The 206250-nt window shown below is 38.9% G+C and overlaps 6 protein-coding genes across 7 annotated transcripts in view; 3 read left to right on the top strand and 3 right to left on the bottom strand.

Moving 5' to 3' along the window:
- Nucleotides 1–4911: 4911 nt before the first annotated feature.
- Nucleotides 4912–11318, top strand: LOC129721031 (xenotropic and polytropic retrovirus receptor 1). Its single transcript, XM_055673071.1, has 6 exons — nucleotides 4912–5078; nucleotides 5595–5748; nucleotides 8714–10122; nucleotides 10214–10456; nucleotides 10521–10654; nucleotides 11010–11318. Exons 1-6 carry the CDS (start codon nucleotides 5010–5012, stop codon nucleotides 11065–11067), a joined length of 2067 nt encoding a protein of 688 aa, XP_055529046.1. The 5' UTR covers nucleotides 4912–5009; the 3' UTR covers nucleotides 11068–11318.
- A 2826-nt stretch (nucleotides 11319–14144) lies between these two features.
- LOC129721094 (uncharacterized) lies at nucleotides 14145–176196 on the bottom strand. Of its 2 annotated transcripts, XM_055673226.1 has the most exons (10): nucleotides 175329–176196; nucleotides 160460–161163; nucleotides 47494–47617; nucleotides 33824–33909; nucleotides 33284–33379; nucleotides 29152–29214; nucleotides 17973–18056; nucleotides 16558–16696; nucleotides 15973–16173; nucleotides 14145–15687 (listed from the first exon to the last, which is right to left on the bottom strand). In XM_055673226.1, the coding sequence occupies exons 2-10, from the start codon at nucleotides 160532–160534 to the stop codon at nucleotides 15617–15619; spliced, it is 939 nt and encodes a 312-aa protein (XP_055529201.1). In that variant the 5' UTR covers nucleotides 160535–161163; nucleotides 175329–176196; the 3' UTR covers nucleotides 14145–15616. The 2 variants fall into 2 exon arrangements, with proteins under 2 accessions (XP_055529201.1, XP_055529202.1); XM_055673227.1 differs by lacking the exons at nucleotides 47494–47617; nucleotides 160460–161163; nucleotides 175329–176196 and adding an exon at nucleotides 34019–34143.
- On the bottom strand, nucleotides 55595–66001 carry LOC129721095 (serine protease SP24D-like). The gene is made up of 3 exons (XM_055673228.1): nucleotides 65565–66001; nucleotides 55863–56238; nucleotides 55595–55792 (listed from the first exon to the last, which is right to left on the bottom strand). Exons 1-3 carry the CDS (start codon nucleotides 65855–65857, stop codon nucleotides 55649–55651), a joined length of 813 nt encoding a protein of 270 aa, XP_055529203.1. The 5' UTR covers nucleotides 65858–66001; the 3' UTR covers nucleotides 55595–55648.
- An 18024-nt stretch (nucleotides 176197–194220) lies between the features above and the next one.
- On the bottom strand, nucleotides 194221–195154 carry LOC129722915 (uncharacterized). The gene is made up of 3 exons (XM_055676768.1): nucleotides 195031–195154; nucleotides 194859–194975; nucleotides 194221–194797 (listed from the first exon to the last, which is right to left on the bottom strand). Exons 1-3 carry the CDS (start codon nucleotides 195091–195093, stop codon nucleotides 194423–194425), a joined length of 555 nt encoding a protein of 184 aa, XP_055532743.1. The 5' UTR covers nucleotides 195094–195154; the 3' UTR covers nucleotides 194221–194422.
- Nucleotides 195155–195228: 74 nt separating this feature from the next.
- LOC129722914 (DBF4-type zinc finger-containing protein 2 homolog) lies at nucleotides 195229–196367 on the top strand. The gene is made up of 3 exons (XM_055676767.1): nucleotides 195229–195500; nucleotides 195564–196110; nucleotides 196175–196367. The coding sequence occupies exons 1-2, from the start codon at nucleotides 195345–195347 to the stop codon at nucleotides 196092–196094; spliced, it is 687 nt and encodes a 228-aa protein (XP_055532742.1). The 5' UTR covers nucleotides 195229–195344; the 3' UTR covers nucleotides 196095–196110; nucleotides 196175–196367.
- A 9873-nt stretch (nucleotides 196368–206240) lies between these two features.
- Nucleotides 206241–206250, top strand: part of LOC129723179 (antigen 5 like allergen Cul n 1-like) — a 1004-nt gene continuing 994 nt past the window's right edge. The window contains exon 1 of the mRNA XM_055677218.1: nucleotides 206241–206250. This exon is cut by the window's right edge and continues 20 nt beyond it. The gene's annotated coding sequence lies outside the window, so the exon portion shown is untranslated.

Raw genomic sequence — 206250 nt, forward strand, 5'->3', positions numbered from 1 at the left:
CCAAGAGGTTTAAGATTAGGTGATGGTCTCTCGTGTCTATTGTTTAGTTATGCCCTGACAGGTGTCATTAGGAGAGCGGGGATTAACACGAGTGACACGATATTTTAAAAGTCGCTAGTCGGACGATAACGACATTGTGGCTCGGACCTTTGTGAATCTGGCGAATACGTACATCGAACTAAAGGCCAAAGCCAAACGGATTGGACTGGTCATCTATGCATCGGTAATCATCACTAATAGATACCTAGTGCTAACGTCCGACTTCGAGTTTAAGTTGGTGGTGATAAAATCGAGGTGGTTCGTGTATCTAGGCTCGTTGGTAACTGCCAACTACGATACCAACAGAAAAATTTATCAGAGAATTATGGCAGGAAATTGCGCATACTTTGGTCTCCGGAAGGCGCTCTGAGCGAGTAGAATTCGCCACCGAACCAAATTGAACATCTACAAGACGTTGATCAGACCGACAGCCCTTTACGATTAGGAGACATGGACTATGTTTGTGTAGGTCCAACGTACCCTTGCGGTCTTTAAGCGGAAAGCATTGCGTACCATCTTCGGTGGACGGCAGGTGAAGAAATGATCGTGGAGAAGGTGAATGAATCACGAACTGCAGGAACTGCGTCGAAAGCAATCTATCATCCACACCGTTAAGATTAGCAGATTGGGGATTGATCAGGTGAAAGACGACCTGCGGGCCCTACGCAGACTGCAGAGTTGGCAAACTGCAGCCATGACCCGAGTGAAACGAAGACGACTCTTACGTGCAGCAAAGGACACATCACGATTTGGAACTGTTTGGTAAGTTTATCGTAATCATAGTATCAGAGACAATTGAAGGGAATTATTACTAAGCTTTATCGCATTAGACCATCAAATTGATCAATATCCAAATTCGATAACATAAGACAAGCTGTCGTAATTCTTCGTTAACCTTGCGATCGTGTTTCATTACCAACTTCTTCAACTTTTTACGATTTACTGTAAAATGATTTCATAGGATAGGTAGGAAAAAGTAAGCTGATAAATAATTATTGAGAATACCAATTTAAATATTCGATGTTTCATTTTGCTCATTTTAACCAGGGTAATTTAATTACTAAACTGGTATGAATCGGACGGAGGAGGACTTCTGTAACTGTATACTAAAACATTAAATTGAAAAGAAAGAATAAAACATTCTTTATTTCTAGTTAAAGAGCGACTGTAAGCTATCAATGATTTTTTTCCTGTATCGACTTCCTCACTATGACCAGATCCTTTAATCTTTTGTGAGATATGTCCGGGTGTCCGTTGTATTCTACACTTCTATTATAAGTAATACCCCTTATGAGAAGTGGTATGCTGACTATTATGTTATCCCTGTTTGTGTGTAATGTGATTTTGCACTTCCTTTTACACGCTCTATTATACCGAGCCTCGTTCCTCCTGCCAAATATTGCCTATTGTAATTCGCTGAAGAGGTGCGTCCTTCTCGCCATTTTTATTGTAAGGGGGATTAATTTTTTATTTAGAGGAAGTCACACCAAGGTATTATAGAATGGGGGATCCTGAGAATAAACCAATGCTTGAGTTCTTTTATAACATCGAATGGCCTGACTCTAATAAGATTCAAACCTATGACCATCCGCTTGACAAAGCGGACCCTGTAGCCTTGGCTACCAAGCTCTCTACATGCTAAAAATTTACGAACCTTATGTCGTTTCCGCTTTCGCGGTGTAGCTACACTTTTTCCGGACTATACTTTGCAGCTTCAAATAAAACATTTTCAGTGTCGTTGCATTGGTATGCGTAATAATGGGATAGCTGTCAATTCGTTTTGTTTTGGTCATTATCGCATTCGTCATTTTGTCTCGTTTCCATTTCATATGTTCATCTCGCAAATGTGCTGAAAAAAAATTAACCTGACACTTTACCACGTGGAACGAGAATCAAAACAAACCAGTTTTGACACATACGTGTGAATGTGTTGGTAACTTCCTACAGTACACTCTGCTTTTTTCGAATGTCGTCAGGGACATAAAAAGTGTACGCAGAGACAGAAAAAGGGTAGTCCGAAAAGTCAAATAAAACATTTACGGTGTCAAAAGTGTCGTTTGAGTGTAGCTACCCCGCGAAAACGAAAACGACATTAGGAAAAAACAAAGACACCCAGTGCTTTTCGTTCTTGATTTCGCAGTACCTGCTAAAAATTAGAGAGGTACACATGTACAATGTACTTCTTTTGACAGAGTTTCGTATCAGGACCTTAATGATAGACTGAATTCAAAAATATTTTTAATTAAATTCATTGGTACTAAAATAGAGTTTGCGCTCATCCAGAACAATGTAAATAATAATAGAGCAAAGCAAACCCTTGGTGCTACATTCCGTATCGGAATTCGACCTTCTGTTTTACTATACACAGACTTCGCATCCAACTGTTAAGTGTACAGGACAATTGCGGGGCTAGCGCTACGATCCTACTGACATCAACAGTCTCTCCCGAGCCGGGACTCGAACATACGACGACTGGCTTGTTAGGCCAGCATCGTTCCTCTGGACTAGCTGGGAGATGAATAAATAAAAATAATTATTCCTGAATATTATTTATAGAAAATCTATAGCAGCGCGAAAGTCAACAGCACAAAAAAGTTATTGCAATATTGGTGACCGTGAAAACGAAAGCAAATTATGCAAAACGTCACAAATAAATAATAATAGTAGGAGTCATTGAGTTCCTAAAATGAAGCACTAAAAGTGACCAAAATTGAAGTAATTTTGAGAAAAGACACCTTGGATAAGCTTTTGTTTCACAAAGAGAGGAATAACACGCTTGGCGAATATAATTAAAAATTAGCATCACTTATAAGCAAATTAGTAGTTTACCGGAATACTAATAACCCTAATATTGAAGTAAATTGAAGTACTTTTAAATTATTTTATTTATTGAATATACAATAATTGTTTTCAAATTATTTTATTCATTGACAAAGCTTTGTTAATTACAAATTTGTTTGGGAAATGAAACTTCACATAAAAAATATAAACTTGATAAATTGTGAATTTACAAAAAAGGAAAACAATATCTGTATGTTATTTTTTAAATCAAACAATAGTGCTTCCATAATTATTAATAATAAAAAAAACTGAATGATTCACATCTTACAGTTCGAAATATAACATTTGTTGCCAGTGAGCATATCTCAAGACCATGATCAATTCAATATTCATCGGCTCGAAACCAAATGCGGCTGAAATATTCTTTGGCATATTCATCGAATCGGTGAAGATCAACTCACTAGAGCTCGCTAGAGTGACTCAAGGATAGGTGATGGCCAGGGTAATGATTAGAAACAAATGAACTACAGCTTTGTCAATGACGCATATTGTATCATCATGCGGCAACTGGCTCGCGGTTATCGTGAACCATCTGCGGGCAGCTTTCGCATTCACAGCTTTGCCCTCGGAACGGTGCAGCATGCGCTAGAGTATGTACATATATACACGCATGTGGAAATGAATATGCTGAATATTGATATGATACAATGGAATCTGCTATTTTTCTTTTAGGAAATTGTTATGTTGCAATTAGGACTCGTTTTGGATAAATACAATACCATTTGACTATGTTGAGTTTTAACAAAAACGTCGAAACATGGAAAGTAAACAAGAGCCTCATCCTAAACAAAACGAATAGTCTAAGCAGTAGAAAAAATCCATCTCGAACCAACGTCTCGCGGCTTTATGTTAATTAGCATTTGAACTTGACCAAACCAATCTTGAAGATCTTGTAAGCAAACTTTGCGCGAGCGATTCAAATACATGTTTATAAAAGCCAAATTGCACATAACCTCATACTCTTCAGAGACTATCTCTTGAAGTAAAATACACGAACCTTAGTAATGCGGCGTTTTACTTCGGTAGGTTAAAGTCAAAGCTAGTGAATATATAAGCGACGAACACTTGACGGTAAATAAAAGGTCATCAACTACAAACGCATCGGATTGGCTAATGTCCACGGTCCATACAATTTTTTTAGAATTTATATGTGCAGTTGTCCACGTAGGGGGAGGGGGGGGTCAAAATCATTAAAAATCTGTCCACGTGGTATGTGGATGGCCCCCTACGTATTTGAAAATTTTGACCCAGAACTAACCATCATTAACGTGATATATAAGATTTCGGGCTATGATATCTTAAGATTATAAGTTACGAATTAACAATTGTACATTTATTTTTTTTAAATGCATGCTAAAGCTAAATTGTTTTTCAGACCTTCCCCAAAAGTTTTTCCAATTCTTGGAATCCGATAATCATGTGTAAACTAATATATAATTTGAATAGGGAAATAAATCTGGAAATCTGAAAATCTGGAAAAAAAAATTTCAACACTAGAAATCTGGGAAACTAGCGTAACGAAACGGGTTTATGAGAGAAAAACACGAGCCAATTTTTGCACCACGGTAGCTCACGAGAAGCCTGTTGCACTTTGGAGCAACTTCTCGTGGCCTGTGGAGCTAATTATAACTTGAATTGAAGCTATTACCCTTTTCTAATTTAAAGCCATAAAATGGAAAATAAAGTATTATATTTTTCATCTTTTTCCTAATTAATTCCGACTTCACTTCACTGTTCGTTGCACTAGAAGATCAACTCAGCAAATGATTTTGTGGTAATGATGATTACTCTAGGGAGATTTTTTGCAGCGCCACCTGTTAGCAACTTGAAGATACTCTACTGATTAAAATGTGCAACAGTATCAAACCATAAGGAATTGCTATCACAAAAACAGTTGAAAAATCAAACAGAAAAAGTAACGCGCTTTCAGGCAAATAATGACTTCAAGTTGTTTCCCATATTCAGTGGAAAACCGTACCTCCCACTTAAACTGACACTCATTTCCCCGCTTCTTTCCAACGGTTTTCGCAGATACGCCATCAGTCTAGTGCTGTCCGGTTGGATCGCTGCCAGAATGTGTGTTGATTAAAGCGAAAATTTCTCCTTTCCACTAACGCCAGCTTCCAAAAATGAAGTTTGCCGAGCATCTGTCGGCCCATATCACGCCGGAATGGCGGAAGCAGTATATTATGTACGAGGTGAGTGGTTTAAATCGTTGTTTTTCACATTGCTTTAGAGAATTCGAATTGCTTTGACCGATAGTGACCTATATTGAGAAGAAGCTCTTCATGGCAGTATCAGGTTTGAAGTGACATAAATATCGGAAGAAAGTGCGCATGTGCCCCGCATATGGGCGATCGATTTTCCCACGCCGACGCAGATTGATTTGTTTACATTTTTATACGAGACACTTTCGTTTTGACAAACAGCTGATCGATGATGCGTTGCTATTAGAAACGAAACGGTACAAACCGCTTCCAGAAACGGTTGAACACATGTTTCCCCTCAATTTCGAGGGGAAGCAGAAATCTCGTTTGTAAATAGGCATCATGCGGCCAGATTTGTTTGTAAACATTGCCAACTTGTTGCATGCGCACGTGGGTTGCACTTGAATGATTTTGTTGTCTTGTATATGTATATGAATGGCCAGCAAACCTGTTTATGAATGGGACCCACATTATGAGTTGTGATTTTGTACGCTTGGTTTTTTATAGGAAATGAAAGCCCAATTGTATGCGGCGGTAGAACAATCACCGTCGGCAGAGCTGGTCGATCCGGAGATGCTGACGAGATACTTTGCCAAATTTGATGAACAGTTTTTTCATTTCTGCGACAGTGAGTTGGCAAAAATCAACACTTTTTATTCGGGTAAGTATACTTCAGATGCTATGTGTTCCGTAATTCCATCAATTCATTCCCATGTACTTTTCGTCTTTGTCAAATTATTATGACAAAAAGTATGATTGAATGGATTGTTGCTATCAGCAGGGCAAATAGGCTCCGGTAGCGACTGTTAACTTCCGTTGATGTTATGGTGGATCTCTGGAAAACCTATTGAACAATCGGCATGTTTGAACTGCTATCCTTTAGTTTAGAGTCTGTTTGTAGAGATAACTATCGCAATGAATTACCACACATTAGAAGTTGAGATACTAGAACAAGAGTGGAAAGAGATAATAACTCAAACAGAACACAGAACAGAAGAGTAACAGTTCTAGTTAGCATAATTTTAATTATAGTTAGAACATTGAGTTGGAGAAAAGCAAAAAATTCCGAAAATACGCTAGTCGAGGTGAAACTGTGTTGAAGACACAAACGGCCGAATTCGAGCCACCATTTCAAATTTTCAAAAGCTCAAGACTCGGAAATTGTTAATATGTTTCCTGTGAAATCAACATTTAATGTTCACGTCAACACGGCAAACAAAAAATAGCATTTTCACAGGTCTACCCTACCCAGTCTTGTGCGTTTGAAAATTCAAAGTGGTAGCTCAAAGTCGGCCATTTGTAGCATCAACATAGTTTCACCTTAAGCTCAGAGAACAGTTATCGCAGTAACTGAGGGTAAGGCGTCGTACACAAATTACGTAACGCTAAAAAGCTAGATTTCAAACCCCCTCCCCTTAACGATAAGTAACGTTCGACATGACTCCCTCCCCTAAAATTACGTAACGCTGATCAGCCTGACCCCCCTCCAAAATTTTCAATTTCGGGCAAACATCACAGTTACGTTACTTCTCTACTACCCCCCTCCCCCCTACGTAACAGTAAGTAACGCTGATTCAAACCCCCTCCCCCCCTTCATGCGTTACGTAATTTGTGTACGACGCCTAACAAACAACTCCGATTCAAACATAAACGAAGTACTTGTTACAATAGGTGCATTTTTGAGGACTGCGTGAATTTTTTGATACTAAATAGGGCTTGTCGCATAACGCGTAAAAGATTCTCTGATCTGAATCGCAGTTATCAATAATGACAAAACTGTAAGGAACGGAAGAGGTTTCAGGCAATTTTCCAAAGAGTTTCGTTTTTTCATGAAAATAAAAACGAAAAACCTAGGTTGTAAACTATCAATTCCAACAACTGACGGCCATGTCGAGAAATCACTAGAACACGTCGTTTTTATTTGTTCAATATTCGTAAAAAGCAGCCTCGGAAACTTGGAAAATACAGTAAATAAAGCAAAGCTAGTTAAGGTTGATGTAAGGCCATCGTCAGCAGTACCGTTCGCTTTTAATTGCACACGGTTTCCTATGTGTGGCAGAAACAATCGCGAACAATTATCGAGACAAAAGAATTAAGATGTTCCACTGCACTGACCATTTGTATTCTACAACAAGTGACTCTCTCCACCCTACACGGTTCGTTCCGGCATAGTGAGTGACGATGATGAGAGTGAAGTTCCGCTGCAAACGTGAAGAATGTAAATTCGATCTTGCACCATTTTATTTATTTTTACTGTTTAACCGTCGAGTGTTTATAATGACTATTAAATAAAAAATGGATCTACCTGGAGATAACTAGATAACAATGTATATAAGCTTGCAATTTACCAGGTGATTAGATAGGAATTATGATTTGAAATCTGATGTAACATTCGTCGCATGTACCTCAAACAAAGACGTACCTCTACGTCAAATGCTAAGAATAAGATCGTGACACTAGTGAAATTTGGGGAAAAAGTTGCAGTTATGCTCTGATTATAGAGGGTTAGTTGTTCAGGAAGAGTTATTGGGTTACTCTATCGGTGCACTCTTTAGCAGAGTGCCCCTAAACACGGTTATAAATAAGTAAAGACCTCCTAGGGTAACGGGGGTATTTTGGCCAGCTTTGGGAAGTGTTCTCACAGTTCATTAAAAACAAACACAACTTTACAACATAAATACCTACTCTATTATACCATTGTTAACAGCAAAGTGACTATTCTAATATACACCGTTTAACAATGCAATATATTGAAAAATATCCTAGAAATATAAAAATTTCTACGAAGTACTAAAAACATATTTTGGTCCACCAAATTTTTAATTTGGCCCACCTTTATATCTACAGACGTGTATGGAAATAGTTCGAACTAATTATATTTAAGATCATCATCGGTATTTTTAGAGCAAAAATAGTGGGTTTGAGGAGAAAATCCTTCTGCTGTGAATTTTTGTAAACTTTAGGCACCTAAAAATGAAATGATTTGGCTTATAGCGGTTTAACAGGCATTCTCATCCAATTTCATATCGTTAAATGTGATAAATTGCGTAGTAATTATCTGTAAATTGTCACAAGCTGCTTATTTGTTCACATGCAACGGTCGAACGGTAATCGAAGAGATGGTAAAACTTGGCATGGCCAAAATATGTTGGCTGCAGAAAGAGGCAAACATAATTCGGCCATGCATTTAACCACTTTTTCAACTTTTTCCAACATGTTAGAGTATACAAACTGTTTCTTTGATATTTTATTGATGCTACTACAACAACGAAATGTTTTAAAAGCATACATATTTGTTACAATAGCTTCCGGACGTTGACTTATATATTACCACTTCCTCTTGACTTTGGGTTGACTCAGCCATGACTTTGAATATGTATGAACTAATTCCAAAATAACACTACCTAGAGCCAGTTTTTTGCCGAAAATTATAGTGTAGTATGATTCTTAGGTGTGTTATTCAATGTTGCATGCATAGGTTTCTAATATTCATTGAATTTATCAGAAAAAATGCGTAAAATGTTACCGGGTGGGCCAAAATATGCATGTGGGCCAAAATACCCCCGTTACCCTATTAGGTGCTGAAGTGAAATAGTCAGTTAATTTACGTTTTCTTTAAATTTCAGAAAAACTCGCCGAAGCGACTAGAAAGTTTGCCAACCTCCGGTCTGAGCTGAGTGAAACGCTCGAGCTCGAGGAAAGCACCAAGAAGAAAAAGGACAATCTCCACCGGGTCAAGAAAAATCTGCTGCGAAAAAAGAATGTGTCCGTTCGCAAGATTCAAGAGCTAAAACTGGCCTTCAGTGAATTTTATCTAAGTCTCATTTTGCTCCAGAACTACCAGAACCTAAACTTCACCGGCTTTCGAAAGATACTGAAAAAGCACGATAAGCTGCTGAATGTAGATTTTGGAGCGAGATGGCGTGCGGAAAATGTGGAATCGGCACACTTTTATGTCAACAAAGATATCGACCGATTGATTCACGAAACCGAAAGCATTGTCACCAATGAAATCGAAGGAGGTGACCGGCAGCGAGCAATGAAGCGCCTAAGAGTACCTCCATTGGGCGAACAGCAGAGTCCTTGGACGACGTTTAAGGTTGGACTGTTTTCCGGTTCATTGGTGGTACTTTGCGTGGCTGTTGTCCTATCAGCCATGTTTCATGAGAGAGGAAATGATTGGATTGCTGCTTTCCGTTTATATCGAGGACCACTGCTGATAGTGGAATTTCTATTCCTGTGGGGAATCAACGTATACGGCTGGCGATCATCTGGTGTAAACCATGTGTTGATATTCGAGTTGGATCCTAGAAATCATTTTTCAGAGCAACACATTATGGAGCTAGCATCGATTTTCGGGGTTATCTGGACGTTAAGCGTACTCGCCTATCTGTATTCCGATTCTCTCGGTATACCTGCCTACTTAAGCCCTTTAGCTCTCTACCTGCTGATGGTTGCTTTTCTATTCAATCCCACCAAAACTTTCCGTTACGAAGCTCGGTTCTGGACAATCAAAATTCTTAGCCGTGTTATTCTAGCGCCTTTTTTCTTCGTCAACTTCGCTGATTTCTGGCTTGCTGACCAGCTTAATAGTATCGTTCCCGCATTTTTGGATACTCAGTACTTTATATGCTTTTATTCAACCATCACTAACTGGGATCATGCGGAAAATCCAAACCAATGTATAAATAATTCACTGTGGATACGACCAATTGTGGCTATGCTTCCGGCATGGTTCCGAATGGCACAATGCTTACGTCGATTTCGGGATACACGCGATGCTCATCCGCATTTGGCGAATGCTGTGAAATACTCTACTTCATTCTTCGTTGTTGCATTCTCCTCGTTAACCCAAGCCACCACGGATCAGTACGAGAAAAGTACCGACAACCCTTGGTTCTATTTGTGGATTATTGCATCGATTGTATCATCCTGCTACGCGTACACATGGGATATTAAAATGGACTGGGGCTTGTTTGATTCGAAGGCTAGTGATAATAAATTCTTAAGGGATGAAGTGGTGTACGGATCAACTGTGAGTATTCTTCTAATATTACTCAATACGCCTAAAACCTATCGCTGTACTTATGTACTTATTCTCAAATACGATGTTTGTATCGTTTCAGTGGTTCTATTACTTTTCTATCGTAGAAGACCTAATTCTTCGATTTGGTTGGACCTTGTCAATGAGTCTTATAGAAATGGGCTACATTGATCGTGAGATAATTGTGTCTATTTTAAGCCCATTGGAAGTGTTTAGGCGATTCATCTGGAACTATTTTCGGTTAGAGAATGAGCATTTAAACAACTGCGGTAATTTTCGTGCTGTAAGGGATATTTCTGTCGCTCCAATGGATTGTTCAGATCAGGTACATATACTTAACTGATTATACTGTTGCTCGACTAAATAATTACTTTATTTTCCTATGTTAGACTACCATATTGCGCATGATGGATGAGGAAGATGGAGTACGGAACCGCCGAACCGTGAAGAAAATAGGGGGCAAGAAAAAATCTGAGCAAAGGCTTCTGCTAAGAGAGGCAGAATCAACAGAAGATTTGGAAATGTAACGAACAGTATTCATAGTTAATCTATCTGTCAGTCTGCATACATTATTTACCAATGCATTTTATGCATTCAATATATACTTTTGACTCTGGACTGGAGAGTATATTTTTATCATTACACATCCACTTCTGTATCGCATTATGCGAAATTGCTGGCTTATTTAAAACTTAGCATTGCTTTTTCAAAACATAGTGAATACCCTTTTTTCTCATCTAACCTTCATGTTCTAAGAAGTAATGTTTTACTGTTCTCCTTCTTCTGCCATATGATCCCTAGAACTATTCATGATGCCTAAGCATGTCTCATGTGTATAAAATTCAGTGCACTATTCATTATTTATATTTACTTCACAGGAATCAGAACCACAGTCATGCTCTAAACAGGAAAGTCCAGTGGGTCATAGGTCAATAGGCGAACCGAGAATTGAGGCACAGTCCCGTTTCAAGCACTCTACTCGCACGCACGACAATCCTGATGAGTTATATTGTACGTCTTCATCGAAACAGATTTAAATTACGAAATTCCCAGCAAATAAAGGATACCAATAGTGTATTTTTGAATGGTATCTTATCGGAGAACCGATTCCAATCCACCTACTCTATGACAAATATATAATTTGTTGACTTATTTCTTGGAAAAATATAAAAGTTTCGACTGAAAAACTTAATTTTTATTTGACCTCAGTGAACATATAAAATGATAATAGACAGTTTATTAAAATGATATGAATGTAATCGTTTTAAATGATCATTGAAAAATATAATAACATATCACAACATGAAGGAAAGTGTTATTAACTCTATAATATTTGCCTTAGACGGAGAATTGTATATTTTAGATATTAGCCCTAAATGCAATAGATTATTTTTCGCCTCTTTCACATCAGAAAACAAAAAAAAAAACACCTCCGGCTTGTGTGAAGACCTTAAATGTCACAGCAGTAATGAATGTGTTCGGAGAACGTTCGTCGACAATCTGGGAGTCTGGATTGGAGGAAAATCAAAAGTCGGAAACGGATGTCGCTTTCCAGCGGAACTCTAACCTCTTCATCTGCAAACAAACTAGCAGAAGCATCGTCAGCAATTATACACGTTGAGAAAGTTTGCTTGCATGGTGATGAACGATGGAATCATCAAGGCAGACATCAAAGAAATTTCATACGGCAACCGGAAAGGGAAAGGTGGTAAACATTTTCAAGCGTATCGTCAGCTTCTCGAAATTGTAAAAAATAAAAATCCAGCGCCTATCATGCTGCACTTAGAATGTTATCGATTTTAACGCAGCAGAGCTCACCCCGGTGTACTTTTTTGTATGCTCACTAGAGTGATCCCCACTCTTGTTTTGATCATCTGTGGTGTATCTCGCTCATTAATGCCGCTTACAAAATTCTCTCACAGATCCAGATGCGAGTCAGTACCAAGCGGGCTTCATGGGAGCTCGTGCCACCACGGACCAGATCTTCTCAATCCGGCAGATCTTACAGAAATGACGGGAGTATAACGTGCCCACACACAACATCTTCATCGACTTCACGGCGGCCTATAATACAGTCGATCGAGAACAGCTATGGCAGATGTAAGACAACGGATTTCCGGATAAACTGACTCGACTGATCAAGGCCATCATTTCGCAAGTAATGTGCTTCGTGCGTGTTTCGGGTATACTCTCGAGCTCGTTTGAATCGCGCAGACGGCTAAGACAAGGTGATGGACCTCCCTGTTTACCGTTTAACATCGCCCTCGAGGGTGTGATCAGGAGGGCGGGCATCGACACGAGTGTCACGATTTTCATTAGAACTGTTCAGATAGATAATGAACTATGGTGTACTTTCTCACACGAGTGGACATCACGCACAATAACTACACTGCAGAGCTATCTGCGGTGCTTTTCACAGTTGGTTGCTTGAGCATGGCAGAACAGAAAAAGAGATTGGGAGAAAAATTGGGAGACTGCGTTGCTCGTGCCGCTCGTGCCGGTCGAATTTACTCTGGTGGAATTCGTTTTCGCAGTGTAGCTACACGAGGACTACATTTTTGCCCGGAAGGTTTTTTTTTCACATTCCGGACTATTCGCCAGTGGACACTGTTGTGTATTTCTGCGTTTTCTCTGTAGAGTGAATCACCCCTCTTGTTTCTATCAGATGTGAGGTGAGCTGGAAGTGTGTTTGTCTCTCTGTAAGCTGGTGGAGACACTTTGGAGTGGAGAAAGAAGCAGTGTGGTGAAAGCATTTGCTACACGCAGGCACATACTGGAAGGAAAGTGCGCGGTGATTTTTTTCTTCTCTCCTTTCACATACTGAGGAGAATGACAAGCATGCTGGTGACCATCGACAATAACGCCAGCATAGAGATCTAGAGGCGCATCCAGGCTGGAAATCATGCCTGCTTTTTATTCCGGAAGACACTGCGACGACCAGGGGGAATCTATCTGTCAAATATCGTGTAACCGTGACCAGCATATTTGGCAACAAGGCGTCCGGTTGTTTTGGTTTTTGTCGTTTTGATTGAAGTAAAATTTAGTAGAATTGTAACGTTCTTTTTTAACTAAACTCTAGAAATCTCGGAAAACTTTTATTAATACTGCATTGCGTAGTGAAATTTGGTGGCAGCAGCCTGCAATTAGCTGAAAATCATGAAGTTTCCTCGCCACACAGGAAATCTTTTAAACGTCATGGACCAACAAACTTCATGGACAAGAGTTGATATGCGATAACGCACACATATATGAATTTTGACAGCAGTAAATCCCCCCTGGCGATGACGCACAAAGTTCACACTGTACAAAACCCTGATAGGACCGGTAGTCCTCTACGGAATCGAGACAACAACGCTTCTTGAGGAGGATCTTAACGCTCTTGGAGTTTTCGTACGGAAGGTGCTGCACACTACCTACGGTGGAGTACAGACGAACGACGGAGAATGACGACGGTGCATGAACCATCAGCTTCACGCGCTGCTTAGAGAGAACCCGATTGCACATCTGGCGAAAGTCAATAGGATGCGGTAGGTCGGATAACAACCCTGTGAAATCACTTCTCTCCAGCAACCGTGCCGGCTGTAGAAATAGATGGGCGCAGATGGCTCGACCAGATAGAAGGAGACTTGCGAGTGATTAGACGCCTGGGGAACTGGCGAAACACAGCCCAAAACCGAGCAACATGACGACAACTTCTTGATACAGCATGAGCCACCACGGTTCTCGTCTGATTGGTACGGTAAGTCTGATTTTGGTTTAAGTGTGGACATTGTGGATGACGTGATTTGAAGGGAATTAGCCTAAAAATTCAGAAATTATCTCGGGTTTTCTTTCTCACTGATTGCTCAGCGAACTTTTCTTAAATTCTGAACTACTCGTAAAACTTCTTGGAAAAAAATGTGATTAAGCCATCTTTACGCTGACATGAATTCACTTCGAATTACATACACATACGAGGATTACATACACAAAGTGTACTTTTCGGATGAATTAAAAATATGTAAACATTTTTGTATACAAATATATTTTGACTCCAACCGTTCTAACTCTTATGATCTAACTTTTTTGATTTGACACTGATATCACACTTTAAAAGATAACTAAAATTTGGTTCGTGCTTCAACTTCTAATGTCGACAAACAATACACTTGATTCGACTTCAGATAGTATTTTTTGTAGGAGTAGCTTTAATCCTAGTTGCTTCATTCTGTTGCAACAATCACATTCACATTATTCAGTTTAATCGCTCTCTGTGTGTTCGTATCGTATAACCTTATACGAAAATGCTTATGTTCAATACCTGATCCCTTTTTCAGTTTTATAATTGATCCAATATCGTGACTTGACAAAGTTCCTGTGTTCAAGCGCAATTGCACTTAGATGTTAGAATGAATTGCAGAGTTGAATTAGGTATATTCTAACCTAGCTTTGGAAAAATATCAGTTGATTTATTCGAATTTATTATAATATAATCGTTTCAACCTTTTAATTATCCAAACTTCAAATTACCCAATCTTCACAATCAACGTTAAAAAGGGTGCTTCGAAAAACGCAAATGGGAAAAATTCTCTAAGCGGATCGTAATTAATGTTTGTTTTTCAAAGATGTTGTCTGTTGTTTATCGAATCGAAAATCCGGTTTCGGTGAAAATACAGCAGAAACACATCTATATATAGTGGCGTGCATAATTGATACCTATCTGATACTACATGCCGGGTGTCAAGTGGTTTGTCATGTTTGCTTTCATAGACAATAGCCAATTTAACTCGAATGTGTCGCTTAGAAGCGGTTATATAACTTCTTTCCGTAATTATATATTATAGTACAGCACTGACTGGTTGTGGGTTTGTCATATAGATAGAACAAAAACTGGCATACATAGCTTCTTCACTAATTGTGAATCTGAGTGTAAAATATAAATCTGCAATGCTTACCTAAAATGCGCCTACAAGTATTTTCAATATTTTTTCGCTGAATAGGCTCTTCGTTATTTTTTATATATACCTAATTAATTTTACCTTAATTGGGAATTAAGCTTCACACGGTGATCAAGGTTAGATCAAGATAAAGGGTAGATGTTAAGGAGAAAGGGCGAATCATGATCAAAGAGTGTATCTTACCATACTATATTCGTATATTTGCGTATTATAAAACAGTAGAGCATAGAGTAGGGAAAAGGATATGGAATATAAATAGTGGCAGTAGTTCTAAGGAGGAATCAGTTTATTTCCTGTTTAAGATGAAATCTTCGGCATTCGAGAGAAAACTTTTAAATACAAGAAGTTACTAAACAGAGTGTAAACCTATGTTTAGAAAGGACTGGATAATCCATTTGGAGGAATAATGCGATTCAAAGATAAATGTGTTCTTTTCATCGCTGTATTGTACAGAACGCACAGGCTTGGGAGATTAAAATTTCTCGTGCGGGGAAGTCTTACGAACGTTGCGATCCTATTATATCCTGTGGAGCCAAGAGTCATTTCTTCTACTTTCCATGAGTATTATAGTGCTTTACCGTCTTCCGTTCTTTCCAGGTTCGGGTCCCCTCTCCATATTCTGTGAATCAGATAGAAAAAATGGTAAAAATATTAAAAATTTTAGAACAACAGGCGGGTAATCTGCGTCACATAAATCTAATGTTTGTGTATGTATTATTTATGAATTTAACATGTACAAAGATTGTACGATTTTTTTTTATTCAGTAAAAGATTTCTTTTGTGTAGTCAAACGATTAAATGTGTTACAGAACGTCAATGAGCAAAACTGAAATGAAATCAACCTCTAATCGGCTGTCAGGAACAGACTTTTCGAGTCATGCGGAAGAAAGAAAAAACTACATACCGGGAAGCGTTTCAATCGGCAATATGTGACCGTTGCTTCTCCTGCAGGCCTCCTTAGGCAGAACATTTTCTGGATGAATGACCCCACTGCAGCATACTTTCGTTTTCTCGCCGTTGTTGAATTTGACCTGTTTCTTCAGTAGCAGAGAATTTTGCCGGCAAAAGTCCGGGGGTGAATTCAATGGTGGAGCCACCGTTATAGCTTCGGAAAGAAAAAAAAAACATACACACAGTCAAGATGACAGATTGAAAATAACTCAAGTGATAACGTTCTGTATTGGAGTGTATAAGACACACAGAAGTATGTCAAGAATATGTTTATATATTTGAGAAGCGTGGGTTTAATCCTATATAAGCTGTCGAACATGCCAACCATAGAAAGCTTCAGAATATTTTTGAACAGAGCTCTTGTATATTGTTATTTTGAATGGTTCAAACACCTCTCGAGAAGGTAGAACGAATTATCAAAACCGATATCGCAATTTTCGGAACCAACGTAAAACGTTTCCTATATGACATTTACGACAACCGAACGGTCGTTAAAAATTGCTTTACTGGTAATAAATGTTACACTTCCTCTACTTACTGCTGTGAATCGCACCATTCGTCTGAGTTTCTTCCGGAATTAAAGTACAATTTGTGTGGGGACACATTACCGGACTTCGGATGGATTTCCCCTGGGGTAGACAAGTAGCAGCTGGCGGACTATACTGGATGTTGAGAGACTGTGAAGATAAACAGAGCAACAATAGTAATGGAAGAGTACAATCAACGATAAACAGAGCTACAATAGCCATGAAAGAGTAAAGCCATTGCCACAAATGGGTGATTATAACAGACAATTACCATAAATGGGTACTAATTGGAATGCATAACCTGCCTGTCTGGACATTGTGTTCCAGAGATTGAAAAAAAGGATTTCTGTTTCCATTTTTTTTTAATTTAAAGGATACTTAGCTGCTTTTAGTAGAAATTAAAGCTTACAGAATTGATTATAAAGCTATATGTTATATTTTCTTATTTTATTGTGCCATAAAAAGAAATAGGTTTAAGTCATTTAATAATTTACATGATTCGTCATGTTTTCAGTTTTTCAAGTTTAACGGAGCTTACAGACTTTACGAATCTAAAATTTTTTAATAAATTTTTGAAGATTTGTAAAATCTGTTCATATCATAGAAATCACAGAGTTATAATATTTTTTCTAAACTGACAGATAGTTCAAAATAGAAATTCTTAATGCTTGGACAGACTCTACAAATTTCCTTAATTTCACAGTTCTTCAATTTCAAAGTTCTATAGTGTTTGGGAATTTAATAAAAAATATATGCAGCTTTTTAAAGTATTTCTTTTTTTATCAATCAAGACGAAATAATTAATCATTTTCAATATGATTTTTTTGTTGTTGATCAAAATTGATTTCTACCTTCATCGAAGTGACAGATGGCAATACATTCAGTTGGAATTTTTATTTTTATATGTATTTCAACTATTAAAAGTTTAAGTATTGTTAAGTAGTCACTGTGAAATATGGTTCGATATTGAACGAAAAACTTTATCGAGTTTTGTAGCAGCTGAATAGAGCAGTGCAACGAATCTGTTTTCCAAGGTATGAGATTGAAATTATTGAAATTTGAATGTTATTGACCGAATATTCATTAAATTTAAAGCTATTAAATCAAGGGGCTCTATTGTAAGTGAAAACATAAGTAGACTAAGAGGACTTTGTGTCATGGATTTAGACTGCTAGACTATAAGTTTTATTTATAGTTTTTAATTGAGAATTAATGTTCCATGAGAGAAATGCATGGACTGAGAACAGTAATGGATCAAGTTACCTGCAAATTTTTAAAGTTTTGGAATTTAGCATATATTATTTTTTTGCAAAATTTCTCTTTTTGACAAATTTACATAAAAGTTCAACATGTGTACTTTTTTTTGTAAGATTTGGGACCACTGCGACCATTATTTTGATCTTTTGTGGTAAACTTGTGTACTTACACTTGTGAAAGAACAATTCTCCGCTGCTCCTCGGCCGGCCCTGTATTCCTGATACTGGGATATCACGCAGAGCAGGCAATAAATCTGGAGGTAGGAAAAAGAAGATAGCTATAAATTATCCTTTGGTTTTAGTACCTACACTTATAATAGCGAAAAATTTGAATATTCTAGCAATCAGAATTTTGCAGATAACATTTATGTAACATGGAATGGTAGCTAGAATGCTTTTCCAGAAATTATCTTTGGGACCATACTTAAATGACGTAGCATTTATGGTGGGAGGGGGGATATCATCATTTTGTGACAAGCTGTGACAAGGGGGGAGGGGGGGTTGTAGTAAAATCGACGTAGAATTTTTTTTTTCAAAAACTGATTCTTTTGCAGGAAAAATGTATTCTAAAAATACACTAAAACATTGCACAAAGTATTGCAGCGAGATCTGTCGAAATGTTTTCATCTATGGCATTCTGAAATCTTCTAATAGCTCTGCTACATAAACAATCACTTGGATTTCCAAACACACAATCTGTTTTGAATACAAAAATCGTTGCTTTTTTGTGGCTTTTAATAGTGAAAATTACAAGATACTCGTTTCATTTCCGGAATAGTTTCTGTGCTCTCTGCAGACATAGATCATACTAAGTTGTTTAAACACCTTTACTCCTTGTACCAAAACATAAGCCCTTCGAAGCAGAAGATGCAGTCTATAAGTTGTAAATAAATTGAATTAGACACGGTTTTTTTTTTTCAAGTATTTTTTGTATGTATGATACTACAGTAAGGTTTTGTTTATGTACCTCGTAAAAACCCGCGTTAATTCGAAGATCCACGTAAAAAAACGCGCGAATTAAAAAATCTGCGTAAAAACCGCGTTATTAAAAAATCCGCGTAAAGTGAACCAGCAAGAAGGGCTTAGAAAAAACCCGAGACGCTCTAGAACCAGTATTTAAAATTGTCCTCTTTGACGGTCATTCCGGATCTTTCGGACGGCGGTGGGTATTTTTTCGACTAAGTCTTCTACTAGATAAACACTTAAACGTTTCTGGTTCCAAACCCACGTTAATTCGAAAATTCGCGAAAAAGTTGTTGAATTAGCGCGGTATCGCGTAAAAAAACCGCGTTAATTAAAAAATCCGCGTAAAAAACCACGTTAATTAAAAAATCCGCGTAAAAAACCACGTTAATTAAAAATTCCGCGTAAAAAAACCTCGTAAAAATTCCGCGTCTAAAAAACCGCGTAAAAACCCTGACTGCACGTATTTCTGTACGTTTCTTCAGAAGCTGGGAGGGGGGGGGTTAATCGAATGCTACGTTTTTTTTTCAGGGGGGGTTTAGGTTTTGTGACCAAATGCTACGAGGGGGGAGGGGGGGCTTGAAAATCATGAAAAAAATGCTACGTCATTTAAGTATGTTCCCTTTCGAGAATTGACTTGGAGAAGTTTTCATATATATGTAACACTAAAAAGTAATAAGTGTATGCTACTTTTAATTGCATTATTTTTCAGGTGTCATCAACATAAAACTCTTACGCGATTATAGGCAGTATACCGTGCTGGATCGAAATCCGTACACCTTGATGTTTTTTCAGTTTTAAGCATTATAAAAATAAAAATTCATATGATAGTTACATGTAAATTGTACATGTAATCATCATATGAATTTTCATTTTTATAATGCTTAAAACTTAAGAAAAACATCACGGTGTACGGATTTCGATACTGTACGGGTTTCGATATAGCACGGTACCATTTATGCAGAAAAGCGAAAAGAGTAAATCTGGGTCGCAATAACAATTTCCGTTATGTCAATATATACCAATGGATAAAAAATGGTGCCGGTGCTTTTTACTTTCGGACATTCGAGTAAACTCATCGAGTGTCACGTATACGAATTTGTATATTTATTTTTATTATACACAAAAAACAGTGAAAGGAACAGTGATGAAGAAGGATACCTTAAGTAAATCATTTATTGATAATTTCAAGAAATAATATTTTCACCAACGTTACTCACTGATAACTGGTGTTAGTGCAATTTCATATTAATTTTCATTGTCCGGTGTGAAATGTAGTATGATTCAAAAGAAAGAAAACTTTCGGCAACATATGTCGTGAATACTGACTGCTCTTTTGTTCAACGTTATGTACAAAATGTTTAAATATCAATAGTTTCAAATGAATGAAAAGTCATCAACTTTTGTCACAACTAAAGATGATTTGAGATGGAGGAATGGAAACCAAAAAGTTATAAGCAGTTGAAAATCACACGATTCTTACATTTCTATCAACCTAATAGCAAGCACTTCCTCCCACATACCCACACATATACATCGACATCCGCAATGCAAAAACTTTTACTAAAGTAGAAACCAGAAAATAAAAAGATGGGTAGGCGAAATACCGCTTAACCACCTCACACGGAATTTGAAACTATCATCGATATGCGAATTGTAATTGCCACCAGAACATCTGCTTTTCAGGATTTTTTGTGAGAAAACAAACAAAAAAACCCCAATTGCTATCTTCCAGCGTCCCCAGTGAGAGAGAGAGCAAGATCCGAAAACGCCAAATTTTTTTCGAAAAATATTAAAGAGCAGTGTTTTCAATCAATCCGCCTGTGAATCTGAATGAAAATCAAAAAGTCAGATAAAATTAATGAATATTCGGGAAATGGATTTTGACGAAGTTCGTGCCTCATTGTAGGGTCCGATTGGACGGAATCCAGGACAGTTTGGGGGTAATGCCATTCTGTAATTCGTCTAATGTTTGGGAGTACGCGTTTTGGCAACACACTGCTCGTGTTATTTTCAAGATAATGTGATATGAGTTTAACACCGAGTAGCAGTTTTGTGACGAAATGTGACAAGAGGGACGGTGGGGGGCCAAGTCATGCTTCGTAGCAAATATGAAACTAAGAAAAATTGGATTATTTCTAATTGTTTTTTTTTTTTTATCACTGTTTTGTCTGTGTAGGGTCAATTTTATTACTTTCTTGTCTTTTCTTGTTCATCAAAGATTTTTTTTCATACCTGTTGGGTACATTTTCCACTGTGACCAGGGATTTGGCCTTTTGTGGCGGGCCCCGATTTAGGGCAAGCCTCATCAGGGTGTCGTATTATTATTATTTGGTTCATTGGTTTCCGCTTGCTGAATATAGGCCTCGTCCCAATACGGTATTCCTGAACGAATAAAGTTCACTGCTTTATTGGGAGAAGTCATCCAAATATCTAACGGTATTAAGAAGTATTTATCAAAGAATTGCCTCCCCTTAAGAAGTGCTTCGCAATCATATAGTAAATGTTCCGAGGTTTCTCTATCTAGGTTACAAAAGCGACAGGCATCATGTTGTTATTTACCTATCTGTTTAAAGTAATATTTACTTGGGCAGTGGCCCGTGTTTTGGGTAAATCTTTTAGATTGTCGAGCTGTTTTGTTGTTTTTCCAGGTGTTTTCTATCATTGATTTTTCCCACTTCTTCAGTTCCATTTTGAGAGCAGGAACTCCAGTGCGGCCGTCAGGAACTGAAGACCGGGACGTGCATGCGAGAGAGAGGGAGAGTGACCCGGAATGACATACCTGCAACAGATTAACCGTGATTAATAGCGCTATTGTACAATGGCCGTCGCCTCGTTGCACAACGTATCTTTCGCCCTATCCACCGTGCTTGTAGACGAGGGGGAAACCCATCAGTTTGGGCCTCGAAGAGTGGGGTCCATCGGACCTCTTCGGGCCTTCTCCTCCAGAACGTTCGTTTCTCACCGTCGAAAACGTGTGACGCTGGTCACCAGCACTTCCGCCAAGAACAGTATGATTCTTCTAACTTGTACTCCTTTATTCTTCGACGTCCAGCTGCCGGCCGAAATCCTTCGGCTCCAACCGCTTTTGCTGCCGTTTCACCTGTCGTTGATGGTAAATTACGCCCCACAAATCAAATCCAGCGGCAGGTGGAATAAAAAGTCTTCGGGTTGGGAACTTTCCTTTGTAAACCAGCGGTCGTGCGGATCCCTTTGTAATCCAGTGGTTCTATTAGTTTTTAGGGATACACACGTCGCGTTTTTTTATCGGAACTCGTGTACGGTCGTGTTTCGGTTCCGACATCCAAGCGGAGCAGGCAACAACGATCCTCACTCTACCGAGGTCAACTTCTAACTCGCTGTTCGGTTTTCTTTGCCTTTCTCTCAACCTCTCTTCCTCTTTGTGGTGTTCGGGCGAATTTTCGCCAGCCCATTGAACTGAAATTGCTCCGCGTTGTTAGTGAGTTACTCCTAAGTAGTTAACTTTTGAAGAAAGTTCTATTTTCGTTTCATTAAACCATAAATTCAGAATTTTTTTTCCTGCGTGTAAACATAATACAATGGTTTTCTTTGGATTTATCGATAGCCCCTCCTTTTTGCACCACATTGTAGTTAAATTTAAAGCATGTTGGAGTCTATCTCTGATTACGTGCTCGTATTTTACACGAACAATAACTACTATATCGTCCGCAAAACCAATTACTTCATAGCCCTGTGATTCTAGTTGTGTCAATAGTTCATCAACCACAGCACATGACCACAGCAGGGTCGAGAGAACCCCTCCCTGTGGGCATCCTTTTGTAGTCTTTATTGTTACTATTAGCTTCCATGATTGCATGGTTCATTTATGATACAAGTTATGTTTTTAGTATTAAAATTTGCAAAAAAATCTAGAGAGGGGTCTGACTTTGTGACTAAAGTGACGGAGTGTTGTCATAGGCGTAGCCAGAGGGGGGCAGGGGGGGGGGGGGGTGATGCCCCCCCCCTAAATGTTGACATTGGTGCAGAATTTTGTTTCCAATAACTCTAATAGCACAAAACGACATCTTTAGCCCATCTGTGTAAAGTATTAGCCAGATAAAAAATAATTGATTGAAATGCTTGCGCTATGTTGCGTGGAATTGCAAAGGTTTTTCAGATGATTCACCAAGAATATTGCAGCGGCAAAAGTACCGGGCAAATCCGCCTGCATCAACTAGTTTGGAGTTTTGGAACCGAGCTGTGACAATTCCTTACCTTGATTCGCTTGTAACCACACTGGAAACACGGTTCGATGAAGATAGTGCACCTGCCTACGCGTTGTCCTTGCTGCAACCCGCTAACGTAATACGCATGTCGTTGGAAGAGTTCAAGCGCAAAATCAAAAATTTCGTAATTTTTCATGAAGTTGACAATTTTGTTGGAGAGGTGGAAGTTTTGTATTAACATTGCAGCAGCATGAGAGCAGACCGTAAGAACTTGGAAGAGTTGGATCTTATAGACCTGCTAGCTAAAGCCCGTTCTTTCTTCCCTGCGACTGAGAAAGCAGTTAAAATTTCACTTGCTCTACCAAGGAAACATACACGATTGAACGCTCGTTCAGTACATTACGTCGGATAAAAACCTGGCTGAGGTCAACAATATTTGAACAGCGGTTGAGTGCTTTTTCAACAACAATCGTGAAAAGACACATGAACCGCTTCCGGAACGTTTGACGTTTGATGCCCGAAGATTTTATTGAGAATCTTGACTGTGTCTTCAATCTTCACGTCCTTGGGAAGCTTTGACGGGTTGAAGTTGCGATAGCGGCTGTGCGAATGGGTGTCCAGCTTCCGGAAAAGTAAACGTATCTTCGCCGCATCATTCAGCTGGTCTGCATCGTTCTCGAAGAGGTCCTGGTAGCGGCTAAACAACAACGTCCGAACGTAATTTCGTTTTCTTCGTCGAAGACAAATTCGATGATGTTCGAAGAGAGGGACTCCAAAATCTGCTCCGGGGTTTGATACTGACGCTGCTGCTGCTGGACCGCTATCCGCTGTAAAATGTGGGCCATCTTGTGAATCATATCTTGAATTCCCGGTTGCGGCTGCTGATCAACTCTATCTTCTGCCATGTTCGTGGATTCTTGAGATCCTCGTCGCCAAAATAATATGTCCAGAGGTTTAAATGAACTTAGGAGTTTTTACTAAAGAACATCTATTCATATTCGAGGTTGGACAAAGAATAATCAAAATTTCCACTCTGATTATCACTCTGACAACTTTTCACTGGTTGCTTTAATGTAACAATTTTTCAAAACACACTAAAGTCGCTTCCTACGCGGGGATACGCGCCGCGTAAAATAACGCGTAAATTCTGGAATCCACGTAAAAAAACGCGTAAATTTCGGAAATCCACGTAAAAAAACCGCGTAAATTCCGGAATCCACATAAAAAAAGCCCACGCAAAAACAACCGCGTAAAAAGCGACCTTAGTGTACGTTTTTTTTACTTCTAAAATTTTGAAGAGCTTGAAATTCTGGCTACGCCCATGAGTGTTGTAATACACATGGTATTTTTTCAACTTATTTATCAAACAATTTTTCCGAGTTGTGTAGTTGTATTAATCTAGCTGTTTATTTGTACAACACAACAACAAGAAAATTTCAAACATAATTCAAACTAGCTCGACAGTTAACAGACGACCGCGTTTTAGCGTCACTTTTTAATCGCGTGAAATAAATGTAGAACTGGATATTACATAACTTGCAAAGTAAGAAAGATCAGCATTGCTTCAATATCGTGTTTAAGGCCTTAAGAAAGGCCAACTGTAATTTGTACTTGGCAAGAGGAACGAAACAATTCACTTTAAGCTAGTGTATTTCTTAATAGCTTTAGCTTCGGATCCAGTCTACTTGGCTAGCTCTCCTGGTAACAGCGATAGTACGGAAGGCTAAACTTGGCTGCTCTGCCGCTTGTCCGTGGCCTGCTTGTATCTTCGATGCCATCCTAATGACAATTTTGTTAACGGTTGAACAGTTGACGGAAAACTGAAGCACCACACGCCAACGTTCGTCTTTATACCTTAAAAAAAACAGCGCGCAACGCAGCCCAACCATTTTTCTACTTTCTTCCATAATACCATGTGCGAAGCCCCGCCCATTTGTCGTGTTAGTCCTCTCCGTAGGTATTTAAGACAGCACGCACGAGTTTATTTCATCACATCATCATTCATTCGTCTACTGATTTAAACTCGATTAAGATGTTTATTTGAAAATCGGTTCTAGTTCACATTTATTACTCGTGTTTCTCGTGATTACGTTTCTGCGACGTGGGTGGTAAATGTAGAAGAAGACGCAAAGCCTGAGCTAAGGCGGCTAACGCCAGCGTCACTCTTTGCCCAGGGAAATGTTTTTCAGAATATCCGAGCTGTTCTATCTCGAAGTAAACAGGAAAAAAGGCAGTATTCGATTGATTTGTAGCTTTGTAATAAATTAAGCTTTTTAAGGATGATCACTCGCTTTCAAATCGATCAATTAATGAGTATTACGTGTGTATACTAAGCAAAGCCTTGGTGCTACATACCATATCGGAACTCGATCTTCTGTTTTATTATACACAGAGTTCGATGCCAACTGTTTAGTGTAGAGGACAATTACGGGGCTGGCGCTACGATCCTACTGACTCTAACAGTCTCTTCCGAGCCAGGACTCGAACCTACGACGACTGGCTTGTTAGACCAGTATCGTATCTCGAGACTAGCTGGGAGAGTTTTACTATTACTATGAGTATACTATTGATAGCAAAAATCAACGTTATTCTTGAATTAGCCACCACTAAAAAAGCCAATTAAAAGCATCGTTAATACCCACCTATAAGGCACAATAATAAATATGCAACCTGCGATAAAGTTTTTGAATGAGTTTATCAACTTCTCCAGCGAACGTGTTGCCAGCATTAATAATATAAAAGCGTTTATTCGCGATGTTTGTTCGCAAATAGGGCTGTTGAAAAATTTTCATAAGTTGCGTTGTTTATCAAATTCGAGTTGCATTAATCAGATTCCATGTTGGCTATTCAATGAAGAGTTACTTGATTCGAACAGATATTTTATGACTCATGTATGAAAGACTCTCAACAAAGCATTTGTTAGTACCATCCCAACGAACGATTGTATTATATAACAGCTTATTAAGCTGGAGTTCTTTCCGTTGAATAGCAGCTCCACAAGCTATAAATCAACAAAATTGTTTGTCGAAAGGTGTGCGTGTTCTACTTCAGTTATGCGGTCGTGTCTTAGATACAACCTTCTACTATCTTGGATAAAACCCAGATCTTATGTATCTACCGCGTCTACCTAACGAAAACAGCAAAACAATGAAAACAATCCGATCCGATCTGCCTTAAAAAACGTGTGAATTTCGATATCTACTCGAAAGACTGCGAAAATTCCGAATTTATCTGTATTTGTAAATGTGTAACGAAACTCATTGGGTATTATTTCGCTGCATCCACTGGACTGATTTCAACAATGCCGACGGTAAATGAAAGATGTTCTAGTTCTATTAAATTCTGTTTATTTTTTTTTTTATTCTCGCTTATTTTCCGTCTGTCTAGTTCCGCCACTGTTGTGGCCAATCACCGACGCCAAGGGAGGCGACTCCACACCCAGGACCCTAACTCACGACCCGTTTATTAACGGACCGGCGCCAACGGCTTTACTTCCTCATGGGATGGAAGGCGTGATCCCAGAGATTTTTCGCCTCAGAAAATCTCCCGGTGTCGGCTAGGATTGAATCTAGACCAGTTGGGTTGGTTGTGAGTGGATCACGCCACCTCACAACCATCGACACCTATGTCGGCGGTGGGATTCGAACCCAGGCGTCGAGCGTGGTTGGCGGAGACGTTACCAACCACACTAGGCCCCCGCAGTTCTGTTTATTTTTGTAGTTCTGGAGATAATACTAACACCCTATGCCTGCTACCAGTTAACATCAGCGCAAACATAACTCTCCGCCAGTCGCACATCGGCAATATGTAACACATAACAGATGTACTCTTGATATCTGATTCCATGCGACACGAGAACAATTTGATTGTCTTTCCGCAAGCCGTCACACGACACGATACGTGTTATATTATTGCATGTGTGTGAGACTTGTAATAAAGGCGGAGCTAGTTAGATGATAGAATTAACATTAGAAACAGAGATCGAGATCGTAATTGAATAGCCACTGCATTTCGAATTGGTTTTTAGTTATTTTTAATGGTTTGAAATTGGAAAAATATGCCAATTATTATACCAAAAGTTTAGGGAAAATTTCACCGAAAGATTAAGTCCTGATAACTGATTGACTGATTTGTGTGAATCGATTGAAATTAAAAATCTTTTTGCAGAGCAAAGCACACAATTAAAAATATGAATCATTTTTATCATCCAAGATGGCGGAATACCGTTTTGTTAGTAAAAAATAAATGATCACAACAGTTATTCTATTGATGTAACAGCAATAAAATAAAATTGTTTAGTGCAAAAGTATCTAAAATAGTCAAAATATTGACTGACCTACAGTTGTGCTCAGCATCAACAATATTATCACAATCTCTCAATACATCATTAAATTTTATTTTTTTTTTAGTGACATTTTGTTTATTTTTAGTGACATTGACAAATTCGCCCAGATAAGAGTTCAATTGTGTTATGAAAAATGCAATTACCAATGAAATATGTTCGATTTCTTGAGAACAGACGTATTTTCGTAAAAGTGACCCATTATTGTACTGTGACCAGTGTTGCGAAACTTTTACACCGCAAAATGAAAATGAAACAACAGCAATTTCACACTCACTCACATCCATTGGTTTTGAGTGTCACCCGTGTCCATTTCAATATATATCGTGTCAGTGATATAAATGATATGTCTTAATTATTATCGAAATCATTTGATCTAAGCCAATCCATTGCATGAAGTCGATGAAGTAGGTAAGCATCGACATCCTTAACCGCATAAATATCGCTAAAGTAACATAGCGTATGCGAAATCACAGTGATGCTGGCAGTCAGAATTATCACTGTCAACTGATTGGAGCTGAAAGTAACTATCACTTTCAGCTCGTTAGTGTTGAAGCTGATATTCGCAGTTGTCAGTTTCGACTGAGAACCTATCACTGACAGTGAAAATTTGCAACACTGACTGTAACCTGAGATGCCAGATGTTTTTGAACAATTTCTGCAACTGCTTGAAAAATCGAAAAAATCTGCTCGAAATCTGAAAAAAATCTGATCGTGATTCGAGCAAATTTCGCTCGCGCAGGCAAAAGTCTGCAAGAATCTGCATGCATTTTGAGAAAATCTGCACAAATGTATCTGCAAATATCTGCGAATTAATACAAATCTGCACACGGACTCTAAAAATCCGCGTTCTGCAGACATATTTGCACATCTGGAATCCCTGACTGTGACTGTATATTTCGTTTTTTTAAAGCAGAAGTTTTGTCTGCTCAACCGAAGTTTACAATGTAGGTTTGGCACTTTTTCGAAATCTTTCACCAATACGATACAAATACTCACTACGATAGTATTACCGGTGGATATTTTGTAAGTGAAAAGGTTTTGTCGAAACATTGAAAGATAGTTTATTTATTCTTGACAAAACTTTCTTCATAGCTAAGGTATATTGAATCGAGACATGTGAAATCTATTTTTGCTCCTTTCGTTATTTCGATAGTAGAATGTCTCTTGTTTGGTTATCTACCAACGTGATCAAAATCTTGCCCGGATGCCAGCTTCTCGAAGCCTTAAATGTCAAAGCGCTATAACCGTAAATAAATACTTTATCTCGAGCATTTCTGAGGATATAAATCTTTCGCAGACAGTTTCCACTCCCATTACGTCCAAAATATCCAGCAATAATTACACTAGCTGTTCTCATGAAATGTGCCCTGGATTACATGCACGAGAAAGACAATTTATAAACGTGTTATTGTTTCTCTTCTTTATGTACTTCCAAGATCCAATTTCAACCCCAAAAGAACGGCATGAAGGAGTTGATAATCTAAACTAAAGTTGCTATAAGGATAACAATCCAAATTAAAGCTGTCTTGTTTTTTTTTTAATAGGTGCTTTGTTTGTAACTTGAGTACTTTATAATAAAATATAGCCGTGATTAATTACAAATGATGACTTCGCAACACTAAAATCTTACTTTCGATAAGTTTTACTTTCTTTTCTCATTGGTGATGCTAATCAAAAGAGCGTCACAGAAATGAGCAAACGATATAGCACATATAATACAAAAAACCAACTCCAAACAACAGTTTGAAACATAATTGTTCAGGATACTGCGTGCAGTGCATAGCGGAGAGGGAATGTGTACTAATCAGTGCTGGAGTTGAACTAAATTACAACAATCGAACAAGTAATACTCACATTAAGACACATAATGAAGAAATCAATTGTGAACAGCATTGCTGTGACTGGTTCGAACCGTAGCTGCAAGGGAGAAAATGAAAAAACAAACGATATTAATTTAGATTACGAATTGGTTGTGATTAGTTCGGCAACTGCGACTGATTGGCGCAGATGCGGTTTTGCTATCTGTTGATACTGTTCTACAGAATGATACACGTGTTTTTTTTTTGTACCAGAACACATATTGATGAAAAGGATTCGTTAGTTCAGTTTAGAAGTTTCCCAATGGTTTCTTCAATTGCGATTTTCTTAGCTCAATTGATTAAGTTACTGTACCATCGCATGAAAACAACTTATCAAGCTACAAACGTATTATATGAATTAGGTCATGAGAAAGTGCTATCGGTAATTTGGAGAAGAAAAATATTCGCAGACCTGTCAAAGTTAAAGTTGAGTTTCAAGCCTTCAAGCTTTGTAACTCATTTTCCGCGGGTGAGTTCGTTAGTAAGAAATATTACTTTGATTATTTATTCCTCGCGAAGAGAAATGAATGTTAATTAAAAAAATTTATTTCAGCTCCCATTTCCCATTAATTAAACCATAATTTTTGAAAAATCTGGTATTGAGTGTATTTTTATTAAGGTAAAAATTGGTTTTTCTTCGTGAAATACAGCGTAAGCCGCTTCTCGCGAAGAGAAATCAATCGGAAAAATTACCAAACTCTTATTACTCATCAACTACAAGCACGGTTGAATATTAAAGATCGATGTGTTCTCTAACCGTATTTCACCATGGTGAAGTGAGTACAGACCTATTACGGGTCTCACGTAAGTGAGAAAAACTTCGCAAAGTGACATCTGCCGTGAAATCTGAATTATTATGAGTGTCATATCACTGAAGTAAAAACGGAGAAAGTGACGTTTCAGAACAGTTCAATTTTCAATCTACAACAAAAACTTATTGCTAGAAGTAAATGACAAAAATGATATGGCAGTTGAAGAAAATTTGGCTCAGATGCCAAATGTCTTAGAAATCCATAAAACGTCGAGATCTGGTGTTATCACGAAAAAAACGATTTCTGTGACTTTTTGCCTTTCTCCTAGAAAGGTATAGCAATCACTGGAAAAACCAAAGGTATAAAAGTGGTCCCAATAGCCCAATTGTCATATACCACTCGACCCCTTTCGACGTACTGGGCATTTTCTGTATGTATGTGTGTATGTGTGTATGTGTGTGTGTATGTGCAACTTTTTTTTCTCACTCACTTTTCTCAGAGATGGCTGGAGAGATTTTGATAAAATTAATTGCAAATGAAAGGTTTAGTTGCGCCATAGGTTGCTATTGAATTTCATTGTAATCGGATTTTTAGTTTAGAGGTTATGTATCAAAATGTAAAAATCACGAAACATTAATATCTCAGAAACCACATAACCGATTTCAATAAAACTGATTTCAAATGATCGGGCTATCTCCAGAACCCTTAACTTTTAAATTTCGTTATGATTGAACATAAGGTTCAAAAGTTATGTAAAGAAAAGTTATCCTGAGGTTGTTTAAACTCACTCATTTTTCTCAGAGAAGGCTCAACCGATTTTCACAAAATTAGTGTCAAATGAAAGGTCTAGTTGCCCCATAGGTTGCTATTGAATTTCATTGCAATCGGATTGTAACTTTGTCCGTTGTTCATAAAAATGTGAAATCACATAATGAAAGTAAACATATTGACTTTCTCCTAACGATCACTGGCTAATTAAAAGGTAGAAAAGTGATCCAAATGGCCGAATGTCATATACTACTCGACTCAGTTCGACGAATCGAGCATTTTCTGCATGTATGCATGTATAGGTGTATATGTTTGTGTGTGGGTGTGTACGTGTGTATGTGCACCTTTTTTTCGCACTCACTTTTCTCAGAAATGGTCTGACCGATTCTTTCTATCTTGGTGTCAAATGAAGGGTTTTGCCGTTTAGGTTGCTATTGAATTTCATCGTAATCAAACTTTTAGTTTTGGCGCTGCGTCAGAATGTGAAAAACGCTCTTATATCTCAGAAGCTATGAACATAGTTGAATTCAAATTATTGGGCTTTTAAACCCTTAAACAATGAATTACATGATGTTTAAACATGTGGTTTGAAAGTTATAGAAAGAAACGTAACCCGCAGACTGTTTAAAACTATAGCTACAATCAAAATATGTGGCCTTAACATCATTTAAATTTGATATTGTACTATTTCAATGTTTACGGCCTTGCTCGGGATTGAAGTTGAAATCAAAAGTCATTTCTATCATTTCACTTTTTTCCTTTCTCCTATTCCCTTTCTCCTAAAAAGGTATAGCAATCACGGCAAATACTAAAGGTATAAAAGTGCTCAAAAGGGCCGAATGTCGTATATCACTCGACTCAGTTCGAAGAGCTGAGCATTTGATGTATGTGTGTGTGTGTGTGTGTGTGTGTGTGTGTGTGTGTAACGCTCTCCCAATCGCACTCGATTTTCTCAGAGATGGCTGAACCGATTTCAATGAAATCAATTGCAAATGAAAGGTCTAGTTGCCCTATAAGACTCTATAGAATTATATTGTAATATGATTTCTAGTTTATAGGTTATGTATCAAAATGTAAAAATCACGAAACATCAATATCTCAGAAACTACACAACCGATTTGAACAAAATTGGTTTCAAATGAACGGGCTACCTAAAAAACCCTTAACTTTTGATTTATATGAAGATTGAACAGGTGGTTCAGAAGTTATGGAAAGAAACGTGTTCTGGAGACTGGAGAGTTTAATCTCACTCATGTTTCTCAGAGATGGCTGGACTGATTTTCATAAAATCAATGGCATTGGAAGGTCTTGTTGCCCTATAAGACACTAATGATTTTTTTTGCAAACGGATTATTACTTTGCTGTTATGTTTAAAAATGTGAAATCTAGCTATGAAAAGAAACATATTCCGAAAACTACTTGGACTCACTCACTTTTCTCAGAGATGGTTAAGCCGATTTCCACAGAATTAGTATCAAATGAAAGGTCTAGCTGCCTCATAACACCCTATTGAATTTTGCTGTAATCGGAATGTAACTTTGTCTGTAATGTATCGAAATGTGAAAATCACGAAACTTCATTATCTTAGAAACTACACAACCGATATGAACAATATTGATATTAGATGAACGGGCTAGTTAAGGGTTAACTGATGAATTATGATTGAACACGTGGTTTCAAAGTTTGGCTGCCCTATACGTTCCCTTTTAATTAGATTGTAATCAAACTTAAGCAACCGTTATATTTGAATTTTTAAAACAACGAAAGTCTATTATCTTAAGTATTACACGACTTATTTGAACATAACTAGTGTCATAGAAAGGAGTCATCTCTCACAATTACAAGTAACAAACTTCATAACAATTTGATATGCTGTTCAAAAGTTTTGAAAAGAAAAGAAATTCAAAGACTATTCAACACTATACCTGCTTTGATCAATATATATGGCCTCAACTTGATTTAAATGTAGTATCGTACTATTTGAACGTTCCCGGTATCGCCCGTGATTAAATTGTTCGAAATTAAGAGTCATTTCTTTTATTTCGCTATTTCTTAAGCACTAACACTACGTCAAATTTCATATTTTATACTTCAATTACAACATCAATATTTTAGAACCCAAAGAGTGAATATACCTTTATTAAATTTAAGCATTCATGTAAATCTATTTTTACAAATAATAAGTTTGAATGAGAAAGGCTGAGTCTGACCGCTAGGTGGATTAATTTAGGTTTTTTTGGGAAAACTTTGCACTGGAAAAAACCCCCTTTAATTCACTTCACTGTCAATTTCACTTCACGGAGCAAATTTTTGCCTCCTCTCTTCAAATGAAATCAGGAATAGGTCTAAAAAATGAGCGTGAGAATGAAACATATTTAACCAATAAGTACCAATTCCATCGTTCAAAATTTGAAGGTTTCAATTTCAATTGCATTGAAATGCAATCCAGGAAAAGAAAAAGAAAAATCATATAAGTGACAGCCAACTTATCAGCAAAATATTTTTTAAATCTAAAATGATATTGGTAAACGGATAAATGATAAACACGGTAACGGGGTCTGCGGTTTTAGTAATTAAGCGTTCGAAATATAGGAAGATCCTACTTACTGTCTGAATCACAATAAGATAAATAAAATGGGCACACTCCACCAGCAAGTCAGCAATCATAACAATTATCCATGGCACCAGGAACGCTCGGTTGTCCTTCGTGGGTAGAAAAAAGAAGAAGAAAAAAATTTACTATTATCATCTCAAGGAGTAAGATTTATCTCCGCCTTTTTCATAGTAAATCTTACTATCGAAATTGACTCACAAAAAAGGCAGCTGAATTAACGGGTAGGTGGAAAAAAGTAAAACAATTTAATCAGTTTGATAGAATAGCATGGGTTACGATGCGTGGGCCAATAAAACTTAGGTTTTGCCTGCCAAATTTTTTATTGCTTCTGTCGTCATGGACCTGGGCGTGGACATTTCAGTTTTATTGTTCATTATGGAAAAGGATTCTATTTCCTTGAAATAAAACAGGTTTTGCCTGTCCTCTATTTTATTGTTTTCTTTCGTCATGAAAAATCAACTTTTTGAAATATGTCCCGATTGCCATTCGCATTAAACTGATATAAGTGTAAACAAAGTATAAAATATGCTTACCAGTTTTAATCCGACTACAACCAGAAGGGACGACACTACACCCAGGCTAGCAAACGCTAATAACAACATGTTGAATATCACAGTCACTGCAACGGAAAAGGGGAAATGAAATTGGAAGTGAAAATTTAATAATCTGGTGATGACATGAGTTTCGGTTGTTGGAATTGATGTTGCAACTGTATTGGATGTAAATACTATATCTTGCAGTTATACACTGATGTTGGTGTAAATAATAATGGTAAAACATTTCTAGATGTTGATTCGTCTAATTCACTACAATCGATATGACGTCCAAATCCTATATAAACTGAAAAGCCTTTGGCCTGACATAGAAATGGTTCGACTGTATGGTCCACTTAGTGTTTGGCCGTTTCCTTTTATTCACTGCAACGCCTCTAGTTGTCGTACCGAGAAACTAATGACAGCGTTTTGATCTGGAAGGTTTGAAAGTGTTAAAATTTTGTCAGGATTGATACACGCGCTGAAAAGTTATCCAAAATGAAACGCGAGAGACGAGAAAAAATTTAGCACATCTACCTTGAAAATCCAACATGGTCAGGAGGAATGATCACCAAGGCTCTAAAACTACCAAAATCGACTGTGAATACCGTGCTCAAACGTTACTAAGACACTTTGACGGTGGATCGCGCCAAATAAACCAAACGTAGGAGTGGAACATTAGACCGGAAACTACGGAGGTCATCAGGGCAATTCAAAATAATCCTGAGGTCTCCCTCCGTGATTTGACGAAAAGGTTCAATGCGGCACATAATACAATTCATCGAATCTGTATGCATGAAGGATTCCTGTCGTATCATACCGGTAAACAACTCAACTCAGGACGCTGAAACAGAATCTGGTTGCCAAAACCCGAGCAAGAAAGCTATAAGAGCAAGTCCTAACAGAGTACAACGGCTGTATTTTGATATACGTATGTTTCATACGTTAAAACTGGACTTTGGACAAATCCCGGGTCGGAAATTTCACCTTGCTAACCGTAAGGGAAATGCTCCAAATCGGTTCAAATTTGTTTACGCAGATAATTTAGCCCGCTAGTTGATGATTTGACAAGCCATCTGTGGCAGTGCTGTGGAACGGAGACAAAAGTTTTCATCACTGGAGCATGAATGGAGAAGTTTACAAGGAGAAGTGTCTTCAGGAGATAATTTTACCGTTCATCCAGTCATACGAAGGCCGCATGAAATTCTGTCCCGATCTAGCTAGCTGCCACTACGCCCGGGATGTATTGGATTGGTACAAGCAGAATAATATTGATGTTATCGAAAAAAGGATTAATCTACCAAACTGTCCACAGTTTCGTCCCATCGAAAAATATAAGGCCTCCCGGAATCGGGCTTTTTTTAATGCTCTGATTGTTATCCAATAGTGCCTAGATGTTGTAGATGCCAGAATGGGCGTATCCGATGTCCACGTACTGCCACACGATGTCCTTTTTCGACGCGACAGGGTTCCGTTCTTCAAACGCGCACACTTCAGAACGGAGTAGATTCACTGTTTTCGCCATCACGGTTGGAGTTCGGCAGATAGAGTGGTCAAGTTTTTTTCTGCTGACTCATGGGTCAATATGATTGATACTGCATGCGTAGTTTTGTCAGTGCGTGTAAAGGTAAACCCATGAATAATCGGCAATTTTTGTCCAATTTTTTAACGCATACGTTATTCGACGAAAAACTCGAGAATTCATCAGAACAGCAGACAAATATTTCCCCATGGAGAAACCGGACATTATATGCGGCCAAATTTCAAATGAAACAAATCTTACCAAGCGCAACTAGAATGCTATCAAAATGTCATGAGTTATTAACTCGCTTTCAAGTTATTACTTTCAAAATGCTGTTTGAGCGAAGCAATTGCTTGATAGTGTGACGAAACATCAGCTCTAGGTATTTCAAACGTACAGTATTGGTTTGCTTAATTTCGTCGTAACCGTACCCTCTTTAACCGATTACTCATGAAGGTCAAACGAGATCGTGACATTGTAATGGATGAATCATAGATCCAACACTACGCTTCTGAGTCTAACCGGTAATCGGCCTGGTGGTTTTACGGAGCGCCCAAAAATACTACAATCAGGAAAAGTGTTGGCCAGTAGGTGGGGGCCTAGCGTGGTTGGTAACGTCTCCGCCAACCACGCTCGACGCCTGGGTTCAAATCCCAACGTCGACATAGGTGTCGATGGTTGTGGGGTGGCGTGATCCACTCACAACCAACCCAACTGGTCTAGATTCAATCCTAGCCGACACCGGGAGATTTTCTAAGGCGGAAAATCTCTGGGATCACGTCTTCCATCGCATAAGGAAGTAAAGCCGTTGGCGCCGGTCCGTTAATCAACGGATCGTAAGTTAGGGTCCTGGGTGGAGTCGCCTCCCGGGCGTCGGTGATTGGCACAACAACAATGGCGGAACTAGACCAACGGAAAATAAGCGAGAATAAAAAAAAAGTGTTGGCCAGTATTATTTTGGATGCACAAGGCAGGCAGGTTCATCGACCCCATACCTGGGTATAGAAAACAATCAAAAAACAATGTCTTCGTACATTATTTGATCGATTAGATGTCAACCCGCATATGGCTGAAAAAGTGTTCTCTCAACAAGACAACACCCTCGCTGATTCTGCACACGATATGACCGATAAATTCGGGGAATCGCGCTATAAACCTATTCCCTACCCTCCATGATCGCCAAGCCCCGAACGACTATTTACTGTTTCCTCTGTAGAAAATGTGTCTTCCTGTCGAGCGATTTCACTCGAGTGAAAAGATAGAATGTGAATCGGAAATTGACATCAAAATGTTAGAGGATGTACAATAATTGAAGATTACGTTGGAAAATAAAACGTATTTTCATTAATTTTCATTAAGCTAGAGACTTTTCAGCCCATGTAGTATTCACTAAAGACAATTTATCACGGAACGACTATCGATTATTCTGACACGATTGCACCGTTAAAAATTCAATACATATGTTCAACAGTTATGAATTGGTAGTAGATATATACGTTATGATGTTCAGTTATCTTTGAAAATGAAGAGCAAATGAACATATCGTGAATAAATGTGAGAACATAACAGAATCCTGAAAGTGTACGCATTCTCTCACTGCTAGTTGCACATGGGTGTGCGGAAACGGATTTCCGCTTATACCGCCAATCTCATCGATGATTCAACAAATTAAAATCGAACGATGAGAACGTTGGAATCGTTGGAATTAAACCAGTGACTGCAGTATCGACTAATTGTAAATTCGACGTCGATTAAATTCTCGGAGGCGGTCACAACGCCGCAATTCAAGGTTTGAAAATGAAACATCGATCAAAAAACAATAAAGCACCGCAAATTTGAAAACTATCAGAGCGCTAAAATTTTTTTCCAAATATAAGATAATAGAACATATCAGCATTCTGAATATAACTATATATTCTCGCCGGCGTGCCGAACCAAAACCAAAATCAACGTAGATTTAAATCTGACGAAAACCAAACTGGCAAAAGCGATAAACCACTTCTGGTACAGTCAGATGACGTACACCAGAGTAAATGCATAACTTTTAACTACTCTGATACACGGCAATCGAACTGTAGCGTGCAATTTCGCAGCAAATAATCATACAGGAAGCTTTCATTGACACCGACTGCAATCATGTGCTCATACTTGTACTTCTACTGCTAGGATCTGCTATGAGCAACATCTAACAGTGTTTAATGGAAGAACTCTTGCGATGTTATTGCATGTGAATGAAGATGTATTAGAATCTACAAACTGCGTTTAGCAATGTTATGAAGCTAGCTAAATTGCTACATTCCTATTTCGAGATCTTCTGTTTATTCAACACAGACTGTGCAATCCATACGTATAGGAGAGAATTACCGGGCTACGATTTTTCTAGTTGTTACAGTCATCAAGGATTTGAAAATCCAAACCCTAAGTAAGTAATAAGAAAATTAAAAAAGTCTCCAATTATTTCTTTATAAATTTAAGAGTTCGAAATCTAGTTGAAAGTAATACAACAAAAACAAAGAAACAGGTGCTGAGATATTAACAAATTGCTTATAATTAAATTCAACAGACAAAAATTCAAAATTTGAATAGTGTATAGTTGAACTATAATATTCAGGGACCTGAAATATATGTAAAAAAAAACAATAAAGAAAACTGAAAAGAAACGAAAAAAATTGGAAACAGCAGGTTGTTTTTTTAAAGTTTCTGAAAATCAGAATTTTTTTAAACACAATATGGTTGCACAAAGACAAAAACTTTATTACACTGTGTCTAACAGAGAGCTCTAAGAGTCAAAAGTTCAAAGGAATTAGACACCGAGAATTAAAAAAAAAATTGAACACAAAGTAATCTAACTGTCTTTAAAAGGCGTATTTATTTTAGAACTGAATAATTTTAAACATTTTTAAATGCTTCCAGATACATCCAAAGATTGCGATTTGTTTTTAGTCTGCAAATGCATGACGGATATTGTATCTTAGAATTCAAAATGGCTTCTTTGTTCGATTTTTAGTTTCTGTGAATCATTACGATTTTGGAAACACTAATATTGTGTTGTATTAAGTCACTTTAGGCTGTTTTCCAGAAACCGGAAGTCGCCATAAAAATGGTGTTTGAGTAAGATTTTTGGCTTTTGTGCATCATCACGATTAAAGAAATACCCATATTAGCACCGGTAATCGAATATGGAAGAGTCTCAAACCACCATAGAAACATTTGCTCCCAAACATCTCCACATACCGAATTTGGTTTCGTTTGCTTGACTAGTTTCCGAATTATGCAGAGATTTGGGTTTGTGGTGTGTAGAAGCCCGTTTTTCCAGAAGAGGGGAGAAGGGAATGATGTCAAACCACCGTAAAAATGATTCTTGAACCCAGAAACCTCCACATGCCAAATTTGGTTCCATTTACTCGATTAGTTGTGGGGTTATGCAGAAATTCGTGTTTTTTATTTGCATGGAAGTCCTCCTTTTTAGAAAAAGGAGAGGTGTCGAACCACCATAAAATCATTTTTTGCCTTCAAAAATCTTCACATGTCAAAGTTGGTTCCATTTGCTTGATTAGTTCTCGAGTTATGCAGAAATTCGTGTTTTTCATTTGTGTAGGAACCTTCCCTTCTAGAGAACTTTCGAGCCACCATAGAGATGTTTCTTGCTTCAAAAAACCTTTTGGGGAGGTTTGTACAGAACGCACCAGTTAGGCATTTTCGCGATTTACAGCGCTTCAAATCATTTCAAAGCGACATTGAACGTGTAGGATGATTTAACGATCTATTTATTGTATGTTTATGACGAAGTTTATTATAGAATACTCGATTTCCATGTCTTTTTTGGTAAAAATTACCATTGCCGACAAACAAACCCGGGACCAAAACGCACCACAACAAAGGTCAGTATGCTCCAAAGCAATAGGCTAATATGCCACTAGCAGAAATCAGCACGCGAAGTGAGAAGCGCTTTAAGTCTCGTAAGTAAAATCAAAAATAATGGAACATGGTCTAAGTTGTCAGGCAATCTCCTGCAAGTTCTTCGTAGTGCATTCTACCCCAATTTAATTTTGATTGTTTTTAGGTAAAAGTTGACGAAAATTAGTGAAATAATTTGAAATACTCATAGTATTATAAACTCCAAAAGTGTAAAGGTTAAGGGAACCATAGTTTTTTGTATTATTTACAAGTCAGTTAATCATAAAAGCTTAAATAAAGTTCATGAATAATTACATGTTGGACAGAGCCACAGCCAATTGCGCAGTTTTTTGAGTATTTTAGTTATTATGGCACACTTTTTTATATGAGAACTGTAGAGAAGCTGGGTTTTTATGAGAAAAGCGAAGAATTTCGTCATAAAAAGCCACATGTGAAAGTATTTTGGGAATTAATAGCATGGGCCATCTTATCCAACGGATGCGTCTTGTACGGTTCTCCCCTACATGCTAAATTCGGTTCTCTATGCTTGATTAGTCTTCGAGTTATGGAGAAATTCGTATGGACACCTACCCCCTCCCCCTTTAAGAGTAGTGAGGGGAGTCATATCATTATAGAAATATTTATTGCCCCCAAAATCCTCAATGTGCTAAATTTGGCTACATATGCTTGATTAGTTCCCAATTTATGCAGAAATTTGTGTTTTATTTATATGGAAGCCCTCTCTTTTAGAGGACGGAGGGGTGTTGATCTATCACAAAAATATTTGTTGCTATCGTTAGCCATCACACGCCAAATGTGGTTCTATGTGCTTGATTAGTACTCGAGTTATTCATATATTGACAGAAGAGAAGAACCGTGCCAGGAGCCGCATGCTCACTGCGGCTACGCGTCAGAACAGAAAAAGGTACAGGGGAGGGGGGTAAGAGCTGCCGGAAATAGAACCCTTCCTCGGAAGAAGCGCGACTACGAGGAGCAGGTGCTCGCCAGCGCAGAGGACAGCTATGCTCAAAACGATGTGCGGAGATTCTATAGAACTGTCTACAGAGTCAGAAGCAGGAAGTTCCCTGTGCCGGTCATGTGTAATGACAAGGACGGCAACCTGCTTACAGAAAAACCGACGGTTGCTGCCAGGTGGAAGGAGCATTTTCAGGCGCTATTGAACGGTGAGGAGCCGGATGAGCAGAGCAGGAACAGGATGACGATTATGAGTGACGAACAAGCTGTGGAACTACCAATACAGGAGGAGGTGAAAAAAGCGATTAGTGAGCTGAAAAACTGGGAAGGACGGTATCCCGGCCGGAATTCCAAAAGCAGGAAGCAAGTGGCTGTACTATGCGATCTGCCAGAAACTACCAAGGATCTGGGCGGATGAACAAATGCTGAACGACTGGTTGGAAGGCCTCATATGCCCTATCTATAAGAAGGGTCATCGATTGGATTGTTGCAACTATCGAAGCATCACGTTACTCAACTCCGCATATAAAGTGCTCTCCCGTATCCTGTTCTTCAGATGAAGAACGTTTACGGAATACTTTGTTGGCGTATACCAAGCTGGTTTTCGACAGGGGCGTTCCACGACGGATCAAATCTTCACCCTGCGACAGATTCTCGATAAGTTCCGGGAGTATAACCTGCAGACGCACCATTTGTTTGTGGATTTCAAGGCGACATACGACTCAATGAAAAGAAACGAGCTGTGGCAGATCATGCTGGAACACGGTTTCCCGACGAAACTAATTTAGCTGAGTCGTATGACGCTGGAGGGATCGCAATCATGCGTGCATGCTGGCGAGACATCAGCCGCTTTCGTAACGTTGGATGCTTCAAGGGGATGCGCTCTCTAACTTACTATTCAACATCGCCCTTGAAGGTCCAGTACGAAGAGCAAACGTGGAAAGAAACGGCACGATCATCACGAAATCTCACATGCTTCGTGGTTTTGCGGACGACATCGATATCATCGGTGTCAACCGTAGGGCCGTGGAGGAGGCCTTCGCACCTTTCAAGAGGGAAGCAGCAAGGTTGGGACTTGTCATTAACTCTGCCAAAACAAATAGGTAGTGTTGATGCTGCGGTAAAGATAGATGGGGAAGTGGTTGACGAATTCGTTTATCTTGGTGCGCTTGTGACATGTGGCTCTTTTCGAACAAGAAGCATGGACGCTGAAGGAAGCTGATCGACGAGTGCTCGGAATTTTTGAGCGTAAAGTTCTGCGATCGATACACGCAAAAGTTGAAGTCTTGTACAATCATTGTGTCTTCCCGATTCGCGCAAATGTTGCACAGAAATCGCACAATAAATGTGTGAAACCCATAACGCAACAGTTGTACTGCGAATACATTGACATAGAATGAATCAGAATATGTATCATATACCGACACTTTATTTCTCACGTCGAGTGTATTAGTGACTGCTACTCATGGAGCAGTGCAAGCAGCAAACAACAACTTGTGAACTCACTAGATTTAAATAGCTATAATACTCGATCGATTTATCTCGATGGATTTGGTCATTAAAAAGTACCATTGAATGATTTGCAAAAAAACGAAACAAAATTCTGTTCACAACATTTTGTAACTAGTTGACCCGTAGTGGCTAGCCACTTTTAAAATGCAAGTTGGGCTATTACTTGGACTCACTGCAAATACTGGTATTTATTCTAAAATGATGATGCTTCTTCAAAAAATCTAGTTTGGAATCAAGATTCAACTATGAGAATTCGACAATTCGATGCAGATTTAACTGTGAGAAACATCCTTCTTTCAGTGTATCATGAAAATGCTTGGATTAATCGTTTATTTGAAGACGAATGAGTATTTTGCCTCCCATACGGAACCACTGCACAGTACATTTTTACATTATTTAACCATTTTCGAAAAAAAAATTCTAATGATTTATTAATTTTCGTTTAAGCTGTATAATTTAAATAAGAGTTCAATTTTTCAATGGTATGATGTTACATTTCAAGTAAAACTTACAAACCAAACAAAAACAAATGTGATTGAGAAAAACATAACAATTTGCAAAATAGTTGTCTACGATACTGAACTACTCCAGGAATTATTCACTCGTGCAAAAGTTTGCCTCCATACTTTATAATAGTCATGGCAAAGCCTAAAGTAACTGGGTACTGACGTCTTCTAATCATTATTGGGCAGTTCAAATCACTCTGTGATAATCCGGTATAACCTCACACATTATCAATTTCGCGCATGCAAAGCTTGTCCCCCGCGTTCCCTTGTACCTGGTTTTAAACCTGAAATGTTTGGTGTAGGCCTTGAATGTGTATAAGGTTTTCAACGGGGAATTCACTAAGGTCTTTTAACGCAGATTTCGAAATTAACGCGTTTTTTTATGTGCATTTCGGATTCTACGCAGATTTTTCAGAATTCTCGCCAAACATGTGAAAAGGGCCCATGTGCCATATGTAAACAAGCCAAATTTTCTCGTTTTTTGATCAATACAAGCGAAATCTGCTCTTACCAATAAGATTTATTGATGAAAGAATTCACTTTTTATCAAAAAATCTTATTTGTACGAGTAGATTAGGCTTGTATTAATTGAAAAACGTGAAATTGTGGCTTGTTTACATTGGCACATAGGCCCTTTTCACATGTTTAGCGAGAATTGTCGTTTTTGTCGCGGCTTTTTTTAATGGCATTTCATTTTAAAATCGCTTATTTAGAATGTCTGAGGATCGTTCGTTTTACATTTTTCCTTGATGTTCAGCTCAGTTCGGAGGTGAAAATAACACAGCTGTTTATTTTTTTAAAGAATTTAGCAGAAATGGTTAAAAACCTTTAGCAAATTAAGTTTTATACGCGAATTTCGGAATTTAAGCGGTTTTCTACGTCGATTTTGGAATTTGTCTTGTTCTTTTTTTTTTTAAACAAATCAAATGCTTGGTTTTTGTAGAACAGTACTTATGTTGGATTTTAGAAAAATCGAAAACTACATGGCGATATTTCAAACATCGAAAATAAAAACCGTTAATCAAATTTGACATCATGTTTCAAAGTAATGACAAATAGTGTAAGCTTAATACTGTATCTGTATTTATAAAGCAATGGCATAATATCTGGTGATATTTTTACATATCGGCAAATGAATTATCGCTTTAACCATACAGTTTGAACGTCGGAGTATAGTTAGCATTACGTTGGAACTCTTGTTTTAAATAACCCATCATGTACTTGACTTTTTCATAGTCGGGTACTGTCTTATGCACTGAAAATATTTTTTTGTTATTCTCTGCACGCACATTTCGTAAACATGAAATTCGTAGATTGTACAGCACTTTTGCTGGATGTATAGAACATTCGTACTGCAAGTTATCGAATAGAATTGCAACTTTACGAATAATTTGTACAATTCACGAATGTACTTTCATACGAACGTGGATAACAACGAACAAAAAAATAGAAGCACGAGTATTTACTTGCACGAATTTTTTGTGTTCTGTTATTTTTGATTTCGTATAATGTACATGTTATTGCGTAAGCTTACTAATTTTTCGTACTATTTACATCATGCAGAGTTTGTACGATTGATTGCGTTCATTTCTTGAACCTTTCGTTACGTATACGAATAGAGATCTGCAACCATTTTGACAGTTCTGATAAAAAGTACCTTCATATTCAATACATATTAAAGATATACCACACTGCAAATATTTTTTCGTTATTCCACTCACGCACATTTCGTAAACATGGATTTCGTAGAGTGTACCGCACTTTTGTTGATTTCATAGAACATTCGTATTGCAAGTTATCGAATGGAACTGCAACTCACGCATAATTTGTCCAATTCACGAATGTACTTTCTTATGAACGTGGATAACAACGAGTAATTACTTGAAGGTGTTCTGTTATTTTTGATTTCGTATAAACAGTGCTGGTAGCCACATGGTTACAGGGTCCGCTTTGACAAGCAGATGGTCGTGAGTTCCACTCCTTTATTTGGTCCGAATCCGTTACTTTCCCACGGTGAGGTTAGAGAAAATTTATACGCTTCTAGAACAACATCACTTTCGCATCGATAGAACCTCCGCGATACATTTACCCTTCGCTCAGGTTTCGTATTTGAAATAACTTCCGTGAACATTTGTACGTCTCCGGGGTTGAGTTGAAAGGCGCGCGTCGTCGCTCTCTCGCAATCGATAGAACTAAAATCGCGTTGTGGCAAAACCGGTGATGATTAATCAAGCTCTCTCTTTCTCTCTTTTATTTTTGATTTCGTATAATGTACACATTATTGCGTAAGCTCACTAATTTTTCGTACTATTTACATAATGCGGCGTTCTTTGTACGAATTATTTGCGTGAGCTTACTAATTTTTCGTACTATTTACATTATGCAGCCTTTTTTGTACGATTGATTGCGTTTATTTTTAAAACCTTTCGTTACGTATACGAATATAAATCTGTAACAGTTTTGACAGTTCTGACGAAAGTACCTTCATATTTATTACGCATTGGTTTCGTTGCAAAAAACAACAAAAGGTTTTGTATATAAAACATACGTTTTCGTGGAATAAACTAAAATATATTTTCAGTGTGCCATCACTTAACAACCTAATTTTGATGAAGCTGTATAATGTTATAGGACTAATTGGATATGTTACTATAGATTGACTTTCATAATCAACTGATAATGGTTTGGTTGATTTCAAATCTCTGGGACATGCTGAATATTTATGACACTGCGTTCCTATTACATCCCGAAATCATTTTCCTCTGTCTTCAGCGAAGCATTATATTTTTGGCGCTTTTTGTCGATGCAACTGGATCAGAACATTTAGCCATGTGCGAATAATAACACATGTGCCTAAGAAAGTTAAAACTCAGTTCACTCTGATTTCCTCATGCTTCAAAGGGTCCGTATCAGGCGAGAGGAGGTGTGTAGAGGACTAAACGCAATCAATGGTAACTTGTAGTTGCCACACATAAAAAAATAACAAACTTTGGTGTACCTCAGGTTCATAGTTTGCTAGGAAAGAAGACAGTTATAGTAACTTGCGTTTGGCGTGTGCGTGACCACTGACAGCTTACGAAACTATATATATTCCGATCAACGCTAGCTTCACCGCAAAACTAGCTAAACCCTCCATTTCACAAAGCCACAAAAGCGTTGCCGATTTTTAATGGCAACACATGTAAATTGTGAAAAAATATTATTTGTCATCCTGTGCCCGCGCTTTTTTTTCAAGCGACGGAGAAATTTCGACACGACTAGACACATCACATACAATTTGCAGGTTGCTCTTTCGCTTTTCTTTCGGTTCGGATTGCGACGCGCAAGGTGAGGTCACGTCGCTTTACGAAATGAGCGAGACACCAGTGCAGTGCATACTTGATACCCGTGTTGTTAGTCTCACTCATGCTGTCGGTGCGTGCTTGCTACTCAGGGTAATGTAGCATATGTCTCGTTCTCAAGAAGAAAGAAAGAGGTTTTGCTTTTCGCTCGCTTTGCATTGCAAATTGCCTTTGCAATGCTGCTTGATACCAGTTGAAATTGTTTAAGTGTAGTAGTCTGGGGCTGCCAAAAACATTGAAAAAACGAACAATTTCGTACTGGTTTTACACCATCCAACTTTTGCGAGAACTTGGCGGTCAACTGAAGGATGAAGTGTGGCGCAGACGCATGAATCACGAGTTGTACCAGGCATACAAACATGCTGATACAGCGAAGGGAACACAGTGGGGCAAGCTTCAGTGGGCTGGACATGTAGCCAGAATGCCTGATGAGAGAGCCGCCAAAACTATCTTCAGTAGAGAACCAGGAAGAGGCCGTCAACTCCGTGGTAATTCGTTCGGCCCTAGACCGGTGAACGGTCCGTTAGCCAACGAAGTAAAGTAAAGTAAGTCGTATGTTGTCAGGCTATTACAGAAATATTTTTCACTTCTAAAAACCTACACATGCAAATTTGGTTTCATTTGCTTGATTAGCTCTTGAGTTATGTAGAAATTTGTTTTCATTTGTATGGGACTCTGGAAAGGAGAAGCCTCAAACTATTGAGAACCTTTCCCGGCTGCAAAAATACGAATAATTATTAAAAAAGACGTATTTTCAAGAATCATTCAAATTATTCAAGCTTAATTTTGAAATATTTCAAAAATGGATGCATTTGTGAAGTTAATTACTATTCATCAAGAAGAAATTTTACTCTTTTTCTGTTTAAAGCTTGGTGTTTATTTTACATTTTCTTTTCACCAATGTTAGGAATGGTGTATTTAGAAATCTTATCATTCAACAAACTTTCAATTGGCCCTGACACAAGTAAAAAAGATTTTCAAGGCTGTTTGCACCTACGCGAATTCTCATATGCAAATGTCAATTTATGTGTTAAAACAAAAGCAAAAATATTTCCTTCCTTCACTTTCACAAGCAAACACCAAACCAATATCAACAGAGTCGTCAGGGCCAATTGTAAATAACTGCTTTAATAATTTAACATCTGACGAGTGATGATACAATTATTCTTGAAAAAATGATACACGATTATTAAAAAAAAATCTCAAATCATTCAACATTATTGAATACAATTATTCACCAAAAATTGAATATAAAAACATGTTCTGAAACGTAACCTTGAAACAAACTTCTAGGAAGCTAAAAAAAGTCAAAGTCCTGACGCCTGACGATTTGGTTGGCTAGAGTATGTCAAAACCAACAATGGGTTCGGAAAAGTTATTATGCTGATCGGAACGCAGATTGTTTGAAATTCATTTGTTTCGAATCGAATCAATTGATTCTAACGGATTGCATCAGCGAAATTCCATAGAACTGTCCTTTGTGGCAAGGTCTGAGGATGTGGGTTATAGTTGGCTTCATTTGTCAGATGAGCATGTTTTATCACTTTATAAAGTCAGCAAATTTTATAACGAGGAAGCTCGAGTCAAACTATAGGCGAGAGAGAAAGATTCGTTATTTTGTTTGTGGGGCGTTTTTATAGTTTCCTGCGACGTTGCAATTTTCCTTAGTTTTTGTGAATGTGTTCGTTTTAACAGTATCCATATCCATTTACATATATGCTTGATTTTGAAAATTCTACTTAATAGGTCTGCTTCCTTCATATGTATATGAGACACTAGAGAATCTGTACACAAATTTTGAAAAGTGTTCTATCCCATTTCAGATTTCTGAAATCAATATTAATGTACTACGTATCCGACAAAGTTGGTCCAAAAGTATACATTCAGATTACTCATCATATTATGTTATATAATTACCTGTCGATATGCTCTCCTTCTCTAAGAAACTTTCCCCGCTAGGTTTTTCGGCTTCGCCTTTCAGAAATTTCCGCTCATCGTGCACGAACACTGATAACGTGATACAGGATATGCCGAAGTAAAACTGAAACGATACAAGAATGGAAACATCGTGAAACTTTATTTACTCGCTTAACCACAGAGTGGAGCTTTTGGGTTGAATGATTTATTGTATTGATTGAAGGTAAACAGAACATTGTACGCTCGAGTGAATAGTGCCTTCAGAACAACTTAAGCAGTACAAATGATTGCAATCATGATTTAAGCTTGGCTCATTTTGCTGTCGTATACGGTACTCTACACCTGTGCTGCTTCCCATTTTTTGGGTTTTGTTATACTAGAGACAAAGTTCTTTCCTTGCTGAAATAGTTACTGGTTGATAACTAAAAGCAAAAGATTCAAATTCAGAAATTTGCACAATTTTTAATCTGACAGTGCAAAATGTTTCGCAAAATGCAAGCCGTTTTTTAAACGACCTGTACGACTAGTCAGGACGATGCAATTATGGGTAAATATCTTCGTAGTGTGATGTTTTTTACAAAATTATGCGCTCGACAACAGTGACGTTATTACTAAGACACCGATGCGTCCCAAATTTGTATGCGATCGCGTAAAAAAAGACTTTTTTGAGTTGCAAATATAACGAAGAAAACCGTTTTAAAATGTTTGAACTTCGTTTGAATATGATAGTAGTCAATCTAGAGACTAAAATTCAACATTTTAAATTTTCAGTATTTACACCAAAAATTGTGATTTTTTTTGAAAACGGATATATGATGCCCTTTGGCCTAAAACGGAAACCGTGATTGAAATAAGGTCGACATCTTGTACCGTTTTCGAGTAATTAAGAAGAGCAACCCGCGTAAAAAAAACGTGTAAAAAAGGACCTTACTGTATTCGATTCGGAAGAAAACGCTAATTTCGCATGAAAATGTAGGTTTGCATTAGAGATACTCAGAGAGAGAGAGAGAGAGAGAGAGAGAGAGAAGGGCGATGAAAAAAACCGGCAATTTGGCAACTAGGTTTCACATGTTAGAGGTGCCAGATCTCTTCTTAAAGCGCAATGTTGACTAACTTATTCATTCGACTCGTGTAACTGTTGGCGACGGTGGAAATCCTGGGAAATAAAATGCAGTGCATCACAAAAACCGTGAAGGTGTTAAATTTTATGCTTATGTTTAATTTTATATACTTGAACCACCAGTTATAAATCACCGTGATAAACCAATTTGGAGCATTCTCAATTCATTGTTCAGCAATAAAACATGAAAAACGTGAGCAAATAAATATCCTTTATTGTACTTGATTGCAATACCTTTCAATGTGTTACCTTTCTTGTTCGTTCGGCTCGGATTTTGACATGTTCGTTTGGCTCACAACATTCTCTTCGCATATCTCTCCCTCTGAGTATTGCTAGTTTGCATCATAATTTTATTTATACTATACAATAGTTTAATGATTACAAGCTGGGCAGCTCTTCTGACAAAATATTTCTCATTATGCAAACTAAACCACAATCTCCATACTAGCCCAATCCCCATACTACATATTACAAATTACTTTAAGTGTGGTCCTTACGTTTTTGCATTAAAACATGAATATTGCGGTGCACGAATATAGATTACAACCAATTATTTATTAAATTGATAATAACAGAAAATATACCTAGCATAATATCTCCGACGAAAGTAAACATGTTTACATCACTAATTATGTACAATGTAAATATATTCACAGCACTCTTCTCGTCTGCACCTTCTGATAATTCTGACCACATTAAAATGCAATTAAAATGAAATGCATCACTAATTGAGGGCGATGAAAGGAAATGAAATCAAGCTCCGCTGGTTTGTGTGCTAGAACTTTTTATACGCTAATAGCATAACATGCAGCAGCCTATTTTACCTGACTATTTACTGTAAGGTAGGGGACATCTTTAAACATTTAGATAGAAATACGAAAATGTGTTTACTGTGATCGATGGGTTGGCTAACCTTCGTCAAGTTGAAATTGTACAACTCGATAGTCGTAGAGTAGGTAACTGTAGGATAGATTTTCCGCTAGCTTCAGCTTTAATTGCACTGATGGAGGGATTTTTAGAGAGCTGTAGAGCTGATGAGAATGTCGGCCACGATTAATGCTGTCTACAGACAAAAAAATCTACTTGTTAATGAAGGGAATAAATTCCGCAAAAAATCTTCCAGTAGCCAGCCGTCATTAGACACTTTTCGAGCTCGACATGGAAAGTTTGTTTGTCATGAAATAAGCTCATGTTTAAAATTGATTGCTTCTAGCATATCCAACAAGAATAGGGATACCATCGGTCGGAGTTAGAAATCAGGACACCTTTTTTTCGATACAAATTTAATCTAAGCTTAAGACCTTTTAGCTGGTTTCGAGGTACGATGCTGCCCTAACATGCCATGCGTCGTAGGTTCGAACCCCGGCGCGGAAGAGACTGTTAGTAGTAATAGGATCGTAGTGATAGCCCCTCAATTGTCCTGTATACTAATAGTTGGCTGTAAAGTCTAAGTCCAATAAACAGAAAGGTCAGGTTTCGACTGCGAAATGTAAGTACCTCCGCTTGGCCTCCTATTTGATCTATACGCTTTTTGAATTCGACTGTTATAGATGTGAAGAAGCAGCTAAATGAGTGAAATGATACTTGTCAGAAAGGCTCACAAAGTTTCTACAGCTCGCGTTACTTCACAATTACCAAATGTTTAACGGTTTCAACACCTAGAACATTTTCATTTCATTTCGATTTACAAAATTCTACACGCAAAAATTTTATGTTGAGAAACCGCATCAATATTTTGCGGAAATAGCGCAACTGATGATTAAGATTGAAGCTCTAGCGTATTTTAAATGTATTATATCAAATTACTACTATCATGAAGTATCAACTGGTGTTCAGCAGGCTTCTATCGTTAGAGCAGTGCAGCCAGCAATCAATACTAATAAGTAGGGAACTGAGTAAATATTAACTGATCGTTGCATTTTCATGAATCCGGCCATTTGAAAACATCAACAAATCGTTAACAATAGAAAAGATATCAGATTTGTACACAACATTTTGCTTTCAACTATAATTCAGGTTTTATTCATACGCATTCGGTTCTACGTTACTGGCACCATCGTCCGTTAATTTTGTGGCAAAAAACATCGCAAATGGCTCTTTTGACTGCAGATCGTGATTTTGGGACGTCTCAACGTTCATATGTACCGGATTATGAAATTAAACACAGCCTCAAAACTGATTGTTCACCCGAAACCAAAGTTTCTGATTTCAATTTCTGTCAATGTATCCATTGTACAACTGTTGCGTTATGCATTTATCACATTTTTCGTGCGAAGTAAGAGCAATTATTGTGCGTTTTGAAAGGACACATTGCATTGGTTGATTAAGGCTAGTACTTTTGCGTGTACATATTATTGCCATGCATCAAAATTGAATATGTCAAGAAAATCAGGATAAATGCTAGAATATGAAAAAGAAATCAGGACGCTCAAGTAGGATCTCGAAATCAGGACATGTCCTGCTGAATCAGGACGGATGGTATCCCTAAACAAGGACAAAACTGGAGGTTGAAGTATGCTCCCTTTCTTTGTTTTGTACTCTATCATTGATACTAGTATTATGATCTGTAGCGATATTATCCAAGTATTTTTAATGCCGCAGCACATTCTCTCTGCAACAGCGGAAATGGAACAAAATATGATTTACCCAGTACGAAAGAATAATTTACGCTTCTAAATTTTGTACTGGTCTTATATTTTTCTCTGTCAAGAGATCTTATCGTAAGTACTGTTAAATTTATCAAAAGGAGATGGGCGTGAAGGAACATCAGAATAAAATTGATAAATTCTTTAAAAATTGGAATCTACGACACAAATTATTCTTTTACAAAGAGTTTAAATATTTTATTAAAAATCTGTTTAATTTATCTTTTTTATTTCCAGATACACGTTTACTATAGACGTAGTTTGAAGTTTAATTCATTTATTTTGGCCGATACATTAAAGTATATGTGGACTAATGCATTGAATGAAACGTAACACAACCCGCCCGTATTCGCTAAATGCAATAATTTTTCCTTGATTTCTGCACTCAATTCTATATTCCTTAATACTTTTCGTTGATTGTTTTCTCGATTCAAAGATAATCAATAAGAATTATTTAACTTGCATCCCAGAAAACGGATTGCATGTCTTTGCCAGCGGTTAAAACTGTCTCTCAAGACAGTTTCCCAGACAGATTATTCCTTCGTCGATTCAGTCGTCTCGGATGATGGAAAGTGAACCTATGATCTGTTCACGGTTATGAATCTATGCAAATTTTCGGCTTCATAGCTACGAAGAAACATCCTTACGGCACTGTTTTATTCCAAAATAAAAAAGCTTGCGTATAGTTTTTCCACGTGCAAATTTTGAGCCAATATGCTATGCATAGCTCTTCTCGATTGCGGTTTTGATATTAATATCCTGAACAAAAAATAAATATTGAAAACTTAACTAGAACTAAAACGATTTGCTTTAAGCTCACCTACAGGTAAAATCATAATTAAACGGTAGACTTCATAATCATAGGTTAGAAAATGAATTCGCTTCGAAAAATTTGCAGAAGCCTAAAAAAAAGAAGTTTTTCAAAAATGAACATTCATAACATTTTTCGCAGTATAAATCTAAACATATGAAAATGCAGCTCTGTCTGTCTGTTCCATATAGGCTTGAAAACTACTGAACCGATCGGCGTGAAATTTTGTATATAGGGGTTTTAGGGGCCGAGAAAGGTGACTAAGATAGTTCGAGACCCCTCCCTCTTCTGGAAGGGAGGGGTCCCATACAAATGAAATACAAATTCATGCACATCTCGAAAACTAACCAAGCAAATGGAACCAAATTTGGCAGGTGGATGGTTTTAGGGGTAACAAATATATTCATAATGGTGTGACACCCCTCCCCCTACAAAAAGGGAGGGGTGTCATACAAATGAAACACAAATTTCGCACAGCTCAAGAACCAATCAAGAAAATACAACCAAATTTGGTATGTGAATGTTTTTAGAGGTAACAAATATGTCCATAATGGTTTGATACCCCTCCCTTTTCCAGAAGGGAGGGGTCCCATACAAATGAAACACAAATTCATGCACATCTCGAAAACTAACCAGGCAAATGAAACCAAATTTGGCAGGTGGATGTTTTTATGGGTAACAAATATATCCATAATGGTTTGACACCCATCCCTCTACTAAAAAGGAGGGGTTCCATACAAATGAAACACAAATTTCTGCACATCTCAAGAACCAACCAAGCAAATGAAACCAAATTTGGCAAGTGGATTTTTTCAGGGGTATCAAACATATCCATAACAGTTTGACACCCCTCCCTCTTTTAAAAGGGATGGGTCCCATACAAAAGAAACACAAATTTCGCACAGCTTGAAAATAAATCCACCAAATAGAACCAAATTTGGCATGTAAATGGTTTTAGAGGTAAAAAATATGTCTATAATGGTTCGACACCTCTCCCTCTTATGTGAGGGAGGGGTTCCAAACAAGTGAAACACAAATTTCTGCATATCTCGACAACTAACCAAACTCGGCTGGAGAATACTTTTAGGGGTAACAAAGATGTCTATAATGTTTCGACACCCCTCCTTCTTCTGAAAGGAGGGGTTCCACACAAATTTCTGCACATCTCGAGAAATAATCAAGCAAATGGAACCAAATTTGATATGTTGAGGTTTTTTCGAAAAATTTTCGACTCCAGACGCCATTGTTAAATTTAAGATGGTAACTTCCGGTTTTATCCGAAAAATGTCTCCAAATATCATTTTAAAATCCAAGATGGCGACTTCCGGTTTCTGAAAAACAGCGGGATATGACCAAATACCACCCAATATGGGTATTTCCGAAATCGTGATGATGCACTGGAACCACAAATCGACCTCCGACAACATTTTGAGTTGTAAAATGGCCACTTTCGGTGACTGGAAAACTGCCGAAAATGACCAAATATACCTAATATGGGTGTTTTTAACCAAAATGACGCTCAGAGGTCAGAAATTGTGTCCAAATGCCAATTTGAAATCCAAGATGGCGACTTCCGGTTTCTGAAGAACAGGGTATGGGTATTTCCGGGATTGTTATTATGCACTGAAGCTACAAATTGACCACAAACAACTTTTCGAGTTGTAAGATGGCGACTTCCGGTGACTGGAAAAAAGACGAAAATTACCAAACACCACCTAATATGGGTGCTTCTTTAACCAGAATGACGCTCAGAGGCCAGAAATTGTCTCCAAATATCATTTTGAAATCCAAGATAGCGACTTTCGGTTTCTGAAAAACAGCGAGATATAACCAAATACCACCCAATATGGGTATTTCCGAAATCGTGATTTTGCACTGAAACCACAAATCGACCTCAGGCAACATTTTGAGTTGTAAAATGGCGACTTTTGGTGACTGGAAAACTGCCGCAAATGACCCAAAAACGACCAAATATGGGTGTTTCTTTAACCAGAATGATGCTCAGAGGCCAGAAATTGTCTCCAAATGCCATTTTGAAATCCAAGATGGCGACTTCCGGTTCCTAGACAACAGTGGCAAATGACCAAATAACACTCAATATGGGTATTTCCGGGATTGTTATGATGCACGAAAGCCACAAATCGACCTTAGACAACATTATGAATTGTAAGATGACGTCTTCCGGTGAATGGGAAACTGCCCAATACGGGTGTTTCTTCAACTTCCGCTTTCTTAAAAACAGCCAAAAAACAGCCGATTTCCATCCAATATGAGATGCTTCGATACCAGAATGATACACAGGAGCTAGAATCGACCACATACATCATTTGAATTCTAAGATGGTAACCTCCGGTTTCTGGAAAACAGCCGAAAATGACTAATTAACACCTGTTATGGGTGTTTCTTGAACCAGAATAACGCTCAGGGGCCAGAAATTGTCTCCAAATGCTATTTTAAAATCCAGGATGGTGACTTCCGGTTTCTGAAAAATAGCCTAAAGTGACCGAATACCACCCAATATGAGTATTTCTTTAACCATCATTCTGGTTGCTAAAATTGACCTCAGACACCATTTTGAATTGTAAGATGGCATCTTCTGGAAAACAGCCGAATACTACTACATATGAATATTTCCGTAATGGAAATAATGTATAGAAGCCAAGCATTGACTCTGGAAACCATCTTGAATTCGAAGATGACCACTTTCAGTTTCTGAAAAACAACGAAAATAACTGAATACCACCCAATATGAGTATTTCCGGAATAGAGGTGATGTACTAAAGGCAAAATTCGAGGATGTTGTCATTCCGATAAAACCAATCATTTCAAACGATATAAACAAATTGCAAGAAATCAATGAATTTGGAATGTTGAAAATTAATAAATTAAACACAAAAATAGGCGGGACGAAGTTTGCCGGGTCAGCTAGTTTCAAATAAAAACCTGGTAACAATGAATATGAGAAATTTTCGTATCAAATTCGTAAACTAGTTATTATTTACTTTTTACAAAATTCGGTTCTTGCGGAGGGCCTAGCGTAGTTGGTAACATCTCCTCCAACCCCGCTGGTGGCCTGGGTTCGAATCCTAACACCGACATAGGTGTCGATGGTTGTGGGGTCTAGAAAGCTATGATTTAATTAAAATTCGTTTATAATTGTCTGACTAATTAATAAACAACACATTTCATGGACTCGTGAAAATGCAATGAAGAAGTGGATTTATGATTGTTGTATGAGAGTTCGACTGTTGGGAATTGTACGTTTTTTACTGTCCGACGTTTCGTCACTGATCAGTGACATCAGTGACGAAACGTCGGACAGTTAAAAACCAGATCGTTCTACTTATTCAAGACTGCTCAGCCGAAATTATAACCAACTATCGAAGTGGATTTAAAGAAAACACTTTTTCATCAAACTTTTCTACCAAACTTAGAAACTTGAAGAAAAGTTAACCGTAAACATCTCCGAAAGAAATATTTGAGTTCAAGGCGTTGATCTTACAATCTCTCAATTACTAGTTGTGATTTGTGATTATTCATTATTTTATTATGTTTCCGCTTTTCAAACTTTGTAATCAATTAATTAACTTTCGACTCGATCCACTTCACAAAATCGGAGACTTTCGCATAGCCATCCGGTGCGCCTGATCCGCAGTAATTGATAGCGAAGTTAGCCACACCAACCAGTTGATTGTTATAGACCGCCGGTCCACCAGAGTCGCCCTGCAGATAAAAATCAAATCACAAACAACAGTATAAAGTACGTTGGCATTACAGAAATCGTGTAACTCACATTACAGGCTCCATTGTTAACGGCAGATTTGAGGCACAACAGTCCAGAGCTAATTCCAGTTTGCGCTATGCAGTCCCTATTGGAGACAGCTGTTACCCGATTGTACTGCAACACACTGGGAAGTGGACCATTAGCGTAAAGGCGACCCCATCCAGAAATGATAACCGTGCTGCCAGCCGGAATTTCCGAACGAGCGAGCGGTATCGTTCGAATCGATGAACTTGGCAGATAGGATTGTGTTAGCTCCAATAATGCGATGTCGTTTTGGAAATTGCCGTAACGCTCGTGCGGTATAATTCGTCGTACACTGCGTCGTATACCACCTTTACCGAGGTTGACCGTGCCAGCCAGGACTGTGATTTGCGATGGTTGTATACTGGATGAAATGTATAACCATTAAACGTGTGTGTTTTAATTAAAAAAAAACGACGATGATGAACAACATATTTGATTGAATCCAGATCAGTAAATACATGTGTTTAAGCTTACATGATTGTATATGGATTTCTATGAAATTTGGCAACCTTGCCTGTGTAACGATTGAGTGACTATTTTTGAGTTCGTGTTTTATTTCGCATTTGTCGCCTGATTACGTTATAAAATACCTTGAAAGTGACTGTGCCGCCTATCGCGATATCTATCGTTGTGAATTTAGTGGATTCTTAGTGTTTCTACCAGCTAATCGTGTAAATTCAGCCGTTGTATATTACTGATATTTTCGGTTGAATCTGAACCTGTCTCCGCTTCATCTGCTACGTGCATTTCTTTTTGCTGCTGAAGCGACATCTGGAAGTCATTACTGCAAACGTCGTCGCCTTTTTGCTAGCTGGAAGGGCCGTATACGCCAAATCTTAAAATCTCGTGCCGTCTACTAAAACGCCTTAATTTATGCCTTCAGACCGACAAAAAGCTACCGCTATGTTAGACAAAAATTGCTACGAATGCTCACAACCCATTACCAATCTGAATTTGATTAAATGTAATTTATGCGAGTGCGTTGCTCACATGAAATACTTTGGATGGGCCAGATCGAATTTAGATTTTGTTAATGGTCAATCCAACTTGCTTTGGTTTTGTACTGAATGCCTGAGTTCCGTTCAGAATCTAAAGGAGCGAAAATCGTCGGAAACTGCGGTTGACGTGACATCATCATTCGCTGATTCAATTACCGTATGCATGAACGAAGTGAAAGCTGAACTTGGTCAGATCAATGCCGTCATTGGGTCAATATCTGAAAAGCTCCTTGCTACCAATACACCTGCTTTTTCAATGGCTAGTCGCAGCTCTAAGCTTCCGAGAATAATTTCACCGAATTTGACTCCTAAAAACTCAAGAGGATTTGCTGACTTGGTTAGTGATACTAAGTCTATTGAAAACTTCCCTAAATTGGTTGAAACTGTTCCGCAACCTGCTGCAAAATGTTGGATCTACCTTCCGCGCATTGCTCCACACGTTTCTGAGGATGAAATCTCTGCTCTTGTTCGAGAATGCGTTCCAGGTGCACAACCAGTTGTCAGAAAGCTCATTAAGAAAGATGCCGACATAAAATCATTTGCATTCGTTTCCTTTAAAGTCGGCATCGACTTGCAACTGAAAGATGTTGCCCTCGATGCTGCTAACTGGCCGGAGGGAATTTATTTTCGACTGTTTGAGGAACGCAATTCATCTGTGGATTTTTGGAAGCCGAGATCGTCGAAGTTCCCACACACGTTAGTCTCACAGCCCGCAATAAATCCTCATTTGACGCCATCGAATTGATTTCTCAACCTCCGAGGGAGCTTGGGGGCCCACTGGCCCCCAGCCCAGTTAAGTCTTTGCAATTTCATGATTTTCAAAAAATTTATGCACAATTTGTTCCCCATAGCTCTATGACCAACCGCACTGTCCAGTGCGAAATTATGCCTAACTCGACGCCTGCAACTGCTCCCCCTTTACTGCAAACTCTACCACTAGACGACGTTGGCAAGCAGCAGACAGTCAGTACTGTTTTATTTTCGGACAATAGCGGCAGGCGATTTGGTCGGCAGCAATGCGATACACCGTGCGACACTATTCTTTCATCTCTACTCTGCTACTATCAGAACGTGCACGGTCTACGCAGCAAAGTAGCAGATTTTGCTTTGGAAGCTTCCAGCTCGCTTTACGACTGCATCGTTCTTACTGAGACCTGGTTAGATTCAGATATTTCTTCTTCTCAATTATTCGGCATGGATTATACCGTGTATCGGACTGATCGATGCTTGATGAATAGTACCAAAGCAAGGGGTGGAGGAGTTCTCATCGCTGTGCGACGATCTTTGGCATCGGCATTGTTAATTCAAGCTATGGATGATTCGCTTGAGCAGCTCTGGGTAACGATTAAAACTGATAAACTGAATGTTGTAATCGGCGCTATTTACATTCCTCCTAATTTGCGGAATGAAGTCGAGATAATCGATCGGCATATTTCTTCAGTGGAAATAGCTGTTAATTCTACTTGTATTAACGACGATGTTCTTATTTTTGGTGACTACAATCGTGCCGGCTTATCCTGGTCGATTCACACAGATGGAAATTATCTCTTCGTTGATGCTTTGCGCTCATCCGTAAATGCAGGTAGCACCCATTTATTGGACGGTATGGCTTTTCAGTGCATGCACCAGATTAATCCTATTTGCAATCAGAATGGCAGGTTTCTCGATTTAATTTTCGTAAACTCGCATGCTTTACCAGCATGTTCAGTCACTACAGCACCCGACCCTCTCTGTAACATTGACGTACATCACCCACCATTGATGGTTAGTTTCGACAGACCTGTTGAGGCTCTATTCATAGACGAATTTGATTCATCCAGTTTTGATTTTCGGCGCGGAAACTATGATGCTATCGAATCAGAATTGAGAGGTATCGACTGGACTTTTATCAACCGGAGTACAGATTTGGATGAGGCCGTGTCTGAATTTACTGAATTGATTCAGGAACTTATGCATCGCCATATTCCCAAAGCTCGTCCTCGTCGTAAGCCTATTTGGGGAAATAGACATCTCACTAAGCTTAACCGCCTTCGTAAGTCAGCTTTGCTTGCATATCAAAAAAATAGAAACCCTATCAATCGGACACGGTTCACTTCTGCTAGTCGATCATACAAAACGCTGAATAAAAGTCTGTACACGATGTTCGTGCGTAAAACGGAACGCAACCTACGCTTAAATCCGAAAAGCTTCTGGAGGTTTGTTAACTCGAAGCGTAAGGAAGAAGGATTACCATCTAGTGTGTTCCTGCTGAATAGTGAAGCGTCTACTAACAACTGTAAATGCGATTTGTTTGCCGAGCACTTCGCTAGTGTTTTCAACAAGGAGCACGCTTCACCTAACGACTTTGCCGCGGCAATGGCTTCTGTGCCGAGCGACGTTTTCAATGCCGAAGTCTTCGAGATCACAATCGGAGAGGTTTCCAAAGCCATCTGCGATCTGAAACAGTCCTACTCCCCTGGACCAGCTGGAATTCCTGCTGTACTCCTGAAAAAATGTGCCGGAAGTTTAGAGTCACCGCTAGTTGCTATTTTCAATCTTTCCTTGCTAAAACATCAATTTCCCGGTAAATGGAAAGAGTCGTTAATGTTTCCGGTATATAAAAAAGGTGACAAACGAAATGTCGAAAACTATCGTGGTATCTCATGTTTGTGTGCCTGCTCCAAGGTTTTCGAAACTATTATGCATCATCATCTGATGTTCAGCGTGAAGAACTACATCTCTACTGCACAGCATGGGTTTTTCCCTGGTAGATCTGTATCTACCGATTTACTAGAGTTCACTTCATTTTGCCTTCGCGGTATGGACCGAGGCCTTCAGATCGATGCTGTCTACACGGACCTGAAAGCTGCTTTCGATCGCGTTGATCATGGACTACTTTGTGCCAAATGCGACAAGCTTGGAACTTCAATTGGAATGGTGGAATGGGTAGACTCGTACCTACGTAATCGTAAGATCGCTGTTAAGTTGGGCAAGACGCAATCCGCCTGGTTTAGTAACAATTCTGGTGTACCCCAGGGTAGCATTCTTGGGCCTCAACTCTTTTCGCTGTTCATAAATGATGTTACGAAAGTTTTACCACCTGGCACACGTTTACTGTATGCGGATGATACAACAATTTTCAAACTCATCGAGACTGTTGAAGATTGCCTTAGGCTTCAATCGTTGATTAACTTATTTAATGACTGGTGCCAACGCAATTATATGATGCTAAGCATTCCGAGATGTTCTGTGATTAGTTTCCAGCGCAAAAAGCAGCCGCTATTGTTCAACTATAACATTGCTGGTACTTGTTTACAACGAACCGATATTGTCACTGATTTGGGTGTTCTGTTGGACACGCAATTAACTTTCAGGCATCATTTTTCGATGATCATCTCTAAGGCTAATCGTCAACTTGGGTTAATGTTCAGAATCGGAAATGAGTTCGTTGATTATGGCACCTTGCGGACTCTTTACTGCTCTTTGGTTCGCTCAATTTTGGAAACTGCGTGCGCTATATGGAACCCGCATTATGAGTTCTGGATTCAGCGAATTGAGCGCGTTCAGAAAACCTTTTTTAAAAGAATCTGTCGCACACTACCATGGAGAGATCCCGATCACCTGCCACCCTATGAAAGCCTATGCTTGTTAGTTGGAATCACACCACTCGAACAGCGCCGCAAAGAAATAATTACCAAAATGACACACAACATTTTGACAGGCCGGTAAAAATGGCCAACTATCTTGGCTATGTTACAGTTGCATTGCCCTCTACGACCTCGACGAGACCAGCGTTTATTGCATACAAATGCGCATCGCACAAACTACGGCCTGAACGAGCCTTTCCGCCAAATGGCTCTGCTCTTCAATCGATACTTTGAAAATTTTAACTTTTAGTAACTTATTGTGTATTGTGAAATGTTCATTGATGTATTTTATTTTATGATATATGTTATACTGCACTTGTATTCCTAAAAGATGCTGGGTTTTTATGCCGGCTCGAGGCCTTTCGAGGCGGCTTTTCCCAGCCACATACTTTATATATATATATATATATATATATATATATATATATATATATATATATATATATATATATATATATATATATATATATATATATATATATATATATATATATATATATATATTTTTTTTTTTTTTTTTTTTTTTTTTTTTTTTTTTTTTTTTTTTTTTTTTTTTTTGTTTCAGGTGAAGGGGAAATTTGCATCCAAACCCCTGAGGTGACCAACCTCAGGGAGTGTGGGGTTGGTTTGAATCAGTGACCGGACCCACTAAAACCCCTTCAGTCTCCAGCCCATAATACTCCCCGGGACCACCGCTAGGTATTGCTTCGGGGAGCGGCTTTTGTGCTCTGTGCACCCTCTTGGTTCTTTAGGTCTTTTTGCTAACTTAGCTAACTAACCTGGAGACTGGCCGTTAGCTAACACTGGCGTGTCGGTGGTCAACCTGTCGCCTGTTTTGCAATTCTAAAACTATTTGAGAGGCGGCTGTACAAACCGCCCTCCAAATGTTTGGGTCTTTACACATCCTCCGAACTAGGTTGTCCGGAGTGGTGTCTGGCCCGCTCACTACCATCATGTCGCTCCGCGCATGCACAAAACGAGGGCACACGAAGAAGACATGCTCAGCAGTCTCTTCCGCATCCGCGCACTCGGGACACATGGGGGACCCCGCATGCCCGAATCTGTGTAGATACTGCCTAAAGCAACCATGGCCTGACAGAATCTGTGTCAGATGGAAGTTAACTTCTCCATGGCGCCTCCCGACCCATCCGGATACATCCGGAATAAGTCGATGCGTCCATCTACCCTTCGCGGAATTGGACCACTCCTGCTGCCATCTGATCATCGAGAATGATCTTCTGGTACCTCGTATGCCCCTTGTGTCACGTTGATCGAAGCATTCTACGTCCTCCTTAATGGCTATGCTGATAGGCAACATGCCGGACAGGACGCAGATTGCGTCGTATGACACAGTTCGATACGCGCTCGCAACCCTCAGGCACATGAGCCTGTAGGTACTTTCCAACTTACTCCGATGTTTACTAGTACCTAGTGCTTTGGACCACACTGGCCCGCCATATCTCAGTATGGACGAAGTCACGCTAGCTAGAAGTTTCCGCTTGCTGCCGTACACTGCTGAGCTATTGGACATCATGCGAGATAATGCTGCAATAGCCATTGAAGCCTTCTTGCAGGCATATTCGACATGGCTCCCGAAGGCGAGCTTGTCATCGATCATCACCCCCAGCAGCTTCAGGGAGCGCTTAGAGGCGATGGTGCAATTCCCGACACTGATCAACGCCTGTTGCTTCGACTTGCGGTTATTGACAACTGAAATCTCCGTCTTATGATGCGCCAGCTCCAGTTTTTTGGAGCGCATCCAGTCCTCGACGACGCTTATAGAGTGCGAAGCCGTCAACTCAACCTCCTCGATCGACTCGCCGTAGACCTCAAGTGTGATGTCGTCCGCAAATCCAACGATCACAACCCCTTGGGGGAGCTTTAGTTTCAGCACTTCATCGTACATGATATTCCACAGTACCGGGCCCAGGATGGAACCTTGTGGAACCCCTGCGGTAATTGGGACACATTTTTGACCCTCGTCTGTGCTGTAAACTAGCACACGATTCTGGAAATAATTTTCCAGAATCCTGTACAAAGACACCGGAATGTCTAGTTTCCGAAGCGAGTGGGCTATGGAATCCCAGCTAACACTATTGAACGCATTTTTCACGTCCAACGTGACGATTGCGCAATAGCGAATGCCCCATCTTTTACGCTGGAGTGCTACCTCTGCTGTTTTGGTGACGGACAGAATAGCATCCACCGTAGACTTGCCTTTTCGGAAGCCGAACTGGTTACTCGACAGACCGTTTGCACATTCGGTGTACCTAACCAGTCTATTGAGAATAACCTTCTCGAGCACCTTACCCGCCGTATCGAGCAGACATATCGGTCTGTATGCCGACGGGTCACCAGGTGGTTTCCCTGTCTTCGGCAATAAGACCAGCTTCTGTCGCTTCCATCTGTCTGGGAATGTACAGTCATCCAGGCACTTCTGCATGACTTCCCGAAATAGTCTGGGGGCCTCTTTGATGGCCTTCTTCACAGCCAGATTCGGAATCCCATCCAATCCCGGTGCCTTGCTCACCTTCAGGGAGTTGGCGATCGCGATGAGTTCCTCATTCGTAACCGTTTCCGCCTCCTCTGCCTCGGCACGGCTAACGCCGTCACTCATATATTGGGTGTTCGGCAGGTTGGCCGACCACCTCTGGTCTGAGTTTGAGATACTGGAACGTCGGTGAAGTGACTCGCCAGCCGGAGGCCAAGGATTTGGCTCGTGGCGTGGAAAGAGTCCCTCTATGATCCGCTCAAGCATCGCTGGTGATTTTTCTGCGGGCGCCATCGCACCCTTAGTCTTGGCCATCACCATCCTATAGGCGTTACCCCACGGGTTAGTGTTGGCACTAGCGCACAGTCTTTCGAAGCACGCACGTTTACTAGCTTTTATTGCTCTCTTAAGCGCCGCTCTTGCGGAACTGAATTCCCCTCGACGATCTTCCCTTTCTTCGTCGGTTCGCGCACGTTGAATCCTTCTTCTCGCTTGAAGACACGCTCTGCGGAGGTCCGCTATCGCGTCGGTCCACCAGTAGACTGGTGGCCTTCCATGCCTAGGCTGGCGGTTCCTAGGCATAGTGGCGTCGCACGCCCGCGAAAGTATGGCAACAAGTTGATCAGCGCTCGGGTTACGAATTCTGCTTGCCTCGTGTTCTAGTCTAATTGCTTCCGCAAATACCTCTTCGTTGAAGTGTGATATCCTCCACCCGCGAGGAGCTGGAGTGTTAATTCTACTCGCCACATGCGGTCTCGTTTTACAGTCTACGCTATAACAGACCGCCAGATGGTCGCTATGAGTGTAGCCATCGTCTACCCTCCAGTTCGTGATCAATCCTGGACTACAGAATGTCACATCGATGATCGACTCCGCGCCGTTTCTACTGAAGGTGCTCTTCAAGCCGACGTTGGCCAGATCTATGTTGAGCTTCGCCAAAGCCTCCAACAAGATCCGGCCTCTCTGGTTTGTGCGTCGACTTCCCCACTCAGTTGCCCATGCGTTGAAGTCGCCCGCCACTACCAACGGTGATAGACCGATCAGCTCCCCGGTGGCTCGGTCGATCATCCTTGCGAACTGCTCGGTAGACCAACATATATTCATTAAGACTGTTGTCGGATGAATTATTGAATAAATAAATAAATAAATCTGACAATTCATTTAAATACGCAATGATTTTTTTTCTACAACACGATGTGAAAGTATATTCACACGAATATAATTTCGTTTTTCTAGAATTGATTCGAGGAAACATTAAACTTTGGAAGAAAAACTTTATTTTAGAACGGAATTCAGCAAACTCCATCTAAAATTTATTTCAACTTGGCTTTGTTAACACCGTTTAAGCAGTGCTTTAACTGTCAGTGGGTGCCAGGCCAGTTTATTATGGAATACTAGATCAACACGTATGGAATTCGATACTTCGAGCGAATGCTCATCAGGATTCCCCCAGGCTAAACAGATGATAATATCGCACGAATCGCTCATTCATGACTACTCTACTAATGTTACTGCATATAGTTGAAAAAAAAAAATCTCAAAATGTGATTTAAATCAACGGTAGCATCCAAATTTATAACGAAGGGGAATTCGACGAAATTTTACATATGATTCAAAAATTTGAAAAAACACAAAAACTTACAAAACTTGAAAGTTTTTAAAACCGGCTGCAGTTAATGATGAGCAAGCAGCCAACTTAGCTCAGCTGAATGGTTATGTACTTTATTATGTTTACTTATTTCCACTTTTGTTCATTTGAATATGAGGTGAACTGAAGCAATATTTTTTCTGTTTTTTATTCTCCACGAATTTTTTAAATATAAAAAAAAATCCTCTTAAACAGGTTTTTGAAACAATTTCATTTTTTTTCCTTCCAGATTTGAATGGGAAAAAGAAGAGGGAAAGTTTTAGAAGCTTACGATTCTTTATTATGCAAGAAGAGGAATTTATTTTTTTAGAAAACATGTAAATAACTTTATCTCAGCTTTATCTTTGAAGTCATGTCAAATAACTAACTTCAAGTATTCTTTAGAAAAGTAATTTTTACTTCACTAAAATCACATTAATTACACAATTGCTTGAGATACAACAACTGAGGTCAAATTAGATTGACCTCTATCGTACTATTTTTTCGTTTTCGTTTGGATGCTTGTATATGCTTACAACTCCATTTGAAAAATGGCATTTTCCTTCACGCAGTTCCAGCCTGATGAAACCGCACTATGGCTATAAAAATAAAATACCCATTTGAATGATAACTCATTATTGTTTTTTTTAAAAAAAAAAAAAAGTTCTAGAACACAACATCTATCACTGAGTCAGGAAAAAAGGAAAGTCTCCTGCTTCCTGTGGAGCACACGAAACTGGTTTCCCAACACCGAAATAACATAGTAGCACCGAGTTGGCTATTCCAGTATAAAAAAGTATTATCAAAAAACAGTTATTCTACCCGTTTTGTACTACATATTAAAGCAGTACTCAAAAATTCTGAGTCAAAACGCAGCAAAAAAAAACAACACTCACGATGACCAGATTCTACCGTCGAATTCTACGAGCCAGTACAAATACTCACACTTGATTTCCGCTGGACACACAGTGAGCAGCCGTCAGGACCCATTTCGTGTGGATCAGCGAACCACCACAACTGAGTGATTTGCCGGAACGGAGTAACGCCACTTGGTGCGGGAACTGATTTGTTCCCGCTGCTGAACCACCAACAATACGTGGAGAATCCAGCGAATCTGACACTGATGGTTGCAGTTGCTGTCTGGCAATCTCCAGAGGGAGTAATTTACTTGCGGTCGCATGCACCAGAGAAATGATAAACATGAACGCTAACAGAGTGCGCTTCTCAGTAAATTTCATTTTTTGCTCTTAGTTTTTGAATGTGTGAACGAACTTAAAAAAATCGATAGAAAAACAACATAAAATTGTTGTTTAGAAAAAAGAAATGATTGACGCGCGACACTATTCGATGGAATATTGTTGAAACACACTGGAAAGGATTCACTGACTTAACCGCCTATTTATTGAAAGTAACTACTTTCACCACAATAGCTCGTAACAGATTTTAATTCGAAAGCCTAGTAAAGTGTACCATTGCGCCATTAAGTACCACTTGACAAACGATAAAACGTGTTGAATCGGGTCTCCGTCAGAAAGGCTCTTCAGATAGGACGACGCAATTAACAGATTCATTACCGTTGTGCTATCTCATAACAAACGCGTTTCATCTGGGGTTCGTTATTTGGAAGTTGGTATATCTGAAAATTATTGTGCATTTATGTTATACTTAATTTCAGTTCATCACATAGCATAGCATAGCATAGCATATTTGATCGCCCGTGTGTTGCCCGCGATTGACCAGAATCAGCTGAAATTGCACAGAGAACCGTCAAAATGGTGCCTAGGAGTAGCAAGCCATTCTCAGTGTACAATTCCTGGTGATCTTTCTTTTCACTGGTCAATAACGAAGCTGGCCACGCCCAATGCAGATCAATAGAGGAAGGGATATCGGGAGTGTTAGTTTAATACTTGTTGCTACTAGAGACCGAGGAATCCTCTGCATCATCCACAAGTATCAAAGGAAGGAATTAGTGTTAGTGGAAAGGAATTGATCTGGATCCATCGAGGTTGATGGTGCGATCTTTTCTACACGAATTCGCGCACGATATGGTTACTTCTCGGTCTCTGGGCAACCGGCTACCAGGAGACGATATAAATAGAACCGCGCCACGATCTAGTTATCTTCGGCAACCTACCAATCGTTAACAGTCTGTATCACACCAAACTTAGCGTTTAATGCCGTGAACTTAATTCAAATTAACCTAAAAACGAAAGGATTTCGTAAAACGCAACAACCGCACGCCGAACGCAAACTACTCAAACTACTGGTACCAGCTCAAATAACCGATAGAGCGCTGTATTGAGATAGTCACACTGAGCGCAGTCAAAATACTGCGCGCGAAACTGAACTGCCTTCTCCGAAAGCAAACAAGAGCGTACCGACCACTGGTATGACGAAAAAGCCAAAGCACCCGCTTATTAAAAAGAAAAAAAGGAAAAAAAGGGAACCGGCAAAACAGGAACAGATTTGACATCCATGTAGGGTTTGTTTTTGTCGCGATTGAACTTAATTTCAGTTCATCACAATGGATAAACTTGATTCGGAATTTATGTTCTAAAATAGTTTACAAACGCTGCCGTTTTAATTAGTTGGTCCTTATCGCGTGATAATTGGTCTATTCTGGTTATGATAAATAAGGAAATTCTACGTACAAACATTTCCCTATTAGAACTTAACACTTTGGTTTTGTTAGACAGACTTCATGACTTTTAATATCGATCTCACTGACACTTACAGTCTATCACGAGCCTGGGATTCGAACATACAACCACCGGTTTGTTAGACTAGCAGCATACCTCGAGACCACCTGGTAGGCTTCTGGTTATAATCATGCGTTAATAAATTAGAATATAATAGCACTATACATCACGGAAGCTGGATGGAAGTTGAATGGAAGTTGCATAGCCCGTTATAAATCAGTGGTTTAGAAAATGAACCGGAATGATGCCCACAAGCGCTTGTATTAGCATCTAATTATGGACACTATTCATACGCGTTGAAAACTATACTGGAATTTCATCGACACATTTTCAATAGGAATCATAGAGACAAGCATTTCGCTTTATTTTCATCAATCCAATCGCGGCATACTATCTGATTGGAAACTTCAACTCATTCTACGCAAAAATGGCAAATGGCATAATATAACACAGCGTCGACGAACGATAAAATGTGGGTTGTATGGCGTGGTGTCAATCGGCGGAAGCTGAGATCATAATAAACAGATAGGCCAAAGGAGGATTTTCGCAATGTTTGTTTTATTCCAATCATCGACATAATGGTGAGTGCGTCAAACCACTTGATAAATATGATTAGGGCTTCGAATAAAATCACTATACCTACACTAAAATAGAGTACTTCAAAATCACCTTTAATTTCTATTGTCCCTTATCATTTGTGGTAGTTGGTGGATCACAAGTGGTAATCTCTTATTTATATCTTTAGAGACCCTTGAAAATTAATTTCGCACTTACATTGGCATTGATTAAATAATTTTTGTTCTGCAGAATAACGATCTGTTGCTTAAAAACATTTCAAGTAATGAATGTACCGTTCGTTTTGCTAAAGATAACGTATTTAACTGAAAATCTAGCCGAGAGACAGCAAATTAGTCAAACGGCCTTTTAAATATATAAGCTGAAAGTTTCGGCACTGTAAAAAGCCGATTTTTCAGCGGAATCCAACCGCAGAGAATAATTTTGCTGAAAATTCAGTAGTTTCCTTAAAAATAAAATAAATTATAAACTCAATGAGTTTTAGTGAGTAAAAAAAATATTCCTGTTGAGTTTTGAATGCTTGTCTTTTAACTTGTACGCCAGTAAGTCATTGAGCAAAACATTTTTATACTCCCAAACTACGTTTAGGCTTCACCTTGAAACAAAAAAAAGTTGCATTTACACGATTTTAAACTACACTTTTTTTTTTTTTTTTTTTTTATGGCAGAGCTGAATGCCACCACGGGTCGGTAATTGGCGATTACTGAAGGCCACGGAAGTGCTCACTGCTAGCAAGCAGTCCCGGACCATCAGCGGGAGCTAGCCTAGGTCGTGGCGAGATTCAGGCACTGGGCCGCTGAATTCTCGCAAAAGCCACACTGGCCGGAAGCAGCTCCGACGGAGCGAGTAGTGCCGCTCCCACCACCCAAATGCACTATACCGGCCATTGGGACTGATGCCAGTAATGTTCCCAATTACGGCAACTGGTCGCATCACTATAGGATAAGAGTCGGATTTCGTTTTCGTACCATGATTTTGGGCTGGCACCTGCGCCGAGCTCCCTTAGTAATGTCGTGTGATAACGGCTTGAAACGGTGAGATTACAACCGGTGCAGGGGTCTCCGTCCCGTAAAACCTGGCAGGCCTTCCAGTACGTTCCGAGTCCATTGCCGGGTGGGAACCCGGCAGGAGTAGGATCAGATGTCTTTTCCTGACTTGCGCCGGTCGGGGGTGTCATAGTTGCCCATAAGGCGCTATGGCAGCCGCCCCTAGCCATGGCCTCACTGCTCCGGCATAGACTACCTTGGGACCATTTAGGCGACTACTCCATTATGGATAAGGATAGCGGCTGGTAGGGGGACCCAATAAACAAAAATGTTGAACTCAAAAACAAAAGAGACGGGTGCGGAGGGGTTACCAAATCCCTTCGCACGAGGTGGCATCCAGCGGTCTCCGCAGAAGAAGGCGGAGACGGATGCGGCGAAGTCTGGAGGTGGAAAAACGGCGAATCCGTCGGTGTCCACACCAGACATCTCGGTAGACGGTCCCTTGCTAGTCAAGGCCGTCGAAAGGTGTATGGACACGCGGCCAAGAGTGGCGGCGCTGTCTGAACAACTCGATGCCATAATCGAGTTCTTGGCGAACAGGCGAAACATCGCTGGCGACCTGAAGCAGAGCCTCCTCCTGCTTCGGAGCACCATTGATGAAGCCAGAAAGGAGCACGAAGAACTCGTAGCTCGGGTGAAGGCGGCCGAGAAAGCGGCCAGGACCGGGAGGGCGACTGCATCTAAAGAGGTGCAGACAGACGCCCCCTCGTTCGCGTCGGTCTGCTCCACGGGGCAGGTCGCTAAGCGAACGAGGCAGTCCCCGGGGGAAACGGCCCCCGGGAACACCAAGAAACGATTGGTCGTGCTACTCCCACGGGAACACACGCCAACCGGTTCAAGGTCCACCGCGGAAAAGGCACAGGTGGAGGCTACGGGCAACCCTTGGACTACCGTAGAGGGTAGGAAGCGTCGGGAAGGTGCGACGCGACATGATGGCGGAGCGGCCAGAGGACCAAAGAAGGTCAAAAAGGCGCGGAGTAGGGGTGATGCCCTCATACTCAAGACGGATGGGTCGAAGTACTCAGAAGTCTTGAAGAAGATGAGGGGGGAAACCCAGCTCAAGGATCTGGGGGCGGATGTGCGGAGTATCCGCCGATCTCGCACTGGCGAGATGATACTTGAGCTCCGGAAGGACGCCAAGAACAAGGGGGCTACCTACAAAACGGTAGCTGAAAAGGTCCTAGGGAAGGAGGTGCAAGTGCGGGCACTCACCTCAGAAGTGACTCTCCAGCTTAAAAACCTGGACGAAATCACTGAGGGGTGCGACATTGCACAAGCCCTAAAAGCGAAGTGCGGGGTGGAGGTGGCTAAGGAGTCAATCCGCCTCCGCAAAGGTCCGGCGGGGACCCAGATAGCTACCTTCCGACTACCGTCGGCGGACGCTAACCTGGCCCTGAAAGAGGGCAAGTTGAAGGTCGGCTGGTCTGTATGTCCTCTGGGCATACTACAGCAACCAGACATTTGCTTCCGGTGCTTTGAGGGCGGACATAAGTCCTGGACCTGCAAGGGGCCCGATAGGAGCCAGCTGTGCAGGCGTTGTGGAGATGCAGGCCATAAAGCAAAGGACTGTGTGGAGTCTCCCAAGTGCATGGTATGTTCCGGGAAACGGGACGCCAAACACTTTATGGGAGGCCCCAGGTGCCCAGCCGGTAAGCCGGCTGCGAAACCACGGGCGTAAGGGTGACGCAACTGAACCTGAACCATTGCTTCGCGGCTCAGCAGCTGCTACACCAAGCAGCCACTGAGTCGTTGTCGGACATCGCCGTCATATCGGATCCCTACCGCATCCCTCCCGGAAACGGTAATTGGGTTGCGGATAAGTCCAGTTTGGCGGCCATATGTACGACGAGCAAGTTCCCGGTTCAGGAGGTTGTCTCAACCTCAGAAGAAGGGTACGTAGTTGCTAAGGTAAACGGAGTGTTCTACTGCAGTTGCTATGCTCCGCCACGTTGGTCTACCGAAAGGTTCACCCAGATGGTCGACCTCCTATCCATGGAGCTAACGGGCCTAACGCCGTTGGTGGTGGCGGGCGACTTCAACGCTTGGGCTGTTGAGTGGGGAAGTCGCTTCACGAACCAGAGGGGCCAGATCCTGTTGGGGGCTTTTGCAAAGCTCAACCTAGATCTGGCCAACGTTGGGAACAAAAGTACATTTAGCAGAAATGGTGCGGAGTCGATCATCGACGTGACGTTCTCCAGCCCAGGACTGATCAAGAACTGGAGGGTAGACGATGGCTACACTAATAGCGACCACCAGGCGGTCTGTTATAGTGTAGACAACAACGAGAGGCGGCAAGCGACGGGTAGAGCCAACACTCCGACCGTTCGCGGGTGGAAGACATCGCACTTTGATGCCGAGGTATTCGAAGAGGCAATGAGAAGGGAGCGCGAGGGGGGCAGTTGGCTCCGCCCGACTGCTGACCAACTAGTTGCTATGCTATCGCGGGCGTGCGACGCCACCATGCCTAGGACTCGCCAACCTAGGAATGGAAAGCCACCGGTTTACTGGTGGACGGACGCGATAGCCGACCTTCGCAGTGCGTGCCTCCGTGCAAGACGGAGGATGCAGCGTGCGCGAAACGAAGAAGAGTGGACAGAGCGCCGCGCAGCATTCAGTTCGGCAAGATCGATGCTAAAGAGTGCGATAAAGGCCAGCAAGAGGGCCTGCTTCGATAGGCTATGTGCGAGTGCCAATACAAATCCGTGGGGTGACGCCTACAGGATCGTAATGGCCAAGACTAAAGGCGCGCTGGCGCCTGCAGAGCGATCACCAGCGATGCTGGAGCGTATCATCGAGGGACTCTTTCCACGCCACGAGCCAAGTCCTTGGCCTCCGGCAGTCGAGTCTCACGTCCGACGTTCCAGTATCTCAGACATAGACCAGAGATGGTCGGCCAACCTGCCGAGCATCCAATCCGTGAGCGACGACAGCCGTGTCGAGGCAGGGGAGGAGGCAAGGGTTACGAATGAGGAACTCATCGTGATCGCCAAATCCCTAAAGGTGAGCAAGGCACCGGGACCGGATGGTATCCCTAACCTGGCGATCAGGCTGGCGATAAAAACGGCCCCCGGGCTGTTCAGGGCAGTCATGCAGAGGTGCCTGGATGACTGTCTCTTTCCGGACAGGTGGAAGCGGCAGAGACTGGTCTTATTGCCGAAGGCTGGGAAACCGCCAGGGGACCCATCGGCATATAGGCCTATCTGCCTGCTGGACACCGCGGGCAAGGTGCTTGAGAGGATCATCCTCAACAGACTGGTGAGGTACACGGAGGGTGTACACGGTCTGGCAAGTAACCAGTTCGGCTTCCGGAAGGGCAGGTCCATGCTGGACGCAATCTCTTCCGTCATCAAGACGGCGGAGGTAGCAATCCAGCGCAAGAGAAGGGGAATACGCTACTGCGCAATCGTCACGCTCGACGTGAAGAATGCGTTCAAAAGTGCCAGTTGGGACTCCATAGCGCTCGCGCTCAGGAGCATCCATGTACCGGTGTCGCTGTACAAGATTCTGGAAAATTATTTCCAGAATCGAGTACTTGTTTACGACACGGAGGAGGGTCAGAAGTGCGTCCCAATTACCGCAGGAGTTCCGCAAGGTTCTATCCTGGGCCCGGTGTTGTGGAATGTCATGTATGACGGAGTGTTGAAACTCAAGTTCCCTGTAGGGGTTGTGATCGTCGGCTTTGCAGACGACATAACGCTGGAGGTTTACGGCGAGTCTATCGAGGAGGTCGAGTTGACGGCCGCGCAAGGTCGAGGACTGGATGCGCTCCAGGAATCTGGAGCTCGCGCATCATAAGACGGAGGTCACGGTTGTGAACAACCGTAAATCGGAGCAACAGGCGGTGGTCAGAGTCGGAGACTGCACCATCACCTCGAAGCGATCCCTGAAGCTCTTGGGGGTTATGGTGGACGACAAGCTCACGTTCGGGAGTCACGTCGACTATGCCTGTAAGAGGGCCTCATCGGCTATTGCAGCACTATCTCGTATGATGTCCAATAGCTCAGCGGTTTATGGCAGCAAGCGAAGGCTTCTTGCCAGCGTGGTTTCGTCCATACTTAGGTATGGTGGGCCAGTGTGGTCCAGAGCGCTAGGTACTAACAGTTACCGTGGTAAACTGGAAAGTACCTACAGGCTCATGTGCCTGAGAGTTGCGAGTGCGTATCGTACGGTGTCATACGATGCAATCTGTGTCTTGTCCGGCATGATGCCTATCAGCATCGCCATCAAGGAGGACAGAGAGTGTTTCGACCAACGTGACACAAGGGGCATACGAGGTACCAGAAGGTCATTCTCGATGCTCCGCTGGCAGCGGGAATGGTCCAACTCCACAAAGGGCAGATGGACGCACCGACTCATACCGGAGATATCCGGCTGGGTCGGGAGACGACATGGTGAAGTGAACTTCCACCTGACACAAATCCTGTCAGGCCATGGTTGTTTCAGGCAATATCTGCACAGGTTCGGACACGCGGTGTCCCCCATGTGTCCCGAGTGCGTGGAGGAGGAGGAGACTGCTGAGCATGTCTTCTTCGTATGCCCCCGTTTCGCAAGAGCGAGGAGCAACATGATGGCTGTGAGCGGGCCTGGCACTACTCCGGACAATCTAGTCCGGAGGATGTGCGACGACCCGGACATCTGGAACGCGGTCTGTGCGGCCGCCTCTCAGATTGTTCTGGAGCTGCAACGTGTGTGGCGGGTCAACCACCAACACGCCAGTGGTAGCTAATTACCAGTCTCCAGGTAGTTAGCTAGGAGGTTATAAGAGTAAAGAGGGTGCATCACGCACAAAAGCCACTCCCCGACGTAATACTTAACCGTCGTTCCGGGAAGACCAGGGCTGGAGACTGGAGGGGTTTTAGTGGGTCGGGACAGGGATCAGTAGGTGTCTGGGCGAGTGTAACTACCCCAGCATCTCTCCCCTAGTCTCATCCCCACACCCTGAGTTCTCTTCTCAGGTGTCTGTTTGCAGATTTCCCCGCCACCTTTAAAAAAAAAAAAAAAAAACTACACTTTTTTGGGTTCCTGCTACTTCGCATGCATCTGTACTACACTTTTTTCGGTTTGCGGCTGCAGTTTGTACAAATTTAAGCAAAACTTTTATCTGCTTTGTTCGCACGTAACACGGTTGCACAAATTTGAACAAAGAAAAATAGCGGCCAACACATTAATTAGAAAGACAGCTGTGTCGCCGAAACTGGGCAACGAGCAAACTTCGTGCCGAGATACCAGTTATATTTTTGCTGATCTCGGCAACAACAGTGTTCAACGATAAGTTCGGTAGGCTGAAATATTGATTGAGCTCCAACTGGCTGAGTGAACTCGGTTTTTTAGCCAAGCTCGAAACTCAAGTTTATATATGTACATTAAAAGTTGGCGGGAAATTTGTACTTCATTTTAATTTTTTCTACAAATTTTAAATTTTTGGGTCATGAAAATTTTTTGTATATCATAGTAATTTGGTCTGAAACACATATATCAAAAAAAGTTAAATTAGGGTAGGGAACATATTCTAAGCAGCTTTAGGAACCGCCTGTGTATTGAGACGAAATACTCGGAATGTGTTGGGTGAAATTCAAACAGAAGTGATAAACGGTATTTCTCATATTCGTAAGACAGCTAGACAATCAAAGTTTTCGTTTCCATCATTGAAATTGTCGATATTGATCAAAATTCAGGAGTTTGAGGCCTGTTTTCTTCGACTGATTAAAATAGGCGCCCTAAGCCAAGGCCATGGCATGAGTCCCCTGCACCGCGACTAGCGAACCTATACATTAGAGAAATGACAAGACACTCACCGTTAAGGCAACTGTCAACATCAAAACGGGCGAGTTGTATCATTTTGCATTGCCGTTATCCGTTTTGATGTTGACAGTTGCCTTAACGGTGAGTGTCTTGTCATTTCTCTAATGTATAGGTTCGCTAACCGCGACGAACGACAGGAGTAACTTATGGGGAGATGCTGGAGGCCACAAGCATGTCAATCACATCGAACGACTATCCAGCCTCCCTATTTGTCTCTGAAAGGTTAAAAACTTTTCGCGACGCCATCCTGGACTGCATTGCGGATAAGGAATCACCCGCCGCCAGGCCCAAGTTTAGGAGCTGCCGTCTGAAAAACGGTATCCCACAATTTGACTGTGCCGACAACGACACAGTTGAGTGGCTGGAGACTACGGTGTCTTCTCTCAAACCGTGGGAGGGAACACACCTTCGTGTATTTCACACGACCAAATTGCCAAAAGCACTACGATTCGTCGGGTACTTTCAGGACAGTGTGGACACCACGAACGAGAGAATTCCCCGTCTACTCCAGAATCAGAACGACGGTTTCTCCACACGTGCATGGCGAGTATGCCATCGCAACGTCACTGGAAAGACCGTGGAGCTGGACCAACAGTCTACGAACCAAGTAGCGACACAAAGCTTCTTGCTGAACTATAGGTACGGAGCTTGGTTCCCATTGCGGTGGAATTCCAGACAACCAACGGCACACAGGAAACGGTAGTTGCCTCCGCTTACTTCCCGGGGGATGTGGACGACATTAAGGCTGTGCGAAATTTCGAGGTTCCCGAAACTAAATGAATTTTTTCTCGAAATTCATCAAAAAATGACTAGAATTTATAAATTTTAAGTAAATCTTTTTATTGATTCATATTTAAACAGAAGGCTTAGAGATATTATGAGTTTATTTAAGTGGAAAATTTTCAAGAAAATACCGGAAATTAGGAAAATTATAGTTTACTATAGATTTTTTCAAACTTTATACGGTCAAAGCTTTGAAGCATTTCCGGACCTTAATTAGAGTTTATAACAGTATAAAAATGGGTTCAGAAATCATAATTTGTATCTATTTATTGAAAAAATGTGTTCTCAATTTCGATAAATTTCGTATAATTTCGTGAAACTCGAAATTTCGCGAAATTTCGCACACCTTTAGACGACATACCGCCATTCGAAGTTGCACGCTTGTGCGGTGCAGCCGAGGTATCAATAAGCCACGCATCGTCGGCTGCAATGCCAACGCACACCACACAATTTGGGGAAACTCGGATGTAAACACTCGAGGTGATTATCTGCTTGAATACCTAACGTCTAACAACTTTAATATATGCATTGTAGGTACCGAACCAACTTTTAGTAATGCTATTAGACAAGAGGTCTTGGATCTCTCTCTATGTAGCGCCTCGATAACGGAGAAGGTCACAACCTGGCATGTCTCTGATGAACCAGACCATAGACATATCATATTTGACATCGAGGCAACTCTCGGGGAAGAACACTTTAGGAACCCTACATGGGTAAAAATCTTTTCCCGTTTTCATGACCTTTTAGGTCATGAAATCATGAATGACGTTTTCCTACAAAATCATGACCTATAACTCATGACATCATGATCTCAACTCCAAATATCATAAGCTATGAAGAGCGTTTTCATGAATGAGACTCATGGCTATTAAAAGCGTAACACATCGCTGTCGCATGGACTCATAGAATCATGAGTCATGACTCATGATACCATAAGTTGGATTCTGAATACCATGAGCTACTCAGAGCGTTTTTATAAATACGACTCATGACTGCTATAAACGTAACACATATCTGTCAAACTGCGCGCCGGTGTATACAGTGATTGCAAGTTTAGAAACCGTGATTAATACCGTAGGTGTGCAAAACAAGGTTTTCGCGAGTGAAAGTGTTTATAAAACATATGACGAGTGTCCGGTTGCTTAAATTAACTCAACACAGTAATATCAAGTGCGGTTAAAACAACTGTGGCAGAGAACATACGATCGGATTGGAGATCGAATAGGATACAAAAAAGTAAACAACTTCTGATACCAGGTCTATAGTATAATTTGGTTATTTACGTAGTGCTCGTATACAAATAGCTAGCCGTAAAGTTTGTATTTTCCATCAAGCCCAGTTTAGAGATCAATCGCTAGAAATGCAAACTCGTTGTTGTTATTGCTGCTAGAATTGATGGATAAGAAGCTGTGTGGCAAGTGTCATTTGCCTATTAATGATTTAAAACCAGTGCCCCGCGGTTTCTGCGATGTCGTTCGTCACATCGGATAGCAAAGTTGTGGAATTAACGGTCGTGCCCACAAGGATTTGTTCGTCCTAGGGAAGGCAATGTTTATTTGCCCCGCCTGTAAAGATAAATTAGGCGATAGAAGAATTCGTGCCTATTTTGCCGAAAAACTAAATAATGTGCCGGCTTAGCCAACAAAATCAAAACAAGTTAAACAGCTGTGCCTGTGAGATACTGTTGGTAATGGTGATGTGGTACGTGATTCTGCTAGCCGCGGCACTAACTCGATCGATTTAAGTTGTTTTTCGGTTGCATCTATCACCTCCGCTTCCCTTGTTAGGTGGTGGTTGTATTCGCTTCGCATGAACTGTGAACTGCAGATTAGTGAAATGTCTGTGTGTTCTCCAACCGGGGTATCTTACAAATTTCGCTAGCGGAAATTTGGAACTGGAACATCACTGAAGTTGAGAATAACAAAGACTTGTTTTTTTACGCAGAACTACGTTTTTCTGGAAGATCAGCTACATTGAGGTGAAAATAAAAATGTAAAAACGGAAAAGGGGACAAAACTTGTGTTTTTTTTATGCTTATAAGCCGTTTAGTTTCCAACGCACTTCCGTCGTTTTTTTAGCAATCAATTGAAAATTATCCATGCATCAGCGCAAATGCAGACAGTTATAGTAGTAGTAGCGTCAGCGGTTAGTGTAGCGGTATTACGTCTTCTGGTAAAAAACGCTGCTTTTGTGCGGTAGCGGCAATTCCTCCAGTGAAAAATTTGGCAACACACAAACGGGGGTGTTGGCAATCAAAATCTGTCTGCCGTCAAATTATTAGTGCGAAAACAGCTTTCACTATCGGGATTAGCACAGAGATGGGATCAGCATCATATCCTAAATTGTCCTTTTAGGATGAATACTCAATTAAGAGTTAAAATTTTCTTGTTCATTCATTACATATTATTCCAAATGTTGAGTGTGCCTTGACATAGACGATTGTAAATTCGATTTCATCTCCATGTCTCAGCACGAGCTCGAAATTTCAATATGCACCAAGGAACAAATAACTGAGTGACCAACTTTTTTATAAGTAGACCCTGTTGATATTTTCCACAATAATGCGAAAAAGCCCAGTTCAGAGCAACCATCAACGTCAAACATTAGTTGACATGATTTAGATGAAGGATGTCCATGATGTTCAACATATTGCTTTCTTAGAGGATCTGAGGCGACATTTTGATGACAACTTATAAATATTTAAGCATCAGATAGGAACAGCTTTTACTACATTTACACAGTTTACCTAACTATAATCGATCATTTGAAATTGTTTCTTCATTGAAAAAAAAAACTTTTTGAAACCAATCATGTCAATTCTTTGTGAAACTAATAATTTCAGAAGTAAAAAATAACTCATGAAATATTGTTAGAGCCAGAACGGTTTGTTTGACTCATATGATACCTTAGGTGAAGCAGCAGATGGTTATTTTGTCTAAACATAAAACAACAAAAAACCAGAATTATCGGTATGGTGCACAAAAAGGCAACTATTTTTATTGACCAGTTTTGATTTGCTTGAAACTTTGCACAGATGTTCCTATAATTCCTGGATGTTGTTACTATAAACTAAAGATGTTGTTTGTACTATTAGTTATTTTTTCTTGAATCACGACTAATTTGTGATAACGGTTTATGTAAAACTGGTATTGTTAATTAGTTTAGTTTAGTTTAGTTTAGTTTATTTGATACATGACGTAAGACAAGTCTTTTTTTGTGTCATTAACGGAATAAGAACGAATATAATAATTTCCAGCGTTACAATTATTCTAGGACTATAGTCTAACTTATTAGCTATTAAAATGAATTAAAGCAGCTCTTTTATACATCCGAAGTTATTTGCTTTAACTCTCTAGGTTGTGCGTTCCAATGCACCACACCTCTCACGAATAATGTATTACTGTACAACGAAGTCCGATGAGTTGGAACTATGAAATTCCGCGTGCGAGATCCTTGCAAAGCTGTTAATTTGTCGTAGAGATACGATGGACACTGACGTTGAATTAGCCTCTGAAGGTAGATGCACGCCCTCAACGTGTAGAATTTACGAAAGGGACATCCGAGTAAATATTTCTGAAGATGACGGACTGAGGTGAAACGATTTACATTGTACACGTAGCGAGCACAATCGTTTAAAGCAACTTCTAGTTTTGACAACAAAGCTGTGTGCATACTTAGATGAATAACATCCCCAAGGGTGAAGTGAGGAAGTATAAGCGTTTTGAACAACTTCAGTTTAATGTTTTGTGGAAGATAGGACGTAGTAGCTCACAGTGTACGTAGCCCAGCATAAACTTTACCGCACTGGTGGGACACTGTTTTGTCCCAGTGAAGATTACTTTGGAAAAAGATGCCCAAATTGTTCGCATGATCGGTAAACTGAATTTGATTGCCTTCTAAATAGATCTGCAATTCCGCTGAAACTCAACGACGGTTGGTTCCGAACAACATTGCTTTCGTCTTCGTGTGATTCGAACTTACAAGTATTTTTAGAGCCAGAGTGTTGATCGGTGTGACATTTTCGGCAAAGTTGTAGATAATAATTTTGTCCTTACGAAGAAATTTACACTAAAAAAAATTTTGAAAATTGATTTTTCGACATTTTTTAATTCTTATTTGTGCAACTGTCTTTATAAAGAAATTTGCACATTGCGTGTAGTTTTCGAAGAAAAAAAAATCACAAGAAGGTTGTATGCAAAGCCACGACCGCAAGGTTGAAGTAGAATACTTTTACAAGAAAGATAACCCGGCTGCTTGCGTGTCAGTCATTTTTTCTAGTAAATAAACGTTGACCGTTCATTGGCAGTATTGTAATTTCTTTTTGTCTGATATTTTGAATGAAGTTCATTGAATATTTTTAAATTTTGTGCAAATGAGAAGTTGAAGTGCTGCCGAATTGTAATATGCACATTTAATACGACATCATTAAACGGGAACGGAACAAAGGCTACGGTTATGCAGAACGCAAATGCCGGCGCGATGCGATTCGCCTTACCGTGGTGAAATGTACAGCTCTTTTTAAGGCGAAGTAGAACTATACATTTCAACAGATTTCGTCTTGCCGAATCGCATCGCGCCGTTATTTGCGTTCTGCATGACCGTAGCCAAACACTAAGCGACGCAAACACGTAATAATAGTCAGAGTATGCATGAAGATGAAGATAATTAACTTTGGATTATAGCGCAAAACGAGAAAATATTGACTCTTCAATTAATCATTTGTGTTCTTCAAATTTCAGTTGTTCAATTTAATATCCGATGAAATGTTTGTTTATTGTCTGATGAAGCTCTTATATAGGCCAAATGATGCATTCCCAATTTACTAGGTCCATAACTCTGCCGATCGTGCTTGGGAAAGCGCGGTATAACGACCAATCAGATGTCGAATTTTGTGTTTTGACAAGGCTTAAGAGTTTTCAATAGTACAATAGTTTGAATGATAAAATTTCAATTTCATGCATTTGGTAGGAATCTTAGAAGATTTTCTAATCGATTGCTGCAAAAACGAAGGAAATCCTTCGAAAACTAACCGATTTATTAGCATTTGAAATTTTTCTCACTTTTTTCAGTTTTAGATTTTCATTTCACATCCCTATATAGCCGAACTTCCTGAGAGAAGTATTCCAATTCAAAATTAAATCTTCATTAATTCATTTGTTGTCCTTATAAGGACAATTGTTCAATTTATCATAGGATATAGTGTTTATCTTACATCTCTGTGTTACCTTGAGAGTGAGGACTAAGGCGCACGGTCAAACACAATAAGAAAGGTGTTTTCACATTGAAAACTAGACACGGCTTTACTGGAGAAAGTGTTGGCAAATGCATCTTCCGCTAATACCACCGCTATCATACGAAAGCGCGTCGTTTCATGTGGGGAATATCAACAACGAAAAATGACGCGCATCTAAGCATAACCCGAACTGTTTCACCGTGCTGCTCCCATTTACCTTTACATCGGCCTCAGGGAAATACCGGCTGCATCTGCGTCTACCGCTGAGGCTGTCACTGTACTGCTATTGGTACCACAAGCTATTAACTCTTCAAATAAGTGTTTTAATTGTTCTCAAAAGAACAATTGTTCAATTCAAAATCGGATTTACGCAATCGCATCTCTGTAATATTACCGACAATAATATTCTTCTGAACAAAATGATTCAACTTTTCCATTAGGCCTCTGCCATAATAGACGCGAAAAGCGACGCGAACCGATTCGCTCGGCTGTAGGTTAATGTACAGCCATCATTAGAGCTGTACATTAACCTATGGCCGAGCGAATCGTTTCGCACCGCTTTTCGCGTCTACTATGGCAGAGGCCTTAGAGAAAGTTGCTTGCTGATGTATTCACTTCATGCAAGCCTGCTGCTGATGCTTCCCGCTACCACACTGAAACAGCATTTTAGTGAAGGGAGTGTCGTTGCATCAGCTTACCCTGCTACTATCGATGCTGATATACCCGCTGCAACAGTTATGCTATGCATAGCCATGCCACAGTTGTGGCCGCTATACGCTGGCCCAACTGCTTAGCAACTGCAACGCTATCCGCAGCCATGCCACAGTTGTGGCCGCTATCCGCTATCGATGGTACCCACTGCACTGCTCCCGCTGCTGCTAAGGTAGGACTGCTGTTGTCGCTGTTCAGAACTATTATGAGCGGCTTCGACTAAAACAGGCTCTTATATAGGGATGAGAATAGGAATGAATTATTTTACGTACGTGGTGGAATGATATAACTTGAAAAATATGTGTGACTTCATTCTGGCTCAGAGCGATCATTTGATAAGCTCCACCTCTTTTTTCAGTTTCTAAAGTTTTTCCTCAGTTTCGTAGCACGGATGCACAAAAATGATTTCTTGTGAACATTCTGTCGAGCCGGACCGATAGCACTCTCATTGAAGCAACAAAATAACATGTTTTGTGTCGTGTTGTGCAGCTTGGTTGAAGAAAATGTTCCCGTCCCCGTGTCGCATGTAAGCAGATTATTGCGTTCAGACAGTAGATAGTGTATCCAGCGAATAAACACCGATGGTGCTCTCACACACGCAACGGTTTTAACCCGTTTCTTATTGCGGTTTGTAACATCAAGCAATTTCGTTTGCTCGCTGTTGCGTGTTGCATCATGTTGCAACTTGGCAGCTGGGAGACGACGAAATTCTGTTTTTTTTTTTACAATATATTTATTTGACACGGCACAGTACCGTTCAGTTTTACAGTGCCAGATACAAAAAAAAAAACAGAAGAACTACTGCTGCTGTTTGCTGGCGCGAGCAATTATTTTCTCCCGTGGTGGCGAGGCAACCTCTGTCCTTGCCTCCTTCGAAAATGGGGCCTCCGAGTCCATGCTCATCTCATCTTCGCTGCTGTCCGAATCGTTCTGCTTCTGGGATTGCTCGTGATCATTTGACTTCTGCTTCTTGCCTGTTTTTTTCGCTACGATAGTGAACTCTTCGGGCGCTGGTAACGTGTTTGCTCTAGTTGGAAGAGATGGTGCTGCTTCTACTGCGTCCGTTGTTGTTCGTGTCTTTGCTGTTGTTTCTGCTACCGATTTGGGGGTTGAAGTCTCAGCTTGACTGTTTGTACCGGGTTGTTGAACAGCGGTGGTGTTTGGGTGCATTTCGGCTGGTGGTGAAGCATTGCGTTTCGCTGCTTCAGTGCAAGACATTCCGAAATGCACTTCCTTAGTGCAGTATTGGCATGTTGCTTTTTGGTTACTGTACGAAACACGGCTCATAAGGGGTTCCGAAAAATTTCCCAGCTCAAATTTTATGTAGCTGGGAACCGGTCGATGCAAGTGCATTCGCAAGATGCGTACGCCGCTATACACACCGCCGAAAAAATTTTTCCATTTGTCGTGTCTAATGGATACGACTTCTCCGTATGCCTTCATATGCGTGCGGATCGCATTCGATTCTACCTGGATAGGCAGATCGTGTACCCGTACTTCAATTGCATCATCTTCTATGTGCACTGGGATAGTGTAACGCTTCTGCTCATGGCAAATTGCGTGTTTGGAACTGTTTTGCTTAACGAATTGTTCAGCTATCTCACGGCCCCCGTGAAAGGTTATAAGGACGCAATGCCGCACGTGGTGCATCTGTATCGCCTTACACAAAATAAAGTCCAGTTTCATGCGGTCTCTGAGGAGTTTTTCCACCTCTTGAATTGGAGGCCGTATTGGGCAAACACGAAAATCAACACAAACCGTGTCCTCACGCATTTTTGAAATAGCGTTATTAGTTTCCATTTTTCACGCGACGAGAAAAAAAAACACTGCGAATCAGCAAAAGTACAACGTACGGCAAACTCGATTGAACAAAGGGTATCGAATGTCTATTGTTCTCGCGGTTGGAAGCACATGCGTCTGTTCTGGTTGGAAGATGAGCACGAACTGACGAAATTCTGTTTATGCTGATTGATTGAATCGACTTCATATTAGCTATGCATAGTCGAACTAACTGCTTTTGTGAATGCGTTCTAACAGGGCAGTTTATTATTCAATGTCGGTTATGCTGATCGCAGCCTTTGCGCTGCCCCTACAGTGGGGGGTTTACTAAATAAAGTGAAAATTAGACAACTACAACAGAATTTGATTGCATCCCGCACAGAATGTCTGCTTGTGTTGATGCCAGAAAATTATTAACCTTCAATTATTTTTTTATTTGCATTGAAAAAAGCATGTTGCGGTTCAAAATCGGTTGCTAATTACAACCTTTAAGCTGCCCTAACATTGGGGGAATTAAGATACACGGACAACATGCACTGTGGAAGCTATTTCACATTCAGTAAATTAGACGGGTGCGACAAATTTAAATTGCTAGGATGCAACACAGAATGCTTGCTTGCGTTGACAAAAATTATTAACTTTCAATGACTTGTTTATTTGCCTTGAAAAAAACATTTTGATTTCCGAAATTGGATTTCCTGATGACGTGGCGACCAACCACAGGGCTAGTGCTGCTGCTAAGGAAGGACGACTGCTGTTGTCGCTGTCTAGAACTATTATGAGCGGCTTCGGCTGAAATAGGCTCTTATATAGGCCAAATAGAATGTTTTCAATTGCAAGGTATATGATCCTGTCGACCGTGCTTGGGAAGCAAGCATATAAGTACCAATCAGAGATCGAATTTTTCGTTTTGACAAGGCTTGACTATTTTCAATAGTACAATAGTGTGAATAATAAAATTACAATTATCTTATTTTGGGAAGAATCTTAGAAGGTTTTCCAATCTATTGCTGCAAGAACGAAGGAAATCCATCGAATACTAACCGATTTATTAGCATTTGAAATTGGACATATTTTTCACTTTTTTCGGTTTTAGATTTTCATTTCACATCCTTATGTAGCCGAACTTCCTGAGAGAAGTATTCTACTTCAGAAATCGAATTTTTGAAAAGTGTTTTTTTTTAAATGTATATTTTATAATTATATTTTTGGGTTTTTACTCTAAAACATATTTTGTCCTACGGAGTATTATTTGGAAGGTCAAAATTACTGTCTACGACATTGTACTGTTATGACTTCTCCAATCGTTTGCACACACACTTTCGAGAAACACTTTTTTATTTACGCATTCGCCAGAGCAGTAGACAACATGAAACCGCTCGCAAATTCTCTTTTGTCTTTCTACTCACGACGCGTTCGCGTGTAGAGACATGCGAGTAGGAGTACTCGAATAAAAGTATTTGACTAGGAGGGCTTGAAAAAATGTGCCAGAAAATGCTTCCTTAACCGATTCACGCATGCGATTTGTCAATTACTTAAATGCTGCCAAGCAGTTTCGATTCGTGCCCCGACAGCCAAGGGTGCACACTTAAAATTTATTGCCGGGTCTCGGTAATTCATTGCTGAGAATGGCACCACTGAGTGCTCGGTTATAAAAAAAAATGACAGCTGTCACATTTTTTCGTAAATCTCGGTTCACCAAACTGAAATTTTGGCACAAAATATTCGAAATCCGAGATTTCAGTTAGGTTGAACCGAGATTTACGAAAAAATGTGACAGCTGTCATTTATTTCTTAACCGAGCACTCAGTGGGCAATAAATTACCGAGACCCGGTAAAAAATTTTAAATGTGTGGGATGAAATTTTTTTATAGTACCGAATGCTGCAACGTGTAAGGTATCGGACTACCAAAATTGCAAAGCAAAGCCTTGGTGCTACATTCCGTATCGCAATTCGAACTTCTGTTTATTTGACACAGAATTTGCAACCAACTGTTAGTGTACAGGACAATTGTGGGGCCAACGCTACGATGCTACTATCACCAACAGTCTCTCTTGAACCGGGATTCGAACATACGACGACTGGCTTGTTAGGCCAGCATCGTACCTCGAAACCTCTTGTCGAAATATGTTTTTTGCCACTCCGTTGCATCGCGCCACGCCATTCCGATGCGTCTTGAAACAATTATTTTTGGCTGGTCGTTCTCGCTAGTAGGGGAGTGCACGCGAATGAGACCGTAAACAAAAGTGTGTGTCCATGATTTCGGGAGCAAATAAAACTCGCAAGCATCAACACTCGGTGGCAGCGTTGCTAAACGAGCGAGAAGCATAACATATCCACTCCTTTCTGCTTGAGAATTAGATGTGTGCTACGCTTCTCCAGTCGTTCGCACACACACCTTCGAGACACTCTTTATTATTCACGCACTTGCCAGAGCAGCAGCCAGCATACAACCGCTCGCAAATTCTCTTCTATCTTTTTACTCACGCCGAGTACGCGAGTACTCGAATAAGAGTACTTGACTAGGAGTGCTTGAAAAAATGTGCCCGAAAACGAGAATGCTTCGTTTACCGACTCACGCATGCGGTTTGTCAATCGCTGAACTGATGCCAAGCAGTTTTGCATCGTGCACCGACAGCCGAAAGTGGGGTGATAAATCTATATAGAATCGCATGCTTGAACGTGTAGGGTATCGGAATACCTACTCGCAGTGATGCCACATTTTCATCTGTATTTCGAATCTCAGGAAATCTCCTTGGTGATATTTCAATCTGTATAAAATTCTGCATATTTACTCAACATATCCCTTAGAAGAAAAAAACGCAACATAGTTTGTTCATTGACTCATTTATGCACACGTTTACGCGTAACATATAAATATAATGAAAACTCTAACACGCTCAATAGCATTTGAGTTCATTTTCGATTTTCAACTATATCGAAAAGTTCATTTCGCGACCTCATGAAAATCAAAAAAAAACTGTATAGTTCTGTACTATTTCTAGAAAATCTGTAATTTGTATATACAGATATCTGTATGAAAAATACACAAAAAATCTGTATAAGAACTGATAAATCTGTATATGTGGCATCCCTGCCTACTCGTCGAAATATTCTTTTTGCCACTCCGCTTCGTCGTGCCTTGTCACTCCGTATCGTCATAATGCGTTTTGACGGTCTTAATAATCACCTCCGCTGGTTGTGCTCGCGAGAAAGGGAGGTACTCGCGAGTGGGAAAGTACACGAGCGAGAGTGTGTGTGAGAAAACTCGCAAGCATCAACGCTCGGTAGTGTGAAATAAAAAAAGTAAAAGAGAACGAGAAACAGTACGACAGGAGTATCTCTAGTGTGAGATTTTGGTAGCGGCGAGAACGCCACTTGGAGTATCGCATGCTTTTTGCGAGCGAGTTTAACAACGCTGCTCGGTGGTGTGAAATGAAGGAAGTGTGAAACATAGATCTACTCTTCTGAGAAATCAAAATTTTGAGACTAAAGTTGAAAATTTTAAACCCTAATGCGTAAAACTAGTCGCAGAAGATAGGATGGCTTCCGTTAAATGCATCATAGATGCAACAGAAAAAAATTCAAGGTATCTACTTATAATTTTATAGATACTTTGATTATTATTTCATACATATCTACTTGTAGGAGTTTGTCGGTGAAGTACGTGATCTTAACTTGGAAAGCTGTTTTGATCATCTGGTAGAATCCACTCTAGATTCTCTGCTAAATTTCGAGAGCATATTCGAATTATATACCGATTATAGTACCTGTACATCAAACCGAGCTGCTTTGATACAGAAAATAATTGTCAGTTATCTAAACATATGCTTCAAATTTTATGCAAAACAAATTATCAGTTTCAAACCTTCTAACAGGCAAACATTAAAAAAACTAATTCTCTTTTCTGGCAACTAACTTTTTCGCAATTTTGTATTGTAACTTGTTGTAACTGTTTTTTTTACTTGTTTATTTGTTATTGTTACTAAACACACACATATTATTTTTTCAATGAAATAAACTTCATGCATCAATAATGCTTCTTTATTACAATATCGCTTTCGGGATTAAAGTTTACCATTTCTGGAAACCGCTGACCATTGGTTGTCGTTGTATTTTCTTCCATTTATCATTCAGCATTGAGATACATCTGTAAAAAACGCTGCCTTTGAAAACATATTCTGCATTCGGCATGTGAACGACCCATTTTGGCCCAGGTGTTCGATATATTGAACAAAACGTTTGGTAAATCGAACAGCTGGGCCAAAATGGGTTGAAGAATCACTCTTCAGCAAACAAAACGATTCTGAACCTTCGAGTATTGGCTGGTTTTAATTATGGAACGGAAATTCTCAAGAGGCATACTACTTACTTGAAGGCTGATGGTACGTGTAAACCCAGATTTTAATCTAGCCATAATCCGTGTATATCGAATTACTAAACGATATTGTTGTGCTACCAGATATAGCTTGACAATCTCCCGTATCTGACTTGATAATTTGTAAAGTAGAACGGAGAACTCTTTTCATGCACTTTATATACATTTCAGCCTGAAATGGAAACGTTCAATCAAGCACCATCACATTACACGATTTGCGAATCACGCTTCACAATATTTCAGAAATTCTTACTTTTTGTACTTAATCACTTGACTTCCGCGTATTTTTGATTAGTTGGACAGGTAGAACACGCGATGATTATTATTTAAATAAAGTTGCGAAAGGTCTCACCAACGATCAAACCGTTGATGAGATCAAAATTACTTTGACAGAATTACTTGGTATAGCCCCTACCCAAGTAATTCTGATGAAACAAAAATCACGAGGCGAAAACAGTCAGCGAACTGGAATTTCCCATGTAAATTATTCAATTCATTTCAACCGCAGTGAGGTTAATAACTTAAATTTTTTTGAAAAAGCACATGCTTTATATAACGTGCGTGTAAAATGGGAATTATATCGAAAGTTTGGCGGAGGTGAAAAGCATATCACCCAATGCCGTGTTTGTCAACGTTATGGCCATGGTTCAAAGTTTTGTAACATGGACCAAAAATGCCTCATTTGTGGAGACTCTTCTCACAAAAAGGACACATGTCCTGTGAAAGAGAGTAAAAATTTTCGCTGTGCGAATTGTAACGGCAACCATATGTCAAATTTTTATCAATGCCCAGTCCGTTTAGCAATTGTTAAGGCAAGGCAAGGTAAACAAAATTCAATTTCTCAATTAAAACCAACTTCAAAACAAAATTTTCCAAGCGTACCAGTGACGCATAGTTTACCTACTCCTTTGCATACCCGTTTAACTTATGCACAGGTTACAGGTAGTTCGAACATTATACCGCCTAGTGTTGGTAGTTCGAAAATGACCGTTAATATGGGTAAGCAAAACACGCTAGAAAATAATTGTACACCTATTACTCCAGCTAATATTGCTGCCGAAAATATTTTTTCTAATGTCAACTGCCTGGGGCCTATTAGGGCAGGTAAACTTTCTTTTTTGCAACAGGCAATGTTCGATCTTATGAACGCCATGTTGCAGGCAAAATCAATGTTTGAAGCCATTCAAATAGGCACAAATGTTACTATTAAAATTGTTTCTAATTTAAAATTTGGCAATGATTTTAAATAAAACAATTAAAATATTAAATTGGAATGCTCGCTCATTGAAGGCCAAGGAGAATGAGCTTTTTTATTTTTTAACAGTAAATAATGTGCATATTGCAATTATTACTGAAACATTTTTGAAACCTAACAAAAAATCAAAATATGATCCCAATTACGTGGTTCATAGATATAATAGGATTCAGGGTTCCGGCGGTGGAGTTGCAATTGTTATTCATCGCCGAATCCAACATCGTGCTCTTCCCCATCTTGAGACGAAAGTTATTGAAACTTTGGGAATTGAAGTTCAAACTGAACTTGGGATTTTATTTATTGCCGCAGCATACAGGGCGGTCGCCTGCTCGTCAATCATCGAGGGGCGGCAAACAGACGGCTAATGCCGGTGCTTATTTTCTAAGCGACGAGGAAATTTTTTCTCTCTCTAGCAGGATTTCTATTCACGTGCGACGCGACCATCCACATTTTCATGTACTAACACTCCACATGCCACAGTCTTCTTGCAAAATTTCAGCTCAGTCGGACTTCGAAAAGTGGTGCCTCGAAGCGGTCAAAATTTCACTTTTTCGATAAAAAATGCACAGGTAAAAAAAAAATGTTCGATATTGAAAAAAATGCTACACTTTTCACTTTTTATTCACTTTCACTATTTAATTCTATCACTTTTCACTTTTACTAGCAAATACGTATTTCGGCACTGACATAGTGCCTTCGTCAGTGCTTATTTGGACTGTGGAGAAAATAGCGAAACCCCAAGAATTTTATACCTAATTAGGTAAACGACTGGGGCAAATTTTAACTCAGAAAACGTAAACAACTTGAGTTAGGTAGAGAAATGTGCGGCCTGGTGATCCATGCCTTGTCGGGGAGTTTTCGGTAGAAATTTAAAAAGCCAAGAGAAATGATTACCCTGATCTCTGTTAAGGAGGGTCGCTGGGTTTTGTTTGAAAATTTCTAAACTTTCTGCGACATCTAATTTCCAAGGGGATGTTACTGATCGAACTAGACTAATGTTGTCGGTAGTCATAGCGTGATCTTCATGAAATATATGTTCGGCTATTTTGGATCTGAAATGGTGAGTTATTCCTTTTTCTTAGTCTTTCTTAGCCTTTACAAGTTCTGAAGTATGTTCCCTCAACCGGATGTCTAAATTTCTTTTTGTTTGGCCAATGTAAACTTTATCACAATGTGGACATGCAACTTTATTAACACCCGCCCTATGTAATTTGTCAATAGTGTCTTTAGTAGACCCCAACTTTTTTTTTTCATTTGATTATTTCTACTACTGTAGATAATATCGATACCAAATTTTCTAAATTTTTTACGCAGTTGACGAGTGAAACTGACGTCATATTCAACCACTACTCTTTTCCGATCTTCTGTTAGCGGAGTGAGTGTTGTGTGAGATTTCCTATGTTGGATTCGTTTCTGTTTGTCATAAATGGCTTGTATGGTTCTTCTGTTATATCCATTCTGTTCACCAATATCAAAAATATATTCCATTTCGTTTTTCTTACCTTCATTACTGAGAGGCAAAGATTCCATACGGTGGATCATATGGTGGAAAGAAGCCATTTTATGCTGGGAGGAGTGGTTAGAAGTGTTAGGTATTACCCGCTTAGTATGTGTGGGATTCCTAAAGATTTCGAATTCAAAGTGGTTGGAGTTTTTAACAACAACTACATCTAAAAATGGAAGCCTGTTGTTTTGTTCAATTTCCAAAGTGAACTGGATATTTTTATGAAGACCATTCAAAATTCCCAAAAAACTTTCAAAGTCCCCCTGTTGCTCGAACATAAGTGAATAAATTTGAAAAAATGGTCTTATAAATGCATGAAACGTCGAGGTCTGTCATAATCTCTTAAACTAATTATCTCAAACTTTTTTTGTGAAAATCAATTTTTGTAAAAATCAATTTTTGTAAAAATCAATCCGTTCCATGCAGCAACCAATCTTGTTGTTAGCGATGGTGCCAAGTCATGTTTTGATGCAGTAGACTTTTTCAGTGTCGTGCAAGAAATTTTCAACTTCTTATCTGCTTCAACTCATCGTTCAAAAAACACATTACTTCTCTTACGGTAAAGCCTCTGAGTGGAACGCGTTGGGAAAGTCGAATTGATGCTGTCACTCCCTTGAGGTTTAATATAGGAGAAATGTATTATGCCCTATATGAAGCAATAATAATAATATGAAGATGCGTTTGCAAGAAATACTGCAAAAAGCCTAGCAAAAAAAAATTAAAAAAATCAAATTCTTATGCAGTTTAGTAGCTTGGCATTCAATTTTGTTCAAAATCAATTTAGTGAGTAAGTACCTTCAAAAAATAAATAGCAGTCTCGAAAACACTATAGACTTGATAGGCAGCGTTTAAAACTTTTTGAAAAATATGAGAAATGAAGGTTTGAATAGCGTCATTACTGATGCTTTAGAAGTAAATCCGGAGTTTCAAACAGAAACACGAATTCGGCCGAGAATGATAAAGAAACAGTTTGCATACGAACAGTCAGATGAACCAATTACATCGAAAAAACTCTCTTTCAAAGTGAACTTCTTCTATTCTGTATTGGTATAGCTATTGCATCGTTCGATGATCGATTCCAGTTAATGAAAAATCACAGTGACAATTTCAGCTTCTTGTATGATATTTACAATTTAATGGGTTGTAGTACAGATCAGATAGAGAAAAGTTGTCTACATTTACAGAAAATCCTCACACACAAGAAAGAGTGTGACATCGATGGACATGAAATGCACCAAGAACTTGTTAGTTTATCACCTTATTGCCAGCTGAGACGACTCCAATGAATGCGTTAAACTACATCACAAAAAATTAACTGATTGATACTTTTTCAAATGTTTTTGTATCTTTGAGAATTTTACTCACTTTACCCATTAGTGTAACAAGTGGTGTTCTTTGAGCTCCTGGAAAAGACATACAATGAAAGCGCAGGAGACACATCCACAGTTCGATCAGCACTACAGCGCGAGAAGTGTTGGGTACAACAACGGTAGCTGCGTCCAACGAGTGGTTTGACGCTGAGTGCCAGCGAGTGACGGAGGAGCAGAACCGCGCCAGGGGTCACATGTTGGCCACGGCTGTGACTCGTCAGAGCGTGGGTAGATATCGAGATGCTAGAGCCGCTGAAAAGAGACTCCATCGCCGGAAGAAACGACGGCATTGGGAGCGTCTTCTTGCGGAAGCGGAAGGTTGCTTCTCCAGGCACGATGCGAGGAGCTTCTACAAGAAGGTCAACGGAATTAGGAATCGAAACGTATCAGCTCCTGTCATGTGCAACGATAGGGAAGGGAACCTGATAACCGATAAAACAGAGGTGGCCAGGCGTTGGAAGGAACACTTCAGTGTGCTGTTGAACGGTGAGGGAAACAGTGGAGTCGAAAGGAGCAGGATGACTATTGAGGATGATGGTCAAGCTGTGGATCTACCATCCATGGACGAGGTGAAGAAAGCAGTGGAAGAGCTGAGAAACTGCAAGGCAGCTGGGAAGGGCGGCATTCCCGCCGAACTCTTCAAAGTCGGGAGCGAACAGCTGTATCTTGCCATCCATCGGATCATACTGAGAGTGTGGTCTGATGAAGAATTGCCCTCGGACTGGTTGGAGGGTCTCATATGCCCGATCTACAAAAAAAGGTCATGGCTTCCCAACAAAGCTGATTAGGCTGATACCTGCCACCCTTGAAGGTTTTACATCAAGCGTCAGGATAACCGGTGAGATATCGGACCCTTTCGTGACGTTAGATGGTTTGAAGCAGGGTGATGGGCTGTCGAACTTATTGTTCAACATCGCATTGGAAGGTGCTATACGGAGGGCTGGTGTGCAGAGAAGCGGCACCATCATTACGAAATCGCACATGCTTCTAGGTTTTGCGGATGATATCGACATTGTTGGTATTAATCGTAGAGCAGTGGAAGAGGCCTTCGGACCTCTCAGGCAAGAAGCTGCGAGATTGGGGCTTGTCATAAACTCTGCCTAAACGAAATACATGGTGGCTGGCAGAGTGCGTGGTAGTCCGTTGGAGGTTGGTGCTGCGATGGTGCTAGATGGGGAAACATTTGAAGTAGTCGACGAGTTTATTTACCTGGGAACATTAGTGACATGTGACAACGAGGTTAGCCGTGAGTAGGGTGGTTTACCGGTAAAACAAAAACCGATAAAACCGGTAAAACCGATATTTTCTCCAATACCGAAATACCGGTATTGGAGAGGCGAAAAACCGGTATTTCCGGTATTTTTCTTAAAATTAAACAAATAATTGTCACAATATTCATAAATCATTGTAAGGTTAATGAATGCTACCCACTTAGGTAGGCGTTACAAATCACATGACGGTTTAGACAGAAGCAACATTGAATATTAATTTACTCTAACCTATTTATCAATTTTTGTTTCTTTCTGGTTTGTTCTGCTTGGATTCGAATGATGTATTTGTGTGTATCGATAATATATCAAAAAACTTCATATCAATAAAGCTAGACAGTTATTTTTTAAGTAGAACAGCTAATTTCTTTACAAACTCATACCTACAGAGGCAACCCGTGGATTTTGAATTTACCAGTTCAACCACAAATTCTGGAAATCATAGTTTGGGGCAGTAATCACAATCTTGTCCGCGAAAAAACGTAAGTCATTATTCGTTTTGTGCTATTTAAAAGTAAAACTAAAAACATAATATTTAAATATAAATTTGGATTAGGGATTAATTTTTTGTTTGGCGTCTCCGTGTGCATTGCACAGGTAGTACCTAGAACAAGTTGCTCCTGATACAAAGCGTTTACGGGATGAAATAATCAATCAATAAAAAATTTCGTCCTAAAAATTACTGCTCCTTATTCTTGAGAAAGTGAAATTTAAATAATTGTAGCATGGTCAAAGCTTCGTCGCCCAAACCGCAGCGAATTTTATTGGCGATAATTCTAGCTTAGAAAAATGCTTTCTCAGTTTGAACTGAATTTGGAAGAACTATCAAGCAGAACAGAGAAGTATTTACCTTCGACTCCTTCGGATTCGTAGAATGTAAATTCTTGTCTAATCGTCATTTCATTTTCTTCTTCATTCATTTACTCTTCTCGACAGTTTCAATAATTGTTCCTCTAAGAATTTTAAATTTATTCATTAATTTCAAACTAAGTTTTGCGATGTGAAAGAAATTTGAAAAAAATATCTGCTTTTTTTGATATGAGTTTCGAAATAATGTTCTTCGTAATCATATCTCTGGATTCATTCATTAAAGTTTTCCAAACACTATTAAATTTAACCAGTGTTGTATCGTATAACACCACAAGAGATCAAAACAAGTGGTCCAAATCTTACAGGAAAAAAGCTGGGACGTAATGAAGCATACACGCAAAATTTCAAGCTTTAACCATCTAATGTGTCCTTCAATTCGCACAGAATTTGCTCTGATTTCGCACAACAAATGCGTGAAACGCATAACGCAAAACTTGTACAAGGAATACATTGACCGAGATCAAAATCAGAATATGTATCTTATACACAAAAATAGTATTGTTTCGGTAAACGTCGGTTTCGGGCGAACGATCAGTTTCGAGGCGCTCAAAAAACCGTTCTTTACTTTCGCGAGCCGGTGCGTATCAACACCTCGTGCATCCCTTAAAATCGTCAGCAACCGAAACAGCCAATAGCGAGCTCTTTTTCCGCAGAAGTTACTGACGCTGGTGCCGGTAACGCGAAACCAAATGCATTTGAATAAAATCAGAGTCATAGTTGAATGCAAAAGGTGTTGAACAAATCTAATTTTTTTGTTCATTGTTAATGATTGAATGATGCTTTCAAATAACCAGATTCATGAAGTGAATCGATCAGACAATAATTTGTTTATTTTGTCAGTGCCCAACTTATCAGTAGTGGTTGTTGGTTGCACTGTTTTAACGATGCCAGTCTTCTGAACATCGGTTGATGCTTTATAAGTGTAGTGGTTTGGAGCTGCTTAATACATTCAAAATATGCTAGAGCATCAAATGCGTTATGCCCAACGCACATGCGTTGTACTGGTTCCAAATTTAATCAGTAAATGCGCTAATTTCGCTCATAAATGATCTGGTTACGCACACTCCAACTTTTGCGTGTAGGTACTCATAAATGCAAAAACATAATTATGCAGCGACACGTCCATAGATGCGACCTGAAACGCTAGACAAAAAATAAATTTCAAATCCAAATTTCTGTATATATTTAATTATTTTCCAGTTTCATTAACAAATAGTACAGAGAGAATGGTTTGCGTTTTTCCGCAGACATGATTGTCATTATTTCCCCAAACAATGATTTTCAGAATTTTGTAGTTGAACAAGTAGGTTTAAAGACCACGAGTCGCCTCTGGTTTGTATTAGTCAGAAAAAAACAAAAATACCGGTTTTACCGGTTTTTATTTTTATGAATACCGAAATACCGGTTTTTCGAAAAGTCGGTAATACCGACCACCCTGGCCGTGAGATAAAGAGGCGGATAGCAGCCGCAAACAGGGCCTTTTACGGACTACGTAACCAGCTAAGGTCCCGCAGTCTGCAAATCCGTACTAAACTTGCACTCTATAAAACACTGATTCTTCCGGTGGCTCTCTACGGCCATGTATCATGGACGCTGAAAGAGGCCGATCGGTGAGCTCTTGGTGTTTTTGAGCGTAGGATTTTGCGTTCAATCCTTGGCGGCAAACTAGAAAATGGTGTTTGGCGCAGACGCATGAACCATGAAGTGTACCAGGCATACAAGTCGGCGGATATAGTCAAGCGGATAAAACACGGCAGGCTTCAGTGGGCTGGGCATGTAGCGAGAATGCCGGATGAGCGTCAAGCGCAGGCTATATTTAGCAGGAATCCCGATAGAGGTCGTCGACTTCGGGGTAGACCCCGCACTCGTTGGATGTGTGCTGTCGACGAGAATGCACGCGAAATAGGTGTTAGGGGCGATTGGAGTATAGCAGCCCAAGACCGAGTGACATGGCGACGTATTCTGGATTCGGCACTGGATTGATAATCGGTCTGTCGCCTTAAAATTAAATTAAGTAAGTAACAAGTGGCGAGAAAAGTTTCTCAAAATTAGAACTTATAAAGACGTAACTACGATCGACCATGTCGCAAGAACGTTTTTGTGGCTTGGCGATAATATCGATAGAAAGACAGGTGCTTCAAGAAATTGATATGTCGGAAACGATGAAAAAAAAATTCAACATTGAAAGCATGAAATGTTCATTTTTGAATTGTTAACACAACACATGCTGTCTAATCAAATTTTCGAGTCTATAGAAAATGCGTTTCATATAAAATAAAAATTTGAAGGGGGGGGGGGGGGGGCGGCAAAATCAGTCTTCGCCTGCAGCTCAAATCAGCCTTCGCCTGCTCCTGGCAGCATATTTAACATTTCAATGCACACGCGAGCACAAAAATTATTTTAAAGGTGATTTACAAAAACTCACCAGAAATCGTTCGAAATTTTTTATAATCGGCGATTTTAACGCTAAACATCGTTCATGGAATAGTTCTCAAAGTAATTCCAATGGCAAAATTTTATTCAATAATTGTTCTTCAGGATACTATTCTATTTTGTCTCCGAATAGTCCTACATGCTTTTCTTCTGTGAGAAACCCTTCAACAATTGATTTAGTGCTAACAGATCAAAGTCATGTATGTAGTGATTTGATCACACATGCTGACTTTGATTCTGACTATCTTCCAATAACTTTTTCTTTATCACATGAATCAGTTTTAAACCCTATGAGCTCTGTTTTTAATTATAACAAGGCTAATTGGGAAAGATACAAAACTCATATTGAGAGAAATTTTAATAATGAGCTTGATTTGCAAAACGAAGTGAATATTGATTCCGCTTTTAGAAGCAATCAAATCTGCAATTGTTGATGCCAGGAATTATTCTGTTCCAAAGGCTCAAGTGAAATTTGATTCACCAATAATTGACGAAAATCTTCAACTTCTAATTCGTTTGAAAAATGTCCGCAGACGTCAATATCAACGTTCTCGTGACCCTGTTTTTAAAACTATTTATAAAGATTTACAGAAAGAGATTAAACATAGATTTACTCTTCTGAGAAATCAAAATTTTGGGACTAAAGTTTAAAAATTGAAACCATATTCAAAACCTTTTTGGAAGCTGTCGAAGATTCTTAAGAAACCTTCAAAGCCTATTCCAGTTCTAAAGATGGTGAACGTTTTCTTGTATCCAATGAACAAAAGGCTCAATAACTTTCTCAGCAGTTTGAGAGTGTTCATAACTCAAATTTGAATTTTGTGAGTCCAATTGAAAATGAAGTCACACGTCAATTTGATTTAATTTCTTCCCAGAATTTTTTACCTGCAGAAATCATTGAAACTAACTTGAATGAGATTAAATCAATTATTAAAAATTTCAAAAATATGAAAGCACCTGGTGACGATGGAATCTTTAATATACTAATCAAACATCTCCCTGAGAGCACAATGGAATTTTTAGTGAAAATTTTCAATTGCTGCTTCAAAATTGCATATTTTCCCAAATTATGGAAAAATGCAAAAATTACTCCAATTTTAAACCCGGATAAGAACCCAGCTGAATTTTCAAGTTATCGACCAATCAGTTTGCTTTCTTCAATAAGTAAACTGTTTGAGAGAATTATTCTTAACAGAATGATGTCACACATCAACGAAAATTCAATTTTTGCAAATGAACAGTTTGGATTTCGCCATGGGCATTCCACAACTCATCAATTGCTCAGAGTTACTAATATGATACGAGCTAACAAATCTGAAGGTTATTCCACTGGAGCTGCTCTTTTAGACATAGAAAAAGCATTCGACAGTGTTTGGCATAAAGGTTTGATTGCGAAATTGCAAACTTCTAATTTTCCAATTTTCCTAATCAAAATTTTAAAAAATTATCTTACTGATCGAACTCTGCAGGTTGTCTATCAGAATTCAAAATCTGATAGATTTCCTGTCAGAGCAGGTGTGCCTCAAGGTTCAGTCTTGGGTTCAGTCCTGTACAACATATTCACTTCAAATCTTCCTGATTTGCCTCCAGGATGCAAAAGTCATTGTTCTGCGATGACACAAGCATTTCCGTAAAAGGAAAAAGTCTTCGTGTCATATGCAGTTGATTGCAGAAAAGTTTAGATATTTTTTCTTCCTACTTGTAAAAGTGGAAAATCTCTCCCAATGCTTGTAAAACTCAAATGATAATTTTTCCGCATAAGCCTAGGGCTTATTTTCAAAGAGCACATTGAGAGTATACAAGCCAAGTGCATCAAATATACGAGATGTTTATATCCTCTCGTTAACAGGAATTCTAAACTTTGTTTAAAGAACAAATTTTTGATTTACAAACAAATTTTCAGACCAGCAATGCTTTATGCTGTACCGATCTGGTCAAGTTGCTGTTCAACAAGGAAGAAAACGCTACAAAGGATTCAGAATAAAATTCTGAAAATGATTTTGAAGCGTCCTCCTTGGTTTGGTACACTCGAATTACATAGATTTACTGGTGTTGAACCATTAGAAGCTATGTCAAATAACATTATTAACAATTTTCGACAAAAATCGTTGCAATCCTCAATTGCTACGATAAGCTCTCTTTATAGCCAATAAGTTAGCAATTAAGTTAGTTGTAAGTTTACTTCCCCTTTTCTGACAAGTAGGTTTAAATCCCTACGATTGATAAGTCCTAATTGCGAAAGCAAACAAATCCTAACAATTAAAATTACAAATTTCTTACAGTGTTGAGAAGTCACCATTTGTGATTGGACACACATACTCATTATTTACTAATATTTATCATAAATACTTAAGCTACTAACAAATCCCCCCTTTAAAGAAAAAAAAATAAATAAATAAAGTTGCGGAACTTGCAGAACTAACAATTCGACCTACGAGCAAAATCAACAGAGCAAAATAAAACAAAATTTTGACGTTTCGCTCTGCCGATGCGAACCCATTAAATCATGAGTTCAATTCATGGTTTCCTAAATCAAAGCAACGTTTTATTAATCGAACACCCGATTTCATGAGCAAATGCTATATGTCCTGACTCGCAACTCATGATTTCATAAATCAAAATGATGGTTCTAGGAGCCAAAGCGAGATTTCATAAATCGAATGTCCGATTTCATGAGTCAAATGCTAAATTGCATGCCACAGCAAGCAAGCAAACCAAAGCAAAAATTCATAAATCGAACACCCGCTTCCTTGAGTCAAATGCTATATTTCATGACTCGCAACTCATGATTTCATAAGACAGAATTATGATTCCATGAGTCAAATGGAGAATTCAAAAATTGAACGCCCGATTTCATGAGTCAATTGCTAAATTTCATGACCCATAAATTATGGTTTCAATCCAAATTGCTCATGATGTCAGCAAAACAGTAACGCACGAGGTGCGTTACGGACAATTGGCTCATGATTCCATGAGTCTTTACTCATGGTGTATATTCATACCATGAAAATACACCAAAATCATGAAACCATGAGTCATTTTACCCGTTTTCGAGATTTCATTTCTACCCGTGTAAGATAACCAACTGGAAAATTGTTCAAGAAACATCTGGTTAGCTTAACCCTCTAGTGCCCAAATTAATTTCTAAACGGACTTCGGTAAAATCACTTTAAACCATTATAAACACTTTTTAAGTATTCATTGAAGCTTTTCGGAACTTCGACTGAAGCCCGCCAAATGGCGGCATTGGGCACTAGAGGGTTAAGATATCCTGCCATATAAATATTCGAGCTCCAGTTGAACTGGATATCGCAGCGAGAGACCTACAGTATAGGATCACGGAAGTTTTCAATTCAAACTGTCCGTTAACGAAACGGACAGTCTGTCGTGATATGCCATGGTGGAACGAAACTCTTAGCAACCTTCGTCGGGTTGCTAGGCGCTTGTTTAACAGGGTCAAAATCACGTCCAACTGGGATGCTAATAGAGCATCCCTTACAAAACACAACGCCGAGATACGCAAAGCCAAAAGGAGATCCAGAGTCCGATTCTGTGAGGACATTCAGACTCTGCCTAGGCTACGCGACTGCAAAAAGCGATGTCCAAAGATTACACGAATGGTCTTGGGCAATTGAGGGAGACGGAAGCATGACTGTCACCACCAAATAAACGCTGGATGTTCTTATGAACAATCACCGGGACCGGCCGATGACGTAGTTCTTATTGATGTGATGCAACTCTTAATAGTCGAATACAAACGGCTCTTAACACCACCTCCCGCACTTAGAAGTAGGTCTGAATATTAACCCCACTAAAACATTCATTATATCCTTTTCCAAGCGAAGGGTGCATTCAATCACTCCTCCGCTACTGAATGGGGTAAGACTGGGTTTCAGCAATGAGACCAAATATCTTGGAATCATTCTGGATAAAAGGCTGAATTGGACTGCTTCACTAGATTACACGCTGGATATTTCAATAACAATCCAATAATTTGCATTTAAAATCACGAAAATGATCGATTTAGATATTTTCAAATTATTGAACACTGAATGCATAACTGATATATTATAAATAATCAATAATGAACAATTTTCACTTAAAAACTTACTTTTAATGAGATATTTCAAAGTCAACTCAAACATCTCATCAAAGGCATAGTGAGATATGTTTATAATGTTTATTGTTTAGTCTTCAGTATAGTGATACAGGACAGACAAAAATTATCTATAACTAATTAAATTATGGCTCTCTTAAACCTAGTTTTACTTATATTAAAATCAAACTCGTGGCTAACTTCATTAAAAACCTGATGCTGTAATACAACGGATTTTTCTGACCATAGAAAGTTCGGTGGACTGAAGTCCGAAGGAATGTCCGATTTCGTAGATGACGACGCGGCACATGGATATTCAACTCTTCTAGCAGATAACTGCAGTCTATAACGTCAGTTAGGCGGTCGTATATAAACAATCTTTGGGAAAACACTCTCCGTTTGACTAGTGTGTTTAGTTGTATCAGCTGACATCGGTTCTCATAAGCTGGGAGATGTAAAGGATCTTGCCATGGAAGACGACGCAAAGCAAATCGAACGAAAGAACGGTGAATGCTTTCTATTTTGTTTATGAGTCCTGTGTGGTATGGTGCCCACACTAGTGCAGCATACTCCAAGAGGCTGCAAATCAAAGAACAGTACAGTGTTTTTAAGGCGTAGATATCTTCGAAGTCAGAGGCGTTTCGTTTAAGGAAACCAAGAATGGCGTATGCTTTGGATGTGCTAGTGTTAACATGCTCGTTGAATCGAAACTTGCTGTCGATTGAGACTCCCAGATCCTTTATAGAATCGCATCGCTTCAAGTTGCTTTCGTTAATTCTGTACATAAAAAGTTGTGGGTTGCGAAGCCGGCTAAATGTAATAATGTTGCATTTGTTCTCGTTAACTTCCATACCGTTTACTAGGTACCAGTACAAAATGATATCTACATCACGATGCAGAGCATCACGGTCGGAGGTTGATGGAATAGTGCGGAAAATTTCGAGGTCATCAGCGAACAATAACTTCTCGGAAGCAATGCAGTCACAAATATCATTCACAAAAAGTACGAAGATTAGTGGTCCTAATATACTTCCTTGAGGTACTCCAGAAGGTATGGGAAAGCAAAAGGATAGGCTTCCTAGAACATTGATGGAAGCCGTTCGACCAGTCAGAAATGAAAACAGCCAATTGGTTATCCATTCGGTTAGACTTAATCGTTTCATTTTCTCAACAGCTAGCATATGGGGAACCTTGTCGAAAGCTTTGGAAAAGTCTATGTATATTGCATCTACTTGTTGGCGTTTCTCCATACGTTTCAAAACCTTAGTCGCATAGCACATGAGGTTGGAAACTGTTGATCGTTTTTTCACGAAACCGTGTTGATAGTCAGTTATAACGTGACGGACAGCTGAGTATAACAAGCGGTGAACAATTTTCTCAAAGACCTTTGATAGACTGTTCGAAACCGATATACCCCGGTAGTTTTCAACGTTATTCGAATTGCCGCATTTGTAAATTGGTGTTATTGAGGCATGCTTCCATGCGCGAGGGAAGACTCCGCTAGAGAGAGAGAGAGCTGTTTAGAATTTTTGTGAGTGGCACGGCTAGTGTTGCAGAGCATTGTTTCAAAAAAAAAATGGAGGTAAACCGTCAGGTCCAGGTCATTTAAAGGTGTCGATCGCCGTAAGAGCTGATTCTACATCACTCACAGATAGCGTTACTGGAGGAAGGAGCTTCGTTGTTATTCTTTGGGGGATCTTCACTATATACATTTTTGAAGAAGTCGGCAAATAGGTTAGCGGAATCGTCCACATTATTCGCGGACGTGTCACGGTAAAAAACGGCGTTAGGAATTCCTTTAGATTTCCTGCCACTTCTGACGTAATTCCAGAAAGATGACGGATCGCGTTTTACTTGGCTTTCCATTCTGCGTATGTACTCTCGGTTCCGTTGTGTCTCGTACTGTTTTTCTAGCTGGCGAAGAAGTTGTTTATACTGGTTAGATTTATTTTTGAAGTAACGTTTTCGCGCTTTTCTCAGCCGATTACGGCTGTTATTTAATCTTGTATTCCACCACGGCTGCCGGTTGTTGAGCGTTTTGCGTCTTTTTTTCATAGGACATGTTCATCAATGACATAAGAAATTGTGTCATAAAAACGTTGAACAGAATCGTCGGTAGAGCAGTGCGTGAGAAGACCACTCCAGTTAATGTTTGCTATCGTATTGTTTAAGGCAACAAAATCACAGCGTGAAAAATCGTATAGCCACGTATCAGAAGGTTCATCGTCGATTGTATGAAAAACGTCAAGTGTCAAAATAAAGGGGATATGATGTGCGTCGATTCGTAAAAGTGGTGATGGAGGTTCAATGATATCACAGCAATATACATTGTTCACAAACGCTAGATCTAGGAGTCTGCCAAGTTGGTTAGTAAAGTGGAAGATTTGCATGAGACCATTTTCTAGTATTGAGTTAGTGAAAGTAGTCTCCTGTTGCGATGAAGCGTTAATCGGCAGGTAGCTGTTAACATCGGGGTCGTAATTCCAAATGATATTCGGTAAGTTGAAATCGCCGAGCAGAATTATTGAATCTGTCGATTTAACTAGATCATTGAGCTTTTAAACGCAATCACAGTGGTTTTTGTATACGAAGCATTTGGAACCAGGCTTAATCTATGCGCAACATATGTACACACATTTTTTCGGCATTTCGATGCAAGCTGCAATCTGCTCCAGACCTTCGTTCCCTGGAAGACATACAAACCTGCTTCTAAAAGGTTTCTTGACTGCGATGAGAACCCCACCTCCACGCAGGGAGGCACTGGTTGAGCTACTTCGGTCGCATCTGTAGAAGTTATATTCTAAGGACAGTTCAGAGGAAGAGATGTCACTGCGGAGCCATGTTTCCGTGAAAGCTATTACGTCATAGTCCGATGATGAAAGCGCGAGAAATAGATCGTTCGTTTTTGTTCTAAGCCCACGGACGTTCTGGTAGTAGATAGTTAGCGAGCGCGTCGGAGTTGGGGCAGAAGAGAGTTCGTTCGATGCCGTAGGGAAGGTTACGTTTGAAGTCGGAATGTCGTGATACGTTGGGTGTGCGGAGCTTAGGTTCAAGGGTTCACCGTAAGGCATGTATTCGTTGTCACTAATTCGACTGACGCTGCAGCTGGTTTCCAAAAAACCCTCTTGTTACTCGTTTTATCCTCAAACTCTCGAAAACGATGCCAACTGGCCATGTATTAGAATTCATGGCTTTCTCCTTCAGTGCCATCGGTATTCCCAGTTTGAAAGAAATAAAGTTCAGTGTCCTCGGATCTTTACCACGGGGAAAATCAAAATTTTATGATATTTTCATATGCATGTTTAAAACATGACTATTTTTCGAATAACATGATAAGTCCTCATAGCTAAATATGTTATTGATGAGTTATGAATTTGTTATGCTCTCCTGCCCGGGTAGACATGCGAACATCGGAATCTTTTCAGACAATCATGCTGCACTACTGGCATTGAAGTATGCCACATGTGTTTCCAGACTCAGGGAACTTTCCCGCCACAACAAAGTTATGCTACTTTGGGTACCCGTTAACTGCGGAATCGTAGGAAATATACATGCCGACAGCCTAGTAAAACAAGGATCTGCTCAGCAATTCATTGGACCTGAACCGTTTCTGGGTACCTCCACATCTGCCAATAAAGGCGAACTAAGTACATGGGAAAATGGAATAACATTTCATTGGCAGCATGCCCAGGGTTGCTGACAAGCTGAACAGTTTATCTACCCTAACCCTGCGGTTACCAAATGGCTACTTAGTTTAACTCGTAGTGAACCACGCATCATCACGGGACTCCTTACTGGACAATGTCTTGCTCTTTACCATTTGATGAAAAAAACGGCAAAGTCCCAACAGACAACTACCGCTCTTGCAAGGCTGCTTTGCTTTTGCGGCGCTCTTGCTTCGTCGAGGTTCAACTTCTTAGGAAGTTACCTCTCAACTCCATTCCAGGTATGGAGAACCAATCCCAAAACGTTCACTGGTTTCATCAACCATGTAGTTCCGAATTGGGGCACAGGCCTACAACCAACTAGCTCAACTCCATCATTTAGTTCGAGTATTTAATAATCTGTGTAAAGCAATCAGGGACAGCTATAAAAGACAAACATACCTGTCGCAATGGCCTTTTTGAACAATGCCCTTCAAGCATACAAAAAAAAGTTTTTTGAAGCAACAATGCAGCTTTAGTCGTTGCTTGTATCGTTACAATTTTATCGTAGCAACAAAAGATGTTTCTTGAAACCCCAAAATTTCGCTAGTGCAACAAAAGCCCACAATTTATTTGTTTATTATGTTTCAATTGTTGCTTAGGTTGCTACACTTTTCTCATATGACAAAATCATCAGTAGAAAACTAACAATTTCATACAAAAAAAAAAGAACAGAAGTGAATAAAAACAGAAGTGAATAAAAAAAATAATTTTGAGCGTAAATCTTCATTTTCCGACCATTGTGTGTCGCACACTTTGATAAATCCACAAAGTGTATTCAGTGATATTTTTTTCGGTGCGAGTAATAAGCAAGAGAGCGAATGGGGAGAAACGAGTATAGGTACGAAAATAATATCGGGGGCAGCACAGACTATTTAATGGTAGAAGTGTTGGGTACAAATTTGGTGGTTCTGTCTGCACTGAGGTGGTGAATTCCAGTACTGTGCTCATATATCTAACACGAGTCTTAAGATTCATAAACGTAACCAATGGCTCATCTAACCAAGCATGGCAAATCGCAAGTTTTGCAACCAAAAATGTAGTTGCATTATTTAATAAACACTAATCTCTAAACGTGACAAGCGATTCGTTAATCTTCAACCGTAAATTTACTTTTCTTGTTCAATGAAGTACTGCGTAACCTGTGAATTGTTAGCGGTTTATAATGTTATAAACGGTTTATAAGCAGCTGCTCAAAAATTCAATATAGTAAATAAAATGTTTTCTTGAAAAATCTCAAAAAACGACGGGATGTGTTCACTAAATGTATTTTTGATTTACATTGCTTCTAAAATCCACATTTTCAAAATTTGGAAAAAGTAAACAAAAATGCTGTTTCTTCCTAAAAACTTTTTTTTCTCAACCAAAGGGGTGTAGAAGTAGAGAAGCACATATTCCGATACGAGCAAAAAAATATTGGTTTAATTATCACCGTTCAATCGTTAAAATTGTTCAAAGATTAGTCAGTTGATGTACAGTTTTATTACCAAAACCGTGGTTGCTTTGAATAGTAACATATCATACCATCTTTATGTGAAGAAAATCACTACAATATAAAACATGTTCACCGTATAAATTTTCTCAAAATAATGGTCTACAATTCCATTATGATTATTCCCTGTGTACGATTGCTACATACATTGTCCATTTTCATGCAGCCTTCGCCGAGGTAGACCAGCATTATGTAAAATTCACTATCAAAAGTAGCAATAGGGATAAAGCGGCAAGGTGTAAGTTCTTTGTAGAAAAATAATAATATCACAAGTGGTCACGAAGCACTCCCTTGGAATGCATAACGAAGAATCAGTGCCTCACAAAAGGTTTTACTCCCGGTTTCGTTGTCGTGGAAAAGTTATTTTCCCCTCCCTTTCTCCACTTGCCGTATTCTACTCAAAAAACCATAACTTTCCATTTGCAGCGCCGAACGAGGAAAAACGCTCCAGGGAACATGCACAATGCGTGCTGGAGAATGGCTAATAGGCGAACTGACAAACATACAAAAACTGCAAATGTCATGCCAGTTGTAACGCAACGAGCATACGACAGTAGATTGTAAGCGGATATCTTGAGATACTAGTGAAGATGCTTTTCAGCCAGCAATGATTGTTATTTCCACAATAATGGCAAACAAGGGTTTCGCAAAAGGACAACAAGGGCATGTTGAGTGTGCATCAGTCAACACATGCCTCGGGCACGGCATAATAAATTGAATCTTGTGACAAATGTTGTTATTTATGACCGTCTTTGTTGCCAGTATTGGGTCAGCGGAGATTGGGATCGAATCTTGAATGTACACCATGCATACCAGATTAATTTAATTAATCATGGACAAAAGACTTACAATCAGGTTGATCAGCTGAACGATGAACGAGTAGTCTGAAGATATTTCTTCCATGTACAAAGAATAAAAGGTGCCCATCAGTGAGCGAAATTACAGTTTGAAAGAAAAAATCTTAAACTCAAAATGCATTATACGGCTATGTCATGGAACAACACTTAATTCACGTGTATTTTTTATCTTTCTATCTACGATTAGAAAGTAACAATAACTTCACATTGTGTTACCATTATCGCTGACCAACAACATTTTATCTAATCACCAATCGTAATGAAGTTGTTCTCGCTCACGCCCTCGCTCACGCCCTCGCTGATCCTCGAGTATCCTAATAACATGAAAAAAACTGACAGTCGGTTAAAATCGACCATATTTTTTTAAGCCCTAAACAGTATTATCTAATTTACATTTAACGACGACGGGTTTTAATGATAAAAGGAAACGAGAACCTGAAGAAGGCTCGTTGGCTTGAACTGTAACCGTAAATCTTCATGACATTCCTGAAATTAAGATTTTCCTGAAATTGAGCAGTTTGCCTGAGACTGAAGGCAATCAAACCTTGCAGCGGAGATGAAGGGTGCCCACTGAGCAAACGGAAAGTAATGTAGAAAAAATACTTCAGAGAACATCAAAAAGGATGTCAATTGATAAACCGTTTATTAACTCGAACTTAGGTATACGTTAAGCAAAATTAAATGTTGGTTTGTTCGGGAATAACTGTGATTTCAGTTGTCACTAATCACTTACCTACATACGTAGTTTAAATGGAAATGTATTTTTGAGCAGCATGCTGGAACGTCAAATCATACTTGGACAGAGTAAAAATTATTTTAAATTGGCTTTCGCCAATTACTATACAATTGGTTTTTGGTAATATTAAAATCCTAATAAAATTTTGGTTTTAACTATCTACTCCTTTACAAAGACGCCCCATTTTGTGTTTTATTTAAATCTAAATCGGAAGTAGTCGGTGCGGATCAATTCGTATAGTAGCGTGTAGTGGTTTTGAAGTAGAAAACTTCTCTCAGGAAGTTCGGCTACATAGGGATGTGAAATGAAAATCTAAAACCGAAAAAAGTGAAAAATATGTCCAATTTCAAATGCTAATAAATCGGTTAGTATTCGATGGATTTTCTTCGTTTTTGCAGCAATAGATTGGAAAATCTTCTAAGATTCTTCCCAAAATAAGATAATTGTAATTTTATTATTCACACTATTGTACTATTGAAAATAGTCAAGCCTTGTCAAAACGAAAAATTCGACCTCTGATTGGTCGTTATATGCTTGCTTCCCAAGCACGGTCGACAGGATCATATACCTTGCAATTGAAAACATGCTATTTGGCCTATATAAGAGCCTGTTTCAGCCGAGTTCTAGACATCATTCATTCTCTGCTAGCGTGTTGAGCAGTACAGTTGTTTATTTTCGCTCCGTTCACTTTGTACGTTCGTTCGTAAGTTTTTATTTTCGCGTTGGAAACCGACGCTACGGTGAACCCTGACATGGGTAAATCGAAAACCGGTTCTAGTACAGGTAAACGGCCTCGACCTGGAAATGCCCCCGATTCGGCGGCTAAGAAGCTTTTGGCCAACAACAGATTTGCTGTCTTGGAAAACTCCACGGACCCCGAAATAGTGAAAAAAGAGAAAATTCCACCCTTCTATGTGAAAGGATTTCCAGAAGGTCTTCGTGAAGCAATTGTCTTTTACATCGAGAAAGGACTGAAATGCACTATCCGTATGTGCACTGACGGCTACAAACTGATGGTTCCGGCATTGAATCACTACAAGGCGGTGCAAGTAATACTGCAGCAGCATAAGGTGGAATATTTCTCCCATGACATTGAAGCAAAAAAAACGGCTCAAGGTTGTTCTCCGTGGTCTTCCAGACATGAAAATTGACACTCTGTTAGAGGAACTGAAGGCAAATGGACTCAAGCTAATACAGATCCATAAGATGTCACGCCACAACAAGACCCGGAAGTACCGCGACCAATTGTACCTTATCAACCTGGAGAAAAATTCAACATGTTTGGCGGATTTGCAGTCCATTCGTGCCCTTTTCCACATCATTGTGGCCTGGGAGCGCTACAAACCAGTTCATCGAGATGTGACCCAATGTTCGAATTGCCTGTTGTTTGGACATGGGACTAAAAACTGCCATACGGCCTCCCGCTGCATCAAATGCGGACAAACGCACGCACCCGACGCCTGCCAATTGATGGAAACTGCCGATCCTGTCTGCGCAAATTGTGGAGCTGATCATAAGGCCACCAGTCGTACCTGCCCAAAGCGGGCGGAATTCATTGAGATCCGCAAAAGAGCCTCAACCAACAACCAACCCGGTCGGAGAAAAGTCCCAGTGCCAGTGAATAACGAACAAAATTTTCCAGTCATCACATCGCGACGTGCAATCCCAGTGCTTCCACCTCTCCCACTGAATAATCGGCTTACAACCTCGTTTGCCGATGTCGCAGCATCGAGCCGTTCCTCGCCTCCCCCGGGGCTCCCAGGGCTTACAACTCCTGCCACTGGAATGAAGTTTACCCGCACAGACGCAGATTCCCTTCTCACTACAGAAGAGTTCGTGCATCTCCTGGCCGAAGCATTCGTAGCCCTTCGCACCTGTAAAACCAGAGCTGAACAGCTGCAAGCAGCAGTTTCCATCCTCACCAAATATGGCCCGTGAATGCATCAACATCGCTAACTGGAACGCTTGCTCGTTAAAGAGCAAAACCATCGAATTCGCTGATTACCTCAACGAGCGGACTATCGACGTAGCTATCATTACCGAGACACATCTAAAACCTGGCGTCAACATCTACCTCCCCGACTTTCGAGTTGTTCGGCTCGATCGTACCCACTCAGCGGGTGGAGGCGTAGCCATCGCGTTGAGGAAGAACATCTGCTGTAAGCTGCTGCCCAGTTTCAACTTAAAAGTCATCGAAGCGGTTGGGGTCGAGGTTTCTACCCCTGTCGGCCCTATTATTATCATAGCCGCCTACTGTCCGTCGCAAGTCAGCTCAAGGAACGATTCATCCTCTAATCTGAAACAAGATCTCGTCAAGCTTACCAGACATCGGCAAAACTTCATCTTGGCTGGTGACCTCAATGCCAAACATCAAGCCTGGGGCAACACTCGAAGCAATCCAAATGGCAAAGTCGTCCGCAATGACCTACAAGCATCTTCGTACATCATCCTGAGCCCAGACTCCCCACCCGGTTGAGTCGCTCTGGTGTCCACTCAACCATCGATTTTTTCATCACCAACATGGCAAACCTTTCGAATCCGATCGTCTACCAGGAACTGAGCTCCGACCACTTTCCAGTGGTGGCCGAAGTGGGCTACTCCGCCAATCGATTTCGTGCTCGTCGTCGCAACTACCATCGTGCTGACTGGCCACGGTTCCAGCAGTTCATCGACGCCAACATCCGCTACAACACTGAGCTTGAATCGACGGACGACATCGATCAGTGCTTGCAGATCATCGACGAGGCTCTATCCTTAGCCCGTGACCAACACATCCCTGCTTCTGACCTAGTGAGTAACACTCTGAATCTAGACAGCCTAACTAAATCTTATATAAGACTTCGTAACACAACTAGGCGCCATTATCAACGTACTGGCCTGCCTCACTTAAAGTCTTACTGCAATCGTCTTAATAAAAATCATTAAGGCCCGGTTGGTGGATCTCAGAAACAAAAGCTTAAAGTCATATTCGCTCTCTCCCAGATTGTGCAAACCCCTTCTGGAAATAAACTAAACTTCTGAAAAACAAGCCGAGACCTATCCCTCCTCTCTCCCATTCTGATCAACAAGCTGGCCAAGCTCAGCTAATAACACCAGCTGAAAAAGCTAATGCACTTGGCCAGCATTTCGTAAATTCTCACAATCTTGGTCGTTCCCTGGTGAGCCCCTTCGAAATTAGAGCGTTGACTTCTTTCATCACCTCGCAAAGATCTTCAATAAGTGCTTGGAACTTGGCTACTTCCCGTCCCGTTGGAAGGTCGCCAAAGTTATCCCCATCCATAAACCTGGGAAGGATCCCACTGACGCCGAAAGCTACCGGCCCATTAGCCTCCTTTCATCTATTTCGAAATTGTTCGAAAAACTGATTCTGAGACGTATACTAGAGTTTGCTGATCAGAACAACATCTTCCTTAGAGAGCAATTTGGGTTCAGGAAGGGGCACTCCACTGTGCACCAGCTCACCCGGGTAACGAACATTATCAGGCGGAACAAGTCTGTTTCCAAAACAACTGCCATGGCGTTGTTGGACGTTGAGAAAGCGTTTGACAACGTCTGGCACGATGGTCTTGTTTATAAGCTGCATCGGTGCAACTTCCCGATCTTACTTGAGAAAATCATCAATAATTATCTGTCGAGTAGATCATTTAGGGTCTGCTTGAACAACTCCCAGTCTGATACATTTAATGTTGATGCTGGGGTTCCCCAGGGTAGCCTCTTGGGTCCTATCCTCTTTAACATCTTTACGTCAGACGTTCCTCCCCTTCCGGATGATGGTGTACTGTCCATGTTCGCGGACGACACTTCCATCATGTACAAAGGGCGAGTGATCCGTTCGCTGACTAGAAAACTTCAAGCAGGCCTGGATGTTCTATCCGGCTTCTTCAACAACTGGAAGATTTGCATCAATGCGGCTAAAACACAGGCCATCTTATTTCCCCACTCAAACTCACGTCGACTTGTTCCGCCTGACGACGTCAGGCTTGAAATTAATAATTCACCCATCGAATGGTCGAGAGAGGTGGGATACCTCGGTCTTGTTCTGGACAGCAAGCTTATATTCAGATCACATGTGGAAAAAACATCAATCAAAGGCAACATCCTAATTAAATCTCTATACCCACTGATAAACAGAAAATCCAAACTGTCCCTGAAGAACAAGCTTGCTGTCCATAAAATGATTATCCTGCCAGTATTAGAATACGGTTTGCCAATCTGGGAGAGTTGTGCCAAGTATCACCATGATAAATTACAGGTTATCCAAAATAAGATCCTAAGGATGATTCTTAACAGTCCTCCAAGAACGCGTAATTCTGAGATCCACCAACTAGCCGGTCTATATACTTTTGGTGCGCAAACAGGCAATTCTGTCTAGATTCAGGGATGCTTGCCAGAGGTCAATTCACGAGGCAATTCGATCTTTGTCAATTTAGTTTTTAAGATAGTATTAGTTAGGTAGGTTATTCAATTTTATTTAAATTCATAAACTTACCGTGCCATTAGGGCAAAGATGTAAAATTAATCTTCAAGATAATTTAAAAAACCAATTTAAATGCACTACTACGAACAAAGATGACGAGCCTTCAGGGCTGATCAATTATCCTGTCATAAATTATACCCCTGTAAACAATTTCAAAAATAAAAGACAATTCAGCAGCGAGTTCTAGACAGCGACAACAGCAGTCGTCCTTCCTTAGCAGCAGCACTGTGGTTGGTCACCACGTCCCAGGAGCAGCGCGGTTTTTCTCAGCGTGTGTCGCCAGACAGCCATTATTCCCCCCGTGTTGGGGCAGCATGAAGATTGCCATCAGGAAATCCAATTTTGGAAATCAAAATGCCTTTTTGAAGGCAAATAAACAAGTCATGAAAGTTAATAATTTTTGTCAACGCAAGCAAGTATTCTGTGTTGCATCCTAGCAATTTAAATTTGTCGCACCCGTCTTATTTACTGAATGTGAAATAGCTTCCACAGTACATGTTGTCCGTGTATCTTAATTCCCCCAATGTTAGGGCAGCTCAAAGGTTGTAATTAGCAACCGATTTTGAACAGCAAAATGCTTTTTTGAAGGCAAATAAAAAAATAATTGAAGGTTAATAATTTTCTGGCATCAACACAAGCAGATATTCTGTGCGGGATGCAATCAAATTCTGTTGTAGTTGTCTAATTTTTACTTTATTTAGTAAACTCCCCACTGTAGGGGCAGCGCAAAGGCTGCGATCAGCATAACCGACATTGAATAATAAATTGCCCTGTTAGAACGCATTCACAAAAGCAGTTAGTTCGACTATGCAGAGCTAATGTGAAGTCGATTCAATCAATTAGCATTAACAGAATTTTGTCGTCTCCCAGCTGCCAAGTTGCAACATGATGCAACACGCAACAGCGAGCAAACGAAATCGCTTGATGTTACAAACCGCAATAAGATACGGGTTAAAACCGTTGCGTGTGTGAGAGCACCATCGATGTTTATTCGCTGGATACACTATCTACTGAACGCAATAATCTGCTTACATGCGACATGGGGACGGGAACATTTTCTTCAACCAAGCTGCACAACACGACACAAAACATGTTATTTTGTTGCTTCAATGAGAGTGCTATCGGTCCGGCTCGACAAGAAATCATTTTTGTGCATCCGTGCTACGAAACTGAGGAAAAACTTTAGAAACTGAAAACAGAGGTGGAGCTTATCAAATGATCGCTCTGAACCAGAATGAAGTCACACATATTTTTCAAGTTATATCATTCCACCACGTACGTAAAATAATTTATTCCTATTTTCATCCCTATATAAGAGCCTGTTTTAGTCGAAGCCGCTCATAGTAGTTCTGAACAGCGACGACAGCAGTCCTCCCTTAGCAGCAGCGGGAGCGAGCAGTGGGTACCATCGATAGCGGATAGCGGCCACAACTGTGGCATGGCTGCGAATAAGCGTAGCAGTTTCAGCGGATCTCACCATCGATAGCAGCAGGGCCAGCAGATGCAGGTACAGCGGATACCAATGGCGGCCACAACTGTGGCATGGCTACGGATAGCGTTGCAGTTGCTCAGCAGTTGGGCCAGCGTATACCGGCCACAACTGTGGCATGGCTATGCATAGCGTAGCTGTTGCAGCGGGTATATCAGCATCGATAGTAGCAGGGTCAGCTGATGCAACGACACTCCCTTCACTAAAATGCTGTTTCAGTGTGGTAGCGGGAAGCATCAGCAGCAGGCTTGCATGAAGTGAATACATCAGCCAGCAACTTCCTCTAAGGCCTCTGCCATAGTAGACGCGAAAAGCGGCGCGAACCGATTCGCTCGGCCGTAGGTTGATGTACAGCTCTACTGATGGCTGTACATTAACCTACAGCTGAGCGAATCGGTTCGCGTCGCTTTTCGCGTCTATTATGGCATAGGCCTAATGGGAAAGTTGTATCAGTTTGTTCAGAAGAATATTATTGTCGGTAATATTACAGAGATGCGATTGCGTAAATCCGATTTTGAACTGAACAATTGTTCTTTTGAGAACAAATAACACACTTATTTGAAGAGTTAATAGCTTTTGATACCAATAGCAGTATAGTGACAGCCTCAGCGGTAGATGCAAATGCAGCCGGTACTTCCCTGAGGCCGATGTAAAGGTAAATGGGAGCAGCACGGCGAAACAGTTCGGGTTATGCTTAGACGCGCGTCATTTTTCGTTGTTGATATTCCCCACATGAAACGACGCGCTTTCGTATGATAGCGGTGGTATTAGCGGAAGATGCATTTGCCAACACTTCCTCCAGTAAAGCCGTGTCTAGTTTTCAATGTGAAAACACCTTTCTCATTGTGTTGACCGTGCGCCTTAGTCCTCACTATCAAGGTAACACAGAGATAAACACTACATCCTATGATAAATTGAACAATTGTTCTTATAAGGACGACAAATGAATTAATGAAGATTTAATTTTGAATTAGAATACTTCTCTCAGGAAGTTCGGCTACATAGGGATGTAAAATGTAAATCTAAAACTGAAAAAAGTGAGAAAAATTTCAAATGCTAATAAATCGGTTAGTTTTCGATGGATTTCCTTCGTTTTCGCAGCAATCGATTAGAAAATCTTCTAAGATCCCTACCAAATGCATGAAATTGCAATTTTATCATTCGAACTATTGTACTATTGAAAACTCTTAAGCCTTGTCAAAACACAAAATTCGACCTCTGATTGGTCGTTATACCGCGCTTTCCCAAGCACGGTCGGCAGAGTTATGGACCTAGTAAATTGGGAATGCATCATTTGGCCTATATAAGAGCTTCATCAGATAATAAACAAACATTTCAACGGATATTAAATTGAACAACTGAAATTTGAAGAACACAAATGATTATTTGAAGAGTTGATATTTTCTCGTTTTGCGCTATAATCCAAAGTTAATTATCTTCATCTACATGCATACTCTGACTATTATTACGTGTTTACGTCGCTTAGTGTTTGGCTACGGTCATGCAGAACGCAAATAACGGCGCGATGCGATTCGGCAAGACGAAATCTGTTGAAATGTATAGCTCTACTTCGCCTTAAAAAGAGCTGTACATTTCACCACGGTAAGGCGAATCGCATCGCGCCGGCATTCGCGTTCTGCATAACCGTACACGCAAAACTTTTCCTTATTACTTTAAAAGCAATAGCGCAAAATTACCTTTTAGGTAACAAATCCATTACTTAAAAAGCAATAAAATTCTTCCCCAGTTAAGTAACAACACATACTGTCATATATTAAGCACGTGTTATGAGAGTACGACTATCTAATAATGGTCGTTTCAACCACATGCAACGTTTTTTCTGTCGAAAAATGCTCCCTTTCCACCTCAAGTAAAAAAAAATCACACACCGTCGCATAAGTTGCACATGTTACAAGTTTTTTCAATCTCCAATTCATCCGGTGGGCGTGTATTAGTTCGTTCGTTGTATGCATACAGGGAGCGAAAAAATATGACAAGAGCTGCCAAGCAACATTTTCCCCGTCATAGAGTATGCAAACGTTGATGATTTCAAAGACTTGAAATGCGCCTTAAAATGACATCACGATCTGTAAACTGCGTTAGAGAAAAATAAAAACATTCGCTTTCTTGCAAGCTATTTACAGCACATAATCATTGGTTCATGGAAACTCATTTGGACCTGTTTCTGAACAACATTCGCAACTTCGGCAACTCTGGTCAGACAGTATTACATATTTCCATTTCAAGTAAACACTGGGGGACGAAACGAAAGTGTTTCTAATTGGACATTTGAGGTTGACGGTTGAGATTCTGATTATGTGTGGATGAAGGGAGACAAAAATTAACCAGATCGTTGCATCAATACAAATGCAGCGAGTGAAGTCTTGCCAACACATGCATTGCGGTGCTTGGCTGTATGTTCTCCTGCGCAGTCATAAGACACAAAAAGTAACAAAAAATTGCCCAAAAGTAATAAAATATTCCCCGTTTGCGTTGGGTGTAGCCTTTGTTCCGTTCCCGTTTAATGATGTCGTATTAAATGTGCATATTACAATTCGGCAGCACTTCAACTTCTCATTCTTGTGATTTTTCATGTTGTTATACCCATACATTTCCCAAATTTATTATTAATGTGTGCATATAATATGGCATGTTAGAACAGTGTATGGTGAACGTCAATCAATATTTTGTCGACCGTTGAATTCTTTTGTTCGAAACATTATGTGATCATCTATCGAGCAGAGAAATGTCCATCTAACCTGCCATGCCAGGGATCCACATAGTGCACATAATTAACCTTGAACTAAGAGCCATATAAATAAAGCGCTCATAACAAACTGTCAGGCGTATCCCGAAAGACACAAGAGTCGTCGTCCTTATTATTAGCCACCCGGAAGAGGGAGGGGAGTGGTTTGGTAGCTGTCCCATCTTCGACGATATCATCGGCCAGCGGTCGTTTGGTTGAACTTGAATGCCTGCCTCTCCAATTAAATCCAAGGCTTTGTTTTGCTTTACATCTAACATTCTCCCCTTTTCCGTTCCCCGCTTCTATATGTTCTACTATTGTGTTCACTATCATCTGAAGAATGAACGGGAAGTGTCATACGCGTCATGGAGAGATAATGGTAATTGGTTACTGCTGATACTAAATCGAAACGAAGGATGCGATGTCGCCAAATGCTTCTTGGCCTTGGAATTGTTTGCACATTCAGTTAAATTGGAGCGATAATTTGATCAATCGATATAGCCGGTTAAGGGATAAAATACTCTCGCAGGAAAGATTCAGCAACGACTAATGCTTCAAAGTTATTTCATCAAGATAAGTTCTTTTTGTTTTCTCAATTTTTTTTATTGTGGCTGCAAAAGAATTTTTCGATCCGCAGCATTCTTTGAAAGCATTTGACAATTGTGAATTCATGTTCTGTTACCGCGGAAAATTCTTATTTTTGTCCGAAATGGGTTAATCCATATTGGATTTACCATGTTATTATAATTCGTTGGCTTATAATTTGTGATCAGCTTTCTCTGAAAACTGATCGTGATTACAAAACATATAACAAAGTTACCCAAAGTCAAAATTTCTTAACCCTTTCCGACCGAGCCCACACAATTGTGAAGGTAAAAATGACGGATAACAAAACCTAAATCGAAGCCTATATAAAAACTCTTGCTATTCTCTTCCTATATAAATATTCCTATATAAATATATATATAAAATTCCTATATAAAAACACTTGCTTGCTCCGGTTTTTTATTTTTCGTAGCAGCTGCGATGTTGACACTAGCGTTGTGAGCAATAAAATCATGAATAGGACGTTCCAAGGTGTGAGTGAGAAAGAAGGTTTTGTTTAACTCACTTTCTACCTACGCAATTATACGGGCCCGGTCGGAAAGGGTTAAACATAATCGTGTTTTTAACGGAATCACATTTTTTATCTAACCTTATTGTACCTAAAACAAAACGAGAAATTCAAAAGTATTTTTATTCGGAATATACGCTAATGCCGTTTGCGCGAGAGATTTTTTGTATAGCCAGTTGTTCAGTTTTCATTTGGCAAAATTTTCCTGCAGATTAGACAGCTATCAAACACCAGTTTACAATTTGCTATAACTATTTACCAATGTAAACAATTTTGCATGCAGAACCCCTATGGCATGGACAATTTTGTTCGGTAAACAGGAATGTATTTTCACACTTCCTTCAAATCAGTTTAGTCTTGTATGCTTAACGAGAAATAAATAGATTTTCTCGGTAGGAAAGCAGAATATAAATTGTTCAATGAACCACTCCACAGGTAAAAATAAATGGTTACTGTCATATTCCCAGGTGAGCCGCTATTTCTAAAAAAACAATGCTTATCGTTTGGGAACATCAATTGCAGAAACAGAAGGATGTCGTTTGTGTCTATGAAGAATTCAACAAATCCTTAATCTTATCTCGGTGACCTATAGAACGAATAATAAAAAGGTTGATTCGTACGAGAAAGAACGCAACAAGTAAAAGGTTCTCTAGCGAAATTAAATTTTCAATGGACAGTGGTGTTTAACAGTTATTCACTGATGATTGATGGACTCAAAAATTGCCTGATATTATCTATGATTCCGTCGAGCAGTTGAAACGTAGAAGTGTCTGAGTGAAAAGTTTTGTAATGTAACAGCTGGAAAACACCATTAGTATATTCCTCATGGTGCTTTGAACGAACCTCTGAATGGTAGCAGTAAATTGAACAAAACTTATTCCTAAATTTTATCTCCTAATCATAGAGCTAGAAGATCATCAGTAACTGACAAATAAACATCTTATTGTATTTTTTTTAATTGCACACAATTAGCTTTGATTTGATTTCACAGATCTTATCTGGTAAACACCAGTGAAGTCGAAACAGTTCAATTTGCGGGTGAAAAACCAATTGCAATGCAGGTTTATATTCAATTCAATTATCAATATTGTGCATGTGGAACGCTATCCCTGTATATTTTTGTCGATAGAAGAAAATGCATACCACACAGAGCAGAAAAGGAAAGCAATATGACACGAAAAACATTGATAAATAGCAAAGCAAATTTGCAGCACTTCTGGTTGAAATATATAATGAATGAAAAACTGAAAATTTACATTATCAAGAGCAGGATAATAACATTGGTCGACAAAACCGAAAAAAGTTATTATAGATCTCAGACTTAAAAAAGAGAAAGACTATAGCTTTCTAACCATTCCTGTGAATTGTAGTGTGTTTTTGGGAAAAACTGTTTTGCTAGGCTTGAACAAAGTTTTCTCTTGATTGTGTGAACAAAAAAAAAAGTTTTCTCTTGAGTAAACACAGAAGGGACAAACTCTGCGGTTTTTGACGCACTTCCAAACTTACTAAGGGTACTAAACAGAGATGCCAGATGTTTTGGAAAAATGTCTGCAACTGCTCGAAAAACCGGAAAAATCTGCTTGAAATCCAAAATATCTATCCGTGATTCGAAAAAAAAATCGCTTACGCAGGCACAAACCTGCAAAAATCTGCACACATTTTGAGAAAGTCTGCGTAAATATATATAAGGAGACTCTGACAAAAATGTGCAGAAATTATTGAAAATTGAAAATAAAAATCTGCGCACGGACTCTAAAAATTGCGCTGTCATGTAATCTCATTCATTTTTTGTAGTTCTCAATTTGACACATGCACGTACAATGGCGCGTAAAAAGCAGCAGGTGGTGCTAGTGTTTCTTACTATGGATTGATTGAAAATTTTATCGAAATGATATGAACAATCAGCGTAAAAAAAGCGCAAACGCATACACACAAGCACATATAATAATATGCATTTAACTTACTCTCAATAGTGGTTTTGCTAAGCATAAAAGTGGAGTTACGTCGACCTGCTCAAAAGACGTAATGATCTTTCCTGCAGAGCTTCCGCATTGCTGCAGCCACAACTTTCTCCAGAACCTCGGTTTCATAGTATGCGGTGTTGATTTTCACGTTTTTCTCAATAAACACCAATGGGAGCACGCCTGAGTACAGCCTCACAAGCTATCACGCCGACAGCCGATCATTTTAAACATTGTGTGGCTGATGCAAGACAAAGAGTTTCTCATCAGAAAACACGAGTTCCTTACCTGCGTGCCACGAAAGTATCAGTTTGGCTTTGGCTAGCCTCTTCTTTGTTGTAGCCTCCGTTACTCCGTGAGCCTCGAGTCTCTTGGAGGGCTTGTATCCCAGGTCCTTCGTCATGGTGGTGTGGACAGTCCCTAACGACACATCCAGGTCAGCAGCGGTCTTCCAGATCAAGCGGTTCATTTTTCGACGAACCCGCTCCCTCGTCACTTGCTGGTGTCCTCGCCGAACGCGGCCGCCCGGATCTCACATGGTGGATTTTAACCACCGAAATATCAAAGCTTCAGGTAGTATAAGGATATTTGTCCGAGCCGCTGCTACACTTCACTTTCGAGAAATTCAGGGTGAATTCGAATTCACTTTAAAAATGTGTTACTTACTTTTTTGTTGTTGTAGCATTAGAATTACACTGGGGTCTTTTTTACGCGGGTAATTTTTATGAATTTTAATAAACGCGATTTTTTTACAATAACTTTTGTAATATATACCAGTCAATTGCTATACGTGTACCCCTTGCAAAATACAATGACCACTATTGTTGAGTGATCAGGTACCTGCACCGACGCACCCCCAGCCAGGTAAATATGGTTCATGAAGCCAATTACCTTCTCAGGATTCAAAGACCAAATTTTTTTGGGCTGTAAACAGCCACTGCCGAGAAACCTTGATCTGCGTTTAAATAATGCACCACAACTGCACGACAGATGTTCCGATGGATCTGTTAGTTACTTTACATTTATGGCCATGGCCACAGATCGTTGAGATACTATGCCGAATCCAGAATACGCCTTCACAAAATTCGGTCTTGAGCTGCTCCTATCCAGTCCCCCCTTACACCCGCTGCTCTGGTATTCTCGTCGACAGCAGACATCCAGCGCGTGCGAGGTCTGCCTCGAAGTTGTTGGCCTCTATCCGGTTCTCTGCTAAATATTATCTAACCCGGTCCTTCATCCGCCATCCGTGCTACGTGGCCAGCCCACTATAACCTACCGTTTTTCATCAGCTTGACAATATTAGCGTGTTTGTAGTCGTACAGCTCGTGATTCATGCGCCTGCGCCACACCCCGTTTTCTAGTTTGCCTTCAAGTATTGATCGCAGGATTCTATGCTCGAATACTCCAAGCGCTCGTCGATCGGCCTCCTTTTACGTCCACGATTCGTGTCTGTAGAGCGCCACCGGGAGGATAAGAGTTCTATGGAGCGCAAATTTCGCACGGATCTGTAGGTTACAGAACCGAAGCTGGCTACGCAATCCCTAATAAGCCCTATTCACTGCTGCAATCCGTCTCTTCACTTCGTTGTCGCTAGTCACAAGAGTACCAAGATAAATAAATTCGTCAACCATTTCGAAAGTATTCCCATCCATCTCCACTGCAGCACCAACATCCGCAAAACTACCACGCATTCTGCCAGCCACCATGTACTTCGTTTTGGCAGTGTTAATGGGGAGTCTAATTCTCGCAGCTTCCCTTCTGAGCGCCGTGAGGCCATCTCAACTGCTCTACGGTTAACACCAATTATATCAATGTCGTCCGCGAAGCCTAGAAGCATGTGGGACTTTATTATTATTATTATTATTATTATTTATTTTCAATTCATCCGACTTGTAGTCTTAATGAAGTAATACTATGATATATGTGTATGTGGCTGGGAAAAGCCGCCTTGAAACGTGCGAGAGGCGGTTTCAAGCCGGCGCAAAAACCCAGCATCTTTTGAGAACAAATACTTAGCACCAATTACAATTCAAGTAGAAACATCATACAATAGGACAACACTAACAATGAAAAATAGTAGATTAACATTAAAAATTAAAATTATCGTTTAAATAATAGGTTGAAGCCATTCGAAAAACAGGTTCATGCAAGCCATAGTTCGTGCGGTGTGCATTTAATTGCAATAGTCGTTGATGGCGTTGCGGGCGGATAGGGCAGTGCAGCTGAAGCATAGTCAGAATAGCTGGGCAGTCATAACTACTTGTCAATATTTTGTGTGCTGTTCTGGCCATAATATCCTTGCGACGTTGTTCAAGAGGTGCGATACCAACCAATAAACAGAGGCTTTCGTTGGGCGGCAAATGATCAGGGTTACTCCAGGGTAATGTGCGGCAAATCCTTCGTATGAAATGCTTTTGAATGCGCTCAATTCGCTGAATCCAATAATCATAATACGGATCCTATACCACCTGCATACCACCTGCATACATACCACCCCATACCACATGCAGTTTCCAGAATCGGCCGTACCAAAGAGCAGTAGAGTGTGCGGAAAGTGCCTGGGTCTTCAAATTCCTTTCCGATCCTACAAATCATGCCAATTTGACGATTGGCTTTATTTATAATCGATGAAAAATGCTGTCTGAATGTCATTTGCGTGTCTAATATGATCCCTAGGTCAGTGACAACTTCGCTTCGATGTGGAGTTGTTCCATTAATAGAATAATTATACAACAAGGGCTGTTTTTCACGCTGGAAGCTGATCACGGTACACTTTGGAACGCTTATCAACATGGAGTTGCGAGTACACCAGTCATTGAACAAATCGATAAGCGCTTGAAGCCTGTAACAATCCTCAAGTGTTTCGATAAGGTAAAATATCTTGGTATCATCAGCGTAAAGCAATCGCGTGCCAGGTGGTAAAATCCTAGTGACATCATTGGTGAACAGCGAAAATAGCAGTGGCCCTAGTATGCTGCCTTGAGGCACACCGGAACTGTTACTGAACCAGGTGGATTGCGATGTACCCAACTTTACTGCAATCTTACGATGGCGTAGATATGAGTTCAACCATTCAACCAACCCAGCAGCAACTCCGAGCTTGTAACATTTGGCACAAAGAAGCCCATGATCCACACGATCAGAAGCAGCTTTCAAATCCGTGTAGATGGCATCGATTTGAAGACTCTGCTCCATGCCACGAAGACAAAATGAAGTGAACTCCAATAAGTTCGTTGATACAGATCCGCCAGGATAAAATCCGTGCTGCGCAGTTGAAATATAACTTTTCACGCTGAACATAAGATGATTATGAACAATAGATACGAAAACTTTCGAGCAAGCACACAAGCAAGAGATTCCACGGTAATGTTCAACATTTCGTTTGTCGCCTTTCTTAAAAACCGGGAACATGAACGATTCCTTCCAGCTGCGGGGAAATTGATGATTTTGCAACGAAAGATTTGAAATTGCAGCTAGCGGTGATTTTAAATTTACAATGCATTTTTTCAAAAGAACAGCAGGAATGCCATCTGGTCCAGGAAAGAAAGATTGTCTCAGATTACAGGTAGCGTTAGCAATTTCGTCAGGAGTAATTAAAAACATGTCAACATTAAGTACGTCCCCAGGAACCAGGGGCAAAGCTGCGGAAATGACATCAGGTGAAGCGCATTCGCTGTTGAACACGCTCGAAAAGTACTCAGCAAATAAGTCGCATTTGTTATGGTTCGTGGACGCTTCACTGTTGAGCAAGAACATAGAGGATGGTAAGCCTACCTCCTTTCGTTTCGTATTGACAAAATTCCAGAAGCTTTTCGGGTTCAAACGTAGGTTATATTCGGTTTTACGTACGAAAGCAGCATACAGGCTTCTGTTCAGGACTTTGTAAGACCGGCTAGCGCGATTAAAGCGAATTCGATTATAAGGGTTTCTATTCCTTTGATATGCACGCAAGGCAGATTTTCGAGTGCGGTTATGTCTTGTAAGTTGCCCGTTTCCCCAGATTTCCCCAGATAGGTTTAGGACGAGGACGAACTTTGGGAACATGCCGAAGTATAAGGTCCTGGATTATATCAGTAAATCTTGACACGGCTTCATCCACGGCCGTAGAGCGGATGATCGAGGTCCAGTCGATATTCCTCAGTGCTAAATTGATAGCATCATAGTTTCCTCGTCGAAAGTCGAAACTGTTAGGGTCGAACTCATCTATGAACTGTGCTTCAACTGGTCTGTTGACGGTAACCATTATTGGTGGGTGATGGACATCAATATTGCAGAGGAAAACGGGAGCACTGGTGACCAAGCATGCAGGCAAAACATGCATGTTAGCGAAGATCAGATCCAGAAACCTACCATTCGGGTTACAGACAGAATTAATCTGGTGCATACTGTAAAAAGCCATGCCATCTAATAAGCGAGAACTGCTAACGTTAACAGTTGATCGCAAAGCGTCTACTAATAGGTATTTGGTCATTGGCTGCGCACTCCAGGTTAAACCAGATCGATTATAATCACCAAACAAAAGAAGGTCGTCGTTTATACCCATCGAGTCAACAGCTTTATCAACTGATGCGATGACTTCGTGATTATGATGCCTCTGCACACCTTCCCTTCGTACTGCACCTTCCAAATATATGTTGAACAGCAAGTTCGAGAGCCCGTCACCTTGCTTCAGACCATCTAACGTCACAAACGCGTCCGAAAATACGCCCGCTGTCCTGACGCATGTTGTGAAACCGTCAAACGTCGCATGTAACAGTTCAATTAGTTTTGTTGGAAAACCATGTTCAAGAATAGTTTGCCGTATCTCATTGTATCGTACGCCGCCTTAAAGTCAATAAAGAGATGATGTGTCTGCAAGTTGTGCTCTCGAAACTTGCCGAGGATCTGTCTCAGGGTAAACTCTGTCTGTTTCAATGTCTCTGGACCGTTGTAGATCCCAACCTCCAACAAAGGCTTCCTGCAACTGTCTCATTCGCTGAAACGGGATACAAAAGAGAATTTTATAAACAAAATTGAGGAGGGTTATGCCTTGATAATTACTACAGTCGAGTCTATGTCCCTTCTTGTAAATAGGCCATAAGAGCCTTTCCAACCAGTCCGCAGGTAGTTGTTCCTCGGACCATACCTTTAGGATAATCTGGTGAATTGCACTACACAGCTGCTCGCTCCCGGCTTTCAAAAGTTCGGCCGATAAGCCGTCCTTCCCGGCAGCTATGTGGTTCTTTAGCTCTTTGCAAGCATTCTTCACCTCGTTCAATGTTGGTGGGTTCACAGCTTGTTCGTTCTCTCCAATTTCTATCTTATTCCCCACGATGACTCTCCTACCTTCCTCACCGTTCAACACCACTTCAAAATGTTGCTTCCCTTCGCCTTACTTCCTGTGATTTATCGGTAATCAGGTTCCCCTCCCTGTCGTTACACATGGCAGGTACTGGCACGGTCCGGTTTCTGATTCCGTTAATCGTTCTATAGAAGCTTCTCGTGTCGTACCTGGTAAAGCAATTTCCTGCCTCCGCGAGAACGCGATCGTAGTGCTCACGTTTCTTAAGGCGGTTAAGCCTTGTTTTCGGCAGCTTTTGCCTCGCGGCATTTCTCCTGCACCTGACACGTCACACGATTATCTGCTACTAACGTGTTGGCGTAGACCCGGTTCTTCTCTCCCGTCACCTCTAGATACTCAGCATTGAACCACCCACTACGCGTGGTTCCCGTTGTCATGCCTATCCAATCTCGCACTGTTTCGCTGACCGCATCATAGATTCGCTTCCACTGCTCGTTCAGGTCCACTCCAGCTGGTTCTCCGATCCGTCCATCAACTTTCCAAGTATATTCTGCAGCAACTCCTTCCGCTGATAACCTCTGGATGTCCAGACGTACCTTCCTCGCCGATCTCGATTCAAGTACATTGAACGCCCGGCTAATCTTGCCTACCACGAGATAGTGATCCGAGTCGATGATTGGCCCTCGAAAAGATCGCACATCTATGAAGTCTGAATAGAGCCGGCCATCGATCAGCATGTGGTCGATCTGGGAGCAGGCCTCTCCATTGGGTTGTCTCCAGGTGTGCTTCCGAATATTCAGACGTGCAAAATGAGTACTACAGATGGTCAATCCCTGGCCGCGGTGAAGTCATAAGCCATTGTCGTTGGTGGTAGAGTGAAGGCTATCCCTAGCAATAACAGGACGAAAGAACTCTTCTCGTCCGACTTGTGCGTTCATATCTCCGATGACGATCTTTATGTCGTGTTGTGGGCCATACCTTTTTCCAAAAAGCTTATAGAACTCCTCCTTCACGTCATCGGGTTTATCGTTTGTCGGCGCGAACACGTTGATAAGGCTGTGATTGAAGAATCTGCCCTTGATCCTCAATACACATAGACGGTCATTGAAAGACCTCCACCCTATAACACGCTTCATTTGGTTTCCGAGTAGCACGAAACCGCTTTATCGCCTCCACTGTAGTAGATGTGGTACTTGAAAGAAGTGCCCGCAGTCGGATCAACGTACCTCTTGTATGGCTACTACCTATTCCTTCCGTAGCTCTCTGACCAAGACGCGCGCGTGGCGGCTCGAGCAGAGTCCTAACATTCCATGTGCCAAGCTTCCAATCGTTTTATTTTTTCGTTTGCCTTGGTCTATACCGATTGTTCTGATTCGTATCATTCTCTGGCTTGCTGTAGTATGTTTATTTCAGCATGCTGCCTCACTAGTGCTGCGATGACTAGTCTTACGACGGGGCTTCGGTCTTGGGTGTAGCTGGCGAGACACCGCACCGCAGCCGTCCACTCCGGATCAGTCGCTGCTTGAGCCGCCACTAACCTCAGGAACAGACGCTCAGGCAAGCCCCCCCCCACCTTCCCTGTCAGCATACGATCAAGCTTCCACCGGTTCACCGATCTTCCCTTGGATGCTCGTATGCCAGTCGGTACCACGTGGAGGCAAGGATAGGAATTGCTAGGTATTATGATATGAACCACACTGGGGTCTATTTTATGCCAACTAGTACGGGTGGACTGCTGGTACGCACTGCCCAGCCGTTTACCAACTACCAAATGTGTTGAAAAATGAAAATACAAGATTTTAGCCTTTGTGCTGCATGACGAGATTGAGTGGGAGCCTTCCACGCCTGGGTACAGCTCCAAACCACCACCGACGCACAGTGGGACCAAACTAAAAAAAAGACGGACAAAAGTCTTTTTCGACGTTTTATCATATAGGTGTCTTCAGAGAAGTTTTCTAATATGCGATTTTAAAAATTTTAAGATATTCGTTGAAAGCGTTATTTAGGGGGTATTCAGTCAAAATAAAAGCAACAACATCTAGTTGCAAGATATCAAATTTAGGTCTACGGCAAAGTTGTAGAACTATAAAATTTATGAACTTTGCTCGAAGACACTAAGTGTCTATATTGTAAAACTATTGAGCTATAGTTAAATTTTTGTCAACACCCCCTTAAAATCAATTTATTTAGTTTCTTGAGTTTGATTCGCACTTAATCGAGTTGACATGTTCTACAAAGTTGTTTATATCATCAAGATACATAACTTTTCTTAAGACTTCAATATCGTATATCGAATGGTTTGCTCAGAAAATTAGTTTTGAGTCCAAATTTTACTCATTTTTCGATTAATATATCTCAATGAGTGGCACTTTGTGGCAGCCAAAATTAGCTTAATTTAATCAGTCGTTGTAAACACTAGAAGTGTACGAAAAATCATGGCCGGGTATGATCGGGTATTATGGTTTTCCCAGCAAATTGCAAATTACTTTACACTAATAAACGCAAAGATAAAAAAAATTCAAGCTTTCTATAATAAATATATCTAATTTATTGTAAGTTATAGAGAAAACTTGTCAAGAGATAACTTATAGGGAATTGCCTGAATTTTTATTAAAAATTCAAAAATCAACACACTGAAAAAACTGGTTCTGAAAAAACAAAAAATTATTTAAAAAAAAAAAGATCAGCTCAGAGCTCTTTGATCTTTAATTTTGATATAAAAAAATTAGCTATCAATAATCTTCTGAGCATTTTGAAAAGGTCAGTTTTATGGAAAAACAGAGTTTCTAACAAAAAAAATTATGTCCAACATTGTTTCATGTTGGAAACATTCCAAGCACACGACAAAATTGTTAGAAAAAGTTTTTTTGTCTTAAAAGTGCCTTTTAAAAAAAAAATTGTATAAAAACGATGTGTCAAGAAATTTAAAATGGCCTTTTTCTTCTCAAATCACTTTTTGTTTTTAAGATCAACTTCTTTCAGTGTACGATCTTAAATTCAATTTTTCCAATATTTTTTAATGAAAATTCAGACAGTTTCCCAAAAGCCATCCCTCGAAAACTTTTCTCTATTCCTCTCCATTATTTAGATATATCTTATTATACAAAAGACATAAAAGTTAAGACCTTTTCAACAGTTAGTCTAAACGAATTATCGAAAAAAAATTGCAAAGTTGCTTTGTTTGAGAACGCTTTCATACTTACAAAGTTACAATGAATTCTGAAAGGTTGCTGCCAACATTTGGTCCAGCTAGTGTGAAATCCGTATACAAGGTCATCAAAAATGTGATTGGTATGATTAAAAGATTGCTAGGAAAACCATAATACCCTATCATACCCAGCCATGATTTTTCGTACACTTCTAGTGTATACAACGACTGATTAAATTAAGCTAATTTTGGCTGCCACAAAGTGCCACACATTGAGATATATTAACCGAAGTATGAGTAAAATTTTGGCACAAAACTAATTTTCTGAACAAACCATGCGATATACGATATTGAAGTCTTGAGAAAAGTTGTGTATCTTGATGATATCAACAACTTTGTAGAATATGTCAACTCGGTTAAATGCGATTCAAACTCAAGAAACTCAATAAATTGATTTTAAAGGGGTGATGACAGACATTGAACTATTGCTCAATGGTTTTACAAAATAGACACTTAGTGTCTTCGAGAAAATTCATTAATTTTATAGTTCTACAACTTTGCCGAAGACCTATATTTGGTATCTTGCACCTAGATTTTTTTTTTCTTCACCTATCGTTTATTTGACACGGTTGCACCTAGATATTGTTGCTTTTATTTTGACTGAATACCCCCTTAATAACGCTTTCAACGAATATCTCAAAATTTTCAAAACCGCTTATTAGAAAACTTCTCTGAAGACACCTATATGCTAAAACGTCCTATATGCGTAAACGTAAACGAAGCGGCGTTCTGGAACCGCGGGATGTTTATGTGGGACGCGAGAATGCTGGCCAACGTCAGCGCTCACAGCTGATTTCTTAGCTTTTATAAGCCTTCTAATTAACTACCTGGAAACGAACAGTCAGCTTTCACCGGCGCACAGTGGGGCAAACTACCCGGACGAACACATACGACTTGCATAGATTCTCTAGGATTCCTCACATTGGATTCGTAAGCGTCCTTGAAAAAAAATCCTAATAAAAGAATCCTCAGGAATGCCCTGTATATGGCTCTAGGATTCTTGAATAAGAATCGTGAGCAGGAATCCTCCGGATCGTGTTTGCGATTCCTTTCACGATTCCGTCACCCTACAACTCGGTACCCTGGGGATTCTTACTCAGGATTCTCTGCCTGTTAGTAAGAGTAGTCCGTTGGTGCGACAAAACCTCATAACTCCTTAACAGTTTGGAAACAGTGTTCATGTCTTCGGCAAAGTTGTTCACCATAAAAATATCTTTTGAAAAATGTATTCAGGCAGCTTTAATTTTTTTCCACAGATGGCGCTGACATCTATCTTTTGAATAAATGGTGTTAGCCATTTTGTTTCTTCGGGAAAGTTATTTATATCATCAATTGACATTCAGTCGAACATACTACAACTGTAGGACTGATCGTTAACGAGATAAAATTATTTTAATGTTTCATAAAACCAAAATTTCAGTAATTAATTATATCTGGAAATTAAGTCCATATGTTTCAATTCCAGATTTATTCGAACTTTCGAGTCATCATGAAATGAATTATTGACAGTTTGTAGTTGACTTTGTATAGTTTTTTTTTAACCTATGATGTGTCATCATTTATGAGAAAGAATATAAAATATAATTTCAAGCTTATTGTTAATGACAAAATTTTTCAAATAGAAACATTGTTCAATTAAAGATTAGTTTGTCATGTTCCCTTTCTAAGAGCTCCTCTCGTTTAATTTTCTTTCATTCAACATGGATACTAAACGCTTACTTTTGTTTAAAACAATGTTCACCCAATAACAAACTGTTTCCTAGTACTAATAATTATTTCCGAGGGGTTTTGATACTACTGGACGTCAGTTTTGAAAGACCCCCGAACACAATTGTGGTCGTGTTGCATACACCATTCAGCAAAACCTATTGTAGAAAAACACCGATACGGACACTGCTGATTGAAGATTTTTAACATGAATTGAAATGACAACAATCGTTGCGAAAACTCGAATTACTCGGTAAGTCGCAACTAGTAGCAGCTGATTTTTGGTTTAGTACTAGCCAATACCTTGTATTTTAGTACAATAAGAGTGTCATAGCAAAACAACGTAAAACTTTTTGTTTTTCATATTGCCGAAAATGAGGAAAAATTACAAAAAAAAACTTGTTTCACATACTATGCCTCCTACGAACCAATTTTCAACAAAACTGTCTTAATATCACATTACCTTTTAGTTAATACTCTATTTCATGAGGATCATATGAGTTAGCTGATTAATTTTTAAGTATTTGCATGCCCTACTGGAAAATATCTGTGAAAAGTTTTTCTTCCATTTTACAAGCCATGTAAATCCTCACTTTCACAATATTATAGCACATTTTCTAAATTATTTTTCAAAGTAAATTATCATGATTTCCAGTCGACAACATGTCTACTGCAAGCAAAAAATAAAATGAGGCATGAAAACTGAATTTTAATTTTTTGAGTTTTGTCGCGACTTTTCTGGGTCCTTTACAGCCCTTTAAGTGTCACACATCCTCCGGATTGAGTTATCCATCCAAGTCCGCTCACTACCATCATGAAAACATTGTCAGCTGTCTCCTGCGTATCTGATCAATCGGAACACATAGGAATGACCTTATGGTACTTAGTATACTCCTCGTATCACGGAGGTCAAGGCTCTCCACGTTCTTCCTGATGGGGATGCTTATAGACATCATACCAGCCAAGACGCACATAGTATCGCAAAAATGGAATGTGGAATGTTCAAAATTATGAACACAAAAATGGGCGGGACGAAGTTTGCCGGGTCAGCTAGTATCACAAAAAACGGTAAAATACTCGTTTTGAACGTGTAACATTATCCCGTTAAGTTTGTTGTTTTAATATTATGTTCATCCAATTCTATTGGTTTCATCATTTATTGGTTTCAAAATATCACATATCATTGATGATATAGAAACGGAAACGATCCACTAACTGGTTAAAGAATTCTATGGTAGTCTATAGAATCACTCGAAATATTCATAAAAAAGTAAAGCGTTAGTCATCACAGTATTCTGTTGAATTCAATAATAATGTAAACAGCTGCAATGAACATACAACAAAATCTCTCGTTAGAACACGAAGCACTAATTTTCCTAATTGTTATGCTGAAGGTACAAGTTGGAAAACACACATGCCGAAAGTTTTTACTTGGAATGAAAAATTATACAAAAATACGTATTGCTTTTGCTCTCGCTAAAATATAACTATCAACCATATTATAGACTAGCTCTCGGAACGCGAAACAGCTCAATTAAAAGCGTAAATTCGTAGTCCATGGTCGTGTGATTCAATAAGATCAAATAACACAGCTCAATATTTTTTATGTCGTTTATCTGCACCTGAAAATTTAGCTTCAGCTCTAACGATTACATTACATGCTGCAGAACCCTCTTTTATCAAAACTTTGAGCGCTTCAAATTGCCAATCAAACAAAAAAATTTCCGATAGCTCCAACAAAAAAAACGCTTACATACTAGCGTCGCCAAAACACGACGGTTCAACTTAATTTCGGTTCAAGTTACAACACTCGCTATCGTTCGTGAGTAAACGACATCCTTCCACGAGACATGTCTTTTATTTTGGCGTGCCTTGCCGACGACTGCCGCTTTCGGGAAAAAGATGCGCTCTATGAGTACACACGTGCTTGGAGTGGGATTTGTAGGGTCATCGAAACCTACTCGCATTCTCCCACACCATTTGCTTGTCTGCTCCGTAATTGGTATCGTTTTTTTTTCTCTCTAACATTCAACCTGATGTATAACGTTTTACAACGTCTAGCTTACAGGTAGAAATGCGAGCTGTCAGTGATAGCTAAAATATTGATAAATATCTCCAAAATCTACATTCGGCGTGTATGCATCACTTATTGCGTGAATACCGGTGGTCAGCAACAATCTTGTTACAAGCAGTAGCAATTTATGTTATGGGTAATGACATTATTTTAAACGATTTACGCCAATAGCGTGTTGTCCGATAATGTTGTTGAGATAACTACATGCTATCATTCCAACCATACTGTGAGCCATTAGTTTGAGACACTAAATCTGCAATTACGACATGCACGCTTTAATATGGTACCGGTTACCACACAAGTAGCATCTGTTCAAAGATAGCTTTAACGTTATAATAAATTGTTGACATGTTTGAAATCTTAAAAAATTTTGAACTTAATTTTAAGAATTAAAACTGGTGCTCTGAAACATTGTTGCTAGACGGTTCCACAAAAAAGCAGCTAATTAAATTTTAAACCTCATATTTCATCAGACAATGTCGGATTATACTCCGCGGCAGAAATCGATTTTTAATTAAGATGTTACATCCTAGTTCATTTACGTAGCAAATTTCCATCGGCTTAAGGTCTACATGTTTACAAAAAGGTTGCTCGGTCACGTGCTTCATGAGTTTCTTCAACATTATTTTAGTCGATTTGCCCCCCTTGGGAAACACCGTGATCGATGCAAATGGATGAAACCATCCGAAAGCCGTAAGATTTAGTTATTTATTTGTTTTCCGTTGCAATATATTTGCGCTTACTCGTCCGGAGGAATATTTCGCAACCCTTCCTGTTGGCAGACATTATTGCTGCTTCACTAAACCTAACCATTAGCTCTTGCAGCTGTTCACAAACGATTCGTAACGCTTCTGTGATTGATTGCTGCGATAAACGGATGGAAGGTTCACTTCAGTGGTGGTATTATTTTGGAATCATTTATTTTCAAGCTTCATTTAGAACTTCAATGGAATAGTTATGGAATACGATCAACCATAACTATGAAGTAACTTTAATTCTTCAACAAGAAATTCACGCCACATACTTTGTAGGATAATTTCAAGTCTTAGGACAATTCTTTGCATGTAATTGGTTCACTTTGAATGCCTAAAGAAATCGAATACCTAAAGAAACACTAAAGACTTTGATTTCGATGGCTTGATACCCCTTGCAGTTTAAAAGTCGTTCAATAAATACAGAGATGACTCTGATGTTTCGCGGTTTTACACATTCGTCGTGGTTATTCGACAGTTCGAATCACAGAATACAAAAAATCTTGTACATTTTAACTATCATTACAACCCAGTCTACAGCTTCCCTTCTTAACCCTTAAATGCGCAATGTTGTTTTACAACAACACTACTAGAAACGTTTTAAAATATACGTATTTTAGTATTTTAGTATTTTTTAGAAATATAATTCATTAGAACAGCTTTCTAGACTCTAACGAAGAAAACTTAACAGCTGGAAGTACTGTATTTGAATGTTTTGTTTTTATTTTTGCTGTCAAAATCTCGGAAACGAAATAAAAAACATGGCGAGATTCCCGACTGGTGCTGACTGTCTTTGAAAATAAAATTTAAAATAAGGTTAGTGGTGAGTGAAAATGTCTGAATTATCAGTAATTGTACTAACAAAAGGTCAATTTTGAAGTTGCTGTTAACAAAAGTAATTGTTTCGACTTTATTCTGCGATAAAGTCACAGTGTTCTTCAAAAACAACATGGTACTATTTGCACATTAAAAAGTAAATCTTTCAATTTTTTTATGCATATTGGTTAGTTTTAGAGCAGTAAACCTGTTAAACAAAGATTTTATGTTTTTAGATGATTTCTTAACGTCGTGCGCATTTAAGGGTTAAACGGAACATGCTCTTTCAGTTTTCAATTTCTAGGAGGTTAAAAGTTATCATTTTCCACTACTCTATACCGTTCTGTATCAGTTACTATTTTGAGGGTGAAAAGATACAATACAACCAAACGGAAATTCAATGGAGGATTTAGTAGTGACTCTTTGAGAACTTCTTACAGAACATTGGATTTAGAATGAGTAATAAACGTCCCACACAAATTATCATTTTAATAAATTCCAACAGAGATCTGCGTATCCTGCAAACCACAAGGTTTTTTTTTCGTATCAAGACTAGCATGTTGTGATGATTAATGGTGAATGGTGGGTAAAAAGGACTTGACAATCATTCCACTTTATTCCTACGAACAACAAGTGAGTTCGTTCCGCAGAGCTTTTCAAAGAAATTACGCTTCTCTATCTCTATCTCTACTAACAGCAAACTGGTACGTGGGGTTCAATGATGGTACAGCGTGAAAAACGATTACCATAGGAATACTGTATGTAGTACAATGAAGATGGTCTAACATTAGGAACACCCCGAGATAAATCATAGTGAAAATTCACATATGTGCATGAGCGGAAATATCTCCATCATTATGCGATTCTTCATTTCTGATTTCTACAGCAAGTTATTTATCACGGAAGTTCTTGAGAAGATGATATTATGTTATATGTTTAAAACAGTAGTATCTTTGTAAGTCTTTTTTCCTGTTAGAAGAAAGTGCAATTGCTTTTGATCTTCAATAATAACATCACGTGTATTTGAGAGTCAATAAAATGCAGTTAAGCTAGAGTTGGATCTACAGGGTTCCAAGAACAAAATAACAGAACAGTTGTAATTTAGGGGCATTTATTTTCATTGATCTCGAATAGTTTTCCACGGGCGAAACAACTCCGAAACTGTAATTAGTCCTACCTTCATTGAGACAAAAATGAAGCTCCGAATGTTGTGGAATGGAAAGCAATCTGTTGGTATTCAAAATTTATTTCAACTTTGCCCTCATTAATCATTTTTGATTTGAATAAATATGCTTGTTTATCTGCATTATTGCAGAATTCGCTCTTTTCATACAGCAGTAACTAAATTATAACTAATCATGGTTCGACTGTGCCTGTGATTAATATATTATTAAATCTGAGTGTATGATTTATAACTTGGTATCCTTATTAATTGATTTATATGTCCAAAGCATTATGAATATTTTCTCTTTGCGAAATGTAAATGAATAACTTAATTTCGATCTGACTGTATCACTGTTTTGCAAAATTTAATCATTTATAGTTTTGCCAATTTCGATTACATCACACAGTGCAAAAAAAATATACTTTTGCTTCTGCCTTGGCTTCTATGTATGATTTTTTCATGTATTGTGACGCAAAACCCAATTTCCCCGAGTTTGAACACATTTTACCTTATGGGGCAACAGTGACGTTATTTTGAATTTTTGAGAAATCGGAAATTTTCGATGTTTTTCTGCGCCATTTTGTTTCAAAGCCAAATATCAAAATTATGCGAGTTTGTCTACATTTCAGCACTTTCTTACCCATCTTAAAAAACAGATCTTAAATCGGACAAAAACTGAGCTCAAAACGCTGATTCTACGAAAACGGTTTTGGCATTAATGGTAATGTGCTAATATCTAAAAGTGGTTCGTAAAATCTGTCTTATATTGAGTGAAAAAGTCTCAGAAATCGATTGGTAGGTGTCTGATTTACGTAAAATGTCAGCAACACGTCAATTTCACCCCAATTTCCCTGCAATACTAAAATAGGTTTATCTCGACGTTAAATTTACTTATTTGAAATCTGTTTAATGTAATATCAAGATTTTAAGAGATACTTTTACATTAAGAATTGGTATTCAAATATTCCTTCCCTTTTTGCGGGAAGCGGGTCGAATGACTGCAAAGTAAAATTGAACAAGTTAGTTAAACAATGATAGGTAGCATAAAAAAAAACTTGTTGATCATCTCGAATCATTAATCCATCACTCCAAAACAGTTCAATCGGCAGTCGACAGAGTGACTGTTACGACTTAAGCAGGGTAAAACAATCAATAATACTGCGCTATATTGGATTGATTGGACAATGAAACCAAGAAGAAGCGGCATATTTAAAAAAAGTGCTCTTTCACAAAGACAACTTTCCTACTCATGCTGCTTGCTATATGAACGATAAATTAAAGGAATTGTGGTCTGAACTGGTTTTCGCCCCAACCTGAATTTAACGGAACCTTGTGGGTGTGTGGGTGCTTTACTTAACTAAGCAACTTTAAATACTTATTCTAAAAAAAATTCCTGTACTAAGGTCTTAAATTTCTTAACCTTTTTTTTTTGTGAATTGATATATCTGAATAATGACAAAAGTTAGAAAAAGTGGTCAACCACTCCTGGCTTCTAGGGAATTGTCTTAGTTATTATTTAAAAATATTGGAAAAATTAAACATGAGGTCCTACACTGAAAAAAATCTGTTTGAAAATGCACAATGGATCAACACAGTACACAGTATCGAAATCCGTGCACCTTGATGTTTTTCTTCAGTTTTAGGCATTACAAAAATGAAAATTCATATAAAAGTTACATGTACCTACATGTCCGTTGAGCTGTTGACCTTCTGTTAAAATAAACCAGTAGGCCACGAAATAAAAATATTAAAAATGAAAAACCAATCGTGTATCGGTTTCAGTTGTCATTTCGTTGTATTGTTAGAGAATTAACTAAAGAAACGTTCTTCAGATAATAAACCTAAATTAATCCACCTAGTGGTCAGACTCAGCCTTTCTCATTCGAACTTATTATTTGTAAAAATAGATTTATATGAATGCTTAAATCCAAAAAGGTATATTCACTTTTTGGGTTCTAAAATATTGATGTTATTATTAAAGTATAAAAAATGAAATTTGACGTAATGTTAGTGCTTCAGACTACAATACACTAGTTCTAAATAATGGACGCAGTAGTCTAGTTCCATTACAAATAATAGTGCATTAAGAAATAGCGAAATATAAGAAATGACTCTTAATTTCGAACAATTTAATCACGAGCGATACCGGGAACGTTCAAATAGTACGATACCACATTTAAATCATATTGAGGCCATATATATTGATCAAAGCAGCTATAGTGTTAATAGTCTTTGAATTTCTTTTCTTTACAAAACTTTTGAACAGTATATCAAATTTTTATGAAGTTTGTTATTTGCAAGTTTGAGAGATGATTCGTTTGTATGACACTAGTTATGTTCAAATAAGTCGTGTAATACTTGAGATAATAGACTTTCGTTGTTTCACAAATTAAAACATAACGGTTGCTTAAGTTTGATTACAATCAAATAAAAAGGGAACGTATGGGGGAGCCAAACTTTGAAACCACGTGTTCAATCATAATTCATCAGTTAACCCTCAACTATCCCGTTCATTCGATATCAATATTGTTCAAATCTGTTGTGTAGTTTCTAAGATAATAAAGTTTAGTGATTTTCACATTTCGATACATTACAGACGAAGTTACATTCAGATTACAGCAAAATTCAATAGGGTGTTATGAGGCAGCTAGACCTTTCATTTGATACTAATTTTGTGGAAATCGGGTCAACCATCTCTGAGAAAAGTGAGTGAGCCCAAGTAGTCATCAGAATATGTTTTTGCCTTTCTCCTAGAAAGGTATAGCAATCACTGGAAAAACCTAAGGTATAAAAGTGGTCCCAATGGCCGAATGTCATATATCACTCGACTTCTTTCGACAAACTGAGCATTTTCTGTATGTATGTATGTATGTAAGTGTGTATGTGTGTATGTGTGTGTGTGTATGTGCAACTTTTTTTTCTCACTCACTTTTCTCAGGGATGGCTGGACCGATTTTCATAAAATTAATTGCAAATGAAAGGTCTAGTTGCGCCATAGGTTGCTATTGAATTTCATTGTAATCGGATTTTTAGTTTAGAGGTTATGTATCAAAATGTAAAAATCACGAAACATCAATATCTCAGAAACCACATAACCGATTTCAATAAAACTGGTTTCAAATGATTGAACTGTCCTCAGAACCCTTAACTTTTGAATTTCGTTATGATTGAACATATGGTTCAAAAGTTATGTAAAGAAAAGTTATCCTGATGTTGTTTAAACTCACTCATTTTTCTCAGTGATGGCTGAACCGATTTTAAAAAAATTAGTGTCAAATGAAAGGTCTAGTTGCCTCATAGGTTGCTATAGAATTTCATTGCAATCGGATTGTAACTGTGTCCGTTGTTCATAAAAATGTGAAATCACATAATGAAAGTAAACATATTGACTTTCTCCTAACGATCACTGGCTAATTAAAAGGTAGAAAAATGATTGAAATGGCCGAATGTCATATATTACTCAACTCAGTTCAACGAATTGAGCATTTTCTGCATATATGCAGCTTCTGAGATATAAGAGCGATTTTCACATTCTGACGCAGCGCCAAAACTAAAAATTTGATTACAATGAAATTCAATAGCAACCTAAGCGGCAAATAGACCCTTCATTTGACACCAAGATAGAAAGAATCGGTCAGACCATCTCTGAGAAAAGTGAGTGCGAAAGAAAGGTGCACATACACACGTACACACCCACACACAAACATATACACCTATAGTTTGTGTGTGGGTGTGTACGTGTGTATGTGCACCTTTCATTCGCACTCACTTTTCTCAGAGATGGTCTGACCGATTCTTTCTATCTTGGTGTCAAATGAAGGGTCTATTTGCCGCTTAGGTTGCTATTGAATTTCATTGTAATCAAATTTTTAGTTTTGGCGCTGCGTCAGAATGTGAAAAACACTCTTATATCTCAGAAGCTATGAACATAGTTGAATTCAAATAAATGGGCTTTCAAACCCTTAAACAATGAATTTCATAATGTGTAAACATATGGTTTAAAAGTTATAGAAAGAAACGAAACCCGCAGACTGTTTATAACTATAGCTACGACCAAAATATGTGGCCTCAACATAATTTAAATTTAATATTGTACTATTTCAATGTTTGCGGCCTTGCTCGGGATTGAAGTTGAAATTAAAAGTCATTTCTATCATTTCACTTTTTGCCTTTCTCCTAGAAAGGTATAGCAATCACTGCAAAAACTAAAGGTATGAAAGTGCTCAGAAGGGCCGAATGTCGTATACCACTCGACTCAGTTCGACGAGCTGAGCATTTCCTGCATGTGTGTGTGTGTGTAACGCTCTCCCAATCTCACTCGATTTTCTCAGAGATGGCTGAATCGATTTCAATGAAATCAATTGCAGATAAAAGGTCTAGTTGCCCTATAAGACCCTATTGAATTTTATTGTAATCTGATTTCTAGTTTAGAGGTTATGTATCAAACTGTAAAAATCACGAAACACCAATATCTCAGAAACTAAACAACCGATTTGAACAAAATTGGTTTCAAATGAACGGGCTAACTAAAAACCCTCAACTTTTGAATTTTATGAAGATTGAACATATGGTTCAGGAGTTACAAAAAGAAATGTGTTCTGGAGACTGTTTAATCTCACTCATGTTTCTCAGAGATGGCTGGACCGATTTTCATAAAATCAGTGTCATATGGAAAGTCTTGTTGCTCCACGGTGCTCCCACAGACCGTTATTATAAAAAAATGCACCAAAGAATCTGAGTACACCATTCGATTCGTTATGACGTCCAGAATCTCTGGTCAAAATTTCAAAATCATCGTACGGTACATTTTTGAGTATTGTCCTTTCGAAGATCGTAAAGTACAAAAAAGTGATATTAAAACGACGAAATACTTAATTTAAAGCCCGTTTTTCAGCCACAATTTTATGAAACAACTTCCGAAATAGTTTCTTCACATTCCAAGTATTATATTTCTAGACATTCACAATTGGTGGAAAGATTTATTTGAAAATCCCACAGTGCACAGTGGTCTAAATTCGAAAAATCGTGATCGTTCTAGATTTGACTATGAAAAATTAATTTTATGTACTCAATGTCTTCAGCAAAATTGTTTCTTAGAACATGGTCTTACTGTTGGCGTTTTTCGTTTTTCGATCAATCCACCTAACAGTTAGATAAAAAAAATATTTTGTCTAATTTGCAATATACCGGATTGCTTTCTTCAGTAAAGTTGTGGAAAATTTTGAAAGCAAAATAATTACTGAACATTGCGATGTCCTATCTGTACGTTGAACACGACAAAATAGAGTTTTTTGTGGAGCACCCCTCCTTAAAATCAGTTTTTTCTCTATAATTTTTTCTGTGATTATCAAAATAATAAACTTTACAAGGTATTGAGGAAAGCGTAGTTGATTGCATACATTCTTAGAACATTTTGCATTGTTTTGACCATTACAGACGAAATTATAGACAAAAAACTGATTTTAAGGAGGGGTGTTCCAAAAAAAAACTCTATTTTGTCGTGTTCAACGTACAGATAGGACATCGCTTTATTCAGCAATTGTTTTTCTTTCAAAATTTTCCACAACTTTGCTGAAGAAAGCAATCCGGTATATTGATAATAAGAAAAAATATTTATTTTAACTAACTGTTAGGTGGATTGATCGAAAACCCAAAAACGCCATAAGTAAGGCCTTGATCTAAAAAACAATTTTGCTGAAGACATTGCGTACATAAAATCAATTTTTCATAGTCAAAGCTAGAACGATCACGATTTTTTGAATTAGGACCACTGTGCACTGGGATTTTCAAATAAATCTTTCCACCAATTGTAATTGTCTTGAAATATAATACTTGGAATGTGAAGAAACTATTTCGGAAGTTGTTTCATAAAAGTGTGGCTGAAAAACGGGCTTTACATTGAGTATTTCGTCGTTTTAATATTACTTTTTTGTACTTTACGACCTTCAAAAGGGCATTACTCAAAAATGTACCGTACGATGATTTTGAAATTTTGACCAGAGATTCTGGACGTCATAACGAATCGAATGGTGTACTCAGATTCTTTGGTGCATTTTTTTATAATAAAGGTCTGTGGGAGCACCGTGGCTTTATAAGACCCTAATGATTTTTTTTTTGCGAACGGATTATTACTTTTCCTGTTATGTTTAAAAATGTGAAATCCAGCTATGAAAAGAAACATATTCCGATGACTACTTGGGCTCACTCACTTTTCTCAGAGATGGTTGACCCGATTTCCACAGAATTAGTATCAAATGAAAGGTCTAGCTGCCTCATAACACCCTATTGAATTTTGCTGTAATCGGAATGTAACTTTGTCTGTAATGTATCGAAATGTGAAAATCACTAAACTTCGTTATCTTAGAAACTACACAACAGATTTGAACAATATTGATATCGAATGAACGGGATAGTTAAGGGTTAACTGATGAATTATGATTGAACACGTGGTTTCAAAATTTGGCTCCCCCATACGTTCCCTTTTTATTTGATTGTAATCAAACTTAAGCAACCGTTATGTTTTAATTTGTAAAACAACGAAAGTCTATTATCTCAAGTATTACACGACTTATTTGAACATAACTAGTGTCATACAAACGAGTCCTCTCTCAAACTTACAAATAACAAACTTCATAAAAATTTGATATACTGTTCAAAAGTTTTTTAAAAAAAAGAAATTCAAAGAGTATTCAACACTATACCTGCTTTGATCAAAATATATGGCCTCAACATGATTTAACTGTGGTATCGTACTATTTGAACGTTCCCGGTATCGCTCGTGATTAAATTGTTCGAAATTAAGAGTCATTTCTTATATTTCGCTATTTCTGAAGCACTAACATTACGTCAAATTTCATATTTTATACTTTAATTACATCAATATTTTAGAACCCAAAGAGTTAATATACCTTTTTGGATTTAAGCATTCAAGAGCAATTCTCGCTGAAACCGTCCCACTAGTGACATGAGGTCTTTCAAAAAGGAAAAGGAGTAGCGAAAAAATGAGAAAACCACTTTGGTTAGTTCATATTGATGGACCCCTCGGGCACAAATCGGTTAAACGGTTTTTACAAAAATTGATTTTTAAGCAATTCTTGACCTTTTTATTAATTTATTTCTCTTGAATTTGTCATTGAACCCCCTGCAACCAACACATCGTTTTAAAGAGAAATAATAGTGCTTTTATTTGAAGTAGAAAAAATTTGGCCGCCATCTTGGATCTCGCCGCCATCTTGGATTTCATCAGACAAACGTGTTTTTGAGCAAGTTCGCAACCACCGATTTTGAATTTGAATCACCATTGGAAAGCTGAGAAAAAATGCTTTAAAATACATTCAAAATATTAGGTGAGCAATGAGTTTACCTTGCCATTGAGATCACTTTTCGAAATCGAGCTTCAAACAGTTCAACGCATGACGCGCGTCCAATATCAAATCAACGCAATATACTGAGCCTGTGGTGTGCGTATGATGTGGACAGTTAGTATTCCTAGTTCACAGGTGGTAAGTGCACCCACGCATCGTAATTTTAGAATAGCCTTTAATCAATTGGCTAAATTTCAGGCGGGGGCCTAGCGTGGTTGGTAACGTCTCCGCCAACCACGCTCGACGCCTGGGTTCGAATCCCAACGCCGACATAGGTGTCGATGGTTGTGGGGTGGCGTGATCCACTCACAACCAACCCAACTGGTCTAGATTCAATCCTAGCCGACACCGGGAGATTTTCTGAGGCGAAAAATCTCTGGGATCACGCCTTCCATCGCATGAGGAAGTAAAGCCGTTGGCGCCGGTCCGTTAATTACCGGGTCATGAGTTAGGGTCCTGGGTGGAGTCGCCTCCCTGGGCGTCGGTGATTGGCACAACAACAGTGGCGGAACTAGACCGACGGAAAACAAGCGAGAATAAAGAAAAAAAAAATGGCTGAATTTCGTTAGGTAGCAAACGTACCCTTTCCGTCGATAAGAATTTGCTAGGGATAAAAAGTGATGATTCTACTCTTACTTTATTTACGCTGGCATACACAAATCTTCTCCAGATTACTCGGGATATACTTGATTCATACTATACCTTGGTATACCATACCTAAGTTTATCGATAGTAGTTTAATGCATGAAAACAACAGTATATTACAGTAGCAGAAACAACATCTAACATTAATTTGTTTAATTACTATACACGCGAAAACTGTCCTCCGTACAAGGAACCAAACTTTGTTCTAGCAAAAAAATCGTAGAGAAGCTTAATCACAAATTACGTTACACTCAAGGAGGAGCGAGGGAGTGAAGAAAAAAACGATGTGAATGCAGTGTCAAAGCCGATTCAGCCATCTCTGAGAAAATCGAGTGAGATTGGGAGAGCGTTACACACACACATGCAGGAAATGCTCAGCTCGTCGAACTGAGTCGAGCGGTATACGACATTCGGCCCTTTTGAGCACTTTTATACCTTTAGTTTTTGCATTGATTGCTATACCTTTCTAGGAGAAAGGCAAAAAGTGAAATGATAGAAATGACTTTTAATTTCAACTTCAATCCCGAGCAAGGCCGCAAACATTGAAATAGTACAATATTAAATTTAAATGATGTTGAGGCCACATATTTTGGTCGTAGCTATAGTTATAAACAGTCTGCGGGTTTCGTTTCTTTCTATAACTTTCAAACCACATGTTTAAACATTATGAAATTCATTGTTTAAGGGTTTGAAAGCCTATTTATTTGAATTCAACTATGTTCATAGCTTCTGAGATATAAGAGCGTTTTTCACATTCTGACGCAGCGCCAAAACTAAAAGTTTGATTACAATGAAATTCAATAGCAACCTAAGCGGCAAATAGACCCTTCATTTGACACCAAGATAGGAAGAATCGGTCAGACCATCTCTGAGAAAAGTGAGTGCGAGAGAAAGGTGCACATACACACGTACACACCCACACACAAACATATACACCTATACATGCATATATGCAGAAAATGCTCGATTCGTCGAACTGAGTTAAGTAGTATATGACATTCGGCCATTTCAATCATTTTCCTACCTTTTAATTAGCCAGTGATCGTTAGGAGAAAGTCAATATGTTTACTTTCATTCTGTGATTTCACATTTTTATGAACAACGGACACAGTTATAATCCGATTGCAATGAAATTCAATAGCATGGTCTTACTGTTGGCGTTTTTCGTTTTTCGATCAATCCACCTAACAGTTAGATAAAAAAAATATTTTGTCTAATTTGCAATATACCGGATTGCTTTCTTCAGTAAAGTTGTGGAAAATTTTGAAAGCAAAATAATTACTGAACATTGCGATGTCCTATCTGTACGTTGAACACGACAAAATAGAGTTTTTTGTGGAGCACCCCTCCTTAAAATCAGTTTTTTCTCTATAATTTTTTCTGTGATTATCAAAATAATAAACTTTACAAGGTATTGAGGAAAGCGTAGTTGATTGCATACATTCTTAGAACATTTTGCATTGTTTTGACCATTACAGACGAAATTATAGACAAAAAACTGATTTTAAGGAGGGGTGTTCCAAAAAAAAACTCTATTTTGTCGTGTTCAACGTACAGATAGGACATCGCTTTATTCAGCAATTGTTTTTCTTTCAAAATTTCCCACAACTTTGCTGAAGAAAGCAATCCGGTATATTGATAATAAGAAAAAATATTTATTTTAACTAACTGTTAGGTGGATTGATCGAAAACCCAAAAACGCCATAAGTAAGGCCTTGATCTAAAAAACAATTTTGCTGAAGACATTGCGTACATAAAATCAATTTTTCATAGTCAAAGCTAGAACGATCACGATTTTTTGAATTAGGACCACTGTGCACTGGGATTTTCAAATAAATCTTTCCACCAATTGTAATTGTCTTGAAATATAATACTTGGAATGTGAAGAAACTATTTCGGAAGTTGTTTCATAAAAGTGTGGCTGAAAAACGGGCTTTACATTGAGTATTTCGTCGTTTTAATATTACTTTTTTGTACTTTACGACCTTCAAAAGGGCATTACTCAAAAATGTACCGTACGATGATTTTGAAATTTTGACCAGAGATTCTGGACGTCATAACGAATCGAATGGTGTACTCAGATTCTTTGGTGCATTTTTTTATAATAAAGGTCTGTGGGAGCACCGTGGCTTTATAAGACCCTAATGATTTTTTTTTTGCGAACGGATTATTACTTTTCCTGTTATGTTTAAAAATGTGAAATCCAGCTATGAAAAGAAACATATTCCGATGACTACTTGGGCTCACTCACTTTTCTCAGAGATGGTTGACCCGATTTCCACAGAATTAGTATCAAATGAAAGGTCTAGCTGCCTCATAACACCCTATTGAATTTTGCTGTAATCGGAATGTAACTTTGTCTGTAATGTATCGAAATGTGAAAATCACTAAACTTCGTTATCTTAGAAACTACACAACAGATTTGAACAATATTGATATCGAATGAACGGGATAGTTAAGGGTTAACTGATGAATTATGATTGAACACGTGGTTTCAAAATTTGGCTCCCCCATACGTTCCCTTTTTATTTGATTGTAATCAAACTTAAGCAACCGTTATGTTTTAATTTGTAAAACAACGAAAGTCTATTATCTCAAGTATTACACGACTTATTTGAACATAACTAGTGTCATACAAACGAGTCCTCTCTCAAACTTACAAATAACAAACTTCATAAAAATTTGATATACTGTTCAAAAGTTTTTTAAAAAAAAGAAATTCAAAGAGTATTCAACACTATACCTGCTTTGATCAAAATATATGGCCTCAACATGATTTAACTGTGGTATCGTACTATTTGAACGTTCCCGGTATCGCTCGTGATTAAATTGTTCGAAATTAAGAGTCATTTCTTATATTTCGCTATTTCTGAAGCACTAACATTACGTCAAATTTCATATTTTATACTTTAATTACATCAATATTTTAGAACCCAAAGAGTTAATATACCTTTTTGGATTTAAGCATTCAAGAGCAATTCTCGCTGAAACCGTCCCACTAGTGACATGAGGTCTTTCAAAAAGGAAAAGGAGTAGCGAAAAAATGAGAAAACCACTTTGGTTAGTTCATATTGATGGACCCCTCGGGCACAAATCGGTTAAACGGTTTTTACAAAAATTGATTTTTAAGCAATTCTTGACCTTTTTATTAATTTATTTCTCTTGAATTTGTCATTGAACCCCCTGCAACCAACACATCGTTTTAAAGAGAAATAATAGTGCTTTTATTTGAAGTAGAAAAAATTTGGCCGCCATCTTGGATCTCGCCGCCATCTTGGATTTCATCAGACAAACGTGTTTTTGAGCAAGTTCGCAACCACCGATTTTGAATTTGAATCACCATTGGAAAGCTGAGAAAAAATGCTTTAAAATACATTCAAAATATTAGGTGAGCAATGAGTTTACCTTGCCATTGAGATCACTTTTCGAAATCGAGCTTCAAACAGTTCAACGCATGACGCGCGTCCAATATCAAATCAACGCAATATACTGAGCCTGTGGTGTGCGTATGATGTGGACAGTTAGTATTCCTAGTTCACAGGTGGTAAGTGCACCCACGCATCGTAATTTTAGAATAGCCTTTAATCAATTGGCTAAATTTCAGGCGGGGGCCTAGCGTGGTTGGTAACGTCTCCGCCAACCACGCTCGACGCCTGGGTTCGAATCCCAACGCCGACATAGGTGTCGATGGTTGTGGGGTGGCGTGATCCACTCACAACCAACCCAACTGGTCTAGATTCAATCCTAGCCGACACCGGGAGATTTTCTGAGGCGAAAAATCTCTGGGATCACGCCTTCCATCGCATGAGGAAGTAAAGCCGTTGGCGCCGGTCCGTTAATTACCGGGTCATGAGTTAGGGTCCTGGGTGGAGTCGCCTCCCTGGGCGTCGGTGATTGGCACAACAACAGTGGCGGAACTAGACCGACGGAAAACAAGCGAGAATAAAGAAAAAAAAAATGGCTGAATTTCGTTAGGTAGCAAACGTACCCTTTCCGTCGATAAGAATTTGCTAGGGATAAAAAGTGATGATTCTACTCTTACTTTATTTACGCTGGCATACACAAATCTTCTCCAGATTACTCGGGATATACTTGATTCATACTATACCTTGGTATACCATACCTAAGTTTATCGATAGTAGTTTAATGCATGAAAACAACAGTATATTACAGTAGCAGAAACAACATCTAACATTAATTTGTTTAATTACTATACACGCGAAAACTGTCCTCCGTACAAGGAACCAAACTTTGTTCTAGCAAAAAAATCGTAGAGAAGCTTAATCACAAATTACGTTACACTCAAGGAGGAGCGAGGGAGTGAAGAAAAAAACGATGTGAATGCAGTGTCAAAGCCGATTCAGCCATCTCTGAGAAAATCGAGTGAGATTGGGAGAGCGTTACACACACACATGCAGGAAATGCTCAGCTCGTCGAACTGAGTCGAGCGGTATACGACATTCGGCCCTTTTGAGCACTTTTATACCTTTAGTTTTTGCATTGATTGCTATACCTTTCTAGGAGAAAGGCAAAAAGTGAAATGATAGAAATGACTTTTAATTTCAACTTCAATCCCGAGCAAGGCCGCAAACATTGAAATAGTACAATATTAAATTTAAATGATGTTGAGGCCACATATTTTGGTCGTAGCTATAGTTATAAACAGTCTGCGGGTTTCGTTTCTTTCTATAACTTTCAAACCACATGTTTAAACATTATGAAATTCATTGTTTAAGGGTTTGAAAGCCTATTTATTTGAATTCAACTATGTTCATAGCTTCTGAGATATAAGAGCGTTTTTCACATTCTGACGCAGCGCCAAAACTAAAAGTTTGATTACAATGAAATTCAATAGCAACCTAAGCGGCAAATAGACCCTTCATTTGACACCAAGATAGGAAGAATCGGTCAGACCATCTCTGAGAAAAGTGAGTGCGAGAGAAAGGTGCACATACACACGTACACACCCACACACAAACATATACACCTATACATGCATATATGCAGAAAATGCTCGATTCGTCGAACTGAGTTAAGTAGTATATGACATTCGGCCATTTCAATCATTTTCCTACCTTTTAATTAGCCAGTGATCGTTAGGAGAAAGTCAATATGTTTACTTTCATTCTGTGATTTCACATTTTTATGAACAACGGACACAGTTATAATCCGATTGCAATGAAATTCAATAGCATGGTCTTACTGTTGGCGTTTTTCGTTTTTCGATCAATCCACCTAACAGTTAGATAAAAAAAATATTTTGTCTAATTTGCAATATACCGGATTGCTTTCTTCAGTAAAGTTGTGGAAAATTTTGAAAGCAAAATAATTACTGAACATTGCGATGTCCTATCTGTACGTTGAACACGACAAAATAGAGTTTTTTGTGGAGCACCCCTCCTTAAAATCAGTTTTTTCTCTATAATTTTTTCTGTGATTATCAAAATAATAAACTTTACAAGGTATTGAGGAAAGCGTAGTTGATTGCATACATTCTTAGAACATTTTGCATTGTTTTGACCATTACAGACGAAATTATAGACAAAAAACTGATTTTAAGGAGGGGTGTTCCAAAAAAAAACTCTATTTTGTCGTGTTCAACGTACAGATAGGACATCGCTTTATTCAGCAATTGTTTTTCTTTCAAAATTTCCCACAACTTTGCTGAAGAAAGCAATCCGGTATATTGATAATAAGAAAAAATATTTATTTTAACTAACTGTTAGGTGGATTGATCGAAAACCCAAAAACGCCATAAGTAAGGCCTTGATCTAAAAAACAATTTTGCTGAAGACATTGCGTACATAAAATCAATTTTTCATAGTCAAAGCTAGAACGATCACGATTTTTTGAATTAGGACCACTGTGCACTGGGATTTTCAAATAAATCTTTCCACCAATTGTAATTGTCTTGAAATATAATACTTGGAATGTGAAGAAACTATTTCGGAAGTTGTTTCATAAAAGTGTGGCTGAAAAACGGGCTTTACATTGAGTATTTCGTCGTTTTAATATTACTTTTTTGTACTTTACGACCTTCAAAAGGGCATTACTCAAAAATGTACCGTACGATGATTTTGAAATTTTGACCAGAGATTCTGGACGTCATAACGAATCGAATGGTGTACTCAGATTCTTTGGTGCATTTTTTTATAATAAAGGTCTGTGGGAGCACCGTGGCTTTATAAGACCCTAATGATTTTTTTTTTTGCGAACGGATTATTACTTTTCCTGTTATGTTTAAAAATGTGAAATCCAGCTATGAAAAGAAACATATTCCGATGACTACTTGGGCTCACTCACTTTTCTCAGAGATGGTTGACCCGATTTCCACAGAATTAGTATCAAATGAAAGGTCTAGCTGCCTCATAACACCCTATTGAATTTTGCTGTAATCGGAATGTAACTTTGTCTGTAATGTATCGAAATGTGAAAATCACTAAACTTCGTTATCTTAGAAACTACACAACAGATTTGAACAATATTGATATCGAATGAACGGGATAGTTAAGGGTTAACTGATGAATTATGATTGAACACGTGGTTTCAAAATTTGGCTCCCCCATACGTTCCCTTTTTATTTGATTGTAATCAAACTTAAGCAACCGTTATGTTTTAATTTGTAAAACAACGAAAGTCTATTATCTCAAGTATTACACGACTTATTTGAACATAACTAGTGTCATACAAACGAGTCCTCTCTCAAACTTACAAATAACAAACTTCATAAAAATTTGATATACTGTTCAAAAGTTTTTTAAAAAAAAGAAATTCAAAGAGTATTCAACACTATACCTGCTTTGATCAAAATATATGGCCTCAACATGATTTAACTGTGGTATCGTACTATTTGAACGTTCCCGGTATCGCTCGTGATTAAATTGTTCGAAATTAAGAGTCATTTCTTATATTTCGCTATTTCTGAAGCACTAACATTACGTCAAATTTCATATTTTATACTTTAATTACATCAATATTTTAGAACCCAAAGAGTTAATATACCTTTTTGGATTTAAGCATTCAAGAGCAATTCTCGCTGAAACCGTCCCACTAGTGACATGAGGTCTTTCAAAAAGGAAAAGGAGTAGCGAAAAAATGAGAAAACCACTTTGGTTAGTTCATATTGATGGACCCCTCGGGCACAAATCGGTTAAACGGTTTTTACAAAAATTGATTTTTAAGCAATTCTTGACCTTTTTATTAATTTATTTCTCTTGAATTTGTCATTGAACCCCCTGCAACCAACACATCGTTTTAAAGAGAAATAATAGTGCTTTTATTTGAAGTAGAAAAAATTTGGCCGCCATCTTGGATCTCGCCGCCATCTTGGATTTCATCAGACAAACGTGTTTTTGAGCAAGTTCGCAACCACCGATTTTGAATTTGAATCACCATTGGAAAGCTGAGAAAAAATGCTTTAAAATACATTCAAAATATTAGGTGAGCAATGAGTTTACCTTGCCATTGAGATCACTTTTCGAAATCGAGCTTCAAACAGTTCAACGCATGACGCGCGTCCAATATCAAATCAACGCAATATACTGAGCCTGTGGTGTGCGTATGATGTGGACAGTTAGTATTCCTAGTTCACAGGTGGTAAGTGCACCCACGCATCGTAATTTTAGAATAGCCTTTAATCAATTGGCTAAATTTCAGGCGGGGGCCTAGCGTGGTTGGTAACGTCTCCGCCAACCACGCTCGACGCCTGGGTTCGAATCCCAACGCCGACATAGGTGTCGATGGTTGTGGGGTGGCGTGATCCACTCACAACCAACCCAACTGGTCTAGATTCAATCCTAGCCGACACCGGGAGATTTTCTGAGGCGAAAAATCTCTGGGATCACGCCTTCCATCGCATGAGGAAGTAAAGCCGTTGGCGCCGGTCCGTTAATTACCGGGTCATGAGTTAGGGTCCTGGGTGGAGTCGCCTCCCTGGGCGTCGGTGATTGGCACAACAACAGTGGCGGAACTAGACCGACGGAAAACAAGCGAGAATAAAGAAAAAAAAAATGGCTGAATTTCGTTAGGTAGCAAACGTACCCTTTCCGTCGATAAGAATTTGCTAGGGATAAAAAGTGATGATTCTACTCTTACTTTATTTACGCTGGCATACACAAATCTTCTCCAGATTACTCGGGATATACTTGATTCATACTATACCTTGGTATACCATACCTAAGTTTATCGATAGTAGTTTAATGCATGAAAACAACAGTATATTACAGTAGCAGAAACAACATCTAACATTAATTTGTTTAATTACTATACACGCGAAAACTGTCCTCCGTACAAGGAACCAAACTTTGTTCTAGCAAAAAAATCGTAGAGAAGCTTAATCACAAATTACGTTACACTCAAGGAGGAGCGAGGGAGTGAAGAAAAAAACGATGTGAATGCAGTGTCAAAGCCGATTCAGCCATCTCTGAGAAAATCGAGTGAGATTGGGAGAGCGTTACACACACACATGCAGGAAATGCTCAGCTCGTCGAACTGAGTCGAGCGGTATACGACATTCGGCCCTTTTGAGCACTTTTATACCTTTAGTTTTTGCATTGATTGCTATACCTTTCTAGGAGAAAGGCAAAAAGTGAAATGATAGAAATGACTTTTAATTTCAACTTCAATCCCGAGCAAGGCCGCAAACATTGAAATAGTACAATATTAAATTTAAATGATGTTGAGGCCACATATTTTGGTCGTAGCTATAGTTATAAACAGTCTGCGGGTTTCGTTTCTTTCTATAACTTTCAAACCACATGTTTAAACATTATGAAATTCATTGTTTAAGGGTTTGAAAGCCTATTTATTTGAATTCAACTATGTTCATAGCTTCTGAGATATAAGAGCGTTTTTCACATTCTGACGCAGCGCCAAAACTAAAAGTTTGATTACAATGAAATTCAATAGCAACCTAAGCGGCAAATAGACCCTTCATTTGACACCAAGATAGGAAGAATCGGTCAGACCATCTCTGAGAAAAGTGAGTGCGAGAGAAAGGTGCACATACACACGTACACACCCACACACAAACATATACACCTATACATGCATATATGCAGAAAATGCTCGATTCGTCGAACTGAGTTAAGTAGTATATGACATTCGGCCATTTCAATCATTTTCCTACCTTTTAATTAGCCAGTGATCGTTAGGAGAAAGTCAATATGTTTACTTTCATTCTGTGATTTCACATTTTTATGAACAACGGACACAGTTATAATCCGATTGCAATGAAATTCAATAGCAACCTATGGGGCAACTAGACCTTTCATTTGACACTAATTTTGTGAAAATCGGTTCAGTCATCACTGAGAAAAATGAGTGAGTTTAAACAACCTCAGGATAACTTTTCTTTACATAACTTTTGAACCATATGTTCAATCATAACGAAACTCAAAAATTAAGGGTTCTGGGGACAGTTCAATCATTTGAAACCAGTTTTATTGAAATCGGTTATGTGGTTTCTGAGATATTGATGCTTCGTGATTTTTACATTTTGATACATAACCTCTAAACTAAAAATCCAATTACAATGAAATTCAACAGCAACCTATGGCGCAACTAGACCTTTCATTTGCAAATAATTTCATGAAAATCGGTTCAGCCATCTCTGAGAAAAGTGAGTGAGAAAAAAAAGTTGCACATACACACACATACAGATACACACATACATACATACATACATACATACAGAAAATGCTCAGTTCGTCGAAAGAAGTCGAGTGGTATATGACATTCGGCCATTGGGACCACTTTTATACCTTTGGTTTTACCCGTGATTGCTATACCTTTCTAGGAGAAAGGCAAAACGTTTTTCAAGTGGGATATAAGTGTTTCACTCTGTGAATCTTTTTGAAATTGATGGAAAAGGTAAGTCTTTGTCATTTTCGAGCTGAATATTGTCTGGTAAATAGTGTAAATTGTATTTATTCAACAAAAACTGTGCCGTACGGATTGTGATCCTTGTTAATTGCTTGAATCGAAATCCGTACAGCGTGTGTATCATGCCTATATTGTTGAACTTTCTTCTTGTTTTCAGCATATAATGGAAGAAAACAAGTATAAATATACGGCAATCAATTTCGAAAGAGCTGTGACTGAGGTGCGCAAGGTAAAGTCGTACCGGGAAGCTTCGAAAGGTTCCGGCGTTCCGATTTCTACGACAAGGCGTACCGCAATGAAACGCTTCGAAAATTGCACTATTTCAGCTGATAAAAAAAATAGAAAACCGTGTGAAACTTTTGGAACCAATTAATCCTCAAAATATATATTTTCTTAGATTTAAAGATAAATTATAAATAAAAGATGTACATTTTTGTACTTCTATATCTATACGGATTTTAATTCATTGCTGTATGGACTTAGATCCAGTCTATATCGCGTGTGTGCAGATTTCGATTCAAAAGTGTACGGGGACAAAAAACTGTGTACGGATTTCGATTCAAAACATGTTCTATATAAACATGATTTTTTCGAGTTTCGGAGTGATTTTAATCATTTTGCTTGAAAACAGTGATAAAATATAAGTAGATCTATAAGTAAACATGTCTGTTTAAAGCAATATGTGATTTCTTGATTTTCTATTGACCGTCGAAGATTATCATGTGCTTAGGTGTACGAATTATGGGGAGTGTTCTTTCATTTGTACGAAATGACACGCACCGAATACGGACTAAGACTTACTTTATTTAAACAAATTTACAAATAGGAAACTTAAAATCTAGGTTTGCAGGTAGATCCCGTCTGAGCGTCTTCAGTCGGGTAAAAGAGAATGATGATAAGAAGACGATAAAGATATTGATACAGTTTGCCATGCGAATGCATAAATAAACATAGTACGACAAGCAGATAACCGTAGCATGACTCAGCTCTGTCTTTAACTTACGGATTTCGATCCAGCACGGTACCGGATGTCAATTTGCACACGTGCATACAGGTTAAAATTACATTTCTCTTTAATTTCAAGCGCAAAACGATGAAAAATTTAATCTTTATATCATTTGTTCGGTTGTCCAAAACATGACAGTTTGTTGTTCGTTTTTAAATCTTATTGCACCTCTGTGTTACGCCGACAGTGGGAGTTGTGAATTTGCGTATGCCGAAGACATCAAATCATCTGTTTGGATAAGAGAAAGCAAAATCTTCTAACATCTTGTAAACATTTGCTCCACATAATGTTACCAAATCTCAATGAGGCATTCTGATAACAAAGTTGAAGGCTCACACTGAAAACTAGACATGGCCGGCAGATTATGATTGCCAGCATCCCAAAAACGTTTGTATGTTGCCAAAATACGGTCGAGCTTTTCACTGGAGGAAAAGCCGGTCAATGCACCTATCGCTGATGCTTCCACTACCGCACAAAGGCTGCTACCTGCCGTAGTTAGCTACGACCGTCTTAGTGGCCATCCACTAGTAAAATGATTAGTTTGAGCAAAAACAGGTTCTTTTGTGATCCAAAGAGTGCATTCCCGGTTAACTGGGTATGAAATTCTGTCGACCGTGTCAGGAAAAGCGTGCATTCAACGACCAATAGATTCAACTGAAATCTCCGTTTCGAAGAGGCTTAAACATTTTCAATAGTTTCGGTAATTTTCCCCCTCCCACCACGTCAAGCAGTGTGACGAGCTTGAGACGTTCCCCAAAAAAATCGCACGTGGCAAGCAACGGAATCCATCGGAATCTAGTCCCAGATTTTTGTCCTTTATGGACTTCCTCACTGCAATTAAAATCGTTGATCTTCGTTTGCGGTAAAAAAATTGACAAAAATAGCCGATTTTTCATGGGTTTACCATTAATCGCACTGACGAAACTACTCAAGCATCATCAATCATAGTAACCCATAAGTTATCAAAAACAAATTTGACAGCTCTATCAGTCAAACTGTAACTGTGATGGCGGAAAAAAGTGAAGCTACTCCATTCAGAAGTGTGCGCGTTCAAAGAACGGTACCCCGCCGCGTCAAAAACGAACATCGTGCGACACTTTGTGGACGCCAGGCATACCCGTTTCGGCATCTACAACATCTTGACACTATTCTGCCGGTACCCGCATAGCTGTCCCATACTGATTTTGGTCACTTTTGAGTTATCATCGGGAATCGACTTAATTGTTATCATATTTTCTGGAAAAAAATTAAAATTGATACTTTTGTATGGAACAACATGGAAAAAATACCAAGTTGTTTTTGTCCCATATTGAAAGTACCCGCATTACAGTCCCACTGCATAGTGGTACAAACTGCAAACATATAATTTTGATCCAGATTAGTGTATATCGGATTATTTTAGGCATATTGAAGTATGTCATTCAATTAACTAGACTAAAGTTGTTTTTCTGTAATACAATCTACGTTGCCAATGCAACTACCGGTTGCTGGTTTAATTTATATGTGATGGGACAAAATATGCGAGTACTTCTGAAATGTACCCGCATATTTTGTCCCATTTTGTCTTTTTTTCAAGTTATATAACGTAAAACCAATTCCATCCATGGTTTTTTGTTCTCAACGATAAACTTGTGGTGTTATGAAACTGTTATGGTCTTTGGTTCTGGATGTAATTGCTGGAAATCCGAAAATTCACGGATAATATTAAACCGCCGTTTTCTCAACATGTTGTTTTTCATTATGGGACAGTTATCCGGGTACCGGCAGTATTGGACAACGACAAATTGGCCGGGAGGTTGGTGCATGCGGTAAAACAATGAAAAAGTATCTGGAGAACATGGACATAGATGTCAGGAAGCGGCAGTCCCGTCCACTGGTCTCGGAGCTGCAGGAATGACGCAGCGACAGCGGTTGAATAAGATGGTCAAGTCGATTTTTCCGGCGAATCGCGACGTGGCAGTGGTGATGAACGACGAGACCTATCTCACCCTGGATGGAAACAAATGGCAACTTCGTATTTCACTTCTCCCACGAAGGAAGTGAGCTCTGAGGTAAAAACTTATTTCACACACCAAGAAATACCATAAGGGCGAAGACACGGTGTTCCGGCCAGATTCGGCGTCTGCCCACTACTCGAAGCGATCGTTGGAGGAGATGGAACGGCTCAATATCGATGTGGTACCGAAAACGACGAATCCGCCCAACGTCCTCCAGCTGCGTCCCATCGAGAATTTCTGGGCAAACTTGAAGCGCAAGATCTATTCCAACAAGTTTGTCGCGAAAACGGAAGAGGAATTAATAAAAAAAAACGAAGAAAGAGCTTAAAACATGCCTACACGCATGTTTTCGTCCGCCATGGTGAATGTTCCGGTTAACTGCCGGTAGGCCGCTCGCAAGGGCGAAGAATTTTTTGCAAGGAAGCTAACAAGATTACCTTCCATGGGAAATTTATCCAACTCAATTATCTGTCTTAGTTTTTTTTCATCACCGTCTGAAAAAAGACCATTTTTTTACCGCAAACGTTATTGTGAGATATGCCTTGATATCTTCTCATCCCACACTTCGATTATTAGAAATACCGTTATTGAAAATTGGCATGCTTATTATTTATCCGTGCTTGTGTGTAACAAAATCTAACACTTCCACCCTTTTTTTACACGCTTACTGCTGTACTATACCGTGCCTTGTTCCTTCTGCCAAATATCACCACTTATAATACACTGAAGAAGTTTTGTTGTGTATTTTTCATGCCTGTTGTATTTTTAACAGGAATTAATTTTTTGGTTAAGAGAAATTCGTTTGACAAAGTGGACTCTGTAGCCTTGTGGTTACACAGCTCTCCATATCATGGAAATGAGGTTCTTAAATTGATTCATAGCGCTTACTTTATGTTCGCTCAGCTTGGCCAGCATCTACGACCATACATGAAAGTCCAGAGGATCAAGGTTAGGAAGCCACAAAGTCCAATCGAGAAAATCATTCGCGACATCGCACTTGGACGATATTCGCTGTATGAGCTGATGCGCCGCCCTATTAAAAGACGTAATGATCCTTCCTGCAGAGGTCCCTAAGTGCCGGGCCCACAACTTTCTCCAAAACCTCGGTCTTATAGTACGCGGCGTTGTTTTTCACGTTTTCCTCGATAAACACCAGTTGCAGTGTGAGCTTCCCACGCCTGGATACTGCCCCCACACCATCACCGACGCGGTGCTCTGGAACCGCGACTATTGCAAGACAAGAGTTTCTCAACAGAAAACACGAGCCGCGAGCCGCGAGCCGCGAGCCGCGAGCCGCGAAGGTATCAGTTTGGCCTCTTCTTCGTTGTGGCCTCTGTTACCTCGCGAACCTTGCGTTTTGTTGTATAGCTTGCATCCCAGGTCCTTCGTCATGTTGGTGTGGGCAGTCCCAATCGACACATCCAGGTCAGCAGCAATTTTCAGGATCGAGCGTTTTATTTTTCGACGAACCTTGATGGCAGCTGGGTCCTCGCCAAACGCGGTCGTTCGGATCTCGCACGGTCCTTAGCCGAGACTTCAACCGCCGTAATAAGTCGCTGGGTCGCGCATCTCTCGCAAACAACTCAGTTATCCGGAAAAATAAGTTTTCATTAATTTCGGAATATTTCTATAACGTGCTTTCCGCTTACATGGTTCCCAAAACAGCCCAAATGAAGATTACTGAGAATTTATTACAGTACACACATCAAAGTTTAAAAAGCTGTAACTAAAAGTTTTCGGGCATTTTAATTCAACTAAATATTTCAGTAAAAGACAAACATGAAACTCAATGTTTTCTGATGAACACTTCTCCTGAAAGTAAAGACTAATTGGTTTTCTTCGGCCTATGCGTTGACAGAGTCAATGCTGGCCAACGTTGTCCCGTTCTAATGAAATTTTATTAATAATGCTTGACTTGTTTTGGAACTTGAAGACTGACTCCGATAAAATTCACGAGGATTTCAAAGAAGTGCTATACATCTAAAACGTTGCCTGTGTTTAATTCATGACCATATATGACAAACATCAATATCCATTCATAAGATAATCGTGTTTGTCCTGTATACTAAAGGTTTAAGACTGTTAGTTTAATTAAGTCGAGTTTTAATAAAACACAACAATTATTTTTTCTGAAATTGACTCGATTGATTGATGTAAGCAACGTATAATCTGTTTCACTGATGTTATTTTTTATTCATTTTTAACGTTCTTTATTCCAATCCGAGCACAAATATGCAACGTAAATATATCGTTGCATGTTTTCTTCAATGAGGTATTTATTAAGGCATCTTCATAATGATCGACGTTGGTATTGGCCAGCTGGATTGATGCTTCATTTTTGCTTTTTCTCTGCATTATATAAGGGTTAACCACATATCTTACCCAACAATTGAAATTTATACTTGGATAACCATGAGCACACGTGTGCGCACCTGGCAGTTACTGTCAATTTAACAATATTATACTACACCAACTTCAATGATAACGCTAGGGATACAGAACATAAACAATATACCGAATAAGCTACGTTAGTTCAAACGATTCTCTGCACAAGCACAACTGAGTAGCAGCAAACGCGAATCAGTGGATTGAAACGAAAGGTCTCGTTTACGGCTATCATTATGATGATCACCGTCGTTGGTGAAGGAACAACCACTTGCTGCTTGAATTGGATGTTTCGCATACGTGACGTACACGCAGTATATGTTTCCTTGTTGCTTTTGCTCTTCCTAATTTGATTCACTATTACGTACTCTTTCCGTTTGGCTTAATGATGTCATATAGTTACACACGGCATTGTATAAGAAAATGTGCCGAGTTTGTATTGAAAGTTGGGGGAAAACAGACTCGACAAAATTACACTACAAGTCGAATAGAAAAATATTTTGAACCAATATTAAACTCAAAAAAACTGATGAAAATCTCATCGCACTATGTACATTTCTCAACAAATGCGGATCGCATATTTTCTCCTGACCATAATTCTCAGTAATTTATAGCGCGTCTCCACCTTTATTGTGAATAGTGGAAATATTAACAGTGAGATCGTAAGCCATGACCTAACCTTCTTGCCCCAGTTTTATGTCGGCTCTCATCATGCCATTGCTGACAGCGACATCAAAAACCATGCTACCCGGAAAATGTCGTGTTTCATTATGCGCCTTGGGCCATCGCATGCAGTCCTACCGGCGCGTCAGTGAAACGCGCCTCTTTTCACTTAGGAAATGACAGGAAACGTTTCCCATCAGAGACTGTCATGTTTATCAGATGGATGCTTTTTCGCTGTTTCGCATGGTTCTAGGGCGTGAAAAGGTAAAATAGGCCCACAAAACAAATACAATTATCAATTATTAGATTTGTACTGAAAGGGCGGAAAGAAGATTCTCAAATTCCTAAATGATGGAATTCACGAAGTAATATAAAACATCAAATTGTAATCAAAGAGCTTTTCTACGCTAATATATTAAGGGATAATATCATTTTCATACCTTTATTCTTTATTCATGACTACTTTAAAATATACCATTGCTCAAATCCCAAATCACCCGGAGTGATCTTTTAACCTTAAAAGCACTTGCGAGATTTCATGCTTAAACAAATAGACGGAAGCATCTGCCTTTATTTGGCATGTCACTAACGCCATAGGGAACAACCGGAAAATAGCTTGAAAACATCTGTCCACCGTCGGACTCGTGTACACCGGCAATGCTCAGCCACCCACTCATTTGCCCACTTCCGAGCACATTGTTGTGTCCTGTTCAATTCTTAAATGGGTCATGGCTGTCAGTTTTCGCCAGTGCGCTATTCCCTGTTCATACGTCTTCCAGAAGTGTGTAATCTGTTGCTGCATTGTTCCGGTCAGTTAAATTCAGTAACAAGTTGGTCATATTTCATTAAACTTTATAGGAGTCACAAATGCGCTTAACGCTCTCTCTTGCTCGAAAGTGAGTGGCTGGTAATTGTGTATAGTAGTGCCAGTGGGGACTGAGCTTGAATGACCACAAAAGGAATATTCGCAAAGCTTGTTTTGAAGGAGGAACCACTTTAGATACTTCTTTGGGTTAAAAAAAACTCTCAACCAACATTTTCGTGCTGTTAAGAGTCCAGTTATCGTGTTATACTAATATCTATAATAACTCAACTGAGCAAAAGAGAATCTTGATATAAAGAGAGATTTTCGCAGAAGAAGACAATGAAAAAACAGAAAATTAAATTAAAGACGTCAAATTAAAATTACAATGAATTCTTCTTGTTTCTCTGTTGTAATTTTTTTTATTTCCTGTTTTTCTGTTCTTCCGTTTTTCTATTCAAATGTCTTTTTGGTTTTCTGTTTTTTCGTTTTTCCGTGTTCTGTTTTCCTGTTTTTCCGCTTTCTTGTTTTACTGGTTTGCTGTTCTTATGTTTTTACAATTTCCAGTTTTACTATTTTTCTACTTTTCTGTTTTACTGTTTTTCGGTTTTTCTATTTCTCTTCTTTTCCTTTTTTCTGTTTGGAGTATTGTAGTACTTGATCAATTTTACCTGTTTCATAGACAGTAATGAATCTTGTCAACTGCGTTACGTATTAAAATCGTTTCTATTTTCTATTTTCTATTTTCTATTTTCTATTTTCTATTTTCTATTCTCTATTTTCTATTTTCTATTTTCTATTTTCTATTTTCTATTTTCTATTTTCTATTTTCTATTTTCTATTTTCTATTTTCTATTTTCTATTTTCTATTTTCTATTTTCTATTTTCTATTTTCTATTTTCTATTTTCTATTTTCTATTTTCTATTTTCTATTTTCTATTTTCTATTTTCTATTTTCTATTTTCTATTTTCTATTTTCTATTTTCTATTTTCTATTTTCTATTTTCTATTTTCTATTTTCTATATTATATTTTCTATTTTCTATTTTCTATTTTCTATTTTCTATTTTCTATTTTCTATTTTCTATTTTCTATTTTCTATTTTCTATTTTCTATTTTCTATTTTCTGTTTTCAATTTTTTATTTTCTATTTCCTATTTTCTATTTTCACTTTTCAATTTTCTATTTTCTATTCTATTTTTGCTCTGTAGAGCATTAGCGTTTTTTCATTCAGAAAACGTGGTAGCATGACTGACCTGAGATACATTGTTATGCCATGTAGAGTAGCTATATTGAGCAGCGCTTTATTATATATTTCTACTTTTGGTTTTCCTGTTCTTCTCTTAAGTCGTCTTCTGTTTTTCTGTTCGTTTCTTCTGTTTTTTTTTTTTTTGTTTTCTGTCATGCTTTTTTTGCAGTTTTTCTATGTTTTGTTCTCTGTTCTCTGTTTTCTGTTTTCCTGTCTTTTGTTTTTCTGTTTTTGTGTTTTTCTGTGTATCTGCTTTTCTGTCATTTTTCTGTTTTACTGTATTCCTGTTTTTCTGTTTGTAATACTGTAGTACTTAGCCAATTTCACCATTTTCATCGACATCAACTCTTCTAGTCAACTACGTTGTGCATTTAAAATGTAGACACAGGCCAAGCTTTAAAAAAAGTGGGCTGTTGTGCTTTGTTTCTCTCATCGGAAGTAAAGGTGTATGTAATGTATACTTACAAATGTATAGATAACGCTGGCATAACTCCCTTTGCGCACTGTCCGCCACAGGCAACACGAGTGAAGAATGGCCATTTTTATCCACTGGTAATCGAAAAATGGGCCGCTGCAGCGAACTACGCTGTCATGCTACACTACGCGTTTCGAATTCCACAAAATCAACAGCTGACCTATACAGATAATCGACCGATTGCGAAGCTTACAATGCCATGCAACCGACCTTGTTTGTTTGGTTTATTTTGCACGCGTGACAAACGATCTAAACAAGTGCATCGGATGCAATTTCTGGTTTTATTTGGGCACGTGTGTTTTCTGTTCATTTACACGCTCTGTCTTTTGTAGTTTGCACAGATTGCTGCTTTTCGTCAGAGTGCACGTAATAGTGCAACATCAAGTGCAAAATGTTCGGTAGATAAATGGTTTGAGGTTTTAGATAACCACAAGTCTGTCACAATCTAGTATGTGGGAGTTATTCATCCGAGAAATTTATTTTTGTCTTGCTGCTCTATTATTATATAGCCCTGATGCTTTGTATCACCTCACGCCTTACTAAGAAAATGCTTTGCCCTGCGGGAGATAGTTAGCGAGGCTCGGTTCTAATTTCATTACTAGCTGGCCAGGATCATTCACTACACGATATAATCTTCCTTCTTCTGTGTCGGTCTCGCCAAATCATTGTTTCTCTGATGATTTTGTTTTTTAATCTGAAAGTAGAAAAAAGCACAAAAGATCAATTATCGTTACACCATTAGCAGCTACGTGGAAGTTTGGTGACTGTTCTAGATTATAAACTGCTCTTAATAAGTCTGTCGACATTTATTCGTGTACATAATATAAGATAATTTTTAATATAATTTAAACGCACCCCGAATGGTGCAAAGTTCAGTGGATTTTTGTAAGGTTTTGAAGTAGTTTTCCATGTTTATAATCAGTAGCTGTATAATGTATTTAATCTCTTTTTTTTAATTATTACATGATATCCGGAATTTGAATTTTTTTACAAGTTCTCCTACCTTTTAAATAAAACATGTCATTTACTCAACGCTTCGTCATTTTTGCCTAGCCCACGTCTCTCCCATTTAATCAAAAACTATATTCTGTTGAGTTCTGAAAGTACAATGACGGTGCTTAGGCTTTTGCTGTTCTGCAAGAATCTCATTTGATATATTGTTGGTTAAAGAAATGAAAATCAGTTATCCAGCCTACACTCTTAAAGCGATGCTCAAAATAGCTACTCTACAGGGCATAAAAATGTATCTCAGGTCAGTTATGCTACCTCGTTTTCTGAATGAAAAATCGCTTAATGCTCTACAGAGCAACGTATTCTATTTGCAACTCCGCGGTTTTGATTTGTTTTCCTAGCGTTTTTCTCTATATTGTCTACTGGCCAATAAAATTCACTTTACAAATCAAATATACATTGTTGATATGAATAACACTTACGTGAAAAAAAAAACAAAAACAAAGACTTAATGACAGCATTATATACGAACATGACTTTCTACTCTTGTATATAGTCTTCACCGCCGATTCTTCTTTATGAAGAATTATGGAAAATGGAAATATTTTCGGGTGCGTAGGATAACCATGAAAATCATTCATTTTAAATTCAGCAGCTTTGAATTGATGCCGGCCAAGTCTGCAAGTTTAACAAACAACCACGCGTCACCTTTCCAATTGGATTTTATGGAGACGGTTTGTGTATTGTAGCTGTTGCAATATCGTGGGATGGTGTACATTGAATGAGACATTTATTATTAAGACTAATAATGATGGTTTCCATATAATTTATCTATCCAAACAGACACAATTGCTAAAATTGAAAGTACGGTGAAAACTATTCAGATCCACCCAACTATAGCAGAACGTATTCCTACATCGATAAAAGTCAACTTTAGCATGTACACGCCAACCTAACAATATGATGATGTAGTCAGAAACCTGTCGCCGCCTAACAGGCACATTAAGTGCCTATATTCTGACAATTCTAGCTTGTAAGATAAGTTTTCTTCAAAACGCGCAGTAAGCACAGACAAGCAGAACATCCATAAAATAACCGTGAAATTTATAACCCGAGAGTTATGACTATGCGACAATAAACAGTATAGGAACTAGTGTATAATAAGTTTGAAGTGTCTTTAATAAAATAAATAAGAATAATAATAGGAACTACACCACTATTACCCATAACGTTTTCAGGGTGGAGCAGGTGCATACTTCTACATATCATTTGCTATTGAATTGAGCTACAAACTGAATCAATAAGAAAACGTTCGTTATTGCTGTGGCGAATACAACGGTGGCACACAATAGATAACCGAATCTGCAAGTTAACCAATTTGAGAAAAAAACATGCCAATAACCATCGCTCGATAGAATCTCTGTGGCTCAGAGTGCCACTGAGCGAATTTTATTTCAATGAATTTTATGCTACAATATCCGCCTTTCCTTCCGTCTTCAGGAGTTTGTAACGATTGCTGCTGGCGTGGGATAAAAGACTTCTATCCGGTTTCATCCTTTTGCATATTTTCGTTCGATTAAGAAAGCCAAAAACAGTTTACCACTGTTGTTTTGTCGATAAAATCGTAAAGGATGGGAACAACAGTGTCGTAAACGTTTCAGATATTTGAAAATAGGAACTTAATCTAAATCATCAATTTGGTCACAGTCAGTTGGTAGTGGAAGAATTATTGCCGATTCAAGTCTTGTATGCCATTTCTATATTTCGTATAAAGTTTTCTGTAGAAATGGCACACACACGAATTGTTTAATTTAGATATTATTGACGCCTAATGGATCCGTCGTGAAATATTCGTCAAAAGTAAAGGATCTAGGAGTTATACAATAGATTGTGGAAAAAACAAAGCCTCAACGCATTCTGGGAGATAACGTTTGAAATGATATGGGCTGCGATGATCCAGTGGATTTACACGGTGAAAGTAAGGCCCAAAATAACTCATGCTACCATAGTGTAGTGGTCCAAAACAAAGCAAAAAACTCAAGATGAATCAGAAATGGAGAAAAATACAGAACCTGGGAGAACTGTCCCTGGGCTACATGTTTCTACACTAATGGGCTGCATCACCTAGTATATGGCCCTAGGGCAGATAAATAGCATTTAAAACAGCTACAGTGCTGTCAAACAGACATATGCAGCTTTTGTGGCAATGACACTAAGACCTCTGAACATTTGATATGTAACTGTGAAGCGCTATCAAGCATAGACATTTTTTTCAAGAACTGTACCAGATTAGGGTTCCTTGCATAATCAGACCACGGAAGTTACCCATTACAGGAATGCGCCATCCTAATCCGATGAAAAAAAAATAGAAAACAGGGGTTAACCACAATAGACAAAAATAATGACAGCAGTGTGGTTGAATTCCCAACGAGAAATGAATCTTCAGTGTGAAACAATTCAATAACTCCCCTTTTATCAAGATCAATAACTGCGCCGGCCACATCGTTACGGTCGTTAGGGGAAATCAGGAAAAGGATTATTAGTTCGGTATACGTTGTTACGAGACCGAACTAACCTCTGCACATCGACGAATGTCACATGAAAGAATTCGCCGAGGTCCCTCGCAAAAAATAAATTCTAAACTAGGTTTATTGGAAATCGTGTAAATAGTTAATATGAAAGTAAAACAGAATATTATAAAATAATAATTTTCGACTAATTCACTGGTTATCAGCTCATCTGTCTTGTGAGAGTGTACTAATCTCTAGACAATAACAAAAATTTATAAACTTTCCCTATTTTAGAATGAATACAAATATGTAAAGTGCATTGTGAAAATAATGCATACGAAATATGAGCACAACAATTAAAGCGCACGATATCGTTGTTCAACTATGCAATATTTAATTGCTTTATGTTCATCGCTTTCGAATTTCGAACGTCAAACATAAAAAAAGTACAAGATTTTTAAACGTAAATAATGACGCAACACCTGCTGATTTGTTAACCTTTTTGAGTATTAATGCAGTTAATTTTACTTTACAAAAACTACCTATTCAATGTAAAAACTAGCAATGTTCCACGCAAAGCCTCGTAAATTAAAAATAGCAGTGATACAATGAACCAAAACAAAGGCTCGAAGTCGGCCATTTGTGGATTCTGCACTGTTTCGCCTTGAAGTGATACTTTCCGAAATATAGAACAGTTTGACAGAATTTGTTTTTTTTTTTAATTGAAAAGTAATTCAATTAGGTATATTTTATTTTGAAGATAGGTTCTTTGTAATGTACGAATACTGCGTCGTTATTGGAGAACAAAATCTAGAATACTAAAACAAGTTCACAAAACAGCAATCACTAACTTTTGCTAGTATAATTTCCGATGGTTTAGACATTTTTACTTACCACTCACCTGTTATTCTTTTATTTATTTTAAAGAAAATTATCACCAGTTGGAGCTACCACGAGTGTTTCCTTTCCGATATTTCGAAAGCAAAAATCAAACAAAACATTCCGACGCTCAGATAACTGTTTTAATGAGTAATATTTCTAAAAAAAAACTAAAACAGCTACAACATCTGTTCTAAAACAGTATTGGATATTCAATCACTAAATATATCTACAATAACCATGCGTCTCCTTTTTAAAAAACTACAGCAATGCTTGATGGAAACGCATCTACTATATTTAGTGATAAAAGCAAAGCTACACATTCCTTTAGGAATTTGACCTTCTTTTTCCATTATACACAAACATCGCAGCCAATTGTTTAGTGTACAGGACTATTACGGGGCTTGCGATCCAACTGACACTAACAGTCTCTTCCGAGCCGAGACACGAAGATACGACGATTAGTTTGTTAGGCCATCATTGTACCTTGAGACCAGCTGGAAGGGTTTGATGCACAGAAGCCAAAAATCAACTCCAGATACCATTTTGAATTCAAAGATGACGACTTTCGGTTTCTGGAGAATAGCCAAAAAAGACTGCACACCACTCAATATGAGTATTTCCTGAATCAGATTGATACCCAGAGGCCGGATATTGATTCTACACGTCATCTCGAAATCCAAGATGACGTCTTCTGGTTTCGCATTCCGATAAAACCAATCATTTCAAACGATTTGTCTTTTGAGCTTGATCGTATCCAATATCCGACTCGTCATGCATTTGAAGACTATAAACAAATCGCAAGGAATCAATAAATCAAATAGAAAAAAAATAGCGGGACGAAGTTAGCCGAGTTAACTAGTAGCTACGTAGTAAATATACGCACACTTCATGAAGTCATGAATAAACTCACGCGAACACACAAAGAATTTAGTAGGCAGCAGTAAAATGCGATCACCGGCATAGCTGAACATTACGGCTGCCAAGCATATCGGGCTGTTTTCGCGGTGTCCTTTGATGTAAAATTACGTCTTACGGTAACATAAGGGTACAAATTTGAAAAAAAAAAACTTAACATAGAGAACGTAACGAGAATTGTCTATTTCCAAATTTCAAGCATTAGAAGTCAGTTTTCAACAGATTTCCTTCATTCCTACAGCAATCGATTAGAAAATTACCTATGAGTACACAATAATGCGGAAAATTTTGATTTTATTATGCTAACAACTCTTCTATAGAAAAATGTAGAGTCTTGTTAAAGGCATGTTTTGACCAATCGGAGCTGAAATAATACCTTTTTCAAAGCATAGTCGACGCCAAAGTATACGAACGATTTGACTTTAAACCCGATTTGTTGTTGTTGTTTTATCCGCTGTAGTCCCCAAAGACACACCAATCCGAAGCTTAACTCTCAGTAATCACGTATAATAGCTAGCATGCAGAAATTGAGTCTTCCTTGTATAACCGATTACTGCACCAAGAGAATGATTGACTTTTACTGGAAACTGACTGGACCCGCAGCCGGCACAGCAGCAGCTAATTTCAGCGCAGCAAGACTAAGCAGGCAACTCATTCGAGCAGATGAACCAACCGACGAACCGCAGCGCAGCACTGCACAACATTGCTGAACATGTCCGAATATGTTAGTAATTTTGTTAGGATCTGTCGCGTCGTATTTGCTTTATTGTCATTTGGCCACTGATAATAGCTGTGACTGTACCGGTAGCTTGTGTGTATAATTGTTATGTCTTGTTTGCTTGCTGTGTATGTGGAGCGCAGAATAAACAATGATTGTCATCGGTAGATAGCAATCCAAAATGTTGCTGTCACTATCGTGAAAAATAGCAAAGCATTTTGAAATACCCTAGATCATAATTCAAGCAGTTAATACATTTTTCTGTTACTCGTCGAAACCTCGATGACAGCGATATCAACTGCGCTAAATAAGTGTATAATTGAATTCTTGCTCTTTTGTGAGTTAGTTTCTCCATCATGGTCGGTGCAGCTATCGAAAATGTTCAACTTTCTTTGCCATTTCCTAGTTTACGATTTTTATAAAGAATTACGTCATCCGGCAGCATAGGGATACTCTTCAAGGTTACTTAATTGATGGAAAAGAGAATTGAGAGAAAATTATCTCTGTAATTCACCGCTTCACACCATTAAATTGATTAACACCAATCGAGTATATGCCAAACCTATTGCAAAAAAAACATCGACATAAGATAGGCCGTCGTAGTTCTATGTTAACCTTGCGGTTGTGTCTTAAAAACAACCTCTTCAACTATTTTTTCCTGTCTCAATTTTCTATGTATTCCTGACAAGTTTAAATTTGTCTTTCGAATGTATTTTAATACAAACATATCACAGAAAATCTGATTGATTATTTGGGCGGTTTCCGTTCATTACAGGCCATCGTAAAAAAGCTATATGGAATTTACTATCCATTAATCTGGCAACTTTGTAATGATGACAGTTGTGATGAAGTGATAGCTTTATAGCTTGACGAAGTTGGTGTATGCAAAAATGCTTTCATTTATTTTTTTCCGCAAAATGTTTTCCTCTGGACCTATTTTTCAGTCTAACAGAATGGGAAACAGCTTTTGTTTTTACTTTTATTTATTTCCCAAAAAAAAATTCTCAAGAAAAACAAATATTATCACAACGATTTTCATTACTATTTTTGCAATTTTTTCCCCAAAGGCAATGTTGAGTTCCAATAATCTCCACGGACCAAGACGTAACGCAACATGCAACATGGGACAATTGCATAAGCCATATTCCACGTGGACTAGTTTTTGTTGATTTTAGACCACCTTTCCTCTCCGTGGAAAATTGTTCACATATATTTTGAAAATTTTGTATGAATCTTGGACTTTCGCCAACATAAGCTGTTCACGTAGAATATGCCCTCCAAATTGCTTCCCTTATTTATATTTCATTTGAGTCGTTATGTCATATGTCACTAGAATATCTAAGATAACCATGCGCCTCCACTGAAAAAATCTGCTGCAATGCTTAACGGAAACGCATTATATTATTATTCAGGGAACATCCATCAATTACGTAGCATTCAAGGGGGAGGCGAAGTCAAGCCAAGCTACGTAGCAAATATGAAACTAAGAAAAAAAATAGATTTTTTCTAATTGTTTTTTATCACTATTTAATCTATTTAGGGTCATTTTCATTACTTCCTTGTCGTGGTATGTTTTTGATGATAAAACTTGCAAAAAAAAATTAATAGAGGGGTGGTTTTGAAACTACGTAATAATATAGAGGGGAGGGGGATAAAAAAGTTACGTCCTTAATGTTATTTATAATTGATTATTAATTTTCGTCATCCGTATACACGTCTTAATGATATTTGGTGTTTGGACTGGAAAAAGCTGCCTTGAGTAAACATTAGTATTCACTCAAAGCGACATAAAAAATAACAAAATAAAACTGTTGGATTATAACAAAACAAAATACTTTACAAGTTAACAAGTACAATTAAAAAGTTAAACTGTTATCACGTCAGTATTCCAACGCCATCTGACGAATTATCTCATGCAGTCCGTAATTGATGCGATGTGACCTAACCCGCAGTAGCTGATTGTTCCGTTGTAGTCAAAGTGGACAGTGTAGTTGCATTTTTAAATGCTGATTGATATACGGTTAGAATCACACCATTCTATCAGCAAAAAGATTTTAACATCATCAGCGTAACATAATCTGGATCCACAAGGCAGCAACCGAGTGACTCTGTAATGAACAGTGAGAAAAGTAGCGGGCCTCAAATACTACCTTGTGGTACTGCAGAGCGGATCAGAAACCAACAAGATTGAGAAGATCCCAAAAATATAGAGCAACTTCACAAAAAATGTATTCGTTTTAATATTTTTTTTCAATTGTCATTTTTATTTTGGTCAAAACTTTGCATAGAGGTTTACATTCTCTCAGAAAAAATATACGCCGTGAGATAAAAAATATTTTCACTCTTTATAAATCTGATTTTTTTAAATGACATGAAGAAGTCAACTTTTCGGGCCATATTATTTGAAAAGTTGACCTCTAAGGGCCAATAAAAAAAAAACAACTATAGCGATTTAAGGACTTTTTTGCATGAAATCGCTGTGCGTGAAATCACTTACAGAAATTTCAATACGCACAAAATTAATTGACCTTGTTGCCTATCTGCTTCCGTTCGACCACAATTCAATTCGCCCCAAAATTCACTCGATTATAAAACATGGAAAACTACGCAGTGAACCCCGAAGTCTACCCTGAGGCCAAAAAGTGTGAATTTCCCATTCACTTCACCAATCTTGCATAATTTTTTGTTCAATCATCGTGTAACGTCGATCTGGTTCACTTGACACCAATTGCAACAGATGTTTCGTATCGCGAAAATGCCACTTCTTTTCCTTTCGGCACCGTTCGCGCTGTGAATGAAATCATTGCCAGGTTAACATCGAACGTTTGTTTGTTGTCGGGGGATTTTACGCTTGGGTGGTTAAGGCAGTCAGGATTAGGAAACAGGTGTGTTGGAAGAACCCAGTAAGATACATCATTTAATTGACTGAATGCAAGCATTGAAGCCAAAGTGATCAACGACGGCTTGAACTGCCATTCTTCTGTCGCTTTTATGGTATACACTACAATATTACAAGGAGAAAATATTCGGCCATGTTCAATAACATTTCATTTTAATATAGCACTTTCATACAAAGAATACTCTAAGTTTTCTTTTGAACAAAGCAGCATTCCTGATTAGTAAAAAAAATATAATATGTCAACATCACATTAGTAGAGTGCAGTATTCAATTGAAAACTACAAAAGCAAGCAGTAAACAAATCGTCTTGAGGCAATCGCAACCGAAAACATATGTCGAATGCATCTAAGCGGTTTGTGTAGAGCTTTGATCAGTTTGAGATCATACAACGAAAATATCCCTTGAAGCAGAGTCAATTTGTGGCTGAGGTACGTGTCGCCGGAAGTTCACATTTGTTTGTCTTCAATGGTGTGCTGGTGAAAAGGGAGAAAACGAGTGGTTCGAATTGTTCCGACAGTGGAATCTAAATTAAAAAAAAATATATATGTGAATTGCATGACTTTAATTATCTCCAACACCATACTTACCTTATTGTTCTAAATAGTAATTGAATTTCAATCAAATATTTCCCAATTAAAGTCGGGTGTTTATTTAGGTTTGGGATCATCTTTGAAATTAATCATCCTAACGAATATTGTATATTCCAATAATGTACACATAGTGAAATAAAATAACTTAGACAGTTTAAGCACTCGAGAACTTTTCGTTTAAAAAACAATGAAAAGTAACAGAACCAGCTTCATAATGTTGCACGAAATCGAAAGGGAACCAACTCAAACAAAAGACCAGACAGGGAAAAAACTGATGCGTTCGGAACAGAACCACGATTAATAGCAGCCATTAATCATTTATGCCATCACCACAAAAGAAAGCCTTCGAAGCAAACAGAGCTTTTACCTTTTTGCCGGGAAATCATGGCCTGACGCAAACAACCACAACAGCACGGGGTAAATTTTCATTCTTCCTCAGACATAAGCTATGCGATAGCCCCGGAAGAAGATAGCAGGTGATTAACATTCATTGTTAGATTTCACATCCACCTACGTGTACCACTAGCGAAAAGGATTGCACACAATGCCGAGGTCAGTGTTCTTATCGGCACATTGGGCAAGCAATTGACATTCAGTTCGGATGTATAGCCGTACGATTTCTCTTTTGTATGATTTTTTTGTTCCAAGTTAGGATAGGTTTCTGAGAAAAGCATGTTCATTTTACAGGTGGGAGTTGATCTGTCTGACGAGAATCTAACAAAGGTAAAGCTTTCTGTGATTTATGTACAAAGATTTTCGGTTTTGACGTAGAACTACGTCTCTGAGGAAGTTCGGCTACATAGGGATGTAAAATGAAATCGAGGAGGCCCGAATATCCGACAAGGCTCTGTCATTTTTCACACAGATGGCTCAAAAATGAATGGAGCAGGTATACACGGTCCAGGGATAAGTATCTCGATACCAATGGGCCGTTAGCCTACAGTGTTCCAGGCCGAAATATTTGCAATTTATGAATGTGCGCAAGTTTGTTTGGCTAGGAAATACAGGCATGATAACATATGCATTTTTTCTGATAGTCAAGCAGCACTCAACGCACTAAAAGCCTTTACATGTACCTCTGAGCTAGTATGGGAATGCATCCTTTCACTGAAACAACTGGCAGAAAGGAATCAAGTCTGGTTATACTGGTCACGGAGTGGACGGCAATGAAAAAGCCGATACGTTAGCTAGACAGGGGTCATGTACCGGTTTTATTATCCCAGAACCGTTCTGTGGGGTGTCATCAAGAGCCTTGAAAGCAGAATTGAAAACCTGGGAACATCGAACAATACAAGAGAACTGGATATGCTCAGTAGGACTACGCCAGTCAAAACGGTTTATAAAATCAAGCGTGAGGAAAAGCCAGCGATTGCTTAGATTAAATAAAAAGGAATTAAAAACCAATTACCGGACTGTTAATAGGACACTGTCCAAGTAAGCATCACCTAAAACAAATTGGTCAGTAAAATGACGAAATTTGTCGTCTCTGCGGGTTCGAATATGAAACTGCAGAATATTTGCTCCGCCACTGCAGTGCACTAATATAGCGCAGAATAGGAGCCTTTGGAAAAGGAACTTTGTAGCCTTTCGAGGTCTGATCTGCAAATCCTAATGAGGTAATTAATTTCATACGGAATTCAGTGCCAATTTGGGAGAAAGGGTGCAACGTGACAACGACGATCACTTTCATCAATAGTGATATGTCTGCCACGAGTACCTAGACTAAAGAAGAGGTATATCACAAAAGATCTTTAAGATATATGACATGATAGATCAATAATGATCGCAGTGGTTCAAATCTTACAAAATAAAAGAGGTGCAGTTCATTTCACGCACCAAGTGCCCCAAGAAGCTGTTGCTGTGGCTGACAATCAGCGGGAAGAGGATGTCGATGCCGCTCTTTTTTCGCTCCGGACTGGCCGTGAATGAAGAAATGAACATCCATAAATGACGTAACAATCGATGGGGAGAGGGGTTTACAGTTTTGTGACGAAATGTGACTAGGAGGAGAATAGAAACGTTGTAGCAAACATGAAACTAAGAAAAAAAATTGGATTTTTTCTAATTGTTTTTTTTATCACTGTTTTGTATTTTAAGGGTCATTTTTATTATTTTCGGGTCTTTTCTTGTTCATTTATGATTTATGATATGGTTTTGATAATAGAATTTGCAAAAAAAATTAAGGGCGGAGGGGGGCGTTTGAAAGTTACATAATTATCTAGAGGGGGGTCTGACTTTGTGATGAAATGCTACGGAGGGAAGGGGAGGGGGGTCAAAAAAGTTAAAAAAGCTACGTCATTTATGGATGTTCCCTAACATGTACGGATATGCTCACAAATGCTGCGCAGTGCTGCAGTCCACCGGTTAGTCTATTTACTGTGAAACACGGCGATCGAATGGGCCGCCTTCTTAGCCTTGCCGCGCTTAACTAAGCGGCTGCTGCTCTGCCGTCTGCGGGTCGAGACAGTTTTCAGTAAGACCTATTGCTGTAGTAATCGGTTATACATTGAAGACCTAATTTCTGCTTGCTAGCTTTTATGCGTGACTACTGAGAGATAAACTTCCGGTAGGCGTATCGTTGTGGACTACAACGAGTAAAACTACAACAACAACAGAAACAAATCGGTTATAAAGTCGAACAGAATGTATACTTCAGCGTCGGCTGTGCCCCTAATGACCCTAAATTGAACAAATAAATATCAAAATATTATAATAATAAAATGAAAAAAATCAAAAAAGAACAATTAGAAAAATTCATATTTTTTCTTAGTTTCCAATTTCTATCACCTCACTCGAATTTACACTGCCGGTCAATAGAGTGGCTATATCTTTCGTGGAACCAAACACACATATTTATTAAAGGAAAACCAAAAGATCTAAGAGTAGCGCTAGTAACGAGTCAGTTTATTGAAGCGTAATGAGAGAAAACTCTCAGGTTTTTTTTCAGGTGTTTTCAACGCGGATTTTTATATTAGTTTTCTTGTGCGGATTTTTTATTATCGCGGTTTTTAACGCTAATTTTCGAATCAGCGCGAGTTTTTACGCGAATTTTCAAATTAATGCTTTTTTTCGCGCGGATTTCCGGATTACGCGTTTTTTGCGCGGGTTTTTGAATCAACGCGCATTTATTAAATTTTTAACAAATATTCGCAATGGTCTTCTAATTTAAAAATAAACATGACTTTTTAAGATGTAGGTGTACAGAACCTTTCTGTTGGTATTAGAATAAATTTGACGTTATAGTCGGAAATCACAATTCGGTCACAATTATCTACCGTAACTACTATTGAACTTTAGCATGTTTCTTTGTCACTTCTTTATCGTTCAAATTCGTTTCACTGAAACAACGACATCTCAAATGTTGCCAGACATTATCCTGTAACAATAGGTTGACAAATCTTATCCCGAAGTAACTTATTCTGCCCATGCATCTTGTTATAATGTAACGAAGCGGTCGCATAGGGAAACCACGGGCAACATAAATTTTTTATCCAAAGATATTCATAATATTCGACATTCACCAATACTCTCCATGAAATAATACCAGTTAAACTTTAAAATTATAACTTTTAAAAGATCTAAAGCCGCAATAGCCTAAATTCGGCACGGCGAAAACTACATCAGTTTGCTGCTCTTATGAGGGTCAGAATATAACTGGCATTTTTAAATTGGTAAAATATCAATAGTTTCATATAGAAATGGGCAATGCCCATAGTTTCCCTGTGTTGTGTTTTCATTGCGAATAGTTTGGAAATGAAGTAGCGATGCCGTTTTGTCTGCACAACACAAGTGCAGACACGGATAACTAAAAAAATCCTACCAGATAACGCACCATCGGTCATGCAGGCAAATTGGGTGGTGAAAAAAATGTTTACTGGCCATCCAACACATGATAAGTTTGGTAAAAAATGACGAATCTGTTGCGGATAAGTAGAGCTGTCCATGTTTTTGGTCAGCTAAGCGAGCAAACTTCGAATCAAATCTGCAATGTAACCTTTAAAAATGTGTCAATTGCATACAATTCGTCGACTAGTGGCAATGTGACAAGTTTTTTGTTATTCCGCATATCAGTTGCATGTAAACGTGATTGTAACAAAGGATGATTGATACGAATTACTGGTTGACCTCGGAGTTACACTAACCACTATGTAACAATACTGTTTCTTGGGGAGTTGAAATGTCGTTTCGCGTCATATATGTGACCTATCCCTCTCTCTTGCAGTCTAGTATATGTTTCACAGTAACCGCAGTGAGATCACAATGCGACATTCTTTTTTATTGCTTTTTTCAAGTGCTGCTTGGGCTACCACAGAAGACGAAGCGAGTCGCCTGAATTTTGGACTAGTAACTCGTTTGCGATGTTGGTCGACTCGTTCGTGGCTAAGATGTCACCAACCAAGTTACACTCGCGGTTCCTAATGCAAAACGATGTCAGTGACTTGAGGCAATCAGGTTCTTTCTTAGTCCTTTGTCGTAAAACATGTAATTCTAGTTATTTTTGTTTTCGATTAGTTTGCTTAAAAATTAGACATAAACAGTAACAAACAAAAAAGCTTCAAAGCTTGTTCATTATATAATATAATTAGCATTTCATCGACAAAAATTTTTCGTATCAAATTTTTCATTTGTAATCCGATACAAAAAAAGCTCTCTAGTGCCCAGTGCCGCCTTTAGATGGTCTTCAGTTGAATCTCTAAAAAGCTTCAATAAGAACTTAAAAAATGTTTATAAAGCTTCATAGTGATTTTTTCGAAGTTCTAAAAAACTAATTTGGGCACTAGAGGGTTAATAAGGAATCTTCTTATCTATTTCCTTGAAATAAAATATTACATTGTAGCATTAACATACTCAAAAAATTGTGAAACTTTCATGAAGACAACTAATGCCCACTTTGTTTACTTTGGCCCACTGTGCGTCATTTGCAATCCAATAAATTTAAAATTTCATACTGCTTGTATTTTTATGAAACCCTATCGAAAACATTTCACATGTAATTCTGATTGCTCATTTTTATTATGAATTCATGATATGTAATGGCATGTTAATTGGCCTCTTACAGTAGATAATATTAATATTCACAAGGATTCATTGTGATAAAAAAGGTCTGGAAAATTGCCAGCTGCTTTATATTAAACCATGAATTGCAAATGTCTCATTTCGAATGCAATGAAGCTACGAACTCTTTAAGTAAAGGTAAATTGTGCTTCCAACGAAAACAAAGCGAGCTTAACCAGCTTAGTTAGTCCTGCAACATGGTGGTCGTTTAATTTATGTGCAACTAAATAGTTTAATTTAAGTGAAAACGTACCATTTAATATGTTAAAGTTTGAATTAATTAGGAGCCCCAGTTATAACAGCTAAGCTAACAAGGCAAATACAAGCAGAAATATTTACCCTGTTTAATCTACCGTAATCTTAGCCTCCAATGCGAAAAATTAAATTATCCACAGCTTTCATCGGATTACTTCACTCGCACCAACTTCTCATTTACGATTTTACGACGCTCCAACAGCGGCAAACCACGCGAACGGCCTTATTTTAATTTTTGTTTAAACGTCCACAAACACTTTGCACGATTCGTACCGCTTTACGGCCGCCACCCCAGCGATACTTGATTGAATGTAAATTTCATATGAAAATATCATCGTTTGCGCTTTGTTGTCGGCACTTCACCTAACAAATGATCGTGGGACCGCGTTGGAAAACGCCACGTGATTTACTTGCACCGTTCACTAAGAAACGCGCCGCTACTCGACAACGGACCACTAAGTGCACCAGCCCCCGCAACTGTTTATTTATTTTCGAACATTTTTTGTTGGGTACGCTTTGTTTGTTTTTAATTATCGCAATTTACGAGCTTCGCCTTCTGTCCTGGCGGTGATAGGTATTAATGTCCAGTGCGTGAACAGGAAGCCGAGGACTAACGGTGTCGAGAAAAATTGCTCGCAGTTACAACCACTCTGCCAGCCACAGCGTAAACAACCTTCGCGAAATCACATCGTACATCGCACCGTTTGAACGTGTTTAGACTCCATCAAGTTACAATAATTTAATTTGCCATATCAAATTTCTTATGTGCAGCTTCCTGACCGGTCGATGTCTTTCATTAGCAAAAAGTTTATCACTCTTGGCAGAAAGTCTCAAATTTCAGTAATATCCTGTTTTATCGTCTAGAGTATCGAACAGAGCTTTTCCGGAATGCTTCCGCACGCAGTGGCCGCCACCAAAAGACTAACATAATCGAATGTTACCAAAAGGAAACTATCCTTCTGGTGTGGATGCTAGACACAAACCCGAAAACACCGAGAAGAGTGCGTCGCTCGTCGGGAAACCTGTATGCCGGCTTTGTTTATCGCCGGAAGTGGGGTTTGATCTCGCGTGGAAGGTACTGAGGGCACGAGAAGTGTGTCTGAGGTACAATCTTACAAGCACCAACACGTCTTCCAATTCTCCTCACAAAGTTTCTTCTTCTTGCAGTGGAATGCAACAAAGATGAAACAGCGGAAATATGCAACAATGAGCCGAATAGAACATTGGAACGGTAGACGAACAAAGAGGAGATAAATAAGACAGTGCGCATGCTTCGTCAGGAGATGAACCCGTTCAACTCTCCGCTAGTTCATTCATTTCAGGGACGTACTTACGAAATTTATCCAGAATGGAGTTACAATTTTTACACCTAGATTCGCTTGTGTTGGTTTGCTTGAATTGATTTTCGTTATAAAATTCAATTGTACTTCATATATTCCTCACCAATACTATGACTAAATTATGGTGCACCAATTAACCATCACTACCCAGTGCATTTTCTGAACAAATATTTTACCCACCCCTTCTACATCAACACAAAAAACTTGGCAAAGAAAGAGTAGTTCATGAGTATCAAATCAAACTGCATTCTGGGCACGCAAGCCGCTAGTTTAGCCGTTTTGTTTTGGTTCTTCTTTGTTATTTTACATAAGCAGCAGCCGGTGGGGACGCGGTAGCGGTGTAGTATGTACTTTTCAACAATTGTGGATAAACATCCACCTTTGTCTATCAAAGAATACCGCAGCTGCCCCTAAGCAATCGTCTATGCAGACACAACACAAAAAGAAAATCGTTGTTTCAACTGTATTCCTAGGAGGGTGCAACTTGCTAGCTATGTAGCTAGCTATGAAGACAAACGGAAAGATATACTGAATTCCGCAGTTTATGTCAAACCCGCAGTCTTAAACAGGATTTAGAGATGATTTCTTTGTGCGAAGTTGAACTGGTATTAAGGGGTTATATACCATTTTAGTTTTCAAAAAACCGAAAAAAATTTTATTGTATTATCTTCAAATACAACATCTTGAGAACATTTTCACAAATTTTCATAAAGATCTGAGCAAAAGGAAAAAAGTTAGAGCGATTTGCAGCGCGCCTCGCTACGGCCGCATAAGCTAAACTTGAAACTTTACACGCGATTATCTTGAAATAGTGTTTTCCGAAAAATGACTTTGCCGTGATCCTGATTGCGGGAAAACTATTGAACCGATTTCCTTCATATTTTTTTTTAAATTTTCGTTATTAAATTCGCCGGTCCTTGAACTATCGCTTTTCGAAACATACAGTTACAGTTTGCCGCAAAAAAATTTTTAATGCAATTTTCAGCAATCAAAACGTTCATTTTTTGAGAAAAACGTTCCCATTTGCACTGAAAACAAAATACTCATAAAAGCGATCGTTCAAGGACCCGGAACACTTCTAAGCTAATGAAATAATATGAGTTTTTTGATTTCGGTTGACCCGCTGAGTCTCTATCAGGATAACCGCAAGCCTCTGCAAAACAATAGCGTTTCGGGGAAACGGCCATTACTCCAGTAATAATTGGTATAGCTCAAAATCAAACGTATTTTTTTGTTGTTGATAAACTGTACTTTCAGAAAAATACTCCTTTGATGCAATGAAAATGGTGCTATGCACTTAAAAATAGATTCAAACTTCCCTCATTTTTCTCGACCAAAAAGGTATATAACCCCTTGAGCACAAACGATGTTTCAATTCAGAATAGCACCAACATAACCAGCGCTGCTAAAAGGAAGTTTCAAGTATTTGATTTGTCTGACTGACACTGCAATCACAATAAGACATTATATTCGTTAGAGGTAAACAATCTTTTGTGACTATGTACCTTGGTTATTATTTTGATAACGATAAGTCAGTCACTAATTAAAAAAAAAAAAAAAGAAAAAAAACAATAAACAACTCGGTGCTATAGCGATTTAGAACTTCTGATGCAACTTATTGTAGGTTATAGGTCTTATTAAGTGAAACTTTCGCTCATACTAGAAATTTTCTGGACACATCTAAAATTTGAAGTGATGCTAAAAATACCTATACGCAAACCATTTTTTTCTAACTTCGGCAATTTTAGTCGTTTTGAAAGTTTTATTTCACCGAAATTCATTGTGTTTTTTAGCTTAAATTCAATTTTTTATACTTTTCGACGTAATTTTTCACCTTGACTCGCATAAGCAGCAACTAACGTGCACCGGCACTCAAAACTGTAAAATGGTACGCGAGTTTCTATTTGCGAGTAGGAGTACTCCACTAGGAAATAAAAATGCTTCCATCACATACTCGGTTTACACCGACAACCGAGAGTTAAGCAGGGAATCTGTGAAGTATCGCATGCTGGAACGTGTAAGGTATCGGACTACTTCAGTAAGTTTTCTACAGTAGTCTAATGCAAAACCAGCCATAGAAAACCACGGTCGAAGCAGTCTGATACTCTATTCAAATATATTTTCTTCTTCCGGAATCATCGCAACGCGTCTTGAAACAATATTGTCTTCGGCTGCTCGTGCTCGCAGACACGAGTATGTGCATATGATTTCAGGAGCGAATGAGATTTTGCATTCGTCCGAGAAACCTTATGTGAATCAACACTTGTTGGTAAGCCAGGAAGAAAGCGATAAAGGACGAGAAATAACTTGAATGGAGAATACTCTCGTGTGTGATATCGGTAGCAGTAAGAACCTCACTTGAATTGTTGCATGCTGTATATAAGCGAGATGAACAACACTGGATATATCTACATATTCGAAAGCTCTATTTTTCACCTTTCCAAAACGACCAAAATATTAAGAATTGGTTGAGAAATCCGGACTACTTCGTGATTAGGGCGAAACAAGATAGGAAAACAAGCAAGGATTCGCCCTTATCACGAAGTAGCCCGGAAATGTTCGAGCTAAAAATAAATATGTGAGCTAGGTTCCAAATACGGGGTTTGGCCATAAATTCAAGAGGGGTTTGAAAAACTTCAAGTATGGACGCAAGTAACAGTCGACTAGAGCTGCAGCTAAATCACATCAGAAGTCTTTTATTTTTGTTCATTCGTAGAACCATGAAATAGACTCTATCGGTCTATTCAGCGTCTTGTAGATGGTTAACTTGGTGCGGCGAAAAATTCTACTCGATCAAAGCGTCCTCCGGAGACCAACGTGTGCACGCTTTCTTTCCGTTGAATTTCTCTGCTGGTATCTAGAGATGGTCGGGTTTCGGGTTTTCAAACCCGAAACCCGAGCCCGACCCGTACCCGACGTTCATTATATAATATAATTTGTATTTCATCGACAAAAATTTTTCGTATCAAATTTTTCATTTGTAATCCGATACAAAAAAAGCTCTCTAGTGCCCAGTGCCGCCTTTAGATGGTCTTCAGTTGAATCTCTAAAAAGCTTCAATAAGAACTTAAAAAATGTTTATAAAGCTTCATAGTGATTTTTTCGAAGTTCGTCTAAAAACTAATTTGGGCACTAGAGGGTTAATAAGGAATCTTCTTATCTATTTCCTTGAAATAAAATATTACATTGTAGCATTAACATACTCGAAAAATTGTGAAACTTTCATGAAGACAACTAATGCCCACTTTGTTTACTTTGGCCCACTGTGCGTCATTTGCAATCCAATAAATTTAAAATTTCATACTGCTTGTATTTTTATCAAACCCTATCGAAAACATTTCACATGTAATTCTGATTGCTCATTTTTATTATGAATTCATGATATGTAATGGCATGTCAATTGGCCTCTTACAGTAGATAATATTAATATTCACAAGGATTCATTGTGATAAAAAAGGTCTGGAAAATTGCCAGCTGCTTTATATTTAACCCGACGGGTTCGGGTCGGGTTCGGGTTTGGAAATTTTTGAAAGTGTCGGGTACAGGTCGGGTTCGGGTTTTGTGCAAAAAATATTTTCGGGTACGGGTCGGGTTCGGGTTTGAAAATGTCGGGTTCAGGTCGGGTTTGGGTATGAAAACCCGAATCCCGACTATAAAATCTATGAAATCTCGGGTTCGGGTCGGGTTCGGGTTTCACAATTTCGGGTTCGGGTCGGGTTCGGGTTTCGAAGAAATAACATTTTCGGGTTCGGGTCGGGTTCGGGTTTGAACGAAAAAAAAAGTTTCGGGTTCGGGTCGGGCTCGGGTTTCGACCGAAAAAAAAATCGGGTTCGGGTCGGGTACGGGTTTGTAAAACATCAAACCCGACCAGCTCTAGATCGTTGTCGGCAGTTACCAGTGAGCCCAGATACACGAGCTCATCGACCACCTCGATTTCATCATCACGAACTTGAACTCGAGGTGGGAGATTAGGTGGGATTCCTTTCATGTACTTCTTCTTCGATGCAATGATGACCAGTCAATGTCAATGTCGATATCGTCGGTGAAACGAAACAGTTGAACCGACTTTTGGAAAATCATGCCGCTCGTGTTAATCCCCGCATAACCCGCCGATCCGCGAATATCTGATCCATGGTGGCGCGGGAACCCATGAATCCCGCCTGGTAGTGCCCCACGAGCTGCTTCGCAAATAATGATAGTCGACGACAGAGTATTTGGGAGAGTACCTTGTAGGCGGCGTTTAGTAGAGTGATTACCCGGGAATTGCGGCACTCCAGCTTGTCGCTCTTTTTATAGATGGGACACACAATACTCTCCATCCACTCCTCCGGTACTCGTTCTTCCTCCCAAACCTTGACATTGACCTAGTGCAAGGCTCTTGCCAGTGTTTCTCCACCGTATTTCAATAGCTCGCTGGGAAGTTGATCTACTCCAGCAGCTTAATTGTCTTTCAGCTGGCCGGGGTCTCCTCCTCCACCTCCAGGAGATCGGGGGCTGGAATCCTGATGTCTTCTGCTCGTGCACCAAGATCAGTTGCCATACCGTCTTCGCGCTCTACTGCATTGCCTTTTAGATGCTCGTCGAAGTGCTGCTTCCACCTTTCGATCACCTCACCTCACACTCGTCTGTAAGGAAGTTGCCGTCCAAGCTCCTGCACATATCGGCTTGCGACACAAAGCCTTTTCGGGAGCTGTTCAGCTTCTCGTAGCACTTCCGAGTGTCGTTAGCTTGGTACAGCTCTTCCATCGCTACGCAATCTCGGTCCTCTTGCTGGCGCTTCTTCCTTCAGAGGACTGTGTTTTTGTTGTTCCGTGCCTGTCGATATTGTTCCACGTCCGCTCACGTACAGTGTTGCAACATCCTCGCCCGTGCTGCCGTCTTCTTCTCGATTACCAGTTTGCATTCGCCGTCTTACCAGTCATTTCTATGATTCGGAGCCCTTGTACCTAGTAACGCTATAGCAGCGCTACCTATGGGGGGACGGATGCTCCTCCAGCCATCTTCAATAGTAGCTACGCCAAGCGCCATTACAACCTCCCACCAGACGACTCCGACCACCCACTGAACTGAAGCTGAACTGAACGGCCCCTAACCTCCCACCTCGAGTTCAAGTTGGTGGTGATGGAATCGAGGTGGTCAACGAGTTCGTGTACCTGGGCTCACTGGTAACCTTTAACAACGATACCAACAGAAAAATTCATCGGCGCATTATGGCAGGAAATCGTGCATACTTTGGTCTTCGGAGGACGCTCCGAGCGAGTAGACGTCGTCGCCGCACCAAGTCAACCATCTACAAGACGCTGATCAGACCGGTAGTCCTCTACGGGCATGAGACATGGGCTATGCTTGTGGAGGACCAACGCGCCCTTGCGATCTTCGAGCGGAAGGTGTTGCGTACCATCTTCGGCGGATTGCAGATGATGATGATGATGATGGTCCCGCCACATACCCCTACAAAGGTTTGAGCTGGACGATTTATCTATAGATAATTAATGTAGTCACATTTAAATCAGTTATACAAAAAAAAAACGAACTGATTTTACCTCCAGATATAAATTTCTTCAAAAACTGACTACTTGATTCACATCGGTAAGAATGTGAGGAGCTATAGAGCTACACAAAACTAGCACAGGGTTTTCATGACCTTCAGCCAGACTAACCACAACTACTTCATGATTTTTCTCTAAGCATTGTTAAAGAATCCATTTATATCTGAATTCCGCGCGCGAGGCTCAAACTTATGTAGTCACTTTCTATTATTTTTTAAAGCTACAACAACATAAAGGAAAAAATCCATCATCACCACCGTGACGAACACAGTAGTTTTTGTTATTACATTACATATTAAAAAAGATCTAATATAAAATATGAATAAAATTTTACAACACAATCAGATCCGTTCGTCAAAACTTCGTCAGTTACATTCTTCAATAGAACAATAAATAAATAGATAGGTTCCAAAAATAAATAGTTCATCCAAAATAAATCCGTTATTTAAACTTCGTCAGATAAACTCTCGTCATTTTATAAAAGTTTTAATTTTCGTTCTGTACAACAGAAACTTTCACGTGTGAAATACATTGTCTCTTGAACTCCGCAAGCGTTGGTGCACGTTTAACATGTCTTGGCATCGAATTGAAAAAAATTATACCTTTATAAAACAATGAATTTTGTGAAGCTCTTGTTAGAAAGAAAGGTGTTCTTAGTTCATCCGCGTTTCTAGTGTTATATCTATGAAAATCTCTTCCTCTTTCAATTCGATCACACAAATATTGAGGTAGCAAACCATTAATTATTTTGAAAATGAACACCAGAGACAAATAAACAATTCGTTGCTTCACGGATAACCATTGCAAAGCGTCCAACATAAAGGTAGAGGAAGTTAATCTATCACAATTTAAAATCAAACGCATTATTCTATTCTGCAAACGCTGTAACCTCAACAATTGTGTGTTATTGGCCAAAAACAAAAAGGTAGGGCAAAAATCCAAATGTGGAGAGATGATTGACTTGTATAGCTGTATTTTACTACTAATCGTTAATTCGTTTTTCAAACGGCATAGAATTCCATACTTTTTGGCAATTTTCTTGATGACATTGTCAATGTGAGCGTTGAACTTTAGGTTGTCATCAATAATCACGCCAAGATATTTAATCTCCCGAACGCGACCAATTGCCTCATCATCAATCAAAACAGAGACATCGTCATTTACAACGGTGCGCGAGAAAATCATATATTTAGTTTTATCTATATTTAATTTCAATTGCTTATACTTCAACCATCTGTTTAGAGAACGTAAATCTTCGTTCAAGTGTGAAACGGCTTCTTCTACATTCTTAGCTGCAATGAATAATACGGTGTCGTCGGCAAAAAGATTGATATCACAAAAACGTAAAACTCGTCGCATGTCATTTATATACATAATGAACAAAAGGGGCCCTAATACACTTCCCTGTGGAACTCCAAGATCATTCTCCACGGGACTAGATACCGAATCATTAAAAACAGTCCGTTGAGTTCTGTCAGACAAATAGCTCTCAAACCATCTGAATGCAGTACTCGAAATTCCAAAGCGCTTGATTGTGTTCAACAATAAGGGCCTAGAAATTGTCTCAAAAGCGCGTTTTAGATCCAAAAAAACAGCAAATATTGTGTCTCTATTCTCTAAGTTGTCTTTCCATTTTGCTAGTACTAAGTTCAACGCGGTTTCACACGAATGGCCTTCCCGGTAGCCAGATTGTTCCGGAATTAATAACGAGTTACTATTTAAATATTCTAACATCTGACCTTTAACAACAAGTTCTAATATCTTTTCTAACGTGTGTAACATGTTGATGGGACGAAACTCTTCGGCTTTAATCGTTCCAGCAACCTTTTGAATCGGAACAACCAACGATTCTTTCCACACTTTAGGCACGTACCCAGTTAGCAATGATTCATTAATAAGGTTCAGCAGAGTGTGACCAATAACATTGAAGCAATCTTGAATGACCCTAGCATTTACATTGTCTACTCCAGCCGTTTTACCTAATGAAAAACAAATATTTTTAAGGTCATCCATTGTGATTGGGTGAAAACCATCAAATCTACTATTAACGTTAGTCGGCTGTTTTATTTCATCCGGTTCATCGACCAGTTCAATTGATTGATTGATCAATGAAACACTATTGATGAAATAATCATTGAACTTACTAGCAATTACTTGTTCTGTTTGTTCTAATGTGCCATCAAAAGTTATGGACCGCGGTTTATTATTACTAGGTTTTAATAAAGATTTCAAAATTTTCCATAACTCTTTGCTGTTGTATTGGTGCTGAATAATCTTCCTCTGTATATATTCACAACGCGTCTTTTTTAACGTTTGTGAATACTTATTACGCGCGATCGTGTACTCCTTCCAATGATTCTGCCTATTAGACCTACAAAACTTTTTGTACAATTTATCCCTCTTGCGTTTAAGGCGCAAAAGATCAAAATTGTACCAGCTGTTCGAGTTTTTCAGAGAAACTAATTTGTGTTCAACTAATTGATTCGTACACGTTTTCAAGATGTTTGTAAGAACAGCTGCCGAATCATCTAAATTACGGCCCGCGATTGGAAAATCCAAGCTTCTTTCAACAAGATTCGAAACAGCCTGTTTCGAATATTTTCTCCAGCATTTCAATTTTATTAAATCATTATAATCATTCATTATATCTAATACATTAATCATCAATGTCTCATGATCGGTTATTTTCATATCGGAATTCGTAACTGAACGAATAGAATCAAAATTGGAATAAACATGATCAATCAAAGTTCTACTTCGCTGAGAAATGCGCGTATATTCGTCAACACTTTGTTTTAAATTGAAAGATTCAACTAAGCGCTTCAAATGGTTCGAATTTGCATCATCTCGCCAGTTAATATTGAAATCACCAGCCAATATGTTCAATTTACTAAAATCAAGAAATTCCTCAAGCCAGTTTTCCAATATTTCAAGGAAACGCTGGTCACTGGTATTAGGAGAATGATATAAAACACCAAAATTACCCAACTTCATGCCACGAATTACTGTAATGCCCAAGAACCAGTTACCATCCTTAGCTTCGTTTCGGCAAAGCTCGAACTGAACCGATTCTCTGACATAAATAGCAACACCGCCAGTTTTTCTAGAGTGTGATAAACAAGCAGCAACGTTATATCCCGGAATACTATATTGATCAAATGCTTCAATATCGACAATATGTGTCTCTGATAAGAACACTAAAAGTGGACGTTTATCTTCAACAACCTGACGTAATGCAACGTAGTTTGTTGTCAACCCTGCAATATTAAAATACAGAAAATCAATGTGATTCACACTCTTCTTGGAACTTGTTTGCTATTTATTGAAACGCAAGCTGCTTTTCTTTTGATTAAAAAGTCTTTTATAAATCACGCACTCTGAACTGAATGCGGCATGGTTGACGTCCAAGTTCATTTTACGCTCTCTATTCATTTTTAAACAATTAACGCATTTCAATACAGTAGACGTGCACTCAGATGTCTTGTGCTTTTGGCTACACCTAGAGCATGTATCACAATTTTTGCAATCCATGCTCTTGTGTCCAAATTCTCCACATTTGAAGCATCTCAACACGTTTATCGCGGGAAGTACTAAGCATCGATCAAACTCTACATTTACTTGCTTAGCAGCTAATAAGCTATTATACGCTTCTAAATCAACTTCTATTACCGCGCTATACTTGTTATAAGTGAAGCGTGGATTTTCAAAGGTATTTACTACTTTTATATTATTTATCGTGATGCCTTCATTTTGACTCTTTAAATAGTCAATGAAAACATCAGGAGAAAGATTCTCGCTCATGCCCACTATTTTCAATCTTGGCACCGATGTGGGTACAACAGCGCTGTAATTTTCACCCAGATTATTTTCAATGCCATTTTTCACATTTTCAACATTTTCGCCAATAGCGCATTCAACAATAATGGAACCATCTTTACCGTTCCTAAAATTACTAACTTTGTGTGTTTTTGGATCTAAGTTAGTTTTCAAAAACTTCCGAGTTTCCTCGCAAGCTTGTTTGGACTCTTTAGGTTTAATCACAATAACCGGACGAGTCTTAGGTTTGGCCGGTTTAAAACCATTATTATTATTACTATTACTAATCATTTGACTTGTACTCGTTTTTTTACTTTTACTGTGTCTTTTAACGACTTCCGCAAATGTTGCGTCGTCATCAAAGACATCATTTTGATCGTTGTTATCATATTCAATTTTGCGCTTTTTGCCGATTTGGTCCGATTCAGAAGGAACCGGCCCATTCCGCGCGCGAGCATCTTTCATCGCAGCTATATTCTGACGCGTATTTAATTCCAAAACTGAGTTATTCAATTTTTCAAATTGCTCACAAAATAATTTTTCAAGAGACTCATTAACATTTAATCTCAACTGTTCAACACCGGCACTCAACGCGTTGTTTATCTGGGCCGATATTTGGTCTCGCATTGCAATGACCGAATCAGTGAGAGAAGATAATTTCTTCATCTCTTCTTCGATACGCTTGACGTCCGAAACCAAATGCTGCCCACCACAACACTGGTTTGATAAACATTCATCACACTTGAAGCAAAGATTATCGTTATCTGTTATAATCTTTGCCGTTGCCTTGGTGAGTCCAGTGCACTTGTAGTGAAACAAACGTGCACAGTTGAAGCCCACACATTTCAACGGCAAATCCGATAGGACAATTGCCGTTCCACAGCCAGAACAAATCATCGCACACAACACACGTTAACACGGGACGCTATACCAACAGACATGCAGGGAAACAAGAGATAGGCAAAAAAAAAATGATCACCACCGCAGCTAATGCGCTGGGGGGATTTTATTTAAACAAACTTTAATGCGAACAAGCTGCTTAAGCAACTGTTCTTGTACTTAGCCTCGTGTAGATTCACTACCGAAACACGTTAGAATATATCTACCGTGAATCACTTCACTATTTCACACGTAAAATAACGATTAAATATCACCACAAAATAACACGAACTACTCTGTTCGCCATCAAAGAGAGGCTGCCGGCTGGACAACGTGGAGAAGGCAAATGAACCACGAATTGCAGAGGCTGCTTGGGGAGCCATCTGTCATCCACACTGCTAAGATTGGCAGTTTGCGATGGACTGGGCATGTCGTGAGACTGTCGGACGACAGCTATTGGCGTAACTAAGAAAAACTCCTAGGGGAGGGGGGGCTAATTTTTTATGCAAAAATGTTATAGCAAGTTTTTTTTCCTTTTGTATTTCTCGTGAGATCCGATTTCGGCACTGGAGTAGTAGCTGAAGAAAATCGACAAAAATTATTGAACATCTACTCTACTGTTCTCATTTTTTTTTTTCATTCCTTGAAACTATTTGATTTGTGGTGATATTAACCGAGGTCCATAGTTTAAATTGGCGATTCTTTCAATTGCAACACAATTTTAAACGATTCAGGAATATGTACGGTTTTGGATTTTGACAGCTGTTCGTTGATTAAATCAAAACGCGCGTCAATGAAGGCAGAGGAAGAGATAGAGAGGTAGGGCGAGAAAAAGTAAACGCGTATCCAATGACGTCATTATTTTTATCAAACTCTTGCCTTGTTGAAGCAGATTCACAACTGTTTTAGCGTAGTCGATGAAAGAAATTAATATTAAATTAGAAATTCTCAGTCCTCTAGTGCAATTTTGAGAGGAAAAATTAGTAATGGTATGATCAACTCTAGACAGGACTACAGAATTCCTAGAGGGAGCAAAGACCACACCACGGCTTGGGACTAGGGTAACGGGGGTATTTTGGCCCGCTTTGGGAAGTGTTCGCACAGTTCATTCAAAACAAACACAATTTTTCAACATAAATAACTACTTTATTATACCATTGTTAAAAGCTAAGTGTCTATTTTAATATACACCGTTCAACAATGCAATATATTGAAAAATATCCTACAAATATCAAAATTTCTACGAAGTACTAAAAACATATTTTGGTCTAATAAATTTTTACTTTGGCTCACCTTTATATCTACAGACGTGTATGGAAATAGTTCGGACTAATTATATTTAAGATCATCATCGGTATTTTTAGAGCAAAAATAGTGGGTTTGAGGAGAACATCCTTCTGCTGTGAATTTTTGTAAATTTTAGGCATCTAAAAATGAAATGATTTGGCTTATAGCGGTTTGACAGGCATTCTCATCTAATTTCACATCGTCAAATGTGATAAATTAAGAAGAAATTACCTGTAAATTGTCACAAGCTGCTTCTTTGTTCACGTGCAACGGCCGTACGGTAATCGAAGAGATGTCGAAACTTGGCATGGCCAAAATGTGTTTGCTTCAGAAAGAGGCAAACATATTTCGGCCATGCGTTTAACCCCTTTTCCAACTTTTTCCAACATGTTAGAGTATACAAACTGTTTCTATGACATTTTATTGATGTTACTACAACAACGAATTGTTTCAAAAGCATACATATTTGTTACAATAGTTTCCGGACTATTATTTGTATTACCACTTCCTCTTGACTTTGGGTTGACTCAGCCATGACTTTGACTATGTATGAACTAATTCCAAAATAACACTACCTAGAGCCAGTTTTCCGTCGAAAATTGTTGCATGCATAGTTTTCTATTATTCATTGCATTTATCAGAAAAAATGCGTGAAATATAACCGGGTGGGCCAAAATATGCATGTGGGCCAAAATACCCCCGTTACCCTATTTGGTAAGGTAAGTAAAAAAGAAAATAACGCTCGACTAAACCTACAACCTGCATTAGATCAATTCAGAAGTTCTTGCATTTTTTATTGTTTATTGTTTATTGTTTATTGTTTATTGTTTATTGTTTATTGCTTATTGTTTATTGTTTATTGTTTATTGTTTATTGTTTATTGTTTATTGTTTATTGTTTATTGTTTATTGTTTATTGTTTATTGTTTATTGTTTATTGTTTATTGTTTATTGTTTATTGTTTATTGTTTATTGTTTATTGTTTATTCTTTATTGTTTATTGTTTATTGTTTATTGTTTATTGTTTATTGTTTATTGTTTATTGTTTATTGTTTATTGTTTATTGTTTATTGTTTATTGTTTATTGTTTATTGTTTATTGTTTATTGTTTATTGTTTATTGTTTATTGTTTATTGTTTATTGTTTATTGTTTATTGTTTATTGTTTATTGTTTATTGTTTATTGTTTATTGTTTATTGTTTATTGTTTATTGTTTATTGTTTATTGTTTATTGTTTATTGTTTATTGTTTATTGTTTATTGTTTATTGTTTATTGTTTATTGTTTATTGTTTATTGTTTATTGTTTATTGTTTATTGTTTATTGTTTATTGTTTATTGTTTATTGTTTATTGTTTATTGTTTATTGTTTATTGTTTATTGTTTATTGTTTATTGTTTATTGTTTATTGTTTATTGTTTATTGTTTATTGTTTATTGTTTATTGTTTATTGTTTATTGTTTATTGTTTATTGTTTATTGTTTATTGTTTATTGTTTATTGTTTATTGTTTATTGTTTATTGTTTATTGTTTATTGTTTATTGTTTATTGTTTATTGTTTATTGTTTATTGTTTATTGTTTATTGTTTATTGTTTATTGTTTATTGTTTATTGTTTATTGTTTATTGTTTATTGTTTATTGTTTATTGTTTATTGTTTATTGTTTATTGTTTATTGTTTATTGTTCATTGTTTATTGTTTATTGTTTATTGCTTATTGTTTATTGTTTATTGTTTATTGTTTATTGTTTATTGTTTATTGTTTATTGTTTATTGTTTATTGTTTATTGTTTATTGTTTATTGCTTATTGTTTATTGTTTATTGTTTATTGTTTATTGTTTATTGTTTATTGTTTATTGTTTATTGTTTATTGTTTATTGTTTATTGTTTATTGCTTATTGTTTATTGTTTATTGTTTATTGTTTATTGTTTATTGTTTATTGTTTATTGTTTATTGTTTATTGTTTATTGTTTATTGTTTATTGTTTATTGTTTATTGTTTATTGTTTATTGTTTATTGTTTATTGTTTATTGTTTATTGTTTATTGTTTATTGTTTATTGTTTATTGTTTATTGTTTATTGTTTATTGTTTATTGTTTATTGTTTATTGTTTATTGTTTATTGCTTATTGTTTATTGTTTATTGTTTATTGTTTATTGTTTATTGTTTATTGTTTATTGTTTATTGTTTATTGTTTATTGTTTATTGTTTATTGTTTATTGTTTATTGTTTATTGTTTATTGTTTATTGTTTATTGTTTATTGTTTATTGTTTATTGTTTATTGTTTATTGTTTATTGTTTATTGTTTATTGTTTATTGTTTATTGTTTATTGTTTATTGTTTATTGTTTATTGTTTATTGTTTATTGTTTATTGTTTATTGTTTATTGTTTATTGTTAATTGTTTATTGTTTATTGTTCATTGTTTATTGTTTATTGTTTATTGTTTATTGTTTTTTTTTTTTGAGGGTCTTTAACCACAAATGCGGTTATCCGACCCATTGTTTATTTTCACTCATTAGGTACTTGTCATTCTAATTTACAGTAATTTTAAAAAAACCAGTTATTCTTTTGTACACGATACAATTAGTATTGCGAATTGCAGTTGACCCATTTTTGACCGTAACACCCTTGATTGTCATTATTTTTGATACATATTGCATATTAGTTGATGAGAATCCTACAGTATCTCCCACCATACGATGTGACTTGTGTTTCATTATCATCGCGTCATATCAGCCCGAATAGTTCACTTATTTTGGTAACGGGGTTACGAAGAAGATAAAAGAAATATGCACCCAACGCAAACGGGGAATATTTTATTACTTTTGGGCAATTTTTTATTACTTTTTGTGTCTTATGACTGCGCATTATACACAAAAAGTAACAAACAAAAAGTAATAAAAATTATGACGGCCGCACGCTTGTATGTGTTTCTGCAGGAGAACATACAGCCAAGCACTGCAATGCATGTGTTGGCAAGACTTCACTCGCTGCATTTGTAGCTCAGTGTTTACTTGAAATGGAAATATGTAATACTGTCTGACCAGAGTTGCCGAAGTTGCGAATATTGTTCTGGATGGGCACGAGTTTTGTATATTCAAACAGGTCCAAATGAGTTTCCATGAACCAATGATTATATGCTGTAAATAGCTTGCAAGAAAGCGAATGTTTTTATTTTTCTCTCACGCAGTTTACAGATCGTGATGTCATTTTAAGGCGCATTTCAAGTCTTTGAAATCATCAACGTTTGCATACTCTATGACGGGGAAAATGTTGCTTGGCAGCTCTTGTCATATTTTTTCGCTACTCCGTATGCATACAACGAGCGAACTAATACACGCCTACCGGATGAATTGGAGATTGAAAAAACTTGTAACATGTGCAACTTATGCGACGGTGTGTGATTTTTTTTGACTTGAGGTGGAAAGGGAGCATTTTTCGACAAAAAAAAACGTTGCATGTGGTTGAAACGACGATTATTAGAAAGTCGTACTCTCATAACACGTGCTAAATATATGACAGTATGTGTTGTTACTTGACTGGGGAAGAATTTTATTGCTTTTTAAGTAATGGATTTGTTACCTAAAAGGTAATTTTGCGCTATTGCTTTTAAAGTAATAAGGAAAAGTTTTGCGTGTGAATATACGGGATCCAAAAATAACGAACCTTTCAGGAAAACGTCAACGAAGTACCAATATTCACTTTTTTGATTGACCTCAATTTTACTAGTATAACTCGCACGTATCTTCTAAACAATATAGCGCAAAACCACCTGTTTTCGGCTAGCAAGTTTAACAACAGTAAAAGTTGGAAATAGTTAACAGCAAAAGCTGCCTATCTGTAAAAAATATTTCACGAGGTCTTTGTGTCAGTATCTCACCATGGACCAAAAACATTGACTGTAACTCTAGACTCATCACAGGAAAACAATCGAGTAGCAGGTGCACTCTCTAGTCCTCGGAGTTCGCCATTGTAGGCGGCGATGGTGATAATCATTAGATCAAACATAAATTCATTTAATGGAAAAGCTGCAACATCTTTTGTGTGCAAATACGTGCGCTCCGAACGGAAAGCTGCCATTCAACGAGCAGCTCGGCGTTCTTGTCAAAACAATCGCTTTGGTTCGCTATATTGTTTCTCGCTTGGGGACACTGTGCGGAAAAACACAGATTTTCTCAATTGACTTTGTATGCTTATAACACTCCACTGGATGCGGCAATGTTTGGAGTTCTGATTTGGGTCGGACACCAAGGTGAGGTGGGAATAGCATGTCGTACGACTTCTTCGTTTGACTGTCCTTACCTCCCAACATCAACTTCTCTATGTCCTTTAGAATTACCCTTCACGCTTATTCACGAACACTCTTCATCATGCCGGTCCATGAGAAGCAAAAAAAGACAGGACAAAGGGAGGATAATGCAATTTCAACTGATCCCTTGGCGCATCCCGGCAAACTTTCACGCTTTGCGGTGCACCGAAGCCCGGGTGATGTCCGGAATTGTCCTTGTTCCGATTTTTACACGCTCGGAAACAGCGTTTTCGCACCGTTTCTTGATGCGGTATCCTTTGTTGCTGGTAAGGCCAATGCCGGTGACGACGGTGTGCCGTCCTTGGTGGCGTGATAATCCACCCGAATGAAAGAAAGATTCAATCATCACGCTTGAGTAAACAGTAGTTAGCACTAATTTTTTATGATGTCACATTTGGGGCAATTCCTGCTTTTGCTTTGTATGGCTTTCTTCATACATAATATACTTGTGATCGATTGGTTACTTAGCCACAAGTAGAGTGTAAGGAATTGTAAAATCATAGTTCATGTATGTAACACGTAATCTGACAGCACTGAGGAACAGTTTTTTCTTTCCTGTTTACTAATTCTTAAAGTTAAGTACCTACAGGTACCACAGGTACCAAAACATTTCCGTTGTGAGCGGTTTCGAAATTTTCACTATAAACAAATGTTGGCGGTCATAGCAATCTTAGTTGAGAAAATTGATTTTTTATTATGTATTTGGCCTAAAATAATGAGTATAAAATATTGTAAACTACATATAAATATTTCCAAACGAACGTAAACAAGTAATTAATCATCGAACTATTTTTTCAACAGCGCGTCAATATTTTACGCGATGAAAGCTGGGGAAAGTTGCCAACAACAAATATTCAAATGAACGATGGCTTTCTCACGACCTCTCGTTTAATAGGTCACTCAACCCAAAAAATGTCCGTCACCGTTATGTACCAACATGAAAAGTTCGGAATTCGAGTCCGAAATCCAATTATCCGCAAATAGCAAACGAGAAATGATTATGCGGTTCTGCCGGCAATATAAAAACCCCGCTTAACGCAATTATCACAGTTTCACGTCAGCACAAGGCACAGAATGGTTTCAGTGGCCAAAATTTGACGGGGAGGTTAACGCTGGAATAACGCGACCCGATGTGCTGTGTAATTCGGCGGCAGACCAACGTAAAGTTAGGCGGAACATTTACTAGTGAGCAGTAGCAGTTAGGCGGCTTCCGATGATGATGATTGTGCTGATTTTATTTAGAAACTGAATATCATCAGTGAAATGTGCTACGTCCTTAATTTCGCAAGTTTTGATTAAACTAGAATAAGATAGAAAAAGTAAAACTACTACTAAAATAAAGAATTCTAAATTTCTCTGTGTTGTAGTAATCTGTTTTCAATTTCAATGAAAAAGAGCTTTTTTATTATATATCGATGAGCACACTGTAAACTGCTAGTACAAAATTCTCCAGCTGCTAGTCTCTAGTCCTTTCACAACAACCATCTTAAGTTGGGATGAAACTTTTGAAATTTTATTCGATTAAAAAATGCACCTCGAAAATTTTTGGCTGTATTATCTAGAGATGGTTTTTTGTTCTCGACAAAAAATTTTTCCGAATTCAGTAATTTTCAACTCAAAACTTTAAAATTAAAAATTTACACAAACTTCCGTTTGTTTGTTGTTAATTGTTAAGTTAAAAATGTTTGTTAATTTCGAGTGCCTTCTATATTACTGAAAACACTGTTAAAATTTATTGATTCCAAAACCATCTTCTGATTGAGCAATACATCAGGAAGTTTTAATGTCACTCAGCTTACTCCATCAAATGTATCAAAATTTGATACATTACGAAAACTATTGCAAACAATTTATAATATAACATAACTTAGAAATTGGACTGAAAATCATTATCTTATACTATTTTAATTTCATTCTGTGATACCGTATAGTATACATACTTACTCCAAAAAAATATCGGTTTACACTCAATGAAACTCAAACCGTGCTGATTTCTATTATGGACGTTCTTTGTTTTCTTCCAAGACCGCTACCACAGATTCATCTCTTGATTTTTTACAGGAACCTTCTGCTTGGTTTTTTGAGTTATTTTTGCTATTCTGAACTTCGGTTGCATTCTGTTTCATGCATTCTACGGAACAGCTCGGAGGTGGAGCGGGACAACCACAATCAGACGGTACTGGTTCCATACAACTCTTCAGTACGTTTATCTGCCGTTCATTATCTTCAAATGCGCTAGGTTGAGGTAAGTGCCAGCACTGAATACCAACTTCGAAGTCGTAGTAAGTGTAATTGTGGTAGGAAAAGTACTCCGGATTTTTGTACGTTCCAGCCTTGGCGCATTCGTCTACAGTTGGTATAGGACCCAATCCCTAGAAACAGTTTTCGAGTGATCAACGATGACTTTTTGCTAATTTGAGTTTATCCCATTACCGCCTCATCCGAATGCTCTCGGAAGACATGTTGTTTTATTTTGCCCAATTCTTCATAAGTTTTAAAATTGTCCACTTTGATTCTGTTTCTGACGGAGGGTTTCGATGCATAAAGATTCTAAGAAGAAAGTGGAATGTTAGTACGACTCACATTGTATCTTTCGAAGCGGTACTTGATATATTGCAACAGGAGCATCTTTACAGAAAAGTCTTGATACTATCCGACTAGTAAACATTGCAATATGTGTCACGAACCGTGTCAACTTGAAATAATTTTCTAAAATTACAGTTGGTTTACTAGGATGTCAAACGAGTGAAAATTTGCCTGGCAACGGTAATTGTGTTTCCGTAGATCAAAGAGAAAAAATTTTATCAAACCATTCTTCCTCGGTCCGTTATCAAGAGCAGTCGCAAAATTCTGGTGAAAGAAAAATTGAAATATTCAGCTAAGAAGTCTCAAGCATTCTGAAATTAGAAAAACTCAATAATGTGCGATCCATGCTGTGATTCAATCTGCGGACCGTGCGGTCCCTGTGGACCTTGCAGCCCTTGCGGACCGTGTGGCCCCTGCGGACCGTGTGGCCTCTGTGGACCTTGTAGCCCTTGCGGACCATGTGGCCCTTGCGGGCCATGTGGACCATGTGTAAGTTTTGATAGTTATCTTTAGCTTGCTGCTGTTGCATGTGTAAAATTCATATTCCACAAGGCACCGTGCGGCCCGTGTGATCCTTGCTGCGAGCCTCGTAATTTGTCAGCTGGGCAGTTGGCATGTATGGCCCAATGTCCTACTGGATGTCCACCTCCCACATGTGGTCCACGCTTCATTACCGTCCAACAACCGCCGCGGGTAGTCGCCCAGAAAAAAGTGATCAACTGCTCGCGGACCGTGATCGACAAGCATGTGTTACCTCAAACGAAGGCTATAGTAGAACCCAAGCTCGTATATCAGCCTAAAACGATAGTTGAACCTTGTGTCATCTTCAAAAAACGGGTGGTTCCCGAACCAAAGGTAATCTATTACAGCCGAGTCGTCCCAGATCCAAAAGTGGTTTGCACACCACGAGTGATTGTTGAACCCAAGGAATACTGCACCACGATGGTATGCCAACCAAAACCGCAGATTGTACCGGTACCACCAGCCAAAGAGTATTGCTGCATGTCAACTGGAACAACTTTCTTCAACAATCAGTGTTGTCCTCCGACGCCGGGTCCGATTTGTCCACCAAAACGGTGCTAACATGCAACAGTAGCAGGTATAGTTTATAATAGTTAATTTCTAGAAGCATACATTAATTGAATGTTTTCTTATTGTTTCAGAAGTCACAAACCATTTTTCAAATTTCTGTAACTAAGTAGCGTTTTGTAGTTCCCTTAAGACGGATTAGGTCTGCCGTGCGGAATCCCACGCCGAAGCCGAAAATTCTCAAGCTGAATTGGTACTGTACTCCACCGAACAGATGCTGCAAATCAGTTTATAGAGCGCCCCGGCCCTGTTGTTACACCACACCTTGTCGAGCACACTGTTACAACGTAGATCGATTCTTTAACTGTAGGCAATTGATAAAATATTCGAGCCATTCTCTGTGTTGATTTGATTTTTTTTTTTTTTTCAGATAACAAACGCCGAATGTGTAGCCCGATGTTGAGTAACTATTGCTGTGGATCATGCTGAATATTATCTCTAGAATCTAGAATATTTCATTTCTGCATTGAAATAAACACTGCTTTGATAAAACATTTGACTTATTATTATTTTATCCATAGGTTTTGCGATCTCAGTTTTAATTTCTCATCAATAGTATTCAAAACCACGAAAATATTTTGGTTTTGTTTTCACAGCTTTAATGGATTAAACGAATTGAATACAAAGGACTTAGAAGAAGAAATTTCAAAAAACAGTCTTAATTCCTATTTTCTTGTATGCCTGAAGGTCATTGGGCAGTAATGCGACAGGAATGGTTGTCGCACGAGTTTACATAGATTACAAGATGCTTGAACTCATTGATGGAGTTGAGTTTATTGGTTGCCCAAATTCGGCACTAGGTTGATAAAACCAGTGACCGTTTTGGGGTTGGTTTTCTATAACAGGTAAAAACCTGTATGAAGCCAGAGCCCCGCAAAAGCAGAGCAAATGCGCCGGTTAGGATTTTGTCGATTTTCTTCAACCCTGTAATGTGTTATTTCAAAACAAAATTGCGAACTAGGGACGTTGCAATACCTCGATACTGACTTGGAAAAGATTTTTTTCCTTCCGTTACTCGATCTTTGGTATCGATGCTTAACCAGCGATCTTTCGCCAGTATCGATACACTATTCTCAGTTTCGAAAAAACACCCAAACAACTTTTTTTTTCTCGCTTATTTACCGTCAGTCTAGTTCCGCCACTGTTGTTGTGCCAATCACCGACGCCCGGGGAGGCGACTCCACCCAGGCGCCAACGGCTTTACTTCCTCATGCGATGGAAGGCGTGATCCCAGAGATTTTTCGCCTCAGAAAATCTCTCGGCGTCGGCTAGGATTGAATCTAGACCAATTGGGTTGGTTGTGAGTGGATCACGCCACCTCACAACCATCGACACCTATGTCGGCGGTGGGATTCGAACCCAGGCGTCGAGCGTGGTTGGCGGAGACGTTACCAACCACGCTAGGCCCCCGCTGCCCAAACAACGTTGCTATAAGCAAGAAAGAGCACGGCAAAAAACATACTGTGTCTCTCGTGCTCTCGTACCTCTACACTGCCTGTAGACATGCATTTTGACATAGAATAACGCCCTATTTCAGCAGAGTCGCATGCCAAAAAATAGTGAATGAAGTGAAACGGTAGAATGAAAGATATCAAATGTTTAAAAATTTATTTAATCATCTCGACGTATAGAGAAAAAATTACTCTGATTGTGGAATCATATCATTTTTTGAAACATTTTTTATAGTAGAGTGGGTAAAATGCGTTGAGTGTATTGACTGTGCAGTCTCGAAGAAGTAGAGCCACTTATTTTATATTATCTGACGTTTCGTCACTGGTGACATCTTCAGGGCAACTGTGAGAATTTATTAACGGTTAGCGGTTGGTTACAAAATCTGTTACTCAGAAATATGTTCGTTCCTTGTTGAGATAACTTTTTAACCGTCATAGTAAATTTTGGTGACCCCACAGAAATGCATTAGAGCTGAAACTGAAATAAAAAGAGAGCATTTTACCCGTTCCTGCGGAATTTTCTGCTCTTAGCTAGCTTACAGTCTTCAGAAGCTTAAATGAAGTATTCCAAAAAACAAACTCAGAAACGACGAACTCTGTGGCCTTTTAACACACATGCGAGCTGGCAAGGAGCACAAAAAGTCACAGGAAAAGCTATAATCTGTCATATTTTTCCAGTTTAGGAAAAACCAAGAAGATTACTAATCATTTGCTAGAAAAAATAGTTGGCAAAGAATTATGACTGAAGTTTACCGTGCCACACACCAAATTGATTAACTTCAATCGAATATATCCAATTCGTATCTAAGTCTTTTATTTCACTTGTGATATTATGCGACGCGTCTGTTATTATGGTATACGTGCTCTACGGATCAGAAAAGTTTGGATGTTTTTGAAGAGCATTATCGCCGAAACATTTACAAACATTATCTGTTCTTTAGGTAAAAAAAAGGTTCATATAAATTAAACAATCCTCTTATTTATATCGTGGGCAATAAATATGCAAAATATAGCAATTTGAGTATTACTTCCAAATGCAGTATCGATACTTTTTCCGCGATAATATCGGAGTATCAGCACTCGCTTCCGATACCAGTATCGAATTCAAGTATCGAATTCAAGTATCGATGCTTAATTATATCGCAACGTCCCTATTGCGAACCATTATCTAGGTGTTGAAGTTAACCACTTCAATTTACTATATTGATCTGCTGACTAACTGTCAGCTTGACTTGAAATTAAAATTTTAGTGATTATCCTCACCACCTAATACCTACTCTACATGGTACATTGGCGATAGCTATGTTTACTACAAAAAAATTCAAGCTAGAAACCTACAACAGTATACAAAAGAATATTATCATATACAACAGTTCGATGCTTTCATTCAAGCTTATGCAAGAGTATAAAGTTGTCTGTCAGACAAGTAATGTAAATATGGCTACAAAATTTCTTAATGAAACCCTAGAAAGTTGTTCCAATGAATTAAGTATATACCTATTAAGCTAAAATACATTTACGTTATATGTGATCAAGCAATGGATAACCTGTTAAGGAGAACGTCTACCATCCCTGAGGACACTTTTTTTTTTTTTTAAACTAATATTTATTTAGGCCCAACCGCAAAGCATAACGGGGCCGAATATCTTTTGGAGTAGGGAAAGCCAGCTTGAGTAGAGCCTGTATCCCGACTGCTCCTCCTCAAACAGGCATAAAAACCCTCTCATCTTTTCTCTATTATAAATACAATTTAAAAATACATATCATTTAAACCTACGGCTAACAATAACAATAATAAATAAAGTTCTTCTCTGTATGAGTAAATACCAATTCTTAATACTATTCGTTAAGGTGTGATGGTTCCTTATATCTTTAGAAATCAAAACTTATATCTATGTTTGGTGGATCATGTCTCTCAGAAAGAAGCGATGATTCATGTGTCTCTAAAAAGATCAATAAAAGAAAAAAAAAGGAACAGAATTAGTGTGAAACTTTTTGATGGCGGTTGTGTTATAAAAATAAGAAGAAATAGCGAGGATATAATCAAATTCGATACTTGATATCTCTTAAAAAGTCATAAATAGGTATTACAAGCGCGGGGTTGCGGCTAGCAAGCGCATCCCGTACTTGCATTGTGAACGTCACTTTCTGTTTTCGGAGAGAATCAATAAGCTTGGTCCTTGCTCTGTGGTACTTAGGGCATACGAAGACTATATGATCTATATCTTCGTACCCTCCACATTCGCACAGATTACTATCGACTAAGTTTATTCGATAAAGGTGTGCGTTTGCAACATAGTGATTGGACATTAGGCGCGAAATAACTCGAATGAAATCTCGAGTTAAATCTAACCCTTTGAACCAAGCTTTTGTAGACACTTTGGGCGAAATCGAGTGCATCCATCGCCCAAGATCGTCTTTATCCCATTTTTCCTGCCAGTTTGCCAGGGCCAGTTGTCGAGGCAAGTGAAAATACTCGGTATAGATGATCGGTCTATCAAATTTATCTCCTTCTATGGCACCCCTTTTCGCTAATAAATCAGCTTCTGCATTGCCCGGGATTGAGCAATGAGAGGGGACCCATGAGGACACTTTTTGATTGCCTCTGCTCTACTAGCTCATCGTGGTATTGTTGGATCCTTCATTTTGACAAACAATATCGCACGCTAGCCTGTGGCGCTAATAGCGGTCTCGATCAAATAGATTAGCTAAGAGAATTCGTTATTGATATCGTTTTTGGCACATTTTGCATGTTGTAGGATAAACACAAGGATACACCGTGCCCCAGTGCTGAGTCGAGAAAATTTCCAGCTCGAAAAGATCCTCGACCTGATCGAGAATCGAACCCGATACCACAACCGTATGGGAGAACTAGCTGATTGACATCGCTAACCACAGAATCACGGGGACCATTATTTTGCAGAACCGTGGTTCTTTACTTCAGTTTAGGGGAATTAGCTTGCCAAACAACTGAGAGAACAACCTCAGTTAGTGTGAGGTTTGACCTCTCTAAAACCCCGCCAGTATGCAGCCCATAATATAACCCTGAACGGCTGTAAGGCATTGCTTTGGGGAGCGGTTTTTGTACTTGATGCACCTGCTTTACTCATGTAACCCCTAGCTAACCACCTGGAGACTGGCAATTAGCTACCACTGGCGTATTGGTGTTGAAGCCCGCAACACACGTTGAAGCTCCAGGACAATCTGGGAGGCGGCCGCAAACACCGCGCTTCAGGTGTACGTGCCTTCGTACATCCTCCGGACTAAGTTGTCCGAAGTAGTGCCTGTGCCGCGCACCATCATCCTGTCGCCCCTCCCACGTACAAAATGAGAGCATACGAAGAAGAGATGCCCAGCAGTCTCTTTCATATCCACGCCTTCGGGATACATTTCGCTGCCATACACCGCTAAGCTATTCGACTGCTGCAATGCCGATGAGACCTTCTTAAAGAATAGTCGACGTGACTCCCAAACGTGAGCCTATCGTTCATAACTTCCAAGAGCTTCAAAAACCGCTTTGAGATAATGATGCAGTCTACGACTCCGACTACCGACTGTAGCACTGATTCATGATTATTCACAACCGTGACATCCATTTTATGGTGCGCCAGCTTTAGTTTCGTGGAGTGCATCGACCTTGTGTATACAGTGCGCAGTTTAGTGTTATGTCGTCCACGAAGTCAACGATCGCAACTCCTACAGGAAACTCGAGTTACAACACACCGCCATACATGACATTGCACAACATCAGGTCAAGGATAGAAACTTTCGGAACTCCTGCGGTGATGGACACACTACTGTTCCTTTTCCGTCTTGTAAATTAGTACTCGATTCTTGAAGTAGTTTTCCAGAATCTTGTACAACGACACCGGTCCCAGCTGGCGCTATTTGACGCATTCTCTATTCTTTTGTCTTACACTGGAGTGCCACCTGCGCCTTCTTGATGACGGAGAGAACTGCATCCAGCGTGAGCCTATCCGAAAAACGCTGATGAGTTCGGACAAGATGACCTTATCCGGCTTTCGCACCAAGATTGGTCAAATGCAATCTGGTCCTGATGATTTCATAGACTCAAAAGAGCTTAGTGCCCAGCTGATAGAAGTCTCCGAGAACATTCGACGAGCACTGCGGAGTTACGTGACTTCATACGTCTGAGTTTTGTAGCTCTTCAAGGTTCAATTCAGAGGTCTCTGCCGAGGTAGAAAATAGGTATTTTTAAGAACCTGCAATGTTTCTTTGGTAGGGACAGTCAGACTATAATACCCCCGTTTAATTAACGGAGAGTTTGGAGTAAAAGCTTCCGTAATCCTGGGCTGCAGGTCACTTACTGCGATGTCCAGTTTAACTGGAGTTCGAATAGTTCTATGGCAGGATGTACTCGTGTTGATCAAATACTTCTTGAAAGAGTTCCAGTTGGTTTTCTTCGGATTTTCGGCATGTTCTTCTTAAGAGGAGTAGCATCGAGCTCAAATCTGGTGTGACTGTGATCTTCGTATGTGTTGGCATCACGGCCGATGATGAATGGCTTATTGATGGCTCGGCAGAACCACATGAGCGCTGCGATTTCACGTAGAATTTAACTACCGGTAAAGTGAAAAGCATTTGATTGTCTGATAGGTTCTACGTTTTATACAACGCATAATTTTCAACTGTGGTTTCCCAAATTCTTGAGAGACTAGGACAAGTTTTCAGAAATTATCCAAATATGTTGCTCTATAAGTCGCACGGACATGCAAAATCGCCAATTCGTGAAAGAATTAAACGACACACAAAATGGCAAAATGATATTGTGACATTTGCTGGCGATAATCACTGTTAGCTGCAACTGTTTATGTTCAGGAAATTTCTCGGAATTTGAGCTGAATCTGTCTGAAATCTCGATGCCGGATTCTTATGGTTTTTCTAAAGCTCACTTATTGGGAAGTCAACGAGCAATTCCTTTCATGTTCAAAGACAACATCAGACAACAGCTTCGCCATTTTGATTTCTATGTATTTTCGCACAGAGAGTTCACGCGATACTTTATTCTGTTTGACGTTGCCAAGTTGACGTAGATGCTACGTGATAAAACATACACTGAACCAAGTATTCATTTATTTGTTATTGGAAACGTCACATAACTTTACTTATTTCATAATCTACTTCATGTTATGTGTACACGATAAACTACATGTGAAAACGAGATGAAATTTGTTAGAACGCAGGAATACTTTTTATCTGTCAATCTGATAGCGTTTATGTGAATACGCTTCATGTGCGTGGACAGTTAATAGTTATGAGATTTTCAGATGTTAAAAAATGTGTTTTTCGTCCGTGTATTCAAGATGGCGAATGTTGCAGATAGTTTTCTGGAAGATTTGGCGTTTTTCAATCATTCCTTAGAGGTAATTCCTCAGACGTAAGTTTAGTAAAATTATGTAAAACAAAAAATAAATCAAATATCTCTTTTAGAGTGTGAATTTCAGCTGTATTAGCTCCTAACATTTTTGTTGGACAACTTCAAGAACAGTTTGGAGCAAAGTTCCGTTGAATGAAGTTAAGTTTTATTTGTAATGTAAGTTTTATGTACAATTATGTTTATTTATTATTTGTAATATATCTTAAACATCATTGAAATAAATGGACAAATTCAATGTCTTATATGAGATCTTTTATTTTCGGAAAAATGCAACACTTCAAACTGCCAGGCCGAACATGACATGCACAAGCACGTGAAGTATATTGAATGAAACCAATAATCCTCATCGCAGTAAAACACATACAGGACATGTGATTATTCCAATGAATGTAAATAAAATCGTAATGTGAGTTTCTAAGTGACATGCACATAAATGCTATTGGAAAACCTACATGGAAAATCTATATATGTTTTTCAATAACTTTTACATGATTACTTGGTTCAGTGTGTACAACTATCTATCAGTGTGCTCACTTGCTGGGATATTTTGTACTTGTCTTGTACAAACGCTCGGAACTCACGTAGTTTTAAAAAAGTGATGACACATAAATAAATTAACAAAAGTATTTTAAGTGAATGTCGATTATTGGATTTATTCAGATAATAGAAATGCAAAATATTAACGATTACCGAATACAATCCTATTACTCTACATCAGGGGTTCCCAGACCTTTTGCTCGGCGGAGTACTTTTTCAAGCCGAAATTTTTGAAAACTTCATACTGTTTTGTCGTTTACGTTGATGCGGTATTAGTATTATAGAGACCAAACGAGAAACATAGAAATAAGATTGTTCCAGATCCCAAAATTCGAAACGGTTGAATAATCTCCTACACTGATGGCTAATATGATCGAATTCACTAGAACGAGGTTCACACGACCAGAAATCAATAAATACTTTCTCTTGAAGTATTGGCTAATAAATTCAATCGGAAATGTATGCTTTAACAGAATGGACGGATAATTGAATAAATAGGCTGCACTTTAAGCTCTGAATCTTTCCACTTGCGACTTAAAACGTGGCGTGGGAATGTATTATTTGTTCCAACAGTTGTTATAAACAAACAGGTCAACTGGGGCCTCTGGCCACAGTCAGTGGATTTAAAGGAAATTAGCAAGCAAACTCACTAGCAAAACAATAGTCATTTATGTACTAGATTTTGTAATCCACTACCTTCCTATGATGACTCATCGAATGCTTTTTAACAGGCAACTTGGTTGATGGGAAAAGGCGATGGTCAAAGCTAACTGGAATGTTTCTAAAGGATTATGTCAATAGAAGAGATTTATAGAACCATATTGTTAGAAAATCCACCCGCCACCTAGGCTCAAAAATAAATCTCCTAGGACAATCACAAGTTCTCTCCCTAAGAACTGGCAAAGTATCATTTCAAAAAGCTAAGCAAGCTTGATGATGATAATAAAGTTCGACTGAAATTATTTCCAAGAAGAAAAACTTCAATTTAAATCAATGACCAAAACACACAACGTATTTAATATGGATTGCAACAATTCTTCGCTAGACGTTTGTAGACCAGAAATTAAAAAGAAGCGGAAATATTTACAAACCATTCATCATTATCGGTCATTGCTCCGAAAAAAAAAACGTTATAAATACTTACGACTTTCTCACAAATTCAGTTACATCGGAACCAATAAAAAATCCCGCCATACAAAACTTTGTTGAACATCCATTTCGGTTGCCTTTTCGAATAAACTTACACTCCCAGCTGTATCAGCTTTTCCTGCAGATATTATTACTCCTGTATGCTATGGGGAACATTTAGGAATGTATAGCTTCCCGAGCGACAAAGACGTTCGAGCTTATCAATCCGTTCAAATATATCCCATATCCTCCCATTCATCTAAGATTGCAGGGTTCACGACAGAAAAAAAACAGTTTAGTTAAAGTCAAATGGCCAAAGTTCTTTAACGACGCTATTAGTAACATATGAGTCGGCCGCGTGTTAGCAGTGGAATGAAATGATGCAACTAAATAGATTCCGACGAGAACGATATATCGCTGTACTAAATAAGTCCAGCAATCGTTATATTGACATGTTTACCGTGCAAATAATTTCAAACCACGATGCGCGTACCGTTCGTTCCCAAATTGCCACTGAATCGGTTCATGAAATCTCTGGTAATCCGATGTCATCCGATTTAAAATACGCTTCGGTACATATCATGTTTATTGAAATTTGATTATCTTGTTTGGATGAATGTATTTATCACTCGAGAGTAGAAGCTTTTTTGGGTGTTGGTATAAAATAGAAAATTTTAATAATCAGAACCCACTGAAAATTTACAAGCAAACTGCATAGAACGTTGTTTTTTTCCTCTCGTTATAACACAATATTGCAAACAATACCCTAATACTACAGAATTTATTAAGGGAAAAGCAATACTTCTCTTGAAAAAGCTGTTTTATTTTTTATAGTCATTTAGAAAGTACTGAAGTACAGCACGTCAATCAAAATGAGCAAGAGTGTTGTCTTGGTGAAAGAGTACTTTTTTTCAACAATTTCACCGAAAAAAATCCTATTAAGATCCTTTGAGTAAATCAGGTTTTCCGTCGAAAATTTTGCACGTTGGTCTTATTGATAGATTGTTGAATATCGCGGCATGCATCGCGTGCACTGCTTCTTCATGTGTAAACATTTATGAATGACGACCAGTGCGTTCCTTCGAGAGGTCTCAACTAGCTTGATACGAGAAGTGATTTTCATATTTTTGTATTGTTTCAATACTTACCTGTTTATAAAATTTAGTTCAAAAGGTTGAATCAGGAATTGGATAGGCCTGGGTTTGCCTGTAGACTAACTACTTCGATTGCGATTTAAAGAGTGATCCCATAGACTTTTCGTCCCGGAAAATCTCCTGGCTTCGACTACGGCTGCACCTAGACCAGTTGGGTTAGTTTTGATGGAATCACACCGTCCCACAACCATCGGTACCTATGTCGGTATTACCAGCGTAGCTGATGAACGCGTTACCGAGAATGGTAATATGATTTTTTTCTTCGTAAATAATAATGCATTGATCAGACTGAACCATGTTACACAACAATTAGTTGCGTTATCGTAAAATCAATATTGACAATGTGCCACCACATGTCACCATCATCTAAAACCACACGTGCACTCGGTAGTTGTTTGCTCAACTGCAGCAACTGAACTAGAACCACCATATAAAAGTACGCTGGAAAGTGTTCTCAATCTGCCTAGAGACAAGCTTATCGA

Source organism: Wyeomyia smithii, chromosome 2 (genome assembly GCF_029784165.1).
Source record: "Wyeomyia smithii strain HCP4-BCI-WySm-NY-G18 chromosome 2, ASM2978416v1, whole genome shotgun sequence".
NCBI lineage: Eukaryota > Metazoa > Arthropoda > Insecta > Diptera > Culicidae > Wyeomyia > Wyeomyia smithii.

What these genes read in the sequence shown, in the direction of transcription:
- LOC129722914 (XM_055676767.1), top strand. Translation starts at nt 195,345, where the DNA reads ATGTGCGATCCATGCTGTGATTCAATCTGCGGACCGTGCGGTCCCTGT. An exon ending in GCGGGCCATGTGGACCATGT is followed by an intron (nt 195,501 to 195,563) that starts GTAAGTTTTGAT and finishes ATATTCCACAAG; the next exon opens with GCACCGTGCGGCCCGTGTGA.
- LOC129722915 (XM_055676768.1), bottom strand. Translation starts at nt 195,093, where the DNA reads ATGTTTACTAGTCGGATAGTATCAAGACTTTTCTGTAAAGATGCTCCT. An exon ending in CTCCTGTTGCAATATATCAA is followed by an intron (nt 194,976 to 195,030) that starts GTACCGCTTCGA and finishes CTTTCTTCTTAG; the next exon opens with AATCTTTATGCATCGAAACC. An exon ending in GAGAGCATTCGGATGAGGCG is followed by an intron (nt 194,798 to 194,858) that starts GTAATGGGATAA and finishes AACTGTTTCTAG; the next exon opens with GGATTGGGTCCTATACCAAC.
- LOC129721095 (XM_055673228.1), bottom strand. Translation starts at nt 65,857, where the DNA reads ATGAAATTTACTGAGAAGCGCACTCTGTTAGCGTTCATGTTTATCATT. An exon ending in GTGTCCAGCGGAAATCAAGT is followed by an intron (nt 56,239 to 65,564) that starts GTGAGTATTTGT and finishes CATTTCATCCAG; the next exon opens with TATACAACCATCGCAAATCA. An exon ending in TTAACAATGGAGCCTGTAAT is followed by an intron (nt 55,793 to 55,862) that starts GTGAGTTACACG and finishes TTTTATCTGCAG; the next exon opens with GGCGACTCTGGTGGACCGGC.
- LOC129721094 (XM_055673226.1), bottom strand. Translation starts at nt 160,534, where the DNA reads ATGGCCATTCTTCACTCGTGTTGCCTGTGGCGGACAGTGCGCAAAGGG. An exon ending in CCAGCGTTATCTATACATTT is followed by an intron (nt 47,618 to 160,459) that starts GTAAGTATACAT and finishes GTATCGTTTCAG; the next exon opens with TTTTACTTCGGCATATCCTG. An exon ending in TCTTCATTATGTGTCTTAAT is followed by an intron (nt 18,057 to 29,151) that starts GTGAGTATTACT and finishes TCCTACCTCCAG; the next exon opens with ATTTATTGCCTGCTCTGCGT.
- LOC129721031 (XM_055673071.1), top strand. Translation starts at nt 5,010, where the DNA reads ATGAAGTTTGCCGAGCATCTGTCGGCCCATATCACGCCGGAATGGCGG. An exon ending in CAATGGATTGTTCAGATCAG is followed by an intron (nt 10,457 to 10,520) that starts GTACATATACTT and finishes TTCCTATGTTAG; the next exon opens with ACTACCATATTGCGCATGAT. An exon ending in TCAACAGAAGATTTGGAAAT is followed by an intron (nt 10,655 to 11,009) that starts GTAACGAACAGT and finishes TTTACTTCACAG; the next exon opens with GAATCAGAACCACAGTCATG.